This window comes from Xiphophorus couchianus, chromosome 5 (assembly GCF_001444195.1).
Source record: "Xiphophorus couchianus chromosome 5, X_couchianus-1.0, whole genome shotgun sequence".
NCBI classification, from domain to species: Eukaryota; Metazoa; Chordata; class Actinopteri; order Cyprinodontiformes; family Poeciliidae; genus Xiphophorus; species Xiphophorus couchianus.
In genome coordinates this window covers 38,720,412-38,943,099 of record NC_040232.1, presented here as the reverse complement: position 1 = coordinate 38,943,099, position 222,688 = coordinate 38,720,412, and the positions used below count along the sequence as shown (strand labels likewise).

The following is a 222,688-nucleotide window of genomic DNA, read 5'->3' as shown; positions in this document are numbered from 1 at the left end:
AGCTGCTCGGTTCTTTGTACACTGTAAAAAGAAACTTAGAGGATATTAAATATTACCTATTAAAATTACTGATATTTTATTGAGCATCATAAGGTGATGGCTAAATTCTAACAACATAAACTTATTTTATTTTGGTAACAACTATAGATGTCGGTCATAATTTAACTGAAGTTGGTTAAGCCAACATGCTGTACTGGTTCATTGATGCTCATATGATTTCCCATCACATTTCAACAAAGCAAAATCACCATTAAAGGTGGCTAATATGAAATTTAAAGAATAAAATCTGTTTAGAAGGAAAATAAAAAAGATGTAAAAATATATATTCAGTATCCAACTGTTATGCCGTAGTTATACATTTAAAAATGTTCTGTGATAGTTCTTGATATTAGAGAAATTTTAAGACATAAAGTTGCCTAAACTCCTAAATGTCTAATTTATGGGCTAAAGAAGATTTAACCCATAAATTCTTTAGAAAATGAAAACTATTTTATTTTCATTTCCTCTTGTTATTTTGCCTTATTTATTTATTTATTTTTTTGATTGGCCTATGGTCTATTTGTGTGTTGACATTTTCTCCCTGTGTGGTATAGGGGTGACCAGATGCCCCCCCCCACACACACACACACACACCCACACGCCCACACACATGCACAAACATAGTGTAGAAAGACATGTAGTATATCTTTCTACCTTAACAAGGACTCTTCATTGACTTCCATCCATCCATCCATCCATTTTCTTCCTCTGGGTCAGGTGGCAGCAGCCCTGGGTCTAGGCTGCCTCTAGAGAGGGAAGCTCTCCCTAGTCACTTGTCCGGCTCTTCTGGGCTCTCAGAGGTCAACCGACAAACATAGTCCCTCCAACATGACATGTGTCTTCCTCTGGGTCTCCTCTCGGTGGTATGGGCCCTGAACGCCTCACCAGGGAGGCGTCCAGAGGAATCCTAACCAGATACTCAGACAGCAGCTCTACACTGAGCCCCTTCTGAATTATTCAGTTTTATGCGTCTATTTATTGAATTCAATTCAATTATATTTGAATTGCATTGCATTGCTGTTGATCCTAGTTATCAGCCAGTGCATTAAGCTCAATTAATTATTCAAAGTAGTGTAAAACGTTACTATCTAGGGAAGCACAGTAGATTGCATCGATTGAGTCACTGACTTGCAAAAGGCCCCACATCTCCACATAGCATTGCTAGCACAATCTACTGACATCCTACATTTTACTGTAGAATTTTAATGTAGTGCAACGGCTTTAGCAAATTTCAAGTTTTCTGTTACAGACAATAATTTTCAGTCACTACAGGGCTTTGCCTGCTTAAAGAACATCAGCCTGCCAGTTGAGAGCACATGTTGCTACAGATAAAAGATGACTGTTGCCTCCGGTCCATGACTTAAAAAAAAATGTGGGTGGAACAAATAATTTCAGCCTCAGTCATGCAGTTCAGCCAAGCATGTGAAGTTCTATGAGGTTCTCCAGAACAACACTGACACCATGTGTCAGGTGAACATGCAGCTGTAAGGTCTCATGTTAAGGTTTAAAATGTGTTATTTTTACTTCATTCAAATTTATGTCATTTTTGTTTCTGTTATAGACTCATTTACTGTATGCTTCACCATATTTCCCCTAAGATTTCAATATTAAGATGAATTGACAGAAACACACATTCATCCATTTATGATCAATTAATCCTTGTAATATTGCTGGAACCAATCTTTTGGGTTCAATGTTGCAGGAGACAGTAATGTACTGCAGGTCAGCGTTAGATACTGTGTGGTTCAACACACACTAGCACCAAAAGGCACTGTATAGGTGAAGAGTTAACCTCATGTGCATGTTTTGGATGGTGGAAAAGGAAAAACTGCTGAGAAATCCACACCGAAAGGCAAAAATGCAGTTTACCTGCAATGAGGCAACAGCGGTAATAAATGCAGCACATACTGTAGCTTCAGCAGGAACCTGCTTCAGAATTTAATCCAGCTGATACAATTCTGTTTAATGCTGCTAAAACTTTGATGTGAAAAAAAACCCCCAAAAATTGTCAAAAACCTGCGCTATGGGATGTTGTGAAGAAGTTAAAACAAGAAATCTTAAAAACAAATTGAATCCATCAGTTAAGCAGTGCAGTTACCAAACACCCAGTTCCTTTAACATTAGGGATTTGCTCATGACTTAATCTTATCAAACTTATATTTTGTGAAGAAATAGGAAAGGATATTGGATCAAAAGCAATATTGAAAAGTAATAGGATGATTGCTGGGCCTCAGCCTCAGCATGAAAACCCCTGCATGCACTGTGGAACATATAAACTCCCTGCAGAAAGATTTGAACCCAGGATCGTCTTACTGCAGTACAGCAGTGCTACTAACTGCACCACTTTGCTAAGAGCAAGTTATAGTTAGATGTTTTTATATTACTGTAACTGTTGTCCTTCAGGTAAAGCCACATTTTTAGTCAAAATACACAAAACAGAGTTTATAAAAGTGTAATGAAGAGAATAAGATTAATGTGTGCGTGAACACTTTGCCACTGATCTGATCGTTATTGCAACAGTCTTGACAGAGCAGTCTGAGCTCCTCCCAGTGGTGCCAAGTCACATGAACACTGTTAAATCTGATGGCACCATGTGTTGCATACAAGCCAGTGGAATTAGCCCAGAGGCAGTTATTGTACCAGGATCCACCCAGAAAATGCTGAGCACAGTTTTTTTCCCCACGTATCCTGGTCTTGTTGAAGGTAGTGAACTTCATGGAGCTGTGAGTAGATAAATTGGAAGTATAGAGAATAAATCATTTCAGTTATGTTTTTAGTGACTTTGATAAAGAAGGGATTGCTGGGCTTTGGATTTAAAGCTTATCGAGCTCAAAAGATATGAATACTGAAAAGAGTGTAAAGTTGCATCTCCAGCCAGATCAGTTAAGTCAATCAGGCCAATGAGGCCCAGAGCTGGAGGAAACACACACCAGTAGTGTCTTCATTTCAGTCTGCTGGATGTTATTGACTCTGGGATGGTGGTGGAGATAGATTATTGCAATAAATGATCTACTTGATCTAGGGCTGAAACAATTCCTCGAATTATTGTACCTTGTACTTTGATTATTAATATTCCTTGAGGAAAATTTATTTGCCTTTAAGCTTTGTTAAATTATGTTTGATTATGTAGCGCACTGTGTTCCGGCCGGATCATTATTTGTGGAGGGCAGCGCTCTTACTTCCGCCTATGAGTCGTCGTGAAGTGCTAGCAGCATGGGGTTGAATTGTGCGGCGTTTTGGCAGAGCTTGGGAGACAAATAAGGATTGTTGAAGTTTGCGGTGCGATGGTTGGACTATAACAGTTTTGTGGCGTCGGAATCACGTCGTCACGGCTTTGGAGTGAACGGTAGGAACGGTGCTCAGAGAGAGAGAGAACAGAACCAGAAGAGACCCAGCCTTCATTACCAGGTTGTTGAGCCGCTTTAGGCCACATGTTGGCCACTCTTCCAAATATTGAGCAATTAAAGTCGGAGCAAGAGGAATGAATAAGACATTTTATTGCTGGCAAAGATGTCATGGCTCTAATCACCCTGGGTGGTTTACAGTGCAGGACATTTCTGGTAAGCTTCATTGAGCAGGCCCACTACATAGTCACGGCCAACATTAGCATTTGGATGAAATCCTATCCAATTGTTTAAACTTGAACAGAGACCACAACTCCAGCAGGCAATTGTTTCTCAACAGCCCAGGGTTCAGACTCTCTACGCAAAGCAAAGCGTAGAACCAGGATCTGATTTTCGCTGGGCTACCTCTGTGCAGATTGATCCTATAACCAGTGTAATCTCTTCTTTTTGTATTGCTTGTTAAATTGGGTCAAACTTGAACACCTAACATCTGCTCCTAATTTACAGTTTTAGCCAAGAGAAGCTGGCGTTCTAAATTCCTATTTAAAAAACTTGCTGATTAAAATAAGCCCAGGACTTTAAGTGATATGGAAACTTGCTAACTAATGTTGAGATCTGTTTGATTTTTATAAGTTACATTGCTCCAAAGTCCCTTTTTGTTTTCCAACATGCAGACGTCTGGGTGCATGCAGTCATTAGGCTGCGGGTGGCTCTGCAGGCATTCAAACCAGAAGCAGTGTGATGCTGTGAACATTAATGTGATGTTCTGTTCAGACCATTATGATTAGACATGTGAGGAGTTATGTTACTTAACAATCAATTCCCCTATCCTTTCTGATCTCCATGTCAAAAGAGCAGAGTCAGTGGTGGCTTGATATTATTGATGACTCATCTTGAGCACACAGGGGAAATCAAACACCGGGTCTTCTGAATCATAAACAGCAAAAAGGTCAAATAAAAAGTGATTCCTTGTATAACCTAGCATCCCTGCTTGTGTTTCCATTTCAGCGAGCCTCTCTACTCGGCGTCTGTCAGTGAACTGGTGCGTATGTGTCGATCAGGAAGACTTTGTCTTGAATTTACTGGGTTCAAACATGTGGATAGATAACTGCTGAGGTTACAAAAACAGCAGGAGGGGAGCAAAGAAGAAAATAACAGGACACCCATAGTCAGTATTCTTGAAAATGTATCTGTATGAAATGAGAGATGTTTTGTAATATTGTCCAACAAACAACTTAAAATCATCTGACTTGTTGCCAGACCTTCTTCTCTTACTTTGTAAATATATTGGTCATAAAAAAGATTGAAAGCTGTCAACTCTGTACAGTGTGACAGATATGTCGCATTTGCAATGACAAAAAAAAACCAAGTGACAAATTACTTTTGTAATGTTAAATGTGTTTTACGACTTGGTGACTAAAGTCTGCACACTTTGAACTGCCTGGATTGTGGCGCCGAGGTGGTGGGTGCCAAGGTATCTGCATGACAGAAATAACAACTACGCTGCTCTAATAATGAAACAGAAACTTGCACATTTCAGAGATCTGTGCAGCAGGTTCTCGTTCTATTAAGGGAAAAAGCAAACTGGTACTGATCACATTTAACACACTGGATGCTGTGCAGCAGCACACAGACAGCACAACCTCATGGACGTCAATAGGGAGAGATTTTTCAGCAGCGGAACAAAAGTGAAAACAATCAGAAAGAAACAGAGACTCTTCTGAGAGTTTGGATTACTTTGTGTCAGGTCTGCTGTGTTTAATCCATATCAACCCTGTGTTTTAGCACGTCAGATTCAAAAATATGAATAAGAATTCCTGTTTGAATGTTTATGTAGATGTAAAATGTAAAGCTAGAAAGATTTATTAAAGAGGGCTAAATGAAGAAGTCAGGTTCTGCTCTGGGAACAACTGTAGAACTGGAGATGATGGTGCAAAGAAGGATTTTACATAAAATCAAGAAAATTATTGATAGCCCTCAACATCCTCTTCATAGCACTGCCATAGAAAAACAGTGTCTTCAGCTTTGTAACAAGACGGCCCTTTGCGGCTGGATTTACAGCGGAGATGAAAGTTGAGGCAGAGTAAGGTGGAAATAGCAAAGGTTTATTCTTCACACAGAGAATCAAGAACCACACCACATGTGCAACCGCAGCCTTAAGCAGTCCCAGCTGTGAAGGACCAAACCACCTCCACATCACAGGGGATCTCAATTTACCAATTTCCACCTATTTGAATAAAATAACCAAATAGAAACATTTCTATTTACTTTTTATACATATTTTATGTTTTGTCCTTACACCATAAACACCATTATGAAACACCACAAAAACCCAGAAACAATTCCCCCCCACTTTTCCATGGCCTCTCCTGGAACCTATGAATGGTGTTTGGACCTCTGGGGAAGCATTTATTCAAACACCCTGGAGAGGACACAGAAAAGACAGGTGAGTCACTCTAGCTTAGCACCTCCACACTTAATCTATTATGCACAAACATTTGCTCAAGTTTTACAAACCAGTAGCTCATTGCTCTGAGTAACATTTATCCTCCCTTCACAGGGAACCAGCTGACGTCTCAATGAGGAGCAGCTGTGCAGAGCCCAGAACAAAAGGCTACATGCTAATCACTAAAATACTCAATAAATACAGTAAAAACTTCTTGTGTGCAAATTGTTATTGATGTGCAAATCTATGCATAAAGTGCAGTGCAAAATAACGTGCTTGTTAATAAAGTGCTATACAGTGACTTGAGTAAAAATCGTTACAGGAATGAAGATCTTCATTACACAGAAGCTTCTTTAAATTTGCCGTAATGCAGAAGATGCTTCCTTCCAACAGCCATCACAATCCATATCAACTCTTTGAAGAATCCAATATGAATTAAAGAAAAATGTAAAATAACAAGGAAGCAAACCGGGCCAGGCCTGAACTGAGTGACAGACATCAGACTCACAACATGGAGGCCAAAGGTTGACATAAACATAAGTACCTAAAACGCATATATAATGCTGACTAACTGAAGTATTTTTTTCTTCTTTTTCAAGTAATTATTACTTGAAAAATATTAACTACATAAGACCTTCTCATCAGGGCGGTCTAACTTTAACATTTTTGAGTCGCTAACCATTGTATGTTGTGGAAACTGCAGCAGTTCTAACTGGGCTTCTGAGTGTGAGATTATTGGTTCCTCTTTCACTATGTACTGTAGAGTCAGAGGAAGTGAAAATAATCTTAGGTTTTGCTGCTTGTTTGATGGAATAAAGACCAGAAAACCACTGCAGGACACTAAAGTACATTTCTTCTTTTTTTGAAGGCCATGGTCTTTTAAAATTCTATTTTCTTCTTTTACTCTACATTTAAAAAGTGAATAAAACCAGCTGTCATAGCTGGTTATTGTATGTAAAGGTTGCTGAACCAAAAAGCTTTGACCTCTGACATTATGAAGGTTATGGAGATGCTGGTTCCGGTGCACCGGTATAGATATATCTAGATTTCTCTTTCTCATATATATATATATATATATATATATATATATATTTTTTTTTGTGTGTGTATGTATACAGCTATGGAAAAAAATTAGGAGACCTTTGCACCGAACCCAATTGAAAACCTCATGGTTATTCCATTCTGAACTCTTCCTGAGTTGAAACAGTATTATTGTTTCTAAATGAACATGAACTTGTTTTCTTTGCATTAGTTGAAATGTAAAGTACTGCATCTTTTTAATTATTTTCTGCAAATAAATACTACATTTTTGCTTAGAATTTCAGACATGTTAGTAGTTTAGAGAATAAAAGAACAATGTTTATATATATATATATATATATATATATATATATATATATATAAAAACATTGTTATATATATATACATATATATATATATATAACTATCATATACACTCATACCTGTTAAAGGTGTGAGTGTATATGATAGTTTGTCCTGTCAGTCTCTGTGTTGCCCTGTGACAGACTGGCAACCTGTCCAGGGTGTGTGTGTGTGTGTGTGTATGTGTGTGTGTGTGTGTATAGAAACACAAAGAGAAACTCATAAGGTTCATTTGGTGCATTTCTGTCCACCAGTGGATGGCACTGCTGCTCTTCATACTCCACTCCCTCCTCTTTAGCTCCCCTCCCCTCTTGCAGTGCCTCTCTCTCTCTCTCGCCCTTTCTTTGAGTCTTCTTGTCTTATGTAGGAGGAAGATTAGAATTGCCAGAGACCACAGCAAGGATTACCAGATCAATATCAAAGACAATCTTTTCCTCCTATCTCTTTTACATGGTGTATCTCTCCATTTCCTTCTCCACTTTAGCTGCCACTCCATTGCTCTCTGTGGTTAATGTGTGTTTTCACCCTCTGCCCTTCAAGTCACTCATTGCCTCTGGGTGAGCAAGGGGGGTTGGGGGTTGGGAAGGGGGGACTAACTAAGAAAAGAAAGTGGCAGATACAGCTGTGAGAGAGTGAGAAAGAAAAATTTTATTTCTCTGAAAGCCCTGATTCACTGTGATCTTCGTCAACACAATCAGAACATGAAGCAGTGATAGTTCCTCACAAAATTCAGAAGTGGTTCAGCTGATGCTTGAGGATGGTGGTAAATATCCAAGACCACAAATTCATATCTGGGTAAAAATGATGAACAAACCAGTTGTGAAAGAAGAGTCTTGTTTGTTCATTTCTTTGGTACCTAAATTGGAGGCAAGTGCAGACGTATAGAAAGAGGATTTGTCAACAAGCTCATCAGTGAGAATACAGACATGTGTGTAAGGAAGAAAAGGACAAGAGGAGCTGATCTGTTAGGAATAACAATTTGATAACACCCATCACTATGTTTAAAACAAGTTTGGTTATAGTACATCACATCCAAACCACAGATTAAGCAATAATTTTAAATATGAAGTTTTTAGGTACATTTGAGAAAAATAAAATAATTTCTTTAAAAAAATCTCATTACTCTGGCACTTAACAGAATAAAAGTTGGTAATCTTATAAAATCAGAAAAGGAAAAAAATAAGATTTTACATTAAACGGCATGAAAAAAAACGCATAGCTGTCTTTTTATATGGTGTATGCAAACTTCTGGTTTTAACTGTAGTTTTTGCTTGAAATCATTGGAATCAGTTATTTCTGTGAATGTCCATGTTTACTCCTCTGTTTTTAACATGTGACTTTGTCATTTCATGTGAAAACAGTGTGTACATGCGTTTCAATGCGTATGCACTTGAGTGGCCAGCTTGTAGCTCAGCAGGATGCAGGAAATGAGTGTTAGATAGGGAACATGATGCATGGCTCAAGTGCTCTGTTTATATCTATCTATCTATATATATATAGATATATGTATCTATATATATATATGTATATATATATATATAGATATATATATAGATATATATATATCTATATATATATGCACTTCTTCAAAACCACTTTGTTACAGTTTCACAGCAAGACATGATTTGTGCCTTTCTCAACCATCAGCAGGAGAGAGAGAGTCTCCCCCTGATCAGAGCCACCCAGCTTTTAAATCATCAGGACTAATTATGGAGACGGCAATGAAAGGGGGGTTGAAATCCAACATTTTCTGGATGAGATTATTCTACTGCCAAATACTAGTAATTTATTTTATGTATTTTTTTTACATAATTAAATTAAATTAAGTAGTTGAATAAATGAATTTAGATTTCAGAATGATACTGATAATATTTACCAAGTAGTACAAGAATCAATGTTATTTAAAATGAACTAAAATGAATAATAATATAGGTAATGAAGAAAAATACATCCATGATCAAGTAAGTATAGCAATTAATTTGGATTCTGGGATTCTAACATCAGTTTAAATACAAGAAAATACTGTGAATAGAGACGGAGAGCAGAGAGAGACTGGCAGCAGGAAACTGGGATCAGCACAATAATCTGTGCAAGGAAGAAACAAAATGCACACCAAAGAACCATGCGGTCTCACCTCGACGCATGGCTCTGGTTCTGGAACCAGTCTCCTTGAGAGGGGCTGGACATACTTCCACTCTGGAGTTGCCCAGGGAGAGAGACGTCGGGCAGGAGTGGGCATACTTGTTGCTCCCCATCTCGGCGCCTGTACGTTGGGGTTTACCCCGGTGAACGAGAGGGTAGGATCCCTCCGCCTACGGGTGGGGGGACGGGTTCTGACTGTCGTTTGTGCTTACGGGCCGAACGACAGTTCAGATTACCCACCCTTTTTGGAGTCCTTAGAGGGGGTACTGGAGAGTGCTCCTCCTGGGGACTCCCTTGTTCTGCTGGGGGACTTCAACGCTCACGTGGGCAACGACAGTGAGACCTGGAGGGGCGTGGTTGGGAGGAACGGCCCACCCGACCTGAACTCGAGCGGTGTTCTGTTGCTGGACTTCTGTGCTCGCCATGGATTGTCCATAACGAACACCATGTTCAAGCATAAGGGTGTCCATATGTGCACTTGGCACCAGGACACCCTAGGCCGCAGTTCGATGATCGACTTTGTCATCGTTTCATCGGATCTGCGGCCGTATGTCTTGGACACTCGGGTGAAGAGAGGTGCGGAGCTGTCCACTGACCACTACCTGGTGGTGAGTTGGCTCCGGTGGCGGGGGCGAAAGCCGGTCAGACCTGGCAGGACCAAACGTGTTGTGAGGGTCTGCTGGGAACGTCTGGCGGAATCCCCTGTGAGACGGAGCTTTAACTCCCATCTCCGGCAAAACTTCGAACACGTCCCGGGGGAGGTGGGGGACATGGAGTCTGAGTGGACCGTGTTCCGTGCCTCCATTGTCGAGGCGGCCGATCGGAGCTGTGGCCGCAAGGTTGTCGGTGCCTGCCGCGGCGGCAACCCTCGAACCCGTTGGTGGACACCTTCGGTGAGGGATGCCGTCAGGCTGAAGAAGGAGTCCTATCGAGCCTTTTTGGCCTGTGGGACTCCGGAAGCAGCTGATGGGTACCGGCGGGCGAAGCGGCATGCGGCTCGGGCGGTTGCTGAGGCAAAAACTCGGGTGTGGGAGGAGTTTGGAGAGGCCATGGAGAAAGACTTCCGCACGGCTTCGAGGCGATTCTGGTCCACCATCCGGCATCTCAGGGGGGGGAAGCGGTGCAGCACCAACACTGTTTATAGTGGGGATGGTGTGCTGCTGACCTCTACTCGGGACGTTGTGGGCCGGTGGGCAGAGCACTTCGAAGACCTCCTCAATCCCACCAACATGCCTTCCACTGAGGAAGCGGAGCCTGGGGACTCTGGGTTGGGCTCTCCAATCTCTGGGGGCGAGGTCGCCGAGGTGGTTAAAAAGCTCCTCGGTGGCAAGGCCCCGGGGGTGGATGAGATCCGCCCGGAGTTCCTTAAGGCTCTGGATGTTGTAGGGTTGTGTTGGTTGACGCGACTCTGCAATATCGCATGGACATCGGGGGCAGTTCCCCTGGATTGGCAGACTGGGGTGGTGGTCCCCCTGTTCAAAAAGGGGGACCGGAGGGTGTGCTCCAATTATAGAGGGGTCACACTCTTAAGCCTCCCTGGCAAGGTCTATTCAGGGGTCCTGGAGAGGAGGGTCCGTCGGATAGTCGAACCTCGGATTCAGTAAGAGCAGTGTGGTTTTCGTCCTGGTCGTGGAACACTGGACCAGCTCTACACCCTCAGCAGGGTCCTGGAGGGTGCATGGGAGTTCGCCCAACCAGTCTACATGTGTTTTGTGGACTTGGAGAAGGCGTTCGACCGTGTCCCTCGGGGAGCCCTGTGGGGGGTTCTCCGGGAGTATGGGGTACCGGGCCCTTTGATACGGGCTGTCAGGTCCCTGTATGACCGGTGTCAGAGTCTGGTCCGCATTGCCGGCAGTAAGTCGGGCTCGTTTCCGGTGAGAGTTGGACTCCGCCAGGGCTGCCCTTTGTCACCGATTCTGTTCATCACTTTCATGGACAGAATTTCTAGGCGCAGCCAAGGTGTTGAGGGGATCCGATTTGGTGGCCTCAGGATCTCATCTCTGCTTTTCGCAGACGATGTGGTCCTTTTGGCTTCATCAGATCGTGATCTGCAGCTCTCGCTGGATCGGTTCGCAGCCGAGTGTGAAGCGGCCGGGATGGGGATCAGTGCCTCCAAATCCGAGGCCATGGTCTTGAGCCGGAAAAGGGTAGAGTGCCTTCTCCGGGTCAGGGGGGGTGTCCTGCCCCAAGTGGAGGAGTTTAAGTATCTCGGGATCTTGTTCACGAATGGGGGAAGAAGGGAGCGGGAGATCGACAGGCGGATTGGCGCAGCGTCTGCTGTCAAGCGGGCGCTGTACCGGTCCGTCGTGGTGAAGAGAGAGCTGAGCCAAAAAGCGAAGCTCTCGATTTACCGGTCGATCTACGTTCCCACCCTCATCTATGGTCATGAGCTTTGGGTCATGACCGAAAGAACGAGATCGCGGATACAAGCGGCCGAAATGGGTTTTCTCCGTAGGGTGGCTGGGCTCTCCCTTAGAGATAGGGTGAGAAGCTCAGTCATCCGGGAGGGACTCAGAGTAGAGCCGCTGCTCCTTCACATCGAGAGGAGCCAGTTGAGGTGGCTTGGGCATCTGGTCAGGATGCCTCCTGGACGCCTCCCTGGTGAGGTGTTCCGGGCACGTCCCACCGGGAGGAGGCCCCGGGGAAGACCCAGGACACGCTGGAGGGACTATGTCTCTCGGCTGGCCTGGGAACGCCTCGGGATTCCCCCGGAGGAGCTGGAAGAAGTGGCTGGGGAGAGGGAAGTCTGGGCCTCCCTTCTGAAGCTGCTACCCCCGCGACCCGACCTCGGATAAGCGGAAGAAGATGGATGGATGGATGGATGGACATTAAAATCAACTGGTCCTTATCAGAGGGAACCTTTGTGTAGATTTTGCTCTGAAGCTGTTGCCCCAACAAATGATCAATGAAGAGATGATGCTCTCAAAAACAGACTCATAGAAGATCTGTAGTATCTTGCTGCAAACCTTGAAGGATCCAAGTCCAGTCTGCTCTGTCCCTTATTATAGACGGTTCACTGTTGATTCTCCAGTCCAGTCTGTTGTCCAGATAAACACCAAGGTATTTATATTCCTCACCCACCTCCACTTCTTCTCCAGTGATGGAAATAGGATTTGATCTAATCCTGTTTTTCCTGAAAGTTATAATAATCTCTTTTGTTTTTGAAATTGGGCAAACATTGTTATCTATACTGTTTATGATTATATAACAAATTATATAAAACTTTTATATCACACTACTAAGGCTTATTCCACATAAGAATTATTTCATATTTCAAACCGAAAATCTTAGATTTTTACATTTATGTATGAGTTGGAAAACAGGACAAATACAAAACTTAAATTCACGCACATATATTGACTTATATTTATGAATTTAGATTTTGGTTACCATACCTAACTCCTTGTGTTTTCATAGCAACTAAAACAAACAAAACCCTGACACAGGTTGTTTGACATCATCGTATCCATGAGAACCTCTGTGTGATGTCAGTGATGTCATAAATGTTCAGAGAGATACAAGAATTCTCAGTTTGCTTTTCAACTTGGTTGGAGGTAGATCGATCCCAGAGAGACGACTTCAAACTGACTTTACAAACCATTTTAACTGAACACCAAGTCAAGAGGATTTTTGCCTGTGATGGGACCTTGGATTTCTTGTTACGAAGGGAGTTGAAAGGTTGTTAGGATATATCACAAGAGGCAACAATGTCCTAGTAGAGAGCTCTGAGGACGAGAGATGAAAATACTTTGCTTTTGACATTGAACCCTGAAGACCAAAAGACATGGAAGATTCCTCTAAGGATGAGAAAGTTACCATCAAAACATGGAGAAAGAAGGAGACCATCTCTGGTTCATCAAGTCTGATCATGATGAGTTTCATTTTATCTGTGCTGCAAACTAAGAGCTGTGACTCAGTTTGTGTCTCAGTTTGTGAGTTATGGTAACCTTCATCAGGTGAAAACTTCACATCTTGTCTAGTATTGCTTTGCTCACAGAAAACCTTCTTTTTGACAATTTGAAATATTTAAAACATTTTTCTTTTCTTTTTCTTGTGTATTGTAGAAGTTTGCTGTAATTTCTGACACATTTGTGATTAGTGTAAATTTGACTCACAGCTTTAAATGTTTAACTAATGGAGTGTTTTATATGTTTTTTAATAATGCAAATGAAATTTTTTGTTTCTTCTATAGCATATTACATATATTTAAATTCATTGAAAGGTAAAAAATAAAAGTAAAAGCTGTTTTCAGCCTCTGCTTATAAGTGTTTAAAGTTAGTCATATTGCTGTTGCAGAAAAACAAACATTGCTAGTTTTCATTAGATCTCATTAACTGAACCAAGCAACATAAAACATTGTCAACACTCTGCCTCTTAGCATGGCACTTTGTTTGCTTTTCAACTTGGTTGGAGGTAGATCGATCCCAGAGAGACGACTTCAAACTGACTTTACAAGCCATTTTAACTGAACACCAAGTTAAGAGGATTTTTGCCTGTGATGGGACCTTGGATTTCTTGTTACGAAGGGAGTTGAAAAGTTGTTAGGATATATCACAAGAGGCAATGACATTTTTGTAGAGAGCTCTGAGGACGAGAGATCAAACTACTTTGATCCCCGAAGACCAAAAGGACATGGAAGATTCCTCTAAGGATGAGAAAGTTACCATCAAAACCACAACTACGGATTTGACAGTAAAGGCATCAGAAGACTTTGTTGCTTTTGAAAGTGTCAATGTTCCTCATGACCAAATGGACCTGGATGTGTTTGCTTGCTCACAGTTTGAGTGAGTTACCTTTACAACCACACTACTCCAACATAAAGAGAAAATGCTTTTTCAGTGACACCGATGTGTTGACCCTGATACTCCCATGGTCAGTCAGTCCAGACGATTTAAGATATCCTTCAATTCCTGACCCAATCTTTGAAATTCCTGTAAAAAGTGGGCCTCAGTGGTACCATCTGTCCTCAGTCATTTGCTGCTTGTACTTACCTGACAAACAGCAGGTTAGATTACCCACCTTTTTTCCAATTGTTGAAGAGGTGCTGTTGAGTGGCCCTCCTGGGGACTTCCTTATGCTGCTTTGACATTTCAACGCTCGCGTGGGCAATGACAGTGAGACCTGGAGGGGTGTGGTTGGGAGGATCGGCCACCCTGATCTAAACCAGAGTGGTGTTCTGTTATTGGATCTCTGTGCTCTTCATGGATTGTCCATAACAATATAAATTTGTTCATGAGTATCCTCATATGTACAATATCCCATTTTTACATGCATGTATGAGTTGGAAAACAAGACAAATACAAAACTTAAATTTCTGCACATTTGTTGACTAACATTTACTAATTTAGATGTCTACGCATGCATTTTTAATTGACAATAATCTTACGCCAGTCATAACTCCTTGTGTTTTCATAGCAACTAAAACAAACAAAACCCTGACACAGGTTGTTTGACATCATCGTATCCATGAGAACCTCTGTGTGATGTCAGTGATGTCATAAATGTTCAGAGAGATACAAGAATTCTCAGTTTGCTTTTCAACTTGGTTGGAGGTAGATCGATCCCAGAGAGACGACTTCAAACTGACTTTACAAACCATTTTAACTGAACACCAAGTCAAGAGGATTTTTGCCTGTGATGGGACCTTGGATTTCTTGTTACGAAGGGAGTTGAAAAGTTGTTAGGATATATCACAAGAGGCAACAATGTCCTAGTAGAGAGCTCTGAGGACGAGAGATGAAAATACTTTGCTTTTGACATTGAAACCTGAAGACCAAAAGACATGGAAGATTCCTCTAATGATGAGAAAGTTACCATCAAAACATGGAGAAAGAAGGAGACCATCTCTGGTTCATCAAGTCTGATCATGATGAGTTTCATTTTATCTGTGCTGCAAACTAAGAGCTGTGACTCAGTTTGTGTCTCAGTTTGTGAGTTATGGTAACCTTCATCAGGTGAAAACTTCACATCTTGTCTAGTATTGCTTTGCTCACAGAAAACCTTCTTTTTGACAATTTGAAATATTTAAAACATTTCTCTTTTCTTTTTCTTGTGTATTGTAGAAGTTTGCTGTAATTTCTGACACATTTGTGATTAGTGTAAATTTGACTCACAGCTTTAAATCTTTAACTAATGGAGTGTTTTATATTCCTGTAAAAAGTGGACCTCAGTGGTACCATCTGTCCTCAGTCATTTGCTGCTTGTACTTACCTGACAAACAGCAGATTAGATTACCCACCTTTTTTCCAATTGTTGAAGAGGTGCTGTTGAGTGGCCCTCCTGAGGACTTCCTTATGCTGCTTTGAGATTTCAACGCTCAGCTGGGCAATGACAGTGAGACCTGGAGGGGTGTGGTTGGGAGGATCGGCCACCCTGATCTAAACCAGAGTGGTGTTCTGTTATTGGATCTCTGTGCTCTTCATGGATTGTCCATAACAAACATCACGTCCAAGCTTCAGGTTGTCCATATGTGCTCTTAGCACTGTTATGTTAAGACAGGGGCAGAGTTATTGTACTGTGAAGAGATTCATGGCTGATTCAGAGCAACGACGGATTTGTACATATAAAGGCATAATGAGGAAGGTTCCTGTTAGACAAATTCATCTTATTAAGAGAACAGTTGTTAAAATGTCCTTACAAAGCAGCAAACAGTTATTTGAAGCTGCTGGAGCCTCTGGAACCTCAAGATGGAGGATCCTCCAGAGGCTTGTAATGCATATTGGGCCCCTAACCAGAGTTCACAAGCAGAAATGGTCGCAGTGGGCCCAGCCGTACATAAAGATTAATTTTCAAACAGACTTGTTCACTAATGACTGCAGATCCTGGATGGTCCAGATGGATGCAGTTGTGGATTGGTGGTGGATGGCCACCACATCCCAACACAGCTGTGACGTCAACAAGGAGGTGGTGGAGTCATTTTTTGGGCTGAAATCATGGGGAGAGAATCATTGGTCGGCCCCTTCAGAGTCCCTGACCACTTTCTTTCATGGTTCAAAAAGAAGAGCCGTACCTTCCATAGCAAAATCATCTTCATCCATGACAATGCACCATCTCATGCTGCAAGGAATTACCACTGTGTCATTGGCTGCTATGGGCATAAAAGGGTAGAAACTTATGGTGTGGTCACCATCCTCCTCTGACCTCTGACCTCAACCATATTGAGAACCTTTGGAGTTTCCTCAAGCAGAAGATCTGAGGATGGAATGCAGTTCATATCAAACCAGCAGCTCTGGGAAGATATTCTGACATCCTTCAAAGATTCAACAGAAACTTTCCACAAACTCACAAGTTCAATGGATGAAGAATTGTGCTGTGATGTCGAAGAAGGTTCTATGTTAACATGTAACTTGGTCTGTTAAGATGTTTTTGATTGAAATAGCTTTTGATTTTAGTACATGTGAACACTTAATGCTGCACATTCAAAGAATGACCGTTTGCAGTTCTTTATAATCCATAAAATGTTTAGAAAATCTGCTGTTCATAATAATTTGGAACATTTTGCATTTTGAGTTTTTTATTTTTGAAAAAAATCCTGTTCTCATGGGGAGCTTTGTTCAGTAAAATTAGATTTACACTGTAATAGTTCATGACTTGAAAATTATACTGACCATCATTTGCATTGACCATTTAAGAAAATTTGAGAAAATATCACTTGCATAATAATTTGGAACATGATGTATGTAAATATCTGGCTTCAGCTGTATATCCCTTCTTGGCCAGGGTTGGATTGTGAGCAGGATGTCTGGGTTCCCTTTATGTGCTCCCTGGCGGTGAGTTGACTTTGATGGTGGAACAGGTCCTGCCCAATCCTCCATGGGGCCGTAAGCGAAATTTGGTTTTGGGGCCCTATTTGCTAATAATGTGTATTTCTGCAATCAGCAGTTAGACAATTAGATCATTTGCTCACCTGCTATAAACTTATTGCATCACTGACTGTGCTGTTTACATTATATCCTATATGGAGTTGCTTGACTCTCTGTCATATAAAACATGCTTACGTTTCGTTTTAAGATTCACCTTTTTCACTGATTGACCAAAACAAGACCTGGGAAGAAACCCTGACATAACAACAAAGAGCTGGCCTCCATCTTGGATAATCAGATGCAGACCTTTGCTGAACTGGAGGCTGAGAAAGCCATCAGTCCCTTCGTATGGCTCTGCCTTCACTGCACCTCTTCCCTCCATTACTGGTTCTGGGTTGATGACAGTGCTGTAGAGTTTAAACACTGGGGTCACAATGAACCAAAAGAAAACTGACACCAGTGGAGCCATGGAGAAAGAAGGAGACCATCTCTGGTTCATCAAGTCTGATCATGATGAGTTTCATTTTATCTGTGCTGCAAACTAAGAGCTGTGACTCAGTTTGTGTCTCAGTTTGTGAGTTATGGTAACCTTCATCAGGTGAAAACTTCACATCTTGTCTAGTATTGCTTTGCTCATAGAAAAACTTTTTTCGACAATTTTAACATTTTAAACATTTCTCTTTTCTTTTTCTTGTGTATTGTAAATGCTTGCTGTAATTTCTGACATATTAATGACAAATCAGTGTAAATTTGACTCATAGCTTTAAGTATTTAACTAATTGGAATGATTTATATCTTTTATTAATAATGCAAACTACATTTTTGTTTCTTCTACAAAACTACTGCATTTTAAATAAAACAATTTAAATTAAAGCTGCATGCAACACATTCTGACTCTATTCATCACATATGGATGCTTGGTGTTGGTAGCACAGCCACCTTGTTGGTGTCGTCTTTGCCCTCAAGCTGTTCCTGCACCCATCCACTAGGCGGTGCATTTGGTGAATCTTAAAAATCTACTTCAGTCCAGTTCAGTTGAGGTGGTATTGTGAGAGAGCTAATAATGCATCTGAGTGCTAATTGTTGTAATTGATGTAATTCAAATAACATCAAATACAACGTGGGTTAAATCAAGCACCAACAATGGTTGAACACACAGGCAATTTAATCATTCACTACTTTTCATTTTCAGATGAAAGAAGCTAAAAACTTTCATTTTGTATTTGAATCATATAACTGAACATAATCAAAGCTGAGTGAAATCCTATTAATGAACTGTGCACATAACAGAATCTCCAATAGCTCTCAACTGGTTTTATGGGCTTGGATTGAAGCAAACATGCACAATCGAACACACAAATAAATCAAACACAGCTTTACAGATCAGTACGTGTGTGAGAGTCTCATTGATATGCATGAGTGAAGGCTCGTTTGGGCCTAATTAGGTAGAGTAATGAGATAAAAGGAATAGAATAGAAGTCAATGCTCTGATGGATGTGGGGAAGAGGACAGCATCTCAATGAAGAGTGTCTCTGAGGGAGGGAAAGAGATCAAATTAAAGGATGAAAAGGGAACAAGGGAGAAGTTAGTCAGGATGGAGTAATGTCAGGAATCGATAATGCAAGCTGAATGGGAACCTCAGTTTCTGTGTCGTCAAAGTCTGTGACAAAGTGCTTAATCTTGACACTGCTGGAGCTTCATTTGTACTCACTTTAATCACATTTTTATTTTACATATGTTCCCAGGGAAGTCACTTTCAGGTTAACAAATACATGCCCAAGTACAAGTAAATACAAGTAAAACACTAGAATAGTTAGTAGTAGTAATAGTTACCTTTCTTAAAATTTGTCCAGTTCCACCAAGATGCATGTTTCTATACCAAACAGGTCTTATCACCAGTCAGTTTCACAAGCATGATTATGAGAGCACAATGTCTCCTTTGTTGAGACGATATGTCTTTGATGTTCCACCCTAAACCCTAAAGCCTGAAACTTCTCACCACCAACTGGGACGTTCTATATAAACTCTAGCGCCCCCTGTAAAAAAGCTTATACAGTTATGCTGATTCTCGTTAACGCTGCTGCCTTATTCTTATACTAGAATGACCCATTCAAATTCCAGACCAAAATCCAACCTGGAAAAGGTGAGATTTGAACAATTGATTGAAAATTGTCCAGTCTGAAAAATTGCAGACTGCACATTTTCTGTCCAGCCTGACAGTTCTTGAGCTATTTTGAAAAGAAAAATGAGCAAAAATGTTACTATCCAAAGTCGGTTAAGACACACTGCTGAAGCCTTGCAATTGTAATTGCAGTGGCAGTTGGTTCCACAGATTATTGATTTATGGGAATTTAATACACATATTCTCATACTTCTCAGCTATGCTGTACTTTGTGTTGGCATATTCAACAATAACCCAAGTTTTCAGTTGCAATATATATATATATATATATATATATATATAGACTAGACTTAGACTTAGACTTGTACTTTATTGATCCCTTGGGAAGACTCCCTCAGGAAATTGAAGTTACCAGCAGCTCCCAGGCAAAAAACAAAGATAACACACAGTAAGCAAAAGTGCAAAAGAATACAGAAATACAAATTAAATACTAAGGTACACACTAAATGTGAGTAACCAAAACCTTAAATTATGCAAGAAAAAACCTTAAATTATGCAAGAAACAAGAAATAAGAATATAGAATATAAGAATATAAATGAATATAAATACAACACAAAAAAAATATAAGAATTTGGCAGATAGATTGACCAGTGATATCGTATTGCACTATGTGGTTTGACCTGATAAGTATGGAGAAAAATACAAGGGGTCACTACTCCTTCTACCCTCTGTCCTGTGTCACCTCCCCCCCCCCAATGAGGAATTGTACAGTCTGAAGGCATGGGGGACAAAAGAGTTCTTAAATCTATTGGTCCGGCACTTGGGAAGCAGCAGTCTGTCACTGAACAGGCTCCTCTGGCTGCTGATGACGGCGTGTAGAGGGTGGCTGCTATCGTTCATGATGTCCAGCAGTTTGTTCAGTGTCCTCGCCTCTGCCACCGTCACCAGAGAGTCCAGCTTCATGCCGACCACAGAGCCGGCACGCCTGGTCAGTTTGTCCAGTCTGGACGTGTCCTTCTTGGATATGCTGCCTCCCCAGCACACCACGGTGTAGAAGAGGACACTGGCAATCACAGACTGGTAGAACATCCAGAGCAGTTTGCTGCAGATGTTAAAGGACCGCAGTATCCTCAGGAAGTACATCCTGCTCTGCACTTTCCCATACAGGTGGCTAGTGTGTTTTGACCAATCCAGTTTACTGTCCAGCCACAGCCCAAGGTATTTGTAGGAGTCCACGACCTCAACCTCAGTTCCCTCTAATGCGACTGGTCTCGGCTTTGGTCTGGACCTCCCAAAGTCTATAACCAGCTCCTTCGTCTTAGCGGTGTTGAGTTCCAGGTGGTTTGTGTGGCACCAGAGAGCAAAGTCCCTCACCAGACAGCGATACTCCTCCTCTCTGTCGTCCCTGATACATCCAACTATGGCTGTGTCATCAGCATACTTCTGTATGTGACACAGCTCCGAGTTGTAGTGGAAGTCAGAGGAGTACAGGGTGAAGAGAAGAGGGGCCAGCATATATATATATATATATATATATATATATATATATATATATATATATAAATATAAATATAAAAATATACATATAAAAAAATTGCACTGCAATTTGCAGTGAACACTGCAGTGAACACTGCAATTTGCAGTGAACACTGCAGTGAACACTGCAATTTGCAGTGAACACTGCAGTGAACACTGCAATTTGCAGTGAACACTGCAGTGAACACTGCAATTTGCAGTGAACACTGCAGTGTTCACTGCAAATTGAATTCTATTGAATTCAATTCAACACTAAATGCACTATGCATTTTTCTATTTATCATTTCAAAAAGACAGTGTTCATCACATCTCAAGTTACACAGTAATGTAATTTATGCCTTACGATAATGAATGACATCCACACAAGCTAGCTTTTAGCGGTATAATGCCATGGTGATTCAGCTAAAGTTTTTTTACCTACAGTATAAATTCCCTGATATCTTCTTTACAGGAAAGTATCTAATTACTAACATTTTAAGAACATGACTTATTACACATTACATTAATGATCCCCTACAATGTGGGAATAGGCATATGTAAGAAGAAACTTAACAACTATCATGATTAAAATATGTCAAACAGTCTTACTCTTTAGAAATATTTTCTCTTCTGTTCTTTGTGGTGCATTATGGGTCAAAATGACTTCATTTTTAAAGATTCTGTGAATATAACAGGACTTTAAACTCATTGCAACGGAACAGAAGTGCAACACTCATTCATTCCTTGCAGCTATGAACCAAATTTCACCACACACACAACACACTTACATACACACCCCGACACACGCAAGCCCACTTTCTCACTATTCTCTTTACTTAATTTAAGAAATTGCGAGAAAGCAGGTGTTGAAACAACTATTGACGGGAATCTTTTCTGTTCCTGTGGGCAAACTCCACCTGAGTGACACTCAGCAGAAGTGGAGGAAAACATAAATACCAAAGATCAATTTCAAAGAAATTATTTTTTTTTTTGTGACTAAATTTTTTTCAGTGGACATAAAAAATGTAAATTCCATTTTTTATGTCCAAATGAGTAAATGAGTAGGTTGTCGTCATTGATCCTTAATTTTTGAGAAATAAAAAAACATCATTGCACAAATATTGATTGAAATGGTTAGTATTGGAGTTAATAATCAGATACAAAAGCAGTTTGGAGGAATCTTTTGGTTTAGACACTATTGCATGATTAAACACTCCCCGGGTCAAATTGACCCACGAACATTATTGCTGTACCCTAGAAACGAACATAACAGGAGGGTTAAGCCTTCTTAGAAGTGTTGCACCAAGAAATAGTTTGTATGATGATGTTATGGATATATGCTTCTGTCTTCCTCTATCTCTTTTATCTGCTCACCTGCACAATGCTGCATGATTACATAACCATAACATATAAAACTGGCTGCAGTCACACATCAGCAAAAACTGATTAAGCAGGCCAATACCCTTTAGAGAGGGAGAAGATAAAAGTAGACCTCATGTTACAATCTTTATTTCACTTGGTCGCTAAGTGTGGCCCAGCACTGGATGGTGAATCTCACTCTGTATCGGTTCCATTATGACTTGCATGACTTGCAACATTTGATCATTTTCTGCCTTACAGCCTGGTTTATACTTAACCGAATCTCATTATTTCTTATGGTAGCGACATGAAGGGTTTTTTTCCTGGAACCGGTAAACAGACCTGGGTGTTGCATGAAAGAGGAAACAGCTAAACTAGCTGTCAGTGAAAACATGCTCCGTACAGGTTGTTGTTTCCCAACCAGAAATCTTCTTCATTCAGCAGTGTACTTGCACGGTTCCTTGCTTGCAAGCAGCTGCTAAAACCCTGGGTTGGAGAGAGTTACTACTTTAGTCCTCTTTTTGCATTGCAGCACCGGGCTACTGTTCTTTTCCTTCTCAGCATCTCTCTCTCTCTCTTTCTCTTACTCTCTCCCTCTCTTTCCTACTGAATGGGTAACAGTCCTTTCCAGCCTAGCTTGAATAAATGGCTAATGCAGACCTTATTTACATCTAAATCTGTAAATAATAAAACAGGTTCAAAATAATAACAAAATGTATGCTGCTCAAAATAAGTTCTATAAGGGAGATTTTTCTATAAGGGAGAAAATAAAAAAGAAAATGTTTATATTTTGTTGTAATAAAAAACGAGCGTCATAAAATGGCTTTCGGCTGATAGACTGCATCTTGCCTGACAGGTTTTAGGTAGAGCTATGAAAATCCACATGCATGTAGAAATAAATAAGACAAACAGTTGGCGCCCTTTAAACCCAACAATAATGGTTTAGACACACAGTGAGCATCAAACAACAGCAGCAAATGGTGCTGATCACTACTGGGGTGAAACCCAACACACGGAGCATGGCAGCGACAGCAGCATGTTGCTTTTACTTTTACATTTACAGGAGTTCTGATTGGTTATCAAATTGGAGAGATTTTGACATTTTCAAAGCAGCCCATGTCAGACAAGGCAATGATGAAGAGTCATTCCTCGTTTAACATGGAATGATAGACAAGAAATATCTGTCTAGATTGCTGTTAAATCTTGACTTCACAGCAAAACTTCTGTCAAATTTCCAGTGAGCTGCACTGGAAATTTGACAGCTAAAAATAAGTTCTGTAAAGATTGTCAACATATGGGAAAGAATGTTTGTTACCTAACAGATACACTGTTTTGCTTCTATGGTCATCAGTAAAAACAAAACTGAAAGCTCCAAACTAAGACGTCTTTTGGAGCCTTAAACCCAACAGGAAGATGGCCACTGTGGACCAAAGCTGCCATTTTCAGGCTGGATCGATTTTAGGTGGAGCTATGAAAATCAGTCAGTATACAGATTTGTCTAAAAAATAACAACAACGCATTTTGGAGGTATACTGTAAACCGAAAAAGAAGTTGGCTGTTTTGGATTACTTCCTATTGGGGATTATTACCTGTTGGACTTGGTTAGCATGGCGATGGAGAGATTCAGAAACATTGAATTCCTAATAATAATGTAGCTTTTAAAGTTTATTATCCCTAATAAACTTTAGGAATTAGGTAAGGAATGCCTTTCATGATTTACCCTGTGCATTTTGGCAAATTCCAAATGTGAGTCCTCATCATCAGACTCAGAATAGTGAACTGCAGTTCTAGCAACAGAGTTCTTGAAACAGTCTAGTATTAGAAAATAAATGAAACCCAGGTTGGGTCTGATCCCTCTCGTTTCTGTCAGAATTTCATATTCCTTCTTTTACTCATTTAAATCTGACACCTTCCACTGCATCTTTAATTACCATAATCACTGGCTATTCGTTCCTCACTGCACTCAGTTCTGCATAAACACTCCGCCACGATTTTCTGATCCAAAGTTTACACTTCTCCCTTTCTCAATTCAGCTCTACACCTCTTTCCCCCTCTTCTGTCTCTTTCTTTTAACAACTCTAAATTATTCATCGGGATGATTTCCACCCAGGAGAGAAAAAACAGATAGCTGAACAGATTCTTATATGAATAAATAAAGAAGTAGAAATTATATGTCTCCGTGTTTGCTCCATAAAGAGCAGGGATGTGCTTGCCAACGTGTTTGTGTTCTAACCAGTGAATCCTAGGGAGGAAATTCCGGTATGACTTCCGGAAAAACACTCCTGCTGTCCAGAAAATCAGTGACGGTAGTAGATGGAGACCAGGGAACTTTGCAGATTGGGCCATGCCAAACTGACTGGGGATTGGCCAAGAACAGCAGGGAAGTGGACAAATGAAGTCAGCAACAGAAAGATATAGAGAGTGACAGAAGGGGAGAGATCCACATTTGGATGGAGAAAAATCAAAGCAAATTATCAGGAAGTCTGGCCTGTGAATTCAACAATATGGTCACTGGTGTCACAAAGAGGGATGAAAACTGTGTACCAGCTTGTTATGTAACTGTGAAAATACATCACTACACTGAACGAGTTCATCACAGTGACCGATGAAAACTGACTGAAGTGCTGAAGTACTTGTGCATCCATCAAATTAATTAAAATCAGATGTAAATAGGAAATAAAATCATATTTGCTATTGTTTTATACTATGTAAAACAGTTTTTAAGGAATTAAATATAAAAGAATAAAACAGATAAAATGTTGACATTTTCCTGGGTTTGACAAAAAACAGTTAAAGTTTCTCTCTGATCAACATCCTTAGGCTCTGAAGGACAAAACCCCTGCTGCTGCACTACTCCAAGGGAATTATTAATGTCTTTTGGCTCATTATTTTGATCTTCAAGACACTACATTCCTGTGATTTTGGTCCATTGTCATAACTAACCCCAATGTTCAGAGTTTTCTTTTGTGAAACAAAAAAACATAACTTGTGGCTAAATAGAAGAGGAATGCTAAGAAGCAGGGCGTTTCTAATTCATAAGTAAGTAAAATGAAAATACTGCTCACCTAAAGTAGTGCATACATTTTTTTATTTACGTACAATGTCAGCAAGATTGCATTCGCAAAATAATAACATGATGAATCTGTGTATTATGTATTCATCTTCTGGTGCAGCTTTTTGATATTGAAAAAAAGAAAAATAGATATTCCCACAAAACTGATTATGTTTTGCTTGGTGATAAATTGTATAGCCTAAAAAAAACACAAAGGAAAATCAGCAAACAGATTTGTAGTTTATGGTTTATGGATTTTTTTTTTTTTGCCAAATGTATCACTGCTACTGCAGTGGTTGGTCCTCACAGCCTTGCCTTGTATTTTGATGGGTAAGAGAACATTTTTGTGTTACATGTTGTATTCCAGAAAAAATCTTGTTCTGATCATTATGTAGCTGTTCTGCTTGTAAATGTCAGTTACTGACTACAGTGGCTACAATCAACAAGATGTTGCTGAAAAGGCAGTGAAATGTTGCAGAATATTTTTTTTCGGCTTTTCTGGAGGTTGGGAAACGGATCAAAAAACAAAGTTATGATGCAGGCTGAGGAGCGGCAACAGCGTTATATAAAATGCTTTTAGGACAGTGGACAGACTGTATTGTTTTCAAAGGTCTTAAAAGACTGTCTTTTTAATCATCCTGCAGAAAATGAAAAAAAAAATCTAATGAATGGAGTATGTTTCCAACCTGTTTTCTAGGAAATGTCCTGCACTCACAGCACTTGGACACAATACAATCACAGTCACCATGGAAATTGAAGGCCCACAAAGCGATCCATTTGTAGCCGTGATCCTTTATTATCCTCCATATCTCTCTATTGATCCAGCACACACTTACTCTCCTCATCCAAAATGTTACACATAGTTAGGGTAAAGCTCTGGCTGAATTTTTCAGCAAATCATACCCAACAATGGGAAACTGTCCACTTTAATGCTGCATGGCGCTCATTATTTTCTACAGAGACTTCTCTGTTGGTAAAGAAACTTTTATGTCAATATGTGTTTGTCTTGTTGATATTGTTTAAACATTTTAAACAGTATCTTTTGCTAATGCACTATTTGGCATTATTGATGGCATTTCTAACATTATAGAACAACAAACAACATCTTTCAGTGTTTTGTATACTTCAGATAGAATACTTGCAAGACAGGGGCATAATTGGCTGCACTGTTTTCCTCTTAGGGTTTACAGTAGCATTAGTTAATGTATAAGTGAAAGTTTTGAGTTTTTTTAAAGTAGCGATAAATATTCAAAAATAAGTTTTTCTTCTTGACATTCTTTTTAAAATCCAGTTTTTATCAGCAGGCCATCTCAGACCTGCAGAAATATTTTTCAGCGTTCCCTCAGTTGTTTACAGTTTAACCATTTTGTGAGTAGGAGGAGTTAAAAGTGACTTTCTGACACCTTAGACAAATCTTATCTCAAAAACCCTTTACATGGCCTTGAATTTGACTTTTATATCGGACAACTATTGTAATGCTGTCCATCATGATAATAATGTTACGCAATGTCATATATACAGTATGTTGCAAAACAAAACATGTTGCAATTTCACCAGAAAGTATATAAATGTTTATTTCGAAATCTTGAGCAAAACTAATTGCCCATTGGAATATGAATAAAGATCTGTCTCAAAATGGGTAAATGTTAACAGAACAAATATATATGCAACTGCAGTCACTCAGCCAAGGTTTATTGTTTCAGCATTCAATTCATTTGCCGCTTCCATCTTCGTAATTGGGGCCAACATCAACCACCTCACTATGACATTATGCGGTTTTCACTCTGGGGTTCGTTGAAACTTCGGACAGTCCCAAAACTAATCAGTCCCAAAAAATAACCCCTCCCATTCCCTCAATTTGAGAAACGGGTCATACACTGGAGAAATGTAGAGTAGTGTGTATGGGTTTATCAGAAAATAATCAAAAGTATTGTGCACAGGTAATTAAGGTTTTGCACTTTTTTGTCCCATATTGAATGAAAGGGATTGAGACCTGATTGGACGGGTGGTGGATTGATCAGGTCGTGACGGAGTGAATGTAATTGTGGTGTCTTAGTGGGTTGAACCCTGTTAACTGGGTCTGAAGCTTTTCCCAAGGCCAGCCAGAACAGTGTGTTGTGAATGTGAGAAGGAATTCACACCTTGTAAAACCAGGTGTGAGCATGAATGAATCTGATAATCGTTACTCTGCTAGCATCCAAAGCGCTGCTAGTAATGGTGGATAAAAGAGGAAAAGATAATCAACTTAAATCCACATAAAATGATTGAACAGCATTCTCTCTCTCTCTCTCTCTGTCTCTCTCTCTCTCTCCAGTGCGCATGTGTGAGCATCTGCTGCATGTGTGGAGTGGAAGGAGAACGAGTGTGAGGTTTCATAAGGTTTGAACTTCACTTTTTACAGTGGTGTTTCATCTGTTTCGAACATTAACACATTTTTGTTTTCACTGGTGTTTCAGTAGAGTTTTTTCCTGCAGCACCGAGTTTTTAGCTCGGTGCGATGGCTGGAAAAAGTTATGGTGCTGCTGGCTTTAGGAGCCTTTCACGTCGACATGGTATTAAAATACCAGTTGGCGTGGATTTTTCGGTTGAGGAGTGTGCTTTGGCTGTTGGGGAACTTGTTGGGTGTGACAGTGTGAAGGCAGCGTCAAGGATGAACAATGCAGTGGTTATGTTTTTGGACTCAATTGATAAGGTGAACAGCGTAGTTGAGAGCGGAATTGTTTTGAGAAATACCCAAACTACTGTTTTCCCTTTAATGAACCCTGCTAAAAAGATCATCCTGTCTAATTTGCCACCTTTCATCAGTGACGATGTGTTGCTGAAGGAATTGTCACGGTCAGGTCATGTCGACAATGAAAATGCTCCCGTCAGGTTGCAAATCAGCAAAGTTGAAACACGTTGTTTCTTTTAGAAGACAAGTGTTTATGATTCTTAAAAATGATATTGAGGAACTGAGCATAGTGATGAAATTTAAGGTTGATGGTTTTGATGACACTATTTTTGTGACAACGGAAACTATGAGGTGTTTTGGATGTAACCAGGAGGGCCATACTGATCGTAATTGCCCTGAAAGTATTCAAAAAGAGACTGTTCAGGTTGACGAAAATCCAGAGCCAGGGACATCAGCGGATGCTGTGAATGGAGCTATAGTGTAACTGAGGAGGGAGCTCCGGTGGCTGCTGGTGGGGAAGAAGTTCAAGAAATTAATCCTGAGGAAGGAGTTTCAACAGGAGAGCAAAAGCAGTCAAATGTTTCAGAACGTGACACTGAGGATGTCATTACTTCTGTTGAATGGAGTAAGGAGAGTCAAACAATGACACAAGAAGGATTACAAGAAGAAATGGATGTTGAGGATTTAGTTCATAGTGAAGGAAATCTGATCAGGGACGATGAAAGTGTTTTTAAAATACCAATCACTAAAAGAAAACCTAAAAAATCTAAAGGGGTAAAACCTAAAAAGGCTCAGTTAAAAGAAAAGAGTGGAAAAGAAAGTGATTCAGAGACTGTATCTGATTCTGTTAGCGATAGAGAATCTTCTGATTCCTCTATTCCTGATGGTCAGAGTACCAATGGTTACAGTCTAGAACAGATTAGAAGGTTTTTGGAAGTGACAAAAGGGAAACGGGATGTGGTCATAGATGATGTTTTCCCAAATAGAAAATTATTTGTAGACTCAGTTAAATGGTTAATGAGACAAAGGACCTCTGATGGGTTAAGGCAGTGGTCCCCAACCACCGGGCCGCAGACCGGTACCGGGCCGCACAAGAAATAATGAACTACTTCCGGATCTTTTATTTTGAAAATCCTAAACGGTATTTTACCGGTTACGTCTTGCGTGTCAAAATTGAGCCAACTTGCAGCAGAATTAGTAACAAAACAACATCGGAGTACAGTGAACCCTCACTATTTCGCGGTTCATGTTTCATGGTCTCGCTGCTTCACGGATTTGCATCGTGCATTGTGTTCTGCATTCTGATTGGCTAAACAGTCTCTCCACTTCTTCTCTACCTGTGTGTCAACAACGTTGTGGTTTAATATGTACACATACGTAAAACAGCTTGCCAAACTTAACATAATCGATGGTGGCATGTCAGTTTATAAAAATTTTTTTGCCCAGAAGAAAAAAGAGCGACAACATCTACCGATAACTATGTTCTTCTCTCGAAAAAACACACCTGCACCGCGGGCTTTAGAAGAAAAAAAAAACCCGCTACAGAGTGCAGTCAGGATTCAGCGGCTCAGTCAGAAGAGCAGTGAAATACATGTGAGTCACTATTTGTGCTACTGTACTTTGTTTTGTTTTTTTTCATAATCATTTTTTATTTTCTCCCGTTCTAATCCAATAACTCGGGTCGCGGTGGGGCGGCGCTGATCTCCGCAATTCGGGCACGGGAATCCGCTTTCAGTTCATATTAAAATTATTATTTTACAGTACAGTAGTTATTTGTAAAAAAAAAAAAAAAAAAAATGTTTCTACAGTAGCCTACTTTTATTTGTTAAACAAATGTTTGGGCCTGTAAAAAGGTTTTGTTCTTTGGTTTCAATGTATTATGGAGTATTTTATTGTATAATTATTGTAAAAAAATTAAAGCCCGTTCTGAAGATGGAAAAGAGTTGACAGATCCCACTGAACTGCGGAAAAGAGCTGTGGAGTTTTTTTCACCGTTGTATGCCATTGAGTTTAAAGAAGATTCTGTGATAACAGAAGAGTTTCTTAAGGACTTGCAAAAGGTGTCGGACCAAGACAATGTCATTTTGAAGCATGCTTTGACGTTGGAAGAACTGCAGGAGGCGCTGCTGAGCATGGAAAATGGCAAAGCTCCAGAAATAGATGGTTTGTCTGTGGAGTTTTATAAATCGTGTTGGCCTGTGTTGGCTGTAGATCTGTTGGAAGTCCTAAATAACAGTGTGGCAAGGGGAATGTTACCCCTTAGCTGTCGCAGAGCTGTGCTTACTCTCATTCCTAAGAAGGGTGATCTTTATGAAATGAGGAATTGGAGACCTGTCAGTCTATTGTGTACTGACTACAAGATTTTCTCAAAGGTTTTGGCATGCAGATTGAGAAAAGTGATTGATCAAGTTATACATGTCAATCAGTCTTATTGCATCCCTGGCAGATCAATAAGAGATAACATAACTTTAATTTGAGATTATTTGGACGTCTCTAATTTATTGGGTTTAAACTTTGGTCTGATTTCTACTGACCAAGAAAAGGCATTTGATCAAGTGGAGCACCAATATTTATGGAATACTTTGAAAGCTTTTGGTTTCTCCTCTGGGTTCATTGCCATGATTAAAACCCTCTATTGTGACATTGAAAGTGTATTGAAAGTCAATGGTGGTTTAAGTGCACCTTTTAATGTAAAGAGAGGTATTGGCCAAGGTTGTGCAATGTCAGGAATGTTGTATTCATTGAGCATTGCACCCTTGTTATGGCAAATCAGGAAAAGGTTGCAGGGTATAAAGTTAAGTGAAGTTGCTTTACCTTTTCAACTTTCTGCATATGCTAATAATATTATTGTGGCAATCACAAAAGAGTCTGATGTTTTTAATTTAATTAAAATTATTGAGTGTTTTGATAAAATTTCTTCATCCAAAGTTAATTGGAGCAAGAGTAAAGCTTTATCAATTGGTAAGTGGACAAAACAAGAACCTAAATAACCTGATGAATTAAAGTGGTCGAAAAATGGTTTTAAATATTTGGGGGTTTATTTGGGGGGTCAAATAGAGGTAATGAAAAATTGGGAAGGTTTTATTGAATTAATGGAGGGTAGATTAAAGAAATGGCACTGGCTTTTGCCACGATGTTCTTATAGAGGCCGAACACTAATTATTAATAATCTGGTTGCTTCAACAATGTGGCATCGCTTATCTGTTCTTGAACCCCCGCCAGGTCTTTTGGTAAAATTACAGACTATTATTTTAAATTTCTGTTGGGACACATTACATTGGGTCCCTCAGAGTGTTTTGTTTTTACCAAAGGAAGAAGGAGGGCAAGGTTTGACTCATTTAGAAAGTAGGAAAGCAGCCTTCAGATTAGAGTTTTTGCAGAGATTTTTGTATGGTGATCAAAATGTTTTGTGGAGACAAGTTACAGAATGTTTTTTTTCAAAAGTTGGTAATTTAGGTTTTGGTAAAACTTTGTTTATTGTTGACTTTTCAAAACATAATGTAAAGTGTTTGTCATCTTTTTATGTTAGTGTGTTAAAATCTTGGAACCTCATGGAAACGAAGAGAGTTGGAACATCCACATCTTTAAACTGGTTATTACTGGAACCAGTCCTCCAGGGATCTCGTGATCTGACAAACTGTGATCTGATCTGTAAATACTTAAAAAGATTATGACTATGCAAATCATAAAATTCCAATAGTTGACTGAAACTGGCAACGATATAGTTGGTCTTAAGATCATCAACTGTTCTGATGCCTTTTCTGACCCAAGTTTGTAATATACTGTACCATCCTCTATAGACGTTGGGGTTGTCTTTGAATGGTGCGTCAACCAGCAATTGTATGTCTAAATCTAAAATGTAACTGATGCCATGCATTGTAGGTAGCTAAATCTAAAGGGTTTGTGTCGTGAAACGGTGTGTTGAGGCTGGTGAGGCAGATGCAGATGTAACCAGGTTAGACGAATAATGATGATTTAATTAACAAAAACCAAAACAGTCCTAAAACACAGGCAGCACGACTGAGCGGAAGCCAGGGCTCAACGTCCATAGCAACTGGTATGACGACAGGACAACACGAAGGACAGAGCGCACATTAGACGACAAAGAACAGACACACAGGTGACACTAAATACACTGGGGGTAATCAGGGAACAAGAAACACCTGGGAGTAATCGAGGGGAGAACAGGACAACACGGAGACACAGAGACACCGAAAACTTGAAATTAACACACAGAAAACACAGAACACGACAGTTTGATGTAATTGTAAAAAGTTGTATTAAAAAAAAGAGGATCATTTAATGCTAGCTTTGGATAAAACGTTTTGGCTCTTTCCTCTTTTCTCTTCCGAGTCCTTGGCTAGTGACGTTCCCCGTGGGCGACGTGCAGCGACGGCGTGCTGCTAAAACGAAACAACAACAAAGCGTGTTGACGTCACAGATCACAGAGTTTAATTCCATACAAAGCAATGAACAACAAAGCTGCAGAGGTACAGAGATATGCATTTTCTCATAAAAATAAAAACACACACAAGGGGAAGACAGACAAACATAAAACAAAGACAAAAAAGGCAAAAATAGCGGCCGCTCTCTCTCTCTCTCTCTCTCTCTCTCTCTCTCTCTCTCTCTCTCTCTCTCTCTCTCTCTCGGCGTGCTGACCTGGAATTTTTAAACTAAAGAGGTGTTTCCCTATTTAATATATGCAGTCAAGGCGTTCCGTTCTTTGACCAATTAGAAACTCCCTCAGCCCTCAGAGAGACTTGGAAACTCCCCTCATTTATGGCAAAGGTGTCTGGTTTTTGTCTAAGTAAAAGGGCGGACCACTTCGTGCTCATCTCTGCCTGGTACGGGGAGAGGCGCCAAAAAGTCTCTAACCCCTATCGGAATGTAAATTTTATTGCTCTGTCTTCAGCGGGGGAGGAAAAAGGGCCCTGCTTGTTTAAATGTCTGCTATTTTAGCTCCCACATGCTCAACAGAAAACTGTTCCAAATCAGAGTGTTGGCTATATCTTTACACATGTCGTAAGATTAACTGTATTAAGCACCAAAATAATCATTATTTCTTAACAGTTGCTTCTTTGAAAGCAAACGGGATATTTGCTAATGGGGTGGATTTTAATACTTGTTACTCTGTCGAGATCCACCACAGATCGTTGCCTTTTGAATAAATCCACATCCACAGACCGCCAAACTGGGAAGCTAAATTATATATTCTGAAATTTGGAAGATTTAACCACATTTAGCATAGGGAGCCTGTAAAGTAAGAAGTTTAATTCTTGGAAGCTTTTCGCCATAACAATCAAGACATTGCTTTGCCCAAATCTTTAAAAAATACTGTCATTGTGAACTTTTCAGGGAATACATTGAAATATGTCAATAAATTTAGGTCAAATAGTCATTTTAAGTGTGTTAATTTTACCAACTAAAGAAAGGGAGATCACCCAATGCTCCAGCTCTGCTTTAGATTTATTAACTAATTATGTGTAATTCTTTGGGTAAATCTGGTCAGATGATGACCTAATATTCATGCCAAGGTATGTGAAACCATCAGGGTACCATTTAAATGGTAACATTTATATTTGCAGTATGAACATTGAAATGAGGCCCTGATGGTTTTACATGTTTTGCAATGTTGATTTTACACAACATTGCCCTTTTAACATTACTATTGTATATGATCTGGTTTTTACCTGATCGAACATCTGAGCTGTATGCCGCTTGCACTGCCAGTACCCATCAGCTGCTTCCGCGGTTCAGACCAAAGAGACCTCAAAGGTTTCTATCTTCAACTTGACAGTATCCCTCCCTTCTGGTGATTCTAGGGTTGCCCCCCAAAACAGGCACTGACAACCTTGTAGCCACAACTCTAATAAGTCGCCCCAACAATGGAGGCGGGGAACGTCACTGACTCTGTGTGTGCCATGTTCCACCGACTTTCTCCAAAATGTGTCTGAAGCACTATCTTTGTAGTTGTCAGTGGTCGCTATGAGCCCAACACTAAATTCGTCCTGTCCTTCTATTGTCTTTTCATATATGTAAATGTACCCATTATAGCAAATGTCAGCTTCACGGTCCATGTTTGAAAGTGATACCAGGTCATCCTCAGCCTTAAACATCAGATAAGTGTAAAGGTTGCTAGTGTCAGAAGTTGTTGTTTGTCTCCAGCAAATGACTGAGGACAGATGGTACGACTGAGTTCCAGTTTTGCAGGAATTTCAAGAATTGGGTCAGGAATCACAGGATATCTTAAATCGTCTGGACTGACTGACCATGGGAGTATCAGGGTCAACACATCAGTGACTTTGAAAAAGCATTTTGTCTTCATGTTAGGGTTTTAAGTGTCACAACATTCTGCAATTCCACACATATAACAATTTAGAAAAGTAGTTGTAGTGACCTCTCATTGTTCCTTTGGTAGGGGAATGACAGGGCCAAGGTTACAAATAATATGTGAAGACTTCTGACATCGTTCACAATAGCCAGCTGTGTACAGCTCACAGTCTGTGTTAATGACGTATTGGGTCAGATAGTGTAACATATCAAACAAAAAAACTTCTGCCCTGTCTTGATGTACTACATCCTTCATTTTCAGTGTTTCAATTATTTCATTCTGAACTGCAAAGACTTCATCTGGAGTAAAATATTTTCCTGAATGGTGGATTGCTGTAAAGAAAAACCTTGTAAACAATGACGTCTCTGTAAAAAGTCCAGATATCACGTTGGCCACAAGGCGTCTGGTAATACAACTGTTGTTGTACCATAATGCTAAGTATTATGGCATTCATCCAACAGTTGAAGAATGAGTTGGAAAATTTGCAAATTACATGGTTGACTCAAGATTTGCATCTATGCAGTCGAAATTATCTGTGTCATTTTGAATTTTATGTTATGAATTTTTGTCAACTGAAGAGAAATTTGCTACAAAGCTCAACATTTGTTACAATTTCCTTGCTGTTACAGCTTGGTTCACATCCAACAATGTCCATTTGGTCATGAGGAACATTGACACTTTCAAAACCAACAAATTCTTCTGATGCCATTACTGTCAAATCCATAATTGTGGTTTTGATGGTAACTTTCTCATCTATAGAGGAATCTTCCATGTCTTTTGGTCTTCAAGGTTCAATGTCAAAAGCAAAGTACTGTCATTTCTCGTCCTCAGAGCTCTCTACAAGGACATTGTTGCCTCTTATGCTATATCCTAACAACTTTTCAACTCCCTTCGTAACAAGAAATACAAGGGCCCAACAAATATCAAAATAATCTTGGCTTGGTGTTTTCGAATAATACAAACAATGGCGTCTCTGTAAAAAGTCCCTAGATCTCTGAGCCACAAACATTGTGGTAATACTCAAGTTTATAATGCTTTGTGTTGTGGCATTAATCCAACAGTTGAAGAATGAGTTGGAAAATTTACAAAACTACATGGTTGGCTCAAGATTCGCATCCACGCTGTCGAAATCATCTGTATCATTTTGAATTTCTTTTCTTCTGCTGAAGAGGATTCTTCTAGTGATAAATCCTCAGAGATTTCTTCAAAATTTGTCACAATTTCCCCGCTGTCACAGCTTGGATTCACGTCCAGGTTGTTGTTGGGAAGACTGGTAAAGACACTTCTTTAAAATGTCTGTGTTGGCAAAGATTTAGCTGTGGTTGTACACATTACTCGCAAACCTGTGAGCAAGCAAACACATACAGGTGTCACTGAAAAAGCATTTTCTCTTTATGTTGGAGTAGTGTGGTTGTAAAGGTAACTCACTCAAACTGTGAGCAAGCAAACACATCCAGGTCCATTTGGTCACAAGGAACATTGACACTTTAAAAAGCAACAAAGTCTTCTGATGCCTTTACTGTCAAATCCGTAGTTGTGGTTTTGACGGTAACTTTCTCATCCTTAGAGGAATCTTCCATGTCCTTTTGGTCTTCAGGGTTCAATGTCAAAAGCAAAGTCGTTTGATCTCTCGTCCTCAGAGCTCTCTACAAAAATGTCATTGCCTCTTGTGATATATTCTAACAAATTTTCAACTCCCTTCGTAACAAGAAATCCAAGGTCCCATCACAGGCAAAAATCCTCTTAACTTGGTGTTCAGTTAAAATGGTTTGTAAAGTCAGTTCGAAGTCGTCTCTCTGGGATCGATCTACCTCCAACCAAGTTGAAAAGCAAACAAAGTGCCATGCTAAGAGGCAGAGTGTTGACAATGTTTTATGTTGCTTGGTTCAGTTAATGAGATCTAATGAAAACTAGCAATGTTTGTTTTTCTGCAACAGCAATATGACTAACTTTAAACACTTATAATCAGAGGCTGAAAACAGCTTTTACTTTTATTTTTTACCTTTCAATGAAAGTAAAATATATGTAATATACTATAGAAGACACAAAAAATTTAATTTGCATTATTAAAAAACATATAAAAAACTCCATTAGTTAAACATTTAAAGCTGTGAGTCAAATTTACACTAATCACAAATGTGTCAGAAATTACAGCAAACTTCTACAATACACAAGAAAAAGAAAAGAGAAATGTTTTAAATATTTCAAATTGTCAAAAAGAAGGTTTTCTGTGAGCAAAGCAATACTAGACAAGATGTGAAGTTTTCACCTGATGAAGGTTACCATAACTCACAAACTGAGACACAAACTGAGTCACAACTCTTAGTTTGCAGCACAGATAAAATGAAACTCATCATGATCAGACTTGATGAACCAGAGATGGTCTCCTTCTTTCTCCATGTTTTGATGGTAACTTTCTCATCCTTAGAGGAATCTTCCATGTCTTTTGGTCTTCGGGTTTCAATGTCAAAAGCAAAGTTTTTTCATCTCTCGTCCTCAGAGCTCTCTACAAAAATGTCATTGCCTCTTGTGATATATCCTAACAAATTTTCAACTCCCTTCGTAACAAGAAATCCAAGGTCCCATCACAGGCAAAAATCCTCTTGACTTGGTGTTCAGTTAAAATGGTTTGTAAAGTCAGTTTGAAGTCGTCTCTCTGGGATCGATCTACCTCCAACCAAGTTGAAAAGCAAACTGAGAATTCTTGTATCTCTCTGAACATTTATGACATCACTGACATCACACAGAGGTTCTCATGGATACGATGATGTCAAACAACCTGTGTCAGGGTTTTGTTTGTTTTAGTTGCTATGAAAACACAAGGAGTTATGACTGGCGTAAGATTATTGTCAATTAAAAATGCATGCGTAGACATCTAAATTAGTAAATGTTAGTCAACAAATGTGCAGAAATTTAAGTTTTGTATTTGTCTTGTTTTCCAACTCATACATAAATGTAAAAATCTAAGATTTTCAGGTTGAAATGTAAAATAATTCTTTTGTGGAAAAAGCCGTAGTAGTGTTATGTAAAATTTGTATATAATTTGTTATATAATCATAAACAGTATAGATAATGTTTTGCCAATTTTAAAAACAAAAGAGATTATTATAAATCTCAGGAACAACAGGATTAGATCAAATCCTATTTCCATCACTGGAGAAGAAGTGGAGGTGGGTGAGGAATATAAATACCTCGGTGTTCATCTGGACAACAGACTGGACTGGAGAATCAACAGTGAACTGTCTATAATATGATGGCATTATCTGCTCTATAGAACAGACTGGACTTCCTGAGGAAGTTAAGATCCTTCAAGGTTTGCAGCAAGATACTACAGATCTTCTGAGTCTGTTTTTGAGAACATCATCTCTTCATCGATCCTTTTTTAGGGCAGCAGCTTCAGAGCAAAATCTACACAAAGGTTCCCTCTGATAAGGACCAGTTGATTTTAATGTATACATTTGAAACTGTTAAATTAGGTTGTGCTTTTATTCTTTTTACACTAGTTATTACTTACATTTTTATGAACAATAAACTGTTTTTTAGAAGATTAGTGCAGACTGTGGTAATGCATTATTCAAAAGCTGTGGCACAAATTTTAATTTAGATGAATTATCTGGAGTAGTTTCTTAATGTCTCTGTGTCTGACAATAATGCAGATGACTGTGAGTGTTTTAAATATGTTTTTATTCCATTTTTAGTAAGTTGAAAGTGAAAGATAAGAGACAGGAAAATAACTGATTCTCCCTCTAAAGTCTGTTATTTAATCCTGTGAATCCATGTTTTGTGCAGGATCCCTTCTGTTGTGCATCAACTTTGTTTTCTATTTGTTTTTGAATATTTTGATCCTGTTTTATTATAAATCAAATCTAAACTGAGCTAGATTTCTAAAAGATTTCTAGAGTTCTACAAAACTTTATCAGTTTTTTCAGTCTGGCAAAATTGAAACCCTGACATTCCATCTACTCACCGTGTTGGGTGTGACCTGGTCTCACGATATGTGCTACCTAACCTGCGAAGATGCCCAGTAAAGGTCACTGTGCTGTTTCAGTGACTTTATCAATTGAGGGATATCATTACATATTCTGTATAATCACGTGAAAACTAAAATCAGTTCAATCCGAAGGTTTCTTTAAAAACAGGGTTGGCAACCCTTCCAGTCCTCAGTGCTCCATGAAGCAAATAATAATTGACTGGCTAAAGTCTGAAGACAAAAATAAATCTGAATTGAGTTTCTAACTAATTTTATTTAATCTGAGATCATCCCCAAATGTAACATTGAATGTCTCAGTCCACATGAGAAAACAAATAATAATGCTTGTCTATCTGCAACTGCACTCACTGTCATAACTAAGATCGGACTAAAAATGTGAAACAACTGAATAATACAATGATGAGGATTTTTCCAGCAGGTCAACAAGAAGGAAGAATATTTACTTTTTTTTTCCTTACAGGAGGGTGTGCTTCATACAGGAGAAGCTTTTTTGTGTCTGTGTGTCGTTGAACAACTAATTATAGAATTATGAAATATTATGTGCAAAGACCATTCTGAAGACCACGGGTTCTGACTGACTGACCTACGAACCTCACTGACTTGACAGTAACCAAAATGACACTTTCCAGTCTGGACAGACAGACTGATAGCTTTCAAAGCAGACTCCACCAGGGGTCTGCTTTGTTTAGTTTTTCTTTGTGGCTCCAAGAAAGATCTAAACATCTAAGTTATGTCGACACAAACACACAGTGTTGAATCATAACTCCAAAGAAATTATAGCAAGATTTAACAGTAAAGTTTATTGATTGAACAACCATGCTGACTAAACATGTCCACAAATTACATTACAAGCCCCGAATATCTCCAACAGGCTCATTGCCAAAACTTGATGCTACAGTGACGTAAAACCCTGTTTTCTGTCTGTATTTATGTTTTTCATTTGCCCCCTTCCCTCCACTCCATCTTATTCCCTCCTGATATACAGTATCAATTGAATAAAATAGAATGAAATAAGACTGAGCTAAAAACTGCCAAATCTCTTTCCAGCATTAGTGCTGTGATAAAAACTCATCTGTGACCTACAGGCAAGTGTCCCATAACATATTGTGTCTGTAGGTCATTCAGATTTAAACACAGTGTGAATGACCAAAGTCTGTGTGTGTTTGAACTTGCAGTATCAAATACATTTTTATCATCTTCTGTTGAGTCATATTAGCCATCGCTCTGGATGACATGGAACAAGGTAACATTGTAGAGCACCTGGTGCCCATTGTTCCAGGTGTACAGAGCCCTTTCTCTGGGGTTGTAGTCCATCATGCTGATGTGGGAGTACTGGTTATGAAAGGGGATGTCAGTATACTCGTATGTTGAGGTGTTGGTGTTGTAGGCAAAGTGGACTTTCGCGCCAGCCAGGTGAGAGTTGGTGACGTACAGGGTGCCACAAATCATGAAGGCCTCCCCAGCACTGCGCTTTGGGAACCCTGTGTCCCAGCTTTGGAGGATTTCCAGGGAACGAGGATCCAGGCGACTAACCTGAAGACAGAAATGGAAAGACTTAGTCATGCCAGCTCAATTGTTTAAGACAAGCCATCAAAGCAGATGGAAGTGCTTAGTTGCTATGGTGATATTTACCCTTTTAGAAAAATCAGCATTTAAGTTTAAAGAGAAGAAGTCTTTCACCTGCATCCATGATTGTCCTCAGTAAAAAGCACAAAACTAAGAATGAGAAGGTGGAATTAGAGTAGTTTTTATAGCTATATTTATTGAGAATGCACAACCAATTAAAATTTACCTTTGGTGTACAGTAGTATATTCTATTTTTGATTGAAAAACAAGAAACAGAAATAAAACCCACCCACTCTCTCTGTGCAGCAACACACAGAGTAAACATTTTATTTAGCATTACATGACATATTTTTGAAAGCCAAAAATAAGAGAAAAAGTAGCAATAGAAACAAAATTATTACAAGAATTGAAACGAGACAGAAAAGATTAATACAGATCAGTCCCTCAGGTCAAATCCAGTTAGAATGTCCAGGAAGGGAGTCCAGATCCGGTCAACCTATGACTGTCCCCCTACTGAATGGAGAGTTTTTTCAGGACTACAACAGTTGTTCATTTGGAAAGGGTTTGTCTGATTGCACAATGGACAAAAGTGAAACCAGAACTTTAAAACAGTAGAACTTTATTTATTTATAACACTATTCAAAACTGAATCAAAATGTTCTTCCTGTTTCCCTTCAAAATATGAGTCCTGAGCTTAGCTATGGAGTCTCAAAGTTAAAGCACCCACCTTGACACCTGGGACACATAATAACAGCTTAGATGAAAATAGTGACTGGATATTGTTTTACAAGAAAAACTTTGTTTTCTGAAGAAATATTGTGGAGTTTTATTACAGAGACATCATGCACTGAGGTCTCATTGCACCTCTAGGGCTTTACATCATGTGTTAAAGGGAAAGCACTAATCTTAAAGTTAAAACTTCATTTAATTCTGCTTTTTCAAACTTTAAATTGTAAACATGTTAGGTATTTTCACTATCCTTTGTTGTGAGAATTGTGTTCTTTTATTATTTTGTGGACTCTAGGACATTTTTCTTCCTGTCAAGCTGTCAGCGTTGTATTGAAGCCCATCCATCACTTCCAAGGTTTTGTCGCACATGCAGACACAAACTCATCCCCGTTATCTCCAAAGTAAAACTTCTAATTTGCTGCTTCTTGTCTAATATAGTCTCTTTTCACTGATGTGCCTGGAGTGGCTTTAAGAAGGTGTAGAGAACTGCTGATTTTAGAACATTTTTGAAAAATACCATTATGTTTCCTGCATTTGGGATGGAGGTGTAGACAGCCCATAGTCCCGTCTCATCAGCCATCAGGTCGATGTCAGACGATCCTCCCCAGCTGTAGGGGAAGGTGTTGTTGTATCCAGCCCCACTCAGACTGCGCTGCAGCAACACACTGCGAGAACGGAAATGGTACTGAACCTAGAAAGACAGAATAGTTTTTTTCAGAATCATGGCTTTATGAGCAACTTGGTCATAGTCCATTACATTCAGTGGCATGTAGACTTGGTCAAAATAAGTAGTCAGCATGCTGCAGTGTTCCCAACAGGGACTGTGGCAGCTGGTAATTAGACTTTTAATCTAATTTGTTAAAGTATCTCCAAGATAATAAATCAGTGTGCTCACTGAATGACTAACAGCATTGTCAACAGTTCCTTGCATTTTTTTAAAAATCCTTGAACAAGCAAATTGGGGAGAAAAGATAAATATTAAAGGGATTTTATGTATTTTCCAAGCACATGATGCTATTTTATATAGCACAATAAAGTAACTATGTTACCTTCAATTGTTATGAAAATGCCATATATTTATAAAAAGACGTAAACAAATTTTTATTTGCAACTTTACACCTTGAAATTGGTGTCTGTATCTTTAAGAAGCTCCTACTCTTTCGGCCAATCAGGGTTCAGTACGACATCACAACTGTGCCTTTCCATAATCCCGTTTATAACCGTTCTTTGAAACGTTGCACTGAGAAGTAATTTGTATGATAAGCTCAGCAGATACCAGGTGTTTGCTAATTGCTGCTGCCACTAGTCTGGAGGAGCTGAGTGGTGAACTGTTCATGGTATGTGAATAATTCTGAGGAGTCGTTTGTGCCCATCTCCTGTTTAATACTTCTGACAGTTAGATCAATTACATAATTTCTAACATTCTGCAAACTGCTGTAATAGACAGAAATTAATAAGGAAAATCCTGTTATTATTTTGGTGAGTTGAGGTCAGTCAGAGTAAATGCGGACAGGTCAAGTAAAAAAAAACAACTGAATTCTACAATTGAATCCAAAAGTACTTCAGTCAAATATTAGCTTAACATGTGCACATATTTTTGTGTTTTATATTGTAACCAAACAGATTAGTATCAGGTCAAACTGTTATTGCATGTATTATATTGTATTCTGTAAAAATATGTACCAAATCTTTAGAAAAAAGAAAAGAACAATGTGATTTCATTTCTGTTTGTAAGAACTTTGTGAATTAAAACCACGGTTTACTTCATTTCTGTGAAGCAAGAGCTACTAATTTTTAGTTTATCAGGCCCAGAAACTTATCCATTCATCCATCCATCCATCCATCCATTCATCCATCCATCATCCTTCATGCTTATCCCTGGTCGGGTGGTGAGGAGTGCTGGTGCCCGTCTCCTGCGAGAGACGATGTACACGTTGGACAGGGCATCATAGGGCATCACAGGGCAGCACAGACCAGGACAAACAATGTAGCACATACACAGATGCCAGAGTACCTGGAGAAAACCAAACACAGAGAGAACATGCAAACTCCAGGCCGGGATTCGAACCCAGGACCTCCTTGCGACACTGCCATCAACTGCGTTACTGCGCAGCCTGCCCAGAAGGTTAACAAGATGGAATTCCATGGAGGCAAAGTTAAATGTAACTTTTTATCAATTTGTAACCATGATGGTCATTAGAAGTGCCACTTAAAAACAGGGATCAGGGATAGGAAATTTTAACAATAAACAATAAAATTGTCATATTTAGCTGGTCACATTTTCAGCCATCCACAGGCTCATACCAGAATGTTGCTCTGGTGCTTGTTGTAATAGAGTGAGCCGTTGTAGACAACATGGCCAGTTCCTGCCCAGGGATGGGGCAACAGATGCTGGACAAAGTTCTGGCCTTTCGTAAAATCTCCCATGGTCCTGTACTCCAGCACACGCCTGCCTTTATAGTAGCCATCCATTGACCACACCTGGTGAAGAGAAAAGAGGGAATTAGATAGTCATATATCATATAGCCATTGCTCTCTTTTTGACATTTACGGAGTCCCCACAACACACATTAACCGGTCTTGCCTAGTGTGTTTGATGCTGGAGCAAAGTTGGTCCCCAGAAGAACATTTAACTCACTGTGTGTTGGGTCCCCATAACTCATGTCTCAGGTGTGTTGGGTCCCCATAACTCATGTCTGAGGTGCTTGTAAAACACTAAACCCAGTTGCAATGCCTGAAAATGTTGAAGATTTGGATTATTTGTCTGTCATTGTGTTTAATATAAGTTAGGGGTTTAGCTCACCACTTCTTTTCATCATTCTTTGAGTTCATTTGAAAAAGGTGTTTGTTCAAGACATTAGTTTCCATTGAAGCAGTTGGTTGTCCATGTTTGTATACCAACAACTCGTTGTTAAATGTTCCAGACATTGACCAGTGCAAGCATGGAACCAACAGGAATGGACTGCGGACTTCCATCCCTTGGTTCAGGCTCTCAGAGCATTGAGGATGACAGAGATCCTAAACAGGTAGGTGTCTCAAATTTAGCTTCATGCTTAACACTGTTTGGCTTGTTATTCTGTTTAATTGATTGCAATGTTGATTTTCAGTGACAGATTTGGTTGATAGGTGAATATTACTATAGAGTCAGCATTTAGACACCTATCACACTCCTGTTTTAGATGCCTTTGAGTTGGACCTAAAGACTGTCATAATAGTGCTAATTGAATCAAATGTAACAGTGAGGGTCTGATGTGCGTGGACAATGTGTTGTGTTGACATGCGGTATGGCTGACTGACATCTGATGGCTACAAGTCCTTAAAACTAATACAGCAAACAGTTAAATGTTCTGTATGTCAAAATACAGTTGCAGTGCTACATCTGAGTAAGACTTAATCCAGTGCTGTAGTTTCCAAATTTGCTAGCCATTGCTCTCTTTTTGACATTTACGGAGTCCCCACAACACACATTAACTGGTCTTACCCAGTGTGTTTGATGCTGGAGCTAAGTTGGTCCTGTCAAGAAAACTGGCATGGGGTTGTGAGATCTTTCCAGGTACACGCAGAAAAAGGGCATAAAGGCCGGAGAGAAATAAAGCAATCTTGTGATTTGATTAAAATAATAATTAAGTTGAACATGTATGAATACAATTGATAATATGTGTATAAGTAATCACTAAATAACTTTCTGAAATGTATTTCTGAATAATGATCTGTAATGGTAACAACAATGTAATGATTATGTTTGATGATTTATAGTAAGTGAAAGATGTGAGTAATTCTTAATGAATATCAAAGCCGTGAAATCAATTCAAATGGTTTTAATACAGGATGAATATGGTTAATGATTTGTAACAAATAAAATAGTGAGAAAAGAGAGTTATGGTAAGAGGGGAAGTTATAACGTTGAAGTCAGCAGGATGGGTGAGGTCCTGCTGCCAGGATATGTCGCAAGTTGGGGAAAAATGGGACTTTCCGCAAGACTCGGCAAACAGGGAGGGGGCCGTTGGGGCTTTCCACAAGACTCAGCAAATGGTCAGGAAGTCGCGTAGACCAAACTGTCCGCACACACATATGGTGGAGAAATGTATAAAAGAGTGCTGAAATAAGGAAGCAACTGTTCTTAGTCCGCGGCGCTGGAGAAAAGTCAACACGGAGAAGCAGATTGAGGAAACAGCAGCGGACCGCACCTCGGAGCCTCGGGAAAGTTGAGACTTCGCGCCGCCAAGAAGGGACAAGATCCTACCGCCCCAGCCCTGGTTCCTGATTCTACCGTCAGTCCTGCCTCAACCCAACGATCTCAAATATTGCAACAGACTTGGAGAAAAGACGAAGGTCCCGGAGGGATAAAGAGCTGGGTTTTCGAAGGATTTGGACCCGCTCTGCTTTGCTTCTATTCTAAGGAGGATTTTACCACACAAGGACAAAGACTCTGACCAAGACTTCTGGATGTTCCTGTTGCTAAAGATCCATCATCAACTGGGTGTGAGTTGAATCTGCTCCCTAAAAATCTATCTCAGAACTTGCGACATAGGTTAGGGAAAAGAGACAGGATAGTATGGATATACATGTTGATTTTATTATACTGCTCTTGAATTATATACAATTGATTATTGATTTGTATGTCACATATCCCTGCTTAAGCTTGCTTAATAAATTTATACTATAAAATTCTAATGAGGTTGGTGGACATTGGAATTAATTGAGTCATTTAATCATTTTTCAGTTCTTTTAATAAAGGTAAAACTAATGTACATGATTCTAGTAAATAGGAGGCTTCATAATTTCCTTTGGTGAGGATAAATAATGACCCTGGGACTTATATCTAAGTCACTAAAATTAATCTAGCCGGTTCCAAGAGCGAGTTATATTTTAGGAGGCGAGCTACCGTTAACAGAAGCGGTTATTGGAATTATGCAGCTGCGAGGGCTACTCAGCTGATTGTTTCTTAACTGTAAAGGGTCGTAGCTTCTGGATCGGAGGTAGTTAGAGCTAGACGAATCGCCTTCGCCACCAGTTTGAATAGACTATCTCTTATAGATCTCTTTTAGGGTAATACCCAGGTCTCAGAGATTTTCCGGACCCATTAGACGGAGAACTGGTCAGTAGTCAGTCCAAGGGAGTTGTGAGGAGTGGGCGGGGCTGGCTATTGCGCGATAACAGACAGTCCCCAGAAGGACATTTAACTGACTGTGTGTTGGGTCCCCATAACTCATGTCTGAGGTGCTTGTAAAACACTAAACCCAGTTGCAATGCCTGAAAATGTTTAAGATTTGGATTATTTCTTTGTCATTGTGTTTAATATAAGTTAGGGGTTTAGTTCACCACTTCTTTTCATCTTTCCTTGAGTTCATTTGATAAGGTATTTCCTGCTTAACACTATTTGTCTTGTTATTCGGTTTTCCTGGCATTTGTTGGTCTCAATTCCTGAAGACCAGTGTGTGCAGAAGTGGATCTGCTGTGGTATATTCAAGGATTTTTCAATCTATCTGAATAGTTTTTAAAGTTTTCTTATTAAGTGTCCTTTTTTAAGGACACTAATTGCTCCCACAGCACACATTAACCAGTGTTAATAGTTGGAGCAAATTGATTTACATGAAATGGTTCAGTTATGTTTATAGTATACAGTACCTTAGGTTTATCTTAAATTCTTTCCTAACTTGTGTGAAAGTTTTGTATTGTCTTTGTGAGGAAAAAAAAGTCAGCCATTAATTTTTTTACAATCAAGAATCTTAAATTACCTCAACATCAAATCTCTTTATTAATCAAATTATTTTAGAATTTGTTTGTTTTACTTTCAGTTTTTTAATTGTCAAAGTTTTTATGTCTCTAGTTTTTTTGCTGAAACAAGCATGTCTTTCTCTGTTCCAGAACAGTGTTTTGATGAAAACAAATTAATACCTAAATTGTGCCGTACTAAAAGTGTCATTGTAAGTTTTTCTTCCTCCTTTCTTCACTAACTATGGCACTGAGAAAAGCTATGTTTAAAAATAAAATATTTACACAGAAACATATTTATCATTTCTGTCCTTTTTAGATGAAAAATGTGGATCTTGAAGATTCTGGCGACCTTTTTGACTCAACATCCGGTAGTGGTGAAGAATACATTCCTAATTCTTCTGAGGAAAGCGATATATATATATATATATATATAGATAGATAGATAGATAGATAGCATTTATTGTCATTGAACAGAATTCAACGAAATTTCCATTGCAGCTCCCGTGCAAAAGGTCAAATATATACAGTATAAATAAGCAAACACACAATAATAATAACAATATATACAACTAAATTAACTAAAGGCACTCAACCACCCAAAGAAGTAGCAGCAGGTCCAATTATGGCAAAGTACAGATAATGTGACAGTGCAAAGTGCAGAACAATATGACTGTGTGGGGTTGGGGGATATGTATGTGTGACTGCGAGGTTATGATATGTGTGGGAGGGGGGGGGGGCGGCAGGGAGTAATGGCTCTGACGGCTGTGGGGAAGAAACTGTTTCTCAGTCTGTTTGTTGTAGTCCGTATATTCCTGTACCGCTTGCCTGATGGCAGCAGCACAAACAGTCTGTGGCCCGGGTGGCTGGAATCCATCGCTATGGATCCAGCTCTCTTCTTGACCCGGTCTGTGTAAATGGAGTCCAGGTCTGGGAGGGGGCATCCCACAATGCCTTGTGCTGTTCTCACCACCCGTGTCAGTTGTTTCCTCTCCAGTGCTGTGCAGCTACCATACCACACAGTCATGTTGAGGCAGAGGATGCTCTCGATCATCGCCCTGTAAAAGTTCATGAGCAGCCGTGAGGAAGGTCCAGCCCGTCTCAGTTTCCTGAGGAAGTAGAGCCTTTGTTGTGCTTTCTTCACCAGGTGGGAGGTGTTTGTGTTCCAGGAGAGGTCAGAAGTGATGTGGAGGCCCAGGAACTTGATGTTGTCCACACGTTCCACCACTTCTCCATCTATGAGAAGGGGAGTGTAAGCTGTCCTCCTGGACCTTCTGTAATCCACAATGACCTCCTTGGTCTTCCCTGTGTTCAGCACCAAGTTGTTGGCTGAACACCACTGAGTGAGCTGCAGAATCTCCTCTCTGTAGTGGGTCTCGTTGTTGTCTGAAATGAGACCCACTACTGTTGTGTCGTCCGCGTACTTCACGACTGTGTTGGTGGGGTGGATGGCCACGCAGTCGTGTGTAAACAGGGTGAAGAGAGCTGGGCTGAGCACACAGCCCTGCAGCGTGCCTGTGTTGAGGACCAGTGGGGACGATGTTGAGCCACTTATTCTCACCACCTGAGGCCTGTTGGTGAGGAAGTCTCTGATCCAGTGGCACAGTGAAGCGGGCAGCCCCACCTCGAGTAGCTTCAGCACCAGCTTGTCTGGGATGACGGTATTAAATGCTGAGCTGAAGTCTACAAATAGCATCCTGACGTAGGTGTTGGGATGCTGCAGATGGGTCAGGGCTGTGTGCAGAGTGATGGAGACAGCATCCTCTGTTGACCGGTTCGCTCTGTAGGCGAACTGAAGGCTGTCCAGGTTTGCGGGGATGAAGTCTCTGATGTATCTCAGAAGAATCCTCTCAAAGCACTTCATGATCACCGGGGTCAGAGTGATGGGCCGGTAATCGTTCAGGCTGGTGATGGACCTCTTCTTCGGTACAGGGATGATGGTGGAAGACTTGAGACACTCAGGAACCGTGGCGAGCTGCATGGACAGATTGAAAATGTCCAGAAACACTCCTGCCAGCTGGTCGGCGCAGGTTTTCAGCGTCTGGCCTGACACCTTGTCCGGTCCTGGAGCTTTGTGGGTGTTGATCCTCCTCAGGGTGGACGTCACCTGATGCTTCTGTAAGACGAGGGGCTGGTGCTGCTCTTCCAGATGGGGTAGATGTACGGCTTCTCTGCTGCCCGCCGTGTCAAAGCGGGCAAAGAAACTGTTTAAGGTGTCAGGCAGGGTGGGGTCGCGGCTGGTCAGCTGAGTGCTGTGTTTGTAGTCTGTCATGGTTCTAATGCCTCTCCACATGCTTCGGGGGTTGTTGTTGATGAAATGTTCCTCAATCTGCTGTTTGTACTGGAGCTTGGCCTGCTTAATACCTTTTTTCAGTTCCGACCGGGCCCTGCTATAAGCCAACCTGTCTCCAGACCTGTAGGCAGCATCCCGGGCTTTCAGCAGGGCCCGTGCTGTGCTGTCCAGCCATGGTTTCTGGTTTGGAAACACTTTTATGGTCTTAACAGGGAGGACAGCGTCGGTGCAGAACTGAACATAGGACAGAACGGACGATGAGTATTCCTCCAAGTCTGCGCCGTCCCTGAACACACTCCAGTCTGTATGCTCAAAGCAGTCCTGAAGTGCAGAGGAGGCCTCCTCAGTCCAGACCTGAACTATTCTGGTGGTCGGCTTAGTTCTGCAGGCCAGAGGCTTGTAGACAGGAATCAGCTCCACTGAGATGTGGTCAGACATGCCCAGATGTGGAGCTGCTACAGCCTTGTAGGCTCTGGGGATATTGCAGTAGACCTGGTCCAAAATGTTATTGTCTCTGGTGGGAAAGTTTATGGACTTGTGGAATTTGGGAAACACAGCCTTCAGTTCCACGTGATTAAAGTCCCCCGCCACAATCACGGCCGCCTCCGGGTTGGAGTTCATCTGCACGCTGATCAGGCAGTACAGCTCCTCTAATGCTAGCTTAGCATTAGCCCTCGGTGGTATGTAGACGGCCACGATCACAATGGACGAGAGTTCTCTCACCAACTTGAAGGGTCTGCATTTCACCGCCAGATATTCCAAGTCAGGAGAGCAGAATGTTCCGACAGAGTGTGTGGCTGTACACCAGGCATTGTGTACATACAATGCCAAACCTCCGCCTCTGCCCTTACCCGAAGCTGCAGTCCGATCCGCCCGGAACAGAGCGCGCCCCGTTATCTCCACCGCTGCGTCCGGGATGTTATCCTCCAGCCAGGTCTCTGTGACAACAGTCACACAGCTGTCCATCCGGCGAGAAGTAATCCAGAGTCGCATCTCGTCGATTTTGTTGACGAGGGACCTGGCATTGGCGAGGAAGAGGCTGGGGAGGGCCGGTTTATGAGGGCTAGCTTGTAGCCTAGCACGCACGCCGGCTCTCTTACCCCTCTTTTGTTTGCGCTGCCTCCTCCGTCGCCTTGGCAGCAGGGGGGGAATGATCATAGTCCCAGGTGTTCGTAGCAGCTCTGGAGGAATAAAGTCCAGCTTGGTGGGTGTGTGAAGTCCAAACTGTGCTCCTATGTCCCACAGTTCTAATTGGGAGCGAGGAATTAGATATCAATCCCCATGATTCCCAGGAAGATTTGATTAGCAAGTTTTCATCTTCAGAAACTGTTATGGAATCTGAAAGTACATCTGTCAAGTTTGTCGCAGAAAGTTCTGGCAATGAATCATGCTCTATAGTTGTTGGTGCATGCCAAAAGAAGGGAGGAAAAAGGGTCTACAACAAAAAGCATTACTGTCTGTACTGCTGCAAACCATTTTCCAAAATGGCAAGACATTTGCAGCAAGTACATGAAGATAAAATGAACGTGGCTAAAGCACTCAGCTTTCCAAAGGGTTCCAAGGAGAGAAAACAACATCTAGCTTTCATCCGCAATAAAGGAAACTATGCTCACAATGCCAATGTAATGAAATCAGGAGGCGGATTGTTGGTGCCATTCAAGCGACCAAAGGAAAAAATGAAGAGTGAAGACTTCATGCACTGTGCATATTGCCAAGGTCTTTTTACAAGAAAAGTACTATGGCGCCACATGCGGAGTTGTGCTCTTAGACCAGAATCAGCCCGTTTAAAACCAGGAAAAAATCGCGTGCAGTCCTTCTGTACTTATGTTGGCGGCGTACCTTCCAACATTGGCAAAAAATTGTGGGAAATAATCAGTGCAATGAATCCTGGTCCAATTACAGATATTGTCAAGGGTGACTCTAAATTACTGATTTGGGGCAACATTTGCTGAACAAGGGTGGTACTTCACTCAGGAATCAACAATGTGTACGTGAAAAGATGAGAGAATTGGGAAAGTTGATGTACAATGCCAGGAAATACACAACTTTAAAAAAAATGGAAGAACTCATAGATCCAAAAAACTACATGGAGACTGTGAGAGCTGTCCAATTCACTTGTGGATTTGATAGTGAAAGAATCATGTTCTAGATCCCATCACTGGCTAACAAACTTAGAAATTCTCTAGTTAAAGTTAGCAAACTCCCAAAGGCACAGGGTTTGATCTGCAACAACTCAGAACTTGTGAGAAATGCCAGTGGGTTTTATGAAGTCCATCAGGAGAAGTGGAATGAGTTAATCTCAGCTACTGCCCTAAGAAACATCAGAGAATCTAAGTGGAACGTACCAACTCTCATGCCCTTTACTGAAGTTGTCCAAAAGCTGCATGCACATCTGAATCAAATCCAAGATGAATGCTGCTGTTCGCTCTCTGAAAGTCCCTCTACAGAAGCTTGGATCAGGTTGACAAAGTCATTGCTGTCCCAGATCATTCTGTTTAACCGACGTAGAGAAGGAGAAGTTTCTAGCATGCCTTTGGAGGCCTTTTTATCAAGAGATACCTCTGACCATCACCAAGATGTTGACTGGGCACTCACTGAAGTGGAAAAAAATCTCAAGGATTGTCACCAGAGGAAAACGAGGGCGGCCAGTTCCGATTCTTCTAACGCCTAAAATGCTGTCTGCTTTAGAACGTCTCGTTAAACTGAGAGAAGCCTGTGGCGTTTTAAAAGACAACTTGTATTTGTTTGCAAGACCAAAAGCCATGACACATTTCCGAGGTTCAGACTGCCTCCGTGACTTTTCAAGAGCCTGTGGCGCCAAGTGTCCGAGGTCACTGACCTCTACCAAACTCCGAAAACATGCTGCAACACTGTCAACTGTCTTGAATACGACTAATACAGAAATGGATCAACTGGCAACCTTTCTGGGGCATGACATTCGAATTCATCGTGAGTTCTACAGGCTTCCAGAGAAGACCTTACAACTGGCCAAGATCAGCAAAGTTTTGATGGCCTTAGAAAATGGAAGACTCTCAGAGTTTCATGGCAAGAACTTGGATGAAATTCAGATCGACCCAGATGGTATGTTTATCTGTCATTTGTTCTGTGTATATTTGCAGCTTTAAAAACTGTACTGAACATTTAATACAGGCTATTGAGACTGTAGCTGGCCAAACCGCTTCCCAGATGTTGTTTTCACTCTGTTCTAAACATCATCTGCCAATTGTCCGGGCTGTAGTCTCACCACTTGAAGTTTGGACAGGAATGTTCCTCCACAATCACAAATGTCAAGCTCGCAACGAGCCAAGTTCCACATCACAATGAATTAGACATTTTCTCCAATGCAGTTCAGAGGGCTATGAGTTAATTATTATGAATGATTGGTTAAAATGTATTTTCAATAAGTCAATTCAGAACTTGACCAGCTCCTGTCCACTCATCTAAGAAAAATTCTAACTGCAAAATAACAAAATAAACTGCCCATTTGTCAGATGATTTGACAAATCTGGCAAAACTGATTTAATCAATTCTTCAATTTTTGTGGGTTAAACAGAAAACATAAACTCTGACAATAACAATGATGACAACAATGGTGTGGATGAGGAAATCTCTTCTGCTATTGGTAAGATTTTTGAAAAGTTACTATACAATATAAGGTATTTTAGAGCAAGTTGTTAGTTTTCTTTCACTTTATGTATAACCTGGCTTAAGCACACATTTGAGTTGTTTGTAACTCAATGGAAAGATCAAGGTTCTTATAGAATTTGAATATATTTCTAAAATTGATTTTTCTTTTAACACATCTTTATTTTATTTTCCTTAGGTACAACACAAGATCTGAATTGTTGTATTCACAGTAAATGTTAACATGAAAAACATGCAACTCTAATTTTTGTAGAACCATCAGAAGTAGAAACCCTTCCTCAAAATAGAAATGAAATCACACCACAATCATCCAGGAAACGCAAACCACCACCATCATCCCCAACAGATGATGATCAAGAGGAGATACCATTGATAGGCAGCACTACAAGAGCTTGCTCGAAAGGTAAACTTGTACAACCCTTATGCGCTTAGACTCAGTCCACAACTCATTGAGTATTTGGAGTGGGCCTTAGAATCACTTTCTAGTTACCATGTTGTGTGCTCTTCCTCATCCCTGCAACCTCCTAGTCAACAGCCCAGTCTGTCACTCTTGGTCTTCCCTTTAAATTCCTTTACTTCCCTGTTCAATCCTGCTGACGTGTTTATTTTTTGTTTGACTCTGGCTCCATGTGTTTCTTGTGTTTTTTGTGTCTTTCATCTTTTTTTTACTAAACATTTTTCATCTACAAGCTGCCTCTGCCGCTCTGCATTTGAGTTCACCTTAAAACACATCATGACAAAGTAACAATATAGTGAGTTTTATTTCCGAATGTACACTCCAGACACGTTTGTCAGGTTTTTGACATAAATCACAAAAAAACAGTACAAGTCTACAAAGTATACATAGTATTGGGATAATGCTGGTCAGTAAAATAACTAAAATGGCTGTCACATTTGAAACATTTTCTGGAAACAATGTTGTTTCATGAGGTGAAGGCATGCTATTGACTATTTTGATTCATTGCCCATCTATATTTTTATAAAAAGTATTTCAATCTGGAGAGACACAGACGGAGATGAGAAGACAATTAGAAGAGTTTATTGACAAACAGAATTTAAAGTCTTTGGCGCTCGGGCCCCAGCTGGGGATAACTGTTATCGCAGCGTTAGCGATAGGCTTCAGATGAGCATCCCCGATGCTGTTAGGAACGTCATCCCCCCAGGGCCCGGCACTGGTGGTGGAGGTTGAAGAAGGGTGCGGGCCTCAGGACCGGGCGAATGGAGGAGAAGGGGTGGTGGCGGGTTGAGCTCGGCTGGAGAGCAAAGGACGCCATGAATGAAGGTCCTTATCAGCTGGGACTTGGTCGATGATTGGACGTGACGTGGCTTGGTCCGGCGTTGATAGGTCGACGATTGTGGGCAGGTCGCTTCAATTAACGGGTCCCGGTGGGGGTAAAAGAGTCTTACAGTTTGAATTTGCGCCTAGGCTTCATTTCAATCTGGAGAGACTCAGACGGAGATGAGAAGACAATTAGAAGAGTTTATTGCCAAACAGAATTTAAAGTCTTTTGCGCTCGGGCCCCGGCTTGGGATAACTGTTATCGCAGCGTTAGCGATAGGCTTCAGATGAGCATCCCCGATGCTGTTAGGAATGTCATCCCCCAAAAAGAGGCTGAGGCCGGGGCCGAGGCCGTGAATATAAGGCAGAAAGTAAAAAGGGGAAAGAAGTTGCGCTGACTTTGGCTACCGAGTTAATAACGTAAAGGAAGTGACGTGACGCTAAAGGATAGGGAGAGTAGGACGGGAAAGTGAAGACCAGCTGGGAATGCTGCAGGGCAAGAGATGGTAGAATACACAAAACACAGGGCATGGGGACGTGGTGTGAGAGCCGGCTGGGGATATGGCAGTACGAGGGAGGAAGGGATGTTGGAAGGTGACGGCCAGCTGAGGACACAACGGGGCATAGAGTAGCAGAACGCAGGGTATGGGGATGCTGGAGGATAAGCCGGCTGGAAATGCTGCGGGGCTAGTGGAATGGACATGGGCGGGCGATAGCCGGCTGAGGACACGGCAGGGCATGATGATAGGAAAGCCGGCGGGGAATGCGTGGGGCGAGAATGAAGGGATAGAAGCGGGGCTTAGAAGAGGGGATGCTGGTTTAAAAAACGCCAGCATTAACTAATGCAGGGTATAGGATGGAGGGAGCAGGGCATAAGATGAGGGGATGCTGGTTGAAAAACGCCAGCATTAACTAATGCAGGGTATAGGATAGAGGGAGCAGGGCATAAGATGAGGGGATGCTGGTTGAAAAACGCCAGCATTAACTAATGCAGGGTATAGGATAGAGGGAGCAGGGCATAAGATGAGGGGATGCTGGTTGAAAAACGCCAGCATTAACTAATGCAGAGTATAGGATGGAGGGAGCAGGGCATATGATGAGGGGATGCTGGTTGAAAAACGCCAGCATTAACTAATGCAGGGTAAGGATGGAGGGAGCAGGGCTTAAGATAAAGGGACACGTTGAATAGAGGAGATGGAGCAGGGAATAGGATACGGGGCAGCTGGCTAGAAAAAGAAGCCAGCTGGAAGCGGCAGGGCTTAGGAGGTAACAATGACATGGAAGGGACCAGCAGAGGAAGGAACAGGACAAGGGATGAGGGGCAGCTGGTTAGAGAAAGAAGCAAGCTGGAAGCGCAGCGAGGCATTAGAGGAGAGAGGCAGATGGCTGAAGGACAGCTGGGAATGGTTCGAGGCATACGGAGAAGTGACGCTGGGAGAAGGGTGATTGCTATGGGTGAGCGGGGACACAGCGGGGCAAGAGAAGGTGGAATGCTGATAGGTGAAGGCCAGCGGAGGTGAAATAATGATACTATGGAGTGATATTACTGATAGAGAATGAAATCCCCCAAAAAGAGCTGAGGCCGGGGCCGAAGCTCAGAATTAGAGGCAGGAGGAGCTAGGCTAACTAGGGGCTTACAGGCTGTGTCTCGAGGAGTAATTAGAAGATAATTGCAGAGATAGAGGTAAGAGATGAGAAGATGGTAGATGAAGGTGAACAAAGGTAAAGTGGATGCTATGGAAAGATATGTTAGCTGGTGGAAGGAAGCTAGCTGTGGGATATTGAGATAGCGAAAAGAGGATGGGAGAATGGATAGACTAGAGTGAGAAAATAACTGCCTGCTACTGGAGATGGGATGCAGATGCTAGGATCAGACTCACAGGGTGACGTTAGAGGAAACGGGCGAAAGACAAGATCATTCTAGAATGAACCTGAAAATAAAGGTGTGGAGGACGATGAGGGGAAGGACATGCATCACGTTTGCTGTATAAGAGTGTGCACTTTTGCCTGAGGTTGACCAACCACCACCAGTGGATCGTGCAGTGCTCGTCTGGCACTGAGGGAAGCTGCGAACACGGAGGAGAGATACTTATTACATGAAAAGAATGCTGAAGATGAACTGGGGACTTTTATATATATGCCCATATATAAATTATGTAAAACTTTTGCACTTATTGGATTAAAGAACAATGACTCGCCAGATCTAGATCATCCGTGTGTTTATCTTCAGTTGCATTGGTTACTGCCACGCAACTTCGCAGGTCTTTCCAACAAATCGATCGAATGCTGCAGCTGATCAGAAATGCTACTGATCGCGTTTTCGCTAAAACCAGGAAGATGGAGCACAAAACGCCAATTTTAAGATCCCGACACTGGCTCCCTGTTGCCCAAAGAATTGACTTTGAAATACCATTGTTAGTTTGCAAATCACTGAACGACTTGGCACCACGAAACAATGAAGATCTGCCGTAAAGCATCAACCTCCCAGGCTCATGAGGTATTTCGGTTTGAGCCTGCTCTACAACCCCGGGACCAGGCCAGAAAGAGAAGCAGCATTCAGCATCTAAACCCCACGGACTGGATCAACTCCCGGGAGACCGTAAAACAGCTGAGACACGACTTTGATTAATCTCGACTAAAACCCGCCTGTTTAGAATGTATTAGAAACATACTTAATTACAAAGTTAATGATGGAACTTGACTTGATATCATATTCTGTTTGTTGCTTCCCTATGCGTGACCTTGGTTCTTGAGCTGTTATGATGTAAAAGCACTTGCGCTGAAAACACCTTGCTGCTAAAAAGCTTTCTTGAGTTAGATCTTTAAATACTACAGCCGCCACGAGCATCCGGTAAGGGATGAGAGGAGAGATTTCTGGTTCGAAATATATTAAATAGAGCTGAGAGTGGTCTACGAGAAATACAGAAGATGAGACAAATGAAGCTATTATTTTCACTCGCTATGGAGTAAATTTTTTTTTTTTTTGTACCAGCAGTTGGCAGCGAGACGACAAATAAACCGCAACAACGTTATCCTGATGATAACTCTTTAGATTGTCATACCTGAATTTAAGTTGCTCGGATATACGAATCCTACTTGAATGCGGAGAAAACTTACTTTTATTCGTTGACCCGCTCCCGGTCTCTTGAACAAACAGCTCTGCACGGCCTCTAACGATTACTTCGAAACGCTGAACGTGAGCTCTTACAACAACTGCTGATGCAGCTTGAGAGTACAAGGAACCAATCAAGGTAAACGTTAATTGGACAGTTTCCTGAGCTCTTAAAGCACAGTTATGTTAATCCATTTACGACATGCTATACAATAAGAATTTGATTGATTGATTTGGCTGGCTTGTTGAAAAGTGCCGTGCAACTACGTGACTTGGACCCAGGCGATGATGAGGGGTTTGGTTCCTTTATAGAAAGCCGTGGCTTCAGGGCGGCTTGTAAGTGCTGATGGCCGTGTTAACGAATCCGTAAGGGAAACCGGAGGGTGCTTTATGATGATTAGTTCAGAAGCAAGACGGAACGAACGCGTCTGAGCGTGGAACTTGAGTGAGCTAGAGAACAAGCTGCGTGAACCAGGAAGTGGCAGGATAATCTGAGAAATAATGGTATGCAGATTTCAGATGAGAGATGAAGCGTGAAAGCGCTGGACGGGACATGAGCTTGAAATATGAGAAAATGGGACAGCTGGCTTATTAGCGAAGAACAGCTCTGGCTCAGGATGAAATTTAACGGGTAGGGCGAAATGAATCTACGAGGCTGAACATGTACCACGACATTGGTAGCCTGCAGGCTACTTGTTAACAAGCTTAAGGTATTACTGGAGTCACCTCTTAGCTATCTGTATTACTAGAGTCACCTTTTAGCCATCTGTATTACTAGAGTCACCTTTTAGCCATCTGTATTACTAGAGTCACCTTTTAGCCATCTGTATTACTAGAGTCACCTTTTAGCCATCTGTATTACTAGAGTCGACTTTTAGCCATCTGTATTACTAGAGTCGACTTTTAGCCATCTGTATTACTAGAGTCGACTTTTAGCCATCTGTATTACTAGAGTCGACTTTTAGCCATCTGTATTACTAGAGTCGACTTTTAGCCATCTGTATTACTAGAGTCGACTTTTAGCTATCTGTATTACTAGAGTCACCTTTTAGCCATCTGTATTACTAGAGTCACCTTTTAGCCATCTGTATTACTAGAGTCACCTTTTAGCTATCTGTAGTACTAGAGTCGGGCTGCACAGTGGCGCAGTTGGTAGCACTGTTGCCTTGCAGCAAGAAGGTCCTGGGTTCGATTCCCGGCCGGGGTCTTTCTGCATGGAGTTTCTCCCTGTGCATGCGTGGGTTCTCTCCGGGTACTCCGGCTTCCTCCCACAGTCCAAAAACATGACTGTCAGGTTAATTGGTCTATCTAAATTCTCCCTAGGTGCGAGTGTGTGTGTGAATGGTTGTTTGTCCTGTATGTCTTTGTGTTGCCCTGCGACAGACTGGCGACCTGTCCAGGGCGTACCCCGCCTCCCGCCTGGAACGTAGCTGGAGATGGGCACCAGCAACCCTCCCGACCCCATTAGGGACAAAGGGTGAACAGAAAATGGATGGATGGATGGATAGTACTAGAGTCACGTTTTGGCCATCTGTAGTACTAGAGTCGCCGTTTAGCTAACTGAAGTACTAGAGTCAACTTTTGCTAACTGAAGGACTAGAGTCACGTTTTGGCCATCTGTATTACTAGAGTCGCCTTTTAGCTAACTGAAGTACTAGAGTAAACTTTTAGCTATCTGTATTATGAGAGTGAACTTTTAGCTAAGGTTGCCTGTATCAAACAGCCCTATTCGCCTCCGTCGGTTGGTTTGGGGAAACATTTTGCACGATTGTTTGCGTTTGCTGATTGTGCCGAGGTTCTAACGCGCCTGCGCTCTCCTTCGCTGCGCTCGGGTGTAACCCAGCGCGAGCGTCTCAGCACTCATGATGCGTTTAAAGGCGGCTTGGAGAAAAAAGGCCACGACATGAAAACATCAGATTAGCAGTTTTAACTGTGAAAAAAAAGCGAGAACACATGCATGGGAAGTGCGGAAGCCCCCAATGTAACAAATTGATGTAAGAATGATGAAGTTTGGAACGCAACCTGAAGGGCGCGTGCGAGTAGGGCCTGCGAGTTCAGGAAGGGGATAAACTAATAAAGTTCCTAGTTTTGTCGCGTTGTAAAAGTGAATGAGGCACGTGAAGGCTACATCTTACCCCCGAAGCCGAGGCGGCGTGGCGTGGGAAGTTCGATGGGAGGTGCTGATGAGCGGGCTGACAGCGGCCATGCGGATTTGAGCCAGAGCGGGGAACCAGTGGGAAGGCGGTGCGATAAACGCTGGCGGTGGAATGGAAAAATGGTGGACGATGAGCTGGGAGGGAACGGCAGCGTAGATCGAAGCAGCGAGACCTTGGCGGCTCGGCCGGGGCGGAGAAAGGCTGTCAGGGGATGTATGCGATGTAGACGGTAGGATTATGTGTCCACTTGCCAGAGACGGATCGTGAAGTGGGTGGCATAGGAGCGAGGGCCGGTAGATCCCAGATCGGCGAGAGAGCGGCGGGAGAAGCTGTTTGGAATGAATGAGGCCTGGACCGGGAGGAACTCTTCTTTCATCTGAGGAGCGTCCGAAGGAAAAGAAGGAGCCGAGCCCGCGGCTAAGCGGCTTTTATGGCGGACGTTAGAGGTGGAAGGACGAGCAATCACAAAGAAAAAGATCTGGTGAGATAGCTGACTGAGAGCTGAGGCATGCAGCTGAACAGGTTGAGCTCGGCTGGAGAGCGAAGGACGCCATGAATGAAGGTCCTTATCAGCTGGGACTTGGTCGATGATTGGACGTGACGTGGCTTGGTCGACAATTGTGGGCAGGTCGCTTCAATTAACGGTCCCGGTGGGGATAAAAGAGTCTTCCAGTTTGAATTTGCGCCTAGGCTTCATTTCAATGCTATGGATTAAAAAGTAATTCTAAGTTAAAACATGTATTACTATCAATTAATATAGCATGCCTTGTGCTGTTCAAAATTTATTGTCATTGAACAGTATTTAGAAATAAATGTATTTATTGTTAAATGAGCTCTGAGGTTTCTCAGTTTGCTTATCTGATCTTTTTAAGGTAAAAGGCCTGTAAAGAAAACACCGTGGACTGAAGACGAAGTTCAAGCCGTCGAGAAACACCTGGGTGCTTTCATAAAATCTTTCACAGTGCCAGGAAAAAATCACTGTGAAAAATGCTTAAAGGCAGAACCAGTGGCTTTAAAAAATCGAACATGGCAAAATGTGAAATTTTTCATTCATAGCCGCATTACATCTAACAGGAAGAAGCTTCAGCGTTATTAAATAGGCGTGCTTTATATATTTAGTTTTCCTTTTTCAATTTAAGTTCCAAATACTTGTTCAATGTATTTTTACATACTGCTTAAGTGTTAATTTAGAAGAAGCACAATTTTTCTTTTCATTGTTTTAAATGTTTATTTGAAAAACCTGAAGTGGAGGTTTATCTTTAATACTTTTAAGATAAGATTGTAGTGATTAGACTAAAATTGAACTTTTGGCCTTAATGAAAAGCATTAAATGATTTGGGAAAAATTCACCTTCCAGCAGGAAAGTAACCCTAAAACAAGAATCGCAATGGCATGGTTTCAAAGTGTATCCATGTGTTAGAAGGGCCAATTAAAAGTCCAGACCTAAATCCAAATTTGTTCTTTGCATTTCCACTTAGATTCAAAATGCTATAATAAAAAAGATTTTGTGAAGAATTGGCAAAACTGTTTAAGACTTTATTTAAAAGTTTCTCTAAAACGTTTGCAAATATATTCAAAGCCAAAGGTGGTTCTGCTGAGCTATGACATGAAACCGCTACAAAACACATTGATGTTTGTGGGTGTTACTAAACAAAATGTGAAAAAAAATGCATTGCATTAAGATAAGATTGTTTCTTTTTTTTTCTTTTACAGCCACTGGGCATATTTGTGCCTATAGTTAATTAAAAAGGTGTTTTGCGATGATTTGTTTTTGTGTAATAATTTTCTGATGTTAGTGATAAGTTATTGATCATTCTGTTAAAATCTAATAAGGCAGATGAACTATTTCAGGAAATTGAACAAAGGTCCCCACTAGGTAAGTTAGTATGTGTAACTTATGCAAATAATATGTAAATCTGGTCCCCATCTGACATGTTTTTTCGGAAGTTAATGAGTCCCCATGTAGTGTGGCCCAGACAAGTTGATGACCCTACTTTTGAAATTGAGTTATTTCAAGCTGTGTATAGGTTAATACAGCTATAAATAGTGTAAAATATTTTTTCGGAATTTTTAGAACCACTAGAAATTGTGGTCCCCACAAGTGATGATAAAAGTAGTAGTCTCCACAAACCATGGAAACCAGTCTGTGTGTACATGTGTGTGTGTGTGTATTACAAATTTGTCTTTTAGTCTTTTTCATTTTATTTGTTCTGAGTTTTGTTTATCATATTTCACCACCTTCCACTTTTGGTCTGTTATCACAATTGCAGACTTTCTTGTAATTATTATTTCCAGTGTATATACAATTTGTCATCTGAGACCTTTGTGTAATTCTTGTATCTTACTTTCAATCCACTCAGTTATTGGTTTCCACTTTCAGATTTGCAAAGCTTTTTATTTTCCTTGTTTACACGGAATTTAACTATTTCAAGCGTTATTCTTAAGGTGGGCATGGAAACATTGATTTTACAGTTTGATTGTTATTAAGCCTGTAAAATAAATTAGTCCCAAATGAGCAAATATATTACTTTAATTTGAAGTAATCTATTGTTGTCACTGCTGCTTACCACCAATGATCCCACAGTGTAACTCCTAAGACTCTCCTTCTTTTGGTCACTACATAACTAGCAAGTAAAATAAGGGCAAACTGTGGTAATATTACAATCAAATGCACTGCAATATTCACTCCACCTAATAATTAGGACATAATATGTCTATTAAAAGTTAGAAAGCTCCACACCCTCCTTGGAATATCAGCCTCTGGGTATTGAGATGCTTTTAGATAATGGACAAAATATAATAAGATTCCAGCAACAGTTTTTTTCCCCCTGAATACTAAAACCAGCAAGCACTGCCTTCAGCATTAAGGGCATCATTAGCCAACACAATTTCTATGTTTTAAAAGTTTCATTTCAGGAATACATTTTCACAATTTCTTTGGGTCGCAGCCAGTTGAAATAATAATAATAATTTTAAAAAACACCACAAAGTTGCCATTATGGAAGATGTGTTCCTTCAAAATGGGCCATCATTACAAGTCAGTAAGCCGGAGGTCGTCTGTGATAAATGACATCTGCTTGTGTTTGTCTCTGTCTGGTAAGTAATTGCCATTTATTTTCCATGATGGTCTGAAGCTAATGGGGACCCTTAAACAATCTTTTGCTGCTCCTGGTCCAGTGTACCACAGTGATATGATTAATAAGAAAAGACATTATTACAACTTTCGAATAAAGCTCGTCTTGTTGATACCTCAGAAAAATGATGAATGTAGACAGCGACTTACAAATTTGTCTGTTTGTTCTCATTTTGTCACATTACAACCACAAACTTCAATGTATTTGAGCAGGATTTTATGCAACAGACATGATATCTGTCTGTCAAAGAAGTGCATAAAGTAAAGTTTGAGCAAAGGGGCCGGTGGTGGTGAATGTTTTCACAAATAAAAATCTGAAATAAATGGTTTGTATTGTCATTCTACCCCACTTAATTTAACACCCCCAAGGAAAACATAGTGCAACTTATTTGTAAATAGCCAGCCTACATGTAAATTAATCTCAGTATAAAGATCAGGATCTCTATTAGTCATCATGCACCACATAACTTTGACTTATGTTAAAAACTGGGAAGAAGAAAGTCAGTCATGAGAACCACCAATCACAATTTGTTGCAAGCAAACATGACGAAGATGGCTCTTTAGTCAAATGAGACTATAACTGAACTTCTTTGTCAACAAATGCTATTTGTGGTAGACATTTAACAGTGAACATTACACTGAACACGTCATCCCACTTGTAAAACATGGTGCTAGTGATATTCTAATTTCACCAACATGAACAGGGAAACTGGTAGGAGTTAAATGAAAGACAAATGTAGCCATTTACAGGAGAATGCTGGAAGGAAACCTTTAAGAGACTGGAAAGTATTTGAGATTAGAGTAAAGTTTACATTTCCAGCAGTACACAAACTTTATTAAACATATAGATCCCCTCTTCCCCAAAATATTCATCTTAATCCATCAACAACAACAAAAAATCTCAAAACAAAATAATAAAAAATAAATCTATTTGAAAAAATAAATCTGGTGTTTGGCGCATAACATAAAATATTGGTCAAAAAGGTTTGTGCTTTTAAAGAGATGAATGTAACAACTTATGAGAGGGATGAACGTATGTGACAAGTAAATTCTCCCATATCCAGGTATGGAAGATTGGCTTTCATCTCATCTAATTTCTCTAATTAGGTTGACCAAAATTTATGTTACGGTCTGTTGGAAAGTAAAACCGAATAATCTGATTGCAATCAAAAATTGGGTAAAGCTATTCAGAAGAAAAGACTGATGGGTGAGGAGTGTGAAGAGGCAACAAATGGAAGAAAAATTAACCTTCCACAGTGTGGAAAATGAATTACCCAGAGAAGGACTAGAGGTGAAACAGATGAAGGAGAGGAGTGAAGAGCAATGGGAGAAGAAACTATTGTAGGTGAAACAGAAGCTCATTATTACAATTGCAGAATGAGAAAAATTCTGAGAACAGAAAATATTTAGATTAATTGTATGAGAAATAAATTCTCTTCTGCAGAGCTTTCACAAAACATGCTGAAAAGTTTTATTATTTTCATTTACAGTATTCAACATTCAAGTTGAATCAAGAAATTTAAGACAGGGACAATGATAAATGATTATACTGATATTTTGGGGGCTTTGAATATCTTACATTCTAATTGAAATTCACTTTGGAAAGACAATGAAAAGGACTGACTGCCTTCTCTTATTCTACTTTCAGCAATCTGTTCCCTTCCTCCTTTCGAATTTCATTTTGAACAAAAATTCAAAGGAAGAAAAACTCTTTGTTTTCTGTTATCTCATATGTGAATGCACAATTTAATTTCATACAACTTAAAAAGCTAAGTTTGAGATTAAGAAAGTTAGTTGCGAATACATTATTCACATGTTGAAATAGTCCAGTAAGGCTTCTTAAAAGGATCCTTGATTAGTTGTAACAATAGACTTTGAGAAATGTTTATTTTAAATTAAAAACCATACAGTAATATTGTAGGCTGTTTAGTTTTTATAAATTTTAATAAAATATTGTCGCACGAACGTCACTGTGTTGTTCACGCTGCAATGCATCCTGGGTAAGTAATGTCTAAACAACGATGAGTAACGTCATTAAGCCTTTTCAAATTGAACTGGAGAGTGTTGAAATTGATCAGAATAGAGAAATCACAAGAGGTAATGAAGATGAAGAGGACCAAATGGAGGAAGAGGATCAATTTGGCCGTAGAAACTGGTGTTTTGCTGCTGCTACTTTTAGCTTCATAAATGAAACACAGACTGATTGGTTGGGTGATCCGATAAGTACTCCTGGTCTCCCGGTCTGAATGTAAATGAAGAGCGCTGTCTGATGCTTCTCCCAGCAGGTTTTATGTGCTTTGTGGATAAAAACTGTCTGCATTTATTTTTAGCTCATTAAGGTAATGATCACCTGTTAGAGCCCTTGTCAGTTTAGCTCATACACATTACAAAGTTTTCTGGAGAAAAATGTTGAGAACAAAAATGTAGGTCCTTCGGCTCTGGTGTCAGATCAGTATACACTGTCAGACTGCGCTCTTTTTTTTTCTTGTGGGAAGTGATCCAGATTCACCTGACTGTTCTGTTTTGCTTTTGGGGGGTCCGGGGGGTGTTATTACAGCCAACAGTGACAGTGTGGCATTATTTAAAATTTCACCAGGCAAACACAACATGATAAGCAATATGATAAAGTTAGCCTTCCTGTGTTTACTCTGTAGATTCCAAAATGCATCCGTTCTGGTTTTGGTCGCCATTTTTAAACCCAGCAGGTTTATAAATGGTGACCTCCACAAGTGAAAAATCTAACAAAAATATATAAACATTTGAAGTAATTATGAGTTTTGACATATCACAAACAGCCCTATTTTCGTTAATAGGAAAATTAAAACATATTTAGGCCAACATGTTCAACTAATCTTAGATCCCTGTAACTGCTTCCAGTTAACCAACAAATAAGCATGGTAAGTTAGACCGCAGTGAAGTGCTGCATCATGTGCCATTTAGAAAAAATATAAACAGCTGCTAAAAACATGAGACATTTAAGCAAATATTTACTATACTGTGGACACTCCAGAAACACATCTTTGATGTTTCATTACATTTATGAGTCAGACTAATTACGTATTAGAAAAATCTTCTTAGCTCATTTCGAGACGCGGTGATCGGAGCGATTTTCACTTGAAGAGCAGCTTGTAAATCAGTTTCCCCTCAAAGATACAAGACAGTAGCAACCAGGGCTCAAGTAACTGGTCCACCTGGTCATGTCCACGCAAATAGCATTTTGTGAAAAACGGAAACATTTTAAAAGTCAGTTTCTAAATTGGTTCAACATAACAGCTCCTTTCATTGTTGTTTAAATTTGGTAGTGTTACGGAAATTTTACACGTTTGCAGAGGTTGGTCCTTTAATTGAATTGCCAGAGACTATTTGAAAGACAGATTCTCTTCTGGGTTGCATCTTTTTCTGCATTCAAAACAGGCACTATACATTTGTGGAGCGTAACTCCAGGCATATCAGTATGCATGCTACACAATTCACACCAGATATGTGAGAAAATTAAACTAGCAGATGCAATAAACATGTTTGAAATAAATCCATTACCTCAACAGCTTTCATCAAGCTCAACAGAAGTCTTGTCAGCAATCATCAATTCAAGTCAGGTGTAGAAAATTGGGATATAAGGGTATTAAAGTCTAAATTTCACCACTATGTCCCCTAGTATAACATAATGGATATTCTTGGCTGCAGAAGGTGATTTTGACACTCACAGAACAGAATTCCCTTGTAAAAAAAAAAAAAGACATTGGTACAGAGATTGTTAAACTTGAAAGGAAGGCTTCTGAAGGGTGATAGCGAAGGGTTATGGGTGTAGGCCCAGCGACAGACATGTAGACATATTTGATGGATAGTTTAGTTTTTGGTGTGTATGTGATGCAACACAGGTTTTTGTGTTTTAAATGGACACCAGAATTCAGTACAATACTGCTCTCTATATTTATATTGACACTCTTCAGAACTCTGACCACTCTGCCATGACAGACCACATGCGGCCCTATCAAAAAGCAGACATCTGTAACCAAATATCACTTTTATTTACTTGATTTCACTTTAAAAATGGCCATAGAGCTGCACAAACAAACAAGAATGCAAACCAAACTTGTCATTTTATACTATAAGTTTTAATGAGGAAAGATCCGGTGGCAGCTGTCAATCGCAAAGACAGTCTTGCAAAGTAAGAAGATTAACGTTCATATGTTTTATTAGTAAGTATGATTAGAGACATACCAAACATTGCAATATGAGGTTGGTGCACGTCTAACCATTAGTAACCATGGAGACAAAGCCGCACTGTCATGTAGCCTAACATGTGTGGAAAAAAACTGGTTAGCATCTGGTCTTTTGTATGTTTTTTATGACATAGTGATATAAATGTTATGGTCTGACTTCAGGCAACGTTGGCAGTTTGATCAACGCATCATGATTAAGGAGGGACGGGTCGGTTTCTCAGCTAGTTATTTCAAACTTTTGTAAATATGAGCCACAACCTGGTGTGTTACGTTCATATAGCCTGACTCGAACAAGTCAAAACAAATGATACAATGGCATCAATCATGGCTAAACTGGCATAAACAACTTGGGAGAACAGTTTCAGTCTGTTCAATACACCAGTCCCTCACTTCCAACATCCATCAATGATTCAGTGACATAGTTGCAAATGGTCAATAGTGCCAATACACAAGAAATATAATTATGCTAAGATATCTTGTTTAATCTCATGTATGTCAGAAAATTATTACTAAATCAATCCTTGAAATCCAATACAATCACAAAGACAGTTTCAGATTCTGTTACATACATAACAGTTTCATCGTAAGATAATGAACTCAACCTCTGTTTCCATTGTGGGCTAGTAAAACCTAACAGTTTAAGGAAGCCTAGTCTGACTTTCTTTTTGGGCAGACCTGTGAAGACACTGTTGCACTAATCAATTCCACTAGTATCTCAGTCACTTAAACCTGTAGAAGTAATGTGAACAGCTGTGAAACTTCAAGCAGATGGCAAAATATCTTCTTGCATGCAGAGCATAAATGCAGGGAACCGTAAAGATATCTGTTTACCAAATGTTGTATCCAGATTGTCCGTTTCATCTAAGGTACAGTATATATTACTATCTCAGTGACAGTTGGTATTTACTGCCCACTTTACCTCTCCCAGCCTTCAATCTTTTTGATATTTTAAGATTACCAGATGGAAAATTTAATAAAGCATTCTCAGAATAATCAAACAAAATAAATACCATCTGTAAATGTCCATTATTTTTTTCAGAATAGAGTAGAATAAACCTTTATTAGTCACAGTGGGGAAATTCATTTGTTACAGCAGCACAATAACAAAATATACCCCGTTGAATATAAAAATATCTAAAAATATACATGTAAACAGCCACAGTATATAGTAATAAAGTATCTACAGATGAAATACAATTTTAATTAAATAGAAACATGGAAAAATCAACAGGGCCTAAATCATTTAAATTATTATTAAGTCATAATGACCTTTCTCCTAATCATCTTTGACCTCATTAGTTTTTCATATTAATCTTTGATCAAATGTTTTCCTCAACCCTGCACTTCTGAGCAACCCTTTCCCAACAAAGCTGCTTTTCCACTGGCAGCCAACTCAATATTTGGAAGCACCTTAATAATTGTCTGCGTTCAGTTTCTCCACTGCCATCGCTAAAACTACAGACAAAGTACAATTCTACAACAGAGCAGTAAATCAACGTCAAAGCTTCTCCTTCTGTTTGCTGATTGGCCTTGTAGAAAATCAACTGGAGACAATTCGAGTGAAGGGGAGAAAGTCCAGACTGTGCCAGAAGGCTGTAGTGTGTTTGTTCTCTTCCTTCATCTCTGATTCCATCAACAGAGAAACCTTGACAGATCACGAAATGCCCACACTTTAGAAGATGTCCTCAAATACTGCGACAGATGTTGGCCGGCCTCAGAGAGTGAGAGTAAATCATGCAAACACACACACACAAACACACACCCCGTCATACTTTAAAGACCTAATAAAGATTTCATAAATGTCAAGCTGGGACCGTGTGCCGACACTGTAGTCATGGATACCCAAGAATCTGTGAAATGGACATTTACTCATTTTGACTCACACATTGTGCATGTGTGTATCTAAGTGTGTGTGCAGACAGTGGGTTGGCAATGCTAAAAGGGGTCCTAACACTTCAGATCTGCTGGGAAAACAATAATAAAATATTTGGAAGAGAAATTGCAGCTATCATACTGCTGTCCAGGTACAGTATAAGTCGTAACAGCTTTCTCAACTTGAGGACAAATGTTATCAAAGGTGCATTATGTTTATCACAAGCCACAAACAGCATTTACATTATGTTTCTATTAGTTTTGGTTTTCTGAGAGCACAGAAAATGTAGGTGATGTGATTTTTGTAAGTGTGCAGCTTAGAAACTGTTGTCTGGTTGTCCGCTATTTTGCCATTCCAAGTTATTAAATTATCTGTCTGTGTGGAAACTGTTAAATATATTATCGACTTTCGGAAAAGTTTATTGATTTCTAATTCAGTCAAAATTAATAAAGCTTCTGTTCACTGATTGGCCGGTAGAAAATCTACCTGAGAAATCCAGTTCAATGGGAGAAAACCCAGACTGAGCAGTGAAGGGAGTTAAGAATCGAGTTGTGTAAGAAGGTAATGCTTCACCAACAAAACTCTTCAACAATCCATGGTCTTGAAGCATACATATTCATACTCAACTGTGAAATTTAGATCATTCTATGGATTATTTTATGCTTTATTTGTCACATACTTATGGTGTTGCTGTATAAAAAAATACACGTCAATGACACAATGCAATCTGCTGGGTTTCCTTGGCTAAAAACTTTTAAAGCTAATTTTAATAATTAACTAGGAGTTGATAACTATGATCAATTCAAATGTCTTTTTTCTGAAGTGCCTCAAGAGGACCTTTAGTGTGATTTCATAAATAAAATGAATTGAATTAAAAAATCCTAATGAATTAAATCTGGCTTCTTAATCTTCATACTGAACTTTGCCATCATGTTTCATTTCATAGATTTTATTAATTTATCTGTATTTATTTCTTCTGTTTTTACTTTTAGTAGTTTTAGTGTACTTTAGTTTAGTTTGAGTTGAGTGTTACTAGGGTAGTGTTACTTTGAGTATTTTACTGTGTGGTCGAATTATTGTTGTGTTTGTTCGTAAACTTGTATTTTGGAGAGAAGTTAGTATTTTATTCCATACATGTTGCATCTCACTGTTCAGAAAAAGGAAAATGCTGGACTTATTATAACTAAACTTTTGTCATGCAGTTATGTATTAACAATAACTGAGACCGCACTATTTGACTATTATTTTCTTGATGAGCAAGTGGTGCCCCGACTTAGTCAAAGCACAAGAATGAACAAAATGTATCATGTTTTATTAGGCCACGTTAAAGGTTAACATAACCATCAGCACAAAAACAGTCTTAAAGATAGAAAAAAACTGTTAGCGGAAGTTGAGATCTTTTTAGATTTTCATTGTGTTATATATAGAACACATACAAGTAACAAATCCTGCATTTTTATAAGCTCTACTTGTTTCGTTGCCAGAATGCCGCACTCTGAATAGAGAACATACATTATACATCAATAACCGTCAAGATGGAAGATGAGGAAAGAAGATCCAAACAGACATCAGAAATGTGAAGGACCTTACACCAGTGAACTGGAACTAAACGGGTCATGCAACTGGAATACTGATGCTTTGCATGGTTCCCTCCCATTACAGGGAAAGTTCACATAGCACGGGTAAGCGTGGCAATATAAATCACACCTGGCAACTGGGAGACAGTCGCCTTGACAACTAGATAAATATGCGCTGCCTGAACAGACTGTTTTGTTGTGTCTGTGTGTGCATCCGTTAGAGGCGACTGAAGCTTGTAAAGAGTGAAAACAAAGTGCACAACAAAGTCGTGCTGGAAATAAGACAGAGAAAATACATTAAGGAGAATGTCGAGCCTCCCAACTATGTGACCGTAGACATCATCATTTACTATGATGCTGGCTTCTACAAAGATTTCTTAAACCAGACCTAAAAAATATTTTATCAAGATCATCCATCTTTATTACTTTATGTACATTTTTATATGGTTTCAAAAACAGCAGTACCTAAGATTTCCTTTTCTTTTGATTGTGCCTACAGTTCCTTTGTGTCCATAAAAACTTGGGTTCAAGGAAATAAAAGGAACCCAGGCATCCTGCTCACAATCCAACCCTGGCCAAGAAGGGATATAAAGCTGAAGCCAGATATTTACATACACCGTGTTCCAAATTATTATGCAAGTGATATTTTCTCAGATTTTCCTAAATGGTCAATGCAAATGATGGTCAGTATAATTTTCAAGTCAGTATTTTTAACAACAATTCCAAAAACTCCTGTTGTAAAAACTCTGTAAATCACCCACATTTGGGGATGTATATTTTAAAGCTGGATGTCACATAAAATGCTTCCATCACAGAAAACTAGAGGTGATAAATGGGCCCCAATTTTCTTAATTTTAGTGGGTCAGTTATTAATCGATTGATATTTACATGTGAAGCCAATCTTATCTATACCACAGCAAAGATCTGAAAGTCAACTACTGTCTTCTTCTGTTCTTTTGAGAAAAGTACTTTGACAGACAGACCCTCCCACCAGGTTTATTATCTGCATGTTTACAATTTCACCCCACTGTTGGCAGCTCAGAGACTTTGTTCCTAAATTTAACAACATTTCAGAGAAAAAAAAACTGAATTGGCCAAAATGTGAATCAACAAGTCAGGCTTTTTAAAGATGGATAATCGACGATCAGCCAGAAAACTGAAATTGGTGCGCTCCTACAGAAAACTCCAGTATATTTACACACATCCAGCTTTAGATATTTTGGTTATCTGGTTTCCATAAATTAATAATGCAAGATGCATTAAACTGAAAAAAGTTTAAAAAAGGCAATCCAAAAATAATTGTGATTTTATTTTGTCCACTGGATTGTCTCAAAATCTGACTGGGTAACAATGCCAATACCAAAACTCTTGAATTTTACTTTATGACAATTATACAATTATACTTTATGAATCATGATTATGAACTGTGAAATCAATTCTGGGTTACCACATATAAGATTTAAATTCTTATTCAGTCTTTTTGTAACAGTTGATCTTTGGACTTCATGCACCTACCCTGCTGTCAGAGCTGGGAATCATGGCGTCAGTCATCCAGGAGCCAAAGCGGGACCCTGATGATTTCACAGTGATCGGGTTGCTAACTGCAGTCAGGCGACCACAACCTGAAAGATCCCAGAAAATGTTAATTGTATGTTTTACAAAAAAGACAAATGAATGAAATGGAAGTTCCCAGTTAATTCATAAGGAGTCATCAACTGCTAATTTATCACCCTTTTTATAAAATCTTTCTCAAAAATAAACATTGTTTCTGAGGAATTTATATGTGCTTCTGATGTATAATTGTGCTGCAGTATTAATCCAGCTAAACAAAACTGTAACCTTAAAGTGGCACCAAACTCTTATTTGAAATTTACCCCAACTTTTTTTCTTCTCCAAACAGAATCCCTGAACTTGTGTTTCTGTCTTGACAAACTGTCTTGCAAAGGTCGTGATGTACTTTAAGGGGGAAGTATGATGTATTTTCCAGGCACGTAGTGTCTTTTTATAGCAGAATAATGTAAATATATTAGCTTCAGATGTTATAAAAAAAGATGTATATCCAAAATGACTTAAAAGAAATTTGACTTTGCAATTTAACATCTTGAAATTGACCTTTTTGTCCATAAGAAGCTCTTGGTCTTTCTGAAACTTTGCCTTCAGTACATCAAAGTTTTACCATTAACCCATATACAATATTCATAGGAGCAATGCGATAAAAAGTAGTTAAACTACTTTACTAAAGCTTTGTGAAATAGCAGATTCACAGTTTCACAAAGCTATTTGCTAATTGCTGCTGCCGCTAGTCTGAAGGAGTTGAGTGGGGGAGGTTTAGGGAACGATATGGGGGAGTTTCTCTGTGAGGTGGAAGCTCGGCTTGGAGCATGTGCTTGGTGGCAACCATTTGGCACCACCATATAGTTCCCAAGGGAGACTAAAGGAGACTAGCATCCCTCCGCCTACGGGTGGGGGGACGGGTTCTGACTGTCGTTTGTGCTTATGGGCCGAACGACAGTTCAGATTACCCACCCTTTTTGGAGTCCTTAGAGGGGGTACTGGAGAGTGCTCCTCCTGGGGACTCCCTTGTTCTGCTGGGGGACTTCAACGCTCACATGGGCAACGACAGTGAGACCTGGAGGGGCGTGGTTGGGAGGAACGGCCCGCCCGACCTGAACTCGAGCGGTGTTCTGTTGCTGGACTTCTGTGCTCGCCATGGATTGTCCATAACGAACACCATGTTCAAGCATAAGGGTGTCCATATGTGCACTTGGCACCAGGACACCCTAGGCCGCAGTTCGATGATCGACTTTGTCATCGTTTCATCGGATCTGCGGCCATATGTCTTGGACACTCGGGTGAAGAGAGGTGCGGAGCTGTCCACTGACCACTACCTGGTGGTGAGTTGGCTCCGGTGGTGGGGGCGAAAGCCGGTCAGACCTGGCAGGCCCAAACGTGTTGTGAGGGTCTGCTGGGAACGTCTGGCGGAATCCCCTGTGAGACGGAGCTTTAACTCCCATCTCCGGCAAAACTTCGAACACGTCCCGGGGGAGGTAGGGGACATGGAGTCTGAGTGGACCGTGTTCCGTGCCTCCATTGTCGAGGCGGCCGATCGGAGCTGTGGCCGCAAGGTTGTCGGTGCCTGTCGCGGCGGCAACCCTCGAACCCGTTGGTGGACACCTTCGGTGAGGGATGCCGTCAGGCTGAAGAAGGAGTCCTATCGGGCCTTTTTGGCCTGTGGGACTCCGGAAGCAGCTGATGGGTACCGGCGGGCGAAGCGGCATGCGGCTCGGGCAGTTGCTGAGGCAAAAACTCGGGCGTGGGAGGAGTTTGGAGAGGCCATGGAGAAAGACTTCCGCACGGCTTCGAGGCGATTCTGGTCCACCATCCGGCGTCTCAGGGGGGGGAAGCGGTGCAGCACCAACACTGTTTATAGTGGGGATGGTGTGCTGCTGACCTCTACTCGGGACGTTGTGGGCCGGTGGGCAGAGTACTTCGAAGACCTCCTCAATCCCACCAACATGCCTTCCACTGAGGAAGCGGAGCCTGGGGACTCTGGGTTGGGCTCTCCAATCTCTGGGGGCGAGGTCGCCGAGGTGGTTAAAAAGCTCCTCGGTGGCAGGGCCCCGGGGGTGGATGAGATCCGCCCGGAGTTCCTTAAGGCTCTGGATGTTGTAGGGTTGTGTTGGTTGACACGACTCTGCAATATCGCATGGACATCGGGGGCAGTTCCCCTGGATTGGCAGACTGGGGTGGTGGTCCCCCTGTTCAAAAAGGGGGACCGGAGGGTGTGCTCCAATTATAGAGGGGTCACACTCTTAAGCCTCCCTGGCAAGGTCTATTCAGGGGTCCTGGAGAGGAGGGTCCGTCGGATAGTCGAACCTCGGATTCAGTAAGAGCAGTGTGGTTTTCGTCCTGGTCGTGGAACACTGGACCAGCTCTACACCCTCAGCAGGGTCCTGGAGGGTGCATGGGAGTTCGCCCAACCAGTCTACATGTGTTTTGTGGACTTGGAGAAGGCGTTCGACCGTGTCCCTCGGGGAGCCCTGTGGGGGGTTCTCCGGGAGTATGGGGTACCGGGCCCTTTGATACGGGCTGTCAGGTCCCTGTATGACCGGTGTCAGAGTCTGGTCCGCATTGCCGGCAGTAAGTCGGGCTTGTTTCCGGTGAGAGTTGGACTCCGCCAGGGCTGCCCTTTGTCACCGATTCTGTTCATCACTTTCATGGACAGAATTTCTAGGCGCAGCCAAGGTGTTGAGGGGATCCGATTTGGTGGCCTCAGGATCTCATCTCTGCTTTTCGCAGACGATGTGGTCCTTTTGGCTTCATCAGATCGTGATCTGCAGCTCTCGCTGGATCGGTTCGCAGCCGAGTGTGAAGCGGCCGGGATGGGGATCAGTGCCTCCAAATCCGAGGCCATGGTCTTGAGCCGGAAAAGGGTAGAGTGCCTTCTCCGGGTCAGGGGGGGTGTCCTGCCCCAAGTGGAGGAGTTTAAGTATCTCGGGATCTTGTTCACGAATGGGGGAAGAAGGGAGCGGGAGATCGACAGGCGGATTGGCGCAGCGTCTGCTGTCAAGCGGGCGCTGTACCGGTCCGTCGTGGTGAAGAGAGAGCTGAGCCAAAAAGCGAAGCTCTCGATTTACCGGTCGATCTACGTTCCCACCCTCATCTATGGTCATGAGCTTTGGGTCATGACCGAAAGAACGAGATCGCGGATACAAGCGGCCGAAATGGGTTTTCTCCGTAGGGTGGCTGGGCTCTCCCTTAGAGATAGGGTGAGAAGCTCAGTCATCCGGGAGGGACTCAGAGTAGAGCCGCTGCTCCTTCACATCGAGAGGAGCCAGTTGAGGTGGCTTGGGCATCTGGTCAGGATGCCTCCTGGACGCCTCCCTGGTGAGGTGTTCCGGGCACGTCCCACCGGGAGGAGGCCCCGGGGAAGACCCAGGACACGCTGGAGAGACTATGTCTCTCGGCTGGCCTGGGAACGCCTCGGGATACCCCCGGAAGAGCTGGAAGAAGTGGCTGGGGAGAGGGAAGTCTGGGCCTCCCTTCTGAAGCTGCTACCCCCGCGACCCGACCTCGGATAAGCGGAAGAAGATGGATGGATGGATGGATGGGAGACTAAAGGATTTCTCAAACATGCAAGAAAGAGTCAAAGCAAAACTCCACATATGTTTTTGATGAGCGAACATTATATTATGATGTAAAGCTCAAAAGCGTCGATTGTACACAACACTCCCCATTTACAGTTATTGACTCTGAGGAGCTAAATACAAACGTATGGCACATCTTTAAAATAATGCATTGAAAAACGTTTTGAAATATTCCTTCCACTTAACTTTGTGTTGGAGGGGGATAAAATTCCAATAACAAATGTAAAGAAATTAAAAGCATAAATGATTTTCGGCACTGTCTGACCTTGTGAGAGTTTCACTGCTTCAGGCTCCCAGAGCAGCTGTTTAACATCTTTTTCAACACATTTATTTGGTGTCTGATCTTTGTAGCACACAGAGGGTAGAGACAGCCTTCAGACATACCTGAGCTCAGTGAATGCAGGACAATCTGACAAACGGCTCACTGCCGTAAGTTGGAACTCTATATTTACTCTGCAGCCTGGAGTGCAAGAAAGTGAAGGAGCACAAATCTCCAAATGTGAAACTGATCTTTCAAGACTACATCACATTTTGTTGCTAATTAATATCTTTTTATTTAATGGTGCTGTCATTTCCTCTCTGAAGCAATTAGAAGGTTATGCTGCACCAAAAAAGGACCTGACAGCATAGCTGTGATGTACAATCTTCACAGCTATGTTTAAGCTCTAAGATTTAACATGCTGGTCATTTCTGAGAGATGATCCGTTTGTGGACATTTAAAAAAACATCAACTCTAAACTGATGTAAGAACGGCTGGAATATGTGATTTTTTTAATGTCTTTATTTGTTCTACTCACCACTTGGATCATTTGTTATAGTCAGCCCTTTATGCCTTTTCCATTTACTCTGTGTTGTGTTTTTAAATTAAATGTCACAAAATTCGCAGGCAATCAGTAAATGCATAGCCATCCTAACTGGCATTACTCTCCTGCCAAATTAGAAAATACAAGCCCTGGGATTTCTTTTAAAGTCAGCCCCAGCAACACATTTTCTTTATGACCCTGTAACACATACCCAGTTTGTTCATGCAGCTGTGCAGCCTGGTCTCCAGCAGTAACACCCTTTGCTGAAGTTCTTCATAGTCATATGCTCCAACCTCCTCCTGAATGGCTGTCAGGATGATCGATAGGTTGAGCAGCTCCATTCGCAAGGCGGCCAGCATCTGCAAGTCCAATCTGTACTGCTCCACCACCGACAACAGGGGCCGCAGCTGAGACATCTGGCCCTTTAACTCCTGGTGGTGCACAAGAGATGGAAAATGGGACAAGTTACAGGAACTGAGCAGCAGAGGGGCATAACTTAGCAACTGACCTACAGGAAGTTCAAGGTGAAAAAAGTGGCATTTGCAGTACTCTTGTTATCAGCTAACATGCTTGTTATTTTTCCTGACCAAAGGCTGAGAAGCGTAAACAGTAAGAGGGTGTAGAGAATGGTGGATATCCAAGGCTCAGATTTGTCCTGCAGGCATTTTCCCCTCACCTCACCAAAAACTACTGGATTGTCATCAGTATATCAGTCATCTCTGCATCATCACTGTCCAGAAAACAGCAGCTCATCTTTTAGTTGATGTAAAAGAACCATGGAGTGATTAATTTCGGATTCTTCATGCAGAAGAAAGCTGAAAATGAACCCACAGCTTTTAGATTGCAAAATGACTGATCTTCCCATGTAGCCAAAGTGTGACACACTGGTAAAGACATTTTGCATCACTTTGGCACAAAGTCCAATAGTTTTATTAAGATGAAAAATGTTTATATATATATATATATATATATATGTGTGTGCGTGTGTGTGTTTGGGGGCGGAGGGGGGGGGGGGGTGTCTGTGTGTGTAGCTAAAAAAGCACAACAGCCCTTAAAACCCAATTAAAACAGCCAAATTAGCAGCTGTTTCCATACCTCTTCATTTTAATGTGATTCCACAGTGAGATGAGATGATAAAAGTGTGGTTTTAATATAATAAAATGGTTTTATTTTCCGAATCACTGTCTCTGAGCTTAACTCTCATCCGCTCACAGACTCAGACCATCATGTGGTCAGAATGTAAACAGTAATTAGCTGCCTGGCATTGCCATCTTTTAAACTTCATAATGAGAAAAGCCTCTGACTTCATAAGACACATCCATTTGTTGACTCGGGGTGATTTTGTTGAAGCTCAGTACTGCCCAGATTCTCACTGTCAGCTCATCTTAATAGAGACACAGAGGAGAGTAATAGATTTGATTGTTTGAATGACTGGAAATTGTTTGACACTAGCCTGGTCATTGCCTTTCTGTGCAACTTTCCTCAAAAATATTCTCACTTACAGCAGATCCAACAGTTAGGAGTTTGTTTTTCGTGGAGCAATGAGAAACATTGTTTCATACTGGCAGCCCCTCCGAAGAGTCAAAGGTGTGTTAGTCGTGAAAAGTATTTAGTTTGTGTAATGTGTATTTTGCCTGTTAATATGTTTATTTGGCATAAACTTAAAGTAGCAAATAAATGGATTATAAAATGATTACTTACATCTTTGTGTTTTAGCTCTTAGGGTGGTAATATGAGGATTTCAGTGCTACAATGAGTGGAATGTACCTTTAAAGGCATTAAAGCTAAAAAATCATCAGTAAGTTTTTTAAGTCTTTGTTTGGAGAAGCATGCTGCAGTTTCAATTAAGATCAAACTTAATATATAAGCTTCTATTTTGTATTTTATTCGTTTCTACATCTGACTGCAGAGGAGTTTGTGTCTCAGTGATGAACCTCGTCACTAATCACAACAATAAGCAGTAGAAGTTCAGTTAAACATTTTGTGAAGCTTGGCTAAAACCTATTTACTTTCACAAATGTGTTTACTTGAGCAAAATATATTTTTTTAAACATTCTCTCTCTTCTGTTATTCATGACTTTATTTTACACACATTTAACTGCTAGGACACGCTGAGTCATGATTTTTTCTGCTTCCATATTAAGACCTTTTAGCTCTCCTTGGAGATGAGCTAAAACTAAAGAAAGAAAATGTGAGGATGGGAAAAAAAAATCACATTACCAAATGCAAAGCCCCCCAGAACATGCTGGAGGGAATACACGTTCCATCTGGCCTGGGAACACTTCAAAATCCCACAGAAGGAGATGGAAAATGTACCGGAAAAGAATATGCAGGGGCTGGACTACAGTTTGCTCTGACCCAGATAAAAAGCATAAAGCTTTGTGATTTAAATTTTATAACTCACAGCAGATGAATCAGGAACCAGAAAGACATCTGACGTTAGTCTACAAACAGCTTAATGAACATCAGTATTGGTATAAATTATATATAGGGAGTAACTGTGTGTTACTGCAGAAGGATGAAGGGTTATTATTGTGTGCTAGTAAGATTATGTAGATGCCTCATTGTCTTTACATTTCTGCACAGCAGTTAGCTGTGTGGAGAAAGGATTCTGAGTTCATATTCAAAACAAAAGGGAGTTTAAAAGACGTTTCAGTGGGAAGACAAAGGCGTCATTATTCTCTCCGAACAGCAAAACTCCCACACACAAATAACCACAGCGACAAATCAAGGAAAGACATTTACCAATCAGTCTAAGTCCTACTGTTCCCACAGCAGTTATGCTCACTAACTGTTGTGGGAACAGTTATGCTCACTGTTTCCCTCCACTCTATCAAGTTTAAAATATTTTCAGCCCAATTTTTTTCATGTCATTCATTGCCTCCCCCCCCTCCCCCTTCCCCCTGCCGTGAAGCTTTTAATGTGATAGTTTGTGGTAGAAATGTGACTTTTTGTCACATTACTACCACAAACTCCCTGAGTGAAGTTGCCCTCCCCCCTCCCACCTTCTTCAAAACAGGCAAAATTGGTGTCAAATGTTTGTGCAGCAAAAATGTTTGCGTGCCACTATTATTTTAAAGGTATTGAGAAATGTTTTCAGAGGTCATAAAGGGTCAAACACCTCCCTCCCCCACCATCTTGAAATCAGACAAAATTGGTGTCAGTCAACTCAACTATGTTTGTGCTCCTTTGGCTTTGAAGATATTAATGAAAGTTTAAAGGTCAACTCCTCCTCCCACACACACACACACACACACACACACACACACCCCTTTACAAAATCAAAATGATCTTTAAAATGTCATTCAAAATTCAAAAACAAAGCAGCACAAAGCACAAAGCAGCACAAACAAAAATTTTGTCTCACAAACGTAGTTGATTGACAGCAATTTTGTCTGATTTCAGGGAGGTGGGGGAGGGCTATTTGACCTTTCATGACCTCTAAAATCATTTCTTAATATCTTTAAAATTATAGTGCCACAAACAAAAATTTGTGCTGCACAAACCAGCACAAATGTTTGACACCATTTTTGTGTGATTTGAAGGGGAGGGGGGGCGGGGGGGTTCACTCATAGAGATGCCAAAGCAAAGTAATGTGTGAAGTGAAGGTGTGTTACAGACCCCCTGGCTTTTAGATTGTGCTTGGCAAGAGATGAAAGGCAAACTGTATTAATGTGCATCATGTGCATTAACACATTAATACAGTTTAAACCAATTCATTTTCAATGGAAGGATGGATTGTTCCATCAAGTAATAATTAAAATATATTAAAAGCCTTTAATCTTATTTTTCAATCCGTTTCTGTATTTTTTTTTTTTTCTGTTTATCGTTCTGACCTCCAGCTCTTCAATCGCTTCCTCTGTGGTGTAGAAATACTGTTTAGTTATTGATAAACTTACTCTAGTTGGGCATAAATATTCAGCCGTTCTGCCACATGGTGCGAAGGCAAAAAGCTTATGACTGAACCCTCCTCAGCCCCAGGAGCATCAAACACATATGCATATGCACACAAACACACAAACACAGACAAGCTGCATAAAGTAACCAAGGACAGACCCCCTGGTTTTTAGATGATGCTTGGCAAGAGATGAAAGGCAAATGGATTTAAGGGAAGGCAGCAATAAGCTATATTTGGGGAATTAAGGGCGAGTTGTGTGTCTGTTACGTTGCTCCTGCTGTGGGGATTTAACTTTGTTTATATAATCACTATGTAGGTCTCTCCTCCTGCTTGGAGCTAAAATTTAAAGACCTGTGATGCAAATTATCACAATTCTGAGGCTGAACATGCTCCAGTGTTGCACTAAGTGTTATGGAAAGAAACCATCATAAAATTGGCCATATTATGTAAAATTGACTTTTTTGAGATTCACGACAAGTGATAATATTGTGCTCTCTCCAGGTCCCTCTTGAAAATAAGATCCAGATCTCAATGGGGTCTACCTGGTTAAATAAAGGAAATAAACAAAAATTAAACACACCTAAGCGCTGCCTTGATTCTTTCATGCATGTTTGAGAAATCCTTGAATCTCCCCTCTAAGCGTCTGTATTACAGAGCTCCCCTTCCCTGCGACTTCTCCACTTGGCTCCTTCAGACTAGCAGCAGAAGTGATTAGCAAACAACTGGTATAACTGAACATCTGCTGAGCTCATCACCAACAAATTTTATGTCAATCGCTGATAAAACATTGTTAAATGCTTAATAGAGGAATGTTGTTGCGGTGACATACTGAAGCCGGCGTTTCGGAAAGAAAAAGCTTCTTAAAGAGACAGAGGCCCAATTCCGAGGTGTTAAATAGCAAAGTTGAATTTCTGGAAAGTCATGTTTCAAATATATACAAGAAATGTATAAAATCTGAAGGTAACAGTTACTTGATTGTATTTTAAAATGGGCCTATCTGCCATTAAAATTTTGGATCGCATGATAACATGTTTTTTGAGGAATACCGGGAATATAAAATTATGAACACTTTTCATTTACAAAGACATTGAAAAAAATGTTCTTAGTATCCCAAAGAGAGGTCTGGACTTTTAGCAGAGACGCCATTGTTTTTCGTTTCACCATTGCACCATCCAGGAAGTTATTTTGCCCCTGATGAAGTCTTCATAGTTCAGAGTGAAATAACTGAAACACTGGTGTGTATTGTATTGTAGATGCTTGCTGTAATTTCTGACATCTTTGTGATTAGTGTAAATTTGACTCACAGCTTTAAATGTTTAGCTAATTGGAATATTTTATATTTTTTTAATAATGCAAATGACACTTTTGGTTTCTTCTACAAACCTAGTGCATTTTTAATAAAACAATTTAAATTAAAGCTGCATGCAACACATTCCTACTCATCATATATGGATGCTTGGTGTTGGTAGCACAGCCACCCTGTTGGTGTCGTCTTTGCCCTCAAGTTGTTCCTGCACCCATCCACTAGGCGGTGCATTTGGCGAATCTTCCAAATCTACTTCAGTAAAGTTCAGTTGAGGTAGTATTGTGAGAGAGCTAATAATGCATCTGAGTGTTTTTCAGTCTGTAAAACACACATGCTGATTTGTTTGCAATATAAAAAGTTCCAAAGCACAAAATATGCAAGTGCTAAAAATAAGCTTTGAGAGAGGAAATGCTCTAGAGAACCAGAACTAACTAATGCATGAATAAACAAGTCTTTGCCTGTGTGACTAAGAACGCTAACTTCAAACATAACTTCATTCTTTTATATTAAGATTTCATACACTTCAAAACAAGAAGTTTTGAAGAACCCTGTGAACAGCTCAGGGCTGGCTTGCAGCCTGCCGTTGGGTTTGTAGTTGGATAAAATTAACTAATCTTTTCTAGGATTCTTCGCAGTTTAGGAAGTACATATTTTCAGACCGGGTCACTCCCAACACGGTGAGTGGAGGGAAGGTCAGGGTTTAAAGTTTGCCTGACTGAAAGCTACAAACAGTTTTTTAGAACTCTAGAAAATTTTTAGAAATCTAGCTCAGTTTAGATTTGATTAATAATAAAACAGAATCAAAATATTCAAAAACAAATAGAAAACAAAGTTGATGCACAACAGAAGGGATCCGGCACAAAACATGGATTCACAGGATTAAATAATAGACTTTAGAGGAAGGATCAGTTATTTTCCTGTCTCCTATTTTTCACTTTCAACTTACTAAAAATGGAATAAAAACATATTTAAAACACTCACTGTCATCTGCATTATTGTCAGATACCGAGACACTAAGAAACTACTCCAGATAATTCATCTAAATTAAAATTTGTGCCACAGCTTTTGAATAATGCATTACCACAGTCTGCACTAATCTTCTAAAGAACAGTTTATTATTGCAGGTCATTGCTACAACTAAAGAGATTACATCCAAGAGAAGCTTTTGGGCAGGACTAAATGAATGCCGGGCTGATGTGCATTGTGCCACAAGGGCTCTAAAATGCCCTTGTGGCACAATGCAGTGGCATTTTTTACATGAGTAATATTACAAAAATATGTATGTTTTTCTGATATCACAGATTCACAATGAGATTTCTGTAGCATATTGTGTGTGCTGTCAAATTGGTGCTTAATGAGTAGGCAACAACTGCTGGATATTGGAACGCCTGTTTTCTGACTGACTATCAGGTTTTCTGCATCATAATTGTTTTCTAAGAGGTGTGGCTGTGTTTGAAGTCGATCAAAGTCCACATTGGATGAATTGCAGGTTATTCTGTGACATCTTCTCTGCCTCTGTGTTTGGGACAAATTGACTGAACGACATGAAACACAGTTATTACTTGCATTTATGAAAATGCAAGTAATAACTACTGTAAAAAGAATAAAAGCCCTAATTTAAATGTATACATTAAAATCAACTGGTCCTTATCAGAGGAAACCTTTGTGCAGATTTTGCTCTGAAGCTGCTGCCCCAACAAATGATCAATGAAGAGATGATGCTCTCAAAAACAGACTCATAGAAGATCTGTAGTATCTTGCAGCAAACCTTGAAGGATCTTAACTTCCTCAGGAAGTCCAGTCTGTTCTATAGAGCAGATAATACCATCATACACTGCCTGGCCAAAAAAAAGTCGCCACCTGGATTTAACTAAGCAAATAGGTACAAGCCTCCTATTGGATAAGTACTGCATAGGCAATGAGTAACTCCTCATTTCTTAAACAACCATGGCAAAAGACACATCCTGTGGTCGTGGAAAAGACGTTAGTCTGTTTAAGAAGGGTCAAACCATTGGCATGCATCAAGCAGAGAAAACATCTAAGGAGATTGCAGAAACTACTAGAATTGGGTTAAGAACTGTCCAACGCATCATTAAAAACTGGAAGGATGGTGGGGAACCATCGTCTTCCAGGAAGAAATGTGGTCGGAAAAAAGTCCTGAATGATCGTGATCGGCGATTACTTAAACGTTTGGTCAAATCAAATCGAAGACAAACAACAGCAGAACTCAGGAGTATGTTTAATTGTGAACGCAAAAGCATTTCCACACGCACAATGCGAAGGGAACTCAAGGGGTTGGGATTGAACAGCTGTGTAGCCGTAAGAAAACCTCTAATCAGTAAGGCTAACCAGAAAAAAAGGCTTCAGTTTGCTAGGGAGCATAAAGATTGGACTCTGGAGGAATGGAAGAGGGTCATGTGGTCTGATGAGTCCAGATTTACCCTGTTCCAGAGTGATGAGTGCATCAGGGTAAGAAGAGAGGCAGGTGAAGTGATGCACCCATCATGCCTAGTGCCTACTGTACAAGCCTGTGGGGGCAGTGCTATGATCTGGGGTTGCTGCAGTTGGTCAGGTCTAGGTTCAGCAACATTGTGTGCCCAAAGAATGAGGTCAGCTGACTACCTGAATATACTGAATGACCAGGTTATTCCATCAATGGATTTTGTCTTCTCAAATGGAACGGGCATATTCCAAGATGACAATGCCAGGATTCATGGGGCTCCCATTGTGAAAGAGTGGTTCAGGGAGCATGAGACATCTTTTTCACACATGGATTGGCCACCACAGAGTCCAGACCTTAACCCCATTGAGAATCTTTGGGATGTGCTGGAGAAGGCTTTACGCAGTGGTCAGACTCTCCCATCATCAATACAAGATCTTGGTGAAAGATTAATGCAACACTGGATGGAAATAAATCTTGTGACACTGCAGAAGCTTGTTGAAACAATGCCACAGCGAATGCGGGCTGTAATCAAAGCTAAAGGCGGTCCAACAAAATATTAGAGAGTGTGACCATTTTTTGGTGGCGACTTTTTTTTGGCCAGGCAGTGTATTATAGACGGTTCACTGTTGATTCTCCAGTCCAGTCTGTTGTCCAGATGAACATCGAGGTATTTATATTCCTCACCCACCTCCACTTCTTCTCCCATGATGGAAATAGGATTTGATCTAATCCTGTTTTTCCTGAAAGTTATAATAATCTCTTTTGTTTTTAAAATTGGGCAAACATTGTTATCTATACTGTTTATGATTATATAACAAATTATGATTTTTTACATGTATGTATGAGTTGGAAAACAGGACAAATACAAAACTTAAATTTACACACATTTATTGACTCACATTTATGAATTTAGATGCCAGTAACCATATATAACTCCTTGTGTTTCCATAACAACTAAAACAAACAAGAACCTGAAACAGGTTGTTTGACATCATAATGTCAATGAGAATCTCTATGTTCTCATCAGTGATGCCATAAATGTTCAAAGAGATACAAGAATTCTCAGTTTGCTTTTCAACTTGGTTGGAGGTAGATCGATCCCAGAGAGACGACTTCAAACTGACTTTACAAACCATTTTAACTGAACACCAAGTCAAGAGGATTTTTGCCTGTGATGGGACCTTGGATTTCTTGTTACGAAGGGAGTTGAAAAGTTGTTAGGATATAGCACAAGAGGCAACAACGTTTTTGTAGAGCTCTGAGGACAAGAGATGAAAATACTTTGCTTTTGACATTGAACCTTGAAGACCAAAAGACATGGAAGATTCCTCTAATGATGAGAAAGTTACTGTCAAAACCACAACTATGGATTTGACAGTAAAGGCATCAGAAGACTTTGTTGCTTTTGAAAGTGTCAATTTTCCTCATGACCAAATGGACCTGGATGTGTTTGCTTGCTTACAGGTTTGCGAGTTATTTTTACAACCACGGCTAAATCTTCGCCAACATAGACATTACAAACAAATGTCTTTACCAGTCTTCACAAAAACATACTAGACCTGGATGTGGAACCAATCTGTTACAGCAAGGAAGTTGTAACAAATTTTGAAGAAATCTATGAGGATTCATCATCAGAAGAATCCTCTTCAGCAGAAGAAAAGAAATTCAAAATGACACAGATGATTTCAAAAGCGTGGATGCTAATCTTGAGCCAACCATGTATTTTGGAAATTTCCAACTCATTCTTCAACTGTTGGATGAATGCCACAACACATAGGATTATGAACTGAGGACAAGCCAGGAGTCTTTTTGTTTTATATGTTGCACTATCTGACGCAATATGTCATTTACACAGACTGTGAGCTGTACACAGCTGACTATTGTGAACAATGTCAGAAGTCTTTGCATATTATTCGTAAACTTGGTCCTGTCACTCCCCTACCAAAGGAACAACGAGAGGTCACTACAACTACTCTTCTAAATTGCTATATGTGTGAAATTGCAGAATGTTGTGACACTTGAAACCCTAACATGAAGACAAAATGCTTTTTCAAAGTCACTGATGTGTTGACCCTGATACTCCCATGGTCAGTCAGTCCAGACGATTTAAGATATTCTGTGATTCCTGACCCAGTCCTTGAAATTCCTGCAAAAACTGGAAGTCAGTTGTACCATCTGTCCTCAGTCATTTGCTGGAGACAAACAACAACTTCTGACACTAGCATCCTTTAAACATACCTGGTGTTTAAGGCTGAGGATGACCGGGCATCACTTTCAAATATCGACTGTGAAGCTGATATTTGCTATAATGGGTACATTTACGTATATGAAAAGACCACAGAAGGGCAGGACATATTTAGTGTTGGGCTCTAAGTGACCACTAACCAACTACAAAGATAATGCTTCAGACACATTTTGGAGGAAGTGGGTGGAACATGGCACACACAGAGTCAGCCATGTTCCCTGCCTCCATTGTTGAGGAGACTTGTTGGAGTTGTGACCACAAGGTATCAGTGCCTGTTTTGAGGACAACCCTAGAATCAGCTCATGGGCAGCAGGGAGGGATACTGTCGAGCTGAAGATAGAGACCTATCAGCAGCTGATGGGTACTGGCAATGCAAGAGGCATGCATCTCGAATGGTCGATGAGGTAAAACCAGGGTCTGTGAGAAGTTCACAGAGGTCATGAAGAATGACTTGGGCAGATTACTTTAAAAAACTCCTCAATCCCACCTTCACATCTTCCACTGAGGAAGTGGAGCCTGGGGACTTTGGATCAGGTTCTGCTGAGTTGACCATAGTGAGCGGAGCAGAGAAGGAGTGGGAATACTTTTTGCCTTCCATCTGGTGCCTGTATTTTTGGGTTCACTCCTCCAGTGAAGAGGGCAGCTTCCCTTCACCTACTTGTGGGGGGACAGGTTCTGACTGATGTTTGAACTTACTTGACAAACAGCAGGTTAGATGATACATACAAGATACTCTGTGCCAGCCTCCAGAGTAACAGCTGTGTTATATCTTTGATTTTATTTTAAAATAGGCATATCTGCCTGGAAAATACGTAATATATTAAAAATTTTGATTGCATGATATCAGTAACACATTTTTTGAGGAATACCTTGAAAATGACATGATGAACACTTTTCATTTACAAAGACATTGAAAAAAATGACTTAGTATCCCAAAGAGAGGTCTGGACTTTTAGCAGAGACGCCATTGTTTGCAAAGTTTTTCTTTACACCATTGCACCATCCAGGAAGATATTTTGCCCCTGATGAAGTCTTCATAGTTCAGAGTGAAATAACTGAAACACTGGTGTGTATTGTATTGTAGATGCTTGCTGTAATTTCTGACATATTTGTGATTAGTGTAAATTTGACTCACAGCTTTAAATGTTTAGCTAATTGGAATATTTTATATTTTTTTAATAATGCAAATGACATTTTTGGTTTCTTCTTTAACATTACATGCATTATGTAACATAATGCATATGCACTGGAAATGAAATAGGCTGCATCAGTTAGAGCTAGTGGGGGCTGCTGCTGCAGAACGACTATGCTACAGTACTATTACTCTTTATGCTTACTGTGAATACTCCCTCAGGATTAAATAGTCAGTGAGAAGATACAGTCATTTCCCCTCCTATGCCAGCAACTTTAGGCAATTGACGTAAGGTGAGTGAATCTTCATCAGAGCAGACAGAGTGTCTTCTGTGGGTAGCATGAGATTAAGTAATAGTTATCTGCTGACCAAACCAAAAGAAGTCCATGGTGTCCTGGTTTTGTTAGAGATCAAACTGTGGTTGATACAGCAGGTTGAAAGAAAAGTGATGCTTTTCTTTCAACCTGAAAGAAAAAGTTTCTAAAGAAAAACCTGCAAAGCATATATTCAGCAGGGATAAAAATAAAGAAAGTATTTATTCAGGAATTATATAATCACATGCATAGTCATACACTGATATGCAGATCAGTAAGCAACTTGTGGTTCTTTGCATATCAGCCTCTGTCAGGGAATCAAACCCACAACACACAAATAGCAAGATGACTAACCTTCCCACTGAATCACCCACAATGTGTGGAGTGAGGCCTGAATCTTTTGTACCTCTGGCAGATTCAGGTTTAACATGAACTTTTAACTTTACCAGCATTCTTCTTATGAAGTCCTAACAGTGTTTATGAGAGACACATTCAGAGACCAGACTTCAGCATGGGGAGGGAGCTAAAAATCCAGGTGATGGCAAGGAAGCCTTCTAACCTCAACGACTAGATCCTCATCATAAAAAAATTAAGTACAAGTTGAAACATCTAATGGATACTTATCTACCAACCCCAAATAGGAGTATCTAGTTTATTTAATTTGGATCAACAGCATTAGCTTTTTCTTCTTTTGCTCTTTTTGTTTGTATTTCCTTGTAAATCCCGTAGAGCACTTTGTATTGCCTTGTTGCTGAAAATGTGCTACATAAATAAAATTACCTTTGCCTTTACCTTTGGTATATTTATTCTTAGACATTTGGTGCTCAGCACAAAGACAAGTAGCTGAACTGGAAAAACTAGGTTTATTTCCGCATGCAATTTTTACATTGTTAGATTTTTAGATACATAAAGTATTCATGGTTTGTGATGAAAAGAGCTGACATCACCAGGTTGAAGTCTGTATAGCTGTTTTACAATGCCTCACTAGTTGTATAAATAAATATGAGTATAATCTGATAGTACTCATCAAATATGCTTTACAGTCAACAGATATTTTATTTAAAATGCTGTTATTTGGTTTATTTTTGACAAATGACTGTTACATTTTTAAGGCTTCCTTTTCTTGATTGTCATGTCTAAATCTTGAAATTCATCTGAATTAACCTGAAGCAGCTTTAGCTCAGGTCAACATTTATAGTTTTAAAATCAGATCAGACTGTCAGACGGCTGCTTCACAAAACTAGGACAGCCGATTAAGGCGGGATTTGCCAGATATCCTGGCTTAATTAAGCCTTGACTCTATCATACGAAAGCGGCAATGCATATGTTAACATGGCGATTTATTTTGTGCTGCTAGTCTGCTCCAGACCAGGCTAACAGCCAGGATTAGTTAATGCTTTCTTTTTTGTTCTGTCAGCGTTCACGCCAATCAGACGCCAAAGGGTTCTGTCTGTGATACTGTTTTATTATGTATCTGTTTTGTTTTCTTTTGTTTTGTGTTTTTTTTGTTGTTTTTACATCACCCTGCACCCGGACTTGTTTTGGTATTCAGGAAGGTAATTTTCTTTATTTTATTTTAGCATTATAATGTCAGAAAATACCATTATTACATTTAAAATGACCCATATGAATCCTGTTACTGTTTGATTACTGTTGGGTTTCTAAGCATATTCTAGTCTGACAGAAAGGCCTTTAATAGACCACTGCAGGGATGAGTGGATTAGAGAAATGACTGATAAAGAAATAAAGGTATTGCAATCAAGTCAAGCCATATTAGTTGTAGCATACTTTACTGATTAATTTTAACGTAAAATAATTTTTACAATGTCAATTAACTTTAGTTTAGCATATAATTAAAGAAATGCACAGTTTAAGTCACAATATTTAAAAAATATTTATTTACATTTTAAAAACATACCTTGTTAAAATACATGTCTGTTAAAATACATTTTATAAATTGTCTTGATTACCGTTAAGCTGCTGTTGCACTGACAGTTAAAGAAATTGTCAAATCAAAACAAAAGTATCACAACTCAAACAGGAACTGAACTAAAGGCCATACAGGCAACGACCCAACATTTCATCAACATACTACAAAATGCTGTATTTAATCTTGACCTGTCATGTTTTCTCTGTAGAAATATCGATAAAATGTGGAATGTTTTTGATGGCACAGGGGTTTCCCAGCGATATCATTGCAGAAAATAACAGGTCCAAATTAAGAAGTTGAACATATTTAGATTTCTGTCAATAAAAGTAGGGCAAATATCAAGGCTAATTCTGCTAAAATCCCTGATAAAAGAGAGTGCAGGCAGGAAACTTGGGCTTGGCATATGTAAAATCAATATTTTCACACCAAAGGTTATGTATTCCCTGCAGCGACTGCTTTACTTTGCATGTGCCTAAGAACCTGACTCTTTATGTGCAGTGTTTGTTTAACTACTTGCATGTTTGTGTGTCTTTTTAATACCTGGAGGGTCTTAGAAGTTAGAGTGCGGGGACTGGCCACATACGTGTGTAAGTGACCATCAACTCCCCTCAGCAGTGGCTCAGAGTCTCGAACATACTGAAGGTCTCTTGATGTTCGCAGGTGCACCACCTCCATGGACTGACTCACATTCTGCACCTGACAGTGAAATCATGAACAAATGACATGTTAATATAATAAAATATATTTTTTAGTTTTAGTTTGTGCAATATGATGCTGGAATTTTTTCATGGTTAGTTTAAGCCAATTAGTTTGCACCTTTGATGCAGTGAGCCAGAGTAGAACAAAAACCACAGGAATCCAGGAAATAACGAACAGCATAAAAACTACGGCGGCGTAACGGGGAGAAAATGGGATTAGACTGAAGGAACCAGCAAGAAGAAACTGAGCAGGAGCTGTAATGGGGAGGTTGATTACTGAAGAAACAGATGGCTGAGAACGGGTAGCAGGTGAGAGGAGAGAGAGAGAAAGTGGCATACGGGGCGAGGGAGAGTAGAGCACTAAATAAAGCACTAAAAAATAACTAGACCTAAGAAACATAGTTAAACTAGAGAAACAAGGAATATCTAGACACAAGAAATAAACATAATAAACTAGAAACACTAAGAAAGGACTGAACCAAGGTAAAACAAAAACATGGTTACCAGTAGGTGGCGGTAATGCACCTTAAGTTGTTTGCCAAGAGCCATAAAAAAAGAAGAAGCAGAATAAGAACAGCAACTTGGCTGGTCCGATCTAAAAAAAGGAACTAAGGAGCACAGAAAGTGACAAAACACCAAACCAAAGATCCCGACAACACCACAGAATTTCTATTTAAATTTGTCCATTATGTTTGTTATGTATTTGTGAGAGACACCGAATTTATTCGTTTATTTATTTATTATACTGTTCATGTGTATTATAGTTCACAGGTACCCCACCCAATTTGCTTTGTTTATTATAATAAGTTCATTCATTTTTCATTGTAGCTTGATAACTTAGTAACTGACATTTCCTTTATGTCATTGAATGCGACTGTTTTTGACGTGTGTTCCTGGAACATTGGGGTGCAGTGCTCGGTTTCCGTTCTTCTGGGGAGCGTTAGGCACGGAGTATGTCAAGCTGTATTTTTGTATAAAGGTAAATAAAACCTTTTTTTTTGATTCGCAAAGACAACTCCGAATGTCATCTGGGCCTGAGCCGACATATACTTTAAGGGCTAGCTCGGTGAAAGAAAACCACAGATTATTCTTAACCAGCAAAATGTGTCCAAACAAGTTTTTTTTTCCTTTGCTAATTTATTTTATTTAAATAAATAAACCTTGCAAAGGAAGATTTGCTCCTCAAAATGCATGACCAATCATAACTTCATTTTCCTGTTTGACAAAGACTTGATTTTTTATCATTTTCTAACTAAATATGTACTATAAATATATAAAATCTGATAGGTTTGTATACATTTGTTTTTAGCCCCCAGAGCCAACACTTTGTTGAAGCACCAAGCATTTTGTGTCATTTATAACAGCCCTTTTGATTTAATTTAAAAGGAAATCTGTCAATGCTTACATTAACTTTGGGCTATAGTTTTTTTCAGTATTTCAATTCGTGAAACTGTGTGCTGATATTATTTTTTAAATTTTACATTTTTTTGCATTTTACATTAAAACGGAAGGCACAGAAGAACCAATAGGCAATTTTAAGATCTCACACGGTTTTTTTCCCTCAAAGCAGTTTGCAGTTCAGAATTTGATATTTATATTGTGCCTTTCTGTAATTAGATGATAAGGTAAGTTTCTGTAGGAGTGTGTTCTTAAATTCATTTTAACAGAGATCCTCATTAAGAGTGTGCTCTTCTCTCACAGAAACAAGCACTCCCACACTGCTGCTCATTAATAATCCAGAGATACTAACAGATGCATCAAACCTCTTTTGATACTGAATGTTAAGGAATAGCAAAAAAAAAAAAAAAGCACCATGCAATGACCCAGATTGTGAGTTGTGAATGTAGAAGTGATCAACAAACAAACAAACCCACCCACTCACTCATCACCTCACTGCATCTGTGTGAGCCGCAGAGGCTGGAGAGGAGCAGACACACCATGGCATACAAACACACACGCAACTATTCCCACTCACAGCAGGATGTAGGTGTCACTTCCAGAGACACGCTGAGCTAATTAAGACTCATAAACACACAAGCTTCCTGACAGGAACAGTGTTGGGAGAGAAGAGGGGAAGCTGTCTCTGATTGTGCTCATCCTCTGCCGCCTCTCATTTCCCTCCCGTTCTGTGTGAAGACTGTATACACTCTAACACCAGCAGCAAATGAGGAAAAGTGCTGTAGTTGTTTTGCCGTTAACATTGCTTTGGTTCACTTTTGCCGTAGGGAAAATGCAGCACTACTAAATCCTGATGTTAGATCCTCACAGCGGTGAATGCAGTGAGCAACGTTTGCCGGGCCGACGATGTTTAATAATTCATTGTTCCCAGTCACAAATCATTTTTATTTCTCTCTTGGGGTGCATATTGATGGAAATATACTTACATGAACAGATTCACAGTCTTATGCATAGGTGCATGCACATTTACACAGAAACCAGTGTTGGAATGCTCATTTTTTTGTCCTACAGTAAGTAACAAATTGTTTATTTCTTACCCATTGATCAGGGTTTTATTTTAATATTAAAATTTGCTGCAGGGTTTGGGGACTGATAGTCTTTAGAGAAATGAACAACTGATGTATAAATGTATTAAAAAACAGCTCATACTCATAATTGTTCACATTTTGTCATGATGCGTCAAATATCACTGCACTCTAATTACCTGTTTGACCAAGACATGATTTTTAAAATCTTTTATAGATTGTTACAGCCTCTGGCCTCTAGAGGCTGTGCAGGCTTCCTTTTGTTATGCAGGTTCAGCTGTGAGAGCACACCTTCCTGATTGGCTGCCTGGAGGCTGCCAAAGAGCAACGACACCATTGGACCAGCAGAGGATTGTCACGCCAATCAGATGCTGATGTGGCTCACCTGCTTCCTAGAAAAGCCTCCTGCAAACCATTCCTCCAGTAGGTCAGCTTGTAGGAAGAGGCTTTGTTCATCTGTCCCCACATTTGTTTGTCTGCCTCTTTGTAACTGACTGTTTAGGGCAGCTGTGAAGAACTTTGTTCTACTGACCCATTTTGTTCTGCTTAGCAGTTTTGACGTTGATCTTGAATGCTTCTACTCAATATTGAAGAATGTGTTTGGGAGGCTTGGTGCTCCCTTAGAATTCCTTTAGTGTTTTTTTTTCTTTAATTTAATTTAAAGAAAAAAAAATAATTTAATTTCCTTATCATTTAATTTGCACTTATTTAGTTTATTTTAGTCCTATTTTGACTGTTAATCAGGCTGAATTGTATTGTGTTTTGGATTTTGAAACTATCTTTTTTTGTAATACATCATTTTACATTCACTTGTTTCTATAGAAGCTGTTACCACCCTTGATCCCCTAGACCTTGGGGTTGTAACATAGATATAATATAAATATACACTGTGTTCCAAATTATTATGCAAGTAATATTTTCTCAGATTTTCTTAAATGGTCAATGCAAATGATGGTCAGTATAATTTTCAAGTCATGAACTATTACAGTATAAATCTAATTTTACTGAACAAAGCTCCCCAGGAGAACAGTATTGTTTTTCAAAAATAAAAAACTCAAAATGCAAAATGTTCCAAATTATTATGAACAGCAGATTTTCTAAACATTTTATGGATTATAAAGAACTGCAAACGGTCATTCTTTGAATGTGCAGCATTAAGTGGTCACATGTACGAAAATCAAAAGCTGTTTCAATCAAAAACATCTTAACAGACCAAGTTACATGTTAACATAGAACCTTCTTCGACATCACAGCACAATTCTTCATCCATTGAACTTGTGAGTTTGTGGAAAGTTTCTGCTTGAATCTTTGAAGGATGTCAGAAAATCTTCCCAGAGCTGCTGGTTTGATATGAACTGCATTCAGATCTTCTGCTTGAGGAAACTCCAAAGGTTCTCAATAGGGTGGAGGTCAGAGGTCAGAGGGGGATGGTGACCACACCATGAGTTTCTCCTCTTTTATGCCCATAGCAGCCAATGACACAGTGGTATTCCTTGCAGCATGAGATGGTGCATTGTGATGCATGAAAATGATTTTGCTACTGAAGTTATGGATCTTCTTTTTGAACCATGAAAGAAAGTGATCCGTCAGAAAGTCCATATACTTTGCTGAGGTCATTTTTACACCTTCATGGACTCTGAGGGGGCCGATCAATGAATCTCTCCTCATGATTTCGGCCCAAAAAATGACTCCACCACCTCCTTGCTGACGTTTGGATTATGTTGGGACGTGGTGGCCATCCACCACCAATCCACTACTTGCACAGCAGTCATCAGTGAACAAGTCTGTTTGAAAATTAATCTTTATGTTTGGCTGGGCCCCACGGCTGGGCTCATGTTTCTGCTAGTGAGCTCTGGTTAGGGGCCCAATAGTAGGTTCATGCACATCAAGCCTCTGGAGGATCCTCCACCTTGAGGCTCCAGCAGCTTCAAATAACTGTTTGCTGCTTTGTAAGGACGTTTTAACAGCTGCTCTCTTCATCCTGTGAATTTGTCTAACAGAAACCTTCCTCATTATGTCTTTATCTGTACAAAAACATCTTTGTTCTGAATCAGCCACAAATCTCTTCACTGTATGATAACGCTTCAGTTTTTGTTAAATATCTAATGTTTTCATACTTTGTCATACGACACTACACTTCATAAGTCGATTTCCTTTAATTGAGCTCACCAGACAAACTAATCAACCCAGCTCTCTGAAATGAATTATAGTGATTTAAGGAGCCCTGTCACACAATACCATCTATAAATTTAATAGCACAGCAAAAAAAAAAATCATCTTTATGACACTAAAATCCAATTTGCATAACTATTCGGAACACGGTGTAGAAAATTTGACAGGTTTTATATACATTTGTTTTTAGCCCCCAAAGCCAACACTTTGTTGAACCATCATGCTGCAGCACAGCTGCAGGCCTGCTTTGTTTATCTACAGACTGAAATTTTGACCTGCTGTTCTTCAAAATAAGTCAAGCTCAGTCATACTGGATGGAAAGTGTCTACAAAAACAATATTTAAATTTTGCGACATATTCTTAACTGAATTTAGGTCTGAACATGAACATGCTTTGAGGAAAACCATTCTAATGTAGGATCTGGTGATAAGTTTGGGTCATTTTTCTGCTGGAGGATTAACCTCCACCCAACTCTGTAGGCTTTTTTCAGGCCATAATGACTACTGTTAATTCTGGAGGGAAAATGGGGTCTGAGAACAACATCCCACTTATAAAGTATGGGGCTGTCAGTGTCATGCTGTGCTGTTTTGCTGCAAGAGGAACTGAAGCACTTGATAAAATAGATGGCACAACGAGGAAAGAACATGATGTAGAAATATCAAAGCAACATCTAAAGACATCAGCCAGGACGTTAAAGCTTTTAATTGGTCTTCCAAATAGACAATGACTCTAAGCTTACAGTGAAAATTTTGAAAGTGGTTTAAAGACAACAAAGTCAGTGTTTCAGTGTTTTGGTGTGGCCATTACAAAGTCCTGATCTCAATCCTCTTGAGAATTCGTGAGCAGATCTGAAAAGGCGTGTTGGAGCGAATCAGCCTGCAGAGCTGGCTCAGCTGCACCGGTTCTGTTAGGCAGAACGGGAAAGAATTCAAAACTACTGTGGAAGGAAACCCACAATATTATGGTTGCTTAAACGTTATTTAAATTGTGTTTTAGACAGTCATACAGTTTAAAGCACAATTATCGCTGATAATAAGGAAATGCATGTGAACTTCTGAATTCAAAAAAAGTTCAATAAACTTCCCCAAAAAATGTTCTCCTGTGTTTTCTGTTTTGCTTACTTAGCTTCTGACCGAAACTTTGGACGTTTGGATGCGCTCTGCACGGCAGCTCGTTACCGGCAAAGCGTGCGGTACCTACCGCAGCCACCAGGGGGCCCCAGGAGCAATTTTTTTTTATTTATTATTTTTGAACATAAAATAATGACTTCTACATACATTATCAAATATATATTATTGTAAAAATAAATCACTTCATACTGAAATTGTGTGTTTTTGATATTTTAATGACAGAAATTATTACTAAAAAAAAAAGCTCCTTGGTGGCCTTGGGGCCCTAAGCAGCTGCTTAGTTTGCTTAAGCCTTGGGCCGGCCCTGCATATGCCAAAAGTGCTCACCTGTTCAGTCAGCAGGCGTAGCTGTTGGTTCCGGGGGTCTCGTTTGCACAGGTTTCGAGCAGGGGCGACTACCGTGCACACACACCGGCCGTCCGGATCTGAGGCCGTGCTGTACACTTGCCAGCCTTCCTCTGAGCCAGGGTACAATCCCTGCACAAACACACACACACAATCTCAGTGTAAATGAAGTCACTGTGCATGTCAGCTGTGCTTTCAAGAGTGCAATGGATAAACAAAACAGATGAAAAGCCTTGGCTCTTATTTCTGAGCATGCAAAGGTTACTTTAGTTCAGTCTAATACATGTTTCATATGTGTTCCTACCTTTTACACTGTCACTGATTTGAGTGTTTTAATTATTGAAAATTATCTAAAACTTCAATAACCACTGGTTGACTTTAGAGCCTTGTCTTGTTTGCATTGTCAGCAACATTCATGATCATTTAAAAAGGGCATGAAATGTTGAGCTTTTTCCTTTTGCCTGAAACCATCTGCTTGCAACAAATAGTCTGAAAAAGCACAATTTGAGTTTGGAAGAAGATCTTGATTTATCCATGTATGACTGGTGTCAGAGGTTGTTCCAAATTGCCAGCAGTAAGTCAGGCTCAATTCCAATCAGAGCTGGACTCCACCGCCGTTGCCCTTTGTCACAGATTCTATTCATAACGTTTATGAACACAACTTTCAGGCGTAGTCAAAGTGATGAGGTGATCCGTTTTGGTGGCGTTAGAACAGCATCTCTGCTTTGTGGTCCTATTAGCTTCATCGAGTTATGATCTACAGCTTTGCTGAAGTGGCTTACAGCCAAGAGTGAAGCAGGAATGAAGGATGAGGCTCAGTGCCTCCTAATCCGAGTGTCACTGACCTCCAGAAGGGCTCTTCATTGGAGAGTTTTCTCCTCCTGTTTCAGATTTACCTGCTGCAACAAGTATTTCACTTGCAGCTCATGAACCAAGAGCTCCATCCCAGAGATGTCAGGCCCCCTCTTCCCTTAGCTTTGATCTCCAGTGATCTCGTCTTGTCTGTGTGGTGTACAGTATACTGTTGGCAACTTATTGTGAGGTTTTTTTTTCTAAGTGAATAACTAAGAGAGTGTTGTGTTCTCAGTGGAAGCCAATAGGGGTTCTCAAACCGTTTTCTCCTGTTTAGTGGACAGCCAGGTTCAGTCTTTGTACTGTTCTATTGACTGACATCAACTGTTTAGTAGTTACTAGTTTTTGTGCTCCACCTGGAGCCAGAAATGATCTTTTGCTTCCTTGGGATGGGGTTGTAATGCCGATGCCTCTCTCTGTTGCCTCAGTTAGTTTTACTCCTGTCCTTGACACACTTGGTGTGGTTGATTTTTTTTTTTTTTTGCTGGGTACCATAGCAACAGATAAGCACTTAGCAAAAGTGAGCTTCTCACGAATATATTTTTTGCTCTCCCTCTTCCTGCTGTGCACAATTAATCTTATATAAAATGTCATCAGGTTGGAGATGACCTAACTTTATTTTGTTGTAGTTATTGACTTTTGTAAGTTTCATGTGTATTTATAAGATTCTAAAGAGAATGCTATAAATATAAATCTTATTTCATTGTGCTACTTTGAAATTTTGAATCAATCATCTTTCTTATTCTTTAATGCTATGCCTTCTATAAAGTTCAATTTGCAGTTCTAATTAAATTTTCAAGATAGTAATTAATGTTTTCTGAGCTTGTTTGTGTTGCAATTCTTAGGGTCAAGTAAATGTATTTCTGCAGATCCACAAAGTTCTCTTGCTTTTTACAGAGCCAGCAAATATTGTAAATACAGTATAAACGTTGCTGTTATGTTGAACATTGCCCCACTTGTATAAAGTTGCATATTCTAAAATGTTTGTGCTCTCAATAGCCAGATGTCCTTGAGATCAAATTAGATTATTATCTCCCAACGGAAATAGTTGTTTGTATATCTTATAAGTCCAATTTTAAGCACAAACTGATTTCTTGAGGTGGTTTTCAAAGCTTCAGCTCACAGACATTTTTTTGTTTGTTTTTGTAAAATGCCATCATCTATGATTCCAATTGGATGTAAATTGCCCTTTTTTAGTGTATTTCTAAACCTTAAGCCACTGAAATGACGCTTACAGCTGAAACATGAGAGATCCTGGGCTCTCTCTAATTAAGATTTCACCAGACTCTCAATTTGACCTACTTACTAGCGTTTTAGAACAATGAAGACGAACCGCTGAGCTCAATCTGATGTTCGCCAGCCTGTCACAGTGATTTGGCTGCAAAGCCTCTCTAAAAACACTGAAAAGAGAGTAGAGACACAGGAGGAAACTGGGGAAAATGGAAACCTGATATGGACATAAAGGAGAGCGGAGAGACACTTCTGATCGGGCTTGATATGACAATCTGATGTTCTTATCACAGTGAGGTTTACAAAAGCAGGGGAGTATTTGTTCTTCAAGATGTGAACTAGACCGGATTTTAAACATTGTTTTGTTGCATGATAGAATTAAAGAGGAGATGACATAAGAGTGTCAACTTAGAGAGTGCCTTATCCGGGTTGGGGCGGAAGTCCTGCCCCAAGTGGAGGAGCTTAAGTATCTCCAGGGGAACGTTCCCCTGGAGGATCCAGCCCAAGTGGCTGGGCAGAGGGAAGTCTGGGCCTCCTTACATAGGCTGCTACCCCCGCGACCAGACTCAGGACAAGCGGACGAAGATGGATGGATGGATGGATGGATGGATGGATGGATGGATGGATGGATGGATGGATGGATGGATGGATGTACTGTACTGAAAGAACAAGACTGTAACATACAAACAGAATCAGAATTCCTTTATGGCTGTAGTGCAAGAAAATACAACAAAATAGATAAAAATAATGTCAGTCATTTATACTGTATATTAAAAGCAAAAGCAGCACCAATGAAAATGTTATCAGCACAAACCAGTAAAAATGTAGTAGAGTTTATTGACACCATATTTGTTTGATTTTGTAGATGTGTGGGCACTGGTTGATCTTTTGACATTTAAACGGTTGTTAATGTCTTTAAGTCAAAAGTAGCACAAATGAAAATGTTACAAAACTAACCGAGTTGATTGACATCAATTTTGTCAGATTAGAAAAATGGGAGGTTGGGGGAGTGCAGTTGACCTTTCATGACCTCCAGAAATATTTATTAATATCTTTAAATGTCTTGCTGCTGAAATGTGCTATACAAATAAAATTTGATTGATTGATTGATTTAAAATGGTAGCAGCACAACACAGAATGTTTGCTGCACAAACCAGCACAAATGCAGCACAAATATTTGACACCAGTTCTGTTACATTTGGGTAATGTGGGGGATGGGAGCAGTGCTGGTTGGCTTTTAAACTTTCATTAATATCTTCTAAACAAAAGCAGCATGAATAAAAATGTTTGCTGCACAAACCTTCACTAACGTAACCAAGTTGATTGACACAACCTTTGTCTGACCTGAAGAAGTTGGAGAGGCTGGTTGACCTTTCATGACCTCTGGAAGCATTTATTATCTTTAAAATGATAGTGGCACAAACAAAAACATTTGCTGAACAATCATAGCACAAATGTTTGACACCAGTTTTGTTAGATCTGAGCAAGGCAGGGAGGCCAACTTCACTCGTTTACCTGCAGTCTTTTTAAATGTGAATGATTCATTTCATGCCCTTCGCCCTGCAGGTCACTTTGATATGTATCTCGTTTCCATAGAGAGAAGGAACTGACCCTCAATCAGATGAAGTCTTTCGGAAAATCCCTCTTGATACTGGCAGAGGTTGCTGAAGCACTTGTCCTTAAGTGCTCAGCACAAACGGACTTTCCCCACTACTGTGGGTACATTCCCGAGAAAAATCTAATTTAACCAGACCAGCAGAGGCTCTAATTCTGTGGGGCGTCCTGTGCATTAATACGCGGTAGAACCAAACATTTTGACTTGTCTGCTTGTAACTTTGGCATAATTGAACTTGAACTGCAAAATTGCTTTGAGAAAAACCACTGGTGGATTCACAAAGCTAATTAGCCGGAAGTCATAACCTTGTTTAGCAGTTCCACAGCAAATACGTTGCTACGTTTTCTTCATAGCAAAGAAATAGTTACAGGTAATACAGAAAAATCAACAGACAAATGTAACCCAAAAAGAATAGAAACATATCTATGCATTACCAGGAGAGAATACATTTATTTTTTTTATATTCCTAGACACTCAAAGTACACAATAAATAATAGTAACAATAGTGTTCGCTGTTCATCAGGTAAACTGAAGAATCATTCCAGGACCTGAACGTCTCTCTCACTGCTGCACTCTGTGCTCTCAGGTTCAACCAGCCATTATCGTTCTAGAAACAGACTTTTGTACTGGTATAATTTAATTTACAAATCCTTGGCTTTCTACCAACACATTTATCTTCCAATATGTCACATAATCAAAGCATCTATGGTTCACAGTCCAGACCATTACTTTTAGTGTTCCCTCAGAATACACAGCTTGGCAAGAAGCCTTAAAAATACCCTTTGCTTTTGCTGGACTCAAAACTGTTCAGTTAATTCTTCTAAGATATTGGGTTTATGTGAGCACAATGGAAAATACATAATACATTTGCTTCTATATTTAGTACTTTAGTGATTTCATGCATCCTTTTAATTCTAGAATATCCTCATATAACTATTGTTTTCTTACATATATGAGAAAGAAATAAGTCTTTATCCATACAAGGGATAGATCAATTAGAATATACAACTCAGCATTTAGGCATATTACTTGTTTAGTGATATATCTTAATCATTAGGTGTGCACCGATTGGTTTTCTGGCCAATCGCCGATTACCGATCTTTTAAAAAGCTTAACCTGCTGATTCCGATTTTGACCGATACCAATTTTTCTTGTCTGAAATGTTGCTCAACATAGCAAGAAAGTTGTTGAGTTTATGTGCACACATCTTTTTCTCTTTATTTTGGGGTGTTTTAATTAAACTATTGTAAGCCATGACATTTTCGTCTTTCTACCATCTAGCAATATAAGAGTTGCTACTCAAACTTTGTTTCTGTGTTGGATTATTGTTGCTGCTTCATTCTGTGGCTCCAAGAACTACGTTCTTCTCTATTAGCCCAATACTTTTACTGCCAGTCTATTTTGGTTACAACCTTATAATCTGTTCTTAAATCTTAAAAGTGGTTACATCTGCATGGCCTACTTTTTAACAAATAATACTAAATAATAAAGACATGATAGCAAAGTCTATGTGCGTGATCCACAGGAGGAGGAGGTTCCAGAGCTCAGATGGTGTTTCTGAGACTTACAGAGGAGAAGGAGGTGAAGCAACAATGTTTCTTCATTTCTACTCTTTTTGGCAAACATTTTCACGCTTTACCCTCAGTCTTAGTGCGATGCCCAGAAAAAGCAGGGCAGACGTCACGGTTATTCAACAGAAAAGCAATGGGTGTTTTCTGTCAGCTCTTCAGTTCCCAAAACAACAAAAAAGAGAAAACTTGTAAAAATGCATGTGGGATGAGTTCAACCGGGAAAGCTAACTCCAGATCAATTCAACCCATCTTCGGACTGTGGGAGAGTTAAAAGTCAGCTTATTCAGTTTTAGCTGATGAATGACCTACTCTTACAACATTCAAGCTGTGTCTGATGACAAGGTGATGTTGAATCCTATTCTGAACAGTCTGTGGGCTTCAGCGTGCGGCCATGGCAGAGTGCAGGATTCTATGCTGTTCAATTCAAGTATGGAAACATTTACCAACAGTTGGCTCTAAATCATGCATGAAGGATCATTATCAACCTCGAGGGAAGCCATTTGGATTACATTGGAATCTCTAATGAACTCAGAATAATAACCATCAACAGCTTACTATGTAAAGTTGCACAAGTAAAACATACACCAGTGATCACCCCTACATGAAATTTTAAATATTTTGCCAATTCATTATTATTTTCATTATTATGACAATATTTATTTCTCTGGACCCAAAACACTGTCCAGATATCCAAAACACATGCATTATTCAACCCAGTCTTTCTCAAACTGTGGTCCCCAGACCAATGGTGGTCCTCAGGCGCCCCTAGTGGTCTGCAAGTAAACAATCGTTTATTTGAGATTACATGAAGTTTGACTCGTACAGTTAGCTTACCAAAGGATTGTGGTTAAAAATAATAATGGATAAATGGAATAAAACTCACTATGATTAATATTAGAAACATTTTTCACACAATAAACTCAAAAGTGAAAATAAACAATGAGCAGCTAAAACAATTTGCTCACCAATATTGCAAGACGGCAGCGGAACAGCACAAAATTGCACCACCTCTAACTTCTGACACTGTACAACCAGAAATAGAGAAAACTGAACAAGTTCATATTTATAGAAGAAGCAAAGCAATACTAGACAAGATGTGAAGTTTTCACTTGATGAAGGTTACAGTAACTCACAAACTGAGTCACAGCTCTTAGTTTGCAGCACAGATAAAATGAAGCTCATCATGATCAGACTTGATGAACCAGAGATGGTCTCCTTCTTTCTCCATGGCTCCACTGGTGTCACAGTTTTCTTTTGGTTCATTGTGACCCCAGTGCTTAAACTCTACAGCACTGTCAACAATCCAGAACCAATAATGGAGGGAGGAGGCATGGAAGGCAGAGCATACAAAAGGACTGATGGCTTTCTCAGCCTCCAGTTCAGCAAAGGTCTGCATCTGATTATACAAGATGGAGGCCAGCTCTTTGTGGTTATGTCTGCAGTAGCTATGGGCTTCTTCCCAGGTCTTGTTTTGGTCAATCAGTGAAAAAGGTGAATCTTAAAACGAAACGTAAGCATGTTTTATATGACAGAGAGTCAAGCAAGGATATAATGTAAACAGCACAGTCAGTGATGCAATAAGTTTATAGCAGGCATGCAAATGATCTAATCATGTTGGGTTCTGCAGGGGAGTAGATTGGTGTCTTCTTTACATCTACAGGGTGACAGGCTGATGGGATCCAGCTGGCGCTTGTCGTCGCCAATCAGTGAGGGCCTTAAGTAGGAGAAGCTTCCCTGAGGCAGATACCAGATGGTTCCAACAGTGGTACACTCTAGCCCTTAGTGCTGCACTCCTAGTGATCAACTTGCTTCTGATTCCTCTCATGTCTCTTCCTTCCTCATAGAACCAGCTCTGACCACAAGTGATGGGTAGATGAGGAGTCATGTATCGTTTCGACCCATAGCAAAACTGTATTGATACTGTGTCGATACTGTGTCACTGAATACTGACACCTGCTGGACATTAAAAATTCCTACAGGCAACATAGTTGATAGACTGATTTGATAACCTAGTCTATACAATAAGATTTAAGTCATTGTATTTTATTGTATATTATATATTGCATTATTTCATATCTTCACTTAAATTTAAAATATATTTAATATTCTTAGATACAGTGAATAAATAATGTGAACATGTACCATAAAGTGAAAATTTAGTGAACGTGTTTGGAATGAGGATGCTTGTGAATAGGGGTTTTTTTTCACAATTTTTTATTAAAAGAAATACATTTTTGCAACGTTTTGAAATTTAGTTATGCTGTTACGCTTTTTTGACACAACTTCTCCTGCTGTAGAAAACAGCCTCTCACATGGCACAGATGAGGTATTGCAATGACAACCGGAAGAGGTTAGGATAAATTGTCTTTTGGTTCTGCCAGTATGTCATTGGATCCTGACATCTGGCAATATTGCCCTCTGCAAGGTATATCTACATCTCCTGGATGGCATCAGCTGTGGCACTTTTGGTCAGTCTGCCTACTTCAGTGTCAAGATGGTGCCAAAGGTTATCTAAAAACAACAAACTCCCATTTTAGTACATGATGTCCAAAAAACAACAAACAATGCAGAATAACATGCCTGAGTTGGGTGAAGACAGCTGTTGTGAAGACGGTCCCAGCTGGGGCTCATTTGTGCGTCCGATCATAGATGCACATTCTGACCACAGTCTACTGACAGTTCTGTCAAACACGGAACCCGCAGAACATAATATGAAAGTAAACTAAGAGTCAATTTCAGCTGAATTTGGATTCAGATAGCTCAGTGGTTCCCAAAGTGTGGGGTGCACCCCCTGGGGTGCGGGGGGTGCAGTGCCATTGCAGGGGCGAGGGGGGTGCTGGAAGCGGTATGGATGAATGAAAAAGAAAACAGTTACACAAAAGTGTTAAACTGTAAAGATGGTTTGTAGTGTGTTTTGTTACAACCTGAAGTGTGAAATAAACTTCATTGGAGCTTGAAAACAAAATATGTGTATAGGTTTATGTCTGGTTGAACAATGTGTGTTTTTGGAGGTGGGGGCGGGGCAGATTTTATTGTAATCCATAGGGGGGCCCAGAAAATCTTTGGGAACCACTGAGATAGATCAAGTAGAAACTGAAAAGAACCAGATGAAACAACAACGAAGTGAAACCAATTTTACTGATGTAAAATCAAAATAGTCCCACATTGCTGAAACCTTTGGTTTGTCTTGAGGCTGCTCCATAGTTGATGCTGTACTGTAACAGAACAATAATTCTTTTGGCAAATGCATCCTGTTGACAGATCCGCTTCCTCATAAAGACAGTTTGGTGGTCAGTGTCATTTCAAAACAGTTCCTTGTATCGGTCACGTAACTTGCTGAAAGTGATACGTGCACCAACACGGGGTTCAGTCTATGGGCTTGACGCATGTGCCGACGCATCGGTGTTGCCGGACCCATCACTACTCACCACTTTCTGGCGCTCATAAACCCTTGTATTACTCCATCCCTTCCTTCTTCTTGCTGCTCCCCTGGATACCTCCTCATGCACCACCAACCTGTTGCCTGTCCACCCTCAGTCTCCTGCTGAGACTCATCCACAGGAAACACCAACAAGCGCATCAACTGCTGTGGAACCCATGTACTCACCTCTGCTCATCTTGATCTTCAGACTGCAGCAGTTACAATATTACTTTGTCATTCTCTCCAACATGTACTCCCCAGTCTAACCGCTCATCTTTTTCTCAGTTCCTCCTCTGGTCTGGCCCCTCCCTGCTACCTCAGATCAACGCCTCTCCTTATTGTCAAACAATCCATTACACTTTGATGTCATGATTTCAGCTCTACTTTGATTGTGCTGCGTACTCTCCCTCCCTCAGGCTCATTGTCCTCACCTGTACTGTGCTGATCCCTATTTAAACAGATGCTCATCACCTACTCAGTGTGAGATCATCTGTTGCCCCAGTCCCAGCTTTCAAGCCATGTTTCATGTCTAAGAAGTTCCTGGTTTTCAGATCCTGCCAGTTTTTGCCTAGCCCCTTTTGGCTTTGAGAAGAGTTTCTGACCTCCTGTTGCTAAACCTTGCCTGCCTCTAGCAAACTGAATTTCCTTGCCTGAGACCCTCCTCTGCCTGACCATAGACCATTTTGACTACTGAGGCCTGGTTGCTGGATATTTGTCTGTAGTTAGTGAATCCCCTAAAGACCCTAAGCCCTTCGAGTTTCCACTGACGCAACCCTCCCAAGGTTGGACACTTGGCCCCGGTGGATCCCCTTACCTGGTAAATCTCTTTTTGTGTTTTCTCTGTTTTTTTCATCCAGTCGTGACTCTCACTTCTGTTTTTGTGTTCCACACCTACCACTGCAACCACACCCTGTCATGTTCTGTGTTTTCTGTGTATTTATTTAGAGTTTTCCGTGTCCCCGAGTCTTCGTGTTGTCCTGTCTTCCCCTTGATTGCTCCCAGGTGTTTCTCGTTCCCTAATTGCCTCCTGTGTATTTAGTCTCACCTGTGTCTGTTCTTTGTCTTGCAATTGTCTAACGTGCGTGCTGTCATTCGTGTCCAGTCGTGTTAACGGTTGCTACCGGCGTCGAGCCCTGGCTTCTGCTCGGCCGTGCTGCCCGTTGCTGGACGGTGTTTATTCTTAAAATCATCATTATTCATCTTACCTGGGTCTACAGTGTTTGCCTCACCACCTCAACACCCGCAACTCATGACACACCCTGTGGAACCCCTCAGACATCTATTTATTTCTAAATAAACGTTTGACTATTGATCTCTTGTCTTGACTGTGAATTGGGTTCTGGCTGGTTACTTAAATGTTACACTTCACACATTCAATAAATCTGTTTAACTGCTTTGTGTGTCCGTAGTTATTGCTTGCCTTAGAGTCCTGGTAAACTGTCAACTTGTCAAATCGTCTATACCCATCAACTGCTTCTGGGGTCCCACAGTCCAAAAAGACCTGATAGGTCTCTATCTTCAGCTTGACAGTTTCCCTCCCTTCTGGTGCCCACAAGCTGATTCTAGGGTTGCCCCCCAAAACAGGCACTGACAACCTTGTGGTCACAACTTTGATAAGCTGCCTCAACAATGGAGGTGGGGAACATGGCTGACTCTGTGTGGGCCATGTTCCACCCACTTCCTCCAAAATGTGTCTGAAGCACTATCTTTGTAGTTGTTCAGGGGTCGCTTTGAGCCCAGCACTAAATATGTCCTGTCCTTCTGTGGTCTTTTCATAGATGTAGATGTACCGATTATGGCAAATGTCAGCTTCACAGTCCATATTTGAAAGTGATGCCCGGTCATCCTCAGCCTTAAACTCTAGTTGTCCACACATCAGATATGTTTAAAGGCCGCTAGTATCATAAGTTGTTTGTCACCAGCAAATGACTGAGGACAGATGGTACGACTGAGTTCCAGTTTCTACAGGAATTTCAAGGCATGGGTCAGGAATCACAGAATATCTTAAATCGTCTACTGTCTGACCATGGGAGTATCAGGGTCATCACTTTGGTGTCATTGAAAAAGCATTTTGTCTTTATGTTGGAGTTGCAAGTGTCGCAACATTTTGCAATTCCACAAATTTAACAGTTTACTAGAGTAGTTGTATTGTCCTCTCATTGTTCCTTTGGTAGGGGAATGACAGGACCAAGTTTACAAATAATATGTGACGACTTCTGACATTGTACACAATAATCAGCTGTGTACAGCTCACAGTCCGCGTTAATGCTGTATTGGGTCAGATAGTGCAACATATAAAACAAAAAGACTCCTGGCTTGTCCCGATGTACTACATCATTCGTCTTCAGTGTTTCAATTATTTCATTCTGAACTGCAAAGACTTCATCTGGGGGAAAATATCTTCCTGAATGGTGGATTGCTGTAAAGAAAAACCTTGTAAACAAAGACGTCTCTGTAAAAAGTCCAGATATTGAGCCACAAACCTTCAGGTAATAGTCAAGTTCATAATGCTATGTGTTGTGGCATTCATCCAACAGTTGAAAAATGAGTTGGGAAATTTACAAAACTACATGGTTGGCTCAAGATTAGCATCCACACTGTTGAAATCATCTGTGTAATTTTGAATTTCATCTTCTAAGTTTTCTTCTGCTGAAGAAAGAGATTTCTTCAAAATGTGTCCCTAAATCCCCAGCATTTGTGTTTTCAGAATAAACTTTCTCATCATTAGAGGAATCTTCCATGTCTTTTTGGTCTTCAGGGTTCAATGTCAAAAGCAAAGTATTTTGATCTCTCATCTTACATTTCATCTCTCATTTATGACATCACTGACATCACACAGAGGTTCTCATGGATACGATGATGTCAAACAACCTGTGTCAGGTTCTTGTTTGTTTTAGTTGCTATGAAAACACAAGGAGTTATGACTGGCGTAAGATTATTGTCAATTAAAAATGCATGCATAGACATCTAAATTAGTCAATGTTAGTCAACAAATGTGCAGAAATGTAAGTTTTGTATTTGTCTTGTTTTCCAACTCATACATGCATGTAAAAATGGGATATTGTACATATGAGGATACTCATGAACAAATTTATATTGTTATGGACAATCCATGAAGAGCACAGAGATCCAATAACAGAACACCACTCTGGTTTAGATCAGGGTGGCCGATCCTCCCAACCACACCCCTCCAGGTCTCACTGTCATTGCCCACGCGAGCGTTGAAATCTCAAAGCAGCATAAGGAAGTCCCCAGGAGGGCCACTCAACAGCACCTCTTCAACAATTGGAAAAAAGGTGGGTAATCTAACCTGCTGTTTGTCAGGTAAGTACAAGCAGCAAGTGACTGAGGACAGATGGTACCACTGAGGTCCACTTTTTACAGGAATTTCAATGATTGGGTCAGGAATTGAAGGATATCTTAAATCGTCTGGACTGACTGACCATGGGAGTATCAGGGTCAACACATCGGTGTCACTGAAAAAGCATTTTCTCTTTATGTTGGAGTAGTGTGGTTGTAAAGGTAACTCACTCAAACTGTGAGCAAGCAAACACATCCAGGTCCATTTGGTCATGAGGAACATTGACACTTTCAAAAGCAACAAAGTTTTCTGATGCCTTTACTGTCAAATCCGTAGTTGTGGTTTTGATGGTAACTTTCTCATCCTTAGAGGAATCTTCCATGTCCTTTTGGTCTTCAGGGTTCAATGTCAAAAGCAAAGTAGTTTGATCTCTCGTCCTCAGAGCTCTCTACAAAAATGTCATTGCCTCTTGTGATATATCCTAACAAATTTTCAACTCCCTTCGTAACAAGAAATCCAAGGTCCCATCACAGGCAAAAATCCTCTTAACTTGGTGTTCAGTTAAAATGGTTTGTAAAGTCAGTTTGAAGTCGTCTCTCTGGAATCGATCTACCTCCAACCAAGTTGAAAAGCAAACAAAGTACCATGCTAAGAGGCAGAGTGTTGACAATGTTTTATGTTGCTTGGTTCAGTTAATGAGATCTAATGAAAACTAGCAATGTTTGTTTTTCTGCAACAGCAATATGACTAACTTTAAACACTTATAAGCAGAGGCTGAAAACAGCTTTTACTTTTATTTTTTACCTTTCAATGAAAGTAAAATATATGTAATATACTATAGAAGAAACAAAAAATTTAATTTGCATTATTAAAAAACATATAAAACACTCCATTAGTTAAACATTTAAAGCTGTGAGTCAAATTTACACTAATCACAAATGTGTCAGAAATTACAGCAAACTTCTACAATACACAAGAAAAAGAAAAGAGAAATGTTTTAAATATTTCAAATTGTCAAAAAGAAGGTTTTCTGTGAGCAAAGCAATACTAGACAAGATGTGAAGTTTTCACCTGATGAAGGTTACCATAACTCACAAACTGAGACACAAACTGAGTCACAGCTCTTAGTTTGCAGCACAGATAAAATGAAACTCATCATGATCAGACTTGATGAACCAGAGATGGTCTCCTTCTTTCTCCATGTTTTGATGGTAACTTTCTCATCCTTAGAGGAATCTTCCATGTCTTTTGGTCTTCAGGTTTCAATGTCAAAAGCAAAGTATTTTCATCTCTCGTCCTCAGAGCTCTCTACAAAAATGTCATTGCCTCTTGTGATATATCCTAACAACTTTTCAACTCCCTTCGTAACAAGAAATCCAAGGTCCCATCACAGGCAAAAATCCTCTTGACTTGGTGTTCAGTTAAAATGGTTTGTAAAGTCAGTTTGAAGTCGTCTCTCTGGGATCGATCTACCTCCAACCAAGTTGAAAAGCAAACTGAGAATTCTTGTATCTCTCTGAACATTTATGACATCACTGATGAGAACATAGAGGTTCTCATTGACATTATGATGTCAAAACCTGTCAGGTTCTTGTTTGTTTTAGTTACTATAGAAACACAAGTAGTTATGTATTTTTTAAGATTACTATTAATTAAAAATGCATGCATAGACATCTAAGTGTGTAAATATTAGTCAATGAATGTGCATAAATTTCAGTTTTGCATTTGTCCTGTTTTCCATCTCATGCATACAGGTAAAAATCAAAGACTTTATGAGAATACAAATAAATAAATGAAAGTATTTTTGACAGATGTTATAAAGAGAGTAAGTATTTTTCCAGAAGTTAGACTCATATCAGTCACCTTTAAAAACTGGCTCTGAACCATCTGCTTGATCTATTTTGAATTGAGGAGGATCCTCTTTTTTTTTTTTTGCAATATCTTTGTAATTAAAAGTTTTCATCATTTCATATTCCAGGTATTCCCCAAAAAACATGTTGCTGATATCATGCAATTAAAATTGTTATTTCACCTTTTATACATTTTAAGAAGTAGCCATTTTTAAATTACTATCTCCTGCAATGGACTGGCGACCTGTCCAGTGTGTTTCCCTCCTCTGGCCTGTTGACAGGTGGAGATAGGCACCAGCATTAAGTTTGGCTCATTATTCAAATTAGTTTCAAAAGTTGTCGCTCTAAAGAAACCCAATAACTGGGTAATCTAGTAATATTTCTGTCATGTACAAATCCACCTTTCTGAGAAACTGAATACATGAATTTTATTAGCTGAATTTTATTGACTGTAGAATCAACAAAAAATAATCAATGAAGTATCAGTGTGTTCAATAAATATGTATGAGGTTGAATCTTTTAACTGAATTACAGAAATGTTAATGTTAATGTACTGAAATTCAGCAGTACAATAAAGACTGAAAGGAAAATGTTTTTTCAAAATTCACTGAAAATAGTAGATTTAGTCAAATTGTAATAATGAATGAACAAAATGTGATAAAAATTCTCAGACAGCATGCCTGAAATAATGATTTTTCTTTAACTGCCAAGCAAACTCAATCTTAATAACTTTCATGTTTACATAAGCAATGCTTTGACTTCACATCCAGCTTAAAATGTATTCCTTACATTTCCATAGAACTAGTATAACAGCTCTCTATTTGCAGTCAAGTATAAAAAATTACAAATTCAGGTTTGCAGAGAACACAACAACTTTTGGTTTCTATCAATAAACCTTGAACAAACTCAGCTCTCAACCTGCTTCACAGCCATAATGTCTCCATCTGTTGTCATGTTGGTGTGTGGGCGTCCGTTTTCACAAGACCGCTTGTACTTTGCTGAACTTGCAAAGTGCTGCCACGCAGCAGACGAGGGAGAGCCAAGTCAAAGGCTCCAAACACAAAAACACACTCAATTGTGTATTCATCCCTTCTGAAGACATCCCATCATCCACATTTATTTTGGAGACAAATACACACAAGAAGCTGTACATCCACACTTGATGTCCACCTTAAATGTAGCACATCTTTAGTTTGTGATTCTGTAAACAGATGAGGAAAAGCTCGAGCACGGAGAAAAAATGATGAATATGCACAGTAAGACTACCATTAAGTAAGACTCCCATGTGTGCAGTGGACCAGCATCTACACATCAGGGGCTGCCAGGGTGTTGCCAGGGCAACCAATCCGCTGGTTGTCCCATGGGTGAGTCACATTCCTTCCCCTTTTCTCCCTCCACAGGAGAAATATCACACTAGCAAGTCTGAGACAGAGGAATCCTATTAGCCATTTAATTTTCTATGTGAATCAATGGCTACATAATGTCCATATGGTCTTTAAGAGTCATGGAGAAGACATATTTATTCATTTACACTATCTAGTTTGCTTATTCACATCCTTTAAAGCTTTTTAAATTTCTGAGTAGGGTTTCTGATTCTGTTTTGCATTTCAGTTTTTGTTAGAATCTATTTGTTCTCTTATTAAAAATAAAAGAGGATGTGCATCCAGAATAAATACTTTCAGATATGAAACTAGATTTCCTTCTGGGTTTTTCCTCCCCATTTAAAAGGCAGACATTTGTCTTAGTAAGAACAAAGCATGCCGCCACAGAGAACTTATGCAAGTATTTGTGTGAAGGAAACAGAAGCAGAAAGCGTTTGATCCATCACTGAGAAATTTCAAAAGGCATAAAAGAAACAAGTCACCCAAAAGAAATCTTTTGCACATTAGTTAGAAGTTAGAAAGTAAATTATTTCTTAAAAGACTTAGGTTCGTCACTTTAGTTCATAAAATATCATAGAATATGTTATTTAGAAAAACAAGGGATACATACACTGATGATCCGCTCGTGTGTGCCATCAGGGGAGATGATGGTTCCATTGAGTCCAACGAGCGACGGCAAAGTCTGGGACATCCAGTTAGTTACCATAGCCATGGTGCTGAGCACAGCACCAATCTTGAGCATTGGAACAGTCATCCTGATACACACACATTCACACAATTAGAAGAAACTCTGCAGCATCAAAGTGTTGGTAGCAGTCATCCTAAAACCAGCAGGTAGCTAATGCCTCCCTGAACTACGGGTGAAACATTTTGTGCAGCCACAAGACAGGAAAGGAAATCCAATGGAGATTTTTTCCACTGCTGAAGTCCAACAACGGTCCCAAGTTGGAGAATAAATTCTGACACACAATCAGCTCCAGAGGTGAAGGCAAGTCAGAGCATCCAAAACTCAGCTCAGAATGCAGGAGATTGTTCCGGAAGCAGTCGTTTTTTTTGTTTAAATGTGTGTGTGTGGTTTTTGGGCTGCCGCCTTTGTCTGGCACTGAGGAGTTGTGACTGAGCCAGAGCTGCTGTTCGGTTTTATCCACTCTCTGCTCCCTCTCTCTCTCCGATCCCTCTCTGCAGACACCCTCCATCGTTTACAGACTCGTCCTTGTTCTTTCAACTTGTTCATCGCAGATGCAGAATATCCCTTCTAACAAGATTTACTTAACAAAAGAATCTCAATGGGAACTGAAAAGCTTAAAATATAACACTCCCCATTGAAGTGGAAAAATAGTATTTATTTTCCTACTTTTTTAATATCCCTTTTATGTGTATTTTTACATTTTTCTCACATGTTTGAAGTAAGATGTTCCTTTCTTGTCCAGGTGTTGTCATTGCATGCTTATCTTTTCCTTTTTGTTTGCCCTCGCTTTTCTTCTTTAGTACATGATGGAATGAATGCACAATGCCTAGGATTGACTTATCCCTCATCTGAGAATTATGGCACAAGCTTCACAAATTGACGCAGCTCTGCCACCATGTGGTCATATTTGTAGAAAAAGCTGTAAAACACGCCTATAATCAACTGTGGCTCTCCTTAGTTACTATGGGCAACACAATTCCTCAAAACTAACAATAATAACAACAATAATAAAAGTGTGCAATTTCTGTTGAGTTAATGACTCTATAATTAATCTAAGGTTTCAATTTAGAAAAAAAGGGGAAAAAGTTTAATTCTAGAAAAAGTGATTTTGATTTTCACTGATAATGAAAAAAAAAATCTCCTTGTGAAGTATATATAAATAAAGTAAATTTGGCAGAAAACATATCCTTAAGTTAAAATAGATCAAATTTGCTGAAATATATATATTTTTTAAATAACTTGAAATCATTTTATTATATTCCCTCTCTTCCTCATGCAGTGATGGACTGGAAACCTGTCCATGGTGACTTCCTCTATCCCAGTGACCACTGGGCAAAAGTCTCCCGCTCATCCCTGGGATAACCATGTGTGGGGTACATGCTTTAAACCGCTGTAATATAATCATATCAGTGAGGCAATTGCTGAATATTTAATATTTTGCTACCAGAAGAAAGAAGTAAAGATGACAGACAGAAGTGAACAGCTGATCAACCTTACTTTAGCCGGTGCATCTTAACATCTTATCATTGCCATTTTATTATTTGCTCCAGGTTTTATGTTTGAATGTATCTTTTACCTGTTGACAATTCAACTAACTCACTATTAGTACTTCATAAAGCCTTTGTTTTCTTCAGCAGAAACAAGATTGCTGTGTCTGATTGTTATGTTCTGTTATTGCATGAAAAGGACAGAAAGGGGAGCTCTGAATATGCATGTGACAAAATATGCTGTATGTGGAGAAGAATAGAGAAGGAGAGAGTAAAGAGAAAACTGAAGCTTAACTACGACTGATGCTGCTTATTTTCCACTATTTCAATATAGAACACCACAACACTGATCTCAGTAAAACAATAAACTCTTTAGGAGACACATGGATTATAAATACTTTGTCCTTCAGTAAATAAGAACCAACATGAATATTTCAACTAGACACACTTAGATGACTATCAAGACAGCTGAGTTCAACACAGTTCAAACACCTTCAGAGTATTTATGGTCACCAATTCTTGTAACTCAACATTTGCATTTTGATGAGATAACGAATCTACAAAGAACAGAATAGAATAAAGCAGATGCTATTATTGCTTGAGTTTTTAAAGCGCAGTAACCTGCAGAACCTGTGACTGCACCATCCCACAATAGTGAAATAACTGGTTAATAACTGGATAAGTTTAAAAAATAACACCATCACAAGTAAACAAAAAAATATATTTTTTCAGTTAAATTGAGAATTATTCAAATTTAAATAATATTTTTGAAAAAGTCTATATGTTTTCCTTTTTTTATTTGAAGTTAAAATATAATACTTATTCAACCTTTTCACAAAATACACAAATGCAGTATTTACCATTCAACAATAGAAGTAACTGTACAATTTCTGATAACTTAGTGGCACTTAATACATATTTAATTAAACAAGTTACAACAACATTTAATTTTTCTTTGGCATCAATAAAGTATTTTGAATTGAATTTTAATTTAAAGCTTAGATCCAAAGAATGGCCATGATTACTGGAGTGGAGACAGAGGGTGGGGGAAATAATAACTTGACCCTTGATTTGCACATTAACAAAGATATTTGATTAAATAATTCCAAATAATAAATGTTCAGAGCACTTCATCTGCAGTCCCAGATTTCAGTTCAAATGTTTGTTCAACACTTTGTTTCAGAGTGTTTTGTGGTCATATTTGTTTCCAAAGTACCTTGTGGTTTTCTTTCTTTTCAAAACCTCCGTTTTGTCTGGGAGGCAAAACCAACGATTTTAAATAGCTACGCTAAGTCAAATACTGCTACAAACAAACAAATATACAAAGTTTACTGCTGAGTCAAAGATATGGCTACATGTTGCAATGGATTTTGAAGAGACATTGCTGGTCAGTTCTGTTTACAATGCCAATTCTTCATCCAGCAGCCACAGCAGGAGCCAAAATGATGCCAAAGAAACACCAACGCCCACTAGTCAGCTGACTAACAGTTTGTTCTGCCAAGCAGCAATAGCCAGTCTGGGAAGGGTTTATTGATCATGTCACATTTAGTGGTTCCTTTTCAATGTATTTTGGTAGCCTGGCCATTGCCTTCCTGTCCAATTCCTCTCAAAAAAATTCTTGCTTCCAGCACAGTCTGGGATTTCTCCCCTTCACTTCGTCTGTCTCCAGTCAATTTTTGAGTTGTGAACGATGACGTTGATTTTCTGTGATGTTTTAGAATTGTGGTCTGCCTGTTTTAGCAATGACAGTGGAGGAAGTAAATGAAGCTGCTCAGTCTATGTTGGTCACGCTTTCAAATATTGAATTAATATTCATCTGTTCAGCTCGGCTTTTCTCTCTTTGCAGTGGATGATGGGATTTTAAAGCTCAGGCCATTTCCATTAATCGTCATAGTGTTGAACTGACACATTATTATGTCGTGGACAAATGTTTACTGTTGAGTAAAATTTAAACAGAGGCCACGCCTCCAGAAATGATGTTGAGAAATTATATTTATATCGATATTGTTTCTCAATAGCCAAGAGCCCAGACCCTCTGAACAAAGCAAAGCATAGAACATGGGGCTGGTTTTTACCAGGCTAGTAGTTTACAAACATGGATTAAAAAATCTAGGGGAATATATTTATAACACCCATATTTTATAAATATGAATTTATAATAGTTAATGTTGTGTTCTTGATTTTAGAAGAAAAGAAACGTGGAACAAAAGAACATGTACTTTAATAATGAACAAACATTTTGAACAAATGTCTTGCTTACATCCTGACTTACACAATCACAAAACCTCCAGTGATTAATGTTCAAGATCTCCAGTGTTTAACGTTTATTATTCATGAACATCACAGTTAAGATAAAATGACGTTTGATCAAAACATGCATAACAACTGAGGTGAAGAATCAACATTGGAAGAATCCCAAAGAATCAACCCTGGCTGCAGAATGTCATACGGATCAATCACTGTCCATTTCTGTCCTTTGCAGACTAAAAATCCAGGCGTTATAGACTAACTGTGAATTGCCTCAGGCAGAGTCCAGGACATGGCTGCATAATGATGTCACTCAAGCATTGACTGCAGACAGAAGGTGTCTCAGAGCTGGAGAAGAAATGCAGAGAGGAAATAATTGGGAAAAAGGATGAATCTTTGTTATATTAATGAGCCAGATGGATTATGTTTACCACTGAAATCCAAAAGTTCCTGGCATGACTTCACCACCTCCCAAGTTGTTTAGAGAGGCAAAGATCTTGTGGAGTGAAGACTCAAGCAATGCTTGATGTACAAGGAAACAACTTTATTGCTAATAAACATCTAGACAATAAGATTTACACCATTTATCCATATAATTTAGCTAACAGTGGGTTAAATTTTTTGAGATTTATATCATGTTAAAATGTTTCCCCACAAAAAAAGCAGACCTGTGATTCCTTGATCCTTGAATCTCCATTTGCTTGCTCATACAAACTGTTGCTTATTTCCATAAAGCTCCTCCTTAGAGCTATAGTCTTCAAGCTAAACATTTTGTTCACAGAGCACCCACCCCCACCCTTCCCCAATACAGCTCCTTTACACTAGCCGCAGCAGCAATTAGCAAACACCTAGTCTAGTCTTGTGTTCCTCGTTTGCTGGTGGCAGCACTTTGGAAGTTCAGCAAAGTACAAGCGGTCTTGTAAAAGCGAATGCCCACACACCAACACGCGGGATGACAAGAGACGGAGACATTATGACTGTGAAGCAGGTTGAGAGCTGAGTTTGTTCGAGGTTTATTGACAGAAACCAAAAGATGTTTTCTTCTCTGCAAACCTGCATTTGTAATTTTTTTTTATACTTGACTAGTTCTATGGAAATGTAAGGAATACATTTTAAGCTGGATGTGAAGTCAAAGCATTGCTTATGTAAACATGAAAGTTATTAAGATTGAGTTTGCTTGGCAGTTAAAGAAAAATCATTATTTCAGGCATGCTGTCTGAGAATTTTTATCACATTTTGTTCATTCATTATTACAATTTGACTAAATCTACTATTTTCAGTGAATTTTGAAAAAACATTTTCCTTTCAGTCTTTATTGTACTGCTGAATTTCAGTACATTAACATTAACATTTCTGTAAATCAGTTAAAAGATTCAACCTCATACATATTTATTGAACACACTGATACTTCATTGATTATTTTTTGTTGATTTTACAGCCAATAAAATTCAGCTAATAAAATTCATGTATTCAGTTTCTCAGAAAGGTGGATTTGTACATGACAGAAATATTACTAGATTACCCAGTTATTGGGTTTCTTTAGAGCGACAACTTTTGAAACTAATTTGAATAATGAGCCAAACTTAATGCTGGTGCCTATCTCCACCTGTCAACAGGCCAGAGGAGGGAAACACACTGGACAGGTCGCCAGTCCATTGCAGGAGATAGTAATTTAAAAATGGCTACTTCTTAAAATGTATAAAAGGTGAAATAACAATTTTAATTGCATGATATCAGCAACATGTTTTTTGGAGAATACCTGGAATATGAAATGATGAAAACTTTTAATTACAAAGATATTGAAAAAAAAAAAGAGGATCCTCCTCAATTCAAAATAGATCAAGCAGATGGTTCAGAGCCAGTTTTTAAAGGTGACTGATATGAGTCTAACTTCTGGAAAAATACTTACTCTCTTTATAACATCTGTCAAAAATACTTTCATTTATTTATTTGTATTCTCATAAAGTCTTTGATTTTTACCTGTATGCATGAGATGGAAAACAGGACAAATGCAAAACTGAAATTTATGCACATTCATTGACTAATATTTACACACTTAGATGTCTATGCATGCATTTTTAATTGATAGTAATCTTAAAAAATACATAACTACTTGTGTTTCTATAGTAACTAAAACAAACAAGAACCTGACAGGTTTTGACATCATTGTATCCATGAGAACCTCTATGTTCTCATCAGTGATGTCATAAATGTTCATAGAGATACAAGAATTCTCAGTTTGCTTTTCAACTTGGTTGGAGGTAGATCGATCCCAGAGAGACGACTTCAAACTGACTTTACAAACCATTTTAACTGAACACCAAGTCAAGAGGATTATTGCCTGTGATGGGACCTTGGATTTCTTGTTACGAAGGGAGTTGAAAAGTTGTTAGGATATATCACAAGAGGCAACAATGTCCTTGTAGAGAGCTCTGAGGACAAGAGATGAAAAAACTTTGCTTTTGACATTGAAACCTGAAGACCAAAAGGACATGGAAGATTCCTCTAATGATGAGAAAGTTACCATCAAAACATGGAGAAAGAAGGAGACCATCTCTGGTTCATCAAGTCTGATCATGATGAGTTTCATTTTATCTGTGCTGCAAACTAAGAGCTGTGACTCAGTTTGTGTCTCAGTTTGTGAGTTATGGTAACCTTCATCAGGTGAAAACTTCACATCTTGTCTAGTATTGCTTTGCTCACAGAAAACCTTCTTTTTGACAATTTGAAATATTTAAAACATTTCTCTTTTCTTTTTCTTGTGTATTGTAGAAGTTTGCTGTAATTTCTGACACATTTGTGATTAATGTAAATTTGACTCACAGCTTTAAATCTTTAACTAATGGAGTGTTTTATATGTTTTTTAATAATGCAAATTACATTTTTTGTTTCTTCTATAGTATATTACATATATTTTACTTTCATTGAAAGGTAAAAAATAAAAGTAAAAGCTGTTTTCAGCCTCTGATTATAAGTGTTTAAAGTTAGTCATATTGCTGTTGCAGAAAAACAAACATTGCTAGTTTTCATTAGATCTCATTAACTGAACCAAGCAACATAAAACATTGTCAACACTCTGCCTCTTAGCATGGTACTTTGCTTTGCTTTTCAACTTGGTTGGAGGTAGATCGATCCCAGAGAGACGACTTCAAACTGACTTTACAAACCATTTTAACTGAACACCAAGTCAAGAGGATTTTTGCCTGTGATGGGACCTTGGATTTCTTGTTACGAAGGGAGTTGAAAATTTGTTAGGATATATCACAAAAGGCAATGACATTTTTGTAGAGAGCTCTGACGACGAGAGATCAAACTTCTCTGCTTTTGACATTGAACCCTGAAGACCAAAAGGACATGGAAGATTCCTCTAAGGATGAGAAAGTTACCATCAAAACCACAACTACAGATTTGACAGTAAAGGCATCAGAAAACTTTGTTGCTTTTGAAAGTGTCAATGTTCCTCATGACCAAATGGACCTGGATGTGTTTGCTTGCTCACAGTTTGAGTGAGTTACCTTTACAACCACACTACTCCAACATAAAGAGAAAATGCTTTTTCAGTGACACCGATGTGTTGACCCTGATACTCCCATGGTCAGTCAGTCCAAACGATTTAAGATATCCTTCAATTCCTGACCCAATCTTTGAAATTCCTGTAAAAAGTGGACCTCAGTGGTACCATCTGTCCTCAGTCATTTGCTGCTTGTACTTACCTGACAAACAGCAGGTTAGATTACCCACCTTTTTTCCAATTGTTGAAGAGGTGCTGTTGAGTGGCCCTCCTGGGGACTTCCTTATGCTGCTTTGAGATTTCAACGCTCGCGTGGGCAATGACAGTGAGACCTGGAGGGGTGTGGTTGGGAAGATCGGCCACCCTGATCTAAACCAGAGTGGTGTTCTGTTATTGGATCTCTGTGCTCTTCATGGATTGTCCATAACAATATAAATTTGTTCATGAGTATCCTCATATGTACAATATCCCATTTTTACATGCATGTATGAGTTGGAAAACAAGACAAATACAAAACTTAAATTTCTGCACATTTGTTGACTAACATTTACTAATTTAGATGTCTACGCATGCATTTTTAATTGACAATAATCTTACGCCAGTCATAACTCCTTGTGTTTTCATAGCAACTAAAACAAACAAAAACCCTGACACAGGTTGTTTGACATCATCGTATCCATGAGAACCTCTGTGTGATGTCAGTGATGTCATAAATGTTCAGAGAGATACAAGAATTCTCAGTTTGCTTTTCAACTTGGTTGGAGGTAGATCGATTCCAGAGAGACGACTTCAAACTGACTTTACAAACCATTTTAACTGAACACCAAGTCAAGAGGATTTTTGCCTGTGATGGGACCTTGGATTTCTTGTTACGAAGGGAGTTGAAAATTTGTTAGGATATATCACAAGAGGCAACAATGTCCTTGTAGAGAGCTCTGAGGACGAGAGATGAAAATACTTTGCTTTTGACATTGAACCTTGAAGACCAAAAGTACATGGAAGATTCCTCTAATGATGAGAAAGTTACCATCAAAACCACAACTACGGATTTGACAGTAAAGGCATCAGAAGACTTTGTTGCTTTTGAAAGTGTCAATGTTCCTCATGACCAAATGGACCTAGATGTGTTTGCTTGCTCACAGTTTGAGTGAGTTACCTTTACAACCACACTACTCCAACATAAAGAGAAAATGCTTTTTCAGTGACACCGATGTGTTGACCCTGATACTCCCATGGTCAGTCAGTCCAAACGATTTAAGATATCCTTCAATTCCTGACCCAATCTTTGAAATTCCTGTAAAAAGTGGACCTCAGTGGTACCATGTGTCCTCAGTCATTTGCTGCTTGTACTTACCTGACAAACAGCAGGTTAGATTACCCACCTTTTTTCCAATTGTTGAAGAGGTGCTGTTGAGTGGCCCTCCTGGGGACTTCCTTATGCTGCTTTGACATTTCAACGCTTGCGTGGGCAATGACAGTGAGACCTGGAGGGGTGTGGTTGGGAGGATCGGCCACCCTGATCTAAACCAGAGTGGTGTTCTGTTATTGGATCTCTGTGCTCTTCATGGATTGTCCATAACAACATAAATTTGTTCATGAGTATCCTCATATGTACAATATCCCATTTTTACATGCATGTATGAGTTGGAAAACAAGACAAATACAAAACTTACATTTCTGCACATTTGTTGACTAACATTTACTAATTTAGATGTCTACGCATGCATTTTTAATTGACAATAATCTTACGCCAGTCATAACTCCTTGTGTTTTCATAGCAACTAAAACAAACAAAACCCTGACACAGGTTGTTTGACATCATCGTATCCATGAGAACCTCTGTGTGATGTCAGTGATGTCATAAATGTTCAGAGAGATACAAGAATTCTCAGTTTGCTTTTCAACTTGGTTGGAGGTAGATCGATTCCAGAGAGACGACTTCAAACTGACTTTACAAACCATTTTAACTGAACACCAAGTTAAGAGGATTTTTGCCTGTGATGGGACCTTGGATTTCTTGTTACGAAGGGAGTTGAAAAGTTGTTAGGATATAGCACAAGAGGCAACAATGTCCTTGTAGAGAGCTCTGAGGACGAGAGATGAAAAAACTTTGCTTTTGACATTGAACCCTGAAGACCAAAAGACATGGAAGATTCCTCTAATGATGAGAAAGTTACCATCAAAACATGGAGAAAGAAGGAGACCATCTCTGGTTCATCAAGTCTGATCATGATGAGTTTCATTTTATCTGTGCTGCAAACTAAGAGCTGTGACTCAGTTTGTGTCTCAGTTTGTGAGTTATGGTAACCTTCATCAGGTGAAAACTTCACATCTTGTCTAGTATTGCTTTGCTCACAGAAAACCTTCTTTTTGACAATTTGAAATATTTAAAACATTTCTCTTTTCTTTTTCTTGTGTATTGTAGAAGTTTGCTGTAATTTCTGACACATTTGTGATTAGTGAAAATTTGACTCACAGCTTTAAATGTTTAACTAATGGAGTGTTTTATATGTTTTTTAATAATGCAAATTACATTTTTTGTTTCTTCTATAGTATATTACATATATTTTACTTTCATTGAAAGGTACAAAATAAAAGTAAAAGCTGTTTTCAGCCTCTGATTATAAGTGTTTAAAGTTAGTCATATTGCTGTTGCAGAAAAACAAACATTGCTAGTTTTCATTAGATCTCATTAACTGAACCAAGCAACATAAAACATTGTCAACACTCTGCCTCTTAGCATGGTACTTTGTTTGCTTTTCAACTTGGTTGGAGGTAGATCGATTCCAGAGAGACGACTTCAAACTGACTTTACAAACCATTTTAACTGAACACCAAGTTAAGAGGATTTTTGCCTGTGATGGGACCTTGGATTTCTTGTTACGAAGGGAGTTGAAAAGTTGTTAGGATATATCACAAGAGGCAATGACATTTTTGTAGAGAGCTCTGAGGACGAGAGATCAAACTACTTTGATCCCTGAAGACCAAAAGGACATGGAAGATTCCTCTAAGGATGAGAAAGTTACCATCAAAACCACAACTACGGATTTGACAGTAAAGGCATCAGAAAACTTTGTTGCTTTTGAAAGTGTCAATGTTCCTCATGACCAAATGGACCTGGATGTGTTTGCTTGCTCACAGTTTGAGTGAGTTACCTTTACAACCACACTACTCCAACATAAAGAGAAAATGCTTTTTCAGTGACACCGATGTGTTGACCCTAATACTCCCATGGTCAGTCAGTCCAGACGATTTAAGATATCCTTCAATTCCTGACCCAATCTTTGAAATTCCTGTAAAAAGTGGACCTCAGTGGTACCATCTGTCCTCAGTCATTTGCTGCTTGTACTTACCTGACAAACAGCAGGTTAGATTACCCACCTTTTTTCCAATTGTTGAAGAGGTGCTGTTGAGTGGCCCTCCTGGGGACTTCCTTATGCTGCTTTGAGATTTCAACGCTCGCGTGGGCAATGACAGTGAGACCTGGAGGGGTGTGGTTGGGAGGATCGGCCACCCTGATCTAAACCAGAGTGGTGTTCTGTTATTGGATCTCTGTGCTCTTCATGGATTGTCCATAACAACATAAATTTGTTCATGAGTATCCTCATATGTACAATATCCCATTTTTACATGCATGTATGAGTTGGAAAACAAGACAAATACAAAACTTACATTTCTGCACATTTGTTGACTAACATTTACTAATTTAGATGTCTACGCATGCATTTTTAATTGACAATAATCTTACGCCAGTCATAACTCCTTGTGTTTTCATAGCAACTAAAACAAACAAAACCCTGACACAGGTTGTTTGACATCATCGTATCCATGAGAACCTCTGTGTGATGTCAGTGATGTCATAAATGTTCAGAGAGATACAAGAATTCTCAGTTTGCTTTTCAACTTGGTTGGAGGTAGATCGATCCCAGAGAGACGACTTCAAACTGACTTTACAAACCATTTTAACTGAACACCAAGTTAAGAGGATTTTTGCCTGTGATGGGACCTTGGATTTCTTGTTACGAAGGGAGTTGAAAAGTTGTTAGGATATATCACAAGAGGCAACAATGTCCTTGTAGAGAGCTCTGAGGACAAGAGATGAAAAAACTTTGCTTTTGACATTGAACCCTGAAGACCAAAAGACATGGAAGATTCCTCTAATGATGAGAAAGTTACCATCAAAACATGGAGAAAGAAGGAGACCATCTCTGGTTCATCAAGTCTGATCATGATGAGTTTCATTTTATCTGTGCTGCAAACTAAGAGCTGTGACTCAGTTTGTGTCTCAGTTTGTGAGTTATGGTAACCTTCATCAGGTGAAAACTTCACATCTTGTCTAGTATTGCTTTGCTCACAGAAAACCTTCTTTTTGACAATTTGAAATATTTAAAACATTTCTCTTTTCTTTTTCTTGTGTATTGTAGAAGTTTGCTGTAATTTCTGACACATTTGTGATTAATGTAAATTTGACTCACAGCTTTAAATCTTTAACTAATGGAGTGTTTTATATGTTTTTTAATAATGCAAATTACATTTTTTGTTTCTTCTATAGTATATTACATATATTTTACTTTCATTGAAAGGTAAAAAATAAAAGTAAAAGCTGTTTTCAGCCTCTGATTATAAGTGTTTAAAGTTAGTCATATTGCTGTTGCAGAAAAACAAACATTGCTAGTTTTCATTAGATCTCATTAACTGAACCAAGCAACATAAAACATTGTCAACACTCTGCCTCTTAGCATGGTACTTTGCTTTGCTTTTCAACTTGGTTGGAGGTAGATCGATCCCAGAGAGACGACTTCAAACTGACTTTACAAACCATTTTAACTGAACACCAAGTCAAGAGGATTTTTGCCTGTGATGGGACCTTGGATTTCTTGTTACGAAGGGAGTTGAAAATTTGTTAGGATATATCACAAAAGGCAATGACATTTTTGTAGAGAGCTCTGACGACGAGAGATCAAACTTCTCTGCTTTTGACATTGAACCCTGAAGACCAAAAGGACATGGAAGATTCCTCTAAGGATGAGAAAGTTACCATCAAAACCACAACTACAGATTTGACAGTAAAGGCATCAGAAAACTTTGTTGCTTTTGAAAGTGTCAATGTTCCTCATGACCAAATGGACCTGGATGTGTTTGCTTGCTCACAGTTTGAGTGAGTTACCTTTACAACCACACTACTCCAACATAAAGAGAAAATGCTTTTTCAGTGACACCGATGTGTTGACCCTGATACTCCCATGGTCAGTCAGTCCAAACGATTTAAGATATCCTTCAATTCCTGACCCAATCTTTGAAATTCCTGTAAAAAGTGGACCTCAGTGGTACCATCTGTCCTCAGTCATTTGCTGCTTGTACTTACCTGACAAACAGCAGGTTAGATTACCCACCTTTTTTCCAATTGTTGAAGAGGTGCTGTTGAGTGGCCCTCCTGGGGACTTCCTTATGCTGCTTTGAGATTTCAACGCTCGCGTGGGCAATGACAGTGAGACCTGGAGGGGTGTGGTTGGGAAGATCGGCCACCCTGATCTAAACCAGAGTGGTGTTCTGTTATTGGATCTCTGTGCTCTTCATGGATTGTCCATAACAATATAAATTTGTTCATGAGTATCCTCATATGTACAATATCCCATTTTTACATGCATGTATGAGTTGGAAAACAAGACAAATACAAAACTTAAATTTCTGCACATTTGTTGACTAACATTTACTAATTTAGATGTCTACGCATGCATTTTTAATTGACAATAATCTTACGCCAGTCATAACTCCTTGTGTTTTCATAGCAACTAAAACAAACAAAAACCCTGACACAGGTTGTTTGACATCATCGTATCCATGAGAACCTCTGTGTGATGTCAGTGATGTCATAAATGTTCAGAGAGATACAAGAATTCTCAGTTTGCTTTTCAACTTGGTTGGAGGTAGATCGATTCCAGAGAGACGACTTCAAACTGACTTTACAAACCATTTTAACTGAACACCAAGTCAAGAGGATTTTTGCCTGTGATGGGACCTTGGATTTCTTGTTACGAAGGGAGTTGAAAATTTGTTAGGATATATCACAAGAGGCAACAATGTCCTTGTAGAGAGCTCTGAGGACGAGAGATGAAAATACTTTGCTTTTGACATTGAACCTTGAAGACCAAAAGTACATGGAAGATTCCTCTAATGATGAGAAAGTTACCATCAAAACCACAACTACGGATTTGACAGTAAAGGCATCAGAAGACTTTGTTGCTTTTGAAAGTGTCAATGTTCCTCATGACCAAATGGACCTAGATGTGTTTGCTTGCTCACAGTTTGAGTGAGTTACCTTTACAACCACACTACTCCAACATAAAGAGAAAATGCTTTTTCAGTGACACCGATGTGTTGACCCTGATACTCCCATGGTCAGTCAGTCCAAACGATTTAAGATATCCTTCAATTCCTGACCCAATCTTTGAAATTCCTGTAAAAAGTGGACCTCAGTGGTACCATGTGTCCTCAGTCATTTGCTGCTTGTACTTACCTGACAAACAGCAGGTTAGATTACCCACCTTTTTTCCAATTGTTGAAGAGGTGCTGTTGAGTGGCCCTCCTGGGGACTTCCTTATGCTGCTTTGACATTTCAACGCTTGCGTGGGCAATGACAGTGAGACCTGGAGGGGTGTGGTTGGGAGGATCGGCCACCCTGATCTAAACCAGAGTGGTGTTCTGTTATTGGATCTCTGTGCTCTTCATGGATTGTCCATAACAACATAAATTTGTTCATGAGTATCCTCATATGTACAATATCCCATTTTTACATGCATGTATGAGTTGGAAAACAAGACAAATACAAAACTTACATTTCTGCACATTTGTTGACTAACATTTACTAATTTAGATGTCTACGCATGCATTTTTAATTGACAATAATCTTACGCCAGTCATAACTCCTTGTGTTTTCATAGCAACTAAAACAAACAAAACCCTGACACAGGTTGTTTGACATCATCGTATCCATGAGAACCTCTGTGTGATGTCAGTGATGTCATAAATGTTCAGAGAGATACAAGAATTCTCAGTTTGCTTTTCAACTTGGTTGGAGGTAGATCGATTCCAGAGAGACGACTTCAAACTGACTTTACAAACCATTTTAACTGAACACCAAGTTAAGAGGATTTTTGCCTGTGATGGGACCTTGGATTTCTTGTTACGAAGGGAGTTGAAAAGTTGTTAGGATATAGCACAAGAGGCAACAATGTCCTTGTAGAGAGCTCTGAGGACGAGAGATGAAAAAACTTTGCTTTTGACATTGAACCCTGAAGACCAAAAGACATGGAAGATTCCTCTAATGATGAGAAAGTTACCATCAAAACATGGAGAAAGAAGGAGACCATCTCTGGTTCATCAAGTCTGATCATGATGAGTTTCATTTTATCTGTGCTGCAAACTAAGAGCTGTGACTCAGTTTGTGTCTCAGTTTGTGAGTTATGGTAACCTTCATCAGGTGAAAACTTCACATCTTGTCTAGTATTGCTTTGCTCACAGAAAACCTTCTTTTTGACAATTTGAAATATTTAAAACATTTCTCTTTTCTTTTTCTTGTGTATTGTAGAAGTTTGCTGTAATTTCTGACACATTTGTGATTAGTGAAAATTTGACTCACAGCTTTAAATGTTTAACTAATGGAGTGTTTTATATGTTTTTTAATAATGCAAATTACATTTTTTGTTTCTTCTATAGTATATTACATATATTTTACTTTCATTGAAAGGTACAAAATAAAAGTAAAAGCTGTTTTCAGCCTCTGATTATAAGTGTTTAAAGTTAGTCATATTGCTGTTGCAGAAAAACAAACATTGCTAGTTTTCATTAGATCTCATTAACTGAACCAAGCAACATAAAACATTGTCAACACTCTGCCTCTTAGCATGGTACTTTGTTTGCTTTTCAACTTGGTTGGAGGTAGATCGATTCCAGAGAGACGACTTCAAACTGACTTTACAAACCATTTTAACTGAACACCAAGTTAAGAGGATTTTTGCCTGTGATGGGACCTTGGATTTCTTGTTACGAAGGGAGTTGAAAAGTTGTTAGGATATATCACAAGAGGCAATGACATTTTTGTAGAGAGCTCTGAGGACGAGAGATCAAACTACTTTGATCCCTGAAGACCAAAAGGACATGGAAGATTCCTCTAAGGATGAGAAAGTTACCATCAAAACCACAACTACGGATTTGACAGTAAAGGCATCAGAAAACTTTGTTGCTTTTGAAAGTGTCAATGTTCCTCATGACCAAATGGACCTGGATGTGTTTGCTTGCTCACAGTTTGAGTGAGTTACCTTTACAACCACACTACTCCAACATAAAGAGAAAATGCTTTTTCAGTGACACCGATGTGTTGACCCTAATACTCCCATGGTCAGTCAGTCCAGACGATTTAAGATATCCTTCAATTCCTGACCCAATCTTTGAAATTCCTGTAAAAAGTGGACCTCAGTGGTACCATCTGTCCTCAGTCATTTGCTGCTTGTACTTACCTGACAAACAGCAGGTTAGATTACCCACCTTTTTTCCAATTGTTGAAGAGGTGCTGTTGAGTGGCCCTCCTGGGGACTTCCTTATGCTGCTTTGAGATTTCAACGCTCGCGTGGGCAATGACAGTGAGACCTGGAGGGGTGTGGTTGGGAGGATCGGCCACCCTGATCTAAACCAGAGTGGTGTTCTGTTATTGGATCTCTGTGCTCTTCATGGATTGTCCATAACAACATAAATTTGTTCATGAGTATCCTCATATGTACAATATCCCATTTTTACATGCATGTATGAGTTGGAAAACAAGACAAATACAAAACTTACATTTCTGCACATTTGTTGACTAACATTTACTAATTTAGATGTCTACGCATGCATTTTTAATTGACAATAATCTTACGCCAGTCATAACTCCTTGTGTTTTCATAGCAACTAAAACAAACAAAACCCTGACACAGGTTGTTTGACATCATCGTATCCATGAGAACCTCTGTGTGATGTCAGTGATGTCATAAATGTTCAGAGAGATACAAGAATTCTCAGTTTGCTTTTCAACTTGGTTGGAGGTAGATCGATTCCAGAGAGACGACTTCAAACTGACTTTACAAACCATTTTAACTGAACACCAAGTTAAGAGGATTTTTGCCTGTGATGGGACCTTGGATTTCTTGTTACGAAGGGAGTTGAAAAGTTGTTAGGATATATCACAAGAGGCAACAATGTCCTTGTAGAGAGCTCTGAGGACAAGAGATGAAAAAACTTTGCTTTTGACATTGAACCCTGAAGACCAAAAGACATGGAAGATTCCTCTAAGGATGAGAAAGTTACCATCAAAACCACAACTACGGATTTGACAGTAAAAGCATCAGAAAACTTTGTTGCTTTTGAAAGTGTCAATGTTCCTCATGACCAAATGGACCTGGATGTGTTTGCTTGCTCACAGATTTGCTTGTTACATTTACAACCACACTTAACTCTTTGCCAACACAGATATTACAAAAAAATGTCTTTACCAGTCTTCCCAAAAACATAATGGACCTGGATGTGACTCCAAGCTGAAACAGTGAGGAAATTGTGACAAATTTTGAAGAAATCTCTGAAGATTCATCATCAGAAGAATCCTCTTCAGCAGAAGAAAAGAAATTCAAAATGACACAGACGATTTTGACAGTGTGGATGTTAATCTTGAGCCAACCATGTACTTTTGAAAATTTTCCAATTCAATCTTCAACTGTTGGACGAATGCCACAACATTATGAACTTGACTATTACCTGAAGGTTTGTGGCTCAGAATCTGGACTTTTTATAGAGACGTCATAGTTTACAAGGTTTTTCTTTACAACAATCCACCTTTCAGGAAGATATTTCCCCCCAGATGAAGTCTTTGAAGTTCAGAATGAAATAATTGAAACACTGAAGGTAATGGATGTAGTACATCGGGACAAGCCAGTATTCTTTTTGTTTTATATGTTGCACTATCTGACCCACTATGTCATTAACACAGACTGTGAGCTGTACAGAGGTGACTATTGTGAACAATGTTCTGATATTGAAGTGATTGTCAGAAGTGACATTCACCTGTCATTATCCTACCAAAGGAACAACAAGAGGACAATACAACTACTATTGTAAACTGTTAAATTTGTGGAAAATGTTGTGAAACTTGCAACTCTAACATAAAGACAAAATGCTTTTTCAAAGACACTGATGTGTTGACCCCGATACTGCCATGGTAAGTCAGTGCAGATGATTTAAGATATCCTGATTCCTGACCCAGTCTTTGAAATTCCTGTGAAAACTTAAACTCAGTCGTATCATCTGTCCTCAGTCATTTGCTGGTGACAAGCAGCGACTTCTAACACTAACAGCCTTCAAACATACCTGATGTGTGGACAGAATCATCACACAAACTATTTCTCAGTGCTACGCTAAATGCATGCCGGTTAACGGCATAATCAAATTCTAAGAATTGTTGTGATGACGTGGTGAAGGCCGGGCCTGGGTTCAAACCTGGGTTCAGCGTTTGTGCATTAGCACTTAGATCTCAGTCCTACCCTGTTCCCTGGGGCAGTGAGAGTTGTGGTTCCTTTTGGAAGCAGGGCTGGTTAGAAGTCAGCCATTGGTTGTATCACTGACCACAGGGGGGATACATAGAAGAGTCGTCCTTCAGATTTTACAGACAGGAAACATCTGGTTCAGCTGCACCACGAGTCCAGCTCAGACATGATACTTAGTTGAGATATTTTTTTATTGATTTAGTTAAAGGGTAAAGTTGAGGTAACTAAAAAAATCCGCATCAAATTCTACTTTTAGAAATTCTAGTATCCACCATTATGAAGAAAAAAAAGAATTTATACAAATCTAACAGGATTTAAATTTCATATCCTGATCAAAAATAAAAGAGGGTTTTACTTTATTATCAGTGGCCAACTTAATGCCATCCAGATCAAGTGATGGACTAAATAGTTTATTCTACATATGCTTTGGTTCAAAGGCAATAACTTCTGTTAATGGTGGAACATTTTCAGTTGAATGAAGCCAACACTCCATCCATGTGAAAAATAACAGAAGATAGAAGAATGAGCTCTTAGTGCTCTGTCTGTGCTGCTTTGGTTTCTGAGATATTAAAAATGAGTCGAGGTCATCCAGAGGTCACCATTCCCTCATCTTGCTCCAAAACAAACAAAAGTAGTCTTACTTTTTAGTGCTTCATTTGTTCACATCTGGATTTTTAGCAACAAATCTCACCTTCTGAACTCAGTTTAAAGTCTTGTCTCCAATCAGTCCATTCTCTGATGATTGAAACATCAACAGTCACGTGTGAGCAAAACATTTTTTATGTTATGCATGCTGTGGCAATTACAGAAAATAGAATGTCATATTTGATGAAAGCATATACTGATTCAATTCATCGTGTCAGTCCAGGCTCCACACACCTACATCTGCAGTGTGTGTGTGTGTGTGTGTGTGTGTGTGTGTGTGGGTGTGGGTGTTGGCTTATTCTTCTCAGCTGCTGCTCTAACTGCTCCCTCTTTTTCCTATAAATTATCAGAGGCAATCATCTCAGATTAAATTCAGGGAAAAGATAAATGGCTTTTAATGCAAAGTAGAAGGAGTTCATCTGGGGAATTGAAGACATTGTTGTGATTAGAGAAGGCCAGTGTCTTGTTTCATTTGTTGTGTTATCGGTCATGGTGACTAATAACAGAATATATTAAAGTACAGACAATGGCAAAATAATAAAAGAAGGCACAACACAGGGAATTTTTAAAAAGACGGAAGAGGACTCCATCTATAACTAACCAGGATCATTCTTTTCAATAAATAAGAAAACTTTTTGTTATACATTTCTATAAATATTAAAGCATTATCTTTCCCAAACATTTGACTAAATGCATCTTGACCACATGCTTTTTGTAACCATCAAAAAGCTTCTAACATCATTCTGGATGTTTGCAACTCTTCACAGCTAAATTCATAGAGTCCAGATGAATTGATTGATTTCTTCAGACAGACTGAGCTTTTGAATATCAGCTTTTGAGAAGACCATCCCACAGGTTAATTGTTGTCCTGCTTTATCCACTCTAAATCTCCTTTTGATGTGTAGTTGGGCTGAGGCCATCTGAACTGAGTCATTGCTCTAAAATGAGAAGAAATTGGACAGAACTTGAAAGACCAACCCCAGAACTGTCAAAGTTGAAACTGCTGAAATACCAATGTACAGTACCTCTGCACAGTAAAATAAAAGTTACATTGCAGTTAAGGGAGAGGGCTTTGACCAAGAAAAATGCATTATGCTTCAAAAACCAGCAAATCGTCCAATCAAAATGAAGCCTATCAGCACTGATGTAAAGAGTGGTAAAAAATGCAATTAGAATTGCTCCAAGTATGAACACTGAAGAAAGTGAAAATATCGTTTTTGTTTTACCTACTGCAGGTGACACCCCAAACTGCATAGCACGTCTCCCTGGTCTTGTGTTCTGAACCAGATTTGGTCAAAGAATATTTACAACTGTGATAAAATGTTCATTTTATAGAGCAGGTAAACAGGTTAGAGGCTACTGTTAGCACTAAAGTATGGATGACATGACAATAAGATTAGTCGCATTGAATTTACTTGTCAAAGGGGCAGTGAATCTGATTTCTAACTTGAAAAATGATTAAGTCTGATGTAAAACAATAGCAATTAAACTATACAAGACAGATAATACACAATCACATAGCCATATGTCTGAGATTTTGCTAAAAGAAAAAAAGGAATTAAAAAACAAATTTATCCATCCAGTCATTATCTTACACGCTTATCCCTGCTGGTGCCGGGAAGGGTTCTGGTGCCCATCTCCAGAGGTCAACCGGTGAGGGTCAGGGTCACCCTGGACAGTCACCAGTCCATCACAGAACAACACCAGAATATAAACATGAATAAAACCTTTTTTCCCCAGGATATCAAAGAGCAACAGATTCCTCAATTTGTTTAAAAGTTATCGCTTGCTTTTTGGTCAAATTTGATAAAAATGTGATTTTAATAATTTAAATGTACATTATGTACCTTTATTAAAACACAATCACTTTCCAAACAAATATACTAAGAACAATGTTGGGTATTGACAAACATCAGTGTTTCGTCACAACGATATATATATATATATAACTGTATTCCAGGGGGACCTATATAATAACACCATTATATATTACACTCCAAAATCCGTGGATCAGCCACAACTTTAAAAGCACCGCCTTAATAATTTGTAGGTCTTTTTTTTAACAGAGGTCCAGCTTTTCAGGGAATGAATGTAGGAAATTTGTGTTGTGCTGAGTCCTTGCCAGGGATGTCCCAATCAAGATATTTTTTTTGCCCAAATATCTGAGTGATTTAAGGTAATGACATTTGTTAATAGTGAGTTTCAAATGTTTTACCATTACTATTGTGTGTATTTTTTTAAATTAATCAACAAAACTAGTCTTTTTTTGACTAAGATACAAAAATATCCTTTAATGTCAAAGTGAAAACAACTAATAATATGTAACATAAAATAAATGAATACTCAACTCTTTTAAATCGACTGACCTAATTCAACAGTGGTCCAGCCAGTTGGTGCTAGTAGTTTCACAATGAGTGGAGTGGAGATCACCTGAGTACAGGGATTGTAGTAGAAAGGCACCTGTGTCTAGAAGGTCCATTCACCTGTTAATTGGTATTTCTGGTTGCCATGACAGCATGAAGACAAAAGCGCATTCCAAGCAAATCAGAGGAAACAAATTCTCTAAGATACCAAACCGCCCCTGGCGTTCAGCTAAATCCATCCTCAAGAATTGGAAGGAATATTTTACACATTAAATCTGAGACCAGATCAGGCCATCCTCACAAGCTGACTGAATGTGCAAAAACTAGACTAGTGAGAGCAGTCACCGGGTCACTATGACTACACTGAAAGAGCTAAGAGCTTTAGCAGCTGAGATGGGAGAGACTTTGCACTGTTGCCTATCTTCTTCACCTTTCAAACGTTTATGGCAGAGCAGATATGAGAAAGCCACTGCTGACGAAAACTCAATATAAAAGCTTGACAAGAGCTTTCCAAAAGGCACGTGAGACTCCATGATCAAGTGGAAGAAAGTTCTTTGGTCAGAAGAAACCAAATGCAGCTTTTTGGCCATCTGACAAGATTATATGTTTGGCAGACACAAAACACTGCAAATCACTACACACCCTGTATCCCCACTGTGAAATCCTGTTGGTGGGGAGGCTTCTTGGCAGCAGGCCCTTGAAGGCTTTTAAAGGTACAAGGTAAAATGAAAACAATAAAATATAGCTCCACAGAAATGGTTGGAAGACACAGCGGATGTTCTGCAGTGGCCAAGTCAAAGCCTAGACCTCAATCCAATAGAGAGTTTGTGCCAGGACTGGAAAAAAGGGTGTTCACAACCAATCCCCACACAACCTGACACAGCTTGAAGAGATTAGCAAGAAGGAACAGAGTAAAATTGCAGAATCCAGATGTGGAAGCCTGACTGAGATCTATCAGCACTGACTGCGATTGCAGCCGAAGATGCTTTCATTAAATACTAATTTGAAAGAGGTGAATATATTTATCATACATTGAAATCGGTTCCCACTTTGATGTTATACATGGAGTGAGGGGTTGTTAAACATTTTCAACACAAAAAGCTAATTTTGTTGCTTATGATTAATTAGTTAAACTAATACAAAGGGTAAAACATCCAAGGTAACGAGTGGTTTTTATAGACCCTGTATGTCCAAGACATTCTGATCATATTCTTTTGACAGTGACAGACATTTTTTTCCATAGCTGCTGCAGCAATATGAGGTTAGTTAGCTGTAGGAAGCTATTATAATGATTTGAAAATACATCCTTTATTTCTATAGATATATCTTACTCAACACCTGAAGTTACAGTCTTAAATAAACTCACAAAAGATTTATGTCAGGGTCTCCTGTGACTTAGTTTATGAATGGTGTTGACTGGAATAACTTGGGCTTTCATTTTTCTATATTGTTACTATGATTGAGTGAGTTGTAGGACGTGTTTTGTAACATCAATAAACTTAGCATTTTTTTGGTCGTGAAATTTACTATTATTTTCCTCATATAGACTGTGATCTAAGGATTTCTTAAGGAACAGAGCAGGTGACATCACACAGATAAACAGGAAGTTATATTTTGTAGTCTCTTTCACAGTAATTATTATAAAAGGTGAAAAAACATCTAAACTGTTTTACATATACTTGTAAATTTAAGAAAATGAATGACTAGTCTGTTATTTAGTAGCTAACACTGCTGACCTGTGATGAACTAACAACATGGACCTGAAGTTGAATTTAGTTCACTTTTAGTTCAGACTTCAATTCTTATAATGAAAACATCCTTGATCAGGACATACCAGACATGGTGTTTGACATCAAAGAGGATTAACATGGATGGTTTAAGATAGAAGATATTCTCAAAGATAAAACATTGACTAATTATGAATCAATGTTTGTATTATTCATTATGAAAGTGGTTTTAATGTTGTGGCTCATCAATGCAATGTGTTTAACTCATGATCACAACCACGCAACTACAACAAAACAAAGAACAAAAGAAAACAAAAAATTGAGGTTTGATGACAACAAAAAATATCTGAAACTGTACACAGTCACAAATATGAGATTTGAATTGTATTGAAATACATTTTATATAAAACACATTAACTCTTATTGATGTCCTTCTTGGAAAAATTGTTAAAACATCTCTGTTTTTCATCACTAAGAAAGTAGAGTAGAGAATATCTGTAGCAGTGTTAAGAGAATTTGAATGTAGGCTAAAGTCTATTTTCTTTGTTGGATTCGGACTTTCAGTGGTTGCAGGCAGTAAAGAGTAAAAAAGATCAGGTTTGTTGCTAAATGTTCATCATTCTGCCTCTGTCTTACTCTACTGCAGCCTAAATTAACAGCAACTATTTTCCTTTTGAATAGCTTAAATATCACTGTTTGTCCTTTGACTTTAAACATCAAACTGTAACAATGAGTGTTTTTCCTCAGTTACAGTATCCACACAAATGAAAGATGTTCCTCCTTCCTGGTAGTGCTTAGGAACACTAAGAATTATCATCAAACCCGATTCCAGTAACCAGAATTATTCTCTGTGTGTCACTAATTAAAAGTCAGCTTCTTCTTTATGATTTCTCAATCAGATATTTGCGATGAACACAATAAACTAATATGAACCTATTTGTGAATGCTGAAAGTTTCAGTTATTTCATTGGATTATGCTGGATGGTCTGCATCTGTCAGGTTTAAGAATATTAATTCCTCCACACTAATTCCCTTACAGGTGACTGGAGATACATGTGTGTGACAAAAACCATTTGTTTTTTAAAGTCATTACTGAAACAGAAGCAGAGAAAACATGTTGAAGAAAAAAAGAAAACAAAAACCGTGAGGACATCAACAAAGGTGTCCTTCTCTTTATAACAGGATGTGAATCCACAGTGAGGCATTGTAGCATACAACAACAATGAACCAGTAACATACAAACTGAATGAACATTTGAGCAAGAGTGCTAGTTTGAGCCATGAAACATTGTTTACTGTACAAATTAAATATGTGATCTTGAAAGTTTTGTTCTCCCTGCATGTAAAAAGTGTCCAAGGCTCTTTTCTATTAAATTAATCCCATTCTTGTGCCTTCCTGAGATTGTTAACCATTGAAGCAAACCGGGCCAACTTGGAAACCAAATTTCTGGTTCCCATTGCCGAAATCGGACACAGCTATGTCGATGATGGGGAGAGTCTGGGATGTCGGTGCCTCAATTTCCAAAACCGTCCTCTCCTGTCCTGAGCGTACCTGCACAATATCAAACAACAAAAACGTTAAGCACATTTCTGCACATTTGCTTTAATGTCAGGCGTCTGCAACACTTACTTGGCAGCCGTCGTATAGCGGACTGATGTAATGTGCATTCTCGTGAGTCAGCTCCTCCCCGTTGCTGCCTCTGAAGCGCAGTGCATGTTCATGACTGTAGCTGGCCGCGTGTAGCCAGGCAGCAGAGTTGAGGCAGTGATAGGTGAACGTCTGCTTGGCTGTGGCACTGAGAAGCTTCAGGAAGGTCAGCTGAACGATGTGTATCGAGACACCATCTGACCCTGTGTAGGAGAACTGGAAAAAAGCCACAGAACGACACGTTCAAGCTAAAAGAATCATTTCATGGTCAAATACAGTGAAGACACAATGGAAACAAAGAGTAGCTCTGTGCACATCATCACATCATATATATACTGTATGTATATATATATATATATATATATATATATATATATGTATATATATATAGTATATCTGTGCGGGCGTGTGTGTATGTGTTAATTTTGACAAACATAGAAGCACAAATTCCATCTTGTATTCAAACTTTCGGCAGAGCCAGTTAATTTCTCTGTACCTCACAGCAGCCTCATTTTGTCTCCATGAACAAATCTCTGTCTTCAACCCTCAAACTTCCTGATTATACTGTTGCCTGTCAAAATGAAACTGACAGCCCGTGTTTTGTTTTCTTAGGTAAAATAATTGAAGCTGTTATTCTGGTCATTTGTGGCTCTAACTAAACCAACACTTTCTTTAAAAGCATCCCCAGGCCTGCAGAGAGCGTACCAATCAGTGCAGACTTCCTATCTATTCACTCAACCAATTTTCTCCATGGAAACAAACCAATCTGTGCAGACAACTTTTCTCTCTGTTGTTGTGGAAAAGAGCGTCACCTCAGCTCCATTACCATCGATGGTGCTTTTGATCACTGAACATTTAAAAAGCCTGGAAAATTAACTTGTGGGCACAAAAGTCGAAAGCATACAAGAACACGTTGTATGTAAACTCAGTGGACAGACTCGTTTGTTATGACATGGACAGACGTTTAGATCATTTTCTATTGATCACCAGAAATGGATCTCTGTTGCAAGAGTCATAAAATTATCTTTCAAATCACATAAATCTCCCCATAAAGTCAGAATGAAACTGATGCAGATTTATTTATCACATTGTACCTGTTTTCCTTTCCTGAATTTACTGTACCAGGTGTTAGGTTTTTCCCCTTTCCATACTGCTAATTTCACCTGATGGAAACAAAAGAACATGAAGTTATCTTGTACTGCTGTCAAAACAAAAGAAGATTTAGTGATCTCTTACTCCAAGCTGTATAAACTAACCGACTGGAACTTTTTGTCTGGGTACAGACACGTTTCTCCCTGTGCAGTAAAGTTACAGAAAGCTTTGAAGGCGTCTCTGTGGCAGCCCTGGTTGGGGTCTATCCAGTACTCCCCTGGAGAGACAAAAAAACAAAGAAATGTACACAAGGACACAAATGTTTTAGACATGTAAACCGAAGAGGTCCAGTTGTTCCGATTAAAAAAGTTCATAAAGTGATAAAGTACCACTGGGGAGCTCTGGATGGAGGAGCCACAGCTCCTTGCAGGTGCGTGCTGGGCTGTGGTAAGTTCCCATTGGGTTACGCAGACCCTCCACCTCAACTTTCATAGATGAAATTGAAGCAAACACTTCTTCCATGTCCTGAGCCTCATTATCTTTTGCCAAACCATCCAGTGTGGCCTGGTCGCTTTGCACCCAACCGTCGTCCTCTCCTCTGTCCATGGTCTTCTCCTCGTCCTCAACTGCAGCACCATCCACCACAGGGTGAGTTCTTCTTCTTCTTCCTCGCTCTGGAAGAGGCGAAAAACCAACAGCGGCCCGTCCCTAGGGAGAGGAAACGCACCAAAAGAACAAAGAAGAAGTTAAGGCAGAGTCTTAATGAATACAGACACTTTGATGGCACAACTTTTGCTATGGGCAGAACTCACAGGTGGTCCTGCAGGCCCCACAGGGCCGGTGTCTCCTCTGGGACCTATCGGACCCTAAATAGTAAATAATACAATGTACTTTAGGTTGTACTGTGGAGCTGCTAACAATGTGTCATAACAGGGAATAGTTAAAACATAAAAATCAGTATCAACTGTACCTGGTTCCCTTTGGAGCCTTTTTGACCAATAGCACCCTATTAGAAAAGGTGAGGTGTTGAAAAGAGAGAATCATAAAACTAGGATTGGTAGTTTTCCACAAAACTAGCAGGTTAGCAATTGTTTAGCCTCTTTACAAGCTGAGTAACGGCCTATAGTTTACTCACAGACAGTCCTGTGGGACCAGGAGGTCCAGGTGGGCCTGGTGGGCCGACTGGACCCTAATTTTTATACAAGGAAACAAAACTATAAGTAAACAAGACAAGCTTCAACAGAAACAAAAACAAAGAAATAGCTGCCATCTTAAAAACTGTTCTTGTTGCTCAACGTCTACTTGCTGCTGGAAATTTCCTGATCAAGTCTGAGTTACGGTTGGTTTTTGAAGTTGCCATAAAACTCAACTCTTGAAACCCACTATTAGTACACTGTGATTTTATGTCAGCTGCACCCATAGTTTCTGCAAGTATATTGTTAAGGAGGGACGGCGGAGTCCCAGCTCGAAATTCCGTGAAAGAGGTGATCGGAGCCTTGTGTCAGAAGCCCATTAAAATGCTGTTTACATGGTTTTAAACTGTGTGATTGTGAGTGGGAATAAAAATAGCAACAGGTATTTTGTTCCATATAACACAGTAGGAGTGTAACTGGTAAACCTTCTAAACTCCACTAAAAACCCACCTGTTTAGGATTGTATTTGAAACGTAATCAATTACAAATTTATTGATGGAACCTGATTTAATGTCGTGTTTTGATTGTTGATTCTATATTGCATTGTGTTTCTGTGTTTGATATGATATAAAGCACTTTGAAATGCCTTGCTGCTGAAATGTGCTATACAAATAAAATTTGATTTGATTTTAAGCTAATTATTAAGAAATCACAATCTATTTTCATGTGGATGCTTTACAAAACTGTATTATAATCAACAAATCTGGATTTACAGAAAAGTTTCAGTTTCTGTCACCCTTTAATAAAACAGCAGGGACTGACCCATGGAGGTGCTGCCCGCTCAGATGTGGACACGAAAATGTAAAACATATAAAAACATGTTTAAGAAATATTGTTATCAATGTAAATTTTCCTTATTAATGTCTACCTACATGCAGTCTGAATTATTTCACCAAGTGACTCTCAAGTATATAATTTCATTGTGTTTCTGATTAAGTTCTGACTCTGGGTGTTTCAGTACCTCATCTCCTTTTGGACCTTGAAGGCCTTGGCTTCCTGGTAGTCCTCTGTCACCTTTCTCTCCGATGTCTCCTGGAGGTCCTATGAGTCCGATTAGTCCACCGTGACCCTGTGTCCACATCATGAATGAGGTTACAAACACAACAGTGACAACATTACTGTAAAATAATAGTTGTGTGTTTTTGATGAACCTTGTCTCCCTTCCTGCCAGAATCTCCCTTGAGGCCTGGTAAACCTGGTGGACCCTAAAGAGTTAAAGTTTACATAGTTAAAATCATGTTTGTTTGTTTTGTTGTTGTTTGTTTTTTTTTTCCATTAACCTGATCAGATCAGTCATAAAACACTAGTATTCATAGAATTTCGTTGATACATTCTCTCTACTCAATGGAAGAAATGTAATTTATTTTTGATAGCTAGAGATCATTATTATTAATGTTTGCAATTTTATTTAAAGTTAATTAACATTTTAGCTAAATTCATACATTGTCCCAAACAGAAAACTTCAGGTTAACTATTTAGTGGCTCTCAACCTGAAGTCCAACAAGGTCAGTGTCCTTGAACCTTTAGATGTTTTCCTAAACTGCTTCTTTAGAATTCATTCAGGCTCTGCAGAGTCAGCCTAACAAACTAAGGTGGGGTGTGCTTAAACTGAGACACAGCTAAAAGCTACAGGACACTGGTAGTTGAGGAGTGCAGCGGGGAGACCCCCGCTTTGAATGAATCCCACCCATCCAGCTGGCCTTGTGCTTACTGAGGGAAACAAATGAAAGGTAACTGGACGCTCCAACTTGGCGATAGTTGTTGTCTCATGTCTAGAAACGGTACACTTTATTTGTAAAAGTGCATGTTACTAATTAGCCTGATGCACATTAGCCTAAATGTTTCAATTTAAGAACTTACCATGGGACCTGGAGGTCCAGTTTGACCCGGTGGCCCATTTAAACCCTGCTCACCCTAAAAACACACACACACACACCAAAAGAGAAACTTATTGATAGTGGTCTTTAGTCTGCTTTCTTCCTATTGGCACAAACAGACTCACTGCTGGTCCAGGGATTCCTCTCAGGCCCTGTGGACCATTTTTTCCTGGATGCCCTTGAGAACCTCTGGGTCCCGTCTTTCCAATGGGACCCTCCAGTCCAGGGGTCCCCTAGAATGACAGAAACATGGGACACTCAGAGACATGGTTCATTTCAAAAGTTTTTTTTTAGAGATGCTTCAAATGTTTACCTTTGTTCCTTTCAGGCCTTCTTTTCCTTCCTTTCCGGGTTTCCCCAAGTGTCCCTGAATGTTTACAGGTGAGTTGAAAGTGGCAGGACATTATTCAAATAATGAAACTTGATACTGAGAGGAAAAAAAAAAAACAAAAAAAAACACAATCAGAGATACAAACCCTTCGTCCAGGAGGCCCCGGTGGTCCAGGCTCCCCTGTTGCCCCTGGGGGTCCCTGAGGAATTCAAAGAATGAGGTCCCCTTGTATGATAACATCATCTTAAATAATGACATTAAGGATGTCAAAGGTCACAGTTTACAAAGTGAGACTTACAGATTTACCAGATTCTCCGGTGTCGCCTTTAGATCCAAGGAGGCCATCTACACCCTAATGAGGAAGGAACATTGTGGGCAGAGGAAAACTAAACTACAAAACATGCATAGCTCTATTAAAAAGTAGCATGGAAAAAATATTGTGAAAAACACAGCTGAGAATTTACAAAAACTTTGTGTAAAACAGTGAGTAAACTGCAAATATGCAATGTTAGTTTTATACACAAATAGCAGGTTTAAGACTTCTGGAGTGCTGTAGTATTTATTTAGTTTTTTATTTACTTATTGATTTTGTCCTTCTGGAACAGATTACTATCTTTCACTACAAACATGCAACATTAATAAATAAAATATACATCACATACATACATTAAGGAAATTTTATATCGATGTGATATTGTGGTTTTTTTACAATGTTAATATAAAATATGTAATATTTAAACATAAATATAAATAAACAGTTGTGGTTAGGAGGTGTTTCCTTTCCTTCTATATTTAATATTTAAATGAAATATGTGGTTTCATCAAAGTTTAACTGTGATCATACTGACTTTTCTATTGTTTTTTTACAAAATAAATGTTTAGCTTTCATTCAGTCATTTGCAAAAATATTCATAACCCTTGAACTTTTCCATATTTTGTCATTTTCCAACCAGAAGCATAAATGAATATCATTGGGATTTATTGTTAAAGACCAACACAAAGTGGTATACAACTGTGAAGTAAAAAGAAAATTATACATTCCTCAAAACATTTTTTAAAAATAAAAACTAAAAAGTGTGGTGTGCAAAGTATTCAACTCCCCTGAGTCGATACTTTGTGAAACCGCCTTCTGTGATTCCAGCTGCTAGTCTTTAGGGTTTTTGTCCATCAGCTGTGATCATCTGGTGATAACATTTTTTGCCCTTTCTTCTTTTCCAAACAGCTCCAGCCCAGTCAGATCAGATGAAGAGCGTTTGTGAACAGCATTTTGTTCACTTCAGTTTTGTTCTCGTCTGACCGAAGCTCCTCCTGCCATGTGTCTGCTGTGTCCAACGTGACTTCTGACAAACTGTAAACAGGACTTCTTATGCTTCTCTAACAATGACTTTCTTCTTGCCACTCTTCCAGAAAGACATTTGTGCAGTGATGACTAATAGTTGTCCTGTGGACAGATTCCCCCACCCGAGCTGTGGATCTCTGCATCTGGTCCAGAGTTACCATGGGCCTCTTGGCTGCATCTCTGATCAGAGCTCTGCATGTTCAGCTGGACGTCTAGGTGGACGGCCTCGTCTTGTAGGTCTACAGTTGGACCAGACTGTTTCCATCTCCGGATGATGGATTCAACAGTGAGATGTTCAGAGCGTGGGAAATCTTTTTACAGTCTAAGCCTGCTTTAAACTTCTCCACAGCTTCTCCCTGACCTGTCTGCTGTGTTCCTTGGACTTCATGATGCTGTTTTCTCTCCAATATTCTCTGACCCTCTGAGGCGTCACAGAGCAGCTGGGTCTCTACCGACATCAGATTACACACAGCTGGACTCTGTCTAATCACAGGAAGCCATCAGGTAACTTCTGAAGGCAATTGGTCGCACTCAAAGAAAAGGGGGCTGAATACTTCTGCACACCGCACTTTTTAGTTTATTTGTAAAATGCGTTTTGAATCACGTATAATTTTCTTTCTACTTCACAATTGTATACCACTTTGTGTTGGTATGTCAGATAAAATTTCAATGAAATATATTTATATTTTTGGTTGTAATGTGTCAAAATATGGAAAGGTCAAGGGGTGTGAATAGTTTTCGTAGTGTGTATGTTCTTAGAATGTGATGCACATCAAACGTTCCCACACATACAACGCAAGCTTCTGAGAAATGTGTCATATGTTGCTGACTTACTGCAGTGAAGTAAACAGATGAACAGTCAGCACTTTCTGTTATTTAAAAGACAAAAAAAAAAAGTGAATTTCAAGCAGGCACTCACATTGGGTCCTGCCTCTCCCTGCTGACCAAGGTCACCAGTCAGACCTATAGGACCCTGTGGAAAGAAGAAAATTCAAAAATACAACGCATTAAACCTTACAATCAAAGCACATACAGTATGTTGTTCATTTTCAACAATGTGAATTTGCTATTGCTAAAAGGTTTCAAATGTTTGACTGAATCTAAAGTGAGTCATTCGGCTAAAAGTTTGTTTCCAATAGAGAATATGGCAGGCATCTCTTAAAACATGTGAGAAAATATTTTGAGAAAAAAACTATTATTGGTCAAACAATATGTATACCTATGTTAAAAACCAATATAAAAAATCTTTTTTTGCATTACAACAATCACACCCTTATATTCGCTAACCAGCTTTTCTCGTGTTTGAAAATGTGATTTTAGGGATGTGATCAAAGTCTGTGATATTGGAAGGCCTCTGTGTCTTCACCTCAATCTTTAGCTGCAGCCACAGACTCAGTATTTTATTTACGATCAGAACTCTTCACAACAGAGGAAACACAAATTAAAATAAAGGGTCCGAAAGAAAAACGAGCTAGAGTTCTGAATCAGTTCAGGAAGGCCACAGGAAGGTGGCCGGTTACGAAGGAGCCGAGAGTCTGGAGGCCATGGATGACAGAACCAGGACTTCTGGAGGTCGGCCTTTCAGTCTGTAGCTAAAACTGTATAATGCAGTTATTCCCCTGAACTAAAGACACAAGCAATAAAAGCTTTTGTAGGCTGACGTATGACAAGCCTTTCAGATGATTGGTCCTGGTTGTCCTGGGTTACTCCTCCTCAATATTGGAATAATTTAGGTTATTCCTGGGAAGGTTCACTGCTGCTTTAATCTGTTTGTGGATTCTGGCTTTCCTTAAGTCTCAGAGGCTGAGAAAAGACTCTGTAACCATTTGGATGTTACTGACTGTAGTTCTAGTCTGTCCTTGAATTTTTTTTCCTTCTGTGCCTGATGCACTGATATGAGTTCATTTTGTCAACTTCCTGTTCTCAGACTGGTTCTGTTTATGTAATTTCTTGATTCTACAGGTCAGGCAAGAATCAAGACTGGCTGTGGCAAGTAAGATGAAGCTCTTTTGTACCTAATTATAATTAATTCATAGTTTAATTGGAAGGGGCCAAACTTTCTCAACAAGAAGACTGACTGCAGTTCCCACAAACATTTGATGGGTAATTGTTGCCCCTAACAGGGCAATTACTTTATCACATAGCTTTATGTGATAAATAAATGAAATAATTATTTGAAAACTGCTTCTTGTTATAGTCATGTTTATCTCTGTCTGATATTAAAATTTGTTTAATGATCTGAAACATTTACATGTGACAAACACTAAAAGACTAGGAAATGTCTAAATGGTAAATACTTAACAGTATTTGTGTTTTACTTTAAAACCACAAATTTATATAATACTCATTTATTTACTACATCTGTTCAATTCTTTAGGAATCGATTCTACATTTCTATTTACAACTAAAGTTGTTTGTGTATGCTACAGTAATGTGTGTCATTACACATCATACAGTACACTGTGAGTGGCCCTTACACCATTGCCCTTTGCTCCATCCTCTCCTGGAATGCCTCTGGCCCCCGGGGGACCGGCGGCTCCTGGAGGGCCGGTATCTCCCTTTTCACCTTGGTCTCCTTTGTCACCCTGTAAGCAACAGGAGAGGAGTGAGGGAATGTAAAGTGTGGGAGACTCTTAAGGCAATAACATTAATTGTAAAATACATTTTTATTTCAAAGATTAGCTAGCTAAAAACCAAACAGACTCACTAGCCTTCCAGGAATACCGACTGGTCCAGGGTCACCCGCTTCTCCATCCTCTCCCTAAGAGGAAAAAAATATTAAGTGCAAAAAATATATATATGAGAAGTATTAGGATATTCAAGTGAAAACAGTGAAGATTTTTGTTGACCTTTTCCCCCACAACACCCGGCTGTCCAATCATCCCAGGTCTGCCGGTTTGGCCCTGTGCCACACAAATGATGTTTATTACTGCAGAATTTAGTTCTGGAAAGATTAAAGATTCAAAAACAAACGCCTAAGGCTTTACCAGTCCTCCCATAGGTCCTTGAGCACCATTGGGGCCTTGAAGTCCAGGTGGACCCTACAACCAGGTAACCGGGATAAATCAACCTTTTTTTCAAACATTTGTGACATTAGAAAAAAGGTGCGAAAGCAAACAAATAGAATAAAGAGAATATAAACTAACCATCAAACCAACATGTCCGCTCTCTCCCTTTTCTCCAGGTAAGCCAGGCATACCCTGGGAAAGTATGTACAGAATTATTTAACTGAAATAAAACTAAATTAATATCCTTCAACAATCCCCACATTCACAAACCTAACCTGTAATCCTCTCGGCCCTCTGGAGCCCTTGAAACCACGGGGCCCCTCGTCTCCTTTGGGGCCGTACATACCCTGCTGCCCTCGAGGGCCAGACAGCCCATCTACACCCTGTTAGACAGGTGGAGTCTGGTGTGAACACATTTAGGATCAACAACATCTCGCGACATTAGTGACAACAGATTGATGGATTGACTGGGATCAATCCATTGTGATCATGTATTTAGAACATAAATGGAATCATATTATGATATATTACATTAAAAAATGTCACAACAGACATTCAACAATCAGTCCTAACAAGACAGAAAAGAAAAGAGAAGACTCACTGGAAGACCAGGCTGACCAACTGGCCCCTGGGTGCCAGTAGGACCCGAGGGGCCCTGTTGAGAAATCACCAAAGAATTATGTGAAACTAGATGAGGTGACCATAACCGATCCTTCTGAAGCACAACCCAACCCCCCACTCACCGTTTCCCCCTTGTCTCCTTTGCTGCCTTTCTGTCCAGGTCCTCCCTGCTCCCCCTGTGGACATAAAACACAAAACATCTGGAAACTTTCCGCTTGACCAGCACTGAATGGTGAGTGGCCGACTAAGAACTTAAAAATCCAACCTTCCTTTCAATTCGTGAACAGACCATGCCAAGAGCTAGCATCTCAAGCTACCAACAACAGTTTTTGATATGGAAGTGGTTACTGAGGGAAGAACACTCAGATCTGCAGGCTTTCAGTATCATTGAGGTGTTGCAGAACAGTTGTAGGAATCTATTTAAAATGAATCTGTATTTTCTTCAGTTTCAAACAGGCTGAGAATCCAGCAGAAAACAGGAAGACTGAAGGAATTACAGAGAAGTGGACTGATATTTTTTTTGTGTGTTGCTGTCAAGCTGAGTTTTGATGCTGGGTGTGGAAATGTTGGCAGCGTTGAGATGAAGGTCAGACTGCTGCTTATACTAAATAATGCTAACCACAGAAAACCATGGCAGCCAAAAAAATGGGTAGAAAAAATGCTTTTGGAATATTGTTAATTGGAGGTGTTACAGAGTAATCAGAATAAGCTATAATCTGTATAGGAACACAGATTTACTAAAAGCATAAATCAAATATTGGCCCCAGATCCTGTATTTATTTCTCTTGTGCTCTAACACATCGTGCATGCTTTACCTTATCCCCATCATCCCCCGAAGGTCCTGCAGGTCCTGTTGCTCCAGGCATTCCTACCAGACCCAGATCCCCATCCTTACCCGCAGGTCCAATAGGGCCCTTCTCTCCCTGAGGCAAATAATGAGCTCATTTTAAAAAGTGCAATTAGGATACAAACAATGCAGAGAAAAATTGCGAGGAACAACTCATTTATTGAAATTACATACAAACAAGTATTTTTTTGGTTGTGTGTTTTCTTCATATTCTCTGAGGATGTTTTCTAAAGCAGTCTCCTGTGTCAGCAGATGAAATGATTAAAAGAAACAAAAAGCATGCTGATATTTACAGGCTCCCCCTTCTCTCCCATTGGTCCCGGTCCTCCAACCGCTCCGGCACGACCAGGCTGTCCGATTGCCCCGGCTGGTCCTGGAGGGCCCCGTTCTCCTGATGGCCCCTACACACAACATATCAGCCCTTTAAATGTCTTCAAGTACCAAATTACTGTGGAAGGTAGTGTTACATATGGGGAAACACACCTGCAGAATGCCTGACAGGGGAGTTAAGGCAAATCAGAATCGTTGTGCCATTACTCACCAGAGATCCGGGGGATCCACCGGGGCCTGTTGCTCCTTTCAAACCAGGAGGTCCCTTTAAATGTCAGTAAAGCATTTTGAAGCACTAAACTACTAAAAGATCTTCACAAAAACACAAACACAGATGTACTGTCCAGTATTTCAGCAGTTATACCATAACTCCAGTAGCTCCTCTGCTCCCTCTGAACCCCTTCAGTCCAGTTGGACCGTTCTTCCCTGATGTCCCCGGTAAACCAGGATCCCCCTAAGAATTAAAAACAACAGAAATGTTACCTACAGCATAAGTGGAATGATGAAAACAGAAATAATAAATCTGCATCTGACCTTTCCGCCCTCTTTCCCAGCAGCCCCAGGTAAACCGTGCTCTCCGGGTACGCCCGGTGCTCCCGGGTGACCGCGGTCTCCTGTTGGTCCAGGTTCCCCTGATTTCCCCTGAAACAAACATCACACATCATTTCAGTGGGCTTCAATAATAACAGGGTGTTACAATCCAACCCAATGAGACAGCAGGGCTTTGAAAATGAAACTGAATGTAAGGAGAGATTTCTTACTGAAATAATCCAAACTAAGTAAAAAAAAAACTGATCTCAGATGGATAATGTCTATGTACTCAGTGTGGCGCGATTTCAATGGGATTTTTTTGACTCTTAAAGGGCCTTGATGTCATGCTTCTGTTTTAAGTTGTATAAAAAACTGAACTGAAATGACTTGAAATATTTTGAATGTAATCAAAATAATTCAGCTAAATTAGTTGAAATAAAAATATACAGAAAGTTAGATAAAAATTTTACCAAATTGATATTTGTTCAACTGAATATTATGTTATATGTAATTACACTGGAAAATTCTTCAACTCAAAACGACAGGTTTAAACAGAGGCGCCTACCTGAGGTCCGACCACACCTGAAGGCCCTGGGGGGCCCGTTTTTCCTTGAAAGCCCTGAAAAAAAGTTGGACATTAAATACCAGCAGTGTGTCTTTTAGACCATCATTGAGCAGAATTTAAATTAAAACTGGGCCGGGATTCAAACACACTGTGAGGCTCAATCCGGGTTGAGCAAGGGTTTCTGGGTAAATGTGTGGAAATGACGATTTTCCTCATAACCTTTCATAATGTCACTCACTGGTTCTCCTCTTTGACCCGGATGACCCGGAAGTCCATCCTTCCCAGCTGGACCCTGTAACAATTTTGCATATTTTATGTTTTCGCAGATTTATATCAAAATTTGTTGAACTTTTGTAAAAAAAAAAATAGTGTTTTGTAATTGCTTACACTTGAGCCTTTAGGTCCTGGTTCTCCATTCCTTCCTTGTGGCCCTGAAGGCCCCTAGAAAACAAAAAAATGCAAAATGAACCAAATAGATAAGGGATTAATATAGTGATGCTTTTATAAATAGCATTCAGTGCAATGTTTTGGTCATATTGAAGGTAAAGCAGGAAAACATCTAACGCCAGCGTGGCAGTTTGCCTTGAGGACAGATCTGAAATTCACTCTAAGCTCTTATTGGTTGCAAAACAACTGAAGCTCAGTCAGACTTTGAATGACATTGATGCCGCGACTGAGCAGGTGACCGACTATATGACTACATGGACGTCTGTTTGAAACATGCCCACCAACACAGTGAGATGCTTCATCAAAAGCAAACCCTGACTTACCAGTGACATGAAAAAGAAAAGAACAATGAAGTTGGAGTCAGAAGCAAGTTAAAGTTAACATTAGAGACAGCAGGACGAGTATGGGAAGAAACGTAAGACTAAGCTCCAGGAGAACGACATCAGAAGTATGGTGAAGGATGATGAAGATCACAGGCTAATTAAGTTGCTAGACTCATGAGATCTGCCGCCTGCAGTAGCTTAGGAATCAGTTCTCACAAGGTTAGTTAATGCCGACAGCGGGAATAAACCTGGTGTTGTGCCAAAACCCAATCACATTCAGCTTGAGTGTCTCGTTGAGTCGTTTTGAGTGACTTTCTCTGTCATTTAGTTCTTTCATACAAATTATGTTCACACCAGTAACACAGATGTAGTCGTATTCTCAAGGTTGTGACAGAAGTTCGTCTCTTTTACCTTTTTCTCCCCCTATAATTTGGGATGTTCTCCCCTACAGAGTGTCCATGTTTGGTCATTTGTCATGATATCTGCCTACTTACATTTCTAATCTGCACATAACAGTAAAAGTGTACTTTTCATGAGGTATCTGCATTAAGCTAAATTAGATTTTGAACCACTGTGTGACCACTTCCCTGTGATGGATATAACTCAATAAATAATAATAAAGATTTTTGATGGTTTTTAGGGGGGGTTGTTGTTTTTTTTACCGTGGCGTTCTGTTAATTTTGTTAAATTCAGAATTTTAAAGCACAGGAAGTCTTATGCACTGTGTAGAAGAAGGCATTCTGTGTTACACCGAAAATATACCAAAAATACCAAATTTAGCTGGGGGGGGTTTCTGCCAAAAACCAGTTAAAGCCCAGATCCTGCACAGAGAAAAGCCAATTTCTACCTGAAATGACTGTGTCACTTAACGGGATTATGTCCTGGAGATACGGGCGATAGATATCTAAGATAAATGTGCTTCAATTCCCTCTTCTGTTTTAATTTAGGATCTATAATAGGAATTACATAGAAATCTGCACAGCATTTCAATGCCAACAAAGATAGACCTGTCAGACTCTGAGCACCTAATTGTAGTTAGTATATATAACTATAATTGTAAATATTTTGTAGAGTTGACAGACAGACAGATGTATAAAACCGTACATAGTTGCACCAGTAACCCACGGCTCTTTCTTTAAGTTTTGCTCGGAGCTCCAGGATGATCAGTCTGGGTTAATCTAAATGCTAATAAATCATCATCAACATTTCCCAGCAGATCAATATGATCTCTGAACACAGGCTCCCTCTGAATTCGTCCACTGGTCATGTTCCCCATCAGAGCCAAAGCGCTCTTCAATTACACAGCTCACCTTTGCACAGCTACTTATATACATGTCATTATACACACCTTAATCACCTTAAAAATAATCAAACCTGTTGGGAGTTAATCTGCTGATCCAACCTTGCTTTCTTTTTTTAGTGAAAATGAAATTACTCCACAGATGCATTTTATGCGCTTCAGCGCACAGAACAATTATATATTTATGAGACAAAACCTGAGGAAATGTACTATTTACATTTGAGTGAGGTTTACACATCTTTTTATTTTATTGTCTTTATTTTGTGTGCGTGTTAGCTTATTGTCTGAGGATAAATGTTGTTCAGTTTTATACTTTACAATTAAACAATAAAATATTAAAATCATGAAAAATCATTGGGTTTGATGCCTCTTGGTCTAAATAACACTGAATATTGTCAGATTTCAGTGTATTTAGGTGAGTTTTGACACTTTGTAGTTTATTGTCCACAGCTAAAGTGCCGCACATTTTCACAGTAGGTCAAAAGTTTGCGTATGTTTACACAAACTTTCACGCCACGTTCATTTTTATACATGCCGACTTGCGCGTAAAATATGCCGCTGCATATTTTTGTGCGTTTGCACGCTTTACACATGAGGCCCCTGATCTTGGACCGGCCCTTTACTTATTGCACTACCCTCGACATTATTCGTTATTATTTAGGACATATTTAAATAATATTTGTTTGAAGACAAATATAAACCACACTTTTAAGGTTTTCATGGAAAATAAGTAAAAAAAAAATAATTCATCACATTTGTTCTATTAGGATTTTATCCGAGCTTCTCGCAGATGATCAATAAAATATACGGATGTTTGCATGCATAATGTTTTTATATTTTACCCTCTCTCCGGGAGATCCTGGGGGCCCGTCATGTCCTGAGGCTCCCTGAGAGAATGCGAGAGGGAAGGAGATCACAGGAGCAGTGACAGAAGGCAGAGCAGGAACACAGGGAACAGAAACATGTTGCAGCAGGTTCAGGTGAGAGTCAGCTAACCTTTTCTCCTGGTTTCCCTGTAGGACCTCTCAGCCCCCTGCCTCCTCGGGCACCCTGCCAGAAACACAACATAAAAAAAACACTTTGAAATCAGCTGAAAGGTGAAAGCTGCTTAGAATATGTCCTGACATGAGAAGGAAGCTGTGGTTCAAAAGCAGAAAGAAGCTCCACATTATCCAAGGCTGTGTAAAGTTTTTGTTCAATGGGATGCTACATGGTTTTGTTTTCTTTCTTTTTTTTTTGCTGCAAAGGTAAACAGAAACCTTTAAAACCGTCAAAGCCAGCAGTCATCTGACTTGGACATAACAAAATGATAACATTTGCAGCATTGGAAAAATGTGATAAAAACAGTTACTGGCACAAAGAAATTTACAAATCTCTGACTGGACAGTAATGACAGCAGAGTGATTTTCTTGCTTATACTAAAAGTGAACATCTTATGGTCAAGACTCACGTTTGGACCTCTTTGGCCTGCACTTCCTGCTTGTCCTGCAGGGCCCTGTTAAATGAGACAAATGTCAGACATTTATGAAACACAGTAAGGATTTCACAGCATGTGTTCTGAGTGCTTCACTTACTTTCTTCCCTTTCTCTCCAGGAGCCCCCAGCGCACCAGGAAACCCATCAGAGCCCTGCAAAGGAAGAAAGATCAACATAAACTTCATCTGCTGCTCTATCATTAACCAATTTTGTATTCTCAGTTTATTTTACCTTGGGGCCCTGTCGTCCTGGATACCCAGGTAAACCTGGAACCCCCAGTTTCCCCTGAAACACAACGCTAGTTGAGTGAATTTGCAGAAAATGATAGGTTAAGACGGTTTTGTTAATTATACATGGCCTTATACAACATGTACCTTTTCTCCAGAAATACCAGCCGGCCCGGCCTCTCCCTGAGGACCCAACTGACCTTTGAGACCTTCAGGCCCATCTTCACCTCGAGACCCTAGAGGTCCATTATCTCCAACATCCCCCTTCGCTCCCATCTCCCCTTTTGCCCCGGGAAAACCATCTTCTCCCTGCAGAGAACAGCAGTGTGACAAACTAAAATACTGAAAATCGTGCAGGAAAACAGGAGACACTTGAGTTCATCTATAGGTTTAAAAAAGCAGCTCTAGACAGCTTGATTTTCTGAACGTACGAAGATGATTTTAGTTTTGTTACGTTTTACCTTTTCCCCTTTGCTTCCCTTCAACCCTCTGATTCCATCTGCACCCTGTCAAACAACATACAAAAATTAGACATGAGGAGATGATTCTCACTGCAGCATTTGGTAAGAGGGAACATAAAACTCCTGCATGCTGAAAAACATTACACTCTTAGTTTCATAACTTGTTCATACGCCTTCAACATTTTCCCCTTTTTGTGAAATTGTAGCCACAACCTGTGATGTTTGTTAATGTGATTAAGCAAGTAGCATAATTGTAAAGTGAAAGAAAAACTTAAACCTGTTTCTTTTGAAATCTTTAATATTTTACTTTGTTTTTTGTCCATTTGAGATGAGATGAAAGAAATATCCAGTTTTCAGAGGAACCATATTCTCTAGAGTTAACTCATTCACTGTCATGAGGACAGTTATGGACATGTAAACATTTTGGTGATGACAATTATTAAGCAAAAGTAAGTTATTTTGACCCTGTTTGTCTTCCTTAAAGGCTAGATTCATTGGATGAATGACAGGGCTGCCCTCTTGACAGATTCCTTCAGCTGAGCTGATGTGGTTTCATGAGTTGTTCTAAGATTGATATTGTTAGAAAACTAACCCTGCTTTAAGGTTCTCCACTCCAGGTTCTCCATTCTCAATGACTTGTCCAGAAGTTCTCTAATCACTTCTGAGGCCTACATACGACAGACAGGATTAAACTAAGGCAGGCATGTGGACTCTTTTTATTCATGTTGGATTTTGTTTGCCATTATTGGGGGATGGGGAGTTGGAAAAACAAATGCATTCCCATTTTTCAGATCTCAGTTGTAACGAGAAGAAATATAAAAAAGTGGAAGGTGTTTTAATACATTTGCAAGCACAGTGACTGTGCATTTCTTACCTTAACTCCCCGTTGTCCGGGGTATCCTACAGGTCCCTGCACACCAGAAGGACCCTAACAACAAACATATACTCATGTTGAAAAAAAATCTATATTGCAAATAGCATCAAAGTACAAAAGAAAGTTAGTATATGCTTACTGGCAATCCCTTTTCACCTGGAGTCCCTTCTCTCCCAGGATGACCCTGTAGACAAGCAGACAAAGACTTAGTCATTTAACTGAGGTTATTATGTTGTAGAGACTCAGGAATGCAACAAGGGTCTGAAATAAACAGGGTCGGTCCCAGAGTATTGCAGGCCTGGAGGGCTGCTAGGCTTTACTTGCTTCCCACCAGGCTAAGCTTGGTTTGCTTATTCATTCTAAATATACCAGCAACAATGATAGCAAAAGCGGGTTAAAGAGTGTCTTTGGTATAATGGTTAAAAGTGCAGTGGCAACATATTATGGTATGCATGCAAACACTAAGGAAGGGAGTTTGAAGTCAGGAGTCTTTTATTAATAATTTGAGTTCCATAACCGCTGCATTTTTCAACCTACATGCTAACAACTTAATCAAATAAAACGACAAGTCATGGGTAAAGGCCACAAAAATCATTGGACACTTTCTTTTTCTGAAGACTGAGCAGCAGAGGGGAAAATGAGCGTGCTTGTTCACCTGCTCGCTGCAGGGAGAGGGCGCCACTGAGCTGATGTTTACATTACTGGAGCTGTGGATTTCTAGATGAGGCAGTACTAGCTAGCATGGGTGGATGTCAGCACGCTGTAAAGCAACCTTCTGCATATAATGTTATGTTTGTGCCACCAACTTGAGCATGTCTTTGTGTATAAAGGAAAATGTGTCTCGTTTGCATTTAGAATTTTTTTTTTTCGTTTTGTCTGTGTCAGCAACTAAATGAGCCACCCCGACAGCCAATCAGAATACTTCCTGCAAATACTTAAATCACTTGGATAAGAAGCAACTAAAATGCTGCACCAGCAGCAGACATTGCTAAACAAAACTGGAAGATTTAGGAAAACACAACAAAACTTATTGTAAACCTGTTTTTTTTTTTTTACTTATTGTAAAACATATTGTAAATTCAAATACTTGAATTTTGTACCCTAAGAATATTATTAAACCTACAAATACTTACCTATCATTATTTATTTCATTTTATTTAACTCTTGAATGTGACCAGCTTGTTTTAGCACTCATTGGCTAACTACTTAATCAGGTTTTAACTGAAGTGCAAAAACTTTTTTATTTATTTTAGCTATATTTTTTGAAGAGTCTGTAGCTGATGTTTAAGTATTACCTATAATGTCTTGCAAAAACATTCATTCTTGGCCATATTTTCACATTTCCGTTCAACGTTTAACATCTTTAACAACAACACGGCGGGCCACTGGAGAACCGCCCCGCCTACAGGCTGAGCAGGTTTTCTGGGACAGACCCTAAATATGGAACATGAAATCTGTACGTACTGGAGGCCCATCATTTCCAGGTAAGCCCTGCATCCCTTTCTTCCCTTGAGGTCCCTGCCAGACAGTGAGAAATTGTCCATCAAGAGATCTTATCCTAAAGAAAAAAAATCACCAGCTAAAGCTCACTTACCTTCTCTCCTGGTAGTCCTACGAGCCCCTGAGGGCCAGGAAAACCCTGCAGATGCAATATCACGTTAGTCTTAAAACTAAGCCATGGAGTTCATTTTCAGCATGCTTCATTTTAGCACATACAACAATTCCAGGGTTGCCTTGCTGACCGGGTGCTCCAGTTTCTCCTGGTGGTCCCTGTGGCAGACAATTATTCATGTAAAAGTCGTGAACTAATCCAGCACCTTTAGGGTCACATATTTTACTTTACTTACTATGTTGCCTTTTGAACCTTGGACCCCATCAGTTCCACGAATGCCCTTTGAGGAGACACAGCAAGGGATTTAAACAAAAACAAACATTTTCGGCTGAATATCCTGAAACACAGAGAGCCCATTTCCTGATGATGGGTTTTCAGAATAATCAACCTTCCCATACAAGATTTTACTGCATTGCCTGGTACTTTTTAATAGGTGGCTTTCAAGCCCTAATTGAAAATGAACAGAATTAAACCAAAAATGTTTATCAGAGCCTCTGGTTTAGATGTGCTTGTTCCCAGCTTAAGTTCATTACCGCTTCCTAAATCAAAATCCAAACTGTGTCTGTAAAATATACAAATGAAAAGATGTTCACTGATGCTGACAAGTGCTTAACTCATGTTGCAACAAGCACACAAATCAGACACACACAACTGAAGAAACCACTTCAGGCGAGTAAGCAGTCATTTTTTCAATGAGGTAAGGATTGTACATATATGCTGTTAAGAATCCAAGAACTGCTTTAACATTGTGATTAGAAGGTGCAGCCCAGAGATTATTGATGCTTGACTGCAGAGACTCACTGAAGCTGAACATGTAATCCCAGTAACCAGGGCCTGTTGTTTGTGAGACAGTTCAGTGTGTGTAAAAGTAAATCTCATGTAGAGCATATGCTAAACTAGCATGCAAGTATTTTACACTTACCATCAAGCCTGAGTTTCCAGGACGACCTCTAGGGCCAGTCAGGCCTCTGGGACCCTTGAAATACACATGGAAGTTACACAAGGTGGGGAAATGCAGACAGGTGTTATGCTTTTCTGAAAGAAAATTGATTACCTCCCATAGCTAAACGGAAAAACAGACTTAATGTGGAGCATTTTGAGTTATTTACAGATTCTGAAAGTGTAGATTCTAAGTTTTCCAATCAAAACAGTTTTTTATTACAAGTGTTGTGTGTACTAACGACGCTTTAGGGCTATTTGTAATTTATAAGCACAATAAAAGAAAAACAGACTTGGCGTTGCCTTGGAAAAAGCAAACATTTTCTAAATTATTTTATTTTAGGACTAGTCGGCGTGGGGCGTCACAGTCATCCCGTTCAGCACAGCCACAGACCCAATTCTGCATGCCTGTGTGGCATACTGTGTATCATAATGGTGTTCAAAATCAAAAGTTTCTGAACTCACCATGAGAAACTTTCTATTGATATCTTCGGACCATTTATCCATTATTATTTTTAAACACAGTCATGTGGTAGCTATCTGTAGCATCGCATTTTAAGCTCACGTAATGGTAAATGAAGTTGTTTGCATGCAGTACCTCGTGGATCACTAGGGGGCGCCCATTAACCACCAGTGGTCTGAGGACCACCGTTTGAAAAGATTTAGACTAAAAGTTTTCGGGGTTTTTTAGGTCAGTTAGGTTTGCCGATTTTTTTTTATTAACTAAATGCAGAGAAAATTGCTTAATAGTTTTCTCTAAAGGCAGAAGTTTACACTTTGATGACTCTTCCCTTAATGTGGGAAAGCTCAGATCATGATGATGATGCTTTATCTGATGGAGGCACATCTGTGAATGAAATTTCAGTCAGTGCATCAAACAGAATGCGTTGTGTGACACCAGAAAACAAAAATAAATCAGTCAAGATACCATGAAGAGATTTTGAGACTTGTGGAACTCAACAAGTCTGGTTTATCTATGGATACATATTCCACATACCTAAAGTGCCAGATTCATCCATTGAAAGAATTATATGCAAGTATAAAGACCATGCAAATGTCCCATAATCAAACTATTCATGAAACTGATGAAAATTGAAAGTTGAAACATAAACACTCACAGAATCACCTGGTTGTCCTCTTGGCCCAGATGGCCCCTGAGAGCCCTGTAAATATATAGATAAATACAAACAAACTCATTCTTGCTCCCATAGCAAAAACATCAAAATTACAAATACTTATTTCTGGCATGGCTACCTACCTTTTCTCCCAGCTCTCCTGGAGGACCTAGGGGTCCTGGCTTCCCCCTGTCTCCCTGACAAAACATTATAGAAAGATAATTGAATTGTGGATTTGATGTCCCGAATTCGTTCATCCCCGTCTGCGTACCTTGTGTCCTTTATTTCCTGGCAGGCCAGGTAAGCCATCAAAGCCTCGATCTCCCTGGCAGGAAAAGAACAGGAGTAAGTCCATACTTTGCGGAAGCAGAACAAGAAGGAAAGGAAATGTGTGTCTGTGACATTAATTTACCTTTGCTCCAGTTTCTCCTATCGCACCACGGCCCCCGTCTGAACCTCCCCGACCCTAATAAGAATCATGTATATCAATGAACTACATGTAATTTGAGGCAAAACTTTACAACAACTCATTGGAAGATGATATTGATAACAACAAAAGATGCAGCACATTAAATATCCTCACCCGTTTTCCAGGTCTTCCATTCTGACCTGGAATACCTGGCAGTCCTACAGGACCCTGAGAGAGGAAAATGAGAGAGTATGATATGAGATATAAAAAAACTGTAGCTGGTACAACTGAAATGACAACAAAGGTAAACTTACAGGTGGTCCCATTTCACCACTGCTCCCTTTCAGCCCTGGAGGCCCTGATGTACCCTATAGAACACAAAAATGATAATTGGCCAACATTTGCATTATGCTTTGCCAAGTCCAAAGACTCCAAAGTACTTTACTCTACAGTCACTCAGACTATCAGACTATCTGCAGCACTGGGCCCTTTGACCACTACTAGCAGCAACGCAAATAATGGAGCGGGGTTCAAACCTGCAACCCACCTGTTACATCCTGAGTCACTGCCACCTCCAAAAACTAGTTCAAGTTTTTCTTTTATCACATTTTTTAACACAAAAAGCAAGTTGTATTACAAGTTACAAATATTTACTAACATTTTTTTTTAAATCCACACAAGAAATAAAGTGTATATTTTTATATGAAGAAATTTGGTCACCCATTAAATAATCAGAGATGTTCACGTATCAGTGTCAAATCTCACCTTTTTTATTAAAGATAAAATTTCTAATTTTCCCTAAACACTCTCTGATGCACAGCTTTTTGGATCAGTTCATCATTGACAGAACCATTCTACATGTCTGAGGTGTAAACGGGTCAAACTCCTGTCAAAATGCAGAGTGATGACGTTGTTGTCATGTGTATCCAACACATGGATGCTTGTTTGCTGAAGGGGAGATAAATGTTTGCATGTCCTACATTGCATTCTATGTTTAATCTTACAGAATAAAAAGGACTCATTCTATTTTTTTAATTTTTCTTCTCTATTATTTTATACCTTTACCGTTTATCAACAGTTTTTCAAGTTTTCTGAAAGTCTTTTTAAAGTTTGGCTAAGAATGTACCTTGAGAAACTAAAGTAGAATTAAAGGGAAAAAATGTGACACGGGTCAGTCATCCTTCAGTAGATCTTCTACTTTATGAATGTATAAATATCTAAATTCATCTAAAGTGACTTTAATACATGTCTTGTTCATAAAGCTAACAGTGAAAGCACTACAACAAATCAACATTTGCAGGGTAACTTACCAGTGGTCCGGGTCTGCCTCTGAGACCCAGTGGGCCAGGAGGGCCCTTCATGGCCAGCTGGAAAAGAGACTTATTTATATTAATCCTGGAAAATAACTGATTTAAATTAGTTGTGCTTGACGCAATATAATACTATGTTTGTGTACCTTTGTCTGTTGCAGGATGGCCTGAGCCTGAGCCTCCTGTGCAGAAACGACAGCTCCTGTCCTCGGATCACCACCTGACTGGAACTGAAGATCAGGAAAAAAAAATAAAAATCAACACTCCTCCTAGTGGCCATTTAATCCCACTGTCAGCCATGATTTGATAGGTACGTACTGTCAACAGTGGAATAAAATAAAACAAAACAAAGGAATATATGAGGGAAGGAACACAATGCGCTGCCTTAACACAGTATTGAAAAAGGTAGGATTACATAAATTTAGAACTATTAAACTTGTCCTGATAATAAAAAATGTAATCAGATTATCGTAATGAAATCATATACCACTAAATATGATTAAATAATGAGTCGCCGTTGTTGTAAAGCCTAAAAAGCAAACAGCTAGTTTACTTTAAATCTCCAAGAGTCACATTTTTCAGTAACAACTCTGAAACTTTTCCATTTGCCCTCAGGCTCTTCTGTAAGTTAATAGCAGCAGAGTCGCAGCAGCTCGGCTGCAGCGTTCTGGGAACGCAGCCTGTTACCGGTATGAGCATTATGTTTCCTGGGGGACCTGGGATCCCATCAGCACCACTAAGGCCCGGCCGCCCTGGAGGACCCTAACAGCAAAGAGAGAGATGAAGTCACATCTGAAGAGACATCAGTCTGTCGAGTCAGGCTTTGAGCACACAGAAGGTAGACCTAACCAGCTCTCCAGGATCTCCTCGAGGTCCCACTGGTCCAGTGATTCCCGGAGGCCCCGGAGCTCCCTGCACATCATCATAAACAACACTCAGTTTGAAATGATGCTGTTTATTCTAAAAATATATATTCTACATTTTCAGCTGTTGAGGTTAAATGTGCACCTGAATAAAGAGGTACTGTACCCAAACAAAAAACATGTTTCTAGTTCCAAGTTGCCCAGTTAGCTTCACTAACCTCAGGTCCTGGAGGTCCATACGGTCCTGTAATCTGAGTTCCCTGTAAAAAAAGAAAAAAAAAATCACCAAAACAAAAGGTTTTTTATGTTTCTTTAGGTTACAGTACAATTCACCACATAAACGTCTGTAAAACACGATTCCCCTTCACAAAATTTGCTTTTTTGCCACACTAAAATATTCTGTCATCAGACCAATTGTAATATCTGACCAGTACGTCCAAAATTTATCCAAACTGCAGTTATTAAATAACAATTTCATTTATTAAAGCTAATCCTCTGCAGACCACTAGGATTTGTGTAAAAAAGTATTTGCCATCTAAACCTGTTGAATAGTTGTGCCTCCGTCTGAAGCACCGACTGTTGTCACCATTTACAGGAACTCAATAGTTTGTTACCTCACTATGGAAGAAGTTTGGCCAACTCTTCTTTGCAGAGTAGTTTTAACTCACCCATATTGGAGAGGTTTTGAAAATGAAAGGCTAAAGGCAACACCTTTCCAATTTGAGCTTGAATGACTTTCTTTCTTTAGTAACACCATAACTGTGAGATGAGTAGCACATCTTATATTTACAGTTTCTCTCTGTCCAGTGTTAAAACATGACAGAGAGAAGTCTCTCTATTTCTGTGTGGCAAAAAAGAAATCTGGAAGTGGAAAATACATTTCAATATAAAGTGTGAAAAGCATTATTGTTTGGCAGTTGCTAATAGTTGAGAAAGTATTGAGTTAGGTTTAGACTGTTATATGGGAATGGGAATCCTTTGTCAATTTCAGAAATGAAAAATAGATACATTTAATATTTGACTTGGATCATAATTCCAAGGAATGGAAACACATTGTGTCTGTGTGATGGCTGGAGGTTATAACAGGTTAATATTATTGGATTGTATAAAATCCTAATTCAGCAATCTAAACAGAAAATCATAATATTTTTGTAAATGAAGCATTTTTACCTACTGATCAAATTGTTTAAGAAGCGAATCAGTAATCCTGTTTTTGATTGTGTGGTTTTCTTACCAGCCCCAAATAGCCAGGCTCTCCTTTCTGTCCTTTTTCTGGTAAATTCTAATTTAAAATATGTGACAGAGATACAAACATCATAATTGTACATGATTAATTATTTTATTTTATTTTATGCTTAAAAGAATAAAGCCTTTTACACCACCTGCGTGTTCAGCAGGTACTCCTGTTCTCTCTCTGCAGGTCCGTAGCGTTCGTCGTATTCTTCGTCGTACTCCTCGTACTCGTTGGCATGGTAATAGTTTGTTGTGTTGTCATAGTCTTCGTACTCTATGAACTGTGCAACACATTGACAGATGAACAAATTACGAAGGATAAGAAGACGTCAACCATGGAAACAGAAATCACTGGCGGTTACCGAGTCTCACCTCGTACTCGGTGACATTAGGACCTGCTGTCACGGTGGACACTGAGATATCATCATAGAAGACGCTGTAGTCAAATTCTTCTGCTACTCGTTTCTTTGGTGTTCCCTCTTCCTAAAGACCAAATAACAATGAAACTAAAGGACACAAAGCTCAACCATCCCTGTTTGTTCGATGTCCAATCTACTCTTTATATCTCTATAACTAAACCTAACTTCATGATTTTACATTTATGCTAATTATGTCGCTGTTATAAAGTTGGCTTTATGCTGTTCACTAACATGAGTTAAGCATTCCAGACAAAACGTTAACACTGTTTGGCAACTTTCAGCAGCCTTGTGTTTGTTTGTTTACCCAACATTTTTATATATTTTTCTTTTCTGGACAGAACAATAAACAGAACTGTTGTGAGCAACAGGCCCAAACCTGACTGGAAACAAAACGTTGTAAAAAAAATAATAAAAATTCAGATAAATCTTGTTAAATTAACACATCCGATTTATGTCTTACGGTGACTATTTTGGTGAACTTCAGTTCTAGAAGAGCCTGAGACAAAACGTTAAGCCAAATAAAAAATATGTGTTGAGTTGTAAGCCAGATGGTGAATCAAACAGCAGCAGAAGGAAATGATTAGAAAGTTTTCCTAGGAGTCGGCGGGTTGTGAGCTTTGATTCAAGACAAAGCCAGATAGATAAAGGATGGGGGAGATAATTCAGACTATTTATGTGGTCAAATGTTTCTGAGTATTTTCGATGTAAAACAACATTTTCTTAGCGTGCCTTTTGAATGTAGTGCATAACCTTACCTCTTCAGTCTCGATGAAAATGCTGTCATAGGGTAAGGGTGCGTCGCAGTCTGGGATGTAGTCTCTGCAGTAGGTCTCTGCTGCTCGAGGATCAGCCACAAGAAGAAGTTGCTGGATTTGTCCCTGTTCAAAACAAACAAACAAACAAGCAAACAAAACAGATGAAAAGAAACTTAAGGAATGCAGACAGAATAGATGTCTATAGTGGTCCACACTAAGCAGCGTGGTATTAATAAAATAAAAGGTACATGCACATGTCCGTCATGTATTTATCACTAGTTGTGTTCATATAGTCAGATCAAAGTAGCACAACATGCTGTTTTTATTGTCGCTCTGCAGTTAATCGTCTCCAGAGCTGGAGTCTCTGGTGGCGCCAGCACAATGCTTCCACAGAACAGACATCTCCTCTGCTCTTTGTTTTACACGTGCACATACATGAGGAGCCCGGGCCAAATACAGCAAAGAGCTGCACTGCAGATGTCCCACCTGACATCACACAAGGTCACCGTCTGCACCTCATGGCTGTGAATATCACTTCAGGCTGCAATCAATAAAAAACCACCAACGCCATACGTAAACATCCTAAAGGAATAAACAGCTGAGAGGTCTCTCACGTTCAACTGTGTCAATGTCTAAAATATCTGCTGATGAGCTCAAAAGGTAAATATTCATATTAAAATGTTGCTGCACCTTCAGGAAGCAAAGCAGGTGGTTAGGGAAGCTGCATTTCATCCCTACCACCACTGGAGGGTGGTGTAGAGATGAGTCTTTATGTCTGTTTTTTTAATAAATTATTTGACAAATAAATTAATTATGCAGTTACAACCAGACAACTTACCCCACTTAACAAACACTTACAAACCACCTAATTTAAAATTGCTCCCAAAACAACACAACATCTTAATATATATAACCTGAACTGTAAATATTAGTCTCTTAACTCACTGTCTTCGTTCCTCCTGATGTAAAGGGTGTTGCTCCTTTGTAAATGTGACTGGCCACAATAAAACAAGTTTACTCAGGGAGTTTTGAGTTATTTTCAAAATCTAAAAGTATGGATTTTAAGCTTGGAAATCAAAAGAGTTAATTAATACAAGTGTTGTGTGCTCTAATAAACCATTTTAGGGCTATTTGTATTTTAGAAGCATAATAACAGAATTGTAGGCTTCAGTTGCTTTGGCATTTTCTTTCAGACTATAGATAGCCCAACGTAAATATGGGCACCTGCAGACCACCACTGCTCCCAGAACCACAGTTTGAGAAAGACTTGACTAGACCGAGATGTTTGTGAAAACATCAGACTCGCAGATATTACCAATATTGTTTGATTTGGGGTTTTTTTCTTACATGTTGAGAGAGGTGTTACTCCTTTAATTTTATAAATATATATTTAAAAAAAGGTTGCATTTGCAGATAAACAAAATGGTCTTTGTGCTGAATTATTGTGCTGATGTCAGCTGCTTGACTTCACATCATAGCTCACACCCCAAAGCATCCTCAGAGTGTGAATTAATAACAAATCTCCAACAGATCCGCAGTGTTTCATCCTTCACTAGTGGTGGTTTGATGATCATTCAGGAGGCTCCGCTTGTTCTGCTTCTGGGTCAAAGATGTATGGTTGTACCACTGTGCATCTGTTTGTAGCCATTTTCACATGTCTGAGGTGCTAAAGTAAACACTGAGTTGAAAAAACTTGACCAACAGCAGCTCATTTGCATAACTGTGACTTAGTCCTAAAACAGTGCATTCCTTAAAGATCTCAAAACGCAACTGAATATCTGAGAATGATTTTGTGTATTAAATGTGCTGAACCAGTTCTGTAAAGCCACAGACCTATCCTAGCTAGTTCAAGGTAGTATAATAGTGGACCTTTAAAAGTGCTTAGATATATGCACTTTATCTTAATTCACTTCACCAACACAATATATTTTGTGCAGATGCATCATGTATAATATAAATTTTTAAAAATCTAATACAGGTTGTAATGTAACAAAATACCAAAAATGCCAGGGGGGTGAATACTTTCTTAAGACACGGTAGACGGCGCATGTATGAGCAAGCATAGGTTCCTCCGAACGGCTGCTACAGGAGATTTATCTAACATGTGTGAAAGGATACAACACTTCTGGTATGTTCTTGATCAGGAAAGAACATTCTAACATAATTTTAGCAAATGTTTCAAGACCACTAAAAAGATAACAAGAAAGTTTGAGTTCTTGGAAACAAAGTTAATGAGGAATAACCCAAAACAATATAGACATGATGACTTCTCTCCATGCAGATGGTGGAACCCAGTCAAGCTTCTCCTACCCTTCCCCCATGCCTTGCATCAGGAAGGTGCCCTGGCCTCTCTAAATTGAGTGAGGTATGCCATTCATCATGGTCTCCCTTCACAGAGCTCTTTGAGGTCAGCTTCTCTTAGCCTGAGGCAGAACTGTCCAAGCATCTTCAAGTCTCGCTCACTAACAATAGTAAGAAGCAGCAGGAGACGGAAAGATTGTGAACTTTTGGTGACAGAACCATTGCTCCTATGTTGCAAAGTTTTGCTATGTTGTGTTGAATAAAGCGCTAAGACAAATTTTTAAATTTTAGAAATGTGGTCAGTATTTGTTGGGCCCCTGAAGGCTCAGGGGCCCAACAAATAAACAAATAAAGGAGCTGCTTAGTGCTTTTATACTCTAAATGTGACCAGCATCACATTGTGTTTTATGGTCCACTGACTGATTACTGAATCGGATTTAGCAGAAGTGCAAAAATTGATATTATTTACGTCAACTGTATTATTTTTTTGTCCTTTTGAAGATGACATATACAGTAGTTGTATGTTTAAGTTTTGTCAACAATGTTTTCCAGTAAAATAATTATCCAGTAATATTTTTACATTTGTTGCCAACTTAACATTTTTAATACCAAAATATGTTGGGCTGTTAACATACTGTCCAGGCACCCCGACCTTCTGGGTTTAGGTCGTTTTATGGGGAAATCATTGAGAGATGACAACGTAGTTCACCACAATTTTAACATTTCTATTTTTAACATCTGGAAAAAGCAGTGGAGACTCACCTCAAACACCTCCTCGTCCAGCAGACGGGTTCCAAACACAATGACTCCATCAGTGCTGACGTGGGGATCAGGACCTCTGAGCAGGTCCAGAGTCTCCACCTTTTCACAGTCTAAGTATAGAGTCACTGACTGGCCCTCCACACTGTAGGCAATTCTGTGCCACCTGAAGACAAACATAAGAAGGATGTCTCGCCATCTTATACCTTGCATGCAAAAAATTCATTTGTACTGTTTCTTTTTACTGTTTTTTTGTGATTTTTTTCCCTTTCTGTAATAATCTGCTGGCTAACTCTGGCATTTGTTTTAATTGATTTGAATATTTCTTGTTATTGTGTTGATGTACACAGAAATCAAACACAAGCAAAAACAAAAGTGTTTGTATGAAGGTGTCTGTGTAGTTACCCACTTGCCATCAGCCAAGTTGATTTTTCTGAAGGTGGGATAAAGTTCAGGAGTTGGCTGACCCTCGTGATCCTCATACAGAAAAACAGGAGAACGAGCAAGCTCCAAACCCAGCTGCTGTGTGCCCTGAGAAATAACACTTTTAATGAAATATATCTAATCTGTTGTTATTAGCTGTTAAAAGTTTTGCTAGAACGAGATTTGTCTTAACTTCTACATATGGTTCTATACAAAATTTAGTACTTTTGTCAAATCAGAGTGCTATTGGATTAAAGACTCAAACAGTTCTAACTGCATCTATCTAGAACTGGTAATTAACTATGTTTCAGTATAAATTTTGCATTAGCATTTCCAGTTCATACCTGCGTGTCATACAGGGAGAGAAGAAAGACTTGTGAGCCTTTCACAGCTTTGACCGTCGTCATGAGTGAGAAATCCACAGGAAACGGCAAGTCTGGTGGGCGGGAAAGGGAAAAAACACAATTATGTAAATGGTTTTATTTTTACATCAATAAAAGAATCGCATTGAGTTTTATCAAAACTTAACCTGGAAAGAGTTGCTTGGTGGGCGCGCTCAGCTGAATCTTCTTGTTGATCTTAAAGGAAAGGTCAGTCTCTGCTCGGCCCTTCCTGCTGGTGCACAGCCCTGCCTCCAGTGACACGCCCTCCATGTCCTCCGAAAGCGCAAGTGTCTTTATGAGGTCGATAGGAGTAGCTACAAAGATAGATAAAGCAACATCCTTGTAACTGAGTGGTATTTGTGGATGTGATTATAATTTTTTTTATGATTTATCAAGCTAGAAGACTGCAATGGACTGGCGACCTGTCCAGGGTGAACCCTGCCTCTCGCCCAAAATGTCTCGCTGGAGATAGGCACCAGCACCACTCATGACCCCACTAGGGACAAGGGTGTAAGAAAATGGATGGATGGATGGATGAAAGCTAGAAGAGCCATATTAGTAATACAGATTTTAAGTAAAACATCCAACAGTTTGATGTTCATGACTTTTGGAGTTATTGTAAAGTAATTTTTTTTATATCTATAGCAAATATAAAATGGTTCTGAATTAAGTCACAATTATTAGCCCTCTTGTGGAATCTTAAGTTGTTGTTTTTTTGTTGTTCAAAAATTTCTCAAGTGCTCTTGAACAATGATTTTTCAATACAGCGTTTCCAAGCATTAGTTTTTATTGAGGTAAAACTAAGGGTTGTCCTACACTTTACACACAGTATAAAATCCTCATTCAGGGTTTGAGTTCTGACTTGAGAAAGCATCATACCAAAAATAAAAGAATTCAGTTTAGACTTGAGAAAATAAATTGTTGAAGCTCACAAAGAAGGAGAAAGATATACATATCACAGTGAATATACGCTATCACAGCACTTCCAAGTGTCAAGAAGTGGAGTGAGAAATACCATCAAGAAGTTCAAAGAGAACTGCACAGTGCAGCAAACAGTGTGGCAGAGATAGGAAGTGAAAGGTTTCAAAGTCTCTGGAAAGAAAGCTAGAGTCCAAAGACCCTAGAACAGGGGTCTCAAACTCCTGTCCTCAAGAGCCGGTCTCCTGCAACATTTAGATGTCTCACTGCTTCTGCACACCTGGCTCCAATATTAGCTAATTAGCAGAGCTATGTAGAGCTGTACTGCGTGATAGTGAAGCGGTTTCATCATTTAATTCAAGAGTGTAGGAGAAGGAGCACATCTAAAAGCTGCAGAACTCTAGCCCTAGAGGAATGCAGTTTGAGACCACAGACCTAGAAAGGCTCCCAGAACACTAGTTACTGATCCAGTCAAGTCAGGAACTGTAGTGTCCAATAAGACAGTCGCTAGAACCCTGAATAGAAGTAGACTGCAAGGATGCAGGCCAAGAAAAACTCCACTTCTACAGAAAAGACACCTTCAAACCTAAGGACAATCTGGAGAAACATTATGCATACTGGACCAAGGTAGAGATTTTGAGTTTGGAGAAAGAAGGGAGAGGTGTATGACCCAAAGAACACTGTCCCCACTGTTAGACATGGTGGTGGAGTTTCATGCTGTGGTGATGCTTCAGTGGATCTGGAACTGGGAATCTTATCAAGGTTGAAGAAATGACGAAATAAAGATATGTCAAGAGTTTGAAAGTAGATTTCAAGCAGTTAGCAGCAAAACTGGGTCTGGGTTGAGACTTTGCCATCCAACATGACAATAACCCAAAACATTCAATCAAAGCCGGTGAAGAGTTACTGCTAGAAAACAAAGGGGAGTGTTATTAACTGTCCTACACAAAGCCCTGACCTCTATCCCATTGAAAATCTGGGTCCAGAGAGAAAACCATCAAATCTGGAGAAGCTTGAAAACTTTGCCAAAGACGTCTTACAATCTATGATAAACAACTGCATCATCCAGCAAAAGCACACTCAAGGGACTGTTAGCATCAGAGGGGCTAATAATTTTAACTGGGTAAGGTGTATGGGAAATGTGTATTAAAAAATATTGATCTGTTTAACAATACTTTTTTTTTTTTTTTGAAAAACAGAAACTTAAAATTTCATGGGGGGGCTAATTGTTTTGACCTCAATAAGATGATCAGTATCATTCACATCAACTATCAGTGGTTGAGTGTTTTGACTTATTTATGAAAAGTTAAATAATATATCATCCAAAGATGACTACCAAAAATAAAGGAACACATCATAACTGCAGAGTTAAAGCTGTTGCAACAGAAGTTGACTGGTAGTTTTGACCTAAGGTTAGGGTAAGGCATTGTCACTCTTCACAATGCAGCATTTTTACCTTTACAAAGGATGTGATCAGACTGAACCTGATCCACAGACTGATGAAAAAGGTTTAGATGCTAAAATGAGGTTATATAGTGATAGTAATCTCAGAGGTTTAGTTATGGACTTAAGTTCTCACTACAGAGTAAGACTGTTCACTTTAGCTAACATTCGTCTTTTGGCTGCTAAGCAGTTAGCACAAGCAGGATCTGGCTTTGTCCAACTATTAACCTCTAGTCAAAGTAGAAAATGTGAGAGTGAGTGTCTGGGCTTACAGTTTTCCTCCACTGTAATCCGAACTTTGGCCCAACAGTAAAACCTCAGTTTCTGCAGCAGCTTAGATTCATCTTCAATACATTTGAATATCATTGAAAAATTCATTTGTTTCAGTAACCAATGGATTGGGGTTTTTTTCAATCCCCAATCCTCCTTAGTCTTTCTTTCTACTACTACTACTACATTTATTTCTACTTAATTTTTTCATTCACCTAATGAAAATGTGACTTTTAGGAGTAGAATAAAACGTCAGACCAACGGGGGAAAACAGTTTTAATACAGAAACGTGGATGGAGTTAATGAAAAATATATTTTAGTACATGCTTAACGGTTGTTATTTTTAAAGAAATACTTTTAGTTTGTTTCTACTTTGTTGTTGAATTAGACTGTGTATTACAAATCTCTGCTTTTATTTTGGCACAATGAACCACCACACAGGTTCATTGACAAAAGTACCTAGGAAAAAAGCTCCGAGACCATTCAAACTCATACCAGGAAGTCTGAACACAAAACTCTGTGCTGTGAGATTGCATTGTAAATCAGATCTACTGTATATAGAGCAAGCTGATAAAATTTGAAATGGACTCATTGCACAAATCAGTGTTTTCTGCAACAAAACGACTGCAAGTAAAAACGTAGGAGAAACAGCAACATGCTTTCATATTGATGTCCAGAACATTTTTTTTTTTTTGTCAAACTGTACAATATTCCAACGACTCTTATCTTGGAACACTTCATATGCAAACAAATAGACTCAATGATCAGAGCAGTGCTTTGATAGAATAAACAAAGTAAAAATGAGCCATGAAAGTTGTCTTAAAACAGGGAGAAATCTGCTACATATTGAAAATGGAGAGAAATGGGATCAGAGAGCACTTAGAAGAAATAATATATATCATGGGACGGGAGGACATGCTTCTACTGGTGTGGCTTCTTTTTACACGTAGTTCAGAGGCTTACGTAATCCCTCCATCTCCATCTGTTCCACACCGTTAAACACCCACAGACTGGTGTGCATGTGTAGGCACACATCACGCTCGAAAGATGTTAGAGTCTGAGTGCCAGATGTAGTTTTGCCCTTTTATTTTGAGTTTACTCGTCTATTTGACCATGTGTCTGCACATTGTTGTTGCGCAACACCCCCCCCCTCCTTTCTGTCTCTACTCTCTCACTCTCGTACTTCCTCTTCTGAGAGGGGAGATGTGCTACCAGCTCTCCGTCTAACGGGTCCGTTGAGTTTCCTAAATCTGCTGGGATTTACCCTGTCCAGAACCGAAGTAAACTCTGTTTAAGCTGGTTTCGAGAAACGATTCGCCTGGTTATCTGACGGCCTACATCCAGGTGTCCCACCCTTCTTCCCCCTGTGAATTAGCCAGACTGAGCAGCCTACAGCCAACTAGTTTCACAGAGCACACCTGTTAACGGTCGCTCGTTCTCTATTTTGCAACTTGCATTTGTTATTGAACCAGGTAGGTTTTAGTGACTCGGGCGAGTCCCAAGGATGAGGTTTTAAATATGGGCTACCAGCAACCTAAAAACATTTTCCACTTCTTCCTCTCCAGAATCAAACATCACAGCTATTTTACAACCATCAAAGAACTTTAAGGTGACTCATTAACTGAATGTCCACAACATCTTTTAGATTTTCTTTATGCTAAATATTTTATTAGTAAGGCATTTTTGCAAGGGTCAGTACAGCTTAATTCAGTAGCAGAAATAATCAAATAAGTAAAATCAATCATCTAGTCTATCTTTCCCTACTGCTGACACTGAGAACTAAAAAAGGGAACCTTTGAGAGAGACGGACGGAGTTTGGCGTCTCGAACCCCAGACCTGGCTTGATGATGAAGAAGGTGTGGCAGCAGGAGGAAGATGTTGATCGATGAAGGCCAGGATCTCCGCAGGTCTGATGAGCCTCCTCTCCGCATGGATGCTGAGGTCACACAGGACTTGGTGCTGGCAGGAAAAAAGGCACCAGTTCTTCTTCCTTGTCTTTGTCTTCATCTTTGTCTTTGGGGTCAGAACCCAGCCGATGAGAGAAGTGCGATTCGAAGCCACAGATTGTGGGCCAGACGGGTTGGTCTCCATGTGCAGGACAGTCTCCGGCTCCGTGGCCCCGGCTCTTCTTCAGCTGCAGAGTTTTTTGTCCATCTCGATCTTGGCTCGAAGCTGCCCGGAGGATCCAACAAAAGGTTCCTCTTTTGCACCCACCTTATATAGGGTTTATCTGTCTGCTTAGACAGATGATCTCATATCCGTCACTGTCTTAAGAGACATCATGTCATGATGTCTGTGCCAATGTCTCAGGGCTGCTCAACCTCCTGTTTCCTTATAAGGTGCTGATCATCTCTGCTCTCCTGTTAGTTCCCCTTTTTCCCTTCCTGTCACCTTTCACCTACCATCTACCTCCAACATATCAGTGATGTTTAATTGCAGTTTTACAACCTTTTACACCATTTCAAGTTCAATGTCAAAATCACATTTATATCACATTTATTTTCTTTAGCTTCTCTGATTTAGCATTCATTTATAATTTTATAACTATAACTTATTAATTATATTTATTATAATCTTAATGTGAGTTATTACAGATGTTTTTCTGAAAAGAAACCAAGAATAATACATGATTCTAATTATTTACTACTAAAGTTACAGTTACTTGTTTTTCTTGTAAGTGTTCTCACAAATGTAAGTGTAAGTATCATTACAATTAAACCAATATTAATATAAGTATTTTACTTTGAATCTTATCCAATTACTAATAATGTTTAGATTTCATTCTTTAAAACTTTCATGCTTTAAACTAAGAAATAGTCTCAGCTATTTTTATAAATCTGCAGGCTGGAAACTTCCTCTTTTTCCAGGAAACCTGCTTTTCCTGTTTAATGAATCTCTCTGACTGACTATGATTTCTTATGATTAGATAGAAAAAAGTAGAATTAAAGCAAAGTTTGCATGAGACAAAAACAACACACACAACTAGATTTATTTTATTGACACTTAAGTCTAATGTTGGGCCTTGATGTCACTTGAGTGATTCATTTTAAAGATAACTTTATTTATTATTACTGTTAAACTAACTTTATTGACACTTAAGTCTACTGCTGGGCCTTGATGTCACTTGAGTGATTCATTTTAAAGATAACTTTATTTATTATTACTGTTAAACTAAAATCTCCAGCATGGGGAAGTGGGATGAGCTCGGATTTTCTTGACACCCCCTCCACGAGGTCAGACCTTTCACATGCTGGGAGTCCATCACCCTCCTGCAGTTCGCCGTCCTCATCCACTAGAAAGAGAAGAGGTTCGTCTGGGATGTGAAGATGCAGATTCTTCATCCTCAGTTTTCACAGAGGGCTCAGTGTAGTCATCAAAACTCCACTTCTCTTGACACCCCCTCTTTGGAGTTTTGATTTCCCCCATGAGGTGATGAATGTCGAAGAAAACTTGGATCGCTCTGATTCTTCTACAGGAACCTTCGCTGGATGAACTGTCGGTTCTTCAGGATGTGGAATGGTTCTTTAGGGAAGATGGGCTGAGACAGAAGGCCTCAAAAAAAAAAAAAATATTCTGGCTGTTCAGCAGAGCAAAGCAAAAAGCATAAGCATCATGACGCTTTATCCGTAATCATGATCCTATTCCATAGCTGGGGTCGTTAAGGGGTACTGGAGTTGTCAGAGGCATCAGGAATTGTCCAATTAAAAAACTGCAGTCTTTGGACCCGTTCATCAAAACTTACAGCCAGGTTGAAGTGTGATGAAGGTGGAAAAAACACAAAAACAAAACAGTTCCTTCTGTGGATGCAATCCATCGTGTGGGACACAATTAAGTCCTCCGGTTGCTTGTAGGCTTGTAAAATAAGCTTCTGATGCCATGCATTGAGGGGTGAATTCAGCTTGCGTTTGGTTTGATAACACACATAGACTGTAAAACATTTGAGCCGTCTTCAATTGTTTCTACTATCTTCTATTTGTTAAGTCAAATAGATTCAGCAAGTTTTAGATTTTAAATCTAAATGTGTGAGTCCATTAAAGATAAATTTAATCGTAAGTTGTTTTAAGCATTTATTCATTCTGCAATCCTCTAAGAGTCGAATAAACTAGAGTTCCTAGGTCATCAAAAAAAAAAAAAAAAAACCCTGTTCATACTAGATGTTTCTGAGCAGAATTCATTGTGATGTACAAAAAATTTTATCAGATCAGAAATTTTATTAATGCAATTTGAAACAAAAATCTAAATAATTCTAAAGTAAAATAGGCATTTACTTTAACTCAATATTGTGAATGAAACTAACAGAGAAATGTCTGCTCCTTTACTAGGTGACAATAGTTTTCTCCCTCCTATTGTGAAATAACTATTTTGTTTAAATTTAAGGCATTAAGTAAAACGCAGAATTCAAGACAAAAAAATTCTAGATAACTTGTCTCTTGTTGTTAAATCAACTTCATAAACTAACTTCTGAGATAAAACCAAAACAATTTTGTGGACTTGAACTACATTTTCAAGGCAGCAGGTGGACTCTCATTTTCAAATTAAACCACCTTCAAATGTTTCACAGTGTACAAGTGGCATCTTCTTTTCTTTAAAAAACAGATTTCCATCCATACCTTCCAGGTGTTGGGTCTGACTTCAATGCCTTGTTACAGAATTGATCTTGGTGATTTTCTATGACGCCGCTTCTTCCTCACGACTTCAGCCCCTTTTCCAGTTTAATCCATCAGGTTGTGACAGGAGTTCTTCTTTAGCATAGTCCAATTTCTTCACGGCCCTCCCAGTCCAAAGCCTTGAAGTTGTTCTTTGAACGGCAACCTTCCTGTAATAGTGGCCAGTCTAATGTAGGATGGCATGGTGCTTGATTCTCTGGCCATCTTCTCGTAATGTTCTGGTTCGCTGTAGCTAAGAACTGGCTTGAGCACTGCTTCCTCATGGACCCCTTTCTTCATCAGTAGTACTGTGTTGAAGTTCAGTACTTACTTTACAAAATCTTGGGCGTTGAATCTCAGCTTGATCCCCGTAGCTGCAGGCCGATCTTGAGCTTTAATCCAAACTCTCTGCCCTGTTTTCAGTGACACTTCAAGCTGCAACTTCCCTTTTCCTTCCTAAGCAAAAAGGAGAAGTGTCTTCGCCTCCCTGCTTTCTGTGACGTGAACGGAGTTCCTCTGCAGGGGAAGACCTGCTCTTCTAGCAGTTGTCACTGTGTCCATCAGCACCAAGAGGTACTTCTCACCTCTCTTTCCTGTTGTCCCCATTGGCTCTGCTACATCCATGCAGACTGAACCCCATGGGACTGTGCTCTTGATGAACAAACCTTCCATCCGCTGCCCTCGGCGACCTGCGTTGTATTGACCACACACTTCACAGTCCCTCAGCACGCGTTGGACTTGTTTCACTGGGATCCAAAGATCTTGCTCCTCCAGCTCCTTACGGGTAGGTCGCACGCCTGCATGTCCAAGGGCCTCATGCACGCTCCGCACGACCTCGACCACGTACTCTTCTGGGACCTCCCGTCCTCTGGGAGTACTGTCCCACTTCTCGGTACCGACAAAGACGATCTTCCTTTGTTGGACATAACAGTCCACTTCATCATTCCCACGCCAATGAGCTCCCTCATGCGTGTGTGCTCTTTGATGCTCAACTTCTATCTCCAACTGCATTTTTAGCTCAGCAATCTTTTTCCACAAATCTTTGTGTGCCACGGGCTTGCCCTTTGCAGTCTCGAAACCATTTTCTTCCCAAATGGCCAAGTCCTCTCTAAGGGCCTGAGCACAGTAGTAACTGTCAGTTACTAACCTGGCACTCTTGATTTTCCTTTTCACCAGCTCCAGCAATCCTTCCAGTACTGCCGTTACTTCTCCGGCTTGAGCACTACCGGGAGCTTTTCCTTTCTGACGGCATCTCTCTTTGCCGTCTTGCTTCAGAATAAATCCCCAGTATGCCGACTGGTCGGACCCCTTTCTGGATCCATCGGTGTAGATTGTCCATTCCGGTTGTTCTGGCTTCTCAGATGTCTCTTGCGGTCGTTTCTTACTGGTGGGTTGTGCTGGCCCAATTTCAAGCTCCAGAGCCAGCAGGATGTCTTTAACCATGTCTGCGTCTGTGTGATGATGTCAGCTGCTGGTGTTTGTTCCTCTGTTGCCGGATGTCTTCTCGATGGCTGCAGTGGAGGACGCGGTGTGCTTGCTCATCCATCGTCGGCTGATGACACCTTTCTCCGTCTCCTCTGCATGGTTGCTGGCTGGTCTGGTCAGCATTACATCACGAACCACTCCAGCAAGAGTGAGCCAGCTTTCCTTTGTCAGGGGTTGATGTTTCAGTTCCTCATTCTTGGAACCAACTTCCCCACTTGCTTCAGGTCTGAGTCACAGTAGCTGTGTAGAAGCTGATGCAGTTCTGTTGAGGTCTCCTCCTTTTCCAAACGATCTGGACGACCGGCTTCCTCCGGTTTCTTCCCCAGATTTTCCTCCTCGAAGTGATCATCCATCACTCCGTCTCTCTGTCGGTTCGAGTTGTCTATCCCCCAAAGCCTCTCTTTAGCCTTCGAGCAGGGATGGGTCTAGACTATGTTGGCTACTAGCTTCACTGTCTGGATCCGGTCATTTATCCTCAGTAGAAGCCTTCCCTCACCTGTATGCTATACAGTTACTGCAAGGGTTGTGACTGACGGCCTTATCAGTCACCGTTAACTCTATTCCCTAAGAGTTAACCATCCAAGTGAGCTATTCAGAATCACACATCTGTTTTTACTGACTTGGTTTATGGGGCCCTCCTACTCCGTTGGATTGAGCCCCACGTTGGGCGCCACTTGTTGTTGCGCAACACCCCCCCCCCTCCTTTCTGTCTCTACTCTCTCACTCTCGTACTTCCTCTTCTGAGAGGGGAGATGTGCTACCAGCTCTCCGTCTAACGGGTCCGTTGAGTTTCCTAAATCTGCTGGGATTTACCCTGTCCAGAACCGAAGTAAACTCTGTTTAAGCTGGTTTCGAGAAACGATTCGCCTGGTTATCTGACGGCCTACATCCAGGTGTCCCACCCTTCTTCCCCCTGTGAATTAGCCAGACTGAGCAGCCTACAGCCAACTAGTTTCACAGAGCACACCTGTTAACGGTCGCTCGTTCTCTATTTTGCAACTTGCATTTGTTATTGAACCAGGTAGGTTTTAGTGACTCGGGCGAGTCCCAAGGATGAGGTTTTAAATATGGGCTACCAGCAACCTAAAAACATTTTCCACCTCTTCCTCTCCAGAATCAAACATCACAGCTATTTTACAACCATCAAAGAACTTTAAGGTGACTCATTAACTGAATGTCCACAACATCTTTTAGATTTTCTTTATGCTAAATATTTTATTAGTAAGGCATTTTTGCAAGGGTCAGTACAGCTTAATTCAGTAGCAGAAATAATCAAATAAGTAAAATCAATCATCTAGTCTATCTTTCCCTACTGCTGACACTGAGAACTAAAAAAGGGAACCTTTGAGAGAGACGGACGGAGTTTGGCGTTTCGAACCCCAGACCTGGCTTGATGATGAAGAAGGTGTGGCAGCAGGAGGAAGATGTTGATCGATGAAGGCCAGGATCTCCGCAGGTCTGATGAGCCTCCTCTCCGCATGGATGCTGAGGTCACACAGGACTTGGTGCTGGCAGGAAAAAAGGCACCAGTTCTTCTTCCTTGTCTTTGTCTTCATCTTTGTCTTTGGGGTCAGAACCCAGCCGATGAGAGAAGTGCGATTCGAAGCCACAGATTGTGGGCCAGACGGGTTGGTCTCCATGTGCAGGACAGTCTCCGGCTCCGTGGCCCCGGCTCTTCTTCAGCTGCAGAGTTTTTTGTCCATCTCGATCTTGGCTCGAAGCTGCCCGGAGGATCCAACAAAAGGTTCCTCTTTTGCACCCACCTTATATAGGGTTTATCTGTCTGCTTAGACAGATGATCTCATATCCGTCACTGTCTTAAGAGACATCATGTCATGATGTCTGTGCCAATGTCTCAGGGCTGCTCAACCTCCTGTTTCCTTATAAGGTGCTGATCATCTCTGCTCTCCTGTTAGTTCCCCTTTTTCCCTTCCTGTCACCTTTCACCTACCATCTACCTCCAACATATCAGTGATGTTTAATTGCAGTTTTACAACCTTTTACACCATTTCAAGTTCAATGTCAAAATCACATTTATATCACATTTATTTTCTTTAGCTTCTCTGATTTAGCATTCATTTATAATTTTATAACTATAACTTATTAATTATATTTATTATAATCTTAATGTGAGTTATTACAGATGTTTTTCTGAAAAGAAACCAAGAATAATACATGATTCTAATTATTTACTACTAAAGTTACAGTTACTTGTTTTTCTTGTAAGTGTTCTCACAAATGTAAGTGTAAGTATTATTACAATTAAACCAATATTAATATAAGTATTTTACTTTGAATCTTATCCAATTACTAATAATGTTTAGATTTCATTCTTTAAAACTTTCATGCTTTAAACTAAGAAATAGTCTCAGCTATTTTTATAAATCTGCAGGCTGGAAACTTCCTCTTTTTCCAGGAAACCTGCTTTTCCTGTTTAATGAATCTCTCTGACTGACTATGATTTCTTATGATTAGATAGAAAAAAGTAGAATTAAAGCAAAGTTTGCATGAGACAAAAACAACACACACAACTAGATTTATTTTATTGACACTTAAGTCTAATGTTGGGCCTTGATGTCACTTGAGTGATTCATTTTAAAGATAACTTTATTTATTATTACTGTTAAACTAACTTTATTGACACTTAAGTCTACTGCTGGGCCTTGATGTCACTTGAGTGATTCATTTTAAAGATAACTTTATTTATTATTACTGTTAAACTAAAATCTCCAGCATGGGGAAGTGGGATGAGCTCGGATTTTCTTGACAACATCTATCAGCTAATAGAGTCATCATCAGCCTGGAATCATATCATTAGCAGTTATCATTGATGCAGTAAAATTTTTTCGGTGAGTCTTGTGACTTTATAAGCTGATAAACAACTATTGGAATTTGAATTATTTGCTCAGAGTTTTGTGCTCAGCCTGTTGAACACAGTTCTCCAGCTACAGTTCTCATAGACGACAAAAATCTCAGATTTTCACGTCTCTCCCTTATTAAGACCATTTTTTTCCCACTACGTTACTTGACACCTCTTAGATTATCTGTCTTCTTTTAACAATAACTGCAATTTACAGCAAATCAAACTAAATCCGATGTAGTTTTGATCTGCTTAACAGCATTCTTTTAAATTTAACAAAAAGTGTGCACCCCACTGCAGCGCCGCTGATTTAAGTGATTGTATTACCTTAGCATGCCTGCAAACCTTTTATCACCAATTGATTCCACAACGATGACCTCTCCATATCCTACATTTAGTCGGGAACGACTTAAACACGTAGCATTTATTCATCACTTTGTGTTGACCTACCACATGAGATCCAATAAATTACATTCATGTTTGCAAAATGTAAAACAAAAACAAGTTCAGTTGGTGTGAATGTTGTAAAACACTATCACAAAGGCAAAAATCAGAGTCGCAGAAAAACATTTTAAAGCAAATGAACGTATGGAGAACTTTCACTTTGATAAGAAGTAATAACAAAAATATGCATTGCAGGTATTAATATAACCAGATGTAAAGGCCTTTTGTTACAGATATAACTTTTCTCCACAGTAGATCCTGGCATGCACACATGCCAGGCACACTACTTCTAATTTCCTTGCAGTTTTTTACTGAACGTGAACGGCTGCTGACATCTGAATACACTAGAAGGCAAGACAAGACATGGGCCCCTTTTTTCTATATATGTACAATAAAAACTTTGGGCTGCCTTTGTTGCTCATTGATAAAATAAAAAATAGGCTTAAAGCAACTTCCATGTAATGTACACAAGTAAATACTGTATGTTTTGGTCATGTGCATCAAATAAGGCATTCTGGTCTTTGTCAGCTGCTGCTGTTGTCCTGAGGCTCTGCAGGGTTGTGTGAGCGGATTATGATCAACATGCACACACATGCATAGTATGTTGTGAGTCTCAACTAAAAGTAGAAAAACTGTCTTTTGGAGGGGAAAAAAACATACAGATTTTCCTTTGTGGGACTGGATGAGTCACTATCTAAACATGACATATAAAGCTAAGTAATGTGTGATAAATGTAGCTAAAACACTGATGTAACATATTTAACAAAATGAACATATCTGAAATGTATCCTCAGTAGTAAATTAGTATTCCACACTCTGTTGGTCCTTTTCTCTCTCTGCTGTCTGTAAAAATGTGGTGTAAGTCCATGAGGTGCATCACAGTAATCAGCATAAAGTCTTCATTTTAACAATTTTGGCTCTAGTATCGATGTGGGTCTGATTGAGAGAGAACAAAACAAAAATACTGTATTTTGTAGACCTGATATTTATCTAAGACAGTTATAGACAGACTGGTTTCTTGAAAAGTTGCTCTGTCACCTTTTGGAAAATGTTTTAACCATTTTAGCTTAAAGTTTTTATTGCATTGTACTGTATTCTCTTGAATTGCATCAGGAAAATACTACAAAATTAAATTTGCATTCTCTAGATGTTTGCATTCATAATCAAATATTGCAACTAAACCTTTAATACTGTAGGTAGAGAAAACATGTCACGTTTTTAGTGCATAGTAAACAGGAGTGCATCAGTTAAAGGGAGTACATGGAATAATTTATGGATTATGGGATATAACATACATATTTTTTTGCAAATTTCCCCGTATGTTTTTAACATGATGTCACACAGAGTAGCAGCATGTTTGTGGTCTAAAATATATCCACAAGTGAGCCTGGAATTGAAGTAATTCAAATGTTGACATATTATATCATCCTTGAAATTTTCTCAAACAGTTTGATGACAAAGCATTATTATGTAAAATCTTGAATTTGAAGAAGGTTGTTTGGGTCACAGCCATGGAGGTCTGAACTGAAAACACTTGAAACCAGATATTTACATACACTGAATAAAAAGACACAAACATTTTTTTCTCACTCATTGAAGTTAAATCAGACCGAACATTTTTTTTTAATTTTTTCTCAGTTAGAATTACCAAAAATTATTTCTATTTGCTAAATGCTAGAAAACTTAAGGATGACATTTCTTTTTAGAATTTTTTTTGTAAGTTTTCTCAAACTCTAAAGTGTACATACATTTGGTCAGAATCAGAGTTAACTGTCTATCAGACTGTGTAATTGGGTCAAAACCTTTGGGGTTTTTTCCACAAGTTTCTCACGGCAGTTTGCTGGAGTTCTGGTCCATTCCTGACAGAACCGGTGGGACTGAGTCCATTTTGTAGGCCGCCTCACTCACACACACCTGTTCACGCCAACCTAGGGTGACCAGACGTCCTCTTTTTCCCGGACATGTCCTACTTTTCAGACCTAAAAAGATGTCCGGGGGGAATTTCAAAATCGTCCGGGATTTTGGTCAACTGCCTCAAAACACATTACATAGCTTACAGTGCATTGTAGGGCACTGCGCACGGCGCTGCGTGTCACGTAATCACTGAGCACCCCCCCCCCCCCGCCCCCCCGGCCAGCACCCCCCCGCTCTAAGGTGTTCTGGTTTCCCCAACAACCCCCCACCCCTCCGCTGCAGGTTCTTCTGGCTTTCCCAGAACCCCCCCCCCCCGCTGCACGTTGTCCGGGTTTTCCCAAAGTAAAATATGGTCACCCTACGCCAACCCACAACTTCTTCATAAGACGGGGATCAGGACTTAGTCATGGCCACACCAAAAGTTACTTTGTAACCACTTTGGCAGGATGCTTACGGTTATTTTCCATTTGAAGACCTTATGGCCTTATTGAACTAATTAATAGTTATTTATAGCCAAACCAAACCTATTCTCTTGCACAAAATTGGTGTAAACAACTCTGACAATGTGCTAAGGAAGAGCAGCTTTTCTTGGTGAATTGACTCAGTTTTATTGCTTTTTGGTAGTTCGTTTTTATATCCTTCCTTGATACGTATTCCACGTTCTCTGCGCTCACAGCTGGATTGCTTTAAATTTTAGAATTCTGGGGATTTTTATTTTCAGATTTACAAGTTGTATCAATACACAATGGCTCCTTTCCCCATAGAGGACTGCGACAAACACCTCCAGAAAATAGAAGTGAGGGAAATCAACAATTATCCAAATCAAGTGAATGTGGAAATGAATGCCGGATCTGAAAATCTCAACCTTACCAATGAGTCGAAACAATGGAAGGTCTAACAGAGCTCCTCAGCACCTCGACAAACAGTTCTCCCTGGAACTCCCCGGTGCAAAGCCGAAGAATAAATCCATCCTTTAGTTCAGGGAAGGTGGTTAACAGGAAAAATGCTGCACTTAGACTTGAAATGTCCATTCAGGACATTTCATCCCAGCGCTGCGTGTCCCAAGGCCGAAACATCATCAGTGACCCCTGTCAAGAAAACTGGTAGGGGGTTTGAGATCTATCCAGGTACACGCAGAAACAGGTGCATGAAAGCCTGAGAGAAATAAAGCAATCTTGTGTTTTGATTTATAATGATTGAATGTTTTGATTTATAATGATTAAGTTGGACATGTATGAATACAATAGGTAAAATGACTGTGTGTAAGTAATCACTGAATGATTCTGAAGTGTACGAATCATGATCGGTAATGACATAACAACAATGAAATGATTGGGGGTTGATGATTTACAATAAGTGAAAGAGGTGACCAATGCTTATGATTAATGCTTAATGGAAATCAGCACATAGTTTTTAATATTTGACTGTGTTTAAAAGTTAATCAGAGAAAAGCACATAGTTTTTAATGTTAAAAGGAAATTTTAATGTTAAAAGGAAGAGGGGAAAAAGGAGAAGGGGAACTTGTGAGTTCCTGCTGTCGCAAGCAGTTCTGAACAGATGGCCAGACGCACAGGATGGGTGGAGCGGTATGGTTGGCTAAGATCAACACGCTGAGGGAAGGACGGGACTTTCCGTCCCAGCCAGCAGACAGGAGGGGCCGACGGGGGTTTCCGTGAAATCAGCAGATGTTCAGGAAACCACGTAAACTAACACTCCCCATACACATACATGGCAGAGAACTGTATAAAGGCAGACGGAAAAGGAGAAGTTCTTGTTCTTTGTCTGCGGCACCGAAGTAGAGCTAACACGAAGAAGCAGATCAAGGAAACAACAGCGGACCACACCCTGGAGCCACGGGAAAAGCTGAAGCTTCGTGCCGCCAAAGGGAGACAAGTTCCAATCATCCAACCCGGGTTCCTGATTCGATCGTCGGTCTTACCTCAACCCAAACATTGCAACAGACTTGGAGAAAAGACAAAGGTTCCGGAGGGATAAAGAGTTGGGTTTTCAAAAGCAATTGAGCCCTCTCTACTTTGCTTCTATTCTAAAGAGGATTTTTCCACACAAAGGACAAAGATTCAGACCAAGGTTCTTGGACGTTCCTGTTGCTAAAGATCCACCACAAACTGGGTATGAGTTGAACTTGCTTCCTAAAAAGCTATCTCAGAATCTGCGACATAGGTTAGGGAAAAGAGACAGTAGGGTATGATTATACATGTTGATTTTATTACACTGCTCTTGAATTATATACAATTGATTATTGATTTGTATGTCACATATCCCTGCTTAAGCTTGCTTAATAAATTCATACTCTAAAATTCTAATGAGGTTGGTGGACATTGGAATTAATTGAGTCATTTATTCATTTTTCAGTTCTTTTAATAAGGGTAAAACTAATGTACAAGGTTCTAGTAAAGAGGGGGCTTCATGATTTCCTTTGGCGAGAGTAAAATAATGACCCAGGGACTTACATCCAAGTCACTAAATCTAGTCTAGTCGGTTCCAAGAGCTAGTTATATTTTAGAAAGCGAGCTACCGTTAACAGAAGTGGTTATTGGAATTATGCAGCTGTGAGGGCTACTCAGCTGATTGTTTCTTAACTGAAAAGGGTCGTAACTTCTGGATTGGAGGTAGTTAGAGCTAGACGAATCGCTTTCGACACCAGTTTAAATAGATTATCTCTTATAGATCTCTTTTAGGGTAATACCCAGGTCTTAGAGATTTTCCGGACCTGTTAGACAGAGAACTGGTCAGTAGTCAGCCCCGGAGGGTTGTGACGAAGTGGGCGGGGCTAGCTATTGCAGGATAACGGACACCCCTCACACCCCCACCATGGACTGTTCTCCCTGCTGCCCTCTGGAAAGAGGTTCCGCAGCATCCGGTGCAGGTCCACCAGGTTCTGAAACAGCTTTTTCCCACTTGCCATCAGACTGCTGAACTCTTAACTGGACTGCACTTAAAATCTGGTCTCCACTTTATACCTTGCACATGTACAGAGCTAAATAACTTCCTTTTTACTGTCAGTCCTGCACTTTATATTTTATATTTAGATTTATATTCATATTTTATACTGTATTTTATTTTATTCTGGAGTAACCTCACAACATTGGAAGCTCAAAACACTGTCCTGAGCCGTATGCAACGAAATTTCGTTCTGTATACACCCTGTGCATGCAAAATGACAATAAAGTCAGTCTAAGTCTAAGTCTAAGTCTAAAAATATACTGATTAATGTGTTTCCAATCAAGGAGAAAGCATCAGCGAACTGTGGTCAAAACAAGTCATAACACAAATCCAACTGGAAGGACAGGAAATACTTTTTTTAAAAAACAGATTTGCTGTTCTTCTATACGAATATGAGTCCCTGAAGGACAGCTCAATTTAAAACAAGAGACATGGGGCAAAATCAAACTCTAAGCACTATTAATATAAATAAATCCAGAAGGAGCTAGATAAGACAGAGAGCTGGTCGTTTTTGATGGCACAGTAAATAGAATTTCAGTCACAAAACATACCAGAGTACTTAGTGTTGCCAATGATATGATGCCTGAGATCTAAGAGAGATAAAATGCTTATGTCACACTATAATAAAATTATGAATGAGCATCCAACAGGAAACCTTTTCATACACACAGGATCCCTGCATGTTGCTAAACAGCAAAATCTGAAATCCTGACAGGATTTTATCCACCTGCTGAACAAAGTTCAAGATCTGAATATCAAAGCATTTCTCAGCGTACAGTTCAGAATGAAGACAAAACATTCAGCAGACCTTTCTGATCAATAATTCAGCGAAATTTATCAATAACTCAAACATTTCTTGGGAACATAAGCATAGCTTTAAGGCAGATTGATTTTTGACTAAATGAATCTGGAAGACAACTTTTGACATCAAACATATTTTATTCTGAACAGCAAAATAGAAGCTCTGCCAAGAGTCAATGCCTTCTAATATTTTGTAAGTTAGAGCATAAACTCTCTTTTATGTATGACACATAAGACAAAGAGGGCATTGCTAGCTTATTTGATGATTCACTGAAGTGTAAAAATGTATTCCTGGGGAAATCTTTTGCATGTCTGTCCAGGTAAAGGACCCCACCAGAGTCAAGTTTCTAAACATGTGTAAGCTGCACAAATATAAACCAAACTTCTTCAATAATTTTAATGACCTTCCATCTATGGTTGGGGTTTATTATGGGTGTTTCATTGTTGTAGAAGACCTCAACACCTGTGATGATAACCCTAAAAACAGGGGGGCAAAATAACTATGTGATTTAAAATTTTGGTTTGACTCAACATGTTAAACAGCCAACACACAAAAGGGAACATACTCTGGATTTGATCATCTGCAAGGTCTTAATATTTCTAAGTGACATCAGTCTGTAACTGATGTCACCCTAGCTCAGATTATAACATACGTTTAGTTACACTAATTATGCAAATAATACAAAACTCACAATGTCACCTGGTGAGTTTGAACATATTCACGTACTGAACCAGTGCATGGATGTGCCATACCTTTCTTCACTTGACTAGAAACAAAACTGAAGAAATTATTTTTGGACATAAAGATCAAAATCCAGCTCAGAGGAATAAATCCCAGATGGAGAACTGAATAAAAAATTATTCCAACATTATTCCAACACTTCATTACTTTCCTTTATTTGGCCACTGCAAAGTAGTGGTTCTTGTTTGTTTATTGTTTTATATTTTCGTCATGTAAAGCACTTTGATCTGCCTTTCTACTGAAATGTGCTGCACAAATACACTTACTTGCTTTAAAATTCTGTCTCATTGTTCATGCATTCTTTAAACTGAAATAATTTTAACTTACTTTTAGGCAAGTTTTAGGTAACTTACCTAAAATCTAAAACAGGACAGGTTTGCAGGTCTGACTTAGTGTTCCACAATGAGAAACAAAAGTCCATTGTAGTCATCGAGTTTCAGCTTAATGTCATAACCTCATATGATAAATGCATTGAAACATTTGAAACACGTTGAGCATCAAACTATTTTCCATCACTTAAAATATATCTTAATACATAAGGTAAATTTGGGAAAAGTGCAATTTTCTTATGTAAAAGTTAGTTTAGAAATATAAATAAAAAGGAAGACAATAAAATTGATGAATCTGTATAAGAGCAAAACAATAGATTGTGTAGATTACAACCCTGATTTAGCAGCCTGTGAATATTTTATTAATCCTTTATGACTTTATTTTATCATGTCACTGACTCCAAACTATTCGTGAACAGAGAATCCATTGATTGCCAACAGAAGTGTTTGCCGTCCTTCTATACACCACAGCATTACGCCATGCGCCAGGCCAGCAAAACCTGAGAACTTTTCATGTATTTGGTTTGGTAGCGAACAACATTACCAAACCTGAACCTCAACTCTTGTGTTGGTAGAAAATCTGACTAAATCAGGGATGCAGATAGACACACAGACCAAACAGGCGCGGGATTAAAAGACAACAGAGATTGTCTGGAAACCAGATGTGTCTGCGTATACATGTCGGGGTGTGTGTGTGCGTGTGCATGCGTGTGGGGGTGTACGTATTTGTGTTGTGTGACTGAACACCAGGTGAGACTCTTTATTGTGTGCATGTGTTGGTGTATATTGTAGATGTGTGTTTTTAATTAGCCATTCATTATCTCAGTAATGGCAGGGAATGCATTAACATAGTTTGCTGCAGAAACAGGAATCTGGGCTGACTGAGCCTCCCACACCGACTGCACCAAAACATCAAATCACCCAAAACAGGTTTTAAGACTCCGAAAATGCTTGTGGCAGCAGCCTGGCACTGCCATGATTTGTCATCTTCTTTCCCTGCAGCTTGCTTCAGATATTCCTCTGAATAACTTGACTTGATTCCACTCCAAGACCACCAATGATAAAAACCAGATGGATTGCAATATACAAAGGAAAGACATAGAGAACAGCAATGAATGAAATAAAGGGACCACATGCTTCATTTTCCCTTCTCTTAGATGGATTTGATCAGAGATATATATACTGAATTGTCAAACATGTGAATTTTCCCTGAATCAGTTTTCAATTATGGAGTTAGAAAGAAGGATGGACCAGACGGAGAACAATACAGTTATCTTAAAAGATTAGAGGAGTCTGAGCAACAATCATTGCTCACTTCTAATGCAAGCTTTTCAGTTTGAGTCATCGAAAATGCAGGGTTTCTTTGGCCGGGCTTCCTTCAAAGACTGCATCAATATTTATCCATCACAGGATTCAGCACCAGGTGGCTCTGGCCTCTGTTATTCTTGGATGTTCCATCTCATGGTGGTTTTGATTTTTAGAGAACAAAGAGTGAACATTTGAAAAATTTGTAGCGTTCAAGCTCTATAAACATTGTCTTTGCCTTGAAGCCTACCAAGGTTTCCCAAAAACTAACATAAACAGAGAGGACTTAATTTATTCATAACCTGATGTCTTGATTAATGTTCACAGGCTGCCACAGTTTTACAAGCTCAAAAGAAATGAGCTTTTTTATTGGATTATTAAAAATCTGGTACTCAAAGATTTAGCAGTTCATCAGGCCATAGCTTTGTTCATGCCTATGGGTGAACAGTAAGGTGAAGATATCTCCAGATTGTTTATGGTACAGTCAAAATCACTATTTTATCACAATTTACACATTTAAAAGCATAACTCTCCAGTAACATATGCTAAGTGCTACTTGCATCCAGTAAGACCAAAAATTTGCCTAAGATTTCAAGCATAAACTTTTTGTGAACTGAAAACGTTTTTTTGGTCTGGCTGATCTTCATGTGGGAAATGTTTAAGTGTCTTTTGGTGTTGAGTCCTTAAACATACAGCGGCGTTGTTGTCAGTTGCTATGGCAACAAGCCTGTGTGTAGCAGCCAACACACAGCGAGAAAAAAAGTGGTTTTAAGTTGTTCTTCAACGGCTTTACAGCGTTATTTTCCACTTTGCTTTGGCGCACTGAACTAAATTAATAATATCAGCATCTCTAGGTTTCATTTAGTTAATGGAATGACTTTACCACAGCAGCATAGCTACTGATGGTTTGTAAAATAATTGTTTTTTTGACCTCCAGTAACATTCAAGAGAGTCCATATATCGTTTGACAGATTGTATTTTTATTTATATTTGCAAATCTTAATTAGCCAAAAGCTAATTTGGCCTTAGTCCAAATTCTTCAAAATTCACACTGAACTGTTTCTTTTTACTATTTTTCTTCCTTTTCATTATTCCTTTAATTTAAACTTATTAATTTAGTTGACTGTTCCAAGCAGCTTGTTTGCTGAGAAAATTATTTTAACTGCAAGTTGTAGTATTTTTGTTAATAAATCTATAATGACTTTGGCCCATCTGCCTGCTCCGTTTACCTTTAACTCTCCTTCCCTTCAATCAGGCTCATGTCAGCATGTAAACTAAACTCTTCATCTATTTTATAATACCATGCCTCACCACCAGTCATGGTACTAGAACAATAGTTGAGACTGAAAACTATTTGGCTATTTCATGTGGGGTTCCGACTTTGCAATTTTGTTCTAAATGACAAGTTAGTAGTAACATAAAGTTAATGTTAACTTAGGTTTGAGAGCAGGGCCACGCCCAAAACCTCGTAATTTCCCCAAGCAGCCCATTTATACTCACCAACATTTCAGTCTGTTACATTTTATGTAACCGTCAGACTGTCAGATGTCCGTGCTTCTGGAATGACTTGACTCACCACAGCAATCACTATTTGCTCGATTGGATAGAGCTATTCAGCTAGAATAGAGCTATTCTAGATAGAGCAATTCAGCTCTATCCAGAGGTGATCTTCTAACCGATCCAGCTGCTGCTGAAATATCTCCTCCTCCGGTGATGAGACAGACTTCTCGTCGTAAACATCTCGATCTCAGTCTCACACCACCATACCTGCAGTTCAGCATCAATCCAAGGTGATCTCTTCACCTCCAACAACATCCAAGGCCCGTGGCCACGCAGCTCTTAGAAGCAGAAGGCAACTTGCTCCAAACCGCATTGTGGACGTACACTGGTATCTGCACTGCTCCGATTGTTTCCATGTGAATCACATGTTCCAGGAACACAGAACATAATTACTGATGCGCTGTCCCGATTCTCTTTTCAAAGATTCCGACTCTTGGCTCCAGAGTTAGAAACTCATCCAAGTCCAATCCCTCCGTTTTCTTCAATGATCTTCACATAATTCCCCAGTTATTCAACCTCATCAATGCTTCTCAGGAAGCCATTCTTAACAGCCTCACTCCTCAAACGCTGTCAGCCCGTTTGTTACATTGGAACTGATTCAAATCTTTCCATGCAGATAATCAACTGTATTTCCCTTCTGCTGACACCACATCAATCTGTCTCTTTACATACACTCATTCAGTCTTCAAAATATGTCCTTGCACCATCCAGACTTACCTCTCTGGCACTACATTTTTCTTCAAGCTGGTGTCAGGTAACAGCTGTTCATCTATTTCTCGTGGCCATCTACCAGGCTTCTTAAAGGATGTTAAAAGCAGTAACATTCAGCCATCCTCAGTCATTTCATCCTTATGCTGCGCTCCAGATATCCATTTCCCTCCATTTACCAGACATCGGAATTCATGTTTCTGCTACACCTGTTTGGCCTCCTTCAGTACTAAGTACGGCCCGTTTTCATCTATTCATCCATTTCTTTCAGAGATCTCCATTCACAGTCATAAGGATCTCCATTCTTACCAGGAAATTGGAAAAAATGACTAATTTCCTGTGTCTTTTTCAAATAATCTCTGCTGTTGTAACTTATTTCTGAGCCCCTGTGGACCAATCTCAAACTATGTTCACTCCAGACTACCTGCACACACTTCACCTCCAGATCCACTCTTCATCACTGAGTCAAGAAGTCAAGCCACTCGATTCTGGTTCACCAAGCATCTCCGGCAAGTTCTGTGGAGGTCTGGCATTTTACCAGAGTATTTGAGCCATTCCTACTGCATCACAGATCAGACAGTTCACACACTCAGTGGCTCAGTATCTGACCTAGAAATAATTGCTTCTGGAAGAATGGCCAAAATTGTCTACAATAAAATTTTTTTTGAGATTTTGGTCCATATTGATAGGATATAACGGGAATAACAAGCAAGGAGGAACTGAGGTAGGCCAGACCTTTTATTTGAGATTCAGTTAATACTTTATAGAATTCAGGCCATGGGTTTAATTGTCATTTTTACATGGGTTCCATCGCATATAGGAATAAAAGGAAATGAGTTGGCAGACAAATATGCAAAACAAGCTTCAAAAAACAGTTCCATTGAGATACTGATTCCTTTTAGTAAAGAGGAAATAAAATCTATTATAAAACAAAAGGTTAAGGGAAGATGGCAGAAGCAGTGGGAAGAAGAAAGAACTGGTAGATGGCTTTATTGTATTCAAAGGACAGTTGGTGCAATGAGGGCAACAGAAAGAAGTAGGAAAGAAGAAAACATTATATCCAGATTACATTTTGGTCATACAGGTTTAAACAGTACACTATTTAAAATGGGGAAACATCCATCAGGTAATTGTGATCTTTGTCTTCAAGAAGAGACAGTAGAACATGTTTTATTGTTATGTCCAAAGTACTCCGAGGAGAGAAGGAAATTAGAATATAGGCTTCTAAAGAATAAGTTACAGTTAAAAATATCAGATATTTTGGGATATTCTTCTTCCTCTGAATATTTATGTTATTTCATAAAATTTCTTAAGAAAACTAAACTGATAGAAAGGATTTAGTGTTTTTTTTTTTGTTTTGTTTTGTTTTAAGTTGCGTTCTGATCCACACTCCATACCAGTAGGTGGCGGTAATGCACACCATTAAGTTGCTTGCCAACCGCCATTAAAAACAAAAAGAAGAAGAAGAAGAAGGAGGAACTGAGAATGAGTTGTACTGGGGACAAGGAATAGAGGCTAATTAGAAATGGTTTGCAGGTGGGAAGGGAGAGAGCAGAAGGCAGACTGAAGAGAGAGCAATAGAAACTGGCACAGGGGGTGAGCGAGAGCACACAGGGAACTAGGACATAAATCTAACTATAGAATAACTAGACCTAAAAAACATAATTGAACTAGACTGACTAAGAAAGGACTAGACAGAATAAATAATCATAACTAGAATTACTAAGTAGGAAATAAAGTAAAAGTAGAAACAAGGCAGAAACTAAGGAACACAAATAATGACAAAACCCAAAACAAACTAACAATCCTGAAATTCTCCTTCTAACACACCCCAAAGGTCCTCTTTTGGGTGCAGTCTTGAGCCTCTGGAATAAAGCAGGAGTGAGTGACAGATCATCAAACCTTAAATATTAGGTTTGATAATCTGCCAACCTGGAAAATGATCAACTAGAAGGCACATTCTATGCATTGATGCTCTAGGGTCTTCGTAAGACAGCAATTTTATTCATCTTTTGCTAAAGAAACTCTTTAGCAAAGATGTTCACATGTAATATAGATTACATGTGAACATGAACATGTTAGAGATTTAATGTAGGAATGTAGCTAACAAATCAGAGAACTGACATATAAAACCTTTTAGATGTTGTTTTAAAAGAGCTTAACCCTGCACTATGTTTAAAACTCTGCCAATACACTCAATAGGAAAATACTTCACAAAACGCCAGAAGAAAAAAACTACATTTTTTTTTCAGTCATATTAGATAGTCACGGGTTTAAGAAAAGGCATGTGGCACCTTTGACACTTTTTATGGGAAAAACAAGACCCAAAACCAAGATGTCCCAGGAAAGAATGAGTTAATGAGGAACTTAGTTATCACCCTATAACTCGGCTGCAAAAAACGCCTCTAGAAACAGCATTCTGCTGGAGCTGACCTAAAAACCTCACTTCAACAAAACGACTCAAACTATCAGTTCAAAGATCTCTGTCATCAATCACTCCTGCAAGAGATTTTCCTCTCAGCGAGCCAGTGCACCCACTTCATTTCAGATCCTCCAACGTAGGCATATTATGTATGCTGTCTAATTGTTCATTAGGGTAGAAAAGTGCAGTGCCAGCTCTTAGCTAGGCAAGTAGTCTGCTGGTGATACAAGTAACTGACACACAAGGTGCAGAGTATGCAGGTAGAAAAGGCATTTTTGTTCTCGTCTTTAAAAAAATCAGACCTGCTGATAGATGAACAGTTACGAAAGACAAATTACATTTCAGCATGAGGTCATCAGTGATTCACATTAATCTGTCTACAACACACAAAAAACTGCTGGGATATTTTGTTTACCAAACATCTGGGTTTAACCTGCCGGGAAAGAAGTTAAACAAGTTATAACTAAATATTGTTGCCCAGTTAGTTAGGCTATAGAAGGAGTTTCCTCATTCTTCATAAATGATTATTTCTCAACAACCTGATCAGACTTTAGACATATCCATATTCTTGATTTTTTTTTTTTTAATGATTTCTTTTTGTACTGTTTTTTTTTTTTCTTTTAATTGATTTATTCAAAATAAATGTATTCATATTCAACATTCAACCTGCCATGGAATCCTTGTCAGCTGCCATAAAAGTCAGATGCTGCCACTGCCATGATTTGAACTTGCGGTCTGTCAGTCATTGGGTCTATGAGGCTAAAAAAAACACACAGTTCAAGTTGCTCTCGTACATCAATGTTGGAGCATTACCTTGCAGCATTAGCGCAGCTAGCGGTACCCTTCGGCACCCTCCAAGCAACGCTTTAGTTTGTCTTGTTTGCTGAAGAGGATGGGTTTTTTTTCTGGATGTACTCATGCACTCAACAGGTGAGTGCCTGGAGGGTCTGAGTGTTTGTTATTCCTGTCCAGACCGCTATGGCTGGACAGGAACTGACCCTCACATTTGCCGAAATTGACTCATTTATTCTATCAAATTTGATCCAAAAGAGTTTTTTTTTTTTTTAAATAGTTCTATTATTGATTATATGGATATTGATTAGTTATTATTAAAGTAGTCAGCACAAGCTACCTATGTTCAACATTCACAGTTTGACCAGAAAACTATCTAGAGAGTCAGTAGTCAAAGCTGATTATTACAGGTTATTTATTTTACCCCAATGCTGAATTTACACTGCTGGGATTAAAGTTAAGCAGTTCTAACCAAACACTTTGTAAAACATTGTTACACAACTGAGTTCAAGAATGAACTGAAAGGGCTCCTTTTCTATCGTCCACCATGTTCAAGTCAAGTCAAGTTTATTTACAACACATTTCAGCAACAAGGCAGTTTAAACTGCTTTACATTTAATAATTGATACAGTCATCAATTATTAAATAAGCAGTAAATGTTACAGTTTATCAAATGTCATGAATATCATCTAATAGACATCAATTATGTTCATCAGTGTGTCCCTTACTATTAATCAAAGGCAACTCTAAACAGGTACGTTTCTAGCATTGATTTAAATGAACTCAGTTTCAGCTATTTTGCCGTTTGCTCCAGATTTGTGGTTGTGGTTTGTGGTTATGTTTATGCCTCGAGGATCAGGGTTAGGAAACGCCGGTCTAACTATCAATGAATGTGAGGTTGATTGGGCGAATGTAGCTAGAAAAGTGGTTTGCGTTGTCGGTTTGACTACAAAAGTGCCATATAAATTCAATTCTTTTACTGCTGGGCCATCTTTGATCTGGGAAAGGAAAAAAATACTCAAATGTAGCTGCTTTTAACACCACAGTTATGAATAAGCAGTTCTTGATACAATAATCCAGTAATGTAAAGTTTATGACACACCTCACGTCAGATCATGACACGCTTGACCGTAACCTGACCACATTGCTTGAAGGTTTACGATCTGATTTCACACCCGACCAGAATTTCTGAAAGGCAAATGAATGGATGCAGATGGCAGTAAGACTGATATAAAACAGACAATAAAATAAAGACAAGTATAAAAGCTTTTGCCCAGTAACTGAGGAACAAAGAATGAAAATGTCAAAACAAACAAGGTTTTTTTTCTAAAGAATTGTGATTAACACAGACATCTACAGAGCCATTGATTGGTTCACACTCTGAAACTTACCCCAAATGTGACCCCAGGGTAATAACCTACACACACAGAGAGGTGTTTGAACATGTATATATTACTACAGTGCTGTAGCAAAAAGATTCCTTCTGACTTTACTTATTTTGTCACATTTAAATATTTCATATCATTAAGCAAATTCTCATACAGGACAAAGAAAAGCTGAGTGAACATCAAATACAAATGATGACAATTATTTATTTTTTTAAAGGAATAAATTAAATGTCCTTTATGTCTTTTTTCCTTTCCTCTTCACCCTCTATACAACCAACTTCAGAGCTGTTGCACTGAGACTGTCTTTACAGAGGTTCTCAGATGACTCCGCTGTTGTTGGTTCTATCAGTGAGGATGATGAGGTTGAGTACAGGGCTGCTGCAGGTGACTTTGTCACATGGTGTGGGCTGAACCACCTGCAGCTCAATGTGACAAAAAGCAAGGAACTGGTGGATCTGAGGAGGAGGACCAGGATGTTGGTGACCTGTTACCATTCACAGAGTCAGTGTGGACATTGTGGAGAATTATAAATATCTGGAATTCCACGTTGACAATAAACTGGACTGGGTCAAAAACACTGACGCTCCACACAGGAAGAGCCAAAGTCGCCTCAACTTTCTGAGGCAGCTGAGGTCCTTCAACATCTGCTGGCCCTGAGCAAGGTTGCCAGACCATAGTCTGTGGTCTGGCAACCACAGACTATAAGTCTGGTACTGGCATCCTCTATGCTGTGGAGTTAGATTCTCTGGTAGTGATGTCATAGATAAGGATCCTGTTAAGGCGAAGGAGGACAACAAGTCTCATCCTCTTCATGACGTGCTGGCAGGCTACAGGAGCCGCTTCAGCCACGGACTCATTTTAACTAAATGCACCACAGAGCGACACAGGAAATCATTTTTAGCTGTAGACATCAGACTTTTCAATGCCCACATCTGAGCAACTTAAATCTACTTTTCTCTGCACTTATTTATTTATTTATTTATATTCAGTCATATTGAATAACTTACATAACTCTTAGGTATACACATTTATATTATTCATTTTATCTCTTATGGTTATTTGTATTAGTAATATTTAATACCTTGTCAACCAACAAGCAATTTCTCATTGGGATCAATAAAGTGTATTCTATTCTAAATAGTAAATGGTTTATACTTGTACAGTGCTTTATCAATTCCATAGGAACCTAAAGTGCATTACACTACATTCAGTCCTTCACACGTTCACATGCTGATGGTGGTGAGCTACTGGGCAGTAGCCACAGCTGACAGGCCAGGCTGCCATGCACTGGCCCTCTGAGCACCAGCAGCAGGCAAGATGGGCAAAGTATGATTTCACAAGCCTAACCATGGCCTGCCAGAGTAGAGCCAACACATAATTTTAGAAGAGATTGCTGACAACATTGACTAAGCAAAAAGATCTTGGAAATGAACACATCATCTGAAGAAATTAAGAACAGATGAAAAACAAATCCATTAACATTAACTTTGAAAAGAGTTACCAAGGCTTTGAGGCTGCAGCAAACGAGTGAGAACCATTATCCATAAACGGAGAAAACATGGCAGGGTGGTGAACCTTAGTAGACAACATCTGTTTCCCCATTTTGTCATTGACTGCTCACTGGATTTCAGAGTTAGATTTGATTATTCTGTTCTAACACATTCTGAACCATTGTCTCACTGGGAGGAAAACCTCCCCACAGTCATTCAAGTCTTTAGCAGCTTTTTTCTCTTTTTCTTCAAAGACAAACCTGTATTTAGCGCCACACATTTCCCCATAAATGTTGACAAATGTTGACAAGTTCCCCACTGCCATGATGCACAATGTAAATTCATTAGTTATACCCGATTGTACTTAAAAGTATCAGACTAATACTTGATTTTCAAAATCCTTTATAAATGAAAATATGAAGGTGGGTGAATAAAAACGCATGCCAAAATGTAAAGATTTTCATTTGTAAAAGCCTGAAAAATTAATTATTGATTTAATTTCACTTCACAATTAAGCATTTATGTCTTGGTTTAACTACACACATTTTCAATAGAAAAAGTTTTACTTTATTGTGTAAAACTTTAACACATTAAAGTAAAACTTTAATGTGTTTTATTGTAACTGTCTGCAAAGCAAAGCAATAAATCCACAACAGTCCAGTGCATTGTTTTTAGGAAGATTGCCATTGACTCCAGCTACAATGAGAATAAAAAAAATGAAACGAGCAATGATTGTAAACCAGTGGCATCAAAACCAAACTTTAATCCTGACAGTTCTTTACCGTTCATATTTTCATCAAATTTGCCTTTGAGAAGTTATCCAAGGACTAGGCATTGAGATGCATTTAAGATCAACTTTTCCCTAAAGTCTTTATTTTAATTAGGACATTAAAATAAATGATTCCTGAAAATCATCTATCAGTGTTTAAAATGAGGAGCTCACCAATGCCCTCTTTATTAAATCATCAGTGATGCCTCTAACTACTGCAGAATAAAGTCCTCCCCATCTGGTTCCTGTGCAGCTCCAGGCGCTGCAGCAGAAAACAAAGAACTCCAACTGCAGCTCAGCCCACAGCACACTTTGGTTTGCCCGAGTCTGTTCTGCATTACCCAGCTGAGGAGGTTAAATATCCTCAAGTGCTGCAGTATAAAGATACAGCAGCAGGTATGGTAGAACAAGCCCAGACACATAAAAGGCCTGCACCTCTCCAGACTGTCTTGTGCACCAGGCTTTGGAGCCCAGAAATGGGCAGATCAGTGTATAACGTTTTGAAGGAAGCACGACCCGGTGTGATGACATAAACCCTAAAACAAAAGCCTCCTTTACCCTGGAGTGTCATGAAATGCTTAGTGAGGTGGTGAGGAAGAAATGATGATGATGATTTCATGGTAACGAAATCCAAAATCTAGGCAGCACAGATGAGCAGAAGGCTAAGGCTCAAAACTGGCAGCGACTGGTAACTATGGACAAACATAAGACGCAGCAAGAGCGATAGGACAGCTGGACAGGATTAGACAGAAACACAAAGACACAGAGACACAGGTGGGTATAAATACACAGAGGGTAATCAGGAAACGAGACACACCTGGGAACAATCAAGGGTAGACAGGACAACACGGAGACTCAATAGACACAGAAACCTAAAATAAACACAGAAAAACTCAAATCCCCACATGGAGAGCTTTGATTAACTGGAAGATATTCATGATAATCACCTGACCTTAAACAATAAACAAAGCAAAATTAAACAGTGTCTCTCGAATGTATTGTTTATTTGATACAGATAACAAATCAAAGATTATATCCATCTATGGATCAAACCTCCAGAAAAATGCAAAAGAGCTGAAAACACAGAGTTCCTTTAAATCTAGACTAAAAACCCACCTGCTTTTGAGCGATCATAAATGAAACGTTGACCAACATTTTTATGTGTGCCGACGGCATTCGACAAAATGTAATGTTTACTGGTTTACTGTGTGGACTCTTTCATGACTTTGTATTTTTGTGTTTTTATTATGTGAAGCACTTTGAGCTTCCTTGTTGCTGAAATGTGTTAAACAAATAAACTTGATTGGCTGATACTCAAGTGGACTTGTTGCAAAAAATAGACTGGCAGACGGAGAGATCAGGAGAGAAAATAACAGAAACGGGGAACCAGTTACGCTTAATGTATGTCTGACAAGGCAAATTAATTTGGACAAAAAACAGTTTCAGACACACATAAAAGAAACAATCCCACCTACCTGCGTCTGAGATACAGAAGAAAGTGACAATCAGTAGTAGCAGCAGCAGCAGCAGAGGCGGCGACATCCTTGTGCGGCTCTTTATTCTCCATCGTCTCACCATTCTGCAGCGATATTGTTCACTAACAATAACTCTCTCCAGGCGGGACACGTGCGGTGAGACGCTCTGAGCCGCAGCAGTTCAGAAGTGCGTCTGTGTGTGCGCGCGTTCCGACAGCTGGCAGCTGAGAGAGAGCGCGCGCGCATCAAGACAAATGTGGAATTACGTCACATCAACCTCGAACTCATTTTTTGCTGCTCTTGAGAGCATGAAAATAAAAACAAAGTCCAAGAAGGTGTTTTCTCTTTCATACTCACTTTCCCTTCCTCCTTCCACTTGGCCACCCCTCCCTCACTGAGACGTTTTGGACTAGTGGGGCTGGAGGACACAATAATAATTACGAACGGTGTGATTGTTTAAATAATTACTGGGTTGCTTAGATATACTTACTAGACTATAGTAATATCATTAACTCACTTTAGATCAGCAATGGGTAGAGTACCCAAAAATTGTGAACAGGGTGTTACCACCTCAGCATATTTTTTTCTCAAAGGTAAGTAAAATATGGGCATCAGAAACATTACTCAAGTAAGAATTATTTTTTTTAAGTATTTGATCAAATGGCCAAGAACTAAATAACTGATCATAACATTTGAATTATGTTTTAAAAGGATGGAATTAGATAAACAAATTGCAAAATGATGTGTAAAATCTGGGATTATCCATCTGTCCATTTTCTTCCATTTATCCGGGGTCAGATCACCCTGTCTATATGAAAGAGCCCAGAAAAACACACAAACTCACTCCAGCCGCTTGTATCCGCAATCTCATTCTTTCGGTCACTATTCAAAACTTGTGCCCATAAAAGAGGGTACATAGACTGACCAAAAAATTTAACAACACACAGGGACCAAGATAGGAGCCCGAAAGTATGCCCACTCCTTCTTTGCTCCTCACACCATGGTCAACTCAGCAGAGCCTGATCCAAAGTCCCCAGGTTCCACTTCCTCAGTGGAAGATGTGATGGTGGGATTGAGGACGTTTTCGAAGTACTTTGTCCAAGTCATTCTCTATGGCCTCTGTGAACTTCTCCCACATCCTCGTTCTTACCTCATCAACCACCCGAGCTGCATGCCGCTTGGACTGCCAGTACCCATCAGCTGCTTCTGGGATCCCACAGACCAAAAAGACCTGATAGGTCTTTATCTTCAGCTTGACAGTTTCCCTCCCTTCTGGAGCCCACAAGCTGATTCTAGGGTTGCCCCCAAAACAGGCACAGACAACCTTGTAGCCACAACTCCGATAAGTCGCCTCAACAATGGAGGCGGGGAACGTGGCTGACTCTGTGAAGGACATGTTCCACCCACTTAATACAAAATCTGTCTGAAGCATTAACTTTGTAGTTGGTCAGGGGTCGTTTTGAGTCCAACAGTAAATTTGTCCTGTCCTTCTGTGGTAGTTTCATAAATGTACAGTAGATGTACCCATGATGGCAAATGTCAGCTTCACGGTGCATATTTGTAAGTGATACCAGGTCATCCTCAGCCATATACATCAGTAGTCCACACATCAGAAATGTTTAAAGGCTGCTAGTGTCAGAAGTTGTTGTTTGTCTCCAGCAAATGACTGAGGACAGATGGTACAACTGAGTTCCAGTTTCTACAGGAATTTCAAGGACTGGGTCAGGAATCACAGAATATCTTAAATCATCTGGACTGACTGACCATGGGAGTATCAGGGTCAACACATCAGTGACTTTGAAAAAGCATTTTGTCTTCATGTTAGGGTTTCAGGTGTCACAACATTCTGCAATTTCACACATATAACAGTTTAGAAAAGTAGTTGTATTGTACTCTCATTGACAGGATGACAGGACCAAGGTTACAAATAATATGTGAAGACTTCTGACATCGTTCACAATAGTCAGTTGTGTACAGCTCACAGTCTGTTAATGACATATTGGGTCAGATAGTGTAACATATAAAGCAAAAAGACTCCTGGCTTGTCCCAATGTACTACATTATTTATCTTCAGTGTTTCAATTATTTCATTCTGAACTGCAAAGACTTCATCTGGGGGAAAATATCTTCCTGAATGGTGGATTGTTGTAAAGAAAAACCTTGGAAACAATGACGTCTCTGTAAAAAGTCCAGATACTGCGCTACAAACCTTCAGGTAATACTCAAGTTCATAATGCTATGTGTTGTGGCATTCATCCAACAGTTGAAGATTGAGTTGGAAAATTTGCAAAAGTACGTGGTTGGCTCAAGATTAGCATCGACACTGTCAAAATCATCTGTCCTTTTGAATTTCATCTTCTGAGTTTTCTTCTGCTGAAGAGGATTCTCCTCATGATGAATCCTCATAGATTTCTTCAATATTTGTCACAATTTCCTCGCTGTTACAGCTTGGAGTCACATCCAGGTCCATTATGTTTTTGGGAAGACTGGTAAAGACATTTATTTTGTAATATCTGTGTTGGCAAAGAGTTAAGTGTGGTTGTAAATGTAACTCACTCAAACTGTGAGCAAGCAAACACATCCAGGTCCATTTGGTCATGAGGAACATTGACACTTTCAAAAGCAACAAAGTTTTCTGATGCCTTTACTGTCAAATCCATAGTTGTGGTTTTGATGGTAACTTTCTCATCCTTAGAGGAATCTTCCATGTCCTTTTGGTCTTCAGGTTTCAATGTCAAAAGCAAAGTTTTTTCATCTCTCGTCCTCAGAGCTCTCTACAAGGACATTGTTGCCTCTTGTGATATATCCTAACAACTTTTCAACTCCCTTCGTAACAAGAAATCCAAGGTCCCATCACAGGCAAAAATCCTCTTGACTTGGTGTTCAGTTAAAATGGTTTGTAAAGTCAGTTTGAAGTCGTCTCTCTGGAATCGATCTACCTCCAACCAAGTTGAGAAGCAAACTGAGAATTCTTGTATCTCTCTGAACATTTATGACATCACTGACATCACACAGAGGTTCTCATGGATACGATGATGTCAAACAACCTGTGTCAGGGTTTTGTTTGTTTTAGTTGCTATGGAAACACAAGGAGTTATGACTGGCGTAAGATTATTGTCAATTAAAAATGCATGCGTAGACATCTAAATTAGTAAATGTTAGTCAATAAATGTGCAGAAATTTAAGTTTTGTATTTGTCTTGTTTTCCAACTCATACATGCATGTAAAAATGGGATATTGTACATATGAGGATACTCATGAACAAATTTATATAGTTATGGACAATCCATGAAGAGCACAGAGATCCAATAACAGAACACCACTCTGGTTTAGATCAGGGTGGCCGATCCTCCCAACCACACCCCTCCAGGTCTCACTGTCATTGCCCACGCGAGCGTTGAAATCTCAAAGCAGCATAAGGAAGTCCCCAGGAGGGCCACTCAACAGCAGCTCTTCAACAATTGGAAAAAAGGTGGGTAATCTAACCTGCTGTTTGTCAGGTAAGTACAAGCAGCAAATGACTGAGGACAGATGGTACCACTGAGGTCCACTTTTTACAGGAATTTCAATGATTGGGTCAGGAATTGAAGGATATCTTAAATCGTCTGGACTGACTGACCATGGGAGTATCAGGGTCAACACATCGGTGTCACTGAAAAAGCATTTTCTCTTTATGTTGGAGTAGTGTGGTTGTAAAGATAACTCACTCAAACTGTGAGCAAGCAAACACATCCAGGTCCATTTGGTCATGAGGAACATTGACACTTTCAAAAGCAACAAAGTTTTCTGATGCCTTTACTGTCAAATCCGTAGTTGTGGTTTTGATGGTAACTTTCTCATCCTTAGAGGAATCTTCCATGTCCTTTTGGTCTTCAGGGATCAAAGTAGTTTGATCTCTCGTCCTCAGAGCTCTCTACAAAAATGTCATTGCCTCTTGTGCTATATCCTAACAACTTTTCAACTCCCTTCGTAACAAGAAATCCAAGGTCCCATCACAGGCAAAAATCCTCTTAACTTGGTGTTCAGTTAAAATGGTTTGTAAAGTCAGTTTGAAGTCGTCTCTCTGGGATCGATCTACCTCCAACCAAGTTGAAAAGCAAACAAAGTACCATGCTAAGAGGCAGAGTGTTGACAATGTTTTATGTTGCTTGGTTCAGTTAATGAGATCTAATGAAAACTAGCAATGTTTGTTTTTCTGCAACAGCAATATGACTAACTTTAAACACTTATAATCAGAGGCTGAAAACAGCTTTTACTTTAATTTTTTACCTTTCAATGAAAGTAAAATATATGTAATATATTATAGAAGAAACAAAAAAATTAATTTGCATTATTAAAAAACATATAAAACACTCCATTAGTTAAACATTTAAAGCTGTGAGTCAAATTTACACTAATCACAAATGTGTCAGAAATTACAGCAAACTTCTACAATACACAAGAAAAAGAAAAGAAAAATGTTTTAAATATTTCAAATTGTCAAAAAGAAGGTTTTCTGTGAGCAAAGCAATACTAGACAAGATGTGAAGTTTTCACCTGATGAAGGTTACCATAACTCACAAACTGAGACACAAACTGAGTCACAGCTCTTAGTTTGCAGCACAGATAAAATGAAACTCATCATGATCAGACTTGATGAACCAGAGATGGTCTCCTTCTTTCTCCATGTTTTGATGGTAACTTTCTCATCCTTAGAGGAATCTTCCATGTCTTTTGGTCTTCAGGGTTCAATGTCAAAAGCAAAGTATTTTCATCTCTCGTCCTCAGAGCTCTCTACAAGGACATTGTTGCCTCTTGTGCTATATCCTAACAACTTTTCAACTCCCTTCGTAACAAGAAATCCAAGGTCCCATCACAGGCAAAAATCCTCTTGACTTGGTGTTCAGTTAAAATGGTTTGTAAAGTCAGTTTGAAGTCGTCTCTCTGGGATCGATCTACCTCCAACCAAGTTGAGAAGCAAACTGAGAATTCTTGTATCTCTCTGAACATTTATGACATCACTGATGAGAACATAGAGATTCTCATCTACATTATGATGTCAAAACCTGTCCTGGTCTTGTTTGTTTTAGTTGCTATGGAAACACAAGGAGTTATGAATGGGGTAAGATTTCTGTCAATTAAAAATACATGTGTAGACATCTAAATTTATGGCTTTTTCACAATGTCATAATTTAATTTTGGGTTGCTATTATATGTAAGCTCAGATCATAAAAATTACAAGATATAAAGCTTTGAAATATGTCTGTGTGAGTATGAGCTTTCTGAAATGAGTTATAGACACTGTACGTTTTGTTTTATGAAAAAAGACATTTGAATTCCAGCAAAAATCTGTCATAAAATTTCAAGTAATTTAGAAACCTATATTTTATCATGATTAATTCATCCTCTTGCAATGTCAATGAGCCAAAAAAAACAAAGCAGAATGATCTTATTTTACTTCTTTAAGACTTCCTGTCTAAAACGTCCTGCAGTGGATGGTGTTACACTCATCTGTTTCAGTCAGGTGCAATCTTCAGAAACCACAGTTTACCAAAGGACCTGAAACAGCAGGAGCTTGTTCCACACTGGATTTCATTCTTTTTTTTCCTTTTTTTGTCTGTTTTTGTCTTTGAATATGCGTACAAGCCCATGAGCTAGTGCAACATGCTGGAACAGGACAGCGTTGCTGCCCAACTAATAAAAATATGCTGCTGCAGATTCCAAATTCCACCACCTGTCTGTCTTTGCCCGACCCAAACTTTTTTCACAAACAGAGAAGTGCTCCTAAGATATGTACATGCAGTTGGCTGTAGAAAGAATAACCACTTGTTTCAGGAGCTTATGCTGCTCTGCCCACAAAATGGAAAGTCCAGAAGAGACCATTACGACAATCTTTATAAGCTTTTAGGATAAGTTCAGAGAAAAAAGAGGCTGGCACTAAATTAGATCATACACAAACGTGTCGGCTCCCCCTTTGGCCATCACAATGCTTGTTTTGTGCAACCATTTGTATCAATTATATGTATAAGTATTATATATATATATATATATATATATATATATATATATATATATATATATATATATATATATATATATATCGATCTACCCATGAGCTAGTGGGTAGATCTCATGGGATCTACCCACTATTATATATATATAATATATATATAATATATATATTATATATATTATATATATATATATATATACTGCATATATACTTAAGTAGGATGTCCCATTTTGTACTGTTAAAAATCCCCAATGGTTAAGATGTACTTATATATTTGTATTACATCTTGATTTGGTTTGTTCTATAATTTGTTTTTAAAGTAATATGTAATAAATGCTGTCAATTGAATGCTTTTAGTAATAAGTGAAAAGTAGCTTCCATTGTAGCTGTAATATGGATTGTGTTTTGTGCCATTATGCAGAAAGAAGTGGTTTCACATTTGGAGACACCTGGCCAGATCTCTTGTCTTTACAAGATCAAAAATAAAGATACTGTTAATGTGCTGAATAACTATTAGGAGTTCATGTTTTTGGATCAGAGTGGTTTAGTTTCAGCTGTACACTGCAGACAGTGACTGAAGGAAACATGGATTCCAGGCATTTTTCCAGCTCCTTTACTCCTGCTATAAGTGCAGTGAAATCATGACTGCCAGCCATAATCAAGAAGGGTGTGTGTGAGGGGGGGGGGGGGGGGGGGGGGTTGTATGTGGGCGTGCGGGGGGGGGGGGGTGCATGTATACATATGAAAGAGAAGGGGTGTGCTTTTTTTATTTATGTAGTTTATAATTTCTGTATGCATTTTGTATTTGGAGGTTATCTCAATCTAAAGTAAAAGCATGATGGTTGACTGTGTGTGTAGCAGCAGAACAAGGTCTGCTGATTCACTGAAGAATTACCACGAAAAAATCCGTAACATAACTTTAGAAAGACCTGTTCCTGGAATGAGCATACTGGCCACTAGATGGCGGCAAATCTAAGGCGCTGCCATCCACACATTTCTAACTCCCCCCCCCTTTAAGCACCATCCCCGTATTTCACCAATAAACACATTTGCCACACTGTCTGTTATGAAGGGACATCCCCTTAGATAATCCTAGGATTGTTGTAGATTTTCACCCTGTCCATGTGACTCCCTCTCTGTGTTTTATCCTCTTACTGCAGCTCTTCTTCTCACTTCAGATTAGCACTGACTCTGCACTGGTGTCTGTCTTCTGGTCTGCAAAAAGAGCAGGACCAGCAGCTGAATTATGGTGAGTCCTGAACAGAAAGTGGTCCTGATCACTGGCTGCTCCTCTGGGATTGGCCTACGGATGGCTGTGATGCTGGCCAAGGATGAGAAGAAGCGCTATCACGGTAGGTATCTGGATTGATGAGATCATTGGCAACTTAAATTCTATTGCTGTAGCAATTAAATATGTTATAGTTTCAAAGTATTCAACAAAAGTAACAAATTATTGCAAAAATAGGATTAATTGCACATTCACTCTGCTATCCTCTTATTTCTCCACAACACGTAATGGCCACTATGGTGTTATATAGCAGCAGCTATGTTTAATAAACTTTTTGTTTCTGTTAAATCAGTGGAAAAAAAAAAACCCCAGCAAAATCTGAATTATTAATACATGAACAATAAAAGCAGGGATCTGATTGGACAACATCACCATTCCACAAAGTCAGAGTCCAAGTGAGATTAATACAAGCTCATAATTGAGCAAATGTAAACGCTAATGAAACTACAACCCATGTCTTCATATAATAGTCTGACACATATACTGCGTTATTATAAATGTGATGACCTGAATTGTTTCTCACTGTAAGATGTCAAAATATGTGTCAAGTATGTTTTTAGCAGTGTTACGCTTATTTAACTTATTTAACAGCAGTTTTAACTGGATTGCATCTCACAAACAGCAATATTTAATGTCTAAAATTAAAGTGCCAATGAAGTCAACATTGAAACACATGCAATAATTACTAGCATTTTTAGAAAATATACTTCTTGTTAAAAATAAATGACTGGATATTAATCTTATTCCTTATGGCAACAAAAAAACTTGACTCCACTATAGCTGCCTTAAAATCCACCGACAGTCTGGGATTTTTCCCCTTCACTCGGATTGTCTGTGGTCGATTTTTGACTGGGCCAATCAACGAACAGAAAGAGAAGTTGTGAACGTTGACGTAAATTTTCTGCACTGTTCTAGAATTATAGTGCGCTAGAATTAGTTTTAGCGATGGCAGCAGAGGAGGTGAACAAAGCCACTGAGTCCTTGTTGACCACACTTCCAAATATTGAATTAACATTAACAGCCGCTTCATTCGGCTCTGAGGTTCTCGCTTCACAGTGGAAGTTGGTTGTTTACAGTGCAGGTAATTTCCGGTAAGTTTCATAGCATCAAACTGGCACATGACACACATCACAGGTAAAGTTTTAAACTCAGAGGAGCCCCACAGAACCTTGCAGACCCAGACTGAACAGAAGCTGCTTATTTTAAATGTGTACTCAGTTCAAATCCACCAGAACTATTAGTTCATCTATAGTTATGTATGTGTCCCCATAATAGATTAGAGCTCAGAAGGACATCATAAGTTATGATTCAAATTCATATCAAACTGTTTCACAAGGCTATTAAGTAGTTCTTAAGTTAAGAACTTAAAAAAGTTCTTGGTTACTTTTTTAAAGTAACCAAGTAACCAAGACCAAAACTCTCCAAGTATTCTGTATAGATCCTCTTTTCTCTGCCATTTTTCACTCTGTAATGTTCTCAGTCCATTGTCATAACATTTTCATAAAAACTAAAATAGAAAACTTGAATCAAATTTCATATATACTGAAAACTATTTATTAAATATTTCAATTACTTTAAAATAAGAAATAATTTTATTTATTAAAATGAGTGAAAATATAATTCTATAAATGCGTGCTGAACCGAGTTGAAAACAGGAGGAGTTATAGAAAATATTAGAAAAAAATATATATCTTTTTTATTATTTTAACCCAAAGTATTAGATGATAAAAAACAACTGAGCTCATAAAAGAGGTCAAAGAAACAAGACTGAACTCAGGCAAAAAAAAATGCAAACAAACTGGCTGCACAAACAAAAATAACTGACCTAGCAAAGAAATGACCAGTATAAATACCAGGGTATTTATACTGCCAGCAGGAACCAGTGGTGCAGTTCAATCAGCATTTAAGCCTGCTGAGCGCTGGCCCTTCTTTTGTCTGGCTCCTCCATGGCAGGTAACAGGCAAGAAAACAGAAGTTAATATTAGGCAAACAAACTTAACTTTAAGTTGATTTAAATACACGTGTTAACTAAATGTGCACGCCAACAAATAGAACAAACGTATCCAAATAAATGTTTTATTGAAACTAAAGTGTTTTGTGTTTGTATGAAAAAGGTTGTGCAAAAAAATGAGTTACCGACTTAAGAGTGTGGCCATAGGTTTGGCCATCACAAACGTTACTCGACTTACTGAACTGTTGGATACTTTGATAAAGCTCATAGTTTATCTAAATCTGAATAAGTGACCAGCGTAGGTCACTGCTCACTACACCTCTCTGTGCCATTATTGCCTATGTTGTAGAATAGTCTTTAGATTCTCACCTCAAGCAATAGTTGAAAAGAGACAGCAAAGCCCAGCTTTGACTAATTATTCCTTGGCTTGTAGAGTTTGATTCTGGATCACAGGCTGAATACGTCTTTACCACCAGTACATAACAACTAATACCTCTGTGTAATGTGGCTGCCCTAACAGAGCTGCTTAAGCAACAGGAGCTTAAGATTTATTTTTACTATACTTGCTATGTTTAGCAGCAGTGATGTTCTTTACTGTATTTGCTATGTATTGCAATTTTTTTGCCCAGGTCTCTCTTGAACATGAGATCTAGATCTCAACGGGGTTTACCTGGTTAAATAAAGGAATATCTATTTATGATCTGAAATGAGGTTGTTGGTGAGGTGTGTGTTTTGGGGTTAGGGATGGGTTAGGGAGAGGTGAGATATGTGTGTGTAAGCTGTTGTGGTGAAGACTACAGTAGCACTTGAAGTGCTAAGAAATCATTTAATTTGTAGACCAATAAGTTTTGGCTGAATGACCCTGATGAAGGCCATAAACCAAAACACATTGGTCTATAAATAAAGTAGAACTTTAAGTGTTGCTGAAATCTTCACCTCTGCAGATTTTTTTACTCTCCATGCACCATGGGAGTCAGTGAAGTTGTGCCAGAAACATTTTGGATTTTTGTCTAACCTGTTTCCAAAAATGGAAAATAAGTATATCATATAACAAGTCAGGTATGTCGTAAATAAAAATGGCTAACTCTGGCATATTATGTGATGTGTACTGTCCCTTTTGAAACAAATGAACAGCAACAATAAAAAGCATGCTCTGGAGAACATACTATGTAGATTCATTTCACATAGACTGATTGTTTTCAAATCTGTTAATCATGATGATTTTCGAGGTTATCATGCAGATTAATGTGAGCTTCCTGCTCTGTGGGCTGCTAGAGTGGAAGCGTTTATTGTAGAGGTTTTTGCAGTATTCAATAGATTTATTCTTTTTTAAATATATGATTCTTTCTTTAAATCAAATTAATTTCCAAAAAATAAGATCAGTCAGTTGAGAAACTTGGATACATTATTGATAAATATTTGAAGGTTTATTATTTTATTAAGGAATATTATGAGGGTTTTTTAACAGCACAATGTGTAAAGAACCATTAATATGTATCCATACATATGTTCATGCTGGACCAGAGTAAAGTGTTTTGTTATGTGTTCAATAAACCCACCGACTTATGGATGAACTTAGTTTGACACTGAATGTCTAACCTCTGAACCTGGGCAAGCTGCCGACTCATCGTTTATTTAAAGCTGTACCCTGAAGGTGTTGTGCTGTTAGAGCCTGTCCCAAACACAAATGGAAACCTGTCTGTAGACAAAAAGGATGAATGAATCAAGGATCGTACATAGAAACATTACCCCGATGGCATTTATAAAAGCTTCTCAAAAAAAAAAAAAGACTTTTTACTTATTTTATTTCATAGCAGCTTGAGCTTGAAAACTATAGGCCTATACTAACATATTTTTCCCCGTTTTCAGTAATAGCCACGATGCGTGACCTGAAACGAAAGGACAAGCTGGTAGAGGCTGCTGGAGATGCATATGGGAAAACTCTTTCTCTTGCTGTGCTGGATGTCTGCAGTGATGAATCTGTCAAGCAATGCATAAACGGCATCAAAGATCGACACGTAGACGTCCTTAGTAAGTCAAATATGACATTTTTAGCATTAAAATGTCTAAAATATGTGTTAATCATACAGTTGGACTCTCTTTATCTTCTGGTTTCCCTCATCTTTAACAGTCAACAATGCAGGTATTGGCCTGGTGGGTCCAGTAGAAAGCATTTCTATTGAAGAGATGAAGAAAGTATTTGAGACTAATTTCTTTGGAGTCATCAGGATGATCAAGGAAGTGATGCCGGACATGAAGCAAAGAAGAGGAGGACACATCATTGTAGTTAGCAGCGTGATGGGACTACAAGGTAAGTAGAGATGCTAAACCCTACAGGAAACAAATACCAGCTTTACTTTAAATGGGGTTTGGGCAATGGACAAAGAGAAACCTCAACAGATTAAGAGGCTAATATTATCCACTAAGTGTCTCCACAGGCTGAAATCATGTCTGTTTTTCTTCAGGTATTGTGTTTAATGATGTCTACGCTGCTTCCAAGTTTGCCATGGAGGGCTTTTGTGAGAGTTTAGCTGTGCAGCTTTTGAAGTTTAACATCATGTAAGTATCATTGAAGGGATTTACTGTTTAATAAGCTATGATTAAAATTCTCTTGAACTATGCCTTTTGGGTCTCTTGCAAGAATTCTCTCTTAACATACATAATAGTGTATTTGTTGTTTGATGGCCATTGAACTATACACTTCAGCATCTTACATGTCGTTTCTACACATAACAGTTTTAAAGCAACTTAGTATAAATATACATTTTACATCCACATCTTTATTGAAAGTTGTCAATATAGTCTAATTTCTGTGTTTTTGCGATGCTGATTAACTGCTTTCAATGGGGTCCAGACCAGAACAAAATCTTGGGGAATGGATGTCTTGAAAGGATACATCTGGTTCCGCTGGTGGAGAATTTGGACGGATCAGCTGGACGGATCCGAGATGTATCCGATGCAGATGAGAGAATCTGAGGTCCTGTCACACAGAGAGTGTGTTGGTGATCTCTTTCCATTCTGACCCTTGTCTACATGGTCAGGAGAATCGTATAATCAGTGGAAGCACAGATCCACTGTTTCTCCTCTTTGAACAAAGCAGAGCAAGAGCTCGATGGAAGGACTACCTTCTCCTCCTGACTTGGATAAACCATGGATTCCCTAGAAGGAGTGAAGTGCTTGGAGAGGAATTTCTGGGTTTCTCTCCTGGACCTGTTACTCACAGCAGACACACTAGTGGACAGATGGACACCCTGTTAGAAAGAAGGATGGACAGATTATATGTTTGCATCTGTTTTACACTGGCATGTAACATTCAAAATGAAAAACATTGCTCAAAAGTTTCAGAACTTATCAGTATTTAATAACAAACAATGTTGAGGATTTTAGTTTTTAAGTGAATATACTGTATTAACAATAGCATAATTGTTTCCATGGCTGAAATCTTCTCCTTCTCTTAATATACCTGATTTATCACAGCCTGTCGCTGATCGAGCCAGGACCGGTGCACACAGAATTTGAAGCAAAGATGATTCAGGATGTGAAACAGAAGGAGTATCCTGGAACGGATCCTGATACTCTGCATTACTTCAAGAACATCTATCTTCCATCTTCTGTGGACATTTTTGAGGCATTTGGACAAACACCTGATGACATTGCTAAAGTAAAATTATTGTATCTTTACTTTTTACTCTTTATCAGCACCACTCTGTCTGAACATTTAAATGTATGTGAATATATTTTCTTTTTTACAGTGCACCAAGAAGGTGATCGAAGCAAGTCGACCTCGTTTCCGTAATCTGACCAATCCGCTGTACACGCCGATAGTGGCACTGAAGTACGCCGATGAAACTGGAGGGCTGTCTGTTCATGCTTTCTACCACATGCTCTTTAACATGGGGCCTGTGATGCATGTCAGTGTGACTGCCATGAAGTATCTAACCTGCGGATGTCTGAGGAGAAGGACAATTTCACCAAACTAAAAACCAATGTGATTTGTTAAGTACTTTCTTATAAACACAACTAATTTTAAGTACTTCGCAGTCCAAGATCATGCTTACTGTAGTAAATGGTTTCACAATATTATCCTATGTATAACATTTTATGTGTGCTTAGAGACAGGATTGGGGTTAAAGCTGACAAAATTTGTCATTATCTTCAGTGCCAAATTAATACGGCTTGATAAAATTTCTTTTAAAAAAACAAAAAACAAAATAAAATCAAATGAAGCAACCAGAATGATGTCACTAATGAAGACATTTCTTGTCATTGTGGCAAATGCTGCAACATTTGATAAAGACAATTATAAACACTATAGCATTATAGATTTTAAGAAAGAAGTTAAATATGACAAGTTTTATGACATGAAAAACAGATATTTCAGCAGGAATTATGAACAAAATGGAAACAAACCGCTGCACAGATAGTAAACAAGAAAGATTCATAGTTTTGCAGGGTTAAAAGAGGGAACGTATGGGAGTATAGAACAGGAAGAAGGCGTGAGCTTCCAGGTTTTCTAAGTTTTTAATCTGTTATCTGCAAAAAGTTTTGTAAACATTTAGATTTTGACCAGCATTGTTGGTATTAAAAAATAAGGGCACATCAACTATGTCACAACTCTTTTTGAGCTGGAAGGTCTTATATAGACAGGTGGGTGCCTGTCCTAATAAACTCCAGTCAGTTTAATTAAACAGAGCTGGACTCCAATGAAGGGGTAGAACCCTCTCAAGGAGGATCAGGGGAAATGGACAGCATGAGTGTCACAGAAAAGATTCTGAATACTTATGACCATGTGATATTTCAGTTTTTATTTTTTTATAAATTTGCAAAGAATTCTACATTTCTGTTTTTTTTCTGTCAAGATGAGATGCCGAGTGTAGATTCATGAGAAATAATATGAACTTTTTTGATTTTAGTAAATGGCTGCAATAGTTTCCATACCCACTGTAGGTAGCCCAGTCTTAGTCATCATGACTGTAGCAGTTTATATTTGCTAAAACAATATACAATGTAAAACAAGACAACAATTGACATTTTAACAAAATAGTTAGAAATAAACATCTTTTAGATAGCTATATTAGTAGCTAATATTACTAAAGGTGTTTCAAACTTGGTGTGTTTGTTTTTCACATTTTTACACATATATGTGAATGCATGTATATGTATAATTTAGACCCTGTGTGATACAAAGAATACTCCTAATAAACTGAAACTTGTGCACCTGATTCTTGATTTTAAAAATATTTGAAGTTGCATGTTGTGTTCGACCCTCCAAAATGAAAATGTCAAATTAATCAATAAAAACCAAAGGACTATGGCATCGGACAGATGTAACCATGAGACGGAACGACAGACACAGTTACAGTTACAGCACAAAATGGTGTGCAAGTCAGATTCTGTTCCAAGGGTTTGATGTCAAGCTGTGAGAACTCTCTGCTGGGATACGTTGAAGCGATGGAAGCAAAAGGCTCTGCAGTTTCATAGGGGGACGCTAGAGGGAGCTGTAGCTCCCACTGGAAAAGTCATGAAAAGGGACCCCCAGAGCGCCACCAAGAAAATATCAATTATTAATTTATTTTTCATTGCAGTTAATATTTTTATTATGTGTTTGTTGTGGCATTTTTCTCGCAAAACACAACTAATTAAAAAAAACAGTGATTGTTCTTGAGTTTAAAAAAATCTCATCTCACAAGAGGAAATGTAAGCCTATTTCCCTTTTTTTATTATTTGTATTGTTTGTATTTGTATTGTGATTTAATTAAGCATATATAGAGGGGCGTAGGCTGTGGTGCGCATATTGGCACCGGACTGACGTCTTACGCAAATGACGCAGATCGAGTCATCTTGACTCCATTCCTGATGCCTGTCTGAGTAGCGGGAAATTAGAAGTAAATCAATACCTGACTAATCGAACAGTGAAGTAAGTCTTCATAAACAAACCGATGGAAGAGTTCAAATTGAACTCTTAACTTTGACATTGCGTAATAGGCAAGTTTACTTTTATATGCCTTTGTCTGGAAGCATATATAATTGTTGCGGTTGGTTGTTAAAGTTAATGTTGGTAACGAAAGTAACACTTTGCCGTTAGCTTCTTATTTACCCCTAACGGCGTAGGTAAGTATAATTAGAAAATGTTGATAGCCGTATAAAACCGTGACATATCCGCGTTAGCTGGTGATATGTAAGGTGTTTGTCAGGTTGTGTTGGCTGAGGAGGATGGATGGCAATATTGGTAACATTCTGCACAGTGAGGAACAGCTGAGGAACACGCTGCAATGTGATGACAAGGAAAAGGTAACTTAACGTTCTCTTCACACTCGGGTTAAATGATATTCAGCTACATTATTCATTTGTATTATTCCTTCTCAGCTTCGTAGAAAACTGGCACATTTACAAAGGGAGTATCTCAAGACAGCCCAGAGACTAAAGGTGAGACACGTATTCTTTTACTACACTTAAAACATTTTTTTAACCGAAATCAGAAGTAAATATGAAAGTGACATCACTCTTTCCAGTAATGCAGTGTGACAATTTTAAAAATGTCACATTTTGTTTCATACAACCACCAAGTCCAATTTATTTGATTAAGATCTTGTATGATACACCGATGCTGCAGCCATGTTTCACCATGGAGACGGTGTGTTCATGATTATGTGCATTGCCACAGATAACATTTTGCAATGTTAAGTATAATATTAAGTATAATAATTCAATTCCGGTCTGATCTGGTCAGTCAAATTATTTCTTATGATTAATGTGTCACCTACATTACGTGTGGTAAACTTTAAATAGGACCTCTTATAGTTTTTTCTCTAGCAGTGCCTTTCTTCTTGCCACTTTTCCATAAAAAATAAAACGAGGAGTGGCTCATAGTTGGCATATTCTTCCACCTGTGCTGTATCTCCCTGCAGCTCCACTAGAGCCGTAGTTGGCCGATGGAAGTCATATTGGCTGCTTCTCTAATTAATGCACTAAATCAATAACAATATACTGTATATTGCAATAGATATGTGATCAATCCATCCATCCATCTGCTGTACACTCTTGTCCCTAGTGGGGTTGGGAGGGGTGCTGGTTCCTATCTCCAGCTAACGTTCCGGGCGAGAGGTGGGGTCACCCTGGACTGGTCGCCAGTCTGTCGCAAGGCAGCACAGAGACAGACAGGACAAACAACCATGAACACACACACTCACACCTAAGGAGAATTTAGAAAGACCAATTAACCTGATAGTCATGTTTTTGGACTGTGGGAGGAAACCAGAGTACCCGGAGAGAACCCACACATGCACAAGGAGAACATGCAAACTCCATGCAGAAAGACCCCAGGCCTTCTTGCTGCAAGGCAACAGTGCTACCAACTGAGCCATTTTACAGAGCAGATAATTCATTTGATAGAATATTCAACATATGAAATGTTCACTGAACTACCGATGCAGAGCTGCACAGCATTCTGGGGGATGTAAACAGAGGAAAGGTTTTAGCTGCTCAACCTCGCCCTGTGAGCTCAGCAAGGTTGGTGGCATCATCAACAAACGATGATGCCACCACTCTTTGGTTACCTAGCAACAACTTGTTGGGTAACTTGTGCAGCAGCAGTTTCAAGTTTCACCACTGTGACTCATAACTGCTTAAAAATAAGCAGTTATGAGGCAGTTAGTTGCACGGCACATTATGTAGGGATATTGGAGTAAAAGAGCTGAATAGAATTATGACACTTAAAATTGGTTATGTTCTGTGATCCGCTGTTTGTTTGTTTTTTTGTTTCTTTAGTTGGATAATTTTATTAGACAAGAAAAGTTATGAAATGGTGAATCAGAATAAATTTTGCTAATAAATTTTATTTGCAAAAATAATACATAATTGTTGTGGTAAAATGAAACAATGAAACCAGGCCTGTATGAAACAGATTATGATTTTAACATTTAATCAAACTTTCTTTCAATTCTTTTCACGCACAAAATGAAGAACTAATTGAAGTTGTTTGAATAAGAGGTAGTTTGAGAACATGTCTCTAACATTTCAATAAACACAAACTCCAGTTCCAAGTAGATGGCAGTGAAAAACAACAATGTTTGTTAGACGGATGCTAAGCACTCTGATATAAGTGTGATGGGGCAAAAATGTCAGCTGTGAGCCACATTGCTGCTTTATCAAGGGAGATGGTGGAAAGAATTAGTCTTAAACTCATGTTGTTCCTCACGCAGCGTGCCGAGTGTGTGGATGCTTTGAAGAGGCATGTGAAAAACAGGATTTCTCTGCAGAAAGACCAAGACAAGAACGATCCAGAGATTACATCTACCGCTTGCGTTACCCCCTCCTCATTTACATTTAACACAAACGATGCAACTCCAGGTTCACTACAGTGTCAAGGTAAGTCTGACTCAGTGCAACCTGAAATCTCTCATTTTACACTCCTGTAATTTTATTGGTATTACAGCTAAACCTGTACAGACATGGACTGATGAGTACTATTCTGATGTTTATCAGGTGCAGTAGAATCCAGTACAATCAGGAGTCAACAAGTAATACGATTCTTGCTTTCCGGAGATCTGACTTCCTCCAAAACCCCAGATCTCAGTAGTGACATCGCTGGCAGCCACAGACCCAGCACGGCCTTGCGCCTGCGGTCGAGACGCAGCCGCTTACGCTGGGAAAAGAGGAGTGCCAACGCTCCCGAAGGCTCACACAACAGCCAGCGACAGCAGGCGTTGACAGGAAACACAAGACCTGGAGATGAGGAGCAGACGATCAGAGACGAAGATGTCTTCATTGAAAGTCAGGAGCTGTTTTCTGATCCAGAATCTGAGTCCCCCTCTCTTCTACTCACACATTGGAGCACGCAAGAACACACCAAGGCCGGAGACAAAACAGGAAACGGGAATCAAAGATCCCAGGAAGAAATAGGGAAAAAAATTGGTCCAGAAGTTGATGGAAAATGCGGAAGACCTGCTTTAACAACAGAGAGTAAAGGACAAAATGCTGGAGAAAACAGTTTAATAAATAATACAATGGGAGAAGATGGTGTCAGTCATAGCCAAGCAAGAAAACCAGTGGTATGTGAAAAGGGCAACCCTGATGGAGCCCAAATGACAGCAATTGAAAAACATGAGGACTCTGTAGAAATAAAAGAGAAAAATAATCGGATCACAGCAGACGAGAATACTGTAAGTCTCCTAGACTCTTGCACATTAGTGGAAGGACTACCTTTCCCTGTAGAGTACTACATTAGAACCACAAGGCACATGACGCTATCCCAGACCCAGCCAGATATGCAGGCTGTCATAATGTCCCAGCTGAGAGCTGGGAGACAACGCAGGAGTCGAGGCCGCAGCAGGAGGTCAAACCAGGGCCTACAGCGGTCAGACCGGCACACTCAGACGGATTCAGCCTCTTCCACAACTCCGTCCACATCTGTGGACTCTCTAAAGCTATCCAACGTTAACGCTTCCAAAGATTATTCCCAGAGTTCCAGTGACTTTTCTACCTCTGCCATTTCGGAAGCTCCTGTTTCACTTCGGGGCCCCAGCGTTCGTCCACCCAAAGGGACGAGGACAGGCAGAGGCAGGGGAAGACCTCCGAGACAACAGCTTCTTAAACAAGGATGTAGCCTGACCTCAGGAGGACTCCAGCCCTCCCTCAGCTTTGCACCGTCTACCCAGTTACTCCATCAAGCCGAAGAGACAAACACCGAGTCAATGTTATTCCAGCAGACTCCCACTCACAGCTGTCCAGCCCAACCTTCTTCTCCAGTCAGTGAAACTCCATCTGGTTTTACTGCTGAACACCAGGAGAAAATCTCTCCTATCTTTCTGAAGAGCAGCACCAGCAGACCCCAACAGATGAACACAGGTAGACCTGGGGTACACACACATTCTGGTTCTGCAGACTGATAGTATTTTGCTGAAGTAAAATTACTTGGCTGTGTTATTTTTAAGATTTTTGCTTAAATAAGTAAGATATTAATCCTCTAATATTGATTTATCTTTCTTAGTGGAGCACTAGTGGTATCCTTTGGAAACTCCATATCAGCACAAATGTTCTCCTTTTCTTTTCTGCATTGCCAAACAATGTGCATTACTAGAGGGAAGAAATATCAAAGCCAGCTATTTTTAGCATGAGAGCTTCTTCAGAAATGAAGCTGAAGTAGACAATGTATTGAAACAGGAATCTATGATTATGGGGGTATTTTTCTGCCATAATTCGAAAGCTACTAAAATCGATAGTAGCCACACAGGCACATCCACTAGAAGGAAACAAACACGCCCAGTACAACACTTTCATTCTATTGACAGAAAGGTTGCCAGGCAACTGTACTTTTCTGTTCCAAGCTCCAGCAGAAAATTATTTGCAATCGAGCAGGGAGGTTTGCAAGAGGAGACTTGATCCGAGCAGAGACAAGTTTTGAGCGCGAGGAGAAAGGTTTGAGAGAACACAGTGAATATTTGAAAGAGAGCAGAAGTTTTGAGTTCAAGTATTACAAGTTTTGAGAAGAAAGACATGAAGGCCTGCTTTCAGACTGATAGCGTGTGCTCTCAAATTATGGCAGAAAGATTCCCCCATAAGAGGCTTCCTAAAAACACAAAGGATGAAATATATTATATGTTATATTTTTGTCCATATTGACCTGTAACCTCTGTCTGCTATGGTTCAAGCTGGATTTGGAAATGTTGGAACACTTTTGAATATCTGAGAGTTGAGTGTCTACCTGCCCTGGTCAAATGTAGACACTCAACTCTGCTTTAATCATGCTGTCCTCATTAATTATGAGCATCATTTTGTTTTTACATGATTTATTTTTTTTGTTTGTTTGTTTTCTTAATTTCATAATCTATTTTTTCTTCTTTAACTTGTGTCCTGCAGGCTCATCAGACTGTCAGGCTCTTCTCCTGCCCTCCTCCTCCTCCTCCTCCTCTTCATCGTCTCAGACAGCTCAGCTTTCTCTTCCCTCTTTGATCAGCCGCCTGAAGAGCCTGGAAATCCAGCAAGATTTTCACCTCCCTGATGATCAGTTTGCCTCCTTGAAGCTGCACAAGCTCCGTCAGGTTGCTGTGGAATCAGCCCCGTCACACAACACACGCAGACGCTCCAGCTGCCGGCACAGCGCCGTCGATCTGCTGATGCCCTGTTCCTTCCCGCTCAGTTCCACATCTACCATCAGAAATTCTCTCCGTCCAAACAAGAGCGAGCGAACATCTCCACAGCAGACACAATGCACGGTTACTAATAATTTGACAGGCACGCGGTTAAATGAAGAGCTTTGTAACTCAAGTATTCCAGAAACGAATGCAGAGCTCAGTGCGGACGCTCTCAACACCTCAACAGAAGCTGTTTCACTGGTGCAAGAGTTTACTGAAGGGCTTGAAGCTGGAACTGAAAACGGGGCAGCCCTCAGCAGTACATGTACATCTATAAACACAGATGAACCACAGGCTCTGGTGGACCGAACACCGCGCAAAGAAAATGATGTGCAACTTTCAGATGAGCCAGAAGTTGAGCAATCTGAAAATGAAAAGCAACCCTCTTTAGAAGAGCTTGGACTCACAGACGGACGCATCACTCAGTTGCTTTCCTTTGATTTTTCTGAAAGTAAAGCAGCAGAGGACGCTCCGACCAGCTGCACTAACGACGCTGCAGCAAACCCACCTGTAAATAACCCAAACCCACAGTATCCTGCAGAAGATTTTGCGGAACCTACTAAAGCAGACTCTTCTGACGATGGAGCGATTAAAAGTAACGCCTCTCAGTTCTTGTTTAAGTCTCCTCTGGATGCAGTGGGATGCCCCTGTACAGGCCTGCCATCCATCTACCATCCGTCACCCACTCCAGCTTCCAGTCCGGTCCTGCCCTCCCTGGGAATCACCCCTAATGCTGCTCGCCTGCCCTCTGACTCCTCTCCCTCTGCTCCTCCTCTCTGCCTGCCTCCGTCTCCCAGCCCGTCCACCCAGGATCTGTCTCCTCTGGATCTTTGTGCTGGTGCATCCATCACCTCCCTCCCTTCCAACCTTCCTCCTCCCTCTCTCTGCAGTCAGCTTCAGGATTTATCAGAGCCTGTAGGTCCAAGAGATCAGGGTGACAGAGAAGAACCTGACGACTGCCCGACTCCATCCAGGATCCAACTGCAAGGCTCGGCTGTGGAAGTGGGAATAACGACGCACGGACCTGCACAGAAGTTCTTACTGAGGTGCACACACACACTGGAGGTAAAATTTGTTCTTTGTTGCTTTGCTTTTTACGTCCTGAGTAAAAAAAAATGTGGCCATCTTCTTTAGCTGTTTTTAGTGGGGTAAGCAGTGTTTGTGCATGCCAGGCGCCAGCAGGGGGCTCTTTGGTGGATGTGTGCTGTGTGTCGGACCCATCGGCCGGTGTGTGTGTCGCAGCAGCAGGAAAGTGGGCAGTGTGCCTGTGGAGCCAGACTTCAGAATGTAACTGGAGCCTCAAACACACCTGGACCTTCAGTGAGGTGACTTCTTCTGTTTGTTGTTTTCAGGCTTCTTATTTCACAACAAATGTCGTCTTCAATTCAATTCAGTCACAGTCCATGTCCCAGGGATGTTTGTTTGGTGGCTCTTAACGTTTTGGTTTTACCTCTAGTACCTTTTCCTTTCACTCAACTTTCCATGATTACACTTGGATACAGTAAGGTGGGGACCATGGTCTCTGATGGGGTCTGATTGGCTATCAGTCAGATTTATCAAGTTGCTTGATAAATTTGACCACCACTTGCATTTGGTTCAAATTATTCTTGGAATTTCTTATGTAAAATATGTTGTTACGTAACTGGTTAATTGGGAAAAAATGTATTGTGTATTATGATCTTATTGGGGTGGTGGGAAGTCTCTTTGTGGGGAAACGTTGTTTTTGCTGATTGAAACATTTTGTTGTAATTTAATGAGCTGAAGAAATACAAGGTACTAAGAGAATCCTAAATATTTCTTGATTCAGACATGGAATATATTTTTTGTTTGCAGCCTGTGATAAACGTGTTTCCTGTCCCAGACTCCACCGGCCTCATGTTTGTGTCTCTTGGTCAGCTGGAAATAAGACAGCTGAGGTAATGCTCTGCATTTTAATATTGCGATCTGAATTCTTGATAAAAAATTAAGCTACATTTGATATACCTCAGAGCATAACGGGCCAACCAGCTTAGGTGGGTTTCAATGTGTAGTCAGACAAACCAGAGGGAAATTTCTGAGAAATGCTCGGCCTTGACATAAAGACACTGAAAAAAGCAGTTTGTCAGCATATCAGTATATAAACTGTCTGTTTTTGCAGACTGCTGTCCTGTTGCAGCCTCAGGCAGACGCTGATACTTGAGGACATCATCCAGGCGGTGGCTGGCTTATTCAACTCCAGAGTGGTCACGTCCTCCGACTCGGCCGCAGGCTCCACTCTGCAGGTGTTTACCCTGTCAGACAGCACCAGGTAAGGAAGAGTTTGTCTCATCTCTTGGCACTGATCCACAAGTTTTTTAGTGTCTGAACTTGTGTGTCTGTCAGCTTACTGACTCCTCAGCCTCTTGTGTCTCCTGGTGTTTGTGTGAGCGCCCTCGCTCCAGTAGAGGGGCTTCCTGATGCTCTCATCGGTACAGATGAAGTGGGACACCTTTTCATCTGGTAAGTGATATTAGAATGAAGCTTGGCCAAATCATGGTTTAGAGGATGAGCACTTAGCTAACACTGTGTGACCAATTTAAAAATCAACCGTAATTGTTTTTTGGAATTGGAATTTTAATGCCAAACACTTCAATATAACACTTGGTTTTGTGTGTGTGTGTGTGTGTGTACCATGTATTTAATACCTTGTGGGGACCATTTGTCTGACACATATTACATAGTGGGGACCCACTGCTGCTTGTGGTGACCAAAGCCTGGACCCCACAAGGGGAAATGCTGTTTTTGGGATAGGGGTTAGGTTTAGCATTTTGGTATGAATTGAGTTTTGGTTAAGGTTAGTTATGTAATGGTGAGGGTTAGGTTTAGGGTAAGGGTTAGGCTGTAGAAATGAATGGAAGTCAGTGGAAAGTCCCCACAAAGACTTTTCATTATTTTCTTTGTGTGTTTTTCCATTTTCCTTTCTTGTTTGTCTCATTCCTTCCTCTCACTCCTTCCTATCCTTTCTTCTATCGTTGTGTCCTTTCTACCTTCCATATTTCCAGTTTCTTTTCTTTCCTTTTCCATACCCCAGAGTAGGAAGTTCAGGTGAAATTTGTGAACTTCTTGCACATGCAATATTTTGAAATATCTGAAAATGACTGAGAATTCTGGAAAGTTGAGTTTGGAAAAGTGCGACGCTTGGCATGTCGTGTAGGAACTTCTAAACTGACAGGATCATTGCAGTTTTTCTCATTCACTTTGGTGCAGATTCTGTTCTGCATTTTTCAGAACAGAATTGAAATTCTCCAAACTACTTGTTCAATCTTCAAATCATTCTGTCGCTGGTTCACATCAAAAAGAGCAGTTTCTTATTTCTTTCAACAACTTGCGAATGCTTTGTTTACATCATGCAAATGATTATGTACACTCATCTGCTTTTTCCTACATTTTCAGTTGCTAGTGTCATATTGATCAAAATTTATTATACGGGTCTCTGTTGAATTGTCTCGAACTCCACAACATTTAAGCATAGCTTTATTGTGTAAGTTTTAACATGAAAATTGCTTTATCAGGTTCTCATAATATATCAAGCATATTTCTATACATTACCATTAGATATTTTTCTAAATCTGTCCTGAACTGGTAAATTGCTCCCAGGCGTATCCTGACTTTTTTCAACCAGGTAAATGTGTGAAGCATCAGATCAACCAGTTTCCTGAAATAGATTGAAGGTTCATGTCATGAACCATCAGCTGGCAGATAAATAGTGTATGTAGCAAGACTACAATACGATGTTACGTTTATGGAACACCGTATTGTAGTGGAAGGACGAGAATTTGGAGAAGAAGAAGAGAAGTGAGGAGACAAAACAGAGGAAGAGGCTGAGGATATAATGCCAGTTTCCATCACTCCAACATCATCAGGTAACGATCTGTGACCCACAACAGGATGCTGGTGGAGCTCCTCTCACACTTCTCTTCATTTCTTAACTCTGTTGAAGAATATTTTCAGAGTGGAGATGGGAAGTAGAGGAAGACTTAACTGTAATTTCTGCCACACTGAATGGACCATTTTCCTTAAGGGGATTGATTTTTTTTTTTTTTTTGTGCTCTGCTTTCTGTATCACAATGACATGGTCTGTCAATAAATTGCAGTGAAGTCAAATAAGTTAATCTTGTCCAGTCTCTTGCCATTGATTTCCCACAATTATAATTTACAAACTTTGTCTTCACAACATTCATCACATCAGAACATCCCTCCAGAATCACTGTTGTATGGACAACATGACTAATCAGTTTGACTGTCTGGTCCGTACACAATGAAACAAGAACTTGTTGTTCTGACGCACTGATATGATCTTTGATGCAAATATTTAATTTTGAGAGATGAACTAAGGATTTCGAGGAGGAAATTGGATTTTGCAGGTAATCATGTTGTTTTGCTGTTCGTACAAATCATTTTTAGAAATGCACTTACCGTTTGACAAATGTCGAAAATGATTTGAGAAATCCACCGAAGCGACTGAGAAAAATTGTCAGAATAATAGAAGCAAACTGGAGACCCATGGTAACACTGGAAGAGCTGCAGAGCTTCACAGCTCAGGTGGAAGAACATATTAAAAGGACTGTGACTAACTATCAAAACATTATGTGATTTGTCAAAGTAACACTGCACATCACCCTGAACATTCTGTCGCTACTGAGACACTTGACAGTGGCAGCATGTCTAGAGTAATGTTTATACAACAGGGAGAAAGAAGTTGGGTAGTTTATGTAAAGATTTAAGGAGATGGTAACAGCAATTCTGGAAAAAAAGATTTGGAGGCTAAAAAGTCTTCAGACTGAGGTGAAGGTTGACCTCCTAGAAGGATAACAAGCCTAAACATACAGAACGGGGTCCGTTTGATGGTTCAGTGAAAGTCCGATCTTAAATCCAATTGAGCATCTGTGACAAGGCGTTTTCCATACAAGTTCACTGACTTTGAGCTACTTTATTGTCTGTCGTTTGCTTGTTGAAGGAATTTAAAGAGTGGCCAGCTGCTGAGCAGAGTGCTGCTTGAAGACAGTCTATCCAACACAGCCTGTCTCAAAGGTTACTCCTACTGTGTAAGTAGCCAGCAACTCTTGAAATGATTGTGTCGCTTAAATTCTGGGTGGCAACTTTCTGTGTGTGTTTGATGTTGTGCAGGGAGTGTTGTTGGTCCTGCTGCAACATCAGTTTCTAAGCTCCCTGGACCAAGAAGAGAAAAAGGCAAGAGAGAAATGCTTGCTATCAGAGGCGAGATCGAAGCCAGCTCTGTTCTCTTTAGTCGGCATCAACCCTCTGAGTGGAAGATCCGTCTTATCCACTTGGCTGTATCCTCCGGATGGCTGGACTGGCAGGTGAGATGAAGACAGACGGAGAACAAGGCTTGTATAAGTTTGTTTATGACACATCCAGGTAATGCACACCTCTTCTTCCGTTGCCCTGCAAGGCTTTGTGAAGTGGACGTTAACCGCTGCAGCGTGGTGGGCCTGAGTCAGAGCGGCTGTGTCTGTGTGTGGGAGCTCGGAGAAGGGGGGACGTCCCAAATGATGGAGGCTCAGGAGGACGGGTACTGGCAACTGGCTCGATGGGGGCACGAGGACACCCTGGTGATCGGGCATCAGAACGGAGACGTCTCTTTGCATCCGTACGACGTGAGGCCGACTAAGAAAGGTGCTAAAGCTGACGCTGAAACTCCACCGTTGTGAGAAGGATGAAGACATTAACGTAATGCAACATTATAGTAGCCAATTTAAACCCGTCAACAGCCGTGGGCATTCTAATGTAACTAGTTTCACTTACCGAATTGTCTCTGCTGTAGTTACTGGTAACTGATGTATTTTAATGCTGTGAACTGAGAACATCCCATAAGTAGCAAGAGGAGGCTCTTGTTTTTACTGCATATATAAAACACAGTAAACCAGTTTGGCTGAAGATCCTTTTAAACCTCTGTCCCTTGTTTTTTTAGTAAAGCTGCTGTTTTAACTGTTTTCTTTTTATTTTTATTATTATTTTGTGGATGAAAATTGTTATATTAAAAAATAACAAAAAAGAACTGTTAGTTTGTGTTAAAGTTTCTATTAAATATTTTTGATGTTTTATTGTTTAGTGTCTGTTTTCTTCTTCATTTCCAAACAGGATTAAGTCAGTTAAACGTAAATAATGCTTTAACACATAATGTGAAAAGGTGAAACGTCACTTAATATGAATATTAGTAGCTGTTTGGCCCATTAGCTTCTTCACAATAATTACATTTATCCCACAACTCCAAAGCAGTCAAGATGAAAGACTGCTTTCATCTCGACTGGAAAGAAGAAGAACTTTTCTGATAAACGTTTCCAACTTTCCCCTTCCCAAGAACACTCGTGTTGTGCAACCATTTTCCCTTCCGTGCAACACCCATGTCCGTTTACCGGTTCCTGGACCTGAGAGTCATTACATTCAGAAATAGTGAGATATAAAACAGGCTGTAATGCCGAAAATGATTAAATGTTACAAGTCACACACGAATAATAATGGAACAGATACAAAGTGTCATTACCGACCAGCGCAGAGTGAAGCTCTATGCTTGGGGACTGTCGTCAGTCTTACATGTTATGGTTATG

General features: G+C 39.5%; 4 protein-coding genes across 9 annotated transcripts; 2 read left to right on the top strand and 2 right to left on the bottom strand.

The window, feature by feature from the left end:
• Positions 1 to 38,977: 38,977 nt before the first annotated feature.
• Positions 38,978 to 111,896, bottom strand: LOC114144767 (noelin-2-like). Of its 5 annotated transcripts, none has more exons than XM_028017932.1 (9): positions 111,378 to 111,896; positions 95,528 to 95,677; positions 89,920 to 89,940; positions 89,258 to 89,413; positions 75,661 to 75,880; positions 71,015 to 71,121; positions 42,798 to 42,974; positions 41,011 to 41,184; positions 38,978 to 39,731 (listed from the first exon to the last, which is right to left on the bottom strand). In XM_028017932.1, the coding sequence occupies exons 1-9, from the start codon at positions 111,519 to 111,521 to the stop codon at positions 39,411 to 39,413; spliced, it is 1,470 nt and encodes a 489-aa protein (XP_027873733.1). In that variant the 5' UTR covers positions 111,522 to 111,896; the 3' UTR covers positions 38,978 to 39,410. The 5 variants fall into 5 exon arrangements, with proteins under 5 accessions (XP_027873733.1, XP_027873731.1, XP_027873734.1 ...); XM_028017930.1 differs by lacking the exon at positions 111,378 to 111,896 and adding an exon at positions 97,704 to 98,166; XM_028017933.1 differs by lacking the exon at positions 89,920 to 89,940 and having other exon boundaries at positions 111,378 to 111,895.
• A 17,953-nt stretch (positions 111,897 to 129,849) lies between these two features.
• Positions 129,850 to 196,038, bottom strand: LOC114143896 (collagen alpha-1(XI) chain-like). The gene is made up of 66 exons (XM_028016285.1): positions 195,739 to 196,038; positions 165,160 to 165,327; positions 164,975 to 165,066; positions 164,617 to 164,738; positions 164,211 to 164,373; positions 161,148 to 161,270; positions 160,346 to 160,456; positions 160,123 to 160,254; positions 159,975 to 160,022; positions 158,959 to 159,000; positions 158,727 to 158,789; positions 158,565 to 158,639; positions 158,024 to 158,107; positions 157,878 to 157,934; positions 156,882 to 156,935; positions 156,742 to 156,795; positions 156,571 to 156,624; positions 156,430 to 156,483; positions 156,302 to 156,355; positions 156,162 to 156,206; positions 155,027 to 155,080; positions 154,340 to 154,384; positions 154,209 to 154,262; positions 154,087 to 154,131; positions 153,957 to 154,010; positions 152,632 to 152,676; positions 152,493 to 152,546; positions 151,619 to 151,663; positions 151,305 to 151,466; positions 151,162 to 151,215; positions 151,029 to 151,082; positions 150,905 to 150,949; positions 150,451 to 150,504; positions 150,297 to 150,341; positions 147,772 to 147,825; positions 147,623 to 147,676; positions 147,385 to 147,438; positions 146,823 to 146,930; positions 146,653 to 146,742; positions 146,500 to 146,553; positions 146,252 to 146,359; positions 145,927 to 146,034; positions 145,234 to 145,287; positions 145,092 to 145,145; positions 144,766 to 144,873; positions 144,629 to 144,682; positions 144,470 to 144,523; positions 144,332 to 144,385; positions 144,190 to 144,243; positions 143,960 to 144,067; positions 142,402 to 142,455; positions 140,442 to 140,495; positions 140,289 to 140,342; positions 140,126 to 140,179; positions 139,938 to 140,045; positions 139,796 to 139,849; positions 139,087 to 139,140; positions 138,897 to 139,004; positions 137,878 to 137,931; positions 137,713 to 137,748; positions 137,555 to 137,608; positions 137,132 to 137,450; positions 136,907 to 137,019; positions 136,745 to 136,813; positions 135,633 to 135,866; positions 129,850 to 135,554 (listed from the first exon to the last, which is right to left on the bottom strand). Exons 1-66 carry the CDS (start codon positions 195,839 to 195,841, stop codon positions 135,408 to 135,410), a joined length of 5,244 nt encoding a protein of 1,747 aa, XP_027872086.1. The 5' UTR covers positions 195,842 to 196,038; the 3' UTR covers positions 129,850 to 135,407.
• A 6,799-nt stretch (positions 196,039 to 202,837) lies between these two features.
• LOC114143907 (retinol dehydrogenase 8) lies at positions 202,838 to 210,191 on the top strand. Its single transcript, XM_028016304.1, has 6 exons — positions 202,838 to 203,082; positions 206,839 to 207,000; positions 207,101 to 207,280; positions 207,435 to 207,528; positions 208,447 to 208,630; positions 208,722 to 210,191. The coding sequence occupies exons 1-6, from the start codon at positions 202,977 to 202,979 to the stop codon at positions 208,947 to 208,949; spliced, it is 954 nt and encodes a 317-aa protein (XP_027872105.1). The 5' UTR covers positions 202,838 to 202,976; the 3' UTR covers positions 208,950 to 210,191.
• Positions 210,192 to 210,778: 587 nt separating this feature from the next.
• On the top strand, positions 210,779 to 221,985 carry palb2 (partner and localizer of BRCA2). Of its 2 annotated transcripts, none has more exons than XM_028016289.1 (13): positions 210,779 to 210,886; positions 211,164 to 211,260; positions 211,336 to 211,395; positions 213,171 to 213,336; positions 213,454 to 214,815; positions 215,827 to 217,166; positions 217,274 to 217,426; positions 217,935 to 218,017; positions 218,239 to 218,388; positions 218,463 to 218,579; positions 221,077 to 221,164; positions 221,247 to 221,440; positions 221,533 to 221,985. In XM_028016289.1, the coding sequence occupies exons 2-13, from the start codon at positions 211,183 to 211,185 to the stop codon at positions 221,789 to 221,791; spliced, it is 4,050 nt and encodes a 1,349-aa protein (XP_027872090.1). In that variant the 5' UTR covers positions 210,779 to 210,886; positions 211,164 to 211,182; the 3' UTR covers positions 221,792 to 221,985. The 2 variants fall into 2 exon arrangements, with proteins under 2 accessions (XP_027872090.1, XP_027872089.1); XM_028016288.1 differs by having other exon boundaries at positions 210,817 to 211,080.
• Positions 221,986 to 222,688: the final 703 nt, after the last annotated feature.

Coding starts and splice junctions, on each gene's coding strand:
- LOC114143896 (XM_028016285.1), bottom strand. CDS start 195,841: ATGGTGAGACGATGGAGAATAAAGAGCCGCACAAGGATGTCGCCGCCT. Junction 144,874..145,091: donor TTGGTCAGCCTGGTCTTCCA/GTGAGTCTTCTC, acceptor CCTGTCTAACAG/GGTGTAGATGGGCTGTCTGG. Junction 144,068..144,189: donor TCGGTATTCCTGGAAGGCTA/GTGAGTCTGTTT, acceptor TGTTGCTTACAG/GGTGACAAAGGAGACCAAGG.
- palb2 (XM_028016289.1), top strand. CDS start 211,183: ATGGATGGCAATATTGGTAACATTCTGCACAGTGAGGAACAGCTGAGG. Junction 213,337..213,453: donor AGGTTCACTACAGTGTCAAG/GTAAGTCTGACT, acceptor GATGTTTATCAG/GTGCAGTAGAATCCAGTACA. Junction 217,427..217,934: donor ACACCTGGACCTTCAGTGAG/GTGACTTCTTCT, acceptor TTTTGTTTGCAG/CCTGTGATAAACGTGTTTCC.
- LOC114144767 (XM_028017930.1), bottom strand. CDS start 97,985: ATGTTTAAAATCCGGTCTAGTTCACATCTTGAAGAACAAATACTCCCC. Junction 89,414..89,919: donor TGCATTACCGCCACCTACTG/GTAACCATGTTT, acceptor TTTCACTGTCAG/GTGCAGAATGTGAGTCAGTC. Junction 71,122..75,660: donor CAGCTGCATGAACAAACTGG/GTATGTGTTACA, acceptor GGGATCTTTCAG/GTTGTGGTCGCCTGACTGCA.
- LOC114143907 (XM_028016304.1), top strand. CDS start 202,977: ATGGTGAGTCCTGAACAGAAAGTGGTCCTGATCACTGGCTGCTCCTCT. Junction 207,001..207,100: donor TCGACACGTAGACGTCCTTA/GTAAGTCAAATA, acceptor CATCTTTAACAG/TCAACAATGCAGGTATTGGC. Junction 207,281..207,434: donor CAGCGTGATGGGACTACAAG/GTAAGTAGAGAT, acceptor GTTTTTCTTCAG/GTATTGTGTTTAATGATGTC.